The 260,613-nt window shown below is 43.3% G+C and overlaps 7 protein-coding genes and 3 pseudogenes across 23 annotated transcripts; 1 reads left to right on the top strand and 9 right to left on the bottom strand.

Annotated features, from left to right (window-relative positions):
* Positions 1–40,982: 40,982 nt before the first annotated feature.
* Positions 40,983–47,124, bottom strand: LOC140607062 (uncharacterized). The gene is made up of 2 exons (XM_072781401.1): positions 43,008–47,124; positions 40,983–42,410 (listed from the first exon to the last, which is right to left on the bottom strand). The coding sequence occupies exon 2, from the start codon at positions 42,012–42,014 to the stop codon at positions 41,184–41,186; it is 831 nt and encodes a 276-aa protein (XP_072637502.1). The 5' UTR covers positions 42,015–42,410; positions 43,008–47,124; the 3' UTR covers positions 40,983–41,183.
* Positions 47,125–52,977: 5,853 nt separating this feature from the next.
* On the bottom strand, positions 52,978–96,314 carry LOC140607060 (uncharacterized). 6 transcript variants are annotated; one of them, XM_072781394.1, is made up of 14 exons: positions 90,742–96,314; positions 87,903–87,974; positions 84,444–84,515; positions 79,766–79,837; positions 78,988–79,068; positions 71,967–72,038; positions 71,305–71,379; positions 63,533–63,651; positions 59,555–61,350; positions 59,058–59,162; positions 55,921–55,970; positions 54,399–54,453; positions 54,178–54,317; positions 52,978–54,075 (listed from the first exon to the last, which is right to left on the bottom strand). In XM_072781394.1, exons 1-14 carry the CDS (start codon positions 96,297–96,299, stop codon positions 53,967–53,969), a joined length of 8,376 nt encoding a protein of 2,791 aa, XP_072637495.1. In that variant the 5' UTR covers positions 96,300–96,314; the 3' UTR covers positions 52,978–53,966. The 6 variants fall into 6 exon arrangements, with proteins under 6 accessions (XP_072637495.1, XP_072637496.1, XP_072637498.1 ...); XM_072781395.1 differs by lacking the exon at positions 59,058–59,162; XM_072781397.1 differs by lacking the exons at positions 78,988–79,068; positions 79,766–79,837.
* Positions 96,315–97,739: 1,425 nt separating this feature from the next.
* Positions 97,740–101,757, bottom strand: LOC140607064 (GTP:AMP phosphotransferase AK3, mitochondrial pseudogene; annotated as a pseudogene).
* A 6,713-nt stretch (positions 101,758–108,470) lies between these two features.
* On the bottom strand, positions 108,471–114,167 carry LOC140607383 (uncharacterized). The gene is made up of 6 exons (XM_072782146.1): positions 114,086–114,167; positions 113,940–114,022; positions 113,486–113,834; positions 111,450–111,593; positions 110,473–110,540; positions 108,471–108,821 (listed from the first exon to the last, which is right to left on the bottom strand). Exons 1-6 carry the CDS (start codon positions 114,165–114,167, stop codon positions 108,729–108,731), a joined length of 819 nt encoding a protein of 272 aa, XP_072638247.1. The 3' UTR covers positions 108,471–108,728.
* Positions 114,168–123,450: 9,283 nt separating this feature from the next.
* LOC140607059 (uncharacterized) lies at positions 123,451–166,787 on the bottom strand. 6 transcript variants are annotated; one of them, XM_072781388.1, is made up of 14 exons: positions 161,215–166,787; positions 158,376–158,447; positions 154,917–154,988; positions 150,239–150,310; positions 149,461–149,541; positions 142,440–142,511; positions 141,778–141,852; positions 134,006–134,124; positions 130,028–131,823; positions 129,531–129,635; positions 126,394–126,443; positions 124,872–124,926; positions 124,651–124,790; positions 123,451–124,548 (listed from the first exon to the last, which is right to left on the bottom strand). In XM_072781388.1, exons 1-14 carry the CDS (start codon positions 166,770–166,772, stop codon positions 124,440–124,442), a joined length of 8,376 nt encoding a protein of 2,791 aa, XP_072637489.1. In that variant the 5' UTR covers positions 166,773–166,787; the 3' UTR covers positions 123,451–124,439. The 6 variants fall into 6 exon arrangements, with proteins under 6 accessions (XP_072637489.1, XP_072637490.1, XP_072637491.1 ...); XM_072781389.1 differs by lacking the exon at positions 129,531–129,635; XM_072781390.1 differs by lacking the exons at positions 149,461–149,541; positions 150,239–150,310.
* Positions 166,788–166,927: 140 nt separating this feature from the next.
* LOC140607382 (RAD52 motif-containing protein 1-like) lies at positions 166,928–177,626 on the bottom strand (annotated as a pseudogene).
* On the bottom strand, positions 168,213–172,230 carry LOC140607063 (GTP:AMP phosphotransferase AK3, mitochondrial pseudogene; annotated as a pseudogene).
* Positions 177,627–178,945: 1,319 nt separating the features above from the next.
* On the bottom strand, positions 178,946–187,178 carry LOC140607065 (lysozyme-like protein 6). The gene is made up of 5 exons (XM_072781402.1): positions 187,019–187,178; positions 183,077–183,303; positions 181,939–182,097; positions 180,965–181,043; positions 178,946–179,296 (listed from the first exon to the last, which is right to left on the bottom strand). The coding sequence occupies exons 2-5, from the start codon at positions 183,213–183,215 to the stop codon at positions 179,227–179,229; spliced, it is 447 nt and encodes a 148-aa protein (XP_072637503.1). The 5' UTR covers positions 183,216–183,303; positions 187,019–187,178; the 3' UTR covers positions 178,946–179,226.
* Positions 187,179–205,196: 18,018 nt separating this feature from the next.
* On the top strand, positions 205,197–206,236 carry RPRML (reprimo like). The gene has a single exon (XM_072781386.1). The coding sequence runs from the start codon at positions 205,450–205,452 to the stop codon at positions 205,813–205,815; it is 366 nt and encodes a 121-aa protein (XP_072637487.1). The 5' UTR covers positions 205,197–205,449; the 3' UTR covers positions 205,816–206,236.
* A 26,629-nt stretch (positions 206,237–232,865) lies between these two features.
* Positions 232,866–253,364, bottom strand: GOSR2 (golgi SNAP receptor complex member 2). Of its 7 annotated transcripts, none has more exons than XM_072781380.1 (6): positions 252,910–253,338; positions 246,049–246,113; positions 244,447–244,552; positions 243,494–243,626; positions 240,622–240,762; positions 232,866–237,423 (listed from the first exon to the last, which is right to left on the bottom strand). In XM_072781380.1, the coding sequence occupies exons 1-6, from the start codon at positions 252,936–252,938 to the stop codon at positions 237,262–237,264; spliced, it is 636 nt and encodes a 211-aa protein (XP_072637481.1). In that variant the 5' UTR covers positions 252,939–253,338; the 3' UTR covers positions 232,866–237,261. The 7 variants fall into 7 exon arrangements, with proteins under 7 accessions (XP_072637481.1, XP_072637480.1, XP_072637484.1 ...); XM_072781379.1 differs by having other exon boundaries at positions 244,447–244,555; positions 252,910–253,065; XM_072781383.1 differs by lacking the exon at positions 252,910–253,338 and adding an exon at positions 252,510–252,706 and having other exon boundaries at positions 244,447–244,555.
* Between the last annotated feature and the right edge of the window lie 7,249 nt (positions 253,365–260,613).

Raw genomic sequence — 260,613 nt, 5'->3', positions numbered from 1 at the left:
AAAAGCAAAATGAGAATAGCCAGCAGACCTCATATACGTGTTGTACATACATATGTATAATTTATACTTTGATGTACACATGGATAATAATGAGTACCTTTAATTTATCAGTCCCTATCACCACCTAATCTCCTACATTCAACCCATTTCATACATTTCTATTGACTGCATGAATCATTAGCCACTGAGTTTGTGTCCTCTGCAAAAGGGAAGTGATGAAAACAAGATCTAGTATTTTGTCTACTATATATCAGGTTCTGTAGTAGGATGCTTTCATATATTATCTTATTTAAATCTCATAAAACAATGAGAAAGGATCATAATCACCATCTTACAAAAAAGATAATGAGTCTGTGACAATTGAATAAACTAGCCCAAAGTTCACTAAGTACAAGCTCTGGGAGTCAAACTAAGATCTTTTTTTTTGTTTTGTTTTATATTTTTAGTTGAATTGTTTGAATAGGTAATATAGTACATGGCGCAAAGTGTGTAAAGCAATGAAGTTTTCCCCCTACTTGTGTGCCGTCGCTACCAGTGTCCTTACCCAGAAATAAAAAAATTTGTTGATGTCTTATATATTCTTCTAGAGATAGGTTTCTTTCATAAACAAGCAAAATAAAAATGTTTATATAGAGCTTTTTTGGTTTTTATTTTGTTTTAAAAAGAAACAATGTGGAATGCCTGGGTGGCTCAGCAGTTGAGCGTCTGCCTTCGGCTCAGGGCGTGATCCTGGAGTCCCAGGATCGAGTCCCACGTCAGGCTCACTGCATGGAGCCTGCTTCTCCCTCTGCCTGCGTCTCTGCCTCTCTCTCTCTCTCTCTCTCTCTCTCTCTCTCTCTCTCTGTGTGTGTGTGTCTCTCATGAATAAATAAATAAAATCTTTAAAAAAAACAACGTGTTTTTAATATGTAGGTATATCAAATCATGACACTATACACCTTAAATATGTACAGTTTTTGTCAGTTATACCTCAATAAAACTGGAAAAAGCGTTTTATATGCAAATAAAAAATGAAACAGCATTTTAAATTAAAGTGTTCATTGTAAGATTATAGCATATTTATCAACTCATTTAGGGTATGCCTAAATTCTGTTGTCAAAAATTTTACTACCTTAAATAATCTAGCATATAAGTCATTTCATACATAGGTGAGGATGCAGTTTTATTTTTTAAATGCTAATCCAGTTGTCTCAGTACTATCTACTGAGCAATCCTTCCCTTCCTTTCTAACATGAGATACTGCACGTAATCTAATATTCAACTGCATTTTGCATTTGCAAATCCAATTCTTTGTGACTTTGCTTTATGTAGTGGCCTCCCTCCCAATAACAATAACCTATAAACATATTGTTGGGACTTTCTTGATATCTATTAATTTCAGGTCTAACAACATTTCTCAGGCCCCACCAATTTAACTCCCAGTACTACCAATAATATTTTGTTTTAATTAAACTCTCTTTTGCTTGGCAAGATGTCTGAAGCATATCAATTAGCCAATTAGTTCTGATCACTGAAGTGTCTCTTTGGCTCTGTTTCCACCAAGACACAGCCTTGCTCACAAAGGACCATCTCTTAGGATTAGAGCCCGAGGCATAGCCGTGTGTCCTAAGGGGCCAGTTCCTTAGGGGTTATTGTGAGGATTAAGTGAGTTAATGTAAAATTCAAGAATGTCAACCAGATTGGAGAAAGCATTTCAAACATGTAACAGAAAAGCAGATATCACAGTGCTAACAGGTGCAGACCCTGGAGCCAGGAGACTGGGTTTGTACCTATCTCGTCACTGTCACCTATCCATCGTGTACCTTTGGCAGATTCCTTAACTTCCTTGTGTCTCCATATCCTTATCTGTAAGATGGGAATAATAATAGCGCCTACCCCCAGGGATGCCACTTGCTTATGCTGTCGCTTTGTGTGAATTTGGAAAAAGACAGTTGCCTATTAACTTTGCAACCTAAAGGCGTCTTTGTGTGAAGAAATCGGAACTCCTTCATTCCCATGCCAAGGCAAGGACAAGATGCGCTGAATGAGGGTGGAATTGTAGCCCCTACGCCCACTCTCTGCCACGTGCCTTTATGCAATCCAGTAGTACAACCCCACACCATGATCAGTCTACACTGTGGGATCACTGTGTATAATAGAGGAGTTACTACTTGTAAAACACTTAGAACCATCCTTAGCACATAGTCCGCCCTCAGTAAGTATAGCTGTTCTCTTACCTAGTGCTTCTCACAGTTTATTTCTGAGCCTGGCTTTGCCAGTACTACTGATGACAGCACCATTTTAAAACCCAAAGACAGGGGATCCCTGGGTGGCTCAGCGGTTTAGCGCTGCCTTCAGCCCAGGTTGTCCCAGGATCGAGTCCCACATCAGGCTCCCTACATGGAACCTGCTTCTCCCTCTGCCTGTGTCTCTGCCCCTCTCTCTGTCTGTGTCTCTCATGAATAAATAAATGAAATCTTAAAAAAATAAATAAAAAAATAAAACCCAAAGACAAGTAGAGAGCTTTTTTTAAATACCTCTCTTTTGGTAATCACCACTTATTTTATTTTTAAAAAAAGCTTTTATTTATTTGAGAGAGAGCATGCGTGAGCGGAGCAGGGTGGGGGAGAGAGGCAGAGAGAGAGGGAGAAGCAGACTCCCTGCCGAACAGAGAGCCCCACGGGGGGATCGATCCTAGGACCCTGGGATCATGACCTGAGCCAAAAGCAGACATTTAACCAACTGAACCACCCAGGTATCCCAGTCACTATTTTAATTATTTGCAAGGCTATTTATATCACATATAATCCAAATAACTTAATTAAATTCTCTAGGTGTGTGTGCCAATGCACACGTGCACACACACACACACACACACACACACACACACTTTTTTGTTGGGGAGGGGGGCAAATTTGAATTGGCCTAATCACTGATCTTAAAACATCTGCTGAATTCCCAGTTTGTCTTCACACCTGGGCCTGGGTAAAGCACTTCCAATGCAAAGTTGAATGGGACACAGAATCAGATCTCTTTCAAGAGAAATAAAATCGGTGGTTACAGTTCAGTGCAATGCATGTTAGGCTCAGAGTGGAAAGGGAGCACAGAGTGGGGGCTGATTAGGAAGCACGTCAGGAAAAGATTTCTGTAAGATGTGATCCTGGGTTTGTTCAAAAAAGTTAGGAAAAAAAACAAACAAAGGGAAGTTCAGGCCAGTAAAGGCATAGAGATGATAACCAATTCCATTTCACTGGGCCAGAGGCTTTGGTAGTTTTGAGGGGAGTTTTTTCTTCTTTTATTTGAGAATAGTAGACACACCATGCTACATTTGTTTCAGGTGTACAACATCATGATTCAAATCCTCTATCCATGCTATGCTTACACAAGTGTAGCTGCCATCTGTCACCACACGTGCCCTTACAGTATCACTGACTGATTCCTAGCTGTGCTTTATTCTCCTCACTTCTTCATTCCACAACTGGAAGCCTCTGTCTCCCTTTTACCCATTTTGTTCATCCCCCACTGCCTCCCCTCTGGCAACCTCAGTTTGTTTTCTGTGCTTATAGGTCTGATTCTGCTTTTTTGTTTGTTTATTTGAGTATAGAGGAAGATTATTTGAGAAAGGAAGTTAAAGGAGAGTGATCGAAGCCACATTTGACTGAGTATTGAAGGAAGCCAGAGTAAATACTTAGAAGTTGATCCTAGAAGTAAGAGAGGGTCATTTAAATAATTTTTGCTGAGAATTTATCTATCTAAAACTGCATTTGGGGGTATAATTTTATGGCTGAGTTGCACAGGCTCAGTTGGAGCAGAGAAACGATGGCAATGGGCCACTCAAGATATCAGGAACCTGAAGTGAGAGATATTATGAAGGAGGAAGTGGTGTGGTTTGAAGATTTGACTGGATGGTAATGGGGCTGGCTGACATTTTATCTGTGCAAGTTAAGCAGAGAAATCATAACCAAGGGATGACATACATTTTTCTTTCTTTTTATGCTGTACGTTTAGGGCCTTTCTTATAAGGAGTTCTTTAATTCTCTTTCAGAAAGCAAACTATATTTCCCAGGCTCTGGTGGTCTAGAAGTAAACTCAGATTTTCTAGATTTAGGCAAAATAACGTAAAGGAAATTTTCCCTATGATAACCTGCATCTTTTCATAATTATCTCCTTATCTATGCCATATGGGATACCTATAGATGTTAGAAACATCAACTTCTCCAGAGAACAGCTTAAGGATTTCTCACAATGAAATGCGTCTGCTAACGGATTGATAAACCATATTGTGCAAGGTGAACCTCATGCCCTATGGTTCAGGAACATGGCACAAGTCCCCCATCTATACATATAGTCTATAATGTGCCTATCGCTATCTTGTAAAACAAGTATCTACAAATTAAGATTTATGTACTAGTAAACCTGTTCCAGTTTATGATGACTTTCAATGACCTACCTACAGACACCTGTTCTTGTCAGTACAAATTGGGTTGGTTCACTTGTGCCATATGTGTATGCATTTGAAGCCTAGACTCACTGAATTTCATTGGATTAACACCGAAGATGCTGAAAACATGTTTTGTTACTTGATAAATCTCTTGTATTTTTCCCCAGGTTAACTATAATCTTTTTGATATATTTTATTAGTATTACTTTTGCAATTAGTATTCTAAAATAATAATATGAGGAAAACTGACTATAAAAGCAAAGTTAAAATATGCACTATGCAAGTATTATAGAATTTATAGAATTATTTCTAAGGGTTGATAGTAATGGGATTAAAAACTCAGAATAAGATGCATGTACTTGCCTCTAGCTCATCATCAAGTACTTCTTAAACTTGTGAAGGATAGCATGGGCATTTGAAAAATTCAAGTGCCACCCAGAATGACTGACTATACCTGATTGAGAAAGGTATTTCTTTGATGTATCACTTTTAGAGAAACCAAATTCTTATCATTTCATTTGTGAAAAATATATTTGATGCAGGATGGAAAAATAAGCTATGCCTTCTATGTGGACCATTAACATATGCAGAATAATTTTTTTCTACAATCTGGTCTGCAGACTAATATTGACTATTATGTCATTTTCTCTATTCTCTGGAAAATGAATTAAATTTTAAGAACATGTTTGACTTTTGTTTGTTCTTGAACCTGGAGAATCCCAACCCTCAAGTTGTGAGGCCAGGATAAGCAGCTCAGGAAGGACACTGAGTAATGGCTGAAGGCAAAGGAAGAACAAAAGCCAGAGAGGCAGAGGGCTTCCAAAATTAAGAATTCATCAGTAATGATAAGTGCTGCAGTGAAGTCAGGTAAGAAACTGTTCTCTGGATTTTTCAACAAAGGTGTTATCAGTAAATTTGGCAGGAGTGAATTCTTGGAGTGTCAGGAGTTGGAAGTTAAAGTATGTTGAAATGTGAGAAGGAGGATTATCACTATGTGTTAGTAGGTCATGGCCAAGCAAAGCATTTCTGCCGTAAGGGATAATGGTAGTGATGAGGGTGATGATGACAAGGATGACAATATCTAGCATTTCTGGAGCACTTCCATTACACCAGACACTATAGTAAGCACTTTCCATGTGTTATCTCTTACAACCTTCAATATTCCCATTTTACATAAAAATGAGACATTAATAGGTTAACTCATTCTAGTTTCATCTGTTTCCCCCACTTGCTGACTGCCTTTCTTCCTTCCTGTATTCTTTCCTTTCTTCCTTTTTATCTTCTTTCCTTCCTATTATCTCTAGCAAACATTTGTTTAACTCTTTTTAGTTTCTAGGTATTTTGCTATATGCAAGACCTACAGCAGTGACTAAGACCCTCTTAGCATGCAGAGTAGACATAAGAAGTAATGGCTTCTATTCTTTGCTTCCTGAGCAAAAGCCCTTTCTTGTTTACCTTCAATTTTTCTAACCCTTCATTTTCTCCATATCAAACCACCTCCATTTGCTAGGGGGAGTTTTGCAGAAGCTATTCTTGTTTCTTTGCTCTCCTTGTTACACGCCAGGATTTTGCATAGTAGCATCTACTCCCTCATGTTTAATTTTCTATGATGGTCATACAGTTAATCTGCAAAGCCACTGTGTTTAATGTACAGGGCCTTGGGGGGGTCTCTGATTAGAACACATCCAGGGTGCCTGGCTCAGTCAGTTAAGCTTCTGACTTCAGCTCAGGTCATGATCTTGGGATCCTGGGATTGAGCCCTACATTGGGCTCTTGCTTGTCCCTCTCCCTGTGCCCCTCCTCCCACTCATGCTCAACTCTCTCTCAAAAAAATAAATAAATAAATGAAATCTTAAACACACTCACACACATCCAGATGGAAGTGGTGAAGACAACACTACTATTTCCCTCTGGACTGGTTTTTCTAACATCCCAGCCCAGAAACTTCAAAAACTTCTTTAAACATTACTACCCTTAATTTGTGAAATCTGTCCTTAAGTCTCCTTACTTTTTTCTATGTATTTCTCCCATATTTGTCTTTTCTATCACAAGCAACCCTCACTAGACATCATCATGTTGCAAACGCCTCGTTGCTGTCCACCCTGCTTTCCGCGTGCAGCCTTCCCGTCCATCCTCATGGTGGCTGCCAGCCACCCTGCTCCGTACTTGTCTTGGGACACAGCCCCTCCCTCCCAAAGTAGACCACAGGGGAAGGGCCTCTGGGGAATTTCATGAAGACTAATCTCTCTTTCTTCAAAGGCCCAAGGGGAGCCCCAGATAACTGTTTTAGAAGCTGTTATTTAATTTAGCCATATTTCTCTGAATATTCTACACCCTATTGACTGCATTCCTGACTTTAAATAGAAACCTTAGAAAGTTCTATCCAAGCACCATTTTTTGTGTGTGGAATTATGGTAGAGCATGCCTGTGTTACCTTTGGAACTCGGCCATCAGCGCACTAAAGACCGCGTTTTCAGGAACTACACAGACAGGAGACTTTGTGACTTTGAATACAGCCTTCATGCAGCAGCTTTGCAGTTTTATGCAAATAATCAAGGAAGACTTCAAATTTGCCTGTTTTGGAAAATATTCCTCCATCACTTAATAAGCAAACTGGTAAATATTTTTAATTACATTTTGGTAAAATATTTCTCCTAAAATTATGTCCATTGATTTCCTCCCACTCAATCAGGTACTAAATCAGAGGCATTTTCTTCAGATTTAATAGAATATACAGTGATTTTAATATATCTATTACAGTTCTCTAGATATGGCAATAAAATTTCAATATTAAAATGCCTTAAGGGGGATCCCTGGGTGGCGCAGCGGTTTGGCGCCTGCCTTTGGCCCAGGGCGCGATCCTGGAGACCCGGGATCGAGTCCCACGTCGGGCTCCCGGTGCATGGAGCCTGCTTCTCCCTCTGCCTGTGTCTCTTCCTCTCTCTCTCTCTCTCTCTCTCTCTCTCTCTCTGTGTGACTATCATAAATAAAAATTTAAAAAAAAATGCCTTAAGGGGTTTTTTATCATTATTTCTGATATTATATTTTAAAGTCCTATTCCCAGGGTTCCTTAGATGAAGAGAACTTGAAGTTTATCTCAAAATAATGATATATTTTCCATTGTCTCTGTATTTAATGCCTTGATCCTGCTATTTGATTTCAACACTCTATTCATCTTTGGCACTTTCATTCTTGGTTTCTGTAACTTAGCTTTTTACATGCTGGTGTTTGTCAGATAAGAATAGTCTTCTTCCTAGATTTATAGCAAAGAATGAGCAGAGGGTTACAGAGAGAAATTTGTGAGTGAGAAAAGATGATGAATCCATGTAAATCATGTTGACAAAGACCAACAGAATATGGTTCATTCGAGTAAGTTTTTTCTTCAAAAATTGAGTTTTAAACAAAACTATACCATGAATACTCCACCCACACTGTGCTATAAAGTCACATATTTGATTTAAACCAAATGTGTTCACACAAGCACGTCTCTCAGGCAAAATAATTAGACTACTCTGTGAACTTGTGCCAGAGGGATTTCTTTTTTTAAAGAAATAGATCATAGGTGCTTGGGAATCAGATTCAAAACTCACTTTACATTATAATCATTTAATTTTACATTATAATCATTTAAATATTTGTTCTTTTTCATATTATTTTGTTTCAGTGAGATTTTGAAAAGCTTTAAATAAAATTAGGAAAATTCTTTGTTTTAGACTGTACCAACGACATACAATTAATGTACTCTGAACTGGTTAATTCAGAAATTAAAGATACACAAAATATAAAAATGTGAAAGACAGAAACAAAAAAAAAAACTGAATAAATCTAATTCTTCTAACCAAGAGGAATAGATGACCCAACATAGAAAAAGTGTCTTAGGATCTAATTATTTTTGTATTTAATGTTTCCTCACTCATGCTGATATTCACCCAAATGTAAACCAAGAGGGAAACGAATCCATTCTTAGGATGATATTTATTTATAAAGCCATTTGAAGAGTTAAAAATATTTCTTTAATTACCCATCACAACAAATGCGCCAAACTCCTAGCAAACAGTAAATGCTGAAATATGTGTTGAATGTAAGAAAGATAAGTAGATAAATGGATAGACATTTAACATGAAAGATGGTGGACAGAAAGATGGGTTAAAAGATGGTAGAAGAGACAGAAAAATTGAATGGGGGCTGGCAAGAAGAAAAGTGGACAGAAAAGTTGTTAGAATGAAGAGAGTCAAAGAAAGCAAGAAAGACAAAGGGGGTAAAGGGTAGGTTGCCACACACGCGCACGCGTGTGTGTGTGTGTGTGTGTGTGTGTGTGCTCTTGCATGCTCCTACACTATGTCATGTGTTGGCAATTTATTTATTTATTTTTTAAAGATTTTATTCACTTATTCATGAGAGACACAGAGAGAGGCAGAGAGAGAGAGGCAGAGACAGGAGAAGCAGGCTCCATGGAAGGTGCCCCATATGGCACTCAGTCCTGGGACTCCGGGATCAGGCCCTGAGCCAAAGGCAGCTGCTCAACCACTGAGCCACCCAAGCGTCCCAATGTGTTGGAATTTAAATTACGATATTTGGAACACCAGTATATATAATTAATGACATAAAAATCTCTTTAAATTAGAATTTTCAAAATAACTAGCCATCAGTTCGAAACAACAGACTTCATGAACCAGTACCTTGTTTTCATCTGGATATAATAAATATGCATTTAGTGGAGAATTCTTTTATTTTATTAAAATATTTATTCCACCTCTTTTTATAATAGTAAAAGACAATAAAAGACCAAATATCTTAGAACTGGATATGCTGTAAGTTTGGTATATCCGGGCAGCCCCGGTGGCTCAATGGTTTAGCACCACCTTTGGCCCAGGGTGTGATCCTGGAGACTTGGGATCAAGTCCCACGTTGGGCTCCTTACATAGAGCCTGCTTCTCCCTCTTCCTGTGTCTCTGCCTCTCTCTCTGTGTGTCTCTCATAAATAAATAAAATCTTAAAAAAAAAAAGTTTGGTATATTCACACAATGGGATAATACGCAGCCTTAAAATGAAGTTGTATATAGATCTGGAATGATACACCAAAATATTAACAACAATATTTCTTGGTAATGGTGACTTTCCAAGAAATTTTAATTTCCTTTCTATTTATGTTTTCTGAAATATTTTTGCTGAACGTGTTATTTATGTAATGAAATAATTTTAAGTTGATTTATACATATTCAAGGTAGAGAGGTAAATCAGAGGAGGATTTTGCAAAGAAATGTTAAAGGGCCAGTGAATGTGTCCCTGCTGTTTTTTCAATCACAAAAAGACATCTGGCATAGAAGCTCTGACACAACCAATTCAACAGACACTTTTGTTTTATCCTCCTTTGGATGAATTCCTCCTCCCCAGAACGAGGGGAGTGAAGACGTTTTATGCTTTGAGTTTGGGTTATGGGTCTTACATAGGCCTTTCCTACTCAGACTTGCTGGTTGTCAGGTCTTCCATTCAGCCTTTTGTCCTCTCTGCAGAGCAACTGCTGGGTGAATCCAGACCTCACACTGTTCATACTTCAGTGCTTCAAGCTGGTGCTATTTCCAGGGAGAATTTATGGAAACATGCATTTGGTCCTATGTCTGGGGTTTGCCGTAACCAATTATGCTAGGACTTGCTTGAAACAGCCAAAGTGCCTGGAATCTATAGTCATTTTCTTGGTTGCAGTGAGGTGTCATCTTGCCAATTGCTGGGTCTGAAGGAGAAGGGGGGAAGCTGAAGGGCAGGCTCAGATTCTTTGTATTGTGTGCCAGTAAGCCTCTCTGGACTACCAAAGCTCCAACAACTGTAGGATTTGCTCTGGGAGTTTCTGAATACTTTGAAAGAATGAGTGTAATTACATGATGACATATCAAAGTGAATGGCAGCTGTGTATAGGGATTGGCTGTCAAGTGGATATTTTAAGTCCTCTGAAAACAGCATTTAGGCAAAATTAGGTGCCCTGGGGAGCAACCTAGTGGATGACCATTGGTGAATAGTAATTCAGTGTTTGCAAAATCCAGAGAAGTCATTATTTCTGCATTCACCAAGATAGCTGTGGCTATTCTAAACACTGATTTGACTTAAATGTATGTCTATGTTTATCCTGTCAGCTTAAAGAAATGTAAAACATTCACCTTTTCAGAATCTAAAGGTCACTCCCTAATGCCATAGGGAATTTGAAAGCATTGAATTGTCTTAAATTTTTTGCTTATTCTTTGAAGGATTAGCTTTAAGATAATTGTATACAGCGTGGCTGAAAAACATTTGTGTAAGAGAAAATATATATGTGAAAATAAAGTGTTCAATTAAGTTTTATGGGATTCATTGCACACTTAATTAAAGTAATCTTTATCTCTACTGCTCACAGTGCTCACTTAACAGGAAAATAGAGGAATATTAAATTAGTGGAATATGTCTCATATCAGTATATTTTACAAAATGTTTAAGTCTGAAGTAATTGAAAATACCTTTGCTCTTAAGAGGTTTTAAATATCCGGCCTCTGCATTTATAATTAATTTAAAGACTTCATTTTTAGAACCCTCGTAGATGTGACTAAAAAGGGAAATGAGCCATAACTGTTAATACTACCCATTGCTCAGGACTCTCTGCTCACCAGAGTTTATGCAAAATGCAACTAGGTAACCACTAGAAGACAAGGTTTCTGCATCTAATTGGTTTTTCCCACTCTGCAGGTTATAATGCAACTCCTAATGAAATGGTTTATATTACTCAAGTTCAAAAATTGCCTTGCAAAAAAAAAAAATTGCCTTGCCATATCACTAGGATTTTAATTATCAATCTGGTACATATATTTAAAGCCTTACATATTGGTATAAGTGGAAAAGCAGTTTCTTTTTTTACTTATAAAAATACTCTTTTTTATAATTTCATTATGTAAAAAATACATAATTAGCATGCTCTTTTCTCAAACTGGAGATCTCCAATCAATAATTTCAAGTTTAAGAGAGTATTATAACTTTAATTGCTCTTATGTTTGAAATTTACAATTTTTTTCCTCTGAGTACAGAAAACCAGAAAAAAGATTGAATCATTGACCAGAAGTTTCTTTTCTACTTCTCAGAAAAACAAACAGAAAAACACAACACTGACAAATAAACAGATTGTTGCCCAAGAGAGATATAATACATATATATATGTGAATATATACTCTGAACAGATTTACCTTCTACCTTTATTATTATTTAGTTGTTACTCATATGAGATGGAAAATGGAAAAGGAGATATATATACATATATACACACACACACACCTGCACTATATATGCATCTATACACACAAACACATATATGGAAGGCACATATACTTTGGAATAAAAAGGGCATTCATAAAAAAGTGCTTCCCACTCATTTTGACATTAATAGCAATTAGTAACTTTACTTTCTGATAGCCCTTCATGCCTGTTTTGTTGAAAATATTAGTACATCAGGGCATCTGGGTGGCTCAGTTGGTTAAGTGTCTGCCTTTGGCTCAGGTCATGATCTTGGGGTCCTGGAATGAAGCCCCACATTGGGTTTTGTGTTCAGCATGGAGTCTGCTTATCTGTCTCCCTCTCCTTCTGTGCTCTCCCTCTCTTCCTCTCAAATAAATAAATCTTTAAAAAAAATAAAATATTAATACATTAGTGATTTTAAGAAGAACATAAGATGTTCGATTCAATTTTGTTCTTTTTTTTAAATTTTTTATTTAAATTCAATTTGTCAGCACACAGTATAACACCCAGTGCTCATCCCATCAAGTGCCTTCCTCAGTGCCTGTCACCCAGTCACCCCATCCCCCTCCCCACCTCCCTTTCCACTACCCTTTGTTTCCCAGAGTTAGGAGTCTCTCATGGTTTGTCTCCCTCTCTAATTTTTCCCCACTCAGTTTCCTGCCTTTCCCTTGTAGTTCTTTTCACTATTTGTTGTATTCCACATATAACTGAAACCATATAATGATTGTCCTTCTCCAACTGACTTACTTCACTCAGCGTAATACCCTCCAGTTCCATCCACGTCAAAACAAATGGTAAGTATTCATCCTTTCTGATGGCTGAGTAATATCCCATTGTGTGTGTGTATATATATATATATATATATATATGTATATATGTATATATACCACAGCTTCTTTATCCATCTCTTTCAATGGACACTGAGGCTCCTCCCACAGTTTGGCTATTGTGGCCATTGCTGCTATAAACATTGGGGTGCAGGTGTCCCGGCGTTTCACTGCATCTGTATCTTTGGGGTAAATCCCCAGCAGTGCAATCGCTGGGTCGTAGGGCAGGTCTATTTTTAACTCTTTGAGGAACCTCCACAGTTTTCCAGAGTCACTACACCAGTTCACATTCCCACCAGCAGTGCAGAGGGTTCCCCTTTCTCCACATCCTCTCCAACATTTGTGGTTTCCTGTCTTGTTAATTTTCCCCATTCTCACTGGTGTGAGGTGGTATCTCATTGTGGTTTTGATTTGTATTTCCCTGATGGCAAGTGATGTGGAGCATTTTCTCATGTGCTTGTGGGCCATGTCTATGTCTTCTTTAGAGAAATGTCTGCTAGTGTCTTCTGCCCATTTCATCACTGGGTTGTTTGTTTCTTGGGTGTTGAGTTTAATAAGTTCTTTATAGATCTTGGATACCAGCCCTTTATCTGATGTCATTTGCGAATATCTTCTTCTATTCTGTCGGTTGTCCTTTAGTTTTGTTGGTCGTTTCCTTTGCTGTGCAGAAAGAAGCCTTTTATCTTGAGGAAGTCCCAATAGTTTATTTTTGCTTTTGTTTCCCTTGTCTTGCAAGAAGTTGCTGTGGCCAAGTAAAAAAAGTTGTTGCCTGTATTCTCCTTTAGTATTTTGGTGGATTTTTGATTTAGATCTGTCATCCATTCTGAGTTTATCCTTGTGTCTGGTGTAAGAGAATGGTCTAGTTTCATTCTTCTGCACGTGGCTGTCCAATTTTCACAAAACCATTTGTTGAAGAGATTGTCTTTTTTCCAATGGACAGTCTTTCCTGCTTTGTTGAATATTAGTTGACCATAGAGTTGAGGGCCTATTTCTGGGTTCTCTATTCTGTTCCATTGATCTATGTGTCTGTTTTTGTGCCAGTACCACATTGTCTTGATGAACACAGCTTTGTAGTACAACTTGAAATCTGGCATTGTGATGCCCCCGGCTCTGGTTTTCTTTTTCAACATTCCTCTGGCTATTTGAGGTCTTGTCTGGTTCCATACAGATCTTAAGATTATTTGTTCCAACTCTGTGAAGAAAGTCCATGGTATTTTGATAGAGATTGCACTGAATGTGTAAATTGCCCTGTGTAGCATTGACATTTTCACAATATTTATTCTTCCAATCCATGAGCATGGAATAGTTTTCTATCTCTTTATGTCTTCCTCGATTTCTTTCATAAGTGTTCTGTAGTTTTTGGAGTATACTTCCTTAACCTCTTTGATTAGGTTTATTCCTAGGTATCTTATGGTTTGGGGTACATCAATTTTGTTCTTTTAAAACTGTATGTAAACTATAAATTTAACATTGCTGAATATGAAAGTATTTGAAATTATTTGGCTATACTATTCACGGCTTTGGGGATTAATAGATATACTTGTGCAAATCATTATTTTTCAAAGTATGATGTATTGAAAAGAATATTTAGGCTTTAGAGATACAGAAGAGGATTTGAATACCAGCTCTTAATACATTGTTGTGAACCACATTTTTAGTTTACTTTAAGAAAGCGATTATTTTTTCCCTTAGGGTTGTTGGGGGGATTAAATGAGATGGAATATAAAACATCGAGCATAATATCTGATACCTCTGCAGAGTCTGTACAGTGTTGGTCTTTTTTTTCTCTCTCTCCCATTTTTATTATTATTCTTATTAAAAGAACATGTACTATCATGTTTTAAAGGTATCTCATAGTCCAGAAGGCTGCTAAATATTTTCAACGCATATATATCACATAATCCTCGCAACCCAAAAAGTATACATTATGATTGTAATTTTGCAGATAATGAAAGAGACTTAAGAGGTGAAATATCTTGCTCAAAGTTCAATCAGCTACTAAATAGCAGAATCTGTATTTTAACCTAGGAGAATCTGACTTTTAAAAAAAAATTTATTTGTTTTCTTTTTTCATGAGAGACACAGAGAGGCAGAGACACAGGCAGAGGGAGGGGCAGGCTCCTTGCAGGGAAGCCTATGTGGGACTCGATCCCAGGACCCCAGGATCATGACCTGAGCCAAAGGCAGATGCTCAACCACTGAGCCACCCAGGTGTCCCTGACTTTTTAATCTGATTCTGGAAACTAGAAAGTTTGATTCCTAAGGCATTCTCTGCGCACCATGCAAGTGAGTAAGTTTAGAGGATCTAAGACAGTTTGGGAGGGAAGATTGTGTTAGATACCAACCAATTGCCAGTTGCTTTTAGGAACTGACTAATTGTTTAAACCTATAGAGGGGTAGGGCTACTAGGTTGAAAGGAATTCACTACATCTGAATTCCGCAGATACAGTAAAATGAGACGAAAGAGATGATGCCCACTGCTGTTCATAGGGAGTTCTGGGAGCTTCTCAGAAAGACAATAAGCTTATAATTCTAGAAATGTAATCTCCAAGAAAACTTTTGCATTAACTTGTAGATTATTTCTAAATTTGTATCTCTTGCAAATGTGTTCATGCTCATATTGGTTGATATCTGCTGTAGGACATGGTAAACCATCTCCCTTTTTCAGAGCACTGCAAAAAGGTCATTCAGAAAGCAAATAGCCCATCTTAATGTTTTAAGCATTTGTCTGCATCATCCCCTCTGCCAGACGCCCTGTCCATTTCTTTGTATCTGTGAACTTCTCATCTTTAAAATCCAGTCTGAATATATCATCTTTCTGGAAGATTTCTTTGGCTTGTTTACATCTCTAACCCCATCATATGCTCTGAGACCTCTATAGTTTGTATACCTTTCTTTTGTATTCCTTTCCACAAGTCTTTTTTGTGCTAGCATATAATAGATGTTCAGTAAATGTTTGCTGAATGTTGATTATACAGTGAAATCCCTGAAAATAGCAATACCAGGCATTGTGCTTGGCTCAGACTATATGCTTAGGAATTGCGTGTAAATAAACAAATGAATGCTGATTGTGATAGGCCCTGGAAAATACCACTCTCTCCAGTTTATTGTAGATTGAAGGCTTTGTAAACAGAATTAGAGTTGCCATTTTAAAAGGTTATTTAAGGGGGATAGGGAATAGAATGGCAGTGACCAGAGGGCAAATGGGGAGATGCTGGTGAGGGGTACAAGTTTCAGTTATCCAAGATAAAGAAGTTCTGGAGCTCACATGTACTAGTTAAGAATATTGCATTGTATAGTTGAAATTTGCTAAGAGGATAGATTTTAAGTGTTAACATCATAAAAAAAAAAAGATGAAAGAAAAAAATGATAACTATGTGGGGTGAGGAATATGTTAATTAGCTTCATTCTAGTGGATATTTATGTATATTTTGTATATACAAAATCATCAAATTATAAACCTTAAATATATATAATTTTTAATTGTCAGTTGTGCCCCAATAAAACTGAAAAACAATCTTTGAAAGAGATGAAAAGTGCAATATGTCCCAGGATTAATAAAGCAGCACAAACTTGTAAAAAGCTCCAAGTTGGGTATAAGCTGAGCTGACAACAAATGTCATATCATCAGAAACAATAACAAAGTATCTCTTTATATTATGTATAGGAGGAGACCCAGCACCACTCTGGTAAGGGGTTAAATGGAAAGCAAAAATCTGTGATCCTTGGATTACTGCATCTTTCACTTTAAGAATTGTCTTCCAAGGGGAAATATAGGAAAAAGTATATCATGTAGAAGGAATTGAAACTCAAGTTGTCCAAGTGAGCTTGTCAGTCTCAGGTTTGCAAAGATGGCCTGATAACTTTACTAATATATCCAGTGGGTCTCTTTAAAGGAGTTCAAACTTCCAGACCCATATGCTAGAAGTAATTAAAATAGAGGAAAACATGAGTATATTGCTATTTCCTAAGAGAACAAAATGGGCAGGTTTTATAGATGGCAAGTCTGTAGACTTACTATCAAATTTTAAAGGGATAAAAAAAAAACAAGAAGAAAATTTTAAATAGATTATTTTTAAACACTTAGCAAAGAATATGGGGATGCTTAAGAGTCAGAATGACGTCACTAAAAATAAGGAATATCAAACTAACAATTATTTTTTGGTGGGACCACTAGATTATGGTAAGAGAATATTAATAATATGACTTTTATTAAGTTAACAGCTATATGCCAGACACTGTGCTCAGCATAATACCTTTTGATTTTCATTAAGGCAGTGACATAATCGTGTAGGATACCTTTGTGTGAGATAGAGAAACAGGGATTAAATTATAGGCAGATTTAAAACTAGTTGAAAAAATTGATCTAAAGAAACTTTATAGTCTGGAGTGAAATGTTCTTTTGCTATTCCCATTGTCATGTTGCATCAGTGTTAGAAGTAAGGTACACAGAGCAGGGAATCATAACTAATGGGAAAAATGAAAGAATATTTCCTAGCTATTCAGCGTGAAACTAGTAAGAAATCAGTACTTATACAGATCGGTATAAAAAAGCTCTGAAGAGTTTAAAAAAGTTATCTGTTTAATTAATAGACTTTGATTTGGGGAAGAGTTTCAAGTTTGTGGAAAAATTATCAGAATGTGCAGAGAGTTCTATGTACCCACCTCACTGCCCCCGCCAATCCACCCAATTTCTGCTTTTAATAACATCTTGCATTAGTGTGGTACATTTGTTACAATTGATGAACTGATATTGTTACATTATTATTAACAAAATCCCTGGTTTACATTAGGGCTGACTCTTTATGTTGTATAGTTCTGTGGGTTTTGATAAATGCATAATGTCATGTATCCACCATTACAGTATCATACAGATTTATTTCACTGCTCTAAAAAACACCTTGCTCCCTTCTCCCTAGCAACCACTGATCTCTTCACTGTCTCTATAGTTTTGCCTTTTCTAGAATGTCATTATAGCTGGGAGTCATACACTATGTAGCCTTTCCAGGCTGGCTTCTTTCATTTATTGGTATGCATTTACAGTTTCTTTATGTCTTTTTGTGGCTTGATAATTTATTTCTTTTTATTTTTGAATAATGTTCAATTTTAGTTTTTGGCAATTACAAATGCAGCTGCTATAAACACTCGTGTGCAGGTTTTTGTGTAGACATAAGTTTTCAACTCATTTGGATAAATACTTAGGAGAATGATTGCTGGATTGAATAATAGCACTATGTTTAGCTTTGTATGTCACTGTTTTCCGAAGTGTCTGTACAATTTTGCAGCTCTACCAGCCATGAATGAGTTGCTGCTACTCCACATCCTTACCAGCAGTAGATGTTGTCATTATTCTGATTTTGACCATTGTAATAGGTGTATAGTAGCACTGAGGTCAGGTTTTTTAAATTAGTTTCACTTGTGGAGAAAGGAGGTGACTTGCTTAAGAAATTATTCAAATAGAATATATATATGTATGTATGTATATACATATATATATATGTATGCAGATTCTGTGGATCCTAAAGTGAATATGTAGGGAGAGCTTTATTCACATGCTAAGAACAAATGAAAACAAATACCTTGAGATATGTTAATTGTGCCAGTTGCCTGTTGATGTGAAATAATAGTCACATTATGCCCCATTGGTCAGGGCACATATGGGATGTGGTGAACAGGTCACTTGGAGGTACATGGTACATTAACAGCTTGGACATGTTCATCCAGGATGCAGTATGTTGCCAGTCAAAAATTGGTGAAAAAGAAGAGTAGAAGAAGCAAAAAAGGATTGCATTTTTGTGAATTTCCAGATTAAAAAAAAAAAAAAAAGCCTCCCTATTCTCAAATACAAAATGGGGATAATTTTACTAGTCCCCAAAGATTTTTTTTTTGGCAGATAATGTAGGACAGTGTCTATAAGGGGCTTAGCATATTGCCTGACACATGATAAGTGTTAATCGCTGCATTGGATACCCAATGCAGATCCAGAGGTCAGGAGAGAGATCTTGGCTGGGAAGCATGTGAGCGACGCTTGAAGAGAAGTAGTATTTGGGTCAGTTGACTAGCTCACCAGGGACACATACAGAGCAAAAGAGAAGAGGACCAAGACAGTGTCTGAAAAGAACAGGAGGAAGAGTAACAAGCCAAGGGCATTATTGCAAGAAAGAAATGAACAGATACAGAGCTTTTGTGGTTCTTGGCTTCAGGTATATATCTGAAGCCAAGAGCCCAGGCAAACAGTGATTTCTTTGTACAGATTGGCTTCAAAAGCTTTTTCTCCTTTTATTGCTGAAGAAAGAGTCCTCCATTAAAAATAATCGATCATTAGTAATATTGTAAGGCATTAGTGCAGTCTTTCAGCTTCTCCATCTGTGTATTTGCATTGCTCCTGGCACTCCAGTACCTGAGAGCTTATCTGCTGGGCTTGTAAGAACAGGTTTACATGTGTTCATTATGCAAAGAAGATCTCGCAAATTTAGGTCTAGATGTGGCAGGTCAGGAGAACTGTGACATTGTAAGGTTACCCATTCAAACCTAAAGTAACACCTTAGAGAATATCAAGAACAGAGGAAAGAGGTTATAAGCCAGCTTACAGTAAGCATGACATTTTTATTTTATAAGAACAAATAATAATTTTCAAAATTATTTATTTAGTTTTCATATTAAAAACAAATGATTTTTTGAAAGAAACCCAGATATTGATATGCAGTGGATTGAAATGACCTTATTTTCAAAAATTTAAAAATATGCTAATAAACAGCAAACTTTTTGTTTGAATGTTCACATTGGTTTTATATTATTTGAGGGTAAATCTTCAGTAATTTTAGTATTGATTAATAAATCACTTTCAAATTACTAGGCACTTTATACTGTTTTTCTGGTACCTAGTACTCTGACACATGTGTTTAACTAAATTTTTCTCCATGTTTCTTAAAGGGATGGTTGCTTTCCTTGTTCTGCATACAGCTTAAGTCTTCAATGAAAGATTAGATCTCCCTTATCAAAATTAATCAGACACTACTGATTTGGTAGTTCCCCCCCCCAAAAAAATGCATTTTTGTAGTTTGACACTGTGGGTTTCATAGTTTCTACTTATTTTAAGGAATATTCAAAATTAGTACACAGGTACTGTACTGCTTTAATCCCAGAGATAAACAAAAAAATTTATAAGCATAATTTTAATACTACTAATGATATCTATATTCATACTGTGTTCTACAGTGTTCAAAACTCTAAAATGTGTGCGACTCTTACTATACAAGTCAGGGCTATTATCCTCAAAATCAGAGAGACAGTGCCACTTCCTGGTTTCAGATGTGGGCATTGGAATCATAGAACTGGATTTACATTATGATTCTTCAACTTAGTTTGTGAGCAACGGGCTTGTGTTGTGTTGAGCATTATCCGTCTAAGTCTCAGTTGCTTCTCATAGAGCTGCTGTTAAGGAGTAAAAAAGACCCTGTGCATTATTCTGCAATCAGCACAGTGCTTGGCACAGACTGATACTAAACAATATTGGTTTTCATGATCGTCCTCAACAACATCAACAGGTTACACAGATACTGTTACATCAGTAACCCTAAATATTAGACCAGATCTAGAACCTTAGAAATGAAGCAAAACTCTTAAGATCCTGTGATAGATGTAACTCTGCATTAATTATGCAAAATATATTTTAAATATTTTTTGAAGTAATCTCTGTGTTCAAAATGGTGCTCAAACTCATGATCCCGAGATCAAGAGTTGCATGTTCTACCACCTAAGCTAGGCAGGCACTCCCAAAATATTTTTAAACTCCCAGATTTTCCAACCACATATCCTAAGGATATATTCATTGGTCTAATAACAGTGCTCTCCAGCAAAAGGCCAAATAATGTGGGGAAATTCTGCAACACATCCCCCTCTTGATGTTTCACAATGTGCATTCGTGTATCAGAAGCCCTGATTCAGGAAAGAAACTTTACCATCAGCATCACCAAAAGTACTCCACTCACACAGCACATATTCTATGCCAGATTGTTCTGAACTTTTTCCACAGAAATTCATGTAATCCTCACAACAAGCCTATAAGGCCAGATACGATTTTCATCCCCATTTTACTGAAGATTAGAATCCATAGAGTCAGGATAGGAGCTGCTATCCTAACACTCCACATATTACCTCTGTCATCCTCACATGACTCTTTGGGATTAAGAAGTTCCATGTCCAAGGTCCACGTTTGGAAACTGCTAACTCCTTTGGAAATTGACACTGCATTCCTTTAATACACTTTAATACACTTGTTTGAGTCAGCTCTAAAACGATTCTCTTTTTATTTTTCCTTTGCATTCTAAACATTAAAAGGAACCCTTCATTCTGATGCAATATTAGAAATGTATGTTCTTTAGGCCAGTAAACTCCTTAGATTTCTGAAGACTATGACCAGTGCATGTAGATTCTTGTATAAATGACCTTGGTGTCAACACTTTGCTACTACTACTCACCACCGAAATAATTACTCTCTGTCTTTTGCTTACTTGTCATACTCTGTCACTATGTGAAAATCCTATTACTATTAATCAAAGTACAACAATCAGAGCATGAAGCTCCTGGCCCCTACTCATCTCACTGTTGCCTATGCCAGACCAGGTGGTGAATGGATGAATGAATGAATGAATGAATGAATGAGTGGATGGATGGATGAATGACCACTCAGGGCAGAAAACACAGTAGATGACCTTAGTTCTAGTCCCAGCTGCATCACTAATCACTTTGCCACCTCATGGAAATTACTCCCCTTTCAACTCTACTTGCCATCTGTGCCAGCAAAAGTGATCAAAAGTGCAAGAAAAAAAAAGGAAGCAGAGAAAATGAGAAATGTTCCTGTCACCTTTAAGTTAATAAAGACCTGTTTTAATCACACAGATACAATCTCTCTAAGAACTTTTCTTTTTAGAGTCATAGAGGCCTCAGCATCCTGTCTGAAAAACACTTTCATCACAATAAAGCATGTGCTTTTTGCATGCTGTATCCAACTTAGTCATCTCATTAATGAAAGGAAAATTAGAGAACATTTATTTGAGTTGGTTAAATTATCTCTAAATGGGGCAACTTCAAGATATGATTAACATTCCATCTTTGAAATTTCTAACTAGACATTCCTTTCCCCCTTATTCTGCCCTGAGGGTACGTAAAGGTTATAAATAAAATAGTATTTCCTAAAATGTTTTGCATTTTAATGAATTCCCAAAATTGAATTACCAAAATGACTTTAGTATTGTTTAAATCATACGAATATTATGCATCTGTATTTTGTATTATTCATGAAAATGCAGTCCTCCTACTAGTACAATCTGGTAACACTGGAGAAGCAAATGATAAGATAGTGTGATATTATGAAGAAAGTCATGAAAAAGTTGAAATTAGGGAATAATGTCACATTCTTACAAAAGAAAAATCTCTGCTAACTTCTATAAAGAATACATTTCCGAATGAATTAGATATGTTCATAATTATTCAAGAAAGGTATGAAATTAATTTTGTGGCAACTACTATAAACATAATTCTCTGATTCAGTATTAGTATGAAAGATAGATTTTAAGTGTGAAGCAAATGTGGTTTTAGATTAAATAAAATCACAAGTGAAAAAGTTACTTTTAATTCTCTTCTGATTATCTGGTTATGCCAGATTTCAAGTTTGAAAATTTTAGCTTGGTGATAATATGCCTATATCATCTTTTAAATACATACAAATGGCTGTTTTTAGCAAATGGATCCCTTCATTTAAATGTACTGTTAGGAATATAAATTACTTAGGCGAAAAAGCTCCCTGAAAGATTTCTGAAGGATGTATATTTGGATACGAAGAGCACGAAGGTCACAAAAAATAGATACTTATTAAATCAATATTTAACACTTGGAACTTTCCCAAGGCACAAGCGAAAAGTAACTAATACAGTGAGGTGCCACTCAGAACTTTCTGAAGACAGTGGGATCTTTTCAAAATTGAATGAAATTGATTGATCTCCATCCTATTTATATTTATTGTTGTTTTCTGTTCACATCGGGGTGTGCTGTTTTTCTTTATATGCAGTGCTGCAATGTTTCTAGTTTATATTTTATAAGCTTCATTGTGCATCAATTCAAGGAAAATCTTAAGTAAGTACAAGCACTGATGGCACACAGAGCCAAAAATCCTGGCAGTGGTGTATTAATGATCACAGTTTGGGAACTGTTCTTTCAAGTTCAAACATGCAGTCTCTTTCCTAACTCCCTGCATATGTCTCCATAGTTTCTTGTCAGCATCACCATTAGCCATGAAGCAGCTTGCCAATGATAGTGCAAAGGTAGTGGGAAGAAGTGCCAGGGTAGAGAATGAAATCACAGAATTGTGAAAAGGGTTAAAAGAGAATTTGTGTCTAATATCTTCCGTTCTCACAGAGTCAAAGGACAGTTTTAAGATTGTATCAGTTTAACCTATAACAGCTGACCCTTGAACAACACAGGATTACAGATGCTGACCCACGCCCTACCCCACACAGTCAAAAATCCATGTATAACTTTAACTCCCCAGAAACTTAACTACTAAGAGTATGCTGTGACCAGAAGCCTCGCCAATAACATAAATAGTCAATTAGCATATTTGTTGTAAATTATTATATGCTGTAGTCTCACAATAAAGTAAGCTAGAGAAAAGAAAATGTTATCAAGAAAATCATAAGGAAGAGAAAATATATTTATAGTATCATCCTATATTTATCAGAAAAGATCCATGTATAGTTCAAACTCGTGTTGTTCAAGGGTCCACTATATATTTGCCTACTGAACCACTCACACTGTTAAATGACATGGTAAAAGATTTTATTATACAAGAAACTGTGTGCTATTTCTTAAAGCACTGACTCTTTGATAAAGGTTGTCTTTAGTTATCTTGTCCTAACTTCTCATATGTTTAATCTTAGCATTTATGTGGTTAGCAATTTGTTAATAAGCAAAGGGAAGTGTGCACATTTGTATTTTATTATGCACAGATAAACGTATACAAAATTATATACAAAAAAAAAACAAAATTATATACATACACATACACACATTTAAATTATTGTTTAAAATATGCAGCATGGGGCTAACATAGCATAGTATCTCATTTCAAGGACCAGATTTATGCTAAGACAGAGAAGTTTTTGAAATGTCACGTTGTTTTGGAAAGCTACATCAGACTCTCTCATGACCTATTTGAATGTGGGCCTGCATGATAAGAGTGTTAGCCATGGAATTTAGACTGTTTTATTAAGTTTAGACTTGTTACATCCTTTTTTTTATTATTTTTTTATTTTTTTAGAGAGTGACAGTAGAGGCAGAGAGAGAGAGAGAGAGACAGAGAATCTAAGTAGGTTCCTCCCCTAGTGCAGAGCCCTGAGGTAGGGCTCAGTCTCACAACCCTGAGATCATGACCTGAGCCAAAATCAAGAGTCAGATGCTCAACTGATTGAGCCACTCAGGCGCCCCAAGAGTTGGTACATTTTTCCTCAGAATGGCTCATTTTCCAGATGCCTATTAGTAAATCAGATTTTTTTAACTGCATTCCTTCTCTAACATGTATCAGTGTTATTAACACCAAATACCGTCCTATGTTTAAGTATGTAGATAATGGCTCTCTCTTTCCAGAATCCTTCTGATGACAAATCTGTTGTAACTGATGAACTGTCATCCACACAGGAAAATCAAAATGACAAAATTCTTCTGAGAGCCTGCCAACCATGCTTCCTGTAAAAGGGTCACAGTTAATTGGTTTGACCTGAAGTTAGGTAGAATAGTCACAACTTAGATAGGTTTTGTAACTCTTCTGCTGATAAGTTTATAGTTGCAGCCTGGTTGTTTCATACTTATGAGCATAATTGGGACACCTAAAATAAGATGAAATTGCTGAAGCTATATTTCAAGTGTGAACTCTGGGAAAACTAAAAACTGAGCATTTCTAGTTCATGTGTGAGTATATAATGAGCCTTGCTAAAGTGACATTTCATAAAGAGTGCTGCTTTGGTTGCCCACTTTAAGCATCAGAACTTTACTGCAGGACCCATCTGGCACAGGTCTTAATTGGTAACAAAATCTGGAAGCCTTCTTTCCTTGGTACTTTATGAAAACAACAAAAAGATGAACTGATGAGGTATCTATTTTGCTTTGAGATAACTCATAATTATTTACATCAATAAATTGCTGGTGTGTGGGTCCTGTTCCTTTTCTTGAGAAACTAGTAAAACTCTTAGCTCAGACTCCTGTGTTCAGTTCAGATTCTCATTTTTATATGTTCATCTAGGATTTGTTGATTCCTTTTGAGAATCCCACATCATATTTATCCCAAATGAAATTAGTCAATTCCCTCATAGAAAATTTTAAACATTTAAAAAATTCAGTGTCAAAAGCATCTGCTTAAGTATGCTTGAGTAAAAATATTTTTACTCCACTCTTCTCCCCAAAAGTCCCTTAAAAATCACCATAAATCAGGGTGCCTGGCTGGCTCAATTGGTAGAGCATGCGACTCTTGATCTTGGGATCATGAGTTCAAGCCCCATGTTGGGTATAGAGATTATACGTAAATAAACTTTAAAAAAAATCACCATACACACACACACACGCACACACACACACACACACAAAGAAAAAAGTATCATTATCTGAAATAGATATAGAAATTTTCAATTTTGAAAATTGAGAAAAACATGATTTTTTATTTTTTTGATTTAATTCTTATAGGAAAATAAAATTCTTCTTTTTTATTAAAGATTTATTTATTTATTCATGAGAGACACAGAGAGAGAGACAGAGACATAGGCAGAGGGAGAAGCAGGCTCTCTACAGGGAACCTAATACAGTACTCCATCCCAGGACCTGGGATCACGACCTGAGCCAAAGACAGACACTCAACCACTGAACCACCTACGCATGATATTTTTCAACCCACTACTGAATGTGAGGGCGATCTGTCTGCAACATCTGTTACCCTATTAATCACCAGGGTTGATTAGGCTGATGTGGCTGGCTAGGCAGGTGTCCTGTTCCTCCCTCACTGCTCCATATGCGTCTCTCCAAAGTTCTATCTCCTGGATAGAAGAGAACCATTCTTTGGGCTAAGTGTATACAAGTGGGCTCCCCTGCTAGAACCACCAAACAAGCTCTCAAGGTCCATTTGTAGGAGAAGGCAAAGTAGTCAAGCTTCTAAGACTTCAGACACATCCAAATGAGGTGCTATATGTAGCAGTGTTTCTTTCTTAAAAAAAAAAAAAAAAAAAACCTACTACTAACTCAAACTTTTATTCCATACTTATTACATATGATAGCTGGAATGTTTAGTTTTAAATGCATCTCTCTATTTTTGCTTATCTTTACTTCAGTTCTGATTCTTATACTGTCCTTTAAAAATGGGTAGAGATTATTTGCATTCTGAACTTTGCTTTTAGTTGGGACAAAAACATGATTAAAAAAAATCTTTAAAAATACATATTAGAGTTCAAAGAAAAATCAAAAGACCAAGAAAAAAGAAAAAAAGATCATAAACATGATTTTTAAAAATCAAGAAAACAGAGAAGAAATATTTAGAAAGACTATACAGATGATACATATGAGAGAAACAGATAAACCTCACATTTACATAACCTATTTCTAAAGAGGAAAATGCATTAATGAATAAAATAGTAGAAAACTTTTCCGAAATTATCAAGTTTGAGTTTATAAGTGGATCTGGATCTCAGAAAATATGGGATCTTTAGAAAAACTGATGTAAAATAATTAATGTCAAGATAAACCCTGGTAAATTACTGTAATTTTCAAAAATATACAATCATATATACATCTAAGTTTTTTTAAAACATCAAATTATGTATGAAGAATAGATTCAAGGTGGACCTTATACTTTTTGATAGCAACACCCAGTATCAGAACTTAGATTAGATAATGTCTACTAAATTTTGAGGAAAAGTGAGTTCAATCCAAGAATTTCACGGTCGGTCTAAAGTATTTTGCAAGTATGTGTGAAAAATCTAAGCCAACCAATAGACATTTTCTAGCAAGGAGGTATGTTCCTTCTTTAAAAATCTTACTGGATTTCACAATTCAACCAAGCAAAAGATGAATCCAAACCAAAGGAAGAACTCAGAGTGGAAAACCCATGATTTCATCAATGATAAATGTTGCCTTTATGTGAATTATAGTGAATAAACAGCATATAAACATAATTCTTGATAATTTAAAAATCAAAATTCTGAGTAGAGGAGGGCGGGTGGTCTGATGTGTGATTTCAAGAGGTTCACCAGGGCTTAAACAGTGAATGAATGTGAATAAGGTAGAAACTAGAGACATAAGCAAAGTCAGGACATTCTGGTCTTGAAGCCACAGTAGGACTCCAAATTGGGTTTCTGTATTTTCTGAGAAAACAGAGGCAAGGTCCTGGGCTGAGAATGATGAGGGAAATGATGAGGTCAGAGGTAGGAGAAAAAAGAGGCTTGGAGTACTTGTATGAAGAATAATCAAGAAAGCTTACTAAAGAAAATGAAGAGATGTAGGGCTCATCCAGGTCCTTTCTGGGCTGGTGCTTCTGCATATTGGCGGCCAGTGGCTTCCACCCTCCCCCTCTGGGCACTGAGAATGGCTTCACCTAGAAGAGTAAGCCTTGGCTCTCCTAGGCCCCCCCACACCCCCTGATTGGGGCGCAGCAGCCCACATCTATGACTGACTGGCCTGCCCCAGAGCTTCCATGGAACCTGCAAAAGCCACTTTCCACTTAGAATTAAAACTTTGCTTTTTTCCCCTCCTGCCCCATCCTGCTTTTCTTACGCTCATTTTCCTGTGAGCACTCTCTCAATAAATCCCTGTGCAAGAATTCCTGTCATGGGTGCTTCAAAGAAACCCAATCCATGGCAGAGTTTTCAGGGCAGTTTTGAGAACCAAGTTAATGTTAGATACCAAAAGTTTATAGTGCTCTTGATCTGTACAACCGTGATTTCTCACTGGTGTTAGGGATAGGTCACCAGGGGTAGATCTAAAGACTAGACATTTAGGTTGATCTGTGGTTGTGAATTTTGCCACCTGAGTGAGGTGGAAGGAGCATGGGGTAAAAGCATATTTATGAAAGAGGAGTTTAAGTTATGGGCTTTGAAAGCTAGGCTGGAAAGGAAAGAATGTGCATCCAGGATGGCAATGAAAGCAGGAGGGAAGGTGAAGGAGAGAATGACTGTGGTATCAATAATTTATTAAAGTATATATCTATATACAAATATACATACACTATGTAGTATGCTTTATATACACACTGATGTGTGTGTGTGTGTGTGAACTGAGGGAGAGCCAGGAGAATAGAATAGTAGAAAGATAAAAGTTAAAATTCTAAGAGATAGACACTTTATATAAAGTAAGCTGCTTAAGGAATATTTATGGAACAATTCTCAATTTCTTATTTGGCAGGTTTCATTTGGGATATCAGTAGTCCCTAATACAATATTGCTAATAGATTTATTTTATGAATCTGAATCATTAGGCCAATAAAACATTTATCCTTAAGGAGAAATACACTTAAGTAAGAAGTGTTACTTCCTCTTTATCTGCTGAGCCAGAGCACCAGGAAAAGATTGCTGGATACGAGTTTGGATATCTTTCTTCTTTAGAGCAGGAATTCTCAAAATTGTCCAATGGCCCTTCGGTGAATGTGAGGGGGTTCTATCCTGATGGACCAAAGAGGCATCCAGAATTGGAACTCTTTCTTTTTCCTTTAGTTTTCACTTGTGATTTAAGGCTCTGTGTAGAGAGCCAACTAAATGAATTCTTATAATTACTAAGTTCCTAAGCTAACATTCGCACATTCTTCCAGTTTACTGATGATTTTAATTGAGCGTTCTGACTGCAGCTCAACCCTGGAACAGAAAGGTGTAATTTGAAGTTCCCTAGGAAAACAAAAACTGGGATAGTAAGTAAGCCGCGTTTTTTAAATCCCACTTAAATGGCCTTAGTCGAAAACACTCAGAGGCTCCATTCAAAGTAGACCTCAAGTAAATAGCATTCCATTTTATCTCAAAATAAAAAGAAAATCTCCCTGAAGAATCTTTTCCTCCCACCACTACTCCTTCTACGTGCATCACCTCCTAAACAAAGGAAGAGAGGAACAGCATGTCACACTCCCCACCTGGTCAAACTGAAGGGCAGGACTCTAACTTGGAGATATCCTTGATGTCTCTATTCCAAAGGTGATTCAAATTCACTCAAATAAATTTCTGACAGTATAGCCCCCGTATGCAGATTACTTAAAGACATAGATAGAAGTATCTATGTAATATCTAAAATACTGGGTATTTTAGAAATTCCTATATGGTTATTATGACCGATGAATCAAGATCAGAAGATATCAGGTGATTTTCACCTAGAAAAGAGGAATAAGGACTGAAATGGCTTTAAAAATACAGAATTAGTTATAACAGAAGAATAATCAAAGAATAATAGTGGAATGAGTCTGCTAGATTTCATGCATTCAGCAAATATATATGGGGGGCTTCTTATATTCCAGCACTATTCCAGAGACTAGGGATACAAGAATGAACAACAACAACAAAAAATCAGACTGTGTTCTTAAAGGTGAGAAGAAAGACCAGGTGTGGCAATGTGGAAGCAGGATCTTGGGCTTCAAGTACTGCTTACTACTACTGTTCCAGGCTCGGGATAGAGCCCCACACCTCCAGGACAACCTCCAACCTTTTATTGTCAAATGTAAATCATACCACTACCTTCTGATCTTCATTCATCTGTCATAATAAGCCCACAGAGATTTCTGAAATATTCTCAAAAATGTTCTTGCCAAACACATTTTACAGAGCTCAAGTGACTAATGTATAAAATATATTTTCATTAACATAACTCTGCTTCGTACTTTTCTGAAGCTGAGGAAAGGAAGAATTTATCATGAAGAAGGGAGATACAGGACCACACAAGCACTGCGCAGTAACTGCAAATAGGATGCAAACAGTGTATTGTCCTTAAATGTCAAGTTAAGTGACAGCTAGGCCATATAGTATCCATTTGCCTGGTTTAAAATGTGCTTTCAAGTAAAAGAAGCAAAACAAATTGTATTTCAACTAACTCACTTTTCCCTGGATGAAAAATAACCCTGCCCTTTTTAATCTCCTATTGTAGACAAGAACAAATAGGTTTGCATCAATAACTTCTGTGTGTTTATTGTGTATATTCAAAAACAGTGAGTACCAAATCAAACAGTTTAATGCTCAATTATGTTAAATAGCCCCCATCTGGATTTTTTTTCTAAAATAAATTTAAGTAAATATTGATAAACAACACAAAGCATATCAATAATTTGTTGTCTGAGCTTGTTATTTAGGGGATTAAAATCACAGCTGAGAGAGCAAATAAATATTACAAGTTACACTGCATCATATTTGCTAAACTTCCTAAATTATTAGCAAATCCACTGGGTAAATGCAGCGGCAAAGCACAATCTGTTTCCCGTGCAAATCTGAAATCCACTTACGAAGCATAACAGGGTGTAGATGGGATTTCAAATATATAATTACAGGAGAGTTATTGATTCACCATTTTCATTTCCAAACAGGTCATTCTAAGGATCACCTTGTAGGTTACCCAAAATGAAATAAGAGAAGAGTATATCAGGGTTTGGTCTTTTTTTAATTCATTATTTCCATGTGTACAGATTTGGAGGTCAATCTAACCAGTCTGTACCAAGATGATTAGTGTGAGCCACATAGAACCTATCCTCGAATGAAGTGCAAATAGGAAGTATATGAAGCAAGTTCAGGAAACTGTCCACCTAGAGAAGTAAAGGTGCTTGTAGCAGTATGAGAGCTGGGGGCTTTGGGGGAGAAGCCGTTTCTATGGGGAAGGGGAACTGGCGATCTGCTTCCTTGAATTGAATTGGGGCTTGAATTGGTTAGGAACTTAAGAAGAACCAGAGGAGAAGCAAAGACTTAGAAAGAAGAGTTTGTGTAACCAAGGATCGCAGGTACATTTGTCTTCCATGGAAGGGGAGGATCCCTTTCCTTTAGCTGAGGATCTTGAGCAGAGGTACTCAGAGGGGCCCCTAAAATTGCAGTGGGGTGGAGGATAGAGGGATTTGCTTAAGGAAATGGGAGGTCAGAGGTTTGCTGCTGAAAAGATGAGAGGAGAGGAGAGAAAGGGAAAGGTTGCAAAAGAAGACTAAAGCTAAGGGGAGGGGCTTTCTGTGATGGGCCAGTCTAATATGCAGTGTTAATTATTTCATTCTTTTGGTTGTCTGTCTTCCCATCTCTTGGGATTCTGTATTTCATTTCTTGTAACAAATGTCTTATGTGGGTGGGGTTTTTTTTTTTTTCCATTGTGGTATTTTTGTTTTGGTTTAGTTTTGCTTTGCTATTAAGTTTTTTTGTTTGTTTGTTTGTTTGTTTGTTTGTTTGGTTTTATTTGGTTTGGTTTTGCTTTGCTACTAGGTTTTTTTTATTTTTTTGGTTTTGGTTTTGTTTTGTTTTGTTTTGTTATGTTTGGATGGGGTTGTTTGTTTGTTTCCTTGAAATTAAGGAAGAGGGCTGACTTCCATGACTGATTAACTCATATAAAAAAGAACACACACACACACACAAAAGAGAGAACACAATAGCAGGAAGGTTAAGTAGAGCTATAAACTAATCACAGATCCTCCCTAGTGACAAACCACTCAGGTCACAAAAAACTCTAATTGTGCATAAATCCAAAGTGATTCCACACTAACAATTGCTATTACCATCTGTTAATGGCCAGCAGAGCTGTGTCTATGGCAATTGAAACTTTTTAATACTTGAAGTGATTCTGTTAATGTAACCTCCTTCTTTATTCCCACTACACCACAAATTCCTATAAATCTTAGGGAAAGAGACGCCTGGGTACCTTAGTGGTTGAGCATCTGCCTTTAGCTCAGGGTGTGATCTCGGGGTTCTGGGATCGAGTCCCACATTGGGCTCCCCACGGGGAGCTTGTTTCTCCCTCTACCTATGTCTCTGCCTCTCTCCGTGTCCGTATTTTATTTTTAAGTAAAATCTTTAAAATAATAAGTCTTAGGGAAAGCATTAGATTCCACATTTTGTGTTGTTGATGGCTCAGTTCCCTTTAAATCTCCTTCTTCAAGTGTGTAGAGAGTGCAACTAGTGTCAAGGTTATACACATAAATTAGTTTGGCTGGAGCAAAGCGTATGTTACACAGAGAAGGAGAGAGCTTACCAAAAAGGTTGGGACCCAATTGTGCAGAATCTTGAATGAATGTTTAAGTCAGGAACGATGTTTCATTCAACTATGAAGCTCCCTTGTAATTCAAAAGGCAAAAGCCATTGGGGGATAGTGGGGAGAGGATGAGGGGGCAAATGAATAAGAATTGATATATCCAACCTAAATATCTCCCTTGGGGCCCATATCTGTCTATCTGTTTATCTATCTATCCATCTCTGCCTACTAGACATTTCCACTTGGATTTCTTACAATTTGACTGTTGAATTCATCATTTTCACTTATATGTAATTCTCCTACATGTCTCCTATTTTGTTTGGTGATACCATCTTCCTAGCCAGGAATCTGGGAGTCAACTCTGTCTCTATTCCCTTAAGCCATACAGCAAACTGGTCACTGTGGTGTGTTCATATGGCCTTTGTGATATCACCTCAGTTCATTCTTTCTTTTCCAATCCACCACCTCGCATTTGGTTCTGACCCTCATAGTTTCTTCCCTGGATTACTAGAGTAAAACATGCTAGATGAGTCAGACTGCCTGAGTTTAAACCCCGCACCGCACCTCACACCTCTCCGTCTGCTTCAGTTTCCTCATTCATAAAGTGGGGAAATGAAAGCACCTATCGTGAATGAATGAATGAATTATAGAAGGAACAAAAAATAAATTATGTATGTCTTAATTTTATCTGGTTATGAATACGGGGAGTCAAAGTGCAGGGCAGTGCTAATAGGAATATAATGGGAACAATACCTATATATTCTAGATAAACAGGTTAAATTAATGTAGTAATAATATGTATTTAATTCAACATATCCAAAATGTTATCTCTTTAGCTTATGGCACTAGCCATAGATCAAGTGCTCAATAGCTGGACACAACTAGTGGTTCGCATTACAGGGTAGAGCAGTTCTAGAGATTATTACATTGGACAACAGTAATGTCAAACTAGCAAGAAGAAACCTTAAGAAGTTGCCATGGAAGGCCGCCCATAAAATTATGATTACACAATTAGGCACTTTAAGTACCATATGCACTGACTTTATCTTTCTAGATGAACTATAAGCTTCTTGATGGCAGGGAAAGTCCCTGCTTCCACAGTCGTCAGGATTGAGGGCTCTGCTCAACAGAGCATTCTTGAAACAAGGACTGACTCAGGCAACGCTCAAGCTTTAGCTCCTAAAATGACCAGGACACACCTAAGGAATGAAAAATTCAAGAACATTGTTTTTTTTTTACCCAGTGCTAATGGTCAAATTGCGTCCAGTTGCATGTAGGAGTTAGGAATGGCAGGCTCAGAAATCATTTTGACATAAATCGAGGAACCAGGAATGTATAATTTCTGCCTGAAGCTATTCTCCGGGTTCACCAAGAACGGAGGGTTCAAGGTGGTTATGTTATAAATCTTAAATTCCTCAATGCACTTTTCAGTTAATTCATCTTCAAAGGAAGATGTTTTCATCACTGAGTCGTGAACAGGAAGAGATTAATTTTAAAGGCAAACAAAAGAGAAGAGCCTCAACAGTCCGCTAATGATGCCATTTTCTCATTTCCTGCTTTTGATGTGTTGTGTCCCCGTGAATGATGGGGTAAACTCCAGCTCTAGAAATTCATGTTTCATGGAGAAAATCCATTTCTGTGCCTTGCAAAGCAGAACTACAGGTGCAGCAAGCGAGTAAACAGTACCAGCTGCTCCTTGGCTCTGGTTTCTTAAAGAGAAATTAAAGACCAACCCCAGGTTTGGAGGTAGTACAAAATCCCGGAGAGGACAGTTGAGGATCTTTCTGACTCTGGCCCCAATTCCAGCACCTTCTCCATAGAACAGCGTACCCACAGAGGGCATGCAGCACACCGAGGCTGGACGTCAGAGCTAATTTCTGTCCATATTCTGGTGAGGTTATTTAGTGATAATGTCCCAGCAGGCATTGGTACTTAACCAGGAAACTCATTCTGGGTTCACATATTAAACCTTTATTGTCTGATTTGGGATATGATGTACAGTGTGTTAAAGTATGAACTCGTAAAAAAAAAAAAAAAAGTATGAACTCGTCATTTAAAAAAGTGAATTCATATTATAGATTCTAAAACAAAGGAGCCATATTCCTACATTATTTGTGTGTGTGACTAGTTTATTCTTTTAGAAAAGGACCCGTGTATGGTCTATCAGAATGAAGAAATATTAAGTTTTAGATACCAGAGTAACAAGCTTCTTTTTACAAAATGTGGATTTGCTTTTTCACGATGAGTTTATGCTTTTAGAAAAGGATCCCAAGGCATAATCTCACAGAATAAAAAGAAAGAAAGATATGTATATGTCAGATGGTCTCGAACAGTGTCACGTGGCCATCTGTGTGGATTATTCTCACCGATTGATTACCTTGTAGTATCTATTGTATGTCTAGTGCCACCAAGAATCAAGGAAACCAAGTGCCATTGCAAGTGACATAAACAGCAGCCAATAACAAAACTGTTGGTTTTTATATTGCTCCTGAATCATTTCTGACATTTTATTACTTCATTTTGACGTTCTGAAGCTTTTCATGAATTATGAAAAGGAATTTTCATGAGATGGAATTTTCATTAGGTTAGTTATGGTGGAAGCTGAAATGGCCATCTCTAAAATTTTTATTCGCAGACATTCTTCTACCAATTATCAAATTATAAACCTTCACAACTGCTCCTTTTTTAATGTCATAGAAAATGCTGTGGCCCATGATGGGTCACTTGGGAATGGAAAGCAAATGCTAAGAGAACACTCAGTGGGCCTGCCATGCCATTATCTGCTTAAAATGCAGTATGCTCTAGTGACCACTCGTACTAGAGTTTATCCCGATGCATTACCCCAGCTCAGCCCCCTTGTGCTGGTATTGTCACATCACATGCCCATCACCCCCACCTGCTGTCAGGATATGGGTGCGGAGGCTTCATGAAAAGGTGAAGGAGATATCAGGGCACATTTCCTGCCTGTGAGTGGAAGCCAACCTTTATTTTCAAGCTGTGTGTTTTCAGGTAAACAGCCTCTGCCCTGCTTTGTACTGTCGTTTTCTCTTTAGCCTTTGTGATGCCTGGGGAAAAGAAACCGTAGTGAAATACAAGTTCCTTTTGCATGATTTCTTCCCCAAATTCAAGAATGCTTTTATAGGCCAGTTTGTGGGAAATGGAAAGGGCGCGACCCTACATTTTGAAAGGAGTGTGTTGTGCATTCCAAGGAGCACCTGCTCACCTGAAATCGGCCTCGCCTCTGATGGAGGCATTGTGGCAACAGACAGCCAAGAAGCTACTGACAGGCAACCATGACGCTTCCTGGCTTGCTCCACACACTGTGAGCATCTGAATGTTCTCATGGACTCAGAGCAGTAACATTCCTCTCACCACCAGGAGCAGGTTACATTGTTTTCCAGTATTGTAGGAAGTTTTTCTGTGTTCTCCGAGCTCCTGCTCAATCAGACACCTTTGCTGAGTAATCCTGTTGTCTCACTCTGATTCTGCTGTGCCTGTGGTGGAGATCGGCCCTGGAGAGAGCTTCTGGGATCTTCTTTGTATGCCCCTGCCACAGCAATATCATAGCAGACTACAGACAGCTGTTTCCATCCCCTGGCTATGAGCCAGTCCAAATGTGTAGGTCCCATGCATGTCTCAAGTACTTGGTTTGGGGTGTCAAAGGGCATCTGGGTAGCCTCTGAGGACCGGCCAGCTGAGGGCCGTGGCGGGGAGTTGGGAGGTGTGGTGCCTCAGGGGAACCTGGAGGGCTTCTATAGCAGTGTTGCATGTAGACAGGGTCTGTGCGCAGAGAAGTATGAGGTACAGTCCAAACTGTGCTGCCAGACGGGCTCAACAGAAAAATTAAATGGTGAAAGCTAACGATGACAACATATAAAGTGAGATGAGCAGGAAACTTTTTCGGGTTTTGTTGTTTGTTCTGCAGTTTTTGTGTGTTCGGCTGTACTCATGAAAGCTTGGTTTGGGCTGAGGGAGTCTTAAACTCTTCAAATTTCATAAACCTCTCAGACCAACTTGCCTAGTGATGATTCCAGGTGGAATTGAGAGTTGAAGACCAAGGTCTGTTGCAAGGACTTTTTCCTCATTAAAATGTCCCCTCTTCAGGTTCTCTGTGACTGATTTGGCAGCCTCATCCAGGAACGATCCAAGTGGCTTTCACCTCATTGGTTTTCACTTCATTGCTCTTGGCTTTCTCGGGAATTGTTTAATTGGGTTACTATTGTCTCACTGGCAGAGACCTACAAGGGGGACTCTTTTCTAAAGCAGGGTCTTCCTCTCCAACTCTGAGTGGCCCTAGTAAGGAAATGCAGCCCCTTGACCAGTCCAACCCTTTGTATAAACATACACATGATTCTGGGCCAGTTCCTTTACCTGTATAATTTTTAAAAATAGGAAACCTCTTGGATTAAAAAGACTGATGAGCTTGCCCCAGGATCTCTTCCTGAAAAAATTATCGGGAGACCTACTTACATGAAGGACTTGTTCAAAATGGCATTTCTCTGCTTCCCGTGTCACCTGGCCCTCTGCTTTGAGAATGTGCAAAACTCCTGCGGGAAGTATTATTTACATTCATTCATAGGACTTATCAACTTGGATGTGGTTCCAGACAAGAGAGAAGTAAATGCTATCTTAATAGCAAGAGATCCAGGAAAAAGTCCCCTTTCCAATAGGAACTTTGTATATTTTGCCTTTAGCAAGGAGCTCTTTGTTTTCTGAGCTCCGGATGTTCAATCTGCTGATTGAAGCAAATGCAGCTGAGTCTCCAATGGTGTGTGCAAGTGCTGGATGCTTTATGGCTGAAACAGAAATGTTTCTTGGGGTTCTCTGACCTCGGGCACAGCTTTAAAACAAGGTGGTGTTTGCAGCTTCAGTGCCTGCAGGCATGTGGATTCCTGGAGCTTCTGCTTGTGGTTCTCAGCTTGTGAACCCACTTGTGTGTGTTTTGTTTTCTTGGCTTGTAGGGTTTTAAAAGTAGCACAGAATGTACCAGGATAGACTCAGCTGGAGGTGACTAAAAGGAAATCTTGAGGAAACTGGCAGAGAGCTATCCGCTGGTGGGAGATGGGGGCACAACTGAATTGCCTTTCGTCTTCAGTGTAGGAAAGCAGTGTCCTTCCAAGAAGTTAAAAGTGACGTTAACAACTTGAATTTCAGACCAATAGCTCTACTAATAATAACTCAAGGTATGGGGGAATAACTTTCCTTCAACTGTATCTCTGAAAGGAAGAACATAATATGAGCATGCATTTATTAGGCATGTATTATAAGCCAGAAACTGTGCTGCGCTTTCCTACCACAGTATCTCATTTGAATTCTCGCAACAGTGCCTAGGTGCCAGAGGCTTTGATTACCCCATTTTTAAGATCAAGAAACAAGCATAGAGAGGTTAAATAAATTATCCAAAATAACACAAAAAGCAAAGTGGCAGAGCTTGAATGAAAACTCAAGACAGATCCCAAAATTCAAGCTCCAAAGCTTTTGATGCACTTAGTGATTGAGTTTAGGTCTTAGGCAAGTCCAAGTTGGGGGATAGGTGGCACAGGAGCACTAGGGAATTGGTTATTCCAGGTCTTGCTACCAGTTGCTGCCTACAAACAGAATTTCTGACCACAATACTCATGAAGAGATAAGAATATTAACAACATATTTGGGGCACCTGGGCGGTTCAGTGAGTTAAGCATCTGCCTTTGGCTTGGGTCATGATCTTAGCATCCTGGGATAGAGCCTGGTATCAGGCTCCTTGCTCAATAGGGAGTCTGCTTCTCCCTTTCCTTGTCCTTTTGCCCTCCCTCCCACCCCTGTGCTTGTGCTAGAGCACTAACTCTCTCAAATAAATAAATAAATAAATAAATAAATAAATAAATAATCTTAAAAAATAGAATATTAACATATTTAATCAAAGGTATGCACTTTTCAATCTAAAATACTCAATGCAGGTTAGCTTGGAGAGAATAACATTTTTATACACACACAGACACACAAACACATACATACAAACACTGCAAAAACCTACTGTGACTTCTATTGGGACCTCCTTAGAGTCTGTCATTTATGTCAATATAATTAAATCTTCAAATCATGGGGGAATGGTGTTATGGTGTTATTATGGTGGGCACTGACTGTGTAAAGCTAAGCTTCTTTAAGTTACAGAATAGCAAAAAACAAGTAATCCACAATAGGACAATGTCTCATTCTGGTCTGACAAAGTGGTTTCTCTTGGAAAATAGTGGGGACAAAAAAAAATCTAATTCCAACATGGACCATAATAGTTTAGATGTATTGTTCTACAGAAAAGCAATACTAATTAGATAAATTAACACAATGATTTCATGTGAGTCTCTCTATATTTTCATTTGTGTTTCTGGAATGGGGATGGCTCCATTTGATATTTTTGTTGTTGGGCATGGGGAATTAGCTTTTTTTTCTCATGGCTCTTTTATAGTCCTGGGGAGGAAGACATTTCATTTCCCTAACCTTACTAGTATAAAATCATACTTTAGGGTGTACTCTTCTGACTTCAGAGCCTGAAGTGCTGTCCCAGAAAGCAATCGGTTCTCCTCTCTGTCTCTCATTCTCTTTCTCTCTTTCTCTCCTTCCTTTTCTCCCTCTTTTTCAAAACTAGTTTGGACCAAATGCACATGACAATTAGAGTCTCCATAGTATCTGGATGTTCAACCAAATGCCTTTCATGGCTCTTGCTATAACCCCTGAGCCCATTGTGCTCTGCCTTTATTTATCTCATCCCTCTCTTATACATTTCCTTATTCTGATATGGATAATTCCTGCCACCAGGCTCATTTTCACCTCACCTATCCAACCCACTGTAATTCATCTTCTGACCAATGAATCACACACGTTAGAGTCCCCATTCCATCAATCACCATGGACCTGCATTTTCAAGCTCTCAGAGAAAGAGTTCTCCACCTTTCTGGAACCAAAGTAAGCCAAAGCCTGGCAGGATGGCTTCCCGGTTAGGCTCATCTTCTTTCAGGCCCGGGAAGCACTCTGGCAAATGTCCTAGTCCTCATACCTGCTTCAGTATTTCTTCAGGTCATTATATCTGTAATTATCCCTCTCTCCCATCCTCCATAAACCATTGTTCCTTTCTTCAAGGCAGCTCTACTCACATCTCACTTGAGATCTTGCTCTTTGTTCACTAACTTCTTTAGCTTCCTGCTGAAGAGGTACCCACACAATGAATTGCATCTGGGCCCCTTCTTCTCTATCTTGGAAGGACTGGATTCCCTTCGACAAACCAGACACTTTTGTGTTCCATCCTATTTCTTTCTGAGTTCAAGAAGACCTCAGGGACCTGGTTCCATTACTAAAGTGTCCTATTCCCGATATCTCCTCTTCTGTGGTCCTTTTGTTTCTATTAGCTCGAATAAACAATGGAACAAACCAAACCAAACCAACAACAATAAAACACATGAGGGGAAAAACTTCTTTAACTTTTCAGTCTCCAATTATTTGAACCAGAAATCAAGGATTTTCACTGTTTCCTCTGCCTGTGTATGCACGCCATCAGTTCATTTCCCATTTCTATGAACCAGTACTTCTCAACGTTTAAAGCACTCCTGGGGATTCGGATTTGGCAGGTCTGAGGTGTGGCCACAGTGTCTGCATTTTTAAGAAGCTCCTGCTACTCTGCTGCTCCCTAGATCACTCATGGTATGGAAGACTAAAGATGCTTCCAACACACTTGGTAAGATTTCAGGAACAAATTTTGAAAGAATACACACAATTATTTTCCATAATTTTTATCCAATTGCTTGGAGAGAACATTCTAATCTTAACACTGGTAATGCAATCACCATCATTTCACTGATCTAGGTGCTATATTAGGTTTATTTACCTACATTACATCATTGGTCTTTATAATACTCAAAGTAAAGATGAGGAAATTGGAGTTTAGTGATGCTTGGGTGGCTCAGTGGTTGAGAATCTGCCTTTGACTCAGGGTGTGATCCCGGGGTCCTGGGTTCAAGTTCCACATCAGGGTCCTCACAGGGAGCCTACTTCTCCCTCTGCTTATATAGCTGCCTCTGTGTGTGTGTGTGTCTCTCATGAATAAATAAATAGATTAATTAATTTTTAAAAAAGGAAACCGGAATTTAAAGAGGTTGAATGACTTGCTTGTGTGCCAAACTGACAAGAAAGAAAGAAATGATTCAAATCACCATTGTTAGAATAGTTAGCGTCCATGCCTCTTAAAATATTTTGAATTTATACTCCATTTTCCCTTTTATTTATTTCCTTATATCTTATCCTATTTTTAAAAAAGATTTATTTATTTACTTTAGGAGTAAATAGGGTCAGAGGGAGGGAGAGAGAAAGAAGCCCAAGCAGACTCTGAGAGTCTGAGTGTAGAGCCCAAACCTACAACCTTGAGATTGTGACCAGAGCCAAAAGCTTAACCAACTGAGCCACCCAGATGCCCCCTTTCTTATCCTATTTTGTCCCTCTTCACTAATGACTGGGTGTTAGAAAGTAATTTTTGTCTTTAGAGAAAAGTATTACCTATTTCTCTACAGAATAGAAACACAAGGGATAGAACATTTAACTTGGCAATCCACTTATAAAGAACAGTAAAATGTGGTTCTGAAATCAGACTGATTATGTTTAAAACAAGGCTTTGCCTCCTCATTTGTGACCAAATTATGTAACTTCTCTGTACCTCAATTTTCTTGAAAAGACAGGGAAAGAATAAAATTTTTCTCATAGGTTGTGAGAAAGATGAAATGAAATGAAGCCTCTTATAAAATAAGCTAGCACCTGGCAAATGACTAATGCATGTCAGGAGTTACTCTTCCTATTACCATTACAGTTATTATTTACTATTCTTATTATTGTGGATTTTAAAAAAAAATCTATTCCTGAGATGATGATGGTGATTACCCTACTGAGACTGAAGGAGGTAATTCAGCCAAATGATCTATCATTTTGGTCTGCTAGTTCTGTCCACAGACTGAGTCTGCAGAACTCCCCTGGTGCTTGAAATTCTGCAGACCAATTGCTCCTCCATCTCTTAATCCTCTCCAAGAAGATAGAGCAGTTAATGAATTAGCTTGATCTATCTCCTTAAGCTTTACTGTCATCAGCAAATTACCCTAAAGAATATTATAAATGAACTTTACAAATTAGAAACCATGACCTTAAATTACTTCCTTCCTCCCTCTATTCCCTCTTTTCAAAAACTTGCAAATCTACTACCCATCAACTTAGTTCTGTCGGACAAAATTTAATCAGGCATTTCTTATACAGAATTGTATGCAAAAACTCTTTAATAGGATTTGTAGTTTTGTTTGCTGGGATTACCCAATGACTTCAACTGTAACAATTATTTAAAGAAAAAAATAAACCTTGATCAGAGAATTATTATAGGATTAGAGTCACTGATATCTTGAATCTCTGTGATTCTTGTTGATTTCATTTCGTAAATTGCCTGAATTGATATAATTGATGGACTAATCTTTATTATGAGGCAGAGATGAGCTCCACTGCTGGCTTGGAGAAAGTTCAGTTTCCTCAGGAAGATCTCCAGTCTGCGTTGGGACTCCCTGCTGGACTGGAGAAGGTTCAACATTTTCAGCAGGGGCTGGAAGTTGTTCTGGAAACTCTTGCTGGATTGCAGAAGGTTTCAAGTGTTCCTGGGACACAGCAGACTGAGCTGAGGCCTCTTGTTGGGGTAGAGAAGTTTCAACTTCATTAGTGGACTCTGGAGTTATAAGTGCCAGATCCACAGGTTTAACAGTGACTCTGGGGGAGAGTAAAAGCTCAGCTTGACTCTGACCTAGAGGAGAAACTGTTACCACATGATGCTCTGGAGAGTGAGCTGGACCCTCCTGCTGGGTTGGGGATGGTTCAACCTCACCAGAAGGTTCTGGATGCTGAGCTGTGGCTTCTTGCTGAGTGGCAGAAGGGTTAACTTCCTCATAGGTGTTTAGATGCTGACTTGGGGCTTTCTGATGGGTTGCAGAAGGTTTAACCTCCCCTAGGGGATTTGGATGTTGAACTGTGGCCTCTGACTGGGCCGGAACGGGTTCAATGCCCTCAAGGGACTCTGGATACGGAGCTGGGGTCTCTGTTTGGTTTGGAGAAGGCTCACCCTCCTCTGGGGTCTGAGGGTGCTGAGTTGGGGACTCCTCCTGGATTAGAGGAGGTTTGATCCTCTTGGAGGCCTGTGGGTGCTGAGCTGGGGCTTCCTGTTGGATTGGAGAAGGTGCAACCTCCTCGGAGGTCTGTGGATGCTGACCCTGGCTTTCCTCCTGAGTTAAAGATTCACTCTTCTCAGGCATCTGTGGAAATTGAGTGGAAGCCTCTTCCTGAGCTGGAGATGGTTCTCCCTCCTCGGAGGCCTGTGGATACTGGGTTGGGGCCTCCTGCTGGGTTGAAGAAGGTTTAGCTTTCTCAGGAGTCTGTGCATGATGACCCTGGCTCTCCTCCTGTATTGAGGAAGGTTCACCCTCCTCAGGGATTTGTGGAAGCTCAGCAGGGGCCTCCTGCTGGGGTGGAGAAGGTTCCTTCTCTTCCTGAGTCCCTGGAAGTTGAGCCAGGGCCTCCTTCTGGGTTGAAGGTGATTCACCCTCCTCAGGGGCCTGTGAATCCTGAGCCAGGGTGTCCTGCTGGGTTGTGGAAGGTTTAACCTCTCCAGCGGTCTGAACAGGGGTCTCCTGCTGTGTTGGAGGTTTCTCCTGTGTGGGAGATTGGGATAGGGCAGAGATCAGAGCTATCAAGAAGGGGGTGAGCTCAACAGGGCATCCGCTTGGATGGCAGGCATTGAATAAGGGTGGGTGGAGGTGGGTGTTAGGGCTGAGCAGACCTTCCGGGACTGGGATAAGAAAGCTGGGTCAGAAAAGGGGAAAGCCATAGCGGTGGGGCTCAGGGGAGGTTGGCGTGGAGCACGGGGATTGCCACAGGGGTTGAGGGGTGAGGATGTGATGCCTCAGAGGGCGGAGGAGGGATGTGTCTGCGCTCGGGGTTGGAACTGGACTCCCAGGGGGTCAAGAGTGTGGCTGCATTTACGCGACGCCAGGGGCGAGGGGGTGGGGGTACGTGCTGGGCTCGGGTCCCCGTCGGGAGAAGATGGAGGGGGCGGTCAGCAGGGGCTGTGCCGGCTGAAGGCTCGGCTCCGAGGGGGTAGGGCGCGGGCTTACAACGGGGAAGGCAAAGGGTTCTGAAGCAGGACAGCGCAAAGGCGACCAGGGGTCGGGACCACGGAACGCGCCCGCCGCCCGTTCGCATCTCGACCCCGCCCCCCTCCCCCCTCCTCCCCCTGACCCCGGACTCACCAGAGCGAGCGGGGAGGGGGCGGGGTCGCTCCTGGCCGCTGCAGCCTCTCAGCCTCCGACCCGACGCTCCGGCCTCTCCGCCACCGACGCCCGGAAACTGCGCTCGAGGCGCCTGACGCCAACCCGGCGGTTGGGCGCTCGGCCCCGCCCCCGGCCCGCGGAGCCAATGGCGGGGCGGGAGGAGCCGCGGGGCGGGGCCAACGTTCCCGAAGCCGAGTTCCCCAACGGCCAGCGGGTGAGCGGTCTGGGAGGCTTGGACTCCACTAAGGGGAGAGGGAGATCCGCCTGCAGAGGTGAGGCCACTAAGCGAGGTCACCGACCTAAGAGGAGCTTGGCCCAAGGCCCGCCTCTAGCAGTGTCTGCGTCAGACTAGATCCCGGCTTCTGGGTCCGTGATCTCGCCTGGCCGCAGCGCCATGCGTGTAACGTTGGCCTCCTGAGGGGTAGGTTCCCACTGGTAAAATCAGACCAGTGACGTCTACGCTATTTTTGCCTCCCTGAGGGCATGGGCGCTGGTGGTGCTTGCAGCCCGGGGGCTCTGAGGGAAAAAAGTATACGTGTTTTGACCCTATCTTGTACCAACAGGGCGTCTTTAGCTCACCGCTCCCTCCTCCTCGGGACTTTCTCAGGTACCTGCCCATCAGCCCCTGAGGCACAAACCTGGAGGATCTGGTTCTTCTCATCTAGCCAGGTACTTGTGTGTCTGCTTTCCTCGGTAGAGTTGACATTTCTTTTGCAGGTGGACTCAGAACAAAAGGTCCAAAGTGTGTGAGAGGGGGGATGTCTGCTTTGGTCACTTCTCACCTGCAGGCTTTGGTCCAGCGGGGAGCGTAGGCCTGAGTGTGGGGACAGTGCCCAGAGGCAGAGGTACTACTAACTGCATGTCCAGGGGGACTTTGGGAGTATTTATAGGGCTGGCCTGGGAACAGGGCACCTCTTGGAAGCAAGCTCCACTGACCTGGGCCAGGGGTTCTGTGACCGTTTCTGGGAAGGTTCGGGTTCAGTGCCCGTTGCCGTTTATAAAAAAAAATGGCTGGTGGAGATGTGGCACCTGAGTGTGTGGGGGCTGCTTCTCTGGTAATAATCTCTCCGGGAGTGAGAACCACTTCTCGGTTTCAGACTAGATGAGGCTGAGTGCATTCAGTATGGGTAATAGTTGAGGACGGGGAGCCTCGGTGTCCATCGGAAGATGAATGGAAAGAAGAGGTGGTTCATGTATACAACGGAATATTCCTCAGCCATTAGAAACGACAAATACCCACCATTTGCTTCGACGTGGATGGAACTGGAGGGTATTATGCTGAGTGAAGTAAGTCAATCAGAGAAGGAAAGGGAGGTGGGCGGGGGGTGGGGGTGACTGGGTGACGGGCACTGAGGGGGGCACTTGATGGGAGGAGCACTGGGTGTTATTCTGTATGTTGGCAAATTGAACTCCAATAAAAAAATTTAAAAAAAATAAAATAAAATAAAAAAATAGTTGACGTGTGGGTAGCCCGGTTGGCTCAGCGGTTTAGCGCCGCCTTCAGCCCAGGGCCAGATCCTGGAGACCCGTGAATGAGTCCCCATCAGGCTCCCTGCATGGAGCTTGTTTCTCCCTCTGCCCGTGTCTCTCATGAATAAATAAATAAAATATTTAAAAAAATAGTTGAGGAGGAAGTTAGGAATAAAGAGATAGAGGCAAAGTATTTTCTGGGTGTTGAACAAGGTGGAAAGTAAGGGATTTACTAGGGAAATCCCATTTCCTAGGCAAAAGGATAGTGTTTCTGGTAATAATTAGCACATCAATACCATCAGTGTCTTGACTCAAGCATGCCCTCCCCCAAATGGAGCAAGCAAGCAATATTCCTCAGTTCTTCCAGTTTTAGTATGTGTGCTGCCGAAGTGAGCACTATTCCTCAGTTCTTCCAATGAATTTTTGCACAGCCACTGTCTGCAAAAGCTGTGGGAACCCCACATAGTAATCTTTTGTCTGGTTTTTCAGGAGCCCAGCCCTTGTCTCTTGGTCTTCTCTTACTTCTCAGGCCTCTCAGCCCCGCTGCTTGTCTTCCTCTCTTCATCTTGCTCTGGTGCACATTTTTACCATTCATGGGCCATGAGTCCACGAGGTAGTTTCCAGCCAGAAAAAAAAATTCACACTGCTCTATCATTTGAACAGTAATAAAGTCACATGCAAAGAGAAGAGAGCTTGAAGGTTATCCTGGAAGAGGCAGCTTTTATCTGAGTCTTGCAGGTGGATAGAGGAAGGGGCATTGCAGGTGAAGAGACTGGCAGAGAAGTGGCTGGTGGGTAGGAGTGCAGGCTGAGCTCAGGGGAGGTCCCCAAGAGTGGAGAGGAAGTTGGACTTAAGAACAGAGTAAGGGGATGGGGCTAGGATGGGAGGGGAGATAAAGACAGATTGGATGAGGGGGGAAAGGAAGGATGCAGACACAGCTGGAGGCCTGTGCAGGAAGGGCTCAAACACTAGCAAACTCAGCTCACAGGCCACTGGTCTGTCAGCTTAGATTTCAAGAACTCCACAGACTTATTTAAAAAGCCAGGTAGGAGAACTGCAGGTATCTGAATTCCCTGCAGACAGGTCCAAGGTGTAGATTCCTGAACCCCATCCCTTCCCTGGAGAGTCACTCTGGGATGGGGTCCAAGAATTTAGGCCTAACCACCTCTGCTGTCCTCTGCCCTCAGCACCAGCGGATCCAAAGCATAAGAAAACATAAGAACCTTTGTCTTATTTTAGGAGCTGAGGGGTAAGGGATTATTAACATTTGGGCAAAAGAGAAGCTTCTATTGTTTGCTAGATAGGAATTGTGATTGGTCCTTGTCAACCACTGGGAAGGTAGGTTGCCATTGTTATCTTCAATAGCACAGATAAGAAAACAGGCTTCAGAGAGAGGCTAAGTAACTTGGGGTCCCAGGGCCTCAGAACTAATAAATAAATGGTAGAGGGAGGACTCTCACCCAACTCTAATTCTAATTAGAGAGTTAACATAGTTCAGTGGCAGAGCAAGTGGGCTTGGTAGGCGGTAATGCTTAGGTTTGAACACCAGCTCTACCCCATACTGTTTACAGGACCTTCCCTACACTAGTGTGGGCGTTCAGGACAACCAAGCAATGTGAAGCTATGGTTTTCACGGGCCCCTTGAGATATAGCCCTGAAGATTGGCAATTAGAAAACAGAAGTAAAGGCACAACACACTATGGCCTCCTAGCCTCAGGCAGAGGGGCCAGAGGGTGTGACTTCAGGTAAGTTCCCAAAACTATCTGAGCCTCAGTTCCTCATCTGTAAATTGGGGAAAATATCAGTTGACCTGAGGATTAAGATAATATCCTTAGGAGAGTTTCTGGCCTGCTGGAAGCACTTGAAGATGACTAGCTATAGGGCACCTGGGTGGCTCAGTTGGTTAAGCCTCTGCCTTGGGCTCATGTCATGATCCCAGGGTTCTGGGGTCCAGCCCACAACAGGCTCCCTACTGAGTGGGGAGTCTGTTGCCCCTCCCCTGTGCCCCCACCCTCGCTCATGCCCTCACTTGCTCTCTCAAATGGATAAATATTTTTTTTTAATGATTTTGTTTGTTCATGAGAGACACACACACACACACACACACACACACACACACACAGATGCAGAGAGACACAGGTAGAGGGAGAAGCAGTCTCCATGCAGGGAGCCTGATTTGGGACTCGATCCCGGGACTCCAGGATCACGCCCTGGGCTGAAGGCGGCGCTAAATCGCTGAGCCAACTGGGCAGTCCTGGATGAATAAAATCTTAAATAAAAAAAGAAAGACTAGCTATATTATTATTATAGTTTGGGCTAATTCTCACCTTCCCAATCCAGTCAGATCTGTTTTTAACTGCTTTCTGAACACTGGAGTGGGAGCTTTTTTTTTTCTTCCATTTTTTGAGAGCCTTTCTTATTTGAACCCCAGATATATCCTTACTTGGCAGCTGACTAAAGTCATCAAACAAGGACTAATGCAACCATTTCTCTCAAAAGTGGAATAGCTAATGTTCCCCCTGGATTCTGTTGTAGGAAGTTGGTTCTTCCCACTCTTTTAAAATATGGCAATTAGAATTAGGTGCCCTATAGCTAGTCATCTTCACTGCCCTAAAATATATTTTCCACCCACATGCCCATGTCTGGAATTCAGCGGTGATGGTGGCATTCTTTAGGATTTATCCTGGCTCTCTTTTTAATTATTAATTTGTCAATTATACCTCAATAAAGCTGGACAAAAATAATGAATTTTTAAAATTCCCCAATAGTTATTATTATTATATATAGTTTACAGTTCAAATAGTATGACATCAAATGGTGAGGAAACATAATGACCCACAGCAGTTTCTTCCCCTTGACCATCCCCACCTTCCCTCCTGAGCCAGCTCTCTGGGCATGCTTACTTCTAGCTGAATCTTCTGGTGCTTATCTCCCCACCTATCTTGGTAATTCTAGCTTTGGATTTATCCATTTTAGACACTGTCTGTGGACTTCCTATTATCACAGGCAAGGAGTTAGTTCTTTAACACCCCTGTCCGTTCTTGGGGTTTAGTTATGCCACTCTTTCCTGATAATTGATAGTGTTTACAGAATTGTGATTATGTAACTATTGTTCGCCTCCAAGATACAGCTCCAAGCAACCCAAAAAGATGACTTTTGAGGATGGGCTTTCTCTACTTTGGTGTAGAGTTAGAATGATGAATGACCATGTTTGCAGTCTTGGAGTCTGCGTCCTTCAGAGCCTGAAGCCAAAGGAAAGCACAGTTGAGGGATAGATGGGGAGAAGATGACTTGTTTGAACCCTAGATGCAGGCAGCTTTAAGTACTTAGGCTTCCTGGTTATATAAGCTAATTCACTGTATGACATTTTTGGTTCAAACATATTTTAGTTGGATTTCTTTCACTTGGAGCGTACAGAGCAGTGACTGATACATATGGTCTTCATAAATTTGGGTAAGTTATACAAAACGTATATGTATGTATATATTTACGTATGTATATGTGTATATGTATATGTATATGTATGTGTATGTGTATGTGTATATGTATATGTATATGTATATGTATATGTATATGTATCCTGACCAGCACAGCTCACGACACTAGGTTCCCTCTCCCTCTGCTTTTATCAGCCAGAGCCTGAGGTAGCTTGACATTGAATAGTACCATTTAGGGACTGGAGGAAGCAACTTACCATGAGTCACTGCCCTAAAATATATTTTCCACCCACATGCCCATGTCTGGAATTCAGTGGTGATGGTGGCATTCTTTAGGATTTATCCTGGCTCTCTTCAAGTGGTTCTCCTTTGCAGTGAGAAGTCTGCAGGGAAAGGCAGCATTAAGGTAGAGCATCTTGGGCCAGGTCTGCTTTTGCCCTGAGATCTAGCAAAACAGATGATGAGGGGGCCAGGGACCTTGTGGAGCCATGGGAGCTCTGATGGTCAATTTCACTGTTCTTCAAATTGTCCCAAGTCCACGCAGATCCCCCACTAGAGTCGTGCCTTTTGACAGCCTCCCTCTGAAGATATTTCAGGCAATCAGAATCTTTCCAGTTTCAAAAGACCTATAAAGAAAGAAATTTCACTACCCTGTTGTTTAAGATCCATTCATTCATTTATTTATTTATGTATTTTGAGAGAGAATGTCAGGGGAGGGGTAGAGGGACAGAGAAAATCCTCAAGGAAACTCCCCACTCAGTGCAGAGCTCCACACAGGCTGATCCCAGGCCCTGAGATCATGACCTAAGGTAAGATCGCTCAACCAACTGAGCCACCCAGGCTCCCCTCACTACCCTGTTTTGATGTTTAACTTGTAGAAGCCCTTACTTCTGGAGGTCCCTGTAGGAGGCAGTGGATACAGTTTTTGGTGTAGACAGGATCTAGGTACAAATTCCTGCTCCTAATGGCACAGTCCCTATGCAGGCTATGGGGCAAACTCATAGTACTATGTGTTGACCTTTAGGAGGTCAGTCTGTATTTCATAAGGAAATCATATGTGGAGAATGAAGAAATGGTCTAAAATTCATCCAGTAAGATCCCTGAGGCATCACGTGGGCAGGGTCCGCTACTAGGCATTGGGGAGAGGAAGATGGGATTCTTGCCTCGTCAGGGTTCCTGACCTAACAGATAACTGCGGTGGGGCCTTCACATTGATGGGTGCTATCTTTCACTCTGTTGCATTTACAGGGACACCTAGAAGAGCGGGGCCTTGGTGTGTAGTCTCTAAACCAGGACTCAGTCACATCCTGAGTAGACAGGATTATTGGCCCTCCCTGCACCCACACTCTTGCTGTGTCTCTCTGTGGGCAGAGTGTACTTTCCTGTCCCCTGGCTCGGGGATTGGCCATGTGACTTACTTGGACCCATGGACTAGGCAGAAATGAAAGTATGACAGTTCTGTGTCTAGGCTTGGAGAGGCCCAATGAAGTTTCTGGTTGGCCTCATATGCTTCCCTCGGGTTGCCGCTGCCTCTTCAGCCTGGGCCCCAGAGCCCACCCAGGTGGAAAAGAGCTAGCTAGCCCTGCTGATCTGCAGACTAGCATGGAGAAGCAGTGCTGACCCAGCCAGCAGAGCATTCAAGTACAGCTGGACCAGCCATCCTGTGAGAACCGGTATTCCAGTTCACTGAGTTTGGGGATGGTTTATTAGTTAGCATTGTTGTGGCGAAAGATAACCAATACACGTTATTGGTTATAACGTTATTGGTTAACCTTTATTAGGCTATAGGTTCAGCCACTGTAGTAGAGACCCAACACAGCAGTGGGTTAAATAAAAAAGAAGCTTACTGATCTCTCATATAATGATCTGGTTAAGTACTGTAATCCAGGGCTAGTTTGGTGGTTCATGTGTCAGGGAGCCAGGCTCCTCCTATTTTACTGCTCCACCATTGTAGGGTGTAGCCCTCTCTACATGAAGCCTTTGTATTGTTCACCGGCTGAAGTCTTCATTTCCCTTGGCCCTGTAAGCTGAAACACTCCACAGTGTGGCGCCAGACCCCTCTCCAGTGCTACACTGGAACACATTAAGGCTCACCTTGAAGCACCATTCCTGCTTCTGCTTCAGACCTCAGGACCTTTCCTCTTCTTGAATGGGTGTGCCTCCTCCCACACCCCCAGGGGGTGCCCCACCACTGTCGCCCAGGTCTCAACAACATCTCACCCTGACTAGGACCTCAGGGGCCAGAGCTGGTCATGCCTGGCGCTTCCCAGGACTGAGAGGCCCTGATTTCCATAGTGGCAGCAGCCAGCCAGTGTGACTCTTTGAGACACCAAGGGTGAGAATCTCAGTCGTGCCTTTTGGTCATCTTCAGTCTGTCTTGCCCGCCTCTCACACCCTCAAATCCCTGCTGACCTCTGGTCCTGAAGAAGCCAGGGAACCTCTGCTCCACCTCCTGGTTCTCTTTGCACTAACTACGCCAGTAGTTTGGTGAGCATAAACAGTCTTGTTAGAATGGTCCCTCTGTTTTGAAGATCAGCTCAGGAGGGGTGGGCATCTGAATGGTAACAGATTCTTTCTCTAAACTCTAGCCAGGCTCCTCTGAGCCCTCTTCTTGATTCAACCTTATTTGGCTTGTGAAGACTTGAACAAACACTAACGTAGTTTTCAGCAGCTCATGACCACTGCCCTAGTAAGACCCCAGTCTCCCTTAAAGTGCCTGCCCGTGAAACTCAAGGCTGTCTAAAGAATTTGTTGCTTATTCCAGCCACCACCTGAAGATAAGGCCCCTGTTTCCCAGTTTCTGTGAGAGAGTAGGAGTCTAGCTTTGGTAAGTGCCAGTTAGCAAATCCAGATGGTTTCATATGGGCTAACCCCCTTCCTGCCTTTTGTAATCTTTGGCTTCTGACTATGGAGCCCCTACTCATTCCCTTCCCTAGTCCCTCAATCTCCCTGTGCAATACTCAGTCACCTCTGTACTTATCCCAGTTGAGTTCTGTTCATGATGAACTCTTTTCCCTGTGCCACTGCAATATTCTATTACTTTGGAAATCTGTCTGGACCACTTTAAGTATGCCTGGTTTGGTTTGTTTTTGACAGGGGAGATGTTCAGGATCAGCTTTTAAAATCAATTTGCTTATTTTTCAGGATCAGCCTTTTATTATTTTTTTTTAAATTTTTATTTATTTATGATAGTCATACACACACACAGAGAGAGAGAGGCAGAGACACAGGCAGAGGGAGAAGCAGGCTCCATGCACCGGGAGCCCAACGTGGGATTCTATCCCAGGTCTCCAGGATCGCGCCCTGGGCCAAAGTCAGGCGCTAAACCGCTGCACCACCCAGGGATCCGAAGATCAGTCTTTTAAATAAGCATCCCAAGGATGTTTGAGTTTAGAGGTCCAAAGGCCATATTTTTTTTTAAAAAGATTTTATTTATTTATTCATGTGTGAGAGAGAGAGAGAGGCAGAGCACAGGCAGAGGGAGAAGCAGGCTTCATGCAGGAAGCCCGATGTGGGACTCGATCCCAGGACTCCAGGATCACGCCCTGGGCCGAAGGCAGGCGCTCAACCACTGAGCCACCCAGGGATCCCCACAAAGCCACATTTTTAGAAACTCTATTTCCCTATGGACACCGTTTCCTCTGGCAGCCCTTTTGAATGGGGGCTATGTTTTCTCAGATACCTCACTGCCATTAGTCCATCCAGCTTTCATTCCAGTGAGAACATTCTGGAGGCCAAACTAAGAATCAACTCCAAGTGCTTCTCCAGTCACCTCTGGGGATGACTGCATGTGATTGGTATCCAATATCTGGTACCTTAACCTGCTGCCCAGCTAAAATGACACCTTTTGTGTTTCTGACTTAGCTAGCTCTCCACCATGTTACTACTCCATGTAGACAACACCTTCCTTTTAGAAAGACTTTAACACCCACCCATTTGTTAGATAGTATTGGTTGGCTCTAGCTACCCACTTCTATCCCTTTCTTTGCAGGTGCTAGAAGCCCACAAACCACATTTCACAGATTCCCTTGACAGCAGAGTTCTGCCATAAAATCTAGGGGGTGAAAAGGAGGTGGAAACCATTCTTTCCTCCTCTGCAGTAGCAGATGCGCAGGCTACATGTTGGGACTCCATGTTGCCAGTCACAGGCTTGGGACCATGGAGTGCTGCAGTGACTTCAGCAGTGGGTTCCCAAAATGTACTGACTTTTGAGTGGCAGCAGCAGCTTTGAATGTATGGAAAGCAGCTGTGGTAAAGTAACCTGAAAAAAAAAATAAAAATAAATAAAAAATAAAGTAACCTGACATTCACCACTGCTAGCCCCACAGTGGTGAGCATCCATTCCTTGTAAGACATTATGACTGGAGCTGATACCAAGGGATGGATGCTTAACCATCTGAGCCACCCTGGCATCCCAGAAGTGGAGGGAGTTGTGCTTCTTCCACAGATTGTGCTTCATTATCCCTGTGCTTCATTATCTGTGTTGGTTGAGGAAGGCAGTAGTAGGTTTGGTGGTGGGCGGCATTGGGAGAGAGCATGGTAGCACACATCTGACCCTCAATGGAGTCAGGAGAGGCTAGTAGGGTGGTCCATGAGAATGGGTAAGTGGCACCACCAATATATTTTCTGAAATAAAGGAGTGAGGAGGGCAGTCTTGGGTAATTACCACCCTCACACATTTTTCTTTACCCTAGCCCTCCAGCCCCTCCCTGCTAGCTATCCAAGGGTTGGGATTATTATTTTTTTTTAAAGAAAAGGAACAAAATACCCCAATGTGAATTATCTATAGCTTGTAACAATGAAGAACCCCCTATGCCAAGACAGGGCATATATTTTGTGTATGAGTTTGAGTGCTTGGGAAGAAAAAGAGGCCTTAGCCCTACTGTGGAGCTAGGCTCAGTGATCCAAATATTCTGGTAATGCTAAAAATCTTACAAGAGGGGCCAGAAACAGATGATCTTCTATGGGCAGGTCAAGCATGTTGTGAATAACTTGTATTTGGTGAACCAGGGGGGAGAGCGCCAGAATAAACTGCCAATTGATTTAATAGATATGTTTTCCAGTTTTCAGACACTGGTTTTATTGGGGAAACGAGGGGAAGATACTCCTATTCATCCTTCCTTGCGGGCACTGCCTCTTGTGGAAGTACAGTCTCCCACGAGGGATTCTAGATTCAGGTCTGTTCCTCTCACCAATGTCCCCTGTTACCTGTATATACATGTTTATTTCCATTTTAATTCCTTACCACATGGCTAGAATTGGTTATTAATTTATACATTTTTAATATGAGAAAAATAAGTATTTTACAAGCAATGCTGAGAAGCCATTATCAGAAAATAAACTTTATGGTGGGAATGTGAACTAGTGCAGCCACTCTGGAAAACTGTGTGGAGGATCCTCAAAGAGTTAAAAATAGATCTGCCCTACGACCCAGCAATTGCACTGCTGGGGATTTACCCCAAAGATACAGATGCAATGAAACGCCAAGACACCTGCACCCCGATGTTTCTAGCAGCAATGTCCACAATAGCCAAAGTGTGGAAGGAGCCTTGGTGTCCATCGAAAGATGAATGGATAAAGAAGATGTGGTCTATGTATACAGTGGAATATTACTCAGCCATTAGAAACGACAAATACCCACCATTTGCTTCGACGTGGATGGAACTGGAGGGTATTATGCTGAGTGAAATAAGTCAATCGGAGAAGGACAAACATTATATGGTCTCATTCATTTGGGGAATACAAAAAATAATGAAAGGGAATAAACGGGAAAGGAGAAAAAAATGAGTAGGAAATATCAGAAAGGGAGACAGAACATAAAAGACTCCTAACTCTAGGAAACGAACTAGGGGTGGTAGAAGGGGAGCTGGGCGGGGTGTAGGGGTGACTGGGTCACAGGCACTGACGGGGGCACTTTATGGGATGAGCACTGGGTGTTATTCTATATGTTGGCAAATTGAACACCAATAAAAAATAAATTTTTTAATAAAAATAAAAATAAACTTTATAGACAGCCTGAGGCAGGACAAAGTCACTTGAGGACGATGACGGTGCGGAGTTCACTGTCGCTCTCCTCACCCAGGTCTTCAGCAGCTGAATCTGCAGCCCGAGGCTTCTCTACTGGGGCACCACCTTTCTCTCTGCAAAAAAGAAGAATGCCTTTAACTCTGTAAAGGAACAATTAAACTTTTCATAATTAACTCATTTTAGAAAAGAAGTATAAATTGTCCCCAATCAGGTACCCTGGTTCCTTGTTGAAAATCTCATCCTCATCAGAAGAATCCCTGTCGTGTAGCTTCTGTGCCATGTTTTTCTTCCGTGTGGCATTGAGAGGTCTGTACATGTCCCGAAGCCACAGTGGCCGCCTTCTCCAGAAAAAGCCCTAGAAAACAGAAAGGACATTGTTAATTCTGCATTTCCCCTGCTCTCTCCAGCCATGGGACTTTATCTTCCTCAGATTTACCTGATTCTCCCGTTGGATTGAACATCTCTTATGCAGCAGAGAATTAAAGAAGAGCCTTGGAGGAAACACATATGCAGACAATTAGTGATTCACGCCATTTCCCATGCCTCTCACAATGTGTATCTCTGGTCCTATTAGGACATCTCAGTCCATAATCACAGGAAGCAAAATCACTACGGACCTCGGATCCTGAAAATAATCCCACGCATGCTACACTTCCAGAATTTTCCCATGTATGTCCATAATGGCCCCACAATTTCTCTGGGGAGGCCTTTGTATGTGGCTTGGCATTGAGTATAAGCAAGATTTTCATCCTGCTCACCTGGGCCTATGGCCAAGTGCCCTCGTGCAGTGAACAGACTGTGCAACTATAACACAGAAGCACCTTACTCTCTCCAGAAGCAGTTTACTTTGGTCCCCTTTGGACTTTGTCTCATAGGCATCATTTGCTGGGGAGGAGGAGAGAGAGGTGTTTCTATTTTCCTAGCTGCTTTATCCTACAAGTTGATTCACACCAAATAAATGCACAAGTCCAACCAACAAAGTTACCTAACTCACTGACTTTCTCATTGCAGGCAGTGGCTAATGAGTGAGTGAGGAAGGTCACAGCCAGCACTAAAACACAAAATATTATTTTTGAATATAAACAATATAGAAAGAATCAGAATGTATAGTAAGTTTGTCTTAGAAACTGCTTATGTTGGCTCGCCCAGGTGGCTCAGCAGTTTAGTAATGCCTTTGGCTCAGGGCGTGTGTGGTCCTGGTCTGGGGATGGACTCCACATTAGGCTCCATGAGAGGAGCCTGCTTATCCCTCTATCTCTCTGCTTCTCTCTCTGCGTCTCTCATGAATAAATTAAAAAATATTTTTAAAAACCTGCTTATGTCTTGACAGTATGTATGTACGGAGTTGTGACATAAAATGTAGCTCACAGCCCAAGAACAGTATAATCAGAGGAGAAGTGCCCCTCTGGAAAGGCACCATCTTCTGACACTCAGTAGCAGTATGCCCATGGGGCAATTTACCTTCCCTTTCTTCTCCATTTCCTTATTATAAAAGGAAGAGACAAACTATTACCTAAGGCCTCTCCCAGTTAACAGTCTATGGAGTCTGGACAAAGGGAATGGAGAGTGGTGGATCAAAAACTAGGAGGAGGAGGGAAGTTTTCCTGCCACTTTACAGGAAGGAGTCCTATTTTTCTGCCTTCCATCAGCCTTGAAGACTAGGCCTCTTAGCCCAAGACTCTGTAGCCAGGCCTGATGGTCAGTACCAGCAGGAACAGGTGCACCCAACCCCTCTCCACCCTTTTTCTTTAAAGGAGTACTGACAGTAGATGCTCTGTGTCAGTTCCATTCTAACTCAGATTTGTCTGGGAAGCTAATTTTGCTGGATCCAGGCAAAGCATTAGACCAAATCAATATTCTTTCTGCCTTTGGTAGTTTCCTGGGTGTAAAACAAGGGGAGTGAAATAGGAGTTCTAAAATCTAGTTCTGAAATTCTGCTTTAATAATTGCCAATTTACCTTGAGCCTCCTTCTTCATCTTCCACTGGTGCTGCTCTATGAGAATAAATCTGTTTTGGAAGAAAACATATCACAGGTACCCATCTCAATAACCATGCCTCCAAATCTGTATTCATTCCTTTGTATTTTAAGTCTTATTCAGCCTTTTTGGAGAGCAGGAATTCTATTTTTTAGTAGTCCTTTGACTCTTCCATAGTCCCAACTTGGGAACTTGTGTGCAGCTGGCAATACATTTTATTGTCTGTTTTAGATGACATCCAACAGGTAATTCCTAATAAAAATTCTTAGAAGTAAGAAAAGAAAAGTATCTACCAGAAACCTAAATAGCAACATTGTTTTAAAGTCAAGGACAAGAGTTCAATGCCTATTATTCCTGTTACTATTCATCACGTTGAAGAGGTCCTAATCAATGCAATAGGAAAACACTTCTTTTAAAGATTCCAGGCATCTCAATGCAATAGGAAAAATTAAGTATTGGAAAGTAAGAAACAAAACATATTGGCATATGAAATTATGGACAACCTAAAAGGCCCAAGAGAGTCAACTTAAATTTTACTGTAGTGGGATGCCTGGGTATCTCAGCAGTTGAGCGCCTGCCTCTGGCTAAGTGCATGATCCCAGGGTCCTGGGATCAAGTCCCACATCAGGGTCCCTGAATGGACCCTGCTTCTCCCTCTGCCTGTGTCTCTGCTTCTCTCTCTGTGTCTCTCATGAATAAATAAAATCTTTAAAAATATAGAAAAATAAATTTTACTGGAAGTGCTCTGAGAATTCAGTAAGATGGCTAAATACAAAATCAAGAGCTCAACATGCAAAATGCAATAGCTTTTTTATGTTCCACAAATAACTAATTAACAAATGGAAGAATGGTCCATTTATAATATCAATAAAAGGAAGGATACCTCGGTGGCTCTATGGTTTAGTGCCTGCCTTCCGCCTAGGGTGTGATCCTGGAGTCCCGGGATCGACTCCCACATCAGGCTCCCTGCATGGAGTCTGCTTCTCCCTCTGCCTGTGTCCCTGCCTCTCTCTGTGCGTGTCTCATGAATAAATAAATAAAATCTTAAAAAAAGATTAAAAAATATCAATAAAAGACATAAAGTACCTAGGAATAAACTTACAGCAAAGAATGGGGAAGACCTTTGAGATGAAAACATTAAAACTCTTCTGAAGGACTTTAAGAAATGAATACATGATGATACCATGTTCCTAGAATATTGCAAAGATGTCAATTCTCCTCAAACTCAATGCAATCCTATTCAAATCCCAAGATAGTTTTTCTTTTTTTTAAATAAAAACTGGCCAGCTGACATTTGGTAAAGGGATATGCAAGTCTAGCTATGAAATGTATGAAAAAGGAGATCAAAGAGCATGAGCGTAACTCTACCAGACATCAAAATAGGTTATTATAAAGCAATTGGAATTAAGTATATAGTGTGATATGGGAAAGGAAACTGGACTGATAAGAATCCAGATAAGAAAAGTATTTTAGAGACGCCTGGGTGGCTGAGTGGTAGAGCATCTGCCTTTGACTCATAGGGTGAACCCGGGTCTGGGGATCAAGTCTCACATTGGGCTCCCTGAGACGAGCCTGCTTTTCTCTCTGCCTATGTCTCTGTCTCTGTGTGTGTGTGTCTCATGAATAAATAAAATCTTACAAAAAAACAGTATTTTAGATCTGTTAAGAAAGAATGAACCATTCAATAAAAGATTTTAAAGTAACTGGGTATTTCTTTAGGGGGAAAATGTTAGATCCCCTACCTCAACCATACCTAAAAACAAAACAGATCTATACAGGTTGAAAAATATAAATTATAACAAATATAAGTATAGACGAAGACAGTATAAAGGCAACAAAGGCCTCGCTAACAAGACCCACATCCCATAGGCCACAAGGAAAGAACTCGCATATATGGTGACAGACTCAAAACATCTCCCATTTCTTGTAGTCTCGCCCCCTTCACCCTTGGATTGTTGGTCATCTTCTGGTGACTGATAAAACTCTTTTCATATTAAATATATTAATCCTTTCAGTGGCTTCCACTGAATTTCAGTGTTTCAAATGCTGGCCAGTGTTTTCATCTTTAAGGAGACAGAACAGTGGAATAAGAGCACAGGATTTGCAGTTAAGTAAAACTGGGTTCTGCTTTGGGTTTTGCCACTGGAGCCTTAAGCTGATCCCCTTTTATGTATGAAAGAGGGATGGTAATATTGTCCTCCCAGGGTTGTGGGCATGAAATTGGATATGGAAAATTCTTCTTCCTATGCTTGGCATAAACCAGTGCCAAGTCATTATGGAACTGAAGAAAAGGTAAACAGGCAACCTCCAGCACAGGTGACTATAAACATGACATGCTTTGGAGTAGCCTGATGCAGGATTTTAGCTACAGTATTTTAACCAAAACTATTCACATAATTCAGTGTGTGGAAAAAGCTGCTGAGTAAATCTAATTAATCAACAAGATGATATTTTTATCTTTAAGCCATGTCCTTTTTTCCAGGATGACTGATATAGCTCCATGAGGGTGGATACTATCTCTCATCATTTCAACCAAGGAAAGAAATCAGTGGTAGTCTGAAAGTGGCTGGTGAGTACATCTAACCACAGAATTTTGAGTTGAGGAAATGTTACTATCATGTTAACTTGGCCTTCTTAAACCTAACGTCCCAAAACAGTCTAATGGCTTGTTGCCTTGTTTATAATCCATAAATCACCTGGCAATGGAAAGTTCCTTTAAAAATCCCCAGAATAGGGCAGCCCCAGTGGCGTAGCGGTTTAGCACTGCCTGTAGCCCATTGTGTGATCCTGGGGACCCAGGATCAAGTCCCACATCAGGCTCCTTGCATGGAGCCTGCTTCTCCCTCTGCCTGTGTCTCAGCCTCTCTGTGTCTCTCGTGAATAAATAAAATCTTAAAAAAAAAAAAGAATTGCTTCTCTTTAAAAAAATAAAATAAAATAAAAATCCCCAGAATATACTTGGCAATAAAAGAATGAAGTACATGTCAGTCTGTCAGACAGAAGAGAAATACCAAGTATCAGTAAGTGAGAAAGTGGCTTTGATTTTAAGTTTGTAAATTCTGAATCTATTATAAAGACAAAAGATTTTCTGGAAATCTGAATTAATGGTTGTTCTTACCTCAATGAGACAGAAAACTATAATCAAAATCATTACTACTACAGTCACAGATATTGCCAAGATGAGTTTGTTGTTATAGCCATAACCTGGAACTTCTTTTGTTGGCTAAAAAAACAAAAAACAAAGAACAATTTTTTAGAAATCAAAGAAAAGGATGAAAGCTAACTATTCTTAAGCTACTCTAAAACCTCATTCTTTCAGTGGAGTGGCGTATAGGTTCTTAAGAAATATACCAAATCTAATGTGTTATATAATTTTATCATTAGCCCTTTCTTCAATAATATATTTATCTTGTATGTTAAGTCCTCTTCTCATCTACCTGGGAAGAGTGGCACCATTCTCTAAATGAGCAAAGTGGCAGATCACTGTCTCAGCCAACATTAATGGCTAAGACAAGACCCAGACTGGGAGGCCCTGGTCCTTGTGCATGGGTGCTTTAATTGCATGTCCTAAACTGACTAAAAGTTCAGACCCCATCTTTCAGGAGTTATCCTCACCTCACTTGACTTCTGCTCTTTCTGTTCACTCTGGGCTTCTGTGCTCTCATTGATATAGTTCTCAGTCTTCCATTGGTCTGTATCCCACTCTGCCTTGGACACCTTTACTTCCTGCTGCTCGCTGAGAAGCTTCATCAGGAGGCCTGTTCTGGAGATAAGCTTGGCACAGGCCAGTTGCACATTGGTCTCAGAGCAGTCCATTTTCAAAGTCCGGATAACATGAGAAATGAGCCTTCTCACGTCATTATTCGGGATGAGGGACCGTAGCTGCTGGTTTAGCTGAATTTCAAATAGATCACCTGCGGATGAGAGCTTTGCAACACTGAAGCCTGTGGGCTTTGGGGGCAAGTCAGTGACCAAGTTGTGGTATTCCCATTGTGTTTCATTGGTTTGTTTAACAGTCGGCACAAAGTTGTCTCTGGTGGTAGTAGAATATGTATTGGAAAGATTCCTACGGTTTGTGAATTCAGGGGGAGTTTGTTCTGATACAGTAGTGCTTCCTGGAGAAATAATTTCTTCAGAAGCATTCTGTGCAGTAGTGTTTTCTACAGTAGTGTTTTCTTTAGAAGGTTCTGAAAGAGTAAATAATTCTGGAAAAGGATTTTCCTGAATTCGTTTTTCTGAAGATGAAATAGCCTCCTGTGAAGGGGAATCGATGAGGCTCCTGACGGCAGGCAATGGAGGCCTCTGTGCAGGCATCAATCTATTCGAGAGTGAGTTTTTCTTTCTGAACTTTTTACTTTTTTTGGTCTTGGGTGTTCTTTGGACTATACGTGAGCGAATTTTATGGAAAATATACTTTTTTCCAGAATGCGAGACTGGTCTGGAAGCCTCCATTTCCCTAACTCTAGCATTCGCATCTTCTAAAACAACAATGGGGTAGGTTGAGTCTTCTGATTTGGTTTTCACCTTAGGTAGGGATTTTGGAGCAGTGGAGGCAGAAGGCTTGCCCATTATGTTTTGCTTCGGGAAAGAAGAGGCTGCTGCCTTGTGCTCCTTTATGAATGAAGACTCTGTGTGGACGGAGTTTCCCACTAATTTCCTGGGCCTCTGGGCCATGTGAAGCTCCTCCAGCTCCCTTGGGGATGGTCCACTGAGCCTTCTTTCTTTGGCCATGTTCTTCACAAATGACTGGGCACTCTGTTTCCCTTGGGTGCTCTGAACGTCCACTTCCTTGTAGTGCCTTTTCTGTGGGTCCTTGGGGCCCTTGAGAACACTGTTTTTTCTAAACCACCTCTTCCGTAAATTCTTAGACTTGGGAAGGGTCTTTTCCTGTCCTTGGGCAGTTTCCAATTTCTTAAATTTGGGACCTAAAATCCCGGGAGGTATAAGCATGGCAGTTTTTTCTTTCTTTTTTACCTCATCAATTTTTTCTTGAATTTCTGCATCTAACAAATTTTCCAGGAAAGAGAGTTTCCTCAGTTTATTTTTGTAAGTTGAATTGTTGGGTCCAGGTTCAAGAGAAGGGCTCTTTGTGTTGTTTTTCAAGTAACCCACAGGCTTGTCTCCATCTTGAACATTTGAAAACAGAGTTTTAATGAATGGTAGTAATGTTGATTCTACATCTTCTACATTTCCCTCTGAGAAATAAGGTAATATGTAATTCAGCGCACTGATAACATCACTTTCATCATTAAAGTCTAACTGCTCATTCATAAAGGCTGACAGACCGATGCCATTTTTGTCTGAGGATGCCTTCTCTGGCTCAATTGTCAGCTCAGTACTGGTACTCTTCTTCCGGGCTTTTAATACCTTCATGAATGATCCTTCTACATTCATTATAGATGCTTTTTCATCTGTCAGAAAAAGAAGAGACTAGTTTTGATAATGAAAGGCTGATAGCACAGTTTTTGTCAGTCCGCAGTCATACATCCCAGTCATAAAAATTAAGAACCAGCAAATATCTGAGTACCATTATCAAGGACACAAACTCAAACTTGAACCTATATTGGCAACAACAAAAGGAGAAAAGGGTATTTTTTTAAATGGCTATTTCTTCAGAACCTTTCACAACGTGAATGACTACATTTAGGATTATTCCATAATCCTTGGTCTCCAAGGGCCAATTATCTAGTACTTAAGAAAAGCCAAGTCTGGAAGACACTCAGCTAAACTGTCTGCAAATCTACTGTGACTCCTGGTATTCATATACCCTGTCCTGTACTGCTTCAGATGCAGTGGGAGCAGGGGGTTTCCTCCTTCTATCTCTTCAGTGTGCTTGTTTTCTTGCTACTACCACAGATGCCCATGAAAACACCCACTGCTAGTAGGGCCTCATCTGGACATGCCCTCTCCATCTACCCATCAATTACTATGCTTGGTCCCTGCTCCCATATATTGCAGCTCACACAAAACATAAGCTCTAGACAGAAAAAAAGCACTAAGTCCACCCTGGCTCTTTGCTTAAATTGGGCAGGGAACGAGTGTAGGCTAAGAGATTTTCCAGGTATGAGAGATATGCCAATGTGGAATGTTCGATAAATCAATGGAATAATACTTGAGGTTTTAAAATGCAGAAGGGATAAAGAAATTTTTTGTCAGAATGTGAAGAAATATACTTCACTTTCATTTCTAATATTTCTAGCTTTAGTTATTAGGGTACCATCCAGAGCTTCCCACTACATGAAAGTCAGCATATGGCTTGTGTACATGCACAGTATCATCCAACCGAGTTTCATTTCCAGAAGAATTAGAAGTATTTTCAGCGGTGTTGATGAGAGTCAGAGGAGGAGGTAATAAAGGTCACAAGAAAGGAGGAGCAACGGGCTTGTAGAGAGCCCTAAACGGGACACTTGAGTGCTAGGCAACAGTACTTAACACCTCTGATCTAATTTTTCCTCACCTGTAAAAGGAGGCTAAACATGCCTATTCTGCCCACCTCTAAGAGATAAGGGAGTAATTAGTAAAAAATTGTTTTGAAAAATAAGCAACATTGTATTTACAGAGGTAGCAAAGTGTTATTTATGATGTACCCTAGATCATTGATAGGGAACCATATTCAAGCTATCTGGGTGCAGAAGCACATTTTGGAAGTCATGAAGTTAGTGCCAATAAAACATAGTATACAGAAAAATACTTAAAAGTATCTGAGTGTTTTTGGATAGAAAAGCTGAGGATTCAGAAAAAGTTCAGAGTTGGACAGTCCAAGAATAGAAGAGTGCTCTGTATCCATAAGAAGGCAGCAGCTTCTGGTTAGGGAACAGGAACTCTCAGGCTCTGAATAAACTTTATCTATAAATCAGCATCACTTTTACTCTTGATAACTTGTAAAAACAAACAATAAACAAAAATATATCTCCACCTGTCATATAAGACAAGGGGGACCTGAGTTCTGATACATATGAAATTAGTTTACAAATTATGATGCATATGTTTTCATTTGGGAGTAATTAATTTAATAATGTAACTGAGAATCTGACTTATAACAAAGGAATAGTTCTTATAAATTTAGGGATTTTAAGGGTGCCTGTGTGGCTCAGTGGGTTAAGCATATAACTCTTGGTTTCAGCTCAGGTCATGATTTCAAGGTCATGGGATTGAGCCCTGCAATGGGCTCCACACTCAGTGGGGAATCTGTTTGAGATTCTCTCCCTCTGCCCCTCCTTCGACTCACATCTCTCTCTCTCTCAAATAAATCTTTGAAAAAAAAAAGAAATTTAGGGGTTTGAACTGTAAGTGAATAAAAATAATGCAGTGACATCATTAGTTAAAAATTGATCATTGTTGATTAAAAATAAAAATTAAAACATAAATAAAATTTAAAATATATCATGAGGTGATTCCTGGTTGGCTCAGCGGTTTAGCACCTGCCTTCAGCCTAGGGCGTGATCCTGGAGTCCTGGGATCAAGTCCCACATCAGGCTCCCTATATGGATCCTGCTTCTCCCTCTGCCTCTCTCTCTCTCTCTCTCTCTCTCTCATAAATAAAATCTTTAAATACAAATATTATATATATATGACGAGGCAATTCAAACTCACCACAACGTGTGGCATTTGTCAAACATTCACCGTCACAATGCAGCTTGACTGTCTTGCAAACAACCTCAATATTATTTTTGAGTTGGCAGAGACAACAGGACATACGGCTAGGTAATATCCTATAAATGGAAACACAGAGCATTATATTAGTGGTAAAGGGGTTACTTGAGTAGAAGATTCAGGCCAAGGTCTTCACAGGGCTCTGCATAAAGGAATTCTTGTGGCATATGATGGTTGGGTAGGGTTGAGTAGGGACCAGTTGGCCAATTGTTGCTCATGAATATTATAAATAAAGAGAAGGACAGAGGTGCTCAACCAATAGGTAAGGATGGTAGGGGGTATGATATACCTAGAATAAGACAGAGATAAGAACTGGGTGACATTGATCAGTAGTTCAGTTCAGAAGTATCTCCTTCTGACCCAAAAGTCTCACTTTGGGTTAAGAGCATACAGGAAGAGGGTAGACTTCTAAGAAGAGTCTGAGTAAGTCTAAAATATGGCCCACATCAAGGATAGAAAGCAATCAATCAAAACTAACCCAAAATCTACACAGGTGTTACAACTAGCAGACAAGGATGTTTAAAAAGTTACTATAACTGGGGTGCCTGGGTGCCACTGTTGGTTAAGCATCTGACTTTTGGTTTCAACTCAGGTCATGATCTCAGGCTCATAAGATCAAGCCCCTCACTGGGCTCCTAGATCACTGTAAGTCTGCTTGAGATTCCTCTGCCCCACCCACGTGTGCTCTCTTCTTTCTCTTAAATAAATTATAAAATCTTTATAAAAAAGTTATAACAATATTTCTTATGTTAAAGAAAACCAGACTGATGAGGCACCAGGGTGGCTCAATCAGTTAAATGTCTGCCTTCGGCTCAGGTCATGATCCCCGGGTCCCAAGATCGAGCTCCACATCAGTTTTGCTCCTCAGCAGAGAGCCTACTTCTCCCTCTCCTCTGCTCCCCCTGCTTGTGCTCTCACTCTCTGTCAAATAAATAAAATCTTAAAAAAAAAAAATCCCAGACTAAGAAACCCATGTCTCTACTTAGTGAGTTATACAACAACTTCAAGTGGCCTAATATATGCATACATAGAGTCTACAAGGGAGAAGAAATATAATTTGAAAAATAATAGCCCCCAAATTGTCCAAACAGGTAACCCTAATAAACCCACAAATCCAAGAAGGTCAATGAACTCTAAACACAAGAAATATGGACAAAACTATGCCAAAGCACATCATAATCAAACTTCTCAAGCCATCAATAAAGAGAAAATGTTAAAAATAAGCCAAAGGAAAAACCTCCACACAACATATAGGGAAATAGAGATAACAATGGTAACATATTTCTTGTTGGAATTAATGGAACTCAGTAGAGCAACATCTTTAAAGCAGTGAAGCGGAGAGGGGACCAACAACTATCAAACTAGAATTCTATATCCAGATCTTTCAAAAATAAAAGCAAAACAAAAGACTGAGACCTACAAAAGCTGAAAGAAGTCATCATTAGTAGATTTACACTGTAGAAAAGCTAAAGAAAGTATTTTCAAGCAGAAGGAAAATGATTGCGATAGAAATGTGGATCCACACAAAAGGAAGAAGAACATTAGAACTGGTAACTCCAAAGGTAAATACATAAGGTTTTTCTTACTATTTAAATATCTGAATACAATATGATTTCACTTATATGTAGAATCTTAAACAAATGAAAACTGACAACAAAAAGAAGAGAGAAACAGATTCATGAATATGGAGAACAAACTGGTGGTTATTAAAGTAGAGGGCGGGGATATGGTCAAAATGAGTGAAAAGACGTAAGAAGTACAAACTTCTAGTTATAAAGTAAGTCTCCAGATGAAAAGTACAATGTAGGGAATATAGTTAATAATACCGTAATACACTTATTGTGGTATTAATTCTTCAATCACTATGTTGTACATCTGAAACTAATTTAATATACATCAACTATACTTCCTAAAGGAGTTAACTTATTGTTTAAACAAAAAAATAATATAGTGTGCTGTTTAGAAGTAAAGCAAAATGTATGAAGACATTAGCACAAAGGCCAGTAAGGGAGAAATGAAGTACACTATATATTGTAAGGTTCTTATGCCAATCATGAAATCATATATTATTTGAAGATAGACTGTGAAAAGTTAAAGATGAACACTACAAGCCATTAAACTACTGCTAAACTAACAAAACCTGAGTTGTAATTAACTAGCCAACAAATAAAATTTAATTTAATTTAATTTAATTTAATTTAAAAGTGTACTCAGTCATCCAAAAGTAGGAAGAAAAAGAAAAAAAATAGCAAAACAAAGAACAGATGGGACACATAGAGAGTTTAGTAGCTTTAAATGTAGTCATGTTAATAATTACATTAGGTGTAATGGTATAATCACCCTAATTAAAATATAAAAAAGCAAAAGCCAACTGTATGCTGTCTATAAGAATCATCTGCAATAGAAATATACAAGTAGGTTAAAAGTATAGAAAAAATTGTGCTATGCTAACAGTAATCAAAAGAAACCTTGGGTGGCTACATTACTGTAAGACAAAGTGCATTTCAAAGTAAAAAAATATTACCAAGGATAAAGGAGGTTATTCCATCATTATAGGAATATCAACTAATAAAAAAGACATAACCTAAAAATTTATGCATCTGATAACAGAACTTCAAAATATATGAAGGAGAATGGCAAAGAGAGACAAATAAATACACAATTATAGTTGGAAATTTCAATATTGCTTTCTAAATAATTGACAGAAAAATATATAGAAAATCAGTAAAGATATAGCAGACTTGAATAACACTATCTACATACTTGACCTAACTGACATTATAGAATGCTCCACCCAAAATCAGAGTACTCATTTTTTTCAAGTAGATACATAATAGTTACCAAAATAGATCATAGGCTCATCTAATACCAGAATTCATGGGTATAACACAAGCCTCAATAAGTTTAAAAGGATTTAAGTCATTCAACATATGTTCTGTGACTACAATGGAATTAAATTAGAAATGAACAGATTTGAAAAATCTCCAAATTATTTAGAAACTAAACAACATACTTCTAAGTAACCCTGCCAGTCAAAGAAATCAAAAGAGAAATTAAGAGCTATTTCGTACTAAAACTGAAACCATGTCAACATATGGGATGTTGCTAATGCGGTGTTCAGCTTCCCCAGTATCCACTTTTAAGAAATTAAAAAAAGAAAAGAAAATTAATCATTGAATAAGGAGAAGAAATAGCATAATAGAGATCAAGGCACAAATAAAGAAAACGGAAAACAAAAATAGAGAGGCCAGTGAAATGAAAAGACAGTTTTTATTTATTTATTTTTAAAAATTGTAATTATTTATTCATGAGAGATACAGAGAGAGGGGCAGAGACATAGGCAGAGGGAGAAGCAGGCTCCCTGTGGGGAGCTTGAAAAGGGACTCGATTCTAGGACTCCAGGATCACGACCTGAGCCAAAAACAGATGCTCAACCACTGAGCCACACAGGTGCCCCAAAAGACAGTTTTTGGAGAAGATAAATAAAACTGATAAACCTCTAGGCAGACTGATTAAGACAAGACAAGAGAAGACATAAATTATCAGTATCAGAAATGAGAGGGGTCAGGGATCCCTGGGTGGCTCAGCAGTTTAGCGCCTGCCATCGGCCCAAAGCCTGATCCTGGAGTCCCGGGATCAAGTCCCACATCAGGCTCCCAGCATGGAGACTGCTTCTCCCTCTGCCTGTGTCTCTGCCTCTGTCTCCCCCCTCTCTCTCTCTGTGTCTCTCATGAATAAATAAAATCTTAAAAAAAAAACGGGGTGACATGTCCCTTGTTTCTTTTCTTTTTTTTTTTTAAGATTTTATTTTTATTTATTCATGAGAGACACAGAGAGAGGCAGAGGCAGAGGCAGAGGGAGAAGCAGGCTCCCTGCAGGGAGCCTCATGTGGGATTCAATCCCAGAATCCCGAGGTCATGAGCTGAGCCAAAGGGAGATGCTCAACCACTGAGCCACCCAGGCATCCCTACAGATATTAAAAGGATAAGAAGGGAATATTATAAAATAATTTGTCAATCAATTCAAGGTGAAATGAACAGATCATAAAAGATGTAAACTACTCAAAAATAAATATGTAACTTAAATATCACTATTAAAGAAATAGAGTGTATAATTTGCAACTTTCTCACAAAGAAAGCTTCAAATACACAGGGCTTCATGAGTGATTCTACCAAACATTTAAGGAAGAAATAATGCCAATTCTACACAAACTCTACCAGAAAGTTGAAGAGAAAAGAATATTTCCCCACTCATTTTTAAGGCCAGCTTTTCCCTTATCATAAGTAGGCAAAGACAGTACAAGAAAAGAAAACAATAGACCGGGATCCCTGGGTGGCGCAGCGGTTTGGCGCCTGCCTTTAGCCCAAGGCCCGGTGCATGGAGCCTGCTTCTCCCTCTGCCTGTGTCTCTGCCTCTCTCTCTCTCTCTCTCTCTCTCTCTCTCTCTGGGTGACTATCATAAATAAATAAATAAATAAATAAATAAATAAATAAATAAATAAATAAATAAACAATAGACCAATATCTCTCATGAACACAGATGCAAAATTCTAAACAATGTTTCACCATATCAAACAATATATGAAGTTTCTGTATAGTAAAGGAAACAACCAAAAAAAAATAATAAAGACTACCTATCAAATAGGAGAAGATATTTGCAAGTGACATATTCAATATAGGTTTAGTATCCAAAATATATAAAGAATGTCTACAGATCAACACCAAAAACCCCCAAATAATCCACTTAAAAACTGGAAGACACAGACATTTCTCCAAAGAAGATGCACAGGGGTGCCTGGGTGGCTCAGTTGGTTAAATGTCTGCCTTCAGCTTAGGTCATGATCTCAGGGTCCTGGGATCGAGCCCTGAGTAAGGCTAGGTACTCAGAGGGGAATCTGCTTGGGATTCTCTCTCTCTCCCTCTTCCTCTGCCCCTCCTCCTGCTCATGTTCTTTCTCTCTCTCTCAAATAAATAAATAAAATCTTAAAAAAAAAGAAGACATGCATATGGCCAACAGACACATGAAAAAATGCTCAGTATCATCAGGGAAGTGCAAATAAAAACCACAATGAGATATCACTTCACACCTGTCAGAATGGCTAAAATAAAAAACACAAGAAACAACAAATTTTAGTGAGGATATGGAGACATAATAACTTATGCTCTGCTGGCGGGAATGCAAACTGGTACAGCCACTGAGGAAAATGGTATGGAGGCTCCTCAAAAAATTAAAAATAAAACTACGGTATGATCCAGTAATTGCACTTCTGGGTATTTAACCAAAAATTACAAAAACACTAATTCAAAGGGATACATGCACGTCTATGTAGCATTATTTACCATAGCCAAGTTATGGAAAGCAGCCTACCAGTCCATTGATAGGTGGATGGATAAAAAATAGGTGGTATATATAAACAATGGGATATTATTCAGCCATAAAAAAGAACGAAATCCTGCCACCTGCAACAACATTAGAGTACAATGCTAAGCAAAGTAAGTCAGTCAGTGAAAGACAAATACCAGGTGATTTCACTTATATGTGGAATTTAAGAAACAAACAAAAAAAATGAGCAAAGGGGAGAGAGAGAGTCAAGAAACAGACATTTATTATAGGGAACAAACTATAGTTGTCCCCAGAGGGGACAAGGGGTGGAATGATGGGTGAAATGGGTGAGTTCATCAAAATTTAAAAATTAAAAATTCTGGTCTTCAGAGATAGAACAGAATGAAGACAAGCCACAGCCTGGGAGAAATTTGCTAAACACCTGAGAGAAAAGACTTTTTCCAGAATATATAATATACTCTTAAAACTCAATAGTATGTATCCAACTGAATGATGGATTTGGAGGCACCAGGGTGGCTCAGTTGGCTGCGTGTCTGACTCTTGATTTTGGCTCAGGTTATGGTCTCAGGGTTGTGGGATTGAGCCCCAAATCAGGCTCCAAGCTTGGTGAGGAATCTTGAGATTCTCTCTCTCCCTCTCTGACTGCCTATACCCCCCACCCCCCACCACATTTGGTCTCTCTCTCTCTCTGTCTGAGATAAATAAATCTTTAAGAAAAAAATAAAAGGAAAAGAGATTTCAATAGACACATCATTTAAAAAGATATTGGTACATGAATAGACAACATCATGAGCTATTAGAGAAATGCAAATTAAAGATACAAAGTCTAGGGATCCCTGGGTGGCGCAGCGGTTTAGCGCCTGCCTTTGGCCCAGGGCGCGATCCTGGAGACCCGGGATCGAATCCCACGTCGGGCTCCCGGTGCATGGAGCCTGCTTCTCCCTCTGCCTATGTCTCTGCCTCTCTCTCTCTCTCTCTCTGTGACTATCATAAATAAAATTAAAAAAAAAAAGATACAAAGTTTGAAAAAATTTTTTAACTGAAATATAAAGATGTCATACACTGCCGCTTGGAATGCAAAATGGTACATCCACTTTATTTTTTTTAAAGCTTTTATTCATTTATTATGAGAGACACTGAGGGAGGGAGAGAGAGGCAGAGAAACAGGTAGAGGGAGAAGCTGGCTCCATGCAGGGAACCCGACATGGGACTAGATCCTGGGTCTCCAGGATCACGCCCTGGTCGGAAGGTGGCGCTAAACTGCTGAGCCACGGGGGCTGCCCTACATTCACTTTAGAAAAGAGGTAAGCAGGTTTTTTGTTTTTGTTTTTGTTTTTGTTTTTGAGAGAGAGACAGCAAGCACATGTGTATGAGTGGGGTGGGGAGGAGGGGCAGAGAGAAAGGGAGAGAAAGAATCTTAAGCATGCTCCACGTTCAGCATGGAGCCCCACTGGGGGCTTGATCTCACAACCCTGAGATTATGACCTAAGCCAAAATCAACAATCAACAGTTGGACACTTAACTGACTAACCCCCCAGGCACCCCTAGGAAGCATTTTCTTAAAAAGTTAAATATACACTTAGCACATGATGTAGTAATCCTACCATTAAGTATTTCACCTCCCCCAGAATGAAAGCATATGCTCACACAAAGGCCTGCACGTGACTGCTTTTAGCAGCTTTATTCATCATAGCCAAAAGGAAAATCAGAACAACTCAAATATCCATTAAGTGATGAATGCATAAACAAACTGATATATCCACACAACTGTAACACTACTCAGTAATAAAAAGGAGTGAATTACGGGTTGATGCAATCACATGGATGAATCTCAAAAGGATTATGCTGAGTCAAAGGAGCCAATCACACAAGACTGCATACTGTATGATTTCATTCATAAGACACGGTAGAGGGGCGCCTGGGTGGCTCAGCAGTTGAGCGTCTGCCTTTGACTCAGGGAGTGATCCCGGAGTCCCGTGATCAAGTCCCAGCTCAGAATCCTTGTATGGAGCCTGTTTCTCCCTCTGACCTCTCACTCTCTCTCTCTTTGTCTCTCATGAATAAATAAATAAAATCTTAAAAAAAAAAAAAAAAGACATGGTGGAAAAAATACTATAGGGACAAAAATGAGGTTGATGGCTGTCAGGGGCTGATAGTGGCAACAGGGGATTAACTACAAACAGAAATGTTCTGTATCTCAAACGTGGTGGTGGTTACACAACTATATATTTACCAAAGCTCATTAAAAACTGCATACTTAAAAAGAGTACATATTAACTGAAAATTATGCCTCAATAAAGCTGACTTATAAATAAAACAAACCTAAATACACAACGAAGTGATAATAAACATAAGAAAAATCAACTTACAGTTTTTCCAATTCAAGGGTCATCATGAGAATGCTCTCAATTGTTGAAAGTGACACCTGTGTTGTTCCCATGTCTCTGAAAGAGAACGCCCAAACATGCATGATACCAAAGACTAAAATTTCACACCAAGTACAAAAAGGTACTTAATAGTATGTGATTATTTAAATTCTGGCTTCTCTGTCAAGCTAGCTCAAGAGTTTACTTGCTATGGAAGATAATTTCAGAGCATTCTTATTGAAGAAATTAAAATTTATGTGCATCACGAACATAATCACCTTGGTGCTAAACAGTACAATCTCCTTTTACCCTTTTTCTACTCATTCTCAGTTGCATCCACCTTTCTTGATTAGTCTTTTGTTTTAAATAAGGTATACCTTATTCCAGTTTGCTTTTTGAGATAAATGATATTTCTACATATGTGGTAAATATTTCGCTATACACCTGCATGTTCCATATCTCTATGTGTTCTTCAATACTGCTCTCTTCTACTACAGGCTGTCTTGTCCATATACATTCTTTCTTTGCCAATAATTCTTATTGCAATAACCCAGCTAAAATTTAAATTATGACTTTTTATTCAAAATGCAAAAGATTTAATCTTTGACAAAAGTAAAAAAGAGCAGAAATCATCTCATGAGCCATGAGATTGTTGTAATACTTACAAATATTTTAATGCTGGCAATTTAAAAAGATATGAATCTTCAACAGTTGTCAGAGGGTTATGACTGAGAATTCTGAAAAATGCAATGGAATTAAAATTATCTGCATTTTAAGTAACTAGATGAAAATTTATGTTCTTTTTTTTGGTATGGAACTTGAAGTTTAAAAGCAATCATTTTCTGCCTTTGCCTATAAAATCACCCTTAGAATCTGTAAAACATTCTTCCTTTGGGCACTACCCAGGTCTCTGAATGATAAAGCAGGAAGAGAAAGAGAAAAAAAATTTTTTAAGTGGATGGCAAAGAAAAAATATGCCAAAGAACATTTCAGGTTGAAAACCTCAGAAGTGACTATACCAGTAGGAAGTAATTTCTGTAGGAAATACTATTTCTAGTGTCCTCCATAATTCACTTTTGGAGGACACTTTTCTTTTATCTCTAGAAAGTTTAAAAATCCTACAGTTTAAACCACCCAGTTAAAGACAAAATGGTAACCAATTCTTCAGTTTTGGAGCCAAACAAGAAGGGCTAAATCTATGAGCAGCCGGTGAAAAGCTATATTCCCACCACATAGCCTGTGTGTATTCTTGCATTACAGCCTTTGTCATGGCATGTATCACCTGTTTCCTTATCAATCTCCTGGATTCTCGGCTCCTGGAGGGCAGGGACCATACTTTATTGTCATGTTGTCCCTGTGCCTGACATAGTATAGTGCTTGTTATTGACTATTTAATGTTTGTTGAATAAAGGACATCTTGTCATCTTTTTGACACAAGCTTTTATTCCAAAATGCTGAACAGACCTTCTTCCCAACTCTTTAAAATGAAAAAAGGTAAAAGAAATAGGAAGAAAAGAAAAGACAATCTGCCTTGAGGTTGACTCTACTCAAGAATCATTAACTATACTTTTACCAAGTATTAGATAGATAATCTTCATAACCAATACTATTATTGGGCTGTAAGGCATCTGTGATCAGCATTTCACATTTAATCCTTATAATAACCTTATGTGATAGATACTATCATCACCTCATTTTACAAATGAGGAAACTGAGGTACAGAGAGGTTACATAATTTGTCCGAGTTTGTCAAGCCAGTCAGAAGCAGAGCTGGAATTTGAACTGAGTTCTGACTCCAAAGCCTGTGTGTAACTCACATGAAGAAAAGGGGGTTTATAAAACAGCTGTTACCATAAACTTTGAGAGCGCTAAATATAGAAACTGTATTCATGTTGAACTTCATCTCTCCACCTGGGAGAGCTCCTCTGAGAATTACATTTTCTATTTTTATTCCTTTTCTCTAATCGACTCCCATGATGAAGTATTTAATTAGCTGATGGTCATTGAGACTTTAGGTATTTTAAACCATGTTATAGGCGAATCAGTGAAAACGGGAAAGTGAGGACATTTGAAACTTCATCCCTCCATAAAAGCAACGACAATGACAAACACTGGCAAACATAGAATCAATGTTTTAATCATTTTGGAAAATTTAACCAATGGGTCTACAGCAACCCAGAGAGCATTTATTAAGGGAAAATGTATTAATTTCTATAAGAACAGTGAGATCTGTTGTTTTAACTAGTTCTAGACCTCTGCTCTGTATCCTGATGGTAGCCTTGAAAAATAGCCCACATCCCAGGGGAGCAAAATGGAGCTGGAGTTCCTTAAAGCCTCCTTCCCAAAGAACTGTCATTGTTTTACCTGTCTAGTGAGTTTCCTGGAAGACCTCAATTGAGAACCTTGTCCTTGACCTCACTGAGAACTGCACAATGCTAGAAGCCTCTTCTTCTCAAGGGGCATTTTAAAAATATCATTATTTATTTATTTATTCATGAGAAAGACACACAGACAGAGAGAGAGAGGCAGAGACACAGGCAAAGGGAGACAGAGAGAGGCAGAGACATAGGCAGAGGGAGAAGTGGGCTCCCTATGGGGAGCTGGATGTGAGACTGGATCCCAGAACTCCAGGATCATGCCTAGAGAGGAAGGCAGACACCCAACCGCTTAGTCACCTAGATATCCCCAGGAGCATTTTTAAAAACACTTACAGGTAAATGTTTTAAACTGGCAGCTGTGTAAGGCAATGGATAACAGTTGGGACAAAAAAAACAAAAAAACAAAAAACAACAACAACAACAACAAAAACCCTAATCTAAAAGTTTAAAAGAAAAAGCTGAGAAATGAGATATCCACAGAGAGTTTGAAATGCTCCAACATATTCCTGAGAAACTAGAAGACCACAAGACATATTCCTAGGAATGTAGAAAAAAACCTTAGCACTAACAAATGGGTTCAGCAAGGTTGCAGGAAACAAGATCAATATATAAAAGTTAGATGTATTTCTATGTATTAGCAATGAGTAATCCAAAATGATATTAAGAAAAAATTTCCATGTATAACAATATTAAAAAGAATAAAATACTTAGGAAAAAATGTAACCAAAAAGTATAAGATCCATACACTGAAAGCTACAAAACATTGTTGAAATTAAAGAAGATTGAAATAAATGGAAAAAATGCCATGGTCATGGACCAGAAGAAAATATTGTTAAAATGGCACTATGCCCCAAATTGAACTATGGCTTCAGCACAACCCTTATCAAGATCACAGCTGACTTGTTTCCAGGCTAATTCTAAAATTCTTATATCAATTCAAGGGACCCAGAATAGCCAAGAAAAATCTAGATAAAGAACAAAAAAGTGGGAAGATTCACATGCTCTGCTTTCAAAACCCAATTCAAAGCTACAGTAATCGTAGTGTGGCACTGGCATAAAGATAGACATATATAATCAGAGAAGGACAAACATTATATGGTGTCATTCATTTGGGGAATATAAATAATAGTGAAAGGGAATAGAAGGGAAGGGAGAAGAAATGGGTAGGAAATATCAGAAAGGGAGACAGAACATGAAGACTCCTAACTCTGGGAAACAAACTAGGGGTGGTGGAAGGGGAGGAGGGCGGGGGGTGGGGGTGAATGGGTGATGGGCACTGAGTGGAGCACTTGACGGGATGAGCACTGGGTGTTATTCTGTATGTTGGCAAATTGAACACCAATAAAAAGTAAATTTATTATTTAAAAAAATAAAAATAAAAATGCTAACACTGGAAAACAATGTAAATCTCTGATGTTCTGTAAATTAAAAGTGAATAAACTGAGGCTGAAGATTTTAAAAAAAAGGATAGACATATAAACCAATGGAACAGAACTGACAGTCCAGGAATAAATCCTCACATTTATAGTTGGCTGATTTTCAACAAGAGTGCCAAAGCAATTCAAAGTGGGAAGACTAGTCTTTTCGAATGGAGCTGGGACAACTATATATTCATATACAAAATAAGGATTCCTACACTTCATTCTATATATAAAAATTAACTCAAAATGGATTAACCTAAATGGAAGTGCTCAAGCTATAAAAACTCTTAGAAATCTTTATGACCTTGGATTAGGCAAGAGTTTCTTAGACATGCCACCAAAAGCACAAATAATAAAAGGAAAAATAGACAAATTGGACTTTATAAAAAATTAAACAGATTTTTGTGCTTCAAAGGACATTATCAAGAAAGTAAAAGACCACTCACAGAATGGGAGAAAATATTTGCAAATCATATGTCTGATAAAAGTCTAGTATCCAGAATATCCAGAACACATAAAGAACTCTTACAACTCAATAAAAAGACTAATAATTGAACTTTTAAATGGGCAAAGGATTCAGAGAGACATTTCTCCAAAGAAAATACACAAATGGCCAATAAGCACATGAAAAGATGTTCAATGTCTTAAGTCATTAGGGAAATACAAATCAAAGCTATAATAAGATACTACTTTATACTCACTAAGATGGCTATAATCAGATGGAGAATGATAAGCGGTAGCAAGATTATGGGGAAAGTGGAATCTTCATACATTGGTGAGAACATAAAATGGCATAGTTACGTGTGGAACACAGTTTGGCAGTTCCTCAAAAGGGTTAGACATAGAGTTACTACGTGACTCAGCAATTCCACTCCTAGGTATGTACCCAAGAGAATTAAAAACATATGTCCACACAAAACCACGTATGTGAATACTCATAGCAGCATTATTAATAATAGTCAGAAGTGGAAACAACTGAAAAGTCCAATAACTGAGGAACAGATGAACAAAAGGTGATGTGTCTATGTAAGGGAATATTATACAGCCTTCAAAAAGAATGAAGTGCTGGTATATATGCTACAACATGGAAAAACTTTGAAGCTAACAGTTATGTGAAAGAAGCTAGACACTCATTTGTATGAAATGTCCAGAAGAGGCAAATCTAGGATACAGAAGGGGAATTAGTTGTTGCCTGGGAGGAGGGAAGAAGGGGGTGGTCACAGCTGATGGGTACGGTATTTATTTTGGAGGGTGATGAAACTGTCCTGGAATTAGGGTGGCTGTGGTCTATCGAAGTATACCACTGGACTGTATACTTTACAATGTTGCATAGTCTATTATGTGGATTATATCTCAATTAAAAATAAAGAACTGGGGATCCCTGGGTGGAGCAGCGGTTTAGTGCCTGCCTTTGGCCCAGGGCGTGATCATGGAGATCCGGGATCGAATCCCACATCGGGCTCCCGGTGCATGGAGCCTGCTTCTCCCTTCTCCTTATTAAAGCCAAAGAAAACAAAAACCTCCAAAGGTGGTACCTCATTAATAAGCTCTTGGCATGTCTTTGAGGTGGATTTCAGATTCAAAATAGACTTTACCACACTGCTAACTTGTTCAGTCAGTATTTATCAATAACTTAGAGGCTTCATTCAAGAAGCTTACTGAGTTATAATTACCTGAAACCCAGGGTCAATCAAGGTCTTGTGGGGCCTGAACCTCATCTACTTTGGGAAATCCTGTCTAATAAAAACATGCAACATTATGAATATAAAAATTGCTAGGACTCCTCTCAAGACCTTTGAAGGGGCCTATGGAAGTGAGGAGCCCTGAAGTTAAAGCTTTGGTCAGTTCAAAATAAATCCACCTCAGCTAGGGCCTATACATTTTACAGACTTCTTTAATGCCAGAGAAAATATTGTTTCAACTTATAAACACCTTGGTAACATGTCACACAGGTAACATGACTAATTCAAAGGGTGGCATCTTCCCTTGGCAACTTGCCTTTGGAAAGAAATGCAATGAAGTTTATATTTCACTATGGCAGAGATTTCCTAAAGCAGACTAGCTTTGTCTATTAGAAAAATTTGACCTCAAACAAAAAAGGAGCCTAACCCCCAGTACACACTTACTGTATCGTGATAATCTTTCAGAAGGAACTGTGAATTAGTTTTCGAAGCTGTATTCAAGTCCCATGACATGAGTATTAATTTATTATCAATACTGGCTAGCTCTGGTTCTTTAATTACCTTTTTCTGTTATTTAAGATGCACACAGAAACTCAACACAAACAAGCTGTTGCTTCATCCATTAAGAGTCTTTTCTATCCCACAACCTGTTTGTTCCCTACTTTGTCAACCCCCTACCTTGTTACCCTGCTGCATGGATGCCCGCACGGCTCCCGTGTGTTTTCCTGTCAACATCTTTCTCCTTCCAGTATGAAAGTTTCTTGGGGACAGTCCCTGTCTTATTCTTTGTACCCCCAGTACTTAGTACAGTGTTGACATGTATTGGACATGGCACTCAGTGAATGTTTTTCAATGAATTCATTGATTTTTATCAACTGATTCCCCCATATTCTTTCTTGTGTTGCCCATATAACTATAATGAAAGTCAGATTCTTTCCTTTCCTTTCTTTCTTTCTTTCTTTCTTTTCTTTTTTTCTTTCTTTCTTTCTTTCTTTCTTTTCTTTCTTTTTTGGAAATTCAGATTCTTCTAAGAGACTCTTGGTGTGATAACATGCTTAGAAATAAAGATGGTGAGTTTAAGACAGTATATTGATGCACCAAAACCTCCTGGTGCAGAAACCCAATGAGCCTTTTCTCCGGGGTGTTCGCAAGCAAAAAACTGACCCTCTGTAGTCTTTTTCCAAGTTAGGCATCAGCAAATTAATGGGAGGAGAGAGGAGCCTTCAACAGATAGGCATCTGCAGGAACTGTCCCTCTAGCTCCAGACACACCCTCAACACCTTCATCTATCCTAAAATAAACTGTGTGAAATAATATTTCTGAACTACAAGACAGGTAAGATAATCTTTTCCAAAGTCACGTTTAGAGGAAGATCTTCACCTTGAGTCTAAAATCCCCCTCAGGCCATTGAACATCCCCCACTATGATTTGTTTATATCACCAGGAAATCACAGAATTTTCCAGCCGAAAGGGAATAACACACTTCTTATTGAAGAAGAGTCAGGAAATAGCCACATGGAATTATGCTACAGCAATGTATTTCATGAACATTTTTCACACAACTTAACACAAACAATATCTTTTACCATACCTCAAAGGTTCTTATGGCCCCCAGATGATTTACTCAGAGGTATACATTTTTTGAAAAATAATGTTCTGGGTAACTGGTGAGAGAAGTGCCCTGTGGCAGGTTCTCAGCAGTTCTTTCTGCTTTACCATTTAAAAGAAGCTGATGGCTGAGGAAGCACCCACACTTTTGCTCCCTGGAGAATTCCCCTACACTTAGTTCTTTGAAGCTTTATTTTGCATGCATTGAAGCAGTTAGGAACTTTGCCCATTAGCAGGAATCAAAGTTAAATTCAGAGGTGGAATTTGAAGGACCATGCCCCTATTGGAGAAGCATCATTGTCATGGATTCCCAGGATAGTGTTGACTTGGGTGTTATTTGCTTGGGGCCTTTTATTGCCCATACCAAAGCTGAGTACAGGGAAAGCTGAGAGTGCCATTTATGAGATAGACAAGCCTCTTGGCCTCTTTGTACCTTAGTTTCCTCATTTGAAAAAAAAAAAAAAAGAATGGATTTTAAGACATACTTTTCAGAGTTCATACTGGGCTTAACATCCACTGAACCAATAAATGTATGATGTTTTTACATATTGTTTGTCTGTTTATTTTTTACATGTGTTTATTTTCTATTTCACTTACAGCTTATGTAAAAACTGCATTCCATGCCAGGCCTGAAATGTTCCAAAGCTCACTGCTGTCAGTACATTGCAACTAACATTTCTACAAAAAAAGACACAAGCAAAAGAAGAAGGAAAAAAGGTATTCTTTCAGAACATTTATCCTTTGGCAGTGATTCCAATTTATATAGGATGAAACATAATCTCAATACCCTCTCCATATCCTGAAACTATCTCGCTATGGAAGATATGCCTTTTAAAATTTTTTTAGAAATTTAAATTTAAAAAATTTGCATGAAAGATTTATATTTTCATGTTTCTACATGTGTTGCATTAGATACAAATCTGTAAATGCTCAATAAATACTTGTGTTAGGTAATCTTTATTTCTCTAGAAAAATATTTCACATCAGCACTATTGACATTTATGGTTGGATCCTCTTTTTTAAGAGGGGCTGTCCTGTGCATTATAGGGTGTTTAGCGCCATCTCTGGCCTCTGCCCACTAGATGCCAGTAGCATATCTACAGTCTGACAACCAAAAATGTCTCCAGACACTTCAAATGTCACCTGGGTGCAAAATCACCCTAGTTGAGAACCACTTCTCTAGAATGATTCAGTCTGATCTGTATAATAATTCTTACACTAATCTTTGCTACAGACAAAAAAGATTCGCTACATAATTTTAGTAGCTTTCTACTAATAAAATTACAATCATATTTCAAAATGATTGTAGCAAAGAGGTTTACAATTAAGTTTAACAAAAATCCCAAATATAATGAAATTTGTATTTGTAACTTACATAAACTTCAAAAAAGGTAGTGGTTCAAATGTCCGTCTTTCAATAGATTGTATCTTATTGCAGGATAAATCTCTAGGAAAAGTAAAAGGAAAATATTGCCTCAATTAGCTATTAGATACCTAACTAGTAGGCTGATAGTATTGAATAAGCAGCTTTTGCCTAAACTCTGAACTTAAGGACTTGTTATTTGAACCTTCCAGAGCCCCTAACTCTCCTCATCTCTCTTAAAAGAGTCTCACTTTCATAAATGAAAGAAGTAACTACAGCTCTTGATAGATTCTGGAAGTAATCTTTCCTGAGAGCAGAAGAATTAATTAGAGGACATTTGAGGCCTCATCAATTTCTAGATTATGAGCTCAAAGTTTTGACCTCCACATAGAATTTCTTTCTTTATTTTGTAAAAGATTTTATTTATTTATTCATATAGACACACAGAGAGAATGAAAGGCAGAGACACAGGCAGAGGGAGAAGCAGGCTCCATACAGGGAGCCTGACATGGGACTGGATCCAAGGTCTCCAGGATCACACCCTGGGCAGAAGGTGGCGCTTAACCGGTGAGCCACTCGGGCTGCCCCTATAATTTCTTTTTAAAAAATATTTATTTATTAGAGAGTGTGTGTGCATGCACATGCACAAGTGGGAGGAGCAGAGGAAGAGGGAGAGAGAATCCCAAGCAGACTCCTCACTGAGTGCAGAGCCCAACAGGGGGCTCCATTTCAGGATCCAGAGATTGTGACCTGAGCCAAAACCAAGAGTCAGATGCTCAGCCAACTGCACCAACCGGGCACCCCTATAATTATAATTTCTAATATTAAAAGGGATATTCTCATTTTGGAACACCTTTTTGGTTTAGTTCTATTTTTCTAGGCCAATTCAATACCAGAAAAAATAAAAGATATCCTTTCATTTAAATTGAAAGGAAGTTACCCCTCTAATCAATACATAAATTTGAACTAACTCAGAATCATATCATCATGTTAATAGAAATTCATTTTTGGTTGTACATTTGCCTTAATATTCCATGAATTTATTAACTGCTTCAGTTGCAAGTGGTGAGACAACAAAAAACACCACATAGTACTGGATTTTTATTTGAAAACACCCATTCTTGATAATAGTTGACCCTCAGACTTCCATTGATTCCAGCTTAGTCCCTTATTTTCCACCTACTCTTCAGACTGGCATTGCCATCTCTAGTCTCTCCCTTTCTAATCCATCCTGCACACAGTCACCAGAGTAATTCTCCACAAGTGGTTCTCGAATGCCAGCATCACTTGGGCACTTACTCAAGATGCAAATTCTCAGCCTTACTCTATAGACTGAAGGAATCAGTAACTGTGGAGGTGGAGCTTATTTTCTGACAAGCCCTCCAAGTGACTCTGTTGCAGATTATTTATTTATTTATTTTTCTATTGCAGTTTAAAGCTTGTCCTGGAGCACTGCTGTGATAATCCAGTAGCGTGGCATGTTAATCCACGGCCTTCAAAATCCTAGAAGACTAGCTCTAATCTCCTACTCTACAGGTACTCAAGATATTTTTCCTGTATTTTGCCTTTCTCCCAGTCTCCTTTGTAAGCTTATTCGCCCTACAATGTCTTTCTGATGATACCCAATAGCTCTTCAAGGTCCTGTTGAAACAGCATTGCTCTAATAGCTTCCCTGATCCAATGTGAAGTCTTTTCTTCCTCATCTGTATTCCAAAACCAATTTATACCTCTCGTTGCCCATATCCATTTCTTCTTCTTCTTTTGAAAAAAACATTTAAAGTAGGCTTCACACCCAACCAGGGGCTTGAAATCATGACCCTGAGATCAAGAGCCACATGCTCTACCAACTCAGCCAGCCAGGCATTCCAATTTATTTTTAATATAGTTATTTTTGCATCCTTTTTCCTCTGAGCATAAAATGCTTGAAAGTATGGACTAGTTGTGTTCATCTGCATTGTCTACCATGTTTAAAACTGACACATGTTTCTTTCGTGTTGAGTTTAATAAGTTCTTTATAGATCCTGGAAAACTAGCCCTTTATCTGATACGTCATTTGCACCAAAGAAACAAACAATCCAATCATGAAATGGGCAAAAGACATGAACAGAAATCTCACAGAGGAAGACATAGACATGGCCAACACGCACATGAGAAAATGCCCTGCATCACTTGCCATCAGGGAAATACAAATCAAAACCACAATGAGATACCACCTCACACCAGGGAGGATGGGGAAAAGTAACAAGGCAGGAATCCACAAATGTTGGAGAGGATGCAGAGAAAAGGGAACTCTCTTACACTGTTGGTGGGAATGTGAAATGGTGTAGCCACTCTGGAAAACTGTGTGGAGGTTCCTCAAATAGTTAAAAATAAACCTGCCCTACAACCCAGCAATTGCACTGTTGGGGATTTACCCCAATGATACAGATGCAATGAAAGGCCGGGACACCTGCACCCCGATGTTTCTAGCAGCAATGTCCACAATAGCCAAACTGTGGAAGGAGCCTCGGTGTCCATCGAAAGATGAATGGATAAAGACGATGTGGTTTATGTATACAATGGAATATTACTCAGCCATTAGAAATGACAAATACCCACCATTTGCTTCAACGTGGATGGAACTGGAGGGTATTATGCTGAGTGAAATAAGCCAATCGGAGAAAGACAAACATTATATGTTCTCATTCATTTGGGGAATATAAATAATAGTGAAAGGGAAGAGAAGGGAAGGGAGAAGAAATGGGTAGGAAATATCAGAAAGGGAGACAGAACATAAAGACTCCTAACTATGGGAAACGAATTAGGGGTGGTGCAAGGGGAGGAGGGCGGGGGTTGGGGGTCAATGGGTGACAGGCACTGAGGGGGGCACTTGATGGGATGAGCACTGGGTGTTATTCTGTATGTTGGCAAATCGATCACCAATAAGAAATAAATTTATTATTAAAAAAATAAAATTGACACATGGACATAAAACAAACTCAAATATTTAAAAAATAAATATAAAGAGCTGGGTAGTGAATAGCAGAAACAAAATGACTGTGTAAAAAGAAATGTAGTTTTATGACTTTATGGCTCCCTCTTCTGCACCTCTTCAGCACTTTGTCATCCACTTAGTGCTTAGTGCATTATGGTTTGAGCTTCTGTCTATTTTCCTTGTGAGATCATGAGTTCCTATAGGGGTAGGAAGCCTGTCTTAATCATCTGAGTGCCTATGATACTGGGCATAGTGCCTGTCATATTAGCTTTTGATTGACCTTTTTTTTTTTTTTTTAAATGAATGAGAACACTTCAGCTAACATAAAATAATTGGCTTACAAAGTATTTCATAGTAGTAGTAATGAAGTGCCTAATCCTTTGAGCAGTTTATCTCATTTGATTTTCTACAAACGGTGTTTGTAAAGTTTAGAGTCCAGATCACAGAAGTAGCCAAGAAAACCAATACAAGAGTGGCTGTCCCCTAAGACTTGGAAGGTTTGATAACTTAAAGGACTATTCTTAGTGTTTAATCATGCTCTTGCTCTTTTTTACCCACTATCCTTAAACCTTCTACATTTGCAAGAAGACTCTATTTGCTCAAGAGCATCATTAATAGGGATTAATGACTTACACAGCTCTGGATGCCACAGACAAAGATAAAAATTGAACCTTTATAGCAAAGAACATGGTATCTCTGTATGTATACCTAGAAATACTAAAGAAGCATTTCCTCCTTGACAATGAGGCTGGAGAGATTTTATTTTATAATTAGTTAAATTAGGGGCATTTCTGATATGTTTGCTTAATGTAAACATTTCTAACCATAATACTTAACCATCATTTTATTTTACTTTAAAGATTTTATTTCCTTAAGTAATCTCTATACCCAATGTGGGTTTCACACCCACAACCTCAAGATCCGAAGTCACTTGCTCTATCAACTGAGCCAGCCAGGTACCCCTTAACCATCATTTTAAACATCTATTTTTAATACTGGTGCTAGAATTCCCACTGAAATCCTTAATCTGCTCTCTTGGTAACTTAATAGGTACTTGATAATACTGCTTACATAATTAACCTGCTTAAATATTTAATATTTAAATGTTTAATTTAGATTAAATATTAAAAACATTCTGGGTTAATGGCATTCAAAATAATGTAAGTGTTCTATATTTTCTTGTCCTGTAGGTGACAATTTGAGGTTAATTTTAATTCCTCTCATTTTACTAAACCAACTTTTTCAAACCTTTTCTGTAAAGGCCAGATAGTAAACATTTTGGGCTTTGCAGGCCATATATGGTCTCTGTCATATATTCTTCTCTTTCTCTTCTTTTCTCTTTTACAGCCCTTTAAGAACGTAAAAATCATTCTTAACTCAGGCTGTATAAAGACAGACCTGAGCATGATTTGATCCATGAGCCATAAATTAAGTATAAATGTAAGCACACGGTATATGAACACTTACAAGACAGGTTCATATGTGCATCCATAATTGCTCAGACCTAATTACCCCTTTTGCTCTATAACTGAAGGGTCTTTTTCTATCTTTATCTTGTCTATAGAATTAAAAAACTGAAAATGCATATGAGATATTTAATGCTAGAGATGGAAATTTATTGTTAGAAGAAATTATAGTGATTATCTAATTTGAACCCCATATTTATTTTACAGATAATATAACTAAAAACTCATAATAAGTGATTAATTAACTTACAAATACTGTAGGGATAGCAGGCCTTCAAATGAGTCCTTATGTAATTCAGTCAAATAATTTTCACTGAGAATTCTGAAAAATGAAAAGGTTATTTCTGCATCAAAATGCAAAACAACTACAACTATTCACTACACAGGACTAACTCCCATTTGGGAGGGAAACCTGTGTAATGGTGCCACCTAAATATACTAATTCTTCTTTAATTTAGGAGTACTGAGCTCTGCGCTGTTTCCACTCAAATCCTTTTTTTTTTCTTTATTCCTCTCTCTCTCTCTCTCTCTCTCTCTCTCTCACACACACACACACACACACACACACACACACAGCCATCCACTATTTGAACCAAAATGCATATTAATGTCTACTCTCTGGATCACAAAGTCTCTGCTAGAACCCTGGTTTAGATGACAACAATACTGGCAGAACTGACACTTCCTCCTCTCTTTTTCTAAATTCTATGTTGGAAGCCCCATACAGCACTATAGGTAAAGTCATTTGTTTTTTCCCCAACCAAAAAAAAAAAATTTTTTTTGAGAACTAAAAAAATGCACATCAAGTGTACATAACATAAATATTCAGTTTAATAATTATAAAGCAAATACCCATGAAACACCACTTGTATCAAGAAAAACCCCTGCCAGCATCCCAGAAGGCTTCAGTGTGCCCCTTCCAATCACAACCCTCTCTCTGATTCCCCAGAAGTAACCATTATCCTGACTTTAATAATTTCTTTGCCTTTTTTAATTTTTTAAAAAGATTAATTGCTGGGAGAGGGGCAGAGGGAGAGAAAGAATCTCCAGCAGACTCCTGGCTGAGTGTGGAGCCCTATCCCATGACCCTGAGATCATGACCTGAGCCCAGTCAAGAGTTGGACACTTAACTGACTGAACCACCCAGGGACCTCAAATTTCCTTGCTTTTTTAAATGTAGTTTTACCTATCATATGTCAGCCATAAACAACATAATTTAGTTTTGTCGCTTCTTGAACTTTATATAAATGGAATCACAGGTATTATTTTCTATGTTGCTTCTTTCACTCAATATTATCTTATAAATTCATTATATTGTTGCATGTAGCTGAGGTTGGTTCATTTCAATACCTAGTATTTATTGCATGTCTAGCTACATGTGGCTACTGAATACTTGGGAGTGGCTAGTGTGACTGAGGAGCTGAAGTTTTTATTTAATTAATTTTTTTTACTTTAAAATACAAATGAAAAAACTGATACTCAACAGTTATTAGAAAATGTTTAAATATGTTTGCAACAATGTAGGTATGTGATATTACTTTTTCAACTGTAATTTTTATGAAATCTAAATACAGAACAAGTATTCTTGATAAAAGACTAGCAATCAAATTGAGATTTCAAAGAGTTACTATGGAAAAAAGAACATAAAAAGAACACAAACTCTCAATAATTTTTATACTGATTACATGATAGAAATGATATTGGATATTTTGAAGACAGTATAAAACATAGACTATCTTACTAATAATGGGTATAATAATTATATGTCGAAATAATATTTTGGCTATAAGAGCTAAACAAAATATATTAACATTTATGTCATCTCTCTCTTTTTACTTTTAATTTTTAAGTGGCTATCAGAAAATTTGAGATTACTTATGTGGCTTTATGGTTCAAACAAATAGTGTTCCATTTTATGACTATTCCACACTTTATTCATTCTACTGTTGGCAGATATCATCCAATAGATATATAGAAAAACAGGTTAAAATCCTGCCCCAGGAGAGCAGTGATCCATAGTTAGGAACCTCTGCTTACAAGGTATAACCTTCAAGCTGAACCAGACATCTGCAGGACTTACCACATTCGTGTTCTAGTATATAAATTCCCAAACACATGCTTTTTAAAAATTAATTTTTTAATTTCAATTCATTTTTTAAAAATATGTAATATATTCACATGGCCCAAAATTCCAAAGGTATATAGTACACAACGCAAAGTTTTTCTACTACCCTTGTCCACAGCCCACCCATCCCCCTCCATTCCCTAAAGAAAATTAACGTTATTTATTTCTGCGACAATTATTTTCAGTTTTCTTATAAGTTTGGGAAATAAAATATCCCAGTCAGACACTATCATGGAGAAATATAAACTACACATAGTATTTAAGAAATTCACAAAATAAAAAACAAATGCCTAGTTCTAGCATTTCTCCCTTACCAATAAGATATCAGACTAAGGGGCGAAATCTACTTTAGAGGGATCATAATCCCTATTTTTAGATTGCTATGATTACTGTCTTTTATTGTTAATTCAGGAGTCATTTATGACTTCTCTGCTCAAGTTGCACTAATGATATGACACCAAACTCTCATAAAAACACCAGTTGATTGCTTTGATTGTAATATTTTTTTTTCTAAAAACACTTGTGTCTACATTGACTTTTTTCTACAGATCAATTTTTATAAAAGATAACAGAAAATTGGCAAAGGACAGAAAATTCACTCAAGAAATACAAATGTTCAGTAAACATAGGTATTTAAATTTACAAGTAATCAGAAAACTTCAAATTCACATGGGACCCCTTTTATTCACGCATCAGACCAGCCAAGAAATGGAGAATATCCAGTAGTGGGTGGTATGAGGATGTGAATGCTGTCATGGTCTATGGGTTGGAGTATAAGTTGGCACAACTTTTTTGAGGGCCATTAAAATTTTACATCTACATAGTCTTTATTCAAACAATTCCATTTCTAGATATCTATTCTACAGAAATACCTGCCCACATACACAAAGATGCATGGTTGAGGCAGTTCACTACAGCAGCGCATGTGACAAGAAAATGGGACACAGTCTAAACATTCATCAATATGAGAATTACTATATACATTCATACTTTGGAATATATTACACAGGCATATACATGAATGGGGTAACCCCCTATCTATACACTAAAAGAAAAGAAATCTAAGACATAAGATAAAAGAATCAAAAGATTCATTTATAAGCATAAGCATAAGCAAAAGAATCAAGTTGTAGGAAGTTATCATTTATATAAAAACAAAAACAAAAACAAGGTAAGAAAATCCCACAACAAACCTATTTTGTTGTCTATAAATATGTATGTAGACAAATGCATGGAAAAAGATCTGGAAGGATATATACTAAATCCAGATAGTGGCTATCTCAGTGGTAGGGGATCAGAACACAAAGAAGATGTTCACTTTATCTATTCTTTCATTTTTATATATTGAGGATATAATCATGTATTCCTATATAATGGAAAATAAGTTTAGATTGACTCTAAATTTTAAAGAGAGCCTGTCAAATTCAATTTTCAAGATAAACATAGAATTGCCATCAATAGAGGTTGATTTGGGATATGGAGGGGGAAATACCTTTCCTCCAAGATACTGACTTCAAAATTTTTGACTAAGAAGGATCTCAGGATGCAGTGTTTTGTATTCGTATTCGGAGAAAATATACTCACAATTTCTCAGTCCAACGGTATGGCTTCCATGTATTCTCCTCAATGTAAGAAATAGCGTTTCCTTGGAAATTTCTGTGAAGAAACACAGTTCAGATCCTTGACTAGTTAGGAAAAGAATGAACAGAATAAGTAAAGAATCATAGGCAACCTTGGGGGAATATGCAAATGCAGAAAATACCAGCTTCTTAATATCCATAGCTATCAGCATCCCAGTTTGCACAATTAATAAAGAAATGTGGGGCCATTGGTGTAAACAAGCCATCTCCTTAGAACCGGAACTTCCTATTTGTCTAATTTCTTGGATAGATAATGCCAGTTAATTACTTTATGAATATGGTATTTTTCTCCAAATCACCTCTATGTGTCTAAAATGGTTCTTTCTGTAAATCAATGAGAAAATAATTGAACCGAAAAATGGCAAAAAAAAAGTATCAAACAAAGGTAAAGAAAACAAAGGTAAAGAAATCCTATGCCAGGAAACAAAGGTAAAGAAATCCTATGCCAGGAACACCAAAGCTTTGGCCCAGTGACTTCTTTTGAAATCTGTCCAGCTGTTAGGAGAAGTTAGAAATGAGAGGAACTAATATGGAGAGATTTCTTAGACATGTTACATAGGGAAAAGCAACAAATTACTGAGCAAGGAACAAAAAGTATTACCTGATTAGGGGAAAATTGCAAAGGAAAGTGATGGGAAGGACAGACACCAAAATGGTAACAGGAGTTATCTTATGGGTGGTAGGGGGGGTTGGGTGGGATTTTCACATTTTATCCTATATGCTTGTGACATTAAAAAAAAATGAGAATGTATCCATGAATTGCAAGTATTTCAAAAAAGCTATGAAATGCCTGAGTTCAGTTTTAATCACTAATTCTGTATATGACTGAATCTTACCTTTAACTTATCTTCTTCCCTCAGCAACAACTTACCTATTCATTTGTTAAGGTGTTATTTATTCATGAGAGACCAGAGAGAGAGAGAGAGAGAGAGAGAGGAAGCGGCAGAGACACAGGCAGAGGGAGAAGCAGGCTCCACGCAGGGAGCCCGACGCAGGACTCGATCTCTGGACTCCAGGATCACGCCCCGGGACGAAGGCAGGCACCAAACCGCTGAGCCACCCAGGAATCCCCCCCCATTCCGTTTATATACACATTTTTTTCAGGGGAGTCAGAAATAAGGCAAAACAGATAGCCATCTGCCCATCATCTGCCTAGTGGCCATTTCCAGTCAACCAAAATGCCTTCTGGTTGCTTTATGTTCCCTGATAAAAGATGCCTAAACCTGAATTTATCTCCCTCCAACTGGCTGTCCTTCCCAACTGCTGTATTTCCACCTGCTCATCCGGGACAGAAATTTCTGAGAGTTATAGTTGATTTTTCTCTTTTCTGGATGCACCCTGCCCACTACTCCCCTCAGCAGTTACGCAGTCTTGTTGCTTCTTCCTCTGTGATGCTTTCAGGATTTTCTTTCTACTCCTATCACAGCCATTCTGTTCTGGCCCCTTGTCACTTTACTCCCAGCTTTTGCTAGACCATTCTTTCTGGTTTCCCTGGATCAAGCTTTCCTCTTTAGATCTCTCTACATAGGGAATAGAAAACAATCCTCTTGTTTTAGTGATACATATGTCTTTCTGGAAAACTTTCAATGGCTCTCTATATCTCAGCATAACTTTCAAACCCTTCTAGCTGATAGTCAAGGGTATTCATAACCGTATCTTTCACTGCTTCCTAAGCTAATGTTTTTTTTTTCCAGATTTTATTTATTTATTCATGACAGACACACAGAGAGAAAGGCAGAGACACAGGCAGAGGGAGAAGCAGGCTCCATGGAGGGAGCCGATGTGGGACTTAATCCCGAGTCTCCAGGATCACGCCTTGGGCTGAACGCAGCGTTAAATAAATCGCTGAGCCACTGGGGCTGCCCTCCTAAGCTAATTCTTTTTTTTTTCTAAGCTAATTCTTAATTCCTGATCATTCTCGCAGCTGTGCCTTTGCTTAGACTATACTCCCTATTCTTGCTGTATTTAACAAATCATAGCCACTCTAAATCTCAGCTGAAGTTTTAGCTTATCCATGCAGCTTTCTCTGACCCCTACACTCCATTGATTACAGATTCTGGTGACTTACAGAACCTATAGTCTGTACTTAATTATAGGTCACCTGTCTTTCTATGCCTATTTCCTTTCTTCCCACCTATTATTTCATATTCTAAAGACAATGCCATACTTGCATGGCTGCCACAGTACTGAGTCCTGGGCGGGGCATAAAATGGGTGCTGTATATAGAAAACCAAGGGACAAAGATGAGTTCTAAACATAGCTGAGGAATCAAATAATAGCTAACACTCACATATATGTGAGGCACTGAAAACGTGTTTTATATGTATTAACTCACCAAATCTCACAATAATCCCACAAGGTAGTAACTATTACCCCATTTTATAGATAAGGAAATTGAATCAAAAGCTAATAAGTGACAGAACTCAATTCAAACCCAGGCAGTCTAATTCCGGAATCTCTACTCTTAACCACTTTTTTGTATATCACCAAGGAGATGGAAAGAGGGACATGTTGCTATAAAGATGGGAGAGTAGAGGTTAAGCGATTAAATCATGGGGCTAAAAAAACTGGATAAAGAATAAGGACAATTACAAGTAAACGAGTGCAGACGTGGGAACCACAGCAAACAGGAAAATGAAGATAAGGACAGTTGTCAAAGAAAAGGTAAAAAGAGAGAGTCAGTCAACATGGTTGGGGAGATGACGAAGGCCCAGGAAGACCTCAAAGAAAGGCTGCTGTGTCAAGCAGGAGGCAGGGAACAAATGAGAAAAGGCAATTCTTACAAGATGGTGAAGGTGTTGTTGTCCGTGTTGGGCTCTGGCACAGGCACTCTGCGGAGCCTCTGCTTTGGGCTGAAACCAGTACACGATAGCGTCTCATCTTTGCAGGTACAGAGCTCACATATGTTGACATTTGTGGTAACACTCTGTTCTGGCTGCTCAGTGAAAGTTGTATATGCCTTTTCTGGGAAGTATTTTGCAAAATGCACCACTGAGGGCTGAGTCGTTGGGGGGAGAACCGACTCAGATGACTCTGGTTGGTGACTTACAGTAATTTCCAAGTCCATAGGTGGAACAGTGACTTTAGTCAGGTTTGGCTGTTGACTCTGAACACGCTCTCGATGTGCAAGTGTCACCTCAAGGTCCGCTGGAGAAGGAGCTGTAGTCTTCTTCGTGGTTGCAGAATGTTTAGCCTCTGTAATAGGTTCTGGAGTAATGGTAAGCCCCAAGCCCCCATTATGAAATGTGATGCTGGGTGATTCTGGATGCTGGACTTCACCCTTACTTGGAGTTGGACTCATCACTTCCTGATGAAATGGATATTGAACTTTAACCTCCTTAGGTGGCTCTGGAGGCTGAGTTGGGGTCTCTTGCCTGGCTGGAGAAGGTTCAACTTCCATATTGGATCCTGCAGTTACAGTAATTTCCAGGTCCATAGGTGGAACAGTGACTTCAGTCAGGTTTGGATGTTGCCTCTGAATCTGCTCGAGATGCGCAAGCGTCATCTCAAGGTCCTTTGGAGGGGGAGTTGTAGTCTTGGTGGTTGTAGAACCTTCAACCTGGGTAGTAGGTTCTGAAGTTATGGTAAGTCCCATGTCCACAGGATGAACTGTGACACTGGGTAAAGTTGGATACGGAGCTTGATCCTGACCTAGGGTTGGAACTGTCCCCTCCTGATGGAATGGATATTGAACTACAACCTCCTTAGGTGGCTCTGGAGGCTGAGTTGGGGTCTCTTGCATGGTTGGAGAAGGTTTGGTCTCTGTAGTAGGTTCTGGAGTTATGGTAAGCCCCAAGTCCAAAGGTTTAACTTTGACTTTATTTAAGGTTGAATGCTGAACCTGAACCTGCTCTGATGGTGGAAATGTCACCTCAAGGTCCTTTGGAGGAGCTGTAGTCTGATGCAGAGTTGTAGACTGTTCAACCTCTGTAGTGGGTTTTGGACTTATGGTAAGCTCTAGGGCCAAAGGTTGTGTTGTCACATTTGGTGACCACAGGTGCTGAGCTTGATCCTGAGCTGACGTTGGAACTGCTGCCTCTTGATATATGGAAGGTTGAGCTACAAGTTCCTTAGGCAGCTCTAGAGGCATGGTTGGAGAAGGTTCAATCTCTGTAGTGGATGCTGGAGTTATGGTAAGTTCCAGGTCCAAAGGTTGAACTGTGACCTTAGTCAAGTTTGGACGGCGAGACAGAACCTGCTCGAGATGTGCAAATGTCACCTCCACGTCTTTTGGAGGAGCTATAGTCTTTTTCAGGGCTGTAGAATGTTCAACTTCTGTAGTGGGTTCTGGACTTACAGTAAGCTCCAGGTCCAAAGGTTGAACTGTTACACTGGGTGATGATGGATGCTGAATTTGATCCCAACCTGGTGTTGGAATGGTCTCCTCCTGATATACTGGAGATTGAGCTACAGTAACCTCCTTAGGTGGCTCTGGAAGCTGGATTGGAGTCTCCTGCATAGGTTGAGGAAGTTCAATCTCCTTAGTGAATTCTGAAGTTATGGTAAGCCCCAGGTCCAAAGGCTGAACTGTGACTTCAGTCAAGATTGGATGCTGAGCTTGAACCTGCTCTTGATGTGCAAATGTCACTTCCATGTCCTTTGGAGGAACAGTAGTTTTACTCACGGTTGTAGAATGTTCAACTTTTGTGGTGGGTTCTGGAGTTAGGGTAAGCTCCAAGTCCAAAGGCTGAACCGTTACATTGGGTAACAATAGATGCCGAGCTTGATCCTGACCTGGAGTTGGAACTGTCACCTCCCGATACATGGGAGGCTGCATTACAGACTCGTCAGGTGGCTCTAAAGGAGGACCTGGAGTCTCTTGCATGGTTGAAGTTTCAACCTCTGTAATGGGTTCTGGTGTTATGGTAAGCTCCAGATCTAAAGGTTGAACTGTGACTTCAGACAAATTTGGACTCTGAGCCTCAACATGTTCTGGATGTGGAAGTGTCACCTCTGGATCCTCTGGAGGAGCTAGAGTCTGCTGCAGGGTTGTAGAAGGCTCTGGAGGTACAGTAAACTCCAAGTCAACAGGTTTAGCAGTGACACTGGGCAAGCTTGAACGCTGAGCTTGATCTTGTCCTTGAGGTGGAACTGTCATCTCGTTATGGACTGGAAGTTGTGGTTCAACCTCCTTAGATGGCTCTGGAGGCTGAGCTGGAGAAGGTTCTGACTCTTGATGGGGCTCTGGAGACTGAGTTGAAGCCTGCTGCAGAATTGGAAATGACTCTAGCTTCTCAGGGAGCTCTGAAGGCTGAGTCTGTGCCACCTGTTGGGCTGGAGAAAGTTCTACCTCCTTAAGGGGCTCTAGAGGTAGAGATGGAGCTTCTTGCAGGACTGGAGAGGATTCCACCTTCTCAGGAAACTGTAGAAGCTGAGAAGGGGTCTTTTGAGAGACTGGAAGAGGTTCCACTTTGTCAGCAAGTTCTAAAGACTGGGCTGGGGATTCCTGTTGTGTGGCAGAAGGCTCTACCTCCTGTCGGGGCTCAGGAGATATAGCTGGGACCTGCTGGGGAACAGGAGGCTGAGCTGGAACCTCTGGTTGGGTTGGAGGCTTGACGTCTTCAGTGGGCCCTGGAGAATGAGCTGAGACTGTGTACTCATTTGAAGATGGTTCAATCTCCTTATGGGGCTCTGATGGCTCAGCTGGGGCCTCCTGTTGGGCTGAAGTAGGTTCCATCTCCTTAGGAGGGTCTGGAGTCTTTACTATGAGTTCTTGTTGGCCTGGAGGAAATTCATCTTCAAGGGTCTCTGGAGACTGGAAAAGAAGCTCGGACTGGGCTGGAGAAAATTCAACCTGCTCAGGGGGAACTGGAGCTTGAGCAGAGGCCTCCTGCTGCCCTGGAGCATGTTCAAACTTAGTGGGCACTGGAGTTATGAAAACCTCCAGATCTACAGGTTTTGCTGTGATATTGGGCAACATTGGATGCTGAGCTTCACCAGGACCTAGACGTGAGGATGTCACCTCATGATGTACTGGAGGCTGAGCTACAATATCTGTAGAGGACTCTGGAGGCTGAGCCTGGTGCTCAGGCTGGACTGGAGAAGGTTCTACACCTACGACAGGCATCTGAGGCAGAGATGAGCTCCACTGCTGGCTTGGAGAAAGTTCAGTTTCTTCAGGAAGATCTCCAGTCTGTGTTGGTACTCCCTGCTGATCTGGATAAGGTTCAACATTTTCAGCAGGGGCTGGATGTTGTTCTGGAAACCCACTCTTCACAAGAATTTGTGGAAATTGAGTGGGAGCCTCTTCCTGAGCTGGAGATGGTTCTCCCTCCTCAGAGGCCTGTGGATACTGGGTTGGGGCCTCCTGCTGGGTTGAAGAAGGTTTAGCTTTCTCAGGAGTCTGTGCATGATGATCCTGGCTCTCCTCCTGTATTGAGGAAGGTTCACCCTCCTCAGGGATTTGTGGAAGCTCAGCAGGGGCCTCCTGCTGGGGTGGAGAAGGTTCCTTCTCTTCCTGAGTCCCTGGAAGTTGAGCCAGGGCCTCCTCCTGGGTTGAAGGTGATTCACCCTCCTCAGGAGCCTGTGAATCCTGAGCCAGGGTGTCCTGCTGGGTTGTGGAAGGTTTAACCTCTCCAGGGGTCTGAACAGGGGTCTCCTGCTGTGTTGGAGGTTTCTCCTGTGTGGGAGATTCTGGGGACTCAGTTGGAGTCTCCTGTTGAAATGACAAATGTTCATTCTCCTCAGGGGACTGTGGAGGCAGAGTTGGGGCTTCATGCTGGGTTGCAAAAGGTTCCACATTAAGGGGCACAGAGGGCTGAGTGACAGACTCACGTTGAACTGGCAAAGGTCCCACCTCTGTAGTGGGTTCTGGTGTTACAGTAACCTGCACGCCTGCAGGTTTAACAGTGATATTGGGCAGGTTTAACTGTTGAACCTGATGGTGACCTGGAGGTGCAACTTTCACCTCATGATGCTCTAGAGGTTGAGCTGGGTGCTCCTGCTGGGTTGGAATAGGTTCCACCTCCCCCAAAGACAGCTCTGGTGGCTGAGCTGGTTGTTCTTGCAGGATTGCAGGCTCAGCCTTCTTGGGGTGCTGTGGAGGCTGAGTCACAGTTACAGTAAGTGCCAAATCTACAGGTTTAACAGTGACATTGTGTAATTTTGGCCGCTGAGCTTCATTCTGACTCAGAGATGGCACATTTACCTCCTGAGGTGGTACCTTCTCCTCTGGTGGCTGAGCTGGGGCCTCCTGAGGGGTCCAAGGTTCTACTTCCTCAGGTGCCTCTGTAGGTTGAGCTGAGGCTTCCTGTTGGACTTCAGGGGTACTTGAAGGTTCAGCTGGGGCCTCCTGTGGGCTTACAGAATTTCCAGCTTCCTTAAGGATCTCTGGAGGCTGAGATAGAGCGTCCTGAAGAAGTGGAGGTGTTTCTGTCTCTTCAGGGGACTCTGGATGCTTGGCCTGGGCCTCCACTCCAGGCACAAAAGGTTCAGGTTCCTCTACAGTGGACTGGAGAGGTCCTGCAGGGGTCTCCTGCAGGAGTGAAGAAATTTCAAGCTCCTCAGGGAGCTCTGGGGGTTGATCTGGTCCCCCTGGGAAATCCATTGGTCGGTTTTCCTCAGGGTATATGATATCCATACCAGAATCTGAATAATCGTCCTGCAGTTGTTCTAGGAGCTCTTTATTTGCAAATTGGTTTGGAGTTCCAATAACAACTTTGGCAAGCCTTCGATGCTGAACTAGATCTTTGTCCAGGTTTGGGGATGAAACAAAAAACTTTCTTTGGTTTAAACCCTGACTGTCCAGAGGTGGAGCAAGTATTTCCAATGACTGGTGATCTTCTGGCTCATCTCCAGTTTTCATCTTACTTTTGAGTGGAGGAGGTAGAACTATGGCCTGATTCTCATCACCCAACGCTGGAACCACTTGTAAGAGCCTTTCGTGCAGGGTTGGCTTGTCATTCAGATACTGATCTGTCTCTGGGGGCAGCTCACCATTTGAATCCGTGTCCAGGAATGGAACCAAAGTCTCAGTCAACTGCTTAGGCGGGGCCGATATCTGGGCTGGAGCAGAGGACCTCAAGTTATTAAAGCCCCCCCCCGCCTCTGCGGGGTGGGTAAGTGCCTGGAGCGATTCATGCAGGAGTTCAGAAGAGTGCGAAGACCAGGGTTCCGGGGGTTCCGGGGGTTCCGGGGATCTCCGAGGGCCGGAGGTCCGACGGGCCCACGCGGGAAGCGGAGCTGCCTGGCCCAACAACCACGACGGTTGCCAGGTAAAAATAAAAAAAAGGGAGAGGCAAAGCCTGGACATGATACTCTGCGGAGCAGAGACCCAAGCCAGTGGGGCGCTCGGTCTCGCCAGAGAAACCGAAATGTTCAGGGAGCCCGGTGACGCCCCCATTGTTAGCAACTGCGCGCCCCTCCCCCGCCTGCGTCCCACCCTTTATTTACCACCTTTGTGAGCTTGGCACAGCTGGGGTGCGGCTGGGCTCCGAAGCCCCTGGTTCAAGCCTCTTCCCCAGAATCCCCAGGCCAAGCCTCCCTTCCCCTGCAAAGGCCACCACTACCTCCCGCCGAGCTACAGGGAAGGATTTGGGCTGCTGGAGTCTGCAAGGACCCAGACTCCAGCCGCTCTGAGGTGTAGGGTCGGGGTGTGGAGCAGTTTCCCCAGGAAGCAGAAGACCTGGCGTCCCGGAGATTCAAAATGCTAGTCCACTTCTGGCGGATCGAACTTGTCCTCTTCAAAGCTTAAATCCGAGACACATTCCTCCTCCCCCTGGCTGTACTGCTTCTAAGAAAAGAGGCTGACCTGAAGAATAAGCACAGGGACAGTGGGGAGGGGAGCACACTTCACGGTTACTCTGAATGTTGCCATTTCCTCTAAGTTCTCCCATCCGAGTACTAACCAGGCCCGACCCTGCTTAGCTTCCGAGATCAGACGAGATCGGGCGCGTTCAGGGTGGTATGGCCGTAGACTCCTCTAAGTTCTCAATACGCATGTCTGAGTTTTAATTCACTACTGTGTTAGGAGGAGGCTACCTACCACTGAATCAGCGATGGCTCCAAACTCCTGTGGGAGGGGCTTGGGGGCATGGGGGGAGGGGAGAGGTGAGCAATTCATTCTGGGAGTGAGAGTCTGAAACCAAGGGACTAGCCCTCCGTTTACATTAGGATGGAAAACTTCCGCGTCCCACCTACACTCAACACACCTGTCAATCTAGAACAAGTAACCTTGAGGTCTACCCTGTGTGCACGCATGGAGAAGGCACTTAAAATGTTGAGGTCAGCATGTTAAACTTTCTGGAAATACTGTAACTAGCGCCCCGTTTACTTCCTTCACTGTCCTTTCTATAATCTCTTTCATTTTAGTCCGTGTTTATGGGCTGGCACAAGCTCTGGAGAACGTAGGTTTTTGTTTTGCTTTGCTTTCAAGGATTTATTTATTCAGAGAGACAGAGGCAGAGACACAGGCTGAGGAAGAAGCAGGCTCCATGCAGGGAGCCCGACGCGGAACTCGATCCGGGTCTCCAGGATCACACCCTGGGCTGCAGGCCGCACTAACCCGCTGCGCCGCCAGGGCTGTTGGAGAGAACGGATTTTATCCTATTCCCAGTGTCTAGCACATACTATGGTTTTTAAATGGAACTAATTCCATAACTGGTCTTATTTAGGAATGGATCTGTTGTTAGAGTCAGGTTTCTGAAATCTATAGCATCAATACTGAATCTCTTTCTCTCACATTTCACAGGAAGCTAGACTTCTTAAAGTGTAAACTTGGATAAGTCTGAAATTTCCTTGACTGGCTTGATTTAAATTGAATTAGAAGAATTTTTGCACAGACAAAACTTCAAATGCTTTTTCAGAAAGTAACCATCTTTTCATTCTCTACTCTCTTCCCTTCAAAACAAATGTTGCAACTTCGGAGTTAGTTAAATAATCAGAATTCTAGCCCCAAATTAAGTTCTTAATGACATGAAACACATTCTTTGCTCCTATTATTTATTTTTTTTTAACATTCAATATATAGAACATTGGCATTTTATTTTAGAAATTACTTTGTCAACTTAATCCCTAATTCAGGGTTAGGGTTACAGAAAAGTTCTTCAACAAAATATTTCATACAAGATGTCTATGTGATACTGATATCTGGGTAATATACCTTATTTGAAAGACAATTAAAAAAAATATTTTATTTATTCATGAGAGCCACACAGAGCCCTGAGGGGAGCCTGATGTGGGACTCCATCTCAGGACCCTGGGATCAGGCCCCAAACCCAAGGCAGATGCTCAACCACTGAGTCACTCAGGTGTCCCAATGCACATAAAGGTTTTCAAATGCTGTAGCATCATCTCACTTAAGGCCATAGTTACTCTGTTCCCAAGTCCCTGAGATTCTGTTTGAGGGGAGCGCTAAAAGGCTGTGTCCTCTTCTATGTCCACAACTATAGGAGCACTCTGATGCAATTGGCTCTCCAAATTTCAAATAAGGGGTCAGAGCCAAGGGCCAAGACTTCAAGAAAAGCCCCAGAAATTCCCTGCACTCAAAAGCAGTTTCAGAGTTTCACATTTCCCAAAAGATGACAGAGCTAACTATAGTCTTCCAAATCCTGTCAGTTGCTTTAAATTATGGTTATAGTATAGTATAGTATAGCTGTGGAACCCTTGAGCTTTAATAACCAGGTGCTTGAATTAAATCATGTAGCTCCTCTTGGGTTCTGGCATCTGTAATCTCTTCACACTGTCTGTATTCCACAGCTATTTTACCACTTTCTGTAATAAAGTTAACGAGGATCAATTCAGAGTTTTTCTTGTTCTAAAATGTGCTGTACTGGGTGTTATGCTATATGTTGGCAAACTGAACTCCAATAAAAAAAATAAAAATGAGATTGCTGTATACAATAATAGAACCCATCATTAGATATTCTTTTGAAATTTAAAAGCAGAAAATAAAGCATTTTCCTAGAAGTTTTCTCATCTCACACTTCTGTTTTTATCATAACTATTTTTTTAAAGACTTTATTTGAGAGAGAGAGAGAAAGGGAAGGAGAGAGAGAGTGTGAGCACATAAGCAGGGGGAGGGGTAGAGGGAGAGATAAAAGCAGACTCCCCACTGAACAAGGGAGTCTGACTGTGGGGCTTGATCCCAGGACCCTGGGATCATGACCTGAACTAAAGGCAGACACTTAACTCACTGAGCCACCAAGGCACTCCTCTATCTCAGTGTTTTTTTTTAATTTTTATTTATTTATGATAGTCACACACACAGAGAGAGAGAGAGACAGAGACACAGGCAGAGGGAGAAGCAGGCTCCATGCACCGGGAGCCCGACGTGGGATTCGATCCCAGGTCTCCAGGATCGCGCCCCGGGCCAAAGGCAGGCGCCAAACCGCTGCGCCACCCAGGGATCCCTCTATCTCAGTTTTTTTTTTTTTTTGTTCTAGAATTTAATTTTATTGTAGTACATTAAGAGTCATGTATGCCAGGAAAGCCAGTAATATTCATAAGCTTAGTAGTTCACCACAGTTTTAGAAAGCACATAATACATTCAAATAAGGCATTACAGAAAGTTTTGTAAAGAATTAAATGTGTCCTGCAATCCTTTTTAAAAAAAGCCTTGGTCCATTCTGAAAGATCAACATTGAATTTTTAAAAATCAAAAGAAAAGTTTTTTCCCACAAAAATACACGAAGAACCACTTGCTGGCATTTATATTTTGAGTGCCTGGGATAACAGGCCGGTGTTCAAAGGCAGTTCATAACAGGTTGTACCAGGACTCGTTGCATCTGATTTAGCACCAAGTAAGAGTAAATATCCCACTGAAGATGTAGCTGATTTTTTCATCCACCTCTCATCGCCCCACTCTTCCTGCCAGGCCACAGGACATAAGCACGCATCCTTGTTGCCCTACGAAGAAATCAAATTCTCTTCGCTTTTAAAGGGCTACTTACTCAGGCTACACACACAGGTGGAGTTCTTGCCCTGCTGACGGTGGCAGGGAAAGCCAGCAGCTGCCCGCTGCTTTCACTAGGAATAAAGTCCTTCAACAAACTCAGTTACCTTCCTGGTCCTTTTTAACCTCTCATGTAAATCCTTTTAATTGCTACTAATTTGATTAGTTTACTAATTGATTGTTTACTAATTATGATTGTTAAGCATGTCAGGGAAATTCTCCCCAGGCATAGCTGATCTATTTCTACTTCCTGAGGACCCAGTATGCTTGCTTTTATGTAGGGCCATGGGTTTGCTTTTCTTCTTGTATTTTGTCACTCATCACAGCAGATTTTACATAGTGATCAAAAAGAGAAACTGGCAAGTAGATCCTAAAGCACATACTTATACTTCTTAACCTGAGCAATAATCTGAAAACACAAGACTAATTACATTTTCTGTTGATAATTCAACCTCACTGCTTTTGTAAGAACTTCCAATGTCAATTTCTAATAAATCATTTTTTTCAATACACATGTTCTCAAAACCTGTCACAGGAAAGTAATATTTTCCTATATGCTAATTTAACACAATTTTATAGCAGACTGAAAATTCTGAATAAACTGAAAGTTTGTTTATGACATAATAAATACAGTATATACGGTTAAGTTTTTAAGTTTCTTACTGTAAAGGCAACAGTGAATTTGCATCCTGAAACTAATCTGCATATCTGGTTGCTTGTTTTCTAGAATTTGATAGTGTTTCACAAAACCATGTACCACAGTGCTAACGATGCTGGGTTTTGGCATCAGTCTACAACACATTTCTCTGATGAGCTACTTTACCGAGTGACATGGAAATGTTTTTAGCTTCTCCAAAGAATAAGAAAATTTTTTATCAACCACTTAAGTCTTCTGAACAAAAGTTAATATTACTACCAATTGCTCTTTTAATTAGGACATCTGATGTTTTTAAATTACATACCCATAGAAGATACCCTGGGTAGACAAAAAGATGAATCTTAGTATCGGACTCATTTGGCCCATTCTTAATTTCCAGAATGAAATCAGTAGAAGTGAAACTAATATAATTTTCAAAGAATTCATACATGCCAGTCTCAGAACACGGAGCTTCTAAATGCACAGGTGAGGAGTCTCTGCTCATCTTACTGGTGATGTACACTTTTCCTCATGGAGTAACCGATGCTTTCTGGTTTATTTGTGGAACTTTTGTTTGTAGGAAAGCATACACATGGGGCCAGATCTTGTTGGTTTCTGTTCCAGAGAAGGTTTCCAATACTCCCTTTTTCCGGTAATATTCCAGGACCGGCTGTGTTTGGACTTCATAAGCCTTGAGTCTCTTGACAACCGTCTCTGGCTTGTCATCATCCCGCTGAATGAGAGGCTCCCCTGTCAGGTCATCAATGCCCACGGCTTTGGGAGGGTTGAATTCGATGTTGTAGACTCGGCCGCTGGCCGGATGAATCCAGCGCGCGGTGAGACGCTGCTTAATGACTTCAAAGGGCACGTTCAGATTAATCACTGTGTCTATCTGATAAGCTCCGTCCAGGGCTTCTGCCTGTGGAAGTGTCCTTGGAAAACCATCCAATAGCCAGCTATATTGGGTGAGGTTTTTCAGCTCATGAAGGGCCAGCCGAGTCATGACACCATCCGGGATGAGCTTCCCTTGGTCAATGAAAGTCTTGGCTAACACACCAATTTCTGTGCCCCGAAGCATGTTGTCCCGGAGCAGGTCCCCGCTGGAGAGGTGCTTCAGCGCGAAGTGCTTGGTGATGCGCGACGACACGGTGCCCTTGCCGGAGCCCGGCGCCCCCATGATCACGGCGCGCAGCAGCCGCGCGGACGCCCCCATGGCCGCCGGGAGCCGGGGCGCGGGGGCTCCGGCCTGGCTGCGCGCTCGCGGGGCTGCGCCGTGCGGGGCGGCGGGCGGACAGCGCTGCGCGCAGGGGGCGGGCGCGGCGCCCGGGCGCTCCCGGAAGTCTCTATCTCAGTTTTTAAAAAGATTTGAGAGAGAGAGAGAGAGAGAGAGAGAGAGAGAGAGAATGTATGTGAGGGCACTGGTAGGGGGAGGGGCAGAAGGAGAGGGAGAGAATCCAGAGCAGATTCCCTGCTAGGTGTGGAACCCGCATTCAGGGCTGGATCTAGGACCCTGAGATCATGACCTAAGCCAAAATCAAAGGTCCAATGTTGGACGCATCTAGCCACCCACAAATCCATCTCATTTACTGATAAACCAATCACACTTAAAAAATCATTATGCTGCACAGTATGCTTTAATATCTGATATCTCTATTCTGTCTCATTACCCCCCCCCTTTTTTTTTACTAAAGATTCCTGTATATCCTTAGATTTTTTTTCCAGAATACATTTAAAAGCAGTTTGTCCAGATCCCCTCCCCAAAGCATATCTTCCCCCCCACCAAAACATGTCTCTATTTACCTATAATCTATCTACCTACAAAGATACAGATAGATATGCAGATACAGACATAAATGTACGTATCTTCAAGAGATTTATTTTTAAAAATTTTTTTTATTTATTTATGATAGGCACACAGTGAGAGAGAGAGAGGCAGAGACACAGGCAGAGGGAGAAGCAGGCCCCATGCACCGGGAGCCCGACCCCGGATCCCCAGGATCGCGCCCTGGGCCAAAGGCAGGCGCCAAACCGCTGTGCCACCCAGGGATCCCTTCAAGAGATTTCTAGATGTTACCTAATTCAACACCAATCTTGAGGCTGGATTAAGTATCTTTCTAAATCTGTGACCCTGTCTCTCGTAATAACTATTTTTAAGGGTATAGTTCAGTGGCATTAAGTACATTCACATTGTTGTGCAACCATTTCCAGAACATTTTTCTTTTCATGTGCCCAAACTGAGACTCTGTATCCATTCCACAATAACTCCCCATCCCACCCACAGCCCAGCCCCTGGCAACCACCATTCTTCTATTCTGGAAGCCTTTTGAGATGATCCCTTCCCTGCTGCTTTCAATCCAGCTGGAGTCCAGTTTTCCTCTCCTTGCAGATACAATATACAATACTTTGGGGAGAGGGCGGGCATGCATCTGAACACTTTATTGGCAGAAACAGGCCTATGTACCTTATAGGCAATAAAATTTCCCTTAAGGCAAACTAGAGCTACCAGACTTTTTAGCCGAAGGAGTTTTGAATGTGTATATGGATACCACAGCATATTAGGGCGAGTGTTGGCATATTAGGGCGAGGCCAACAACCCAGACGTTTAGTTTGGTTCTTAAAGGTTGTCAGAGTTGACAGCTAATGGAGATTCCATCTGATGACCACAGAAGTCAATCTACACTGGAAGAGCTGCCCAAGCTGGAAACCTGTGACCAATCCAGGGACAGGGTCAACTCTTACAAACAAACAAAGCTTCTAATACTTAGCTAAGATTTCTTAGGTTTTTTTTTAAAGATTTTATTTATTCACTCATGAGAGATAGAGAGAGAGAGAGAGAGAGAGAGGCAGCGACACAGGTAGAGGGAGAAGCAGGCGCCATTCAGGGAGCCCGACCTGGGACTGGATCTCAGGTCTCCAGGATCAGGCTCTGGGCAGAAGGTGGCGCCAAACCGCAAACCACCAGGGCTGCCCGGATTTCTTAGTCTTTAAAAACTAAACTCCAGCAAACCTAGCTAACAGTTGAAGTATCCTATAGCTTCAAAATCAAGTAAGACTTGCAAATGAACTATAGATATAGACAATTGTTTTTTATTCTACACCCTACAAATATTGGTGAAAATTATGGACATCACCACCCAAATCATTGAGAGTATTATTAATTTTAGGTGGCAGGCCAATGTTGAGGTCCTTCCACTTAGAGGACTCACATCTCCCCACTTCCAGTTCTCTCTTCTCTAATGTCCAAGATTTCGATGTTGAAGTGAGTCTGATTAGTCAAAGAAAATCTATAAAGTTTGCCTTGATTATCCTTTTTGACCATCCATTGAAACCAAATAATAATTTGCCAATTCTTGGCATTGGGAGCTATTTAGGGCAAGGGCCTGATGTTGAACCGCTTTATGTTTGGTGCCAAGATGAACCTAAAGACATGAGAGAGAGACCGAAAAATATCACAACCTGCCACATAGGCTAGTTTTGGATACACCCGAGAGTTATCAATACCTATTTCATGAACTGATTGTGAAGATTAAATAGGGAACAACATTGTAAGCAATGAGCTCATAGTAAGCCCTAAATGAATGTTATTTATCATTGTTAAGCTACAGTACTGTTCTGCATCATTTCTAGGGCCTCTGATTAATTGGAAGATTTCCTTCACCTCTAGTGGTGAGAGTGATGATGAAAGCAAGGAAGCCCTCCAGAAGCAAATGACAGGGTTGTAGGTGAGCAAAGGAAGTAAATTGTTTTTGTTGTCCCATCCTGTAGCTCCTGTCTGAGAACACAACCTGAAGAGCAGACAAGATGGACCTAACACGGACAAAGGACCTTAATCTACAACACTCTTCTCCCCAAGTTACTAACCTGTTAGAACAAGGAATATACATACTTCTATAAATTTTATAAGCAACGAAACAATTAGAGGTTATTTGCATTAAATAGCTCCTTTGAGAAGGCCAATGCCTCCAGTGTTAACTCTAAATGACTTACATTCTGTGGTGAATTTCTTACATCCACTAGTTTAGTCTTAAATGCCTATGTCAACTTTAGGCAGGATGTAGTATATTAAATATTCATAAATATTTAAATATTGCAAATAAAGTCATAGCACTATTGTTCTTTTTTAAATTTTTTTTTTCTTTTTTAAATTTTTTAAAGATTTATTTATTCATGAGAGACACACAGAGAAAGGTAGAGACATAAGCAGAGGGAGAAGCAGGCTCCCTTGGGGAGCCAGATGCAGCACTGGATCCCACAACCACAGGATCACGCCCTGAGCACAACCACTGAGCCATCTAGGTGTCCCAGCACTATTAATTCTTATTTTTAAAAAAGATTATTTATTTATTTATTTATTAGAGAAACAGAGAGAGACAGAGACACCAGAGAGAGACAGAGAGAGAAGCAGGCTCCATGCAGGGAGCTTCACGTGGGCGGCGCTAAACCACTAAGCCACCAGGGCTGCTCTATTAATTCTTCACTGTTTGTTCCTCCATCCTTCTCTATCACTAGTTTATAAGCTCCTTTAGTGCTTGAAGGAAACATATCTTATTCTTTTCTCATTCCTAGAACCAAGTACATTCTGTTGTTGATTGAGCGAATGAATGAAAGAATGAGTGATAAGAAAATGAAATTACTTTCTCTAGCTGAAGCTGCCTGCTGGGAAGGAGAAATGAAGACAAACTTTTAAATGTTGGGTGCTGCAGGGGAGGCTAATAGTGAGGCATAGTGGAGCTGTTCTGGACAACAAGGAAGCTTCAGAAGGGCCCTGAGCCTCCGAGTAGGAGAGATAGCTGTCACCTTGGATAAGCTTGCCAACCAATTTTCTTCATGCTACTGAAAAACGTTCTCAGGTGCCTTAGACCTTTCCTTGATTTATTTGGTTTAAGACATTATTTTTTTTTCTGTATTTATAAAAGGCAAAAAACAACAACAAAAAGCCCAACCAGGAACTATGTGTAGTTGCCAAAGTATTAAAGAACACATAAGTAAACTGGCTAACAATTTTGGAAAGCAGGAGTAATAACCCAAGGTTCTGTGTTAAATAAATAAAGAGGGTGCCTGGATGGCTCAGATGGTTGGGCACCTGCCTTCGGCTCAGGTTGTGATCCCAGGTTCTTGGGATCAAGTCCTGCCTGCATCAGGCTCCCTCCTCAGCAGAGAGTCTGCTTCTCCCTCTCATGGTCTCATCCTCTTTCAAATGAATAGGTGAAATTAAAAAAATAAATAAATTCACATAATAGTAAATATAAGCAACACTCTTCTTGTGAAGATTTCCTAAAATAAGAGGCAGCATAAAATGACACGGGATTCATTTTTTTAACGGTTTTATTTCCTTATTCATGAGAGAGAAAGAGAGAAAAACAGAGACACAAGCAGAGGGAGAAGTGGGCTCCATGCAGGGAGCCCGATGTGGGGCTCCAGGATCACGCCCTGGGCTGAAGGCAGGCGCTAAACCGCTGAGCCACCCGGGGATCCCCGACACCGGATTTAACATCAATTGGGGGTTGATCTCTCGCTTCCAGTTTTTGTCATGAACCCTAAGTAAGCCACTTAACTATCCTGAGTTCGAGTTACTTCGTGTAAAAAAAGGAAAAGGAAAACAAGTAAAAGAAAAACACAAAAACGACACAGCCACCCAAGGAAACCAGAGGATCGATGTAGCAATGCACCCGAAAGCATTCTGTAAATCAGGAGAGCTCTATGAATGCTAGTCTGTTGTCACAGAATTCGGCACTTTGTGCCAGCGGAGTTAGGAATTTCCTACTTGACCCACCTTCAGTGGAGAATTCTGAAACAGATGCTTCTCGTGACACGCCCTTTGTGCTCTGTGAGCATCCCTTGCTGAATAAAACTTGATGATGGCACAGAAACCAGGGCGGGCCACTGCCGCGTTTGGGAAGACTCCTACCGAATACAGGAGGCCGAACTGGGAGAATGCTGTGACCAGAGAGCGCTGCGGGCTGGTCCCGCACCAAATACGTACATGAAATTTCACGCCCAGAAACCAAAACTGCCCGTTCCCTTATATTCCCTAAACCCTCTGCACAGGCAACCCAAGCACTTGTCACTTCGCGAACAGGTTTTCCTCTGGAACCCTAAGATTCGAAAAGCATTAGGAGGCAACAGGCGCTGGCTGTGGAGCGCTGCCCCTCAAAAGTCTCTTGGGGCTGAGCGGCCGCCGAGGTCCCCTCTAGAACCAGGGTGCCTCTCAGCGGAGACTACAAAGCGCTGAGGGGTAAGGCCAGTCTCCAGGGCTCCCGGTCACCCGGTCACCGAGGGGGCGGCCTTCTCCCTGCCCCCTCCATCCTGGCTCGGCTCCCGGGCAAGGCCTCGGCCGAGGGTCCGGACTTAGCTCCCACACCAGCAAGGTTTTATCCCTCTCGGTGGGAACCGCAAAAGACACCGACTCCGCCACCCTCGCGTCACTGCTCGCAAGGTGCCCCCGCGCTGCTTCAAGAGAGGCGGGGCCGGGGGCGGGGCCGGCTCGGCGGGAGTGGGGAGAGCCCCGCCCCGCCCGCCCTGGCCCCCCACTCTGCGCGGGTCTCTAACTCTACTTCCCCTCCCGCAGCCCCACCGCGCCAGAGTCCTAGAGCTTCCTTCTTCTCTTCGAGTGAATTTTTAGGGTAGAGTCCAAAGGGTGAGCTTCCAGGATCCCAGCGTACGGTCATCTTTATAGCAACTGGCGTCAGCGGCACTGCCAGAGAAGATGTAGAGTCCCAAGCAGTTAGTAGTTACCTACTGACCTTTAAACATGTGCATTTCTCCGGTCGCCTGGCTGGCTCAGTGGTTGGGGGTTTCCTTCCGCGAGGGCTAGGGCGTGATCCCGGGATGCCAGGATCCGTCCCACCTCGGGCTCCCCTGGGGGAGACCCCTTCTCCCTCTGCCTACGTCTCTGCCTCTCTCTGTGTGTTTCTCATGAATCAATAAAATCTTTAAACATTTTTTGAGATTTCTCAACTCCGTGTGGGAAATGATCTCTAAAGATAGAATACTTTGGCTTAATGCTTTCAGGAGGCACACCTGGGTGGCTCAATGGTTGAGCATCTGCCTTCCGCTCAGGGTGTGATCCTGGGGTGCACGATTGAGTCCCACATCAGGCTCCTTGCAGGGAGCCTGTTTCTCCCTCTGCCTGTCTCTCTGCCTCTCTCTCTCTCTCTCTCTCTCTCTATATATATATATATATATATATATATAAAACAAAATCTATCCCATTTTATTATCCTAAAAATATGACCTTCATTTTTCATGCTAAAAAATGTTTTATGAAGAGTTGCTGATAGAGGATAGTTTTAATGAGTGCTTTTACCTGAGCTTTAAAATAAAAAGTTGGAATTTTTTTCCAACTTTGTTGATGTTTTACTGGTCTGTGAAATCCAAGTGAAGGCCCAGAAGTAGGGATATCAGTGGCCCAAGTGGGACAGTTTAATCAAACAGTGTTGTTAGCTATGCGCAGGACATTCCTCCAACTGCCCCTTTTCTGTCTTTGCATTGTCCTTATGCACGTTTTACTCCGCATTAGCACCTTCAGATCCCAAATAGAGATGCCTTTATTTTCTTAAACATCTAGATTTTAGCCCATTCTCTGAAAGCACCCCCAAATCATTGGCACCTGGCACCATCTCTTGACCCCAGCCAGCACTACTTTCTCCACCTCAATATACAAGACCCTTAGCCCCAACCATTATCTTCTTCGGAATCTTCTTTTACTCTGAAAGTAGTTGGCTTTGGAGGAATAACCGGGATCCTGATACTGTTTTAAACCAAAAATTGTAGATTTTATTACCCATCTCATTATCCATTGTATTCATTGTATGTATCCACTCAATTATTATACCCATTGGTTGAGTATGTCTCCGCTTCTCTGGGTAGCTTATAAACACCTCAAGAACAATAGTTGTGGTTTATTTTCCTTCTTCTAGTGCCTGCCACACTCTTAGATTAGGTACTGGAATATATCTACAATTAAAAATGAACAAATCAACACATTCTTTGCACAAGGAATGCTTTAATAATTATCCAAATATAACAACTTCTTCATTGTGGTCCTCTTGGTTTGCAAATGAGAGTCAGAACCAGAGGCCTGGGCCCAGACAGGTACAAGGAGGAAGCCCGAGAAAACCATTTATTCCTGGGGGCTATGGTCAGGTTTATTGGTAAATGGGAAGGAAAGAAAATAACCTGAAGCAGAGGCAAGAGGAAGGAGAAATGAATTCCTGAGTGAGAAGAGGAGCTCTGGAATGACTCTACGGCAGCCCTGTGTCCTGTCTCATCCCGAGAAACATCCTGTCATCCAGTAGGAGAGTGGCCGGCCTGCACAGTGCAACCTCCATGCTACCCTGTGGAAAGAAAACAGATTGGTTCTTGTTTTTACCACTCAGTAAGCTCCTTCTGCACCTACATGACCCAGATCTTAGAGCAGTGCTCAGAATCCCCTTCATTCCTAGCTCTCTGCTTTGTCCCCCCTGGCCCTCTGATTCTTCCCTTAAATTTCCCCTATCTGTGGTCTTTGTCCTCTACTTCCCCCACCCGATATGCTTCCACATTTTCAAATCCTTCTCTTCCTCTGAAGTAGGAGAGCACCATTGTAGAAGGATGAAAGATACTAAATAAATTAAAAGGTAAATAAATAAATAATCAATCTCAGGTGCAACCATTGACTCTTCCTCCAGAACAGGTCAGCCCTCATAGCCATCAGTGTCCCTTGTGCGTGGTGTTTCTAGAGTAGGCAAGGCACTTAACTCCCTCCATCCTCACAGACGCCTGGAGGCCAGTTGTAGTCAACTGGCCAGTTGTATATACAGCCAGTTGTATTCTGTGTATATCTGGTTTGAAGCTCAGAAAAGTAAAGTAAACATCCTAATGTCCACCGTCGTGGACAAATGCTGACAGGGGCATTTACATTTACAGAAAATGTTGCTGCCAATTAGCGAGAGGGGACCCTGTGGCAACCATGAAGGTATAGCTCAATTGCTCCCAGGCCTCCAGCTGATGGAACCAAGCAGGGATCTGCATCCAAACTGAACCAATCAGGTTCTTTATCCCAGGCACTTGGACAGGGACTAAGCCTAGGCAGTCTCTGTTGCTGCTCAGGACATTAGCCCATCCACTTGGGGCAGCCAGAGTCTGTGCTGTGGAATGTGGAGCAGAGAATGCTGCTCTCTACCAAGAAAGTAGTGAAGCAAATGCACCAGGAGGCAGAAACTTGCCAGGAAAAGCTGGCTGACACTTTCCAGCTCTGCTTCCATTACCTTCTGAGGTCTAGCCGCACCTGTGTAAGCTCAGTGAGACACCTTGTGCCCTCAGGATACAGCTCCCTCAACTCACTTGAGTTACTTTGTTACTGCATCCAAAAGAGTTTTATTTATTTATTTTTTAAAGATCTATTTTTTTTAAAAGATTTTATTTATTCATGTGAGACACACAGAGAGAGACAGAAACATGGGCAGAGGGAGAAGCAGGCTCCCTGATGTGGGATTCGATCCCAGGCCCTGGGGGATCACCACCTGAGCTGAAGGCAGATGATCAACCACTGAGCCACCCAGGCACCCAAATATTTATTTATTTATTTATTTATTTATTTATTTATTTATTTATTTAGAGACAGAGAGAGAGAGAGCGAGCACCCTAACGGGGTGAGGGCCAGAGGGAGAGGGGGAAATCCCAAGCAGACTCTGTGCTGGTGTGGAGCCTGACATGGGGCTTGAATCATGACTGTGAGATCATGACTTGAGTGGAAATCAAGAGTTGGACGCTCAACTGACTGAGCCATCCAGACGCCCCCTCTAAAATAATTTTAGTACATCAGAGAAAGACCCAGATCCTGGGTATTGTAAGTCAGAGTTCCAAGCCCTGCCACTCTCCCACATTTTTCTAGGCTATAAAGGGGTCTAGTCCTTGCCTACTGTGCCTTTCTCTGTCACTACAACCTTCCCAGTGCTCTGGCTGCTAACTTAGTCCCACAGTGTTCTCCTCACCAGTTCTTCATACCCCCTGCTCCAGAGACAATCTTTTTTTTGCACAGCTGATGGCTGAGAGAAGATTGAGGCTCAGTACATCTGGAAGGGAGAGAGAGAGAGAGAGAGAGAGAGAGAGCGAGCACACCTGTGAGAACAGAGGACTAAGACTGAGGCAAGCTCTCTCTCCTTGGCTTGTCCCTGCGCTGGCATGTACCCCCCAGGGGCTGAGTATTTCCAGATTAGGCAAAGCCTCCCTCCCAGAGGCCTATTTAGACATCCCCACAATGGGGATAGGGAGTGGCCTGGGTTCTGGCAGGAGGCACAGGACAACTGTTTACCCCCATACTTCCTAGTCAGGGTAGATGGTAGTTCATGCCACGTTTGAGGGTTTCTAGGGAAAGGAGATGTCAAAACAGGCAGCATAGAGACCAAGGTATATCTTGCCTGATCAGGGAGGCTCTTCAGATGAAGAGTCTCGGGATATGAATCAGAGTATGAAAGAGGAGAGAAGGTCCAAGTCATGGACCTATGGAGCCTCCTGGAGCGGCTCTGAGGTGGGCAGTTTGCACTTGGCCTTTAATCAGACATTGGCCAAAGTTTTTACTTGATGGTTAGAGTGGAGCCTTCAGGGCCACCAGCCTGGAATTCGGCACTGGTTCTATGAGTCTCAGTTTGCTCATCTGAAAAGTGGGCATAATAGTTTCCATCACATGAAACACTGGGTAAAATGGGCTCTGCAGGTAAAATGGTTAGTATATAACACACTCTCAAGAAATGTTGGCTGCTGCTGTTGCTCCTGCTCTGCTATTAACTATGCAGAGCTTTTCTAGAACCCGTACACCAAAGAATATGCTAAGTGGATGGGCACTACAGCCACTTGTCAAGTCCTCTGCTCAGCAAAAACATTCCTGGACTCCATGGGCAGTCCCTCTGGGGACATTCCCAGGCCTTGCATAGGAATAGAAGTCTTGTGAGTAGAGCTTCCCCACCCTGGAGCCCTGGCCAGACCTTGACAGTCCTCGTGGCAAATGTTTTCTGAGTGACTCCTGTCATCATTGCACCAGTAATGGCTGTTGATCTGGAAGCTGCCGTCTGCGTTTTCATTTCCCTTCGATATGTTGAATCTGCTTTCCACAAAAGCCAGACATAGCCCTTCAAACAGGGAGAAGAGGGTTTTTAGAAGAGGGTTTTATGTTTTTAAAAGAGTGTTTTTTTTTGTTTGTTTGTTTTTAGGGTTATTGAGCTGAAGGAGGAGGGAGATGGAGAGAGGGAGATCAGGAAGCGGAAGAAAGACAAGAGGATAGGCACTTTTACGGAGGGATATTGAAGGTAGACAGGCATTCAATTTTCAAAGAAGTGAGACTATAAATGGCAAGCAAAGACAATGGGTCTCTTTGGGGCCCTTTACAATTACTGTCAAACAGCCAATCCCTTTGGGCCTGGTACCAGAACTTAGAGGGGATGTGTATCCAAAAAGCCCAGGAAATTATAAATTATAAATGTTAACAAATGGGCCTGGGTGCCTCCTGAATGTCTAGATACTCTGGGGGAACTTGGCTCTCTCAGTTCAAGGGCAATCAAAATGGTCAAAACTTAACGATCCAGCACCTACAAAAAGAGGAAGCAATTCAAAAGCCTCCAAACCCACCTAGCCATCAGCTTCCCCAGGATCCACTCACCTACACTCTTCCCGACATGTAACATCACGTCTAGTACTGTGTTCCCTGTGTTCAGTACTGGGACTAACCTGCAATCAGCTCTGGCTGGGAGGAGCTCCGGGTGAGGGTCGTCTCTAAATGCCAGGAAAACCTTCATGGGCATGGGTCTGTGACCACAGCCAACCCCACATAGTGCAACCCCCTGGGTTTCTACAGATTACAGTCCAAAAGGCAGTGATAAGCTTCCAGTGTCCCAGGCTGAATGAGTAGCCATCCCTCACCTTCCAGGTATTTGGATGATAAGGTACCATTGCAGCAGCCAACACAAGTAACATAATATGAATGCTAGAAACACAATCCTTGAGGACAGGTGCAGGAGAGCAGACATTCAGGAAAACCTCTTGAACCACGGGACATAGATCTCTACTCCTCCACACTTACTTACCATCTGAGGCCCTGTACCAATGGAGCTACTCAGTAACTACCCGGCTCTGAAAAAGCACCTGGATTGGCTGTTGGGGGGCAGCAGGTGGGGCTGGCAAGAGACTGCACTAAGTTTTCAGATCAGATGGGGACCGCATTAAGGGAAGAATGGGCACAGAGCTGAGAGGAAGAGATGGGGGCATGGAGGCCTCATTTTAAGAAGATTGGGTTGGGGTGGTAGGAACTGGGGCGGCAAGAGTCGGGGGCAGTTTAGCAAAGATGAAGTGTTCTCAGGATGGCTGCAGGTGGAAAGAAAGCATGTGGTGGGCTGGGAAGTGAGGGCTTGAGTCGGTGTGGACAAGAAGATGCATCGAAGACTTGGGATAGGGCAGAGATCAGAGCTATCAAGAAGGGGGTGAGCTCAACAGGGCATCCGCTTGGATGGCAGGCATTGAATAAGGGTGGGTGGAGGTGGGTGTTAGGGCTGAGCAGACCTTCCGGGACTGGGATAAGAAAGCTGGGTCAGAAAAGGGGAAAGCCATAGCGGTGGGGCTCAGGGGAGGTTGGCGTGGAGCACGGGGATTGCCACAGGGGTTGAGGGGTGAGGATGTGATGCCTCAGAGGGCGGAGGAGGGATGTGTCTGCGCTCGGGGTTGGAACTGGACTCCCAGGGGGTCAAGAGTGTGGCTGCATTTACGCGACGCCAGGGGCGAGGGGGTGGGGGTACGTGCTGGGCTCGGGTCCCCGTCGGGAGAAGATGGAGGGGGCGGTCAGCAGGGGCTGTGCCGGCTGAAGGCTCGGCTCCGAGGGGGTAGGGCGCGGGCTTACAACGGGGAAGGCAAAGGGTTCTGAAGCAGGACAGCGCAAAGGCGACCAGGGGTCGGGACCACGGAACGCGCCCGCCGCCCGTTCGCATCTCGACCCCGCCCCCCTCCCCCCTCCTCCCCCTGACCCCGGACTCACCAGAGCGAGCGGGGAGGGGGCGGGGTCGCTCCTGGCCGCTGCAGCCTCTCAGCCTCCGACCCGACGCTCCGGCCTCTCCGCCACCGACGCCCGGAAACTGCGCTCGAGGCGCCTGACGCCAACCCGGCGGTTGGGCGCTCGGCCCCGCCCCCGGCCCGCGGAGCCAATGGCGGGGCGGGAGGAGCCGCGGGGCGGGGCCAACGTTCCCGAAGCCGAGTTCCCCAACGGCCAGCGGGTGAGCGGTCTGGGAGGCTTGGACTCCACTAAGGGGAGAGGGAGATCCGCCTGCAGAGGTGAGGCCACTAAGCGAGGTCACCGACCTAAGAGGAGCTTGGCCCAAGGCCCGCCTCTAGCAGTGTCTGCGTCAGACTAGATCCCGGCTTCTGGGTCCGTGATCTCGCCTGGCCGCAGCGCCATGCGTGTAACGTTGGCCTCCTGAGGGGTAGGTTCCCACTGGTAAAATCAGACCAGTGACGTCTACGCTATTTTTGCCTCCCTGAGGGCATGGGCGCTGGTGGTGCTTGCAGCCCGGGGGCTCTGAGGGAAAAAAGTATACGTGTTTTGACCCTATCTTGTACCAACAGGGCGTCTTTAGCTCACCGCTCCCTCCTCCTCGGGACTTTCTCAGGTACCTGCCCATCAGCCCCTGAGGCACAAACCTGGAGGATCTGGTTCTTCTCATCTAGCCAGGTACTTGTGTGTCTGCTTTCCTCGGTAGAGTTGACATTTCTTTTGCAGGTGGACTCAGAACAAAAGGTCCAAAGTGTGTGAGAGGGGGGATGTCTGCTTTGGTCACTTCTCACCTGCAGGCTTTGGTCCAGCGGGGAGCGTAGGCCTGAGTGTGGGGACAGTGCCCAGAGGCAGAGGTACTACTAACTGCATGTCCAGGGGGACTTTGGGAGTATTTATAGGGCTGGCCTGGGAACAGGGCAGCTCTTGGAAGCAAGCTCCACTGACCTGGGCCAGGGGTTCTGTGACCGTTTCTGGGAAGGTTCGGGTTCAGTGCCCGTTGCCGTTTATAAAAAAAAATGGCTGGTGGAGATGTGGCACCTGAGTGTGTGGGGGCTGCTTCTCTGGTAATAATCTCTCCGGGAGTGAGAACCACTTCTCGGTTTCAGACTAGATGAGGCTGAGTGCATTCAGTATGGGTAATAGTTGAGGACGGGGAGCCTCGGTGTCCATCGGAAGATGAATGGAAAGAAGAGGTGGTTCATGTATACAACGGAATATTCCTCAGCCATTAGAAACGACAAATACCCACCATTTGCTTCGACGTGGATGGAACTGGAGGGTATTATGCTGAGTGAAGTAAGTCAATCAGAGAAGGAAAGGGAGGTGGGCGGGGGGTGGGGGTGACTGGGTGACGGGCACTGAGGGGGGCACTTGATGGGAGGAGCACTGGGTGTTATTCTGTATGTTGGCAAATTGAACTCCAATAAAAAAATTTAAAAAAAATAAAATAAAATAAAAAAATAGTTGACGTGTGGGTAGCCCGGTTGGCTCAGCGGTTTAGCGCCGCCTTCAGCCCAGGGCCAGATCCTGGAGACCCGTGAATGAGTCCCCATCAGGCTCCCTGCATGGAGCTTGTTTCTCCCTCTGCCCGTGTCTCTCATGAATAAATAAATAAAATATTTAAAAAAATAGTTGAGGAGGAAGTTAGGAATAAAGAGATAGAGGCAAAGTATTTTCTGGGTGTTGAACAAGGTGGAAAGTAAGGGATTTACTAGGGAAATCCCATTTCCTAGGCAAAAGGATAGTGTTTCTGGTAATAATTAGCACATCAATACCATCAGTGTCTTGACTCAAGCATGCCCTCCCCCAAATGGAGCAAGCAAGCAATATTCCTCAGTTCTTCCAGTTTTAGTATGTGTGCTGCCGAAGTGAGCACTATTCCTCAGTTCTTCCAATGAATTTTTGCACAGCCACTGTCTGCAAAAGCTGTGGGAACCCCACATAGTAATCTTTTGTCTGGTTTTTCAGGAGCCCAGCCCTTGTCTCTTGGTCTTCTCTTACTTCTCAGGCCTCTCAGCCCCGCTGCTTGTCTTCCTCTCTTCATCTTGCTCTGGTGCACATTTTTACCATTCATGGGCCATGAGTCCACGAGGTAGTTTCCAGCCAGAAAAAAAAATTCACACTGCTCTATCATTTGAACAGTAATAAAGTCACATGCAAAGAGAAGAGAGCTTGAAGGTTATCCTGGAAGAGGCAGCTTTTATCTGAGTCTTGCAGGTGGATAGAGGAAGGGGCATTGCAGGTGAAGAGACTGGCAGAGAAGTGGCTGGTGGGTAGGAGTGCAGGCTGAGCTCAGGGGAGGTCCCCAAGAGTGGAGAGGAAGTTGGACTTAAGAACAGAGTAAGGGGATGGGGCTAGGATGGGAGGGGAGATAAAGACAGATTGGATGAGGGGGGAAAGGAAGGATGCAGACACAGCTGGAGGCCTGTGCAGGAAGGGCTCAAACACTAGCAAACTCAGCTCACAGGCCACTGGTCTGTCAGCTTAGATTTCAAGAACTCCACAGACTTATTTAAAAAGCCAGGTAGGAGAACTGCAGGTATCTGAATTCCCTGCAGACAGGTCCAAGGTGTAGATTCCTGAACCCCATCCCTTCCCTGGAGAGTCACTCTGGGATGGGGTCCAAGAATTTAGGCCTAACCACCTCTGCTGTCCTCTGCCCTCAGCACCAGCGGATCCAAAGCATAAGAAAACATAAGAACCTTTGTCTTATTTTAGGAGCTGAGGGGTAAGGGATTATTAACATTTGGGCAAAAGAGAAGCTTCTATTGTTTGCTAGATAGGAATTGTGATTGGTCCTTGTCAACCACTGGGAAGGTAGGTTGCCATTGTTATCTTCAATAGCACAGATAAGAAAACAGGCTTCAGAGAGAGGCTAAGTAACTTGGGGTCCCAGGGCCTCAGAACTAATAAATAAATGGTAGAGGGAGGACTCTCACCCAACTCTAATTCTAATTAGAGAGTTAACATAGTTCAGTGGCAGAGCAAGTGGGCTTGGTAGGCGGTAATGCTTAGGTTTGAACACCAGCTCTACCCCATACTGTTTACAGGACCTTCCCTACACTAGTGTGGGCGTTCAGGACAACCAAGCAATGTGAAGCTATGGTTTTCACGGGCCCCTTGAGATATAGCCCTGAAGATTGGCAATTAGAAAACAGAAGTAAAGGCACAACACACTATGGCCTCCTAGCCTCAGGCAGAGGGGCCAGAGGGTGTGACTTCAGGTAAGTTCCCAAAACTATCTGAGCCTCAGTTCCTCATCTGTAAATTGGGGAAAATATCAGTTGACCTGAGGATTAAGATAATATCCTTAGGAGAGTTTCTGGCCTGCTGGAAGCACTTGAAGATGACTAGCTATAGGGCACCTGGGTGGCTCAGTTGGTTAAGCCTCTGCCTTGGGCTCATGTCATGATCCCAGGGTTCTGGGGTCCAGCCCACAACAGGCTCCCTACTGAGTGGGGAGTCTGTTGCCCCTCCCCTGTGCCCCCACCCTCGCTCATGCCCTCACTTGCTCTCTCAAATGGATAAATATTTTTTTTTAATGATTTTGTTTGTTCATGAGAGACACACACACACACACACACACACACACACACACACAGATGCAGAGAGACACAGGTAGAGGGAGAAGCAGTCTCCATGCAGGGAGCCTGATTTGGGACTCGATCCCGGGACTCCAGGATCACGCCCTGGGCTGAAGGCGGCGCTAAATCGCTGAGCCAACTGGGCAGTCCTGGATGAATAAAATCTTAAATAAAAAAAGAAAGACTAGCTATATTATTATTATAGTTTGGGCTAATTCTCACCTTCCCAATCCAGTCAGATCTGTTTTTAACTGCTTTCTGAACACTGGAGTGGGAGCTTTTTTTTTTCTTCCATTTTTTGAGAGCCTTTCTTATTTGAACCCCAGATATATCCTTACTTGGCAGCTGACTAAAGTCATCAAACAAGGACTAATGCAACCATTTCTCTCAAAAGTGGAATAGCTAATGTTCCCCCTGGATTCTGTTGTAGGAAGTTGGTTCTTCCCACTCTTTTAAAATATGGCAATTAGAATTAGGTGCCCTATAGCTAGTCATCTTCACTGCCCTAAAATATATTTTCCACCCACATGCCCATGTCTGGAATTCAGCGGTGATGGTGGCATTCTTTAGGATTTATCCTGGCTCTCTTTTTAATTATTAATTTGTCAATTATACCTCAATAAAGCTGGACAAAAATAATGAATTTTTAAAATTCCCCAATAGTTATTATTATTATATATAGTTTACAGTTCAAATAGTATGACATCAAATGGTGAGGAAACATAATGACCCACAGCAGTTTCTTCCCCTTGACCATCCCCACCTTCCCTCCTGAGCCAGCTCTCTGGGCATGCTTACTTCTAGCTGAATCTTCTGGTGCTTATCTCCCCACCTATCTTGGTAATTCTAGCTTTGGATTTATCCATTTTAGACACTGTCTGTGGACTTCCTATTATCACAGGCAAGGAGTTAGTTCTTTAACACCCCTGTCCGTTCTTGGGGTTTAGTTATGCCACTCTTTCCTGATAATTGATAGTGTTTACAGAATTGTGATTATGTAACTATTGTTCGCCTCCAAGATACAGCTCCAAGCAACCCAAAAAGATGACTTTTGAGGATGGGCTTTCTCTACTTTGGTGTAGAGTTAGAATGATGAATGACCATGTTTGCAGTCTTGGAGTCTGCGTCCTTCAGAGCCTGAAGCCAAAGGAAAGCACAGTTGAGGGATAGATGGGGAGAAGATGACTTGTTTGAACCCTAGATGCAGGCAGCTTTAAGTACTTAGGCTTCCTGGTTATATAAGCTAATTCACTGTATGACATTTTTGGTTCAAACATATTTTAGTTGGATTTCTTTCACTTGGAGCGTACAGAGCAGTGACTGATACATATGGTCTTCATAAATTTGGGTAAGTTATACAAAACGTATATGTATGTATATATTTACGTATGTATATGTGTATATGTATATGTATATGTATGTGTATGTGTATATGTATATGTATATGTATATGTATATGTATATGTATCCTGACCAGCACAGCTCACGACACTAGGTTCCCTCTCCCTCTGCTTTTATCAGCCAGAGCCTGAGGTAGCTTGACATTGAATAGTACCATTTAGGGACTGGAGGAAGCAACTTACCATGAGTCACTGCCCTAAAATATATTTTCCACCCACATGCCCATGTCTGGAATTCAGTGGTGATGGTGGCATTCTTTAGGATTTATCCTGGCTCTCTTCAAGTGGTTCTCCTTTGCAGTGAGAAGTCTGCAGGGAAAGGCAGCATTAAGGTAGAGCATCTTGGGCCAGGTCTGCTTTTGCCCTGAGATCTAGCAAAACAGATGATGAGGGGGCCAGGGACCTTGTGGAGCCATGGGAGCTCTGATGGTCAATTTCACTGTTCTTCAAATTGTCCCAAGTCCACGCAGATCCCCCACTAGAGTCGTGCCTTTTGACAGCCTCCCTCTGAAGATATTTCAGGCAATCAGAATCTTTCCAGTTTCAAAAGACCTATAAAGAAAGAAATTTCACTACCCTGTTGTTTAAGATCCATTCATTCATTTATTTATTTATGTATTTTGAGAGAGAATGTCAGGGGAGGGGTAGAGGGACAGAGAAAATCCTCAAGGAAACTCCCCACTCAGTGCAGAGCTCCACACAGGCTGATCCCAGGCCCTGAGATCATGACCTAAGGTAAGATCGCTCAACCAACTGAGCCACCCAGGCTCCCCTCACTACCCTGTTTTGATGTTTAACTTGTAGAAGCCCTTACTTCTGGAGGTCCCTGTAGGAGGCAGTGGATACAGTTTTTGGTGTAGACAGGATCTAGGTACAAATTCCTGCTCCTAATGGCACAGTCCCTATGCAGGCTATGGGGCAAACTCATAGTACTATGTGTTGACCTTTAGGAGGTCAGTCTGTATTTCATAAGGAAATCATATGTGGAGAATGAAGAAATGGTCTAAAATTCATCCAGTAAGATCCCTGAGGCATCACGTGGGCAGGGTCCGCTACTAGGCATTGGGGAGAGGAAGATGGGATTCTTGCCTCGTCAGGGTTCCTGACCTAACAGATAACTGCGGTGGGGCCTTCACATTGATGGGTGCTATCTTTCACTCTGTTGCATTTACAGGGACACCTAGAAGAGCGGGGCCTTGGTGTGTAGTCTCTAAACCAGGACTCAGTCACATCCTGAGTAGACAGGATTATTGGCCCTCCCTGCACCCACACTCTTGCTGTGTCTCTCTGTGGGCAGAGTGTACTTTCCTGTCCCCTGGCTCGGGGATTGGCCATGTGACTTACTTGGACCCATGGACTAGGCAGAAATGAAAGTATGACAGTTCTGTGTCTAGGCTTGGAGAGGCCCAATGAAGTTTCTGGTTGGCCTCATATGCTTCCCTCGGGTTGCCGCTGCCTCTTCAGCCTGGGCCCCAGAGCCCACCCAGGTGGAAAAGAGCTAGCTAGCCCTGCTGATCTGCAGACTAGCATGGAGAAGCAGTGCTGACCCAGCCAGCAGAGCATTCAAGTACAGCTGGACCAGCCATCCTGTGAGAACCGGTATTCCAGTTCACTGAGTTTGGGGATGGTTTATTAGTTAGCATTGTTGTGGCGAAAGATAACCAATACACGTTATTGGTTATAACGTTATTGGTTAACCTTTATTAGGCTATAGGTTCAGCCACTGTAGTAGAGACCCAACACAGCAGTGGGTTAAATAAAAAAGAAGCTTACTGATCTCTCATATAATGATCTGGTTAAGTACTGTAATCCAGGGCTAGTTTGGTGGTTCATGTGTCAGGGAGCCAGGCTCCTCCTATTTTACTGCTCCACCATTGTAGGGTGTAGCCCTCTCTACATGAAGCCTTTGTATTGTTCACCGGCTGAAGTCTTCATTTCCCTTGGCCCTGTAAGCTGAAACACTCCACAGTGTGGCGCCAGACCCCTCTCCAGTGCTACACTGGAACACATTAAGGCTCACCTTGAAGCACCATTCCTGCTTCTGCTTCAGACCTCAGGACCTTTCCTCTTCTTGAATGGGTGTGCCTCCTCCCACACCCCCAGGGGGTGCCCCACCACTGTCGCCCAGGTCTCAACAACATCTCACCCTGACTAGGACCTCAGGGGCCAGAGCTGGTCATGCCTGGCGCTTCCCAGGACTGAGAGGCCCTGATTTCCATAGTGGCAGCAGCCAGCCAGTGTGACTCTTTGAGACACCAAGGGTGAGAATCTCAGTCGTGCCTTTTGGTCATCTTCAGTCTGTCTTGCCCGCCTCTCACACCCTCAAATCCCTGCTGACCTCTGGTCCTGAAGAAGCCAGGGAACCTCTGCTCCACCTCCTGGTTCTCTTTGCACTAACTACGCCAGTAGTTTGGTGAGCATAAACAGTCTTGTTAGAATGGTCCCTCTGTTTTGAAGATCAGCTCAGGAGGGGTGGGCATCTGAATGGTAACAGATTCTTTCTCTAAACTCTAGCCAGGCTCCTCTGAGCCCTCTTCTTGATTCAACCTTATTTGGCTTGTGAAGACTTGAACAAACACTAACGTAGTTTTCAGCAGCTCATGACCACTGCCCTAGTAAGACCCCAGTCTCCCTTAAAGTGCCTGCCCGTGAAACTCAAGGCTGTCTAAAGAATTTGTTGCTTATTCCAGCCACCACCTGAAGATAAGGCCCCTGTTTCCCAGTTTCTGTGAGAGAGTAGGAGTCTAGCTTTGGTAAGTGCCAGTTAGCAAATCCAGATGGTTTCATATGGGCTAACCCCCTTCCTGCCTTTTGTAATCTTTGGCTTCTGACTATGGAGCCCCTACTCATTCCCTTCCCTAGTCCCTCAATCTCCCTGTGCAATACTCAGTCACCTCTGTACTTATCCCAGTTGAGTTCTGTTCATGATGAACTCTTTTCCCTGTGCCACTGCAATATTCTATTACTTTGGAAATCTGTCTGGACCACTTTAAGTATGCCTGGTTTGGTTTGTTTTTGACAGGGGAGATGTTCAGGATCAGCTTTTAAAATCAATTTGCTTATTTTTCAGGATCAGCCTTTTATTATTTTTTTTTAAATTTTTATTTATTTATGATAGTCATACACACACACAGAGAGAGAGAGGCAGAGACACAGGCAGAGGGAGAAGCAGGCTCCATGCACCGGGAGCCCAACGTGGGATTCTATCCCAGGTCTCCAGGATCGCGCCCTGGGCCAAAGTCAGGCGCTAAACCGCTGCACCACCCAGGGATCCGAAGATCAGTCTTTTAAATAAGCATCCCAAGGATGTTTGAGTTTAGAGGTCCAAAGGCCATATTTTTTTTTTAAAAAGATTTTATTTATTTATTCATGTGTGAGAGAGAGAGAGAGGCAGAGCACAGGCAGAGGGAGAAGCAGGCTTCATGCAGGAAGCCCGATGTGGGACTCGATCCCAGGACTCCAGGATCACGCCCTGGGCCGAAGGCAGGCGCTCAACCACTGAGCCACCCAGGGATCCCCACAAAGCCACATTTTTAGAAACTCTATTTCCCTATGGACACCGTTTCCTCTGGCAGCCCTTTTGAATGGGGGCTATGTTTTCTCAGATACCTCACTGCCATTAGTCCATCCAGCTTTCATTCCAGTGAGAACATTCTGGAGGCCAAACTAAGAATCAACTCCAAGTGCTTCTCCAGTCACCTCTGGGGATGACTGCATGTGATTGGTATCCAATATCTGGTACCTTAACCTGCTGCCCAGCTAAAATGACACCTTTTGTGTTTCTGACTTAGCTAGCTCTCCACCATGTTACTACTCCATGTAGACAACACCTTCCTTTTAGAAAGACTTTAACACCCACCCATTTGTTAGATAGTATTGGTTGGCTCTTGCTACCCACTTCTATCCCTTTCTTTGCAGGTGCTAGAAGCCCACAAACCACATTTCACAGATTCCCTTGACAGCAGAGTTCTGCCATAAAATCTAGGGGGTGAAAAGGAGGTGGAAACCATTCTTTCCTCCTCTGCAGTAGCAGATGCGCAGGCTACATGTTGGGACTCCATGTTGCCAGTCACAGGCTTGGGACCATGGAGTGCTGCAGTGACTTCAGCAGTGGGTTCCCAAAATGTACTGACTTTTGAGTGGCAGCAGCAGCTTTGAATGTATGGAAAGCAGCTGTGGTAAAGTAACCTGAAAAAAAAAATAAAAATAAATAAAAAATAAAGTAACCTGACATTCACCACTGCTAGCCCCACAGTGGTGAGCATCCATTCCTTGTAAGACATTATGACTGGAGCTGATACCAAGGGATGGATGCTTAACCATCTGAGCCACCCTGGCATCCCAGAAGTGGAGGGAGTTGTGCTTCTTCCACAGATTGTGCTTCATTATCCCTGTGCTTCATTATCTGTGTTGGTTGAGGAAGGCAGTAGTAGGTTTGGTGGTGGGCGGCATTGGGAGAGAGCATGGTAGCACACATCTGACCCTCAATGGAGTCAGGAGAGGCTAGTAGGGTGGTCCATGAGAATGGGTAAGTGGCACCACCAATATATTTTCTGAAATAAAGGAGTGAGGAGGGCAGTCTTGGGTAATTACCACCCTCACACATTTTTCTTTACCCTAGCCCTCCAGCCCCTCCCTGCTAGCTATCCAAGGGTTGGGATTATTATTTTTTTTTAAAGAAAAGGAACAAAATACCCCAATGTGAATTATCTATAGCTTGTAACAATGAAGAACCCCCTATGCCAAGACAGGGCATATATTTTGTGTATGAGTTTGAGTGCTTGGGAAGAAAAAGAGGCCTTAGCCCTACTGTGGAGCTAGGCTCAGTGATCCAAATATTCTGGTAATGCTAAAAATCTTACAAGAGGGGCCAGAAACAGATGATCTTCTATGGGCAGGTCAAGCATGTTGTGAATAACTTGTATTTGGTGAACCAGGGGGGAGAGCGCCAGAATAAACTGCCAATTGATTTAATAGATATGTTTTCCAGTTTTCAGACACTGGTTTTATTGGGGAAACGAGGGGAAGATACTCCTATTCATCCTTCCTTGCGGGCACTGCCTCTTGTGGAAGTACAGTCTCCCACGAGGGATTCTAGATTCAGGTCTGTTCCTCTCACCAATGTCCCCTGTTACCTGTATATACATGTTTATTTCCATTTTAATTCCTTACCACATGGCTAGAATTGGTTATTAATTTATACATTTTTAATATGAGAAAAATAAGTATTTTACAAGCAATGCTGAGAAGCCATTATCAGAAAATAAACTTTATGGTGGGAATGTGAACTAGTGCAGCCACTCTGGAAAACTGTGTGGAGGATCCTCAAAGAGTTAAAAATAGATCTGCCCTACGACCCAGCAATTGCACTGCTGGGGATTTACCCCAAAGATACAGATGCAATGAAACGCCAAGACACCTGCACCCCGATGTTTCTAGCAGCAATGTCCACAATAGCCAAAGTGTGGAAGGAGCCTTGGTGTCCATCGAAAGATGAATGGATAAAGAAGATGTGGTCTATGTATACAGTGGAATATTACTCAGCCATTAGAAACGACAAATACCCACCATTTGCTTCGACGTGGATGGAACTGGAGGGTATTATGCTGAGTGAAATAAGTCAATCGGAGAAGGACAAACATTATATGGTCTCATTCATTTGGGGAATACAAAAAATAATGAAAGGGAATAAACGGGAAAGGAGAAAAAAATGAGTAGGAAATATCAGAAAGGGAGACAGAACATAAAAGACTCCTAACTCTAGGAAACGAACTAGGGGTGGTAGAAGGGGAGCTGGGCGGGGTGTAGGGGTGACTGGGTCACAGGCACTGACGGGGGCACTTTATGGGATGAGCACTGGGTGTTATTCTATATGTTGGCAAATTGAACACCAATAAAAAATAAATTTTTTAATAAAAATAAAAATAAACTTTATAGACAGCCTGAGGCAGGACAAAGTCACTTGAGGACGATGACGGTGCGGAGTTCACTGTCGCTCTCCTCACCCAGGTCTTCAGCAGCTGAATCTGCAGCCCGAGGCTTCTCTACTGGGGCACCACCTTTCTCTCTGCAAAAAAGAAGAATGCCTTTAACTCTGTAAAGGAACAATTAAACTTTTCATAATTAACTCATTTTAGAAAAGAAGTATAAATTGTCCCCAATCAGGTACCCTGGTTCCTTGTTGAAAATCTCATCCTCATCAGAAGAATCCCTGTCGTGTAGCTTCTGTGCCATGTTTTTCTTCCGTGTGGCATTGAGAGGTCTGTACATGTCCCGAAGCCACAGTGGCCGCCTTCTCCAGAAAAAGCCCTAGAAAACAGAAAGGACATTGTTAATTCTGCATTTCCCCTGCTCTCTCCAGCCATGGGACTTTATCTTCCTCAGATTTACCTGATTCTCCCGTTGGATTGAACATCTCTTATGCAGCAGAGAATTAAAGAAGAGCCTTGGAGGAAACACATATGCAGACAATTAGTGATTCACGCCATTTCCCATGCCTCTCACAATGTGTATCTCTGGTCCTATTAGGACATCTCAGTCCATAATCACAGGAAGCAAAATCACTACGGACCTCGGATCCTGAAAATAATCCCACGCATGCTACACTTCCAGAATTTTCCCATGTATGTCCATAATGGCCCCACAATTTCTCTGGGGAGGCCTTTGTATGTGGCTTGGCATTGAGTATAAGCAAGATTTTCATCCTGCTCACCTGGGCCTATGGCCAAGTGCCCTCGTGCAGTGAACAGACTGTGCAACTATAACACAGAAGCACCTTACTCTCTCCAGAAGCAGTTTACTTTGGTCCCCTTTGGACTTTGTCTCATAGGCATCATTTGCTGGGGAGGAGGAGAGAGAGGTGTTTCTATTTTCCTAGCTGCTTTATCCTACAAGTTGATTCACACCAAATAAATGCACAAGTCCAACCAACAAAGTTACCTAACTCACTGACTTTCTCATTGCAGGCAGTGGCTAATGAGTGAGTGAGGAAGGTCACAGCCAGCACTAAAACACAAAATATTATTTTTGAATATAAACAATATAGAAAGAATCAGAATGTATAGTAAGTTTGTCTTAGAAACTGCTTATGTTGGCTCGCCCAGGTGGCTCAGCAGTTTAGTAATGCCTTTGGCTCAGGGCGTGTGTGGTCCTGGTCTGGGGATGGACTCCACATTAGGCTCCATGAGAGGAGCCTGCTTATCCCTCTATCTCTCTGCTTCTCTCTCTGCGTCTCTCATGAATAAATTAAAAAATATTTTTAAAAACCTGCTTATGTCTTGACAGTATGTATGTACGGAGTTGTGACATAAAATGTAGCTCACAGCCCAAGAACAGTATAATCAGAGGAGAAGTGCCCCTCTGGAAAGGCACCATCTTCTGACACTCAGTAGCAGTATGCCCATGGGGCAATTTACCTTCCCTTTCTTCTCCATTTCCTTATTATAAAAGGAAGAGACAAACTATTACCTAAGGCCTCTCCCAGTTAACAGTCTATGGAGTCTGGACAAAGGGAATGGAGAGTGGTGGATCAAAAACTAGGAGGAGGAGGGAAGTTTTCCTGCCACTTTACAGGAAGGAGTCCTATTTTTCTGCCTTCCATCAGCCTTGAAGACTAGGCCTCTTAGCCCAAGACTCTGTAGCCAGGCCTGATGGTCAGTACCAGCAGGAACAGGTGCACCCAACCCCTCTCCACCCTTTTTCTTTAAAGGAGTACTGACAGTAGATGCTCTGTGTCAGTTCCATTCTAACTCAGATTTGTCTGGGAAGCTAATTTTGCTGGATCCAGGCAAAGCATTAGACCAAATCAATATTCTTTCTGCCTTTGGTAGTTTCCTGGGTGTAAAACAAGGGGAGTGAAATAGGAGTTCTAAAATCTAGTTCTGAAATTCTGCTTTAATAATTGCCAATTTACCTTGAGCCTCCTTCTTCATCTTCCACTGGTGCTGCTCTATGAGAATAAATCTGTTTTGGAAGAAAACATATCACAGGTACCCATCTCAATAACCATGCCTCCAAATCTGTATTCATTCCTTTGTATTTTAAGTCTTATTCAGCCTTTTTGGAGAGCAGGAATTCTATTTTTTAGTAGTCCTTTGACTCTTCCATAGTCCCAACTTGGGAACTTGTGTGCAGCTGGCAATACATTTTATTGTCTGTTTTAGATGACATCCAACAGGTAATTCCTAATAAAAATTCTTAGAAGTAAGAAAAGAAAAGTATCTACCAGAAACCTAAATAGCAACATTGTTTTAAAGTCAAGGACAAGAGTTCAATGCCTATTATTCCTGTTACTATTCATCACGTTGAAGAGGTCCTAATCAATGCAATAGGAAAACACTTCTTTTAAAGATTCCAGGCATCTCAATGCAATAGGAAAAATTAAGTATTGGAAAGTAAGAAACAAAACATATTGGCATATGAAATTATGGACAACCTAAAAGGCCCAAGAGAGTCAACTTAAATTTTACTGTAGTGGGATGCCTGGGTATCTCAGCAGTTGAGCGCCTGCCTCTGGCTAAGTGCATGATCCCAGGGTCCTGGGATCAAGTCCCACATCAGGGTCCCTGAATGGACCCTGCTTCTCCCTCTGCCTGTGTCTCTGCTTCTCTCTCTGTGTCTCTCATGAATAAATAAAATCTTTAAAAATATAGAAAAATAAATTTTACTGGAAGTGCTCTGAGAATTCAGTAAGATGGCTAAATACAAAATCAAGAGCTCAACATGCAAAATGCAATAGCTTTTTTATGTTCCACAAATAACTAATTAACAAATGGAAGAATGGTCCATTTATAATATCAATAAAAGGAAGGATACCTCGGTGGCTCTATGGTTTAGTGCCTGCCTTCCGCCTAGGGTGTGATCCTGGAGTCCCGGGATCGACTCCCACATCAGGCTCCCTGCATGGAGTCTGCTTCTCCCTCTGCCTGTGTCCCTGCCTCTCTCTGTGCGTGTCTCATGAATAAATAAATAAAATCTTAAAAAAAGATTAAAAAATATCAATAAAAGACATAAAGTACCTAGGAATAAACTTACAGCAAAGAATGGGGAAGACCTTTGAGATGAAAACATTAAAACTCTTCTGAAGGACTTTAAGAAATGAATACATGATGATACCATGTTCCTAGAATATTGCAAAGATGTCAATTCTCCTCAAACTCAATGCAATCCTATTCAAATCCCAAGATAGTTTTTCTTTTTTTTAAATAAAAACTGGCCAGCTGACATTTGGTAAAGGGATATGCAAGTCTAGCTATGAAATGTATGAAAAAGGAGATCAAAGAGCATGAGCGTAACTCTACCAGACATCAAAATAGGTTATTATAAAGCAATTGGAATTAAGTATATAGTGTGATATGGGAAAGGAAACTGGACTGATAAGAATCCAGATAAGAAAAGTATTTTAGAGACGCCTGGGTGGCTGAGTGGTAGAGCATCTGCCTTTGACTCATAGGGTGAACCCGGGTCTGGGGATCAAGTCTCACATTGGGCTCCCTGAGACGAGCCTGCTTTTCTCTCTGCCTATGTCTCTGTCTCTGTGTGTGTGTGTCTCATGAATAAATAAAATCTTACAAAAAAACAGTATTTTAGATCTGTTAAGAAAGAATGAACCATTCAATAAAAGATTTTAAAGTAACTGGGTATTTCTTTAGGGGGAAAATGTTAGATCCCCTACCTCAACCATACCTAAAAACAAAACAGATCTATACAGGTTGAAAAATATAAATTATAACAAATATAAGTATAGACGAAGACAGTATAAAGGCAACAAAGGCCTCGCTAACAAGACCCACATCCCATAGGCCACAAGGAAAGAACTCGCATATATGGTGACAGACTCAAAACATCTCCCATTTCTTGTAGTCTCGCCCCCTTCACCCTTGGATTGTTGGTCATCTTCTGGTGACTGATAAAACTCTTTTCATATTAAATATATTAATCCTTTCAGTGGCTTCCACTGAATTTCAGTGTTTCAAATGCTGGCCAGTGTTTTCATCTTTAAGGAGACAGAACAGTGGAATAAGAGCACAGGATTTGCAGTTAAGTAAAACTGGGTTCTGCTTTGGGTTTTGCCACTGGAGCCTTAAGCTGATCCCCTTTTATGTATGAAAGAGGGATGGTAATATTGTCCTCCCAGGGTTGTGGGCATGAAATTGGATATGGAAAATTCTTCTTCCTATGCTTGGCATAAACCAGTGCCAAGTCATTATGGAACTGAAGAAAAGGTAAACAGGCAACCTCCAGCACAGGTGACTATAAACATGACATGCTTTGGAGTAGCCTGATGCAGGATTTTAGCTACAGTATTTTAACCAAAACTATTCACATAATTCAGTGTGTGGAAAAAGCTGCTGAGTAAATCTAATTAATCAACAAGATGATATTTTTATCTTTAAGCCATGTCCTTTTTTCCAGGATGACTGATATAGCTCCATGAGGGTGGATACTATCTCTCATCATTTCAACCAAGGAAAGAAATCAGTGGTAGTCTGAAAGTGGCTGGTGAGTACATCTAACCACAGAATTTTGAGTTGAGGAAATGTTACTATCATGTTAACTTGGCCTTCTTAAACCTAACGTCCCAAAACAGTCTAATGGCTTGTTGCCTTGTTTATAATCCATAAATCACCTGGCAATGGAAAGTTCCTTTAAAAATCCCCAGAATAGGGCAGCCCCAGTGGCGTAGCGGTTTAGCACTGCCTGTAGCCCATTGTGTGATCCTGGGGACCCAGGATCAAGTCCCACATCAGGCTCCTTGCATGGAGCCTGCTTCTCCCTCTGCCTGTGTCTCAGCCTCTCTGTGTCTCTCGTGAATAAATAAAATCTTAAAAAAAAAAAAGAATTGCTTCTCTTTAAAAAAATAAAATAAAATAAAAATCCCCAGAATATACTTGGCAATAAAAGAATGAAGTACATGTCAGTCTGTCAGACAGAAGAGAAATACCAAGTATCAGTAAGTGAGAAAGTGGCTTTGATTTTAAGTTTGTAAATTCTGAATCTATTATAAAGACAAAAGATTTTCTGGAAATCTGAATTAATGGTTGTTCTTACCTCAATGAGACAGAAAACTATAATCAAAATCATTACTACTACAGTCACAGATATTGCCAAGATGAGTTTGTTGTTATAGCCATAACCTGGAACTTCTTTTGTTGGCTAAAAAAACAAAAAACAAAGAACAATTTTTTAGAAATCAAAGAAAAGGATGAAAGCTAACTATTCTTAAGCTACTCTAAAACCTCATTCTTTCAGTGGAGTGGCGTATAGGTTCTTAAGAAATATACCAAATCTAATGTGTTATATAATTTTATCATTAGCCCTTTCTTCAATAATATATTTATCTTGTATGTTAAGTCCTCTTCTCATCTACCTGGGAAGAGTGGCACCATTCTCTAAATGAGCAAAGTGGCAGATCACTGTCTCAGCCAACATTAATGGCTAAGACAAGACCCAGACTGGGAGGCCCTGGTCCTTGTGCATGGGTGCTTTAATTGCATGTCCTAAACTGACTAAAAGTTCAGACCCCATCTTTCAGGAGTTATCCTCACCTCACTTGACTTCTGCTCTTTCTGTTCACTCTGGGCTTCTGTGCTCTCATTGATATAGTTCTCAGTCTTCCATTGGTCTGTATCCCACTCTGCCTTGGACACCTTTACTTCCTGCTGCTCGCTGAGAAGCTTCATCAGGAGGCCTGTTCTGGAGATAAGCTTGGCACAGGCCAGTTGCACATTGGTCTCAGAGCAGTCCATTTTCAAAGTCCGGATAACATGAGAAATGAGCCTTCTCACGTCATTATTCGGGATGAGGGACCGTAGCTGCTGGTTTAGCTGAATTTCAAATAGATCACCTGCGGATGAGAGCTTTGCAACACTGAAGCCTGTGGGCTTTGGGGGCAAGTCAGTGACCAAGTTGTGGTATTCCCATTGTGTTTCATTGGTTTGTTTAACAGTCGGCACAAAGTTGTCTCTGGTGGTAGTAGAATATGTATTGGAAAGATTCCTACGGTTTGTGAATTCAGGGGGAGTTTGTTCTGATACAGTAGTGCTTCCTGGAGAAATAATTTCTTCAGAAGCATTCTGTGCAGTAGTGTTTTCTACAGTAGTGTTTTCTTTAGAAGGTTCTGAAAGAGTAAATAATTCTGGAAAAGGATTTTCCTGAATTCGTTTTTCTGAAGATGAAATAGCCTCCTGTGAAGGGGAATCGATGAGGCTCCTGACGGCAGGCAATGGAGGCCTCTGTGCAGGCATCAATCTATTCGAGAGTGAGTTTTTCTTTCTGAACTTTTTACTTTTTTTGGTCTTGGGTGTTCTTTGGACTATACGTGAGCGAATTTTATGGAAAATATACTTTTTTCCAGAATGCGAGACTGGTCTGGAAGCCTCCATTTCCCTAACTCTAGCATTCGCATCTTCTAAAACAACAATGGGGTAGGTTGAGTCTTCTGATTTGGTTTTCACCTTAGGTAGGGATTTTGGAGCAGTGGAGGCAGAAGGCTTGCCCATTATGTTTTGCTTCGGGAAAGAAGAGGCTGCTGCCTTGTGCTCCTTTATGAATGAAGACTCTGTGTGGACGGAGTTTCCCACTAATTTCCTGGGCCTCTGGGCCATGTGAAGCTCCTCCAGCTCCCTTGGGGATGGTCCACTGAGCCTTCTTTCTTTGGCCATGTTCTTCACAAATGACTGGGCACTCTGTTTCCCTTGGGTGCTCTGAACGTCCACTTCCTTGTAGTGCCTTTTCTGTGGGTCCTTGGGGCCCTTGAGAACACTGTTTTTTCTAAACCACCTCTTCCGTAAATTCTTAGACTTGGGAAGGGTCTTTTCCTGTCCTTGGGCAGTTTCCAATTTCTTAAATTTGGGACCTAAAATCCCGGGAGGTATAAGCATGGCAGTTTTTTCTTTCTTTTTTACCTCATCAATTTTTTCTTGAATTTCTGCATCTAACAAATTTTCCAGGAAAGAGAGTTTCCTCAGTTTATTTTTGTAAGTTGAATTGTTGGGTCCAGGTTCAAGAGAAGGGCTCTTTGTGTTGTTTTTCAAGTAACCCACAGGCTTGTCTCCATCTTGAACATTTGAAAACAGAGTTTTAATGAATGGTAGTAATGTTGATTCTACATCTTCTACATTTCCCTCTGAGAAATAAGGTAATATGTAATTCAGCGCACTGATAACATCACTTTCATCATTAAAGTCTAACTGCTCATTCATAAAGGCTGACAGACCGATGCCATTTTTGTCTGAGGATGCCTTCTCTGGCTCAATTGTCAGCTCAGTACTGGTACTCTTCTTCCGGGCTTTTAATACCTTCATGAATGATCCTTCTACATTCATTATAGATGCTTTTTCATCTGTCAGAAAAAGAAGAGACTAGTTTTGATAATGAAAGGCTGATAGCACAGTTTTTGTCAGTCCGCAGTCATACATCCCAGTCATAAAAATTAAGAACCAGCAAATATCTGAGTACCATTATCAAGGACACAAACTCAAACTTGAACCTATATTGGCAACAACAAAAGGAGAAAAGGGTATTTTTTTAAATGGCTATTTCTTCAGAACCTTTCACAACGTGAATGACTACATTTAGGATTATTCCATAATCCTTGGTCTCCAAGGGCCAATTATCTAGTACTTAAGAAAAGCCAAGTCTGGAAGACACTCAGCTAAACTGTCTGCAAATCTACTGTGACTCCTGGTATTCATATACCCTGTCCTGTACTGCTTCAGATGCAGTGGGAGCAGGGGGTTTCCTCCTTCTATCTCTTCAGTGTGCTTGTTTTCTTGCTACTACCACAGATGCCCATGAAAACACCCACTGCTAGTAGGGCCTCATCTGGACATGCCCTCTCCATCTACCCATCAATTACTATGCTTGGTCCCTGCTCCCATATATTGCAGCTCACACAAAACATAAGCTCTAGACAGAAAAAAAGCACTAAGTCCACCCTGGCTCTTTGCTTAAATTGGGCAGGGAACGAGTGTAGGCTAAGAGATTTTCCAGGTATGAGAGATATGCCAATGTGGAATGTTCGATAAATCAATGGAATAATACTTGAGGTTTTAAAATGCAGAAGGGATAAAGAAATTTTTTGTCAGAATGTGAAGAAATATACTTCACTTTCATTTCTAATATTTCTAGCTTTAGTTATTAGGGTACCATCCAGAGCTTCCCACTACATGAAAGTCAGCATATGGCTTGTGTACATGCACAGTATCATCCAACCGAGTTTCATTTCCAGAAGAATTAGAAGTATTTTCAGCGGTGTTGATGAGAGTCAGAGGAGGAGGTAATAAAGGTCACAAGAAAGGAGGAGCAACGGGCTTGTAGAGAGCCCTAAACGGGACACTTGAGTGCTAGGCAACAGTACTTAACACCTCTGATCTAATTTTTCCTCACCTGTAAAAGGAGGCTAAACATGCCTATTCTGCCCACCTCTAAGAGATAAGGGAGTAATTAGTAAAAAATTGTTTTGAAAAATAAGCAACATTGTATTTACAGAGGTAGCAAAGTGTTATTTATGATGTACCCTAGATCATTGATAGGGAACCATATTCAAGCTATCTGGGTGCAGAAGCACATTTTGGAAGTCATGAAGTTAGTGCCAATAAAACATAGTATACAGAAAAATACTTAAAAGTATCTGAGTGTTTTTGGATAGAAAAGCTGAGGATTCAGAAAAAGTTCAGAGTTGGACAGTCCAAGAATAGAAGAGTGCTCTGTATCCATAAGAAGGCAGCAGCTTCTGGTTAGGGAACAGGAACTCTCAGGCTCTGAATAAACTTTATCTATAAATCAGCATCACTTTTACTCTTGATAACTTGTAAAAACAAACAATAAACAAAAATATATCTCCACCTGTCATATAAGACAAGGGGGACCTGAGTTCTGATACATATGAAATTAGTTTACAAATTATGATGCATATGTTTTCATTTGGGAGTAATTAATTTAATAATGTAACTGAGAATCTGACTTATAACAAAGGAATAGTTCTTATAAATTTAGGGATTTTAAGGGTGCCTGTGTGGCTCAGTGGGTTAAGCATATAACTCTTGGTTTCAGCTCAGGTCATGATTTCAAGGTCATGGGATTGAGCCCTGCAATGGGCTCCACACTCAGTGGGGAATCTGTTTGAGATTCTCTCCCTCTGCCCCTCCTTCGACTCACATCTCTCTCTCTCTCAAATAAATCTTTGAAAAAAAAAAGAAATTTAGGGGTTTGAACTGTAAGTGAATAAAAATAATGCAGTGACATCATTAGTTAAAAATTGATCATTGTTGATTAAAAATAAAAATTAAAACATAAATAAAATTTAAAATATATCATGAGGTGATTCCTGGTTGGCTCAGCGGTTTAGCACCTGCCTTCAGCCTAGGGCGTGATCCTGGAGTCCTGGGATCAAGTCCCACATCAGGCTCCCTATATGGATCCTGCTTCTCCCTCTGCCTCTCTCTCTCTCTCTCTCTCTCTCTCATAAATAAAATCTTTAAATACAAATATTATATATATATGACGAGGCAATTCAAACTCACCACAACGTGTGGCATTTGTCAAACATTCACCGTCACAATGCAGCTTGACTGTCTTGCAAACAACCTCAATATTATTTTTGAGTTGGCAGAGACAACAGGACATACGGCTAGGTAATATCCTATAAATGGAAACACAGAGCATTATATTAGTGGTAAAGGGGTTACTTGAGTAGAAGATTCAGGCCAAGGTCTTCACAGGGCTCTGCATAAAGGAATTCTTGTGGCATATGATGGTTGGGTAGGGTTGAGTAGGGACCAGTTGGCCAATTGTTGCTCATGAATATTATAAATAAAGAGAAGGACAGAGGTGCTCAACCAATAGGTAAGGATGGTAGGGGGTATGATATACCTAGAATAAGACAGAGATAAGAACTGGGTGACATTGATCAGTAGTTCAGTTCAGAAGTATCTCCTTCTGACCCAAAAGTCTCACTTTGGGTTAAGAGCATACAGGAAGAGGGTAGACTTCTAAGAAGAGTCTGAGTAAGTCTAAAATATGGCCCACATCAAGGATAGAAAGCAATCAATCAAAACTAACCCAAAATCTACACAGGTGTTACAACTAGCAGACAAGGATGTTTAAAAAGTTACTATAACTGGGGTGCCTGGGTGCCACTGTTGGTTAAGCATCTGACTTTTGGTTTCAACTCAGGTCATGATCTCAGGCTCATAAGATCAAGCCCCTCACTGGGCTCCTAGATCACTGTAAGTCTGCTTGAGATTCCTCTGCCCCACCCACGTGTGCTCTCTTCTTTCTCTTAAATAAATTATAAAATCTTTATAAAAAAGTTATAACAATATTTCTTATGTTAAAGAAAACCAGACTGATGAGGCACCAGGGTGGCTCAATCAGTTAAATGTCTGCCTTCGGCTCAGGTCATGATCCCCGGGTCCCAAGATCGAGCTCCACATCAGTTTTGCTCCTCAGCAGAGAGCCTACTTCTCCCTCTCCTCTGCTCCCCCTGCTTGTGCTCTCACTCTCTGTCAAATAAATAAAATCTTAAAAAAAAAAAATCCCAGACTAAGAAACCCATGTCTCTACTTAGTGAGTTATACAACAACTTCAAGTGGCCTAATATATGCATACATAGAGTCTACAAGGGAGAAGAAATATAATTTGAAAAATAATAGCCCCCAAATTGTCCAAACAGGTAACCCTAATAAACCCACAAATCCAAGAAGGTCAATGAACTCTAAACACAAGAAATATGGACAAAACTATGCCAAAGCACATCATAATCAAACTTCTCAAGCCATCAATAAAGAGAAAATGTTAAAAATAAGCCAAAGGAAAAACCTCCACACAACATATAGGGAAATAGAGATAACAATGGTAACATATTTCTTGTTGGAATTAATGGAACTCAGTAGAGCAACATCTTTAAAGCAGTGAAGCGGAGAGGGGACCAACAACTATCAAACTAGAATTCTATATCCAGATCTTTCAAAAATAAAAGCAAAACAAAAGACTGAGACCTACAAAAGCTGAAAGAAGTCATCATTAGTAGATTTACACTGTAGAAAAGCTAAAGAAAGTATTTTCAAGCAGAAGGAAAATGATTGCGATAGAAATGTGGATCCACACAAAAGGAAGAAGAACATTAGAACTGGTAACTCCAAAGGTAAATACATAAGGTTTTTCTTACTATTTAAATATCTGAATACAATATGATTTCACTTATATGTAGAATCTTAAACAAATGAAAACTGACAACAAAAAGAAGAGAGAAACAGATTCATGAATATGGAGAACAAACTGGTGGTTATTAAAGTAGAGGGCGGGGATATGGTCAAAATGAGTGAAAAGACGTAAGAAGTACAAACTTCTAGTTATAAAGTAAGTCTCCAGATGAAAAGTACAATGTAGGGAATATAGTTAATAATACCGTAATACACTTATTGTGGTATTAATTCTTCAATCACTATGTTGTACATCTGAAACTAATTTAATATACATCAACTATACTTCCTAAAGGAGTTAACTTATTGTTTAAACAAAAAAATAATATAGTGTGCTGTTTAGAAGTAAAGCAAAATGTATGAAGACATTAGCACAAAGGCCAGTAAGGGAGAAATGAAGTACACTATATATTGTAAGGTTCTTATGCCAATCATGAAATCATATATTATTTGAAGATAGACTGTGAAAAGTTAAAGATGAACACTACAAGCCATTAAACTACTGCTAAACTAACAAAACCTGAGTTGTAATTAACTAGCCAACAAATAAAATTTAATTTAATTTAATTTAATTTAATTTAAAAGTGTACTCAGTCATCCAAAAGTAGGAAGAAAAAGAAAAAAAATAGCAAAACAAAGAACAGATGGGACACATAGAGAGTTTAGTAGCTTTAAATGTAGTCATGTTAATAATTACATTAGGTGTAATGGTATAATCACCCTAATTAAAATATAAAAAAGCAAAAGCCAACTGTATGCTGTCTATAAGAATCATCTGCAATAGAAATATACAAGTAGGTTAAAAGTATAGAAAAAATTGTGCTATGCTAACAGTAATCAAAAGAAACCTTGGGTGGCTACATTACTGTAAGACAAAGTGCATTTCAAAGTAAAAAAATATTACCAAGGATAAAGGAGGTTATTCCATCATTATAGGAATATCAACTAATAAAAAAGACATAACCTAAAAATTTATGCATCTGATAACAGAACTTCAAAATATATGAAGGAGAATGGCAAAGAGAGACAAATAAATACACAATTATAGTTGGAAATTTCAATATTGCTTTCTAAATAATTGACAGAAAAATATATAGAAAATCAGTAAAGATATAGCAGACTTGAATAACACTATCTACATACTTGACCTAACTGACATTATAGAATGCTCCACCCAAAATCAGAGTACTCATTTTTTTCAAGTAGATACATAATAGTTACCAAAATAGATCATAGGCTCATCTAATACCAGAATTCATGGGTATAACACAAGCCTCAATAAGTTTAAAAGGATTTAAGTCATTCAACATATGTTCTGTGACTACAATGGAATTAAATTAGAAATGAACAGATTTGAAAAATCTCCAAATTATTTAGAAACTAAACAACATACTTCTAAGTAACCCTGCCAGTCAAAGAAATCAAAAGAGAAATTAAGAGCTATTTCGTACTAAAACTGAAACCATGTCAACATATGGGATGTTGCTAATGCGGTGTTCAGCTTCCCCAGTATCCACTTTTAAGAAATTAAAAAAAGAAAAGAAAATTAATCATTGAATAAGGAGAAGAAATAGCATAATAGAGATCAAGGCACAAATAAAGAAAACGGAAAACAAAAATAGAGAGGCCAGTGAAATGAAAAGACAGTTTTTATTTATTTATTTTTAAAAATTGTAATTATTTATTCATGAGAGATACAGAGAGAGGGGCAGAGACATAGGCAGAGGGAGAAGCAGGCTCCCTGTGGGGAGCTTGAAAAGGGACTCGATTCTAGGACTCCAGGATCACGACCTGAGCCAAAAACAGATGCTCAACCACTGAGCCACACAGGTGCCCCAAAAGACAGTTTTTGGAGAAGATAAATAAAACTGATAAACCTCTAGGCAGACTGATTAAGACAAGACAAGAGAAGACATAAATTATCAGTATCAGAAATGAGAGGGGTCAGGGATCCCTGGGTGGCTCAGCAGTTTAGCGCCTGCCATCGGCCCAAAGCCTGATCCTGGAGTCCCGGGATCAAGTCCCACATCAGGCTCCCAGCATGGAGACTGCTTCTCCCTCTGCCTGTGTCTCTGCCTCTGTCTCCCCCCTCTCTCTCTCTGTGTCTCTCATGAATAAATAAAATCTTAAAAAAAAAACGGGGTGACATGTCCCTTGTTTCTTTTCTTTTTTTTTTTTAAGATTTTATTTTTATTTATTCATGAGAGACACAGAGAGAGGCAGAGGCAGAGGCAGAGGGAGAAGCAGGCTCCCTGCAGGGAGCCTCATGTGGGATTCAATCCCAGAATCCCGAGGTCATGAGCTGAGCCAAAGGGAGATGCTCAACCACTGAGCCACCCAGGCATCCCTACAGATATTAAAAGGATAAGAAGGGAATATTATAAAATAATTTGTCAATCAATTCAAGGTGAAATGAACAGATCATAAAAGATGTAAACTACTCAAAAATAAATATGTAACTTAAATATCACTATTAAAGAAATAGAGTGTATAATTTGCAACTTTCTCACAAAGAAAGCTTCAAATACACAGGGCTTCATGAGTGATTCTACCAAACATTTAAGGAAGAAATAATGCCAATTCTACACAAACTCTACCAGAAAGTTGAAGAGAAAAGAATATTTCCCCACTCATTTTTAAGGCCAGCTTTTCCCTTATCATAAGTAGGCAAAGACAGTACAAGAAAAGAAAACAATAGACCGGGATCCCTGGGTGGCGCAGCGGTTTGGCGCCTGCCTTTAGCCCAAGGCCCGGTGCATGGAGCCTGCTTCTCCCTCTGCCTGTGTCTCTGCCTCTCTCTCTCTCTCTCTCTCTCTCTCTCTCTCTGGGTGACTATCATAAATAAATAAATAAATAAATAAATAAATAAATAAATAAATAAATAAATAAACAATAGACCAATATCTCTCATGAACACAGATGCAAAATTCTAAACAATGTTTCACCATATCAAACAATATATGAAGTTTCTGTATAGTAAAGGAAACAACCAAAAAAAAATAATAAAGACTACCTATCAAATAGGAGAAGATATTTGCAAGTGACATATTCAATATAGGTTTAGTATCCAAAATATATAAAGAATGTCTACAGATCAACACCAAAAACCCCCAAATAATCCACTTAAAAACTGGAAGACACAGACATTTCTCCAAAGAAGATGCACAGGGGTGCCTGGGTGGCTCAGTTGGTTAAATGTCTGCCTTCAGCTTAGGTCATGATCTCAGGGTCCTGGGATCGAGCCCTGAGTAAGGCTAGGTACTCAGAGGGGAATCTGCTTGGGATTCTCTCTCTCTCCCTCTTCCTCTGCCCCTCCTCCTGCTCATGTTCTTTCTCTCTCTCTCAAATAAATAAATAAAATCTTAAAAAAAAAGAAGACATGCATATGGCCAACAGACACATGAAAAAATGCTCAGTATCATCAGGGAAGTGCAAATAAAAACCACAATGAGATATCACTTCACACCTGTCAGAATGGCTAAAATAAAAAACACAAGAAACAACAAATTTTAGTGAGGATATGGAGACATAATAACTTATGCTCTGCTGGCGGGAATGCAAACTGGTACAGCCACTGAGGAAAATGGTATGGAGGCTCCTCAAAAAATTAAAAATAAAACTACGGTATGATCCAGTAATTGCACTTCTGGGTATTTAACCAAAAATTACAAAAACACTAATTCAAAGGGATACATGCACGTCTATGTAGCATTATTTACCATAGCCAAGTTATGGAAAGCAGCCTACCAGTCCATTGATAGGTGGATGGATAAAAAATAGGTGGTATATATAAACAATGGGATATTATTCAGCCATAAAAAAGAACGAAATCCTGCCACCTGCAACAACATTAGAGTACAATGCTAAGCAAAGTAAGTCAGTCAGTGAAAGACAAATACCAGGTGATTTCACTTATATGTGGAATTTAAGAAACAAACAAAAAAAATGAGCAAAGGGGAGAGAGAGAGTCAAGAAACAGACATTTATTATAGGGAACAAACTATAGTTGTCCCCAGAGGGGACAAGGGGTGGAATGATGGGTGAAATGGGTGAGTTCATCAAAATTTAAAAATTAAAAATTCTGGTCTTCAGAGATAGAACAGAATGAAGACAAGCCACAGCCTGGGAGAAATTTGCTAAACACCTGAGAGAAAAGACTTTTTCCAGAATATATAATATACTCTTAAAACTCAATAGTATGTATCCAACTGAATGATGGATTTGGAGGCACCAGGGTGGCTCAGTTGGCTGCGTGTCTGACTCTTGATTTTGGCTCAGGTTATGGTCTCAGGGTTGTGGGATTGAGCCCCAAATCAGGCTCCAAGCTTGGTGAGGAATCTTGAGATTCTCTCTCTCCCTCTCTGACTGCCTATACCCCCCACCCCCCACCACATTTGGTCTCTCTCTCTCTCTGTCTGAGATAAATAAATCTTTAAGAAAAAAATAAAAGGAAAAGAGATTTCAATAGACACATCATTTAAAAAGATATTGGTACATGAATAGACAACATCATGAGCTATTAGAGAAATGCAAATTAAAGATACAAAGTCTAGGGATCCCTGGGTGGCGCAGCGGTTTAGCGCCTGCCTTTGGCCCAGGGCGCGATCCTGGAGACCCGGGATCGAATCCCACGTCGGGCTCCCGGTGCATGGAGCCTGCTTCTCCCTCTGCCTATGTCTCTGCCTCTCTCTCTCTCTCTCTCTGTGACTATCATAAATAAAATTAAAAAAAAAAAGATACAAAGTTTGAAAAAATTTTTTAACTGAAATATAAAGATGTCATACACTGCCGCTTGGAATGCAAAATGGTACATCCACTTTATTTTTTTTAAAGCTTTTATTCATTTATTATGAGAGACACTGAGGGAGGGAGAGAGAGGCAGAGAAACAGGTAGAGGGAGAAGCTGGCTCCATGCAGGGAACCCGACATGGGACTAGATCCTGGGTCTCCAGGATCACGCCCTGGTCGGAAGGTGGCGCTAAACTGCTGAGCCACGGGGGCTGCCCTACATTCACTTTAGAAAAGAGGTAAGCAGGTTTTTTGTTTTTGTTTTTGTTTTTGTTTTTGAGAGAGAGACAGCAAGCACATGTGTATGAGTGGGGTGGGGAGGAGGGGCAGAGAGAAAGGGAGAGAAAGAATCTTAAGCATGCTCCACGTTCAGCATGGAGCCCCACTGGGGGCTTGATCTCACAACCCTGAGATTATGACCTAAGCCAAAATCAACAATCAACAGTTGGACACTTAACTGACTAACCCCCCAGGCACCCCTAGGAAGCATTTTCTTAAAAAGTTAAATATACACTTAGCACATGATGTAGTAATCCTACCATTAAGTATTTCACCTCCCCCAGAATGAAAGCATATGCTCACACAAAGGCCTGCACGTGACTGCTTTTAGCAGCTTTATTCATCATAGCCAAAAGGAAAATCAGAACAACTCAAATATCCATTAAGTGATGAATGCATAAACAAACTGATATATCCACACAACTGTAACACTACTCAGTAATAAAAAGGAGTGAATTACGGGTTGATGCAATCACATGGATGAATCTCAAAAGGATTATGCTGAGTCAAAGGAGCCAATCACACAAGACTGCATACTGTATGATTTCATTCATAAGACACGGTAGAGGGGCGCCTGGGTGGCTCAGCAGTTGAGCGTCTGCCTTTGACTCAGGGAGTGATCCCGGAGTCCCGTGATCAAGTCCCAGCTCAGAATCCTTGTATGGAGCCTGTTTCTCCCTCTGACCTCTCACTCTCTCTCTCTTTGTCTCTCATGAATAAATAAATAAAATCTTAAAAAAAAAAAAAAAAGACATGGTGGAAAAAATACTATAGGGACAAAAATGAGGTTGATGGCTGTCAGGGGCTGATAGTGGCAACAGGGGATTAACTACAAACAGAAATGTTCTGTATCTCAAACGTGGTGGTGGTTACACAACTATATATTTACCAAAGCTCATTAAAAACTGCATACTTAAAAAGAGTACATATTAACTGAAAATTATGCCTCAATAAAGCTGACTTATAAATAAAACAAACCTAAATACACAACGAAGTGATAATAAACATAAGAAAAATCAACTTACAGTTTTTCCAATTCAAGGGTCATCATGAGAATGCTCTCAATTGTTGAAAGTGACACCTGTGTTGTTCCCATGTCTCTGAAAGAGAACGCCCAAACATGCATGATACCAAAGACTAAAATTTCACACCAAGTACAAAAAGGTACTTAATAGTATGTGATTATTTAAATTCTGGCTTCTCTGTCAAGCTAGCTCAAGAGTTTACTTGCTATGGAAGATAATTTCAGAGCATTCTTATTGAAGAAATTAAAATTTATGTGCATCACGAACATAATCACCTTGGTGCTAAACAGTACAATCTCCTTTTACCCTTTTTCTACTCATTCTCAGTTGCATCCACCTTTCTTGATTAGTCTTTTGTTTTAAATAAGGTATACCTTATTCCAGTTTGCTTTTTGAGATAAATGATATTTCTACATATGTGGTAAATATTTCGCTATACACCTGCATGTTCCATATCTCTATGTGTTCTTCAATACTGCTCTCTTCTACTACAGGCTGTCTTGTCCATATACATTCTTTCTTTGCCAATAATTCTTATTGCAATAACCCAGCTAAAATTTAAATTATGACTTTTTATTCAAAATGCAAAAGATTTAATCTTTGACAAAAGTAAAAAAGAGCAGAAATCATCTCATGAGCCATGAGATTGTTGTAATACTTACAAATATTTTAATGCTGGCAATTTAAAAAGATATGAATCTTCAACAGTTGTCAGAGGGTTATGACTGAGAATTCTGAAAAATGCAATGGAATTAAAATTATCTGCATTTTAAGTAACTAGATGAAAATTTATGTTCTTTTTTTTGGTATGGAACTTGAAGTTTAAAAGCAATCATTTTCTGCCTTTGCCTATAAAATCACCCTTAGAATCTGTAAAACATTCTTCCTTTGGGCACTACCCAGGTCTCTGAATGATAAAGCAGGAAGAGAAAGAGAAAAAAAATTTTTTAAGTGGATGGCAAAGAAAAAATATGCCAAAGAACATTTCAGGTTGAAAACCTCAGAAGTGACTATACCAGTAGGAAGTAATTTCTGTAGGAAATACTATTTCTAGTGTCCTCCATAATTCACTTTTGGAGGACACTTTTCTTTTATCTCTAGAAAGTTTAAAAATCCTACAGTTTAAACCACCCAGTTAAAGACAAAATGGTAACCAATTCTTCAGTTTTGGAGCCAAACAAGAAGGGCTAAATCTATGAGCAGCCGGTGAAAAGCTATATTCCCACCACATAGCCTGTGTGTATTCTTGCATTACAGCCTTTGTCATGGCATGTATCACCTGTTTCCTTATCAATCTCCTGGATTCTCGGCTCCTGGAGGGCAGGGACCATACTTTATTGTCATGTTGTCCCTGTGCCTGACATAGTATAGTGCTTGTTATTGACTATTTAATGTTTGTTGAATAAAGGACATCTTGTCATCTTTTTGACACAAGCTTTTATTCCAAAATGCTGAACAGACCTTCTTCCCAACTCTTTAAAATGAAAAAAGGTAAAAGAAATAGGAAGAAAAGAAAAGACAATCTGCCTTGAGGTTGACTCTACTCAAGAATCATTAACTATACTTTTACCAAGTATTAGATAGATAATCTTCATAACCAATACTATTATTGGGCTGTAAGGCATCTGTGATCAGCATTTCACATTTAATCCTTATAATAACCTTATGTGATAGATACTATCATCACCTCATTTTACAAATGAGGAAACTGAGGTACAGAGAGGTTACATAATTTGTCCGAGTTTGTCAAGCCAGTCAGAAGCAGAGCTGGAATTTGAACTGAGTTCTGACTCCAAAGCCTGTGTGTAACTCACATGAAGAAAAGGGGGTTTATAAAACAGCTGTTACCATAAACTTTGAGAGCGCTAAATATAGAAACTGTATTCATGTTGAACTTCATCTCTCCACCTGGGAGAGCTCCTCTGAGAATTACATTTTCTATTTTTATTCCTTTTCTCTAATCGACTCCCATGATGAAGTATTTAATTAGCTGATGGTCATTGAGACTTTAGGTATTTTAAACCATGTTATAGGCGAATCAGTGAAAACGGGAAAGTGAGGACATTTGAAACTTCATCCCTCCATAAAAGCAACGACAATGACAAACACTGGCAAACATAGAATCAATGTTTTAATCATTTTGGAAAATTTAACCAATGGGTCTACAGCAACCCAGAGAGCATTTATTAAGGGAAAATGTATTAATTTCTATAAGAACAGTGAGATCTGTTGTTTTAACTAGTTCTAGACCTCTGCTCTGTATCCTGATGGTAGCCTTGAAAAATAGCCCACATCCCAGGGGAGCAAAATGGAGCTGGAGTTCCTTAAAGCCTCCTTCCCAAAGAACTGTCATTGTTTTACCTGTCTAGTGAGTTTCCTGGAAGACCTCAATTGAGAACCTTGTCCTTGACCTCACTGAGAACTGCACAATGCTAGAAGCCTCTTCTTCTCAAGGGGCATTTTAAAAATATCATTATTTATTTATTTATTCATGAGAAAGACACACAGACAGAGAGAGAGAGGCAGAGACACAGGCAAAGGGAGACAGAGAGAGGCAGAGACATAGGCAGAGGGAGAAGTGGGCTCCCTATGGGGAGCTGGATGTGAGACTGGATCCCAGAACTCCAGGATCATGCCTAGAGAGGAAGGCAGACACCCAACCGCTTAGTCACCTAGATATCCCCAGGAGCATTTTTAAAAACACTTACAGGTAAATGTTTTAAACTGGCAGCTGTGTAAGGCAATGGATAACAGTTGGGACAAAAAAAACAAAAAAACAAAAAACAACAACAACAACAACAAAAACCCTAATCTAAAAGTTTAAAAGAAAAAGCTGAGAAATGAGATATCCACAGAGAGTTTGAAATGCTCCAACATATTCCTGAGAAACTAGAAGACCACAAGACATATTCCTAGGAATGTAGAAAAAAACCTTAGCACTAACAAATGGGTTCAGCAAGGTTGCAGGAAACAAGATCAATATATAAAAGTTAGATGTATTTCTATGTATTAGCAATGAGTAATCCAAAATGATATTAAGAAAAAATTTCCATGTATAACAATATTAAAAAGAATAAAATACTTAGGAAAAAATGTAACCAAAAAGTATAAGATCCATACACTGAAAGCTACAAAACATTGTTGAAATTAAAGAAGATTGAAATAAATGGAAAAAATGCCATGGTCATGGACCAGAAGAAAATATTGTTAAAATGGCACTATGCCCCAAATTGAACTATGGCTTCAGCACAACCCTTATCAAGATCACAGCTGACTTGTTTCCAGGCTAATTCTAAAATTCTTATATCAATTCAAGGGACCCAGAATAGCCAAGAAAAATCTAGATAAAGAACAAAAAAGTGGGAAGATTCACATGCTCTGCTTTCAAAACCCAATTCAAAGCTACAGTAATCGTAGTGTGGCACTGGCATAAAGATAGACATATATAATCAGAGAAGGACAAACATTATATGGTGTCATTCATTTGGGGAATATAAATAATAGTGAAAGGGAATAGAAGGGAAGGGAGAAGAAATGGGTAGGAAATATCAGAAAGGGAGACAGAACATGAAGACTCCTAACTCTGGGAAACAAACTAGGGGTGGTGGAAGGGGAGGAGGGCGGGGGGTGGGGGTGAATGGGTGATGGGCACTGAGTGGAGCACTTGACGGGATGAGCACTGGGTGTTATTCTGTATGTTGGCAAATTGAACACCAATAAAAAGTAAATTTATTATTTAAAAAAATAAAAATAAAAATGCTAACACTGGAAAACAATGTAAATCTCTGATGTTCTGTAAATTAAAAGTGAATAAACTGAGGCTGAAGATTTTAAAAAAAAGGATAGACATATAAACCAATGGAACAGAACTGACAGTCCAGGAATAAATCCTCACATTTATAGTTGGCTGATTTTCAACAAGAGTGCCAAAGCAATTCAAAGTGGGAAGACTAGTCTTTTCGAATGGAGCTGGGACAACTATATATTCATATACAAAATAAGGATTCCTACACTTCATTCTATATATAAAAATTAACTCAAAATGGATTAACCTAAATGGAAGTGCTCAAGCTATAAAAACTCTTAGAAATCTTTATGACCTTGGATTAGGCAAGAGTTTCTTAGACATGCCACCAAAAGCACAAATAATAAAAGGAAAAATAGACAAATTGGACTTTATAAAAAATTAAACAGATTTTTGTGCTTCAAAGGACATTATCAAGAAAGTAAAAGACCACTCACAGAATGGGAGAAAATATTTGCAAATCATATGTCTGATAAAAGTCTAGTATCCAGAATATCCAGAACACATAAAGAACTCTTACAACTCAATAAAAAGACTAATAATTGAACTTTTAAATGGGCAAAGGATTCAGAGAGACATTTCTCCAAAGAAAATACACAAATGGCCAATAAGCACATGAAAAGATGTTCAATGTCTTAAGTCATTAGGGAAATACAAATCAAAGCTATAATAAGATACTACTTTATACTCACTAAGATGGCTATAATCAGATGGAGAATGATAAGCGGTAGCAAGATTATGGGGAAAGTGGAATCTTCATACATTGGTGAGAACATAAAATGGCATAGTTACGTGTGGAACACAGTTTGGCAGTTCCTCAAAAGGGTTAGACATAGAGTTACTACGTGACTCAGCAATTCCACTCCTAGGTATGTACCCAAGAGAATTAAAAACATATGTCCACACAAAACCACGTATGTGAATACTCATAGCAGCATTATTAATAATAGTCAGAAGTGGAAACAACTGAAAAGTCCAATAACTGAGGAACAGATGAACAAAAGGTGATGTGTCTATGTAAGGGAATATTATACAGCCTTCAAAAAGAATGAAGTGCTGGTATATATGCTACAACATGGAAAAACTTTGAAGCTAACAGTTATGTGAAAGAAGCTAGACACTCATTTGTATGAAATGTCCAGAAGAGGCAAATCTAGGATACAGAAGGGGAATTAGTTGTTGCCTGGGAGGAGGGAAGAAGGGGGTGGTCACAGCTGATGGGTACGGTATTTATTTTGGAGGGTGATGAAACTGTCCTGGAATTAGGGTGGCTGTGGTCTATCGAAGTATACCACTGGACTGTATACTTTACAATGTTGCATAGTCTATTATGTGGATTATATCTCAATTAAAAATAAAGAACTGGGGATCCCTGGGTGGAGCAGCGGTTTAGTGCCTGCCTTTGGCCCAGGGCGTGATCATGGAGATCCGGGATCGAATCCCACATCGGGCTCCCGGTGCATGGAGCCTGCTTCTCCCTTCTCCTTATTAAAGCCAAAGAAAACAAAAACCTCCAAAGGTGGTACCTCATTAATAAGCTCTTGGCATGTCTTTGAGGTGGATTTCAGATTCAAAATAGACTTTACCACACTGCTAACTTGTTCAGTCAGTATTTATCAATAACTTAGAGGCTTCATTCAAGAAGCTTACTGAGTTATAATTACCTGAAACCCAGGGTCAATCAAGGTCTTGTGGGGCCTGAACCTCATCTACTTTGGGAAATCCTGTCTAATAAAAACATGCAACATTATGAATATAAAAATTGCTAGGACTCCTCTCAAGACCTTTGAAGGGGCCTATGGAAGTGAGGAGCCCTGAAGTTAAAGCTTTGGTCAGTTCAAAATAAATCCACCTCAGCTAGGGCCTATACATTTTACAGACTTCTTTAATGCCAGAGAAAATATTGTTTCAACTTATAAACACCTTGGTAACATGTCACACAGGTAACATGACTAATTCAAAGGGTGGCATCTTCCCTTGGCAACTTGCCTTTGGAAAGAAATGCAATGAAGTTTATATTTCACTATGGCAGAGATTTCCTAAAGCAGACTAGCTTTGTCTATTAGAAAAATTTGACCTCAAACAAAAAAGGAGCCTAACCCCCAGTACACACTTACTGTATCGTGATAATCTTTCAGAAGGAACTGTGAATTAGTTTTCGAAGCTGTATTCAAGTCCCATGACATGAGTATTAATTTATTATCAATACTGGCTAGCTCTGGTTCTTTAATTACCTTTTTCTGTTATTTAAGATGCACACAGAAACTCAACACAAACAAGCTGTTGCTTCATCCATTAAGAGTCTTTTCTATCCCACAACCTGTTTGTTCCCTACTTTGTCAACCCCCTACCTTGTTACCCTGCTGCATGGATGCCCGCACGGCTCCCGTGTGTTTTCCTGTCAACATCTTTCTCCTTCCAGTATGAAAGTTTCTTGGGGACAGTCCCTGTCTTATTCTTTGTACCCCCAGTACTTAGTACAGTGTTGACATGTATTGGACATGGCACTCAGTGAATGTTTTTCAATGAATTCATTGATTTTTATCAACTGATTCCCCCATATTCTTTCTTGTGTTGCCCATATAACTATAATGAAAGTCAGATTCTTTCCTTTCCTTTCTTTCTTTCTTTCTTTCTTTTCTTTTTTTCTTTCTTTCTTTCTTTCTTTCTTTTCTTTCTTTTTTGGAAATTCAGATTCTTCTAAGAGACTCTTGGTGTGATAACATGCTTAGAAATAAAGATGGTGAGTTTAAGACAGTATATTGATGCACCAAAACCTCCTGGTGCAGAAACCCAATGAGCCTTTTCTCCGGGGTGTTCGCAAGCAAAAAACTGACCCTCTGTAGTCTTTTTCCAAGTTAGGCATCAGCAAATTAATGGGAGGAGAGAGGAGCCTTCAACAGATAGGCATCTGCAGGAACTGTCCCTCTAGCTCCAGACACACCCTCAACACCTTCATCTATCCTAAAATAAACTGTGTGAAATAATATTTCTGAACTACAAGACAGGTAAGATAATCTTTTCCAAAGTCACGTTTAGAGGAAGATCTTCACCTTGAGTCTAAAATCCCCCTCAGGCCATTGAACATCCCCCACTATGATTTGTTTATATCACCAGGAAATCACAGAATTTTCCAGCCGAAAGGGAATAACACACTTCTTATTGAAGAAGAGTCAGGAAATAGCCACATGGAATTATGCTACAGCAATGTATTTCATGAACATTTTTCACACAACTTAACACAAACAATATCTTTTACCATACCTCAAAGGTTCTTATGGCCCCCAGATGATTTACTCAGAGGTATACATTTTTTGAAAAATAATGTTCTGGGTAACTGGTGAGAGAAGTGCCCTGTGGCAGGTTCTCAGCAGTTCTTTCTGCTTTACCATTTAAAAGAAGCTGATGGCTGAGGAAGCACCCACACTTTTGCTCCCTGGAGAATTCCCCTACACTTAGTTCTTTGAAGCTTTATTTTGCATGCATTGAAGCAGTTAGGAACTTTGCCCATTAGCAGGAATCAAAGTTAAATTCAGAGGTGGAATTTGAAGGACCATGCCCCTATTGGAGAAGCATCATTGTCATGGATTCCCAGGATAGTGTTGACTTGGGTGTTATTTGCTTGGGGCCTTTTATTGCCCATACCAAAGCTGAGTACAGGGAAAGCTGAGAGTGCCATTTATGAGATAGACAAGCCTCTTGGCCTCTTTGTACCTTAGTTTCCTCATTTGAAAAAAAAAAAAAAAGAATGGATTTTAAGACATACTTTTCAGAGTTCATACTGGGCTTAACATCCACTGAACCAATAAATGTATGATGTTTTTACATATTGTTTGTCTGTTTATTTTTTACATGTGTTTATTTTCTATTTCACTTACAGCTTATGTAAAAACTGCATTCCATGCCAGGCCTGAAATGTTCCAAAGCTCACTGCTGTCAGTACATTGCAACTAACATTTCTACAAAAAAAGACACAAGCAAAAGAAGAAGGAAAAAAGGTATTCTTTCAGAACATTTATCCTTTGGCAGTGATTCCAATTTATATAGGATGAAACATAATCTCAATACCCTCTCCATATCCTGAAACTATCTCGCTATGGAAGATATGCCTTTTAAAATTTTTTTAGAAATTTAAATTTAAAAAATTTGCATGAAAGATTTATATTTTCATGTTTCTACATGTGTTGCATTAGATACAAATCTGTAAATGCTCAATAAATACTTGTGTTAGGTAATCTTTATTTCTCTAGAAAAATATTTCACATCAGCACTATTGACATTTATGGTTGGATCCTCTTTTTTAAGAGGGGCTGTCCTGTGCATTATAGGGTGTTTAGCGCCATCTCTGGCCTCTGCCCACTAGATGCCAGTAGCATATCTACAGTCTGACAACCAAAAATGTCTCCAGACACTTCAAATGTCACCTGGGTGCAAAATCACCCTAGTTGAGAACCACTTCTCTAGAATGATTCAGTCTGATCTGTATAATAATTCTTACACTAATCTTTGCTACAGACAAAAAAGATTCGCTACATAATTTTAGTAGCTTTCTACTAATAAAATTACAATCATATTTCAAAATGATTGTAGCAAAGAGGTTTACAATTAAGTTTAACAAAAATCCCAAATATAATGAAATTTGTATTTGTAACTTACATAAACTTCAAAAAAGGTAGTGGTTCAAATGTCCGTCTTTCAATAGATTGTATCTTATTGCAGGATAAATCTCTAGGAAAAGTAAAAGGAAAATATTGCCTCAATTAGCTATTAGATACCTAACTAGTAGGCTGATAGTATTGAATAAGCAGCTTTTGCCTAAACTCTGAACTTAAGGACTTGTTATTTGAACCTTCCAGAGCCCCTAACTCTCCTCATCTCTCTTAAAAGAGTCTCACTTTCATAAATGAAAGAAGTAACTACAGCTCTTGATAGATTCTGGAAGTAATCTTTCCTGAGAGCAGAAGAATTAATTAGAGGACATTTGAGGCCTCATCAATTTCTAGATTATGAGCTCAAAGTTTTGACCTCCACATAGAATTTCTTTCTTTATTTTGTAAAAGATTTTATTTATTTATTCATATAGACACACAGAGAGAATGAAAGGCAGAGACACAGGCAGAGGGAGAAGCAGGCTCCATACAGGGAGCCTGACATGGGACTGGATCCAAGGTCTCCAGGATCACACCCTGGGCAGAAGGTGGCGCTTAACCGGTGAGCCACTCGGGCTGCCCCTATAATTTCTTTTTAAAAAATATTTATTTATTAGAGAGTGTGTGTGCATGCACATGCACAAGTGGGAGGAGCAGAGGAAGAGGGAGAGAGAATCCCAAGCAGACTCCTCACTGAGTGCAGAGCCCAACAGGGGGCTCCATTTCAGGATCCAGAGATTGTGACCTGAGCCAAAACCAAGAGTCAGATGCTCAGCCAACTGCACCAACCGGGCACCCCTATAATTATAATTTCTAATATTAAAAGGGATATTCTCATTTTGGAACACCTTTTTGGTTTAGTTCTATTTTTCTAGGCCAATTCAATACCAGAAAAAATAAAAGATATCCTTTCATTTAAATTGAAAGGAAGTTACCCCTCTAATCAATACATAAATTTGAACTAACTCAGAATCATATCATCATGTTAATAGAAATTCATTTTTGGTTGTACATTTGCCTTAATATTCCATGAATTTATTAACTGCTTCAGTTGCAAGTGGTGAGACAACAAAAAACACCACATAGTACTGGATTTTTATTTGAAAACACCCATTCTTGATAATAGTTGACCCTCAGACTTCCATTGATTCCAGCTTAGTCCCTTATTTTCCACCTACTCTTCAGACTGGCATTGCCATCTCTAGTCTCTCCCTTTCTAATCCATCCTGCACACAGTCACCAGAGTAATTCTCCACAAGTGGTTCTCGAATGCCAGCATCACTTGGGCACTTACTCAAGATGCAAATTCTCAGCCTTACTCTATAGACTGAAGGAATCAGTAACTGTGGAGGTGGAGCTTATTTTCTGACAAGCCCTCCAAGTGACTCTGTTGCAGATTATTTATTTATTTATTTTTCTATTGCAGTTTAAAGCTTGTCCTGGAGCACTGCTGTGATAATCCAGTAGCGTGGCATGTTAATCCACGGCCTTCAAAATCCTAGAAGACTAGCTCTAATCTCCTACTCTACAGGTACTCAAGATATTTTTCCTGTATTTTGCCTTTCTCCCAGTCTCCTTTGTAAGCTTATTCGCCCTACAATGTCTTTCTGATGATACCCAATAGCTCTTCAAGGTCCTGTTGAAACAGCATTGCTCTAATAGCTTCCCTGATCCAATGTGAAGTCTTTTCTTCCTCATCTGTATTCCAAAACCAATTTATACCTCTCGTTGCCCATATCCATTTCTTCTTCTTCTTTTGAAAAAAACATTTAAAGTAGGCTTCACACCCAACCAGGGGCTTGAAATCATGACCCTGAGATCAAGAGCCACATGCTCTACCAACTCAGCCAGCCAGGCATTCCAATTTATTTTTAATATAGTTATTTTTGCATCCTTTTTCCTCTGAGCATAAAATGCTTGAAAGTATGGACTAGTTGTGTTCATCTGCATTGTCTACCATGTTTAAAACTGACACATGTTTCTTTCGTGTTGAGTTTAATAAGTTCTTTATAGATCCTGGAAAACTAGCCCTTTATCTGATACGTCATTTGCACCAAAGAAACAAACAATCCAATCATGAAATGGGCAAAAGACATGAACAGAAATCTCACAGAGGAAGACATAGACATGGCCAACACGCACATGAGAAAATGCCCTGCATCACTTGCCATCAGGGAAATACAAATCAAAACCACAATGAGATACCACCTCACACCAGGGAGGATGGGGAAAAGTAACAAGGCAGGAATCCACAAATGTTGGAGAGGATGCAGAGAAAAGGGAACTCTCTTACACTGTTGGTGGGAATGTGAAATGGTGTAGCCACTCTGGAAAACTGTGTGGAGGTTCCTCAAATAGTTAAAAATAAACCTGCCCTACAACCCAGCAATTGCACTGTTGGGGATTTACCCCAATGATACAGATGCAATGAAAGGCCGGGACACCTGCACCCCGATGTTTCTAGCAGCAATGTCCACAATAGCCAAACTGTGGAAGGAGCCTCGGTGTCCATCGAAAGATGAATGGATAAAGACGATGTGGTTTATGTATACAATGGAATATTACTCAGCCATTAGAAATGACAAATACCCACCATTTGCTTCAACGTGGATGGAACTGGAGGGTATTATGCTGAGTGAAATAAGCCAATCGGAGAAAGACAAACATTATATGTTCTCATTCATTTGGGGAATATAAATAATAGTGAAAGGGAAGAGAAGGGAAGGGAGAAGAAATGGGTAGGAAATATCAGAAAGGGAGACAGAACATAAAGACTCCTAACTATGGGAAACGAATTAGGGGTGGTGCAAGGGGAGGAGGGCGGGGGTTGGGGGTCAATGGGTGACAGGCACTGAGGGGGGCACTTGATGGGATGAGCACTGGGTGTTATTCTGTATGTTGGCAAATCGATCACCAATAAGAAATAAATTTATTATTAAAAAAATAAAATTGACACATGGACATAAAACAAACTCAAATATTTAAAAAATAAATATAAAGAGCTGGGTAGTGAATAGCAGAAACAAAATGACTGTGTAAAAAGAAATGTAGTTTTATGACTTTATGGCTCCCTCTTCTGCACCTCTTCAGCACTTTGTCATCCACTTAGTGCTTAGTGCATTATGGTTTGAGCTTCTGTCTATTTTCCTTGTGAGATCATGAGTTCCTATAGGGGTAGGAAGCCTGTCTTAATCATCTGAGTGCCTATGATACTGGGCATAGTGCCTGTCATATTAGCTTTTGATTGACCTTTTTTTTTTTTTTTTAAATGAATGAGAACACTTCAGCTAACATAAAATAATTGGCTTACAAAGTATTTCATAGTAGTAGTAATGAAGTGCCTAATCCTTTGAGCAGTTTATCTCATTTGATTTTCTACAAACGGTGTTTGTAAAGTTTAGAGTCCAGATCACAGAAGTAGCCAAGAAAACCAATACAAGAGTGGCTGTCCCCTAAGACTTGGAAGGTTTGATAACTTAAAGGACTATTCTTAGTGTTTAATCATGCTCTTGCTCTTTTTTACCCACTATCCTTAAACCTTCTACATTTGCAAGAAGACTCTATTTGCTCAAGAGCATCATTAATAGGGATTAATGACTTACACAGCTCTGGATGCCACAGACAAAGATAAAAATTGAACCTTTATAGCAAAGAACATGGTATCTCTGTATGTATACCTAGAAATACTAAAGAAGCATTTCCTCCTTGACAATGAGGCTGGAGAGATTTTATTTTATAATTAGTTAAATTAGGGGCATTTCTGATATGTTTGCTTAATGTAAACATTTCTAACCATAATACTTAACCATCATTTTATTTTACTTTAAAGATTTTATTTCCTTAAGTAATCTCTATACCCAATGTGGGTTTCACACCCACAACCTCAAGATCCGAAGTCACTTGCTCTATCAACTGAGCCAGCCAGGTACCCCTTAACCATCATTTTAAACATCTATTTTTAATACTGGTGCTAGAATTCCCACTGAAATCCTTAATCTGCTCTCTTGGTAACTTAATAGGTACTTGATAATACTGCTTACATAATTAACCTGCTTAAATATTTAATATTTAAATGTTTAATTTAGATTAAATATTAAAAACATTCTGGGTTAATGGCATTCAAAATAATGTAAGTGTTCTATATTTTCTTGTCCTGTAGGTGACAATTTGAGGTTAATTTTAATTCCTCTCATTTTACTAAACCAACTTTTTCAAACCTTTTCTGTAAAGGCCAGATAGTAAACATTTTGGGCTTTGCAGGCCATATATGGTCTCTGTCATATATTCTTCTCTTTCTCTTCTTTTCTCTTTTACAGCCCTTTAAGAACGTAAAAATCATTCTTAACTCAGGCTGTATAAAGACAGACCTGAGCATGATTTGATCCATGAGCCATAAATTAAGTATAAATGTAAGCACACGGTATATGAACACTTACAAGACAGGTTCATATGTGCATCCATAATTGCTCAGACCTAATTACCCCTTTTGCTCTATAACTGAAGGGTCTTTTTCTATCTTTATCTTGTCTATAGAATTAAAAAACTGAAAATGCATATGAGATATTTAATGCTAGAGATGGAAATTTATTGTTAGAAGAAATTATAGTGATTATCTAATTTGAACCCCATATTTATTTTACAGATAATATAACTAAAAACTCATAATAAGTGATTAATTAACTTACAAATACTGTAGGGATAGCAGGCCTTCAAATGAGTCCTTATGTAATTCAGTCAAATAATTTTCACTGAGAATTCTGAAAAATGAAAAGGTTATTTCTGCATCAAAATGCAAAACAACTACAACTATTCACTACACAGGACTAACTCCCATTTGGGAGGGAAACCTGTGTAATGGTGCCACCTAAATATACTAATTCTTCTTTAATTTAGGAGTACTGAGCTCTGCGCTGTTTCCACTCAAATCCTTTTTTTTTTCTTTATTCCTCTCTCTCTCTCTCTCTCTCTCTCTCTCTCACACACACACACACACACACACACACACACACAGCCATCCACTATTTGAACCAAAATGCATATTAATGTCTACTCTCTGGATCACAAAGTCTCTGCTAGAACCCTGGTTTAGATGACAACAATACTGGCAGAACTGACACTTCCTCCTCTCTTTTTCTAAATTCTATGTTGGAAGCCCCATACAGCACTATAGGTAAAGTCATTTGTTTTTTCCCCAACCAAAAAAAAAAAATTTTTTTTGAGAACTAAAAAAATGCACATCAAGTGTACATAACATAAATATTCAGTTTAATAATTATAAAGCAAATACCCATGAAACACCACTTGTATCAAGAAAAACCCCTGCCAGCATCCCAGAAGGCTTCAGTGTGCCCCTTCCAATCACAACCCTCTCTCTGATTCCCCAGAAGTAACCATTATCCTGACTTTAATAATTTCTTTGCCTTTTTTAATTTTTTAAAAAGATTAATTGCTGGGAGAGGGGCAGAGGGAGAGAAAGAATCTCCAGCAGACTCCTGGCTGAGTGTGGAGCCCTATCCCATGACCCTGAGATCATGACCTGAGCCCAGTCAAGAGTTGGACACTTAACTGACTGAACCACCCAGGGACCTCAAATTTCCTTGCTTTTTTAAATGTAGTTTTACCTATCATATGTCAGCCATAAACAACATAATTTAGTTTTGTCGCTTCTTGAACTTTATATAAATGGAATCACAGGTATTATTTTCTATGTTGCTTCTTTCACTCAATATTATCTTATAAATTCATTATATTGTTGCATGTAGCTGAGGTTGGTTCATTTCAATACCTAGTATTTATTGCATGTCTAGCTACATGTGGCTACTGAATACTTGGGAGTGGCTAGTGTGACTGAGGAGCTGAAGTTTTTATTTAATTAATTTTTTTTACTTTAAAATACAAATGAAAAAACTGATACTCAACAGTTATTAGAAAATGTTTAAATATGTTTGCAACAATGTAGGTATGTGATATTACTTTTTCAACTGTAATTTTTATGAAATCTAAATACAGAACAAGTATTCTTGATAAAAGACTAGCAATCAAATTGAGATTTCAAAGAGTTACTATGGAAAAAAGAACATAAAAAGAACACAAACTCTCAATAATTTTTATACTGATTACATGATAGAAATGATATTGGATATTTTGAAGACAGTATAAAACATAGACTATCTTACTAATAATGGGTATAATAATTATATGTCGAAATAATATTTTGGCTATAAGAGCTAAACAAAATATATTAACATTTATGTCATCTCTCTCTTTTTACTTTTAATTTTTAAGTGGCTATCAGAAAATTTGAGATTACTTATGTGGCTTTATGGTTCAAACAAATAGTGTTCCATTTTATGACTATTCCACACTTTATTCATTCTACTGTTGGCAGATATCATCCAATAGATATATAGAAAAACAGGTTAAAATCCTGCCCCAGGAGAGCAGTGATCCATAGTTAGGAACCTCTGCTTACAAGGTATAACCTTCAAGCTGAACCAGACATCTGCAGGACTTACCACATTCGTGTTCTAGTATATAAATTCCCAAACACATGCTTTTTAAAAATTAATTTTTTAATTTCAATTCATTTTTTAAAAATATGTAATATATTCACATGGCCCAAAATTCCAAAGGTATATAGTACACAACGCAAAGTTTTTCTACTACCCTTGTCCACAGCCCACCCATCCCCCTCCATTCCCTAAAGAAAATTAACGTTATTTATTTCTGCGACAATTATTTTCAGTTTTCTTATAAGTTTGGGAAATAAAATATCCCAGTCAGACACTATCATGGAGAAATATAAACTACACATAGTATTTAAGAAATTCACAAAATAAAAAACAAATGCCTAGTTCTAGCATTTCTCCCTTACCAATAAGATATCAGACTAAGGGGCGAAATCTACTTTAGAGGGATCATAATCCCTATTTTTAGATTGCTATGATTACTGTCTTTTATTGTTAATTCAGGAGTCATTTATGACTTCTCTGCTCAAGTTGCACTAATGATATGACACCAAACTCTCATAAAAACACCAGTTGATTGCTTTGATTGTAATATTTTTTTTTCTAAAAACACTTGTGTCTACATTGACTTTTTTCTACAGATCAATTTTTATAAAAGATAACAGAAAATTGGCAAAGGACAGAAAATTCACTCAAGAAATACAAATGTTCAGTAAACATAGGTATTTAAATTTACAAGTAATCAGAAAACTTCAAATTCACATGGGACCCCTTTTATTCACGCATCAGACCAGCCAAGAAATGGAGAATATCCAGTAGTGGGTGGTATGAGGATGTGAATGCTGTCATGGTCTATGGGTTGGAGTATAAGTTGGCACAACTTTTTTGAGGGCCATTAAAATTTTACATCTACATAGTCTTTATTCAAACAATTCCATTTCTAGATATCTATTCTACAGAAATACCTGCCCACATACACAAAGATGCATGGTTGAGGCAGTTCACTACAGCAGCGCATGTGACAAGAAAATGGGACACAGTCTAAACATTCATCAATATGAGAATTACTATATACATTCATACTTTGGAATATATTACACAGGCATATACATGAATGGGGTAACCCCCTATCTATACACTAAAAGAAAAGAAATCTAAGACATAAGATAAAAGAATCAAAAGATTCATTTATAAGCATAAGCATAAGCAAAAGAATCAAGTTGTAGGAAGTTATCATTTATATAAAAACAAAAACAAAAACAAGGTAAGAAAATCCCACAACAAACCTATTTTGTTGTCTATAAATATGTATGTAGACAAATGCATGGAAAAAGATCTGGAAGGATATATACTAAATCCAGATAGTGGCTATCTCAGTGGTAGGGGATCAGAACACAAAGAAGATGTTCACTTTATCTATTCTTTCATTTTTATATATTGAGGATATAATCATGTATTCCTATATAATGGAAAATAAGTTTAGATTGACTCTAAATTTTAAAGAGAGCCTGTCAAATTCAATTTTCAAGATAAACATAGAATTGCCATCAATAGAGGTTGATTTGGGATATGGAGGGGGAAATACCTTTCCTCCAAGATACTGACTTCAAAATTTTTGACTAAGAAGGATCTCAGGATGCAGTGTTTTGTATTCGTATTCGGAGAAAATATACTCACAATTTCTCAGTCCAACGGTATGGCTTCCATGTATTCTCCTCAATGTAAGAAATAGCGTTTCCTTGGAAATTTCTGTGAAGAAACACAGTTCAGATCCTTGACTAGTTAGGAAAAGAATGAACAGAATAAGTAAAGAATCATAGGCAACCTTGGGGGAATATGCAAATGCAGAAAATACCAGCTTCTTAATATCCATAGCTATCAGCATCCCAGTTTGCACAATTAATAAAGAAATGTGGGGCCATTGGTGTAAACAAGCCATCTCCTTAGAACCGGAACTTCCTATTTGTCTAATTTCTTGGATAGATAATGCCAGTTAATTACTTTATGAATATGGTATTTTTCTCCAAATCACCTCTATGTGTCTAAAATGGTTCTTTCTGTAAATCAATGAGAAAATAATTGAACCGAAAAATGGCAAAAAAAAAGTATCAAACAAAGGTAAAGAAAACAAAGGTAAAGAAATCCTATGCCAGGAAACAAAGGTAAAGAAATCCTATGCCAGGAACACCAAAGCTTTGGCCCAGTGACTTCTTTTGAAATCTGTCCAGCTGTTAGGAGAAGTTAGAAATGAGAGGAACTAATATGGAGAGATTTCTTAGACATGTTACATAGGGAAAAGCAACAAATTACTGAGCAAGGAACAAAAAGTATTACCTGATTAGGGGAAAATTGCAAAGGAAAGTGATGGGAAGGACAGACACCAAAATGGTAACAGGAGTTATCTTATGGGTGGTAGGGGGGGTTGGGTGGGATTTTCACATTTTATCCTATATGCTTGTGACATTAAAAAAAAATGAGAATGTATCCATGAATTGCAAGTATTTCAAAAAAGCTATGAAATGCCTGAGTTCAGTTTTAATCACTAATTCTGTATATGACTGAATCTTACCTTTAACTTATCTTCTTCCCTCAGCAACAACTTACCTATTCATTTGTTAAGGTGTTATTTATTCATGAGAGACCAGAGAGAGAGAGAGAGAGAGAGAGAGGAAGCGGCAGAGACACAGGCAGAGGGAGAAGCAGGCTCCACGCAGGGAGCCCGACGCAGGACTCGATCTCTGGACTCCAGGATCACGCCCCGGGACGAAGGCAGGCACCAAACCGCTGAGCCACCCAGGAATCCCCCCCCATTCCGTTTATATACACATTTTTTTCAGGGGAGTCAGAAATAAGGCAAAACAGATAGCCATCTGCCCATCATCTGCCTAGTGGCCATTTCCAGTCAACCAAAATGCCTTCTGGTTGCTTTATGTTCCCTGATAAAAGATGCCTAAACCTGAATTTATCTCCCTCCAACTGGCTGTCCTTCCCAACTGCTGTATTTCCACCTGCTCATCCGGGACAGAAATTTCTGAGAGTTATAGTTGATTTTTCTCTTTTCTGGATGCACCCTGCCCACTACTCCCCTCAGCAGTTACGCAGTCTTGTTGCTTCTTCCTCTGTGATGCTTTCAGGATTTTCTTTCTACTCCTATCACAGCCATTCTGTTCTGGCCCCTTGTCACTTTACTCCCAGCTTTTGCTAGACCATTCTTTCTGGTTTCCCTGGATCAAGCTTTCCTCTTTAGATCTCTCTACATAGGGAATAGAAAACAATCCTCTTGTTTTAGTGATACATATGTCTTTCTGGAAAACTTTCAATGGCTCTCTATATCTCAGCATAACTTTCAAACCCTTCTAGCTGATAGTCAAGGGTATTCATAACCGTATCTTTCACTGCTTCCTAAGCTAATGTTTTTTTTTTCCAGATTTTATTTATTTATTCATGACAGACACACAGAGAGAAAGGCAGAGACACAGGCAGAGGGAGAAGCAGGCTCCATGGAGGGAGCCGATGTGGGACTTAATCCCGAGTCTCCAGGATCACGCCTTGGGCTGAACGCAGCGTTAAATAAATCGCTGAGCCACTGGGGCTGCCCTCCTAAGCTAATTCTTTTTTTTTTCTAAGCTAATTCTTAATTCCTGATCATTCTCGCAGCTGTGCCTTTGCTTAGACTATACTCCCTATTCTTGCTGTATTTAACAAATCATAGCCACTCTAAATCTCAGCTGAAGTTTTAGCTTATCCATGCAGCTTTCTCTGACCCCTACACTCCATTGATTACAGATTCTGGTGACTTACAGAACCTATAGTCTGTACTTAATTATAGGTCACCTGTCTTTCTATGCCTATTTCCTTTCTTCCCACCTATTATTTCATATTCTAAAGACAATGCCATACTTGCATGGCTGCCACAGTACTGAGTCCTGGGCGGGGCATAAAATGGGTGCTGTATATAGAAAACCAAGGGACAAAGATGAGTTCTAAACATAGCTGAGGAATCAAATAATAGCTAACACTCACATATATGTGAGGCACTGAAAACGTGTTTTATATGTATTAACTCACCAAATCTCACAATAATCCCACAAGGTAGTAACTATTACCCCATTTTATAGATAAGGAAATTGAATCAAAAGCTAATAAGTGACAGAACTCAATTCAAACCCAGGCAGTCTAATTCCGGAATCTCTACTCTTAACCACTTTTTTGTATATCACCAAGGAGATGGAAAGAGGGACATGTTGCTATAAAGATGGGAGAGTAGAGGTTAAGCGATTAAATCATGGGGCTAAAAAAACTGGATAAAGAATAAGGACAATTACAAGTAAACGAGTGCAGACGTGGGAACCACAGCAAACAGGAAAATGAAGATAAGGACAGTTGTCAAAGAAAAGGTAAAAAGAGAGAGTCAGTCAACATGGTTGGGGAGATGACGAAGGCCCAGGAAGACCTCAAAGAAAGGCTGCTGTGTCAAGCAGGAGGCAGGGAACAAATGAGAAAAGGCAATTCTTACAAGATGGTGAAGGTGTTGTTGTCCGTGTTGGGCTCTGGCACAGGCACTCTGCGGAGCCTCTGCTTTGGGCTGAAACCAGTACACGATAGCGTCTCATCTTTGCAGGTACAGAGCTCACATATGTTGACATTTGTGGTAACACTCTGTTCTGGCTGCTCAGTGAAAGTTGTATATGCCTTTTCTGGGAAGTATTTTGCAAAATGCACCACTGAGGGCTGAGTCGTTGGGGGGAGAACCGACTCAGATGACTCTGGTTGGTGACTTACAGTAATTTCCAAGTCCATAGGTGGAACAGTGACTTTAGTCAGGTTTGGCTGTTGACTCTGAACACGCTCTCGATGTGCAAGTGTCACCTCAAGGTCCGCTGGAGAAGGAGCTGTAGTCTTCTTCGTGGTTGCAGAATGTTTAGCCTCTGTAATAGGTTCTGGAGTAATGGTAAGCCCCAAGCCCCCATTATGAAATGTGATGCTGGGTGATTCTGGATGCTGGACTTCACCCTTACTTGGAGTTGGACTCATCACTTCCTGATGAAATGGATATTGAACTTTAACCTCCTTAGGTGGCTCTGGAGGCTGAGTTGGGGTCTCTTGCCTGGCTGGAGAAGGTTCAACTTCCATATTGGATCCTGCAGTTACAGTAATTTCCAGGTCCATAGGTGGAACAGTGACTTCAGTCAGGTTTGGATGTTGCCTCTGAATCTGCTCGAGATGCGCAAGCGTCATCTCAAGGTCCTTTGGAGGGGGAGTTGTAGTCTTGGTGGTTGTAGAACCTTCAACCTGGGTAGTAGGTTCTGAAGTTATGGTAAGTCCCATGTCCACAGGATGAACTGTGACACTGGGTAAAGTTGGATACGGAGCTTGATCCTGACCTAGGGTTGGAACTGTCCCCTCCTGATGGAATGGATATTGAACTACAACCTCCTTAGGTGGCTCTGGAGGCTGAGTTGGGGTCTCTTGCATGGTTGGAGAAGGTTTGGTCTCTGTAGTAGGTTCTGGAGTTATGGTAAGCCCCAAGTCCAAAGGTTTAACTTTGACTTTATTTAAGGTTGAATGCTGAACCTGAACCTGCTCTGATGGTGGAAATGTCACCTCAAGGTCCTTTGGAGGAGCTGTAGTCTGATGCAGAGTTGTAGACTGTTCAACCTCTGTAGTGGGTTTTGGACTTATGGTAAGCTCTAGGGCCAAAGGTTGTGTTGTCACATTTGGTGACCACAGGTGCTGAGCTTGATCCTGAGCTGACGTTGGAACTGCTGCCTCTTGATATATGGAAGGTTGAGCTACAAGTTCCTTAGGCAGCTCTAGAGGCATGGTTGGAGAAGGTTCAATCTCTGTAGTGGATGCTGGAGTTATGGTAAGTTCCAGGTCCAAAGGTTGAACTGTGACCTTAGTCAAGTTTGGACGGCGAGACAGAACCTGCTCGAGATGTGCAAATGTCACCTCCACGTCTTTTGGAGGAGCTATAGTCTTTTTCAGGGCTGTAGAATGTTCAACTTCTGTAGTGGGTTCTGGACTTACAGTAAGCTCCAGGTCCAAAGGTTGAACTGTTACACTGGGTGATGATGGATGCTGAATTTGATCCCAACCTGGTGTTGGAATGGTCTCCTCCTGATATACTGGAGATTGAGCTACAGTAACCTCCTTAGGTGGCTCTGGAAGCTGGATTGGAGTCTCCTGCATAGGTTGAGGAAGTTCAATCTCCTTAGTGAATTCTGAAGTTATGGTAAGCCCCAGGTCCAAAGGCTGAACTGTGACTTCAGTCAAGATTGGATGCTGAGCTTGAACCTGCTCTTGATGTGCAAATGTCACTTCCATGTCCTTTGGAGGAACAGTAGTTTTACTCACGGTTGTAGAATGTTCAACTTTTGTGGTGGGTTCTGGAGTTAGGGTAAGCTCCAAGTCCAAAGGCTGAACCGTTACATTGGGTAACAATAGATGCCGAGCTTGATCCTGACCTGGAGTTGGAACTGTCACCTCCCGATACATGGGAGGCTGCATTACAGACTCGTCAGGTGGCTCTAAAGGAGGACCTGGAGTCTCTTGCATGGTTGAAGTTTCAACCTCTGTAATGGGTTCTGGTGTTATGGTAAGCTCCAGATCTAAAGGTTGAACTGTGACTTCAGACAAATTTGGACTCTGAGCCTCAACATGTTCTGGATGTGGAAGTGTCACCTCTGGATCCTCTGGAGGAGCTAGAGTCTGCTGCAGGGTTGTAGAAGGCTCTGGAGGTACAGTAAACTCCAAGTCAACAGGTTTAGCAGTGACACTGGGCAAGCTTGAACGCTGAGCTTGATCTTGTCCTTGAGGTGGAACTGTCATCTCGTTATGGACTGGAAGTTGTGGTTCAACCTCCTTAGATGGCTCTGGAGGCTGAGCTGGAGAAGGTTCTGACTCTTGATGGGGCTCTGGAGACTGAGTTGAAGCCTGCTGCAGAATTGGAAATGACTCTAGCTTCTCAGGGAGCTCTGAAGGCTGAGTCTGTGCCACCTGTTGGGCTGGAGAAAGTTCTACCTCCTTAAGGGGCTCTAGAGGTAGAGATGGAGCTTCTTGCAGGACTGGAGAGGATTCCACCTTCTCAGGAAACTGTAGAAGCTGAGAAGGGGTCTTTTGAGAGACTGGAAGAGGTTCCACTTTGTCAGCAAGTTCTAAAGACTGGGCTGGGGATTCCTGTTGTGTGGCAGAAGGCTCTACCTCCTGTCGGGGCTCAGGAGATATAGCTGGGACCTGCTGGGGAACAGGAGGCTGAGCTGGAACCTCTGGTTGGGTTGGAGGCTTGACGTCTTCAGTGGGCCCTGGAGAATGAGCTGAGACTGTGTACTCATTTGAAGATGGTTCAATCTCCTTATGGGGCTCTGATGGCTCAGCTGGGGCCTCCTGTTGGGCTGAAGTAGGTTCCATCTCCTTAGGAGGGTCTGGAGTCTTTACTATGAGTTCTTGTTGGCCTGGAGGAAATTCATCTTCAAGGGTCTCTGGAGACTGGAAAAGAAGCTCGGACTGGGCTGGAGAAAATTCAACCTGCTCAGGGGGAACTGGAGCTTGAGCAGAGGCCTCCTGCTGCCCTGGAGCATGTTCAAACTTAGTGGGCACTGGAGTTATGAAAACCTCCAGATCTACAGGTTTTGCTGTGATATTGGGCAACATTGGATGCTGAGCTTCACCAGGACCTAGACGTGAGGATGTCACCTCATGATGTACTGGAGGCTGAGCTACAATATCTGTAGAGGACTCTGGAGGCTGAGCCTGGTGCTCAGGCTGGACTGGAGAAGGTTCTACACCTACGACAGGCATCTGAGGCAGAGATGAGCTCCACTGCTGGCTTGGAGAAAGTTCAGTTTCTTCAGGAAGATCTCCAGTCTGTGTTGGTACTCCCTGCTGATCTGGATAAGGTTCAACATTTTCAGCAGGGGCTGGATGTTGTTCTGGAAACCCACTCTTCACAAGAATTTGTGGAAATTGAGTGGGAGCCTCTTCCTGAGCTGGAGATGGTTCTCCCTCCTCAGAGGCCTGTGGATACTGGGTTGGGGCCTCCTGCTGGGTTGAAGAAGGTTTAGCTTTCTCAGGAGTCTGTGCATGATGATCCTGGCTCTCCTCCTGTATTGAGGAAGGTTCACCCTCCTCAGGGATTTGTGGAAGCTCAGCAGGGGCCTCCTGCTGGGGTGGAGAAGGTTCCTTCTCTTCCTGAGTCCCTGGAAGTTGAGCCAGGGCCTCCTCCTGGGTTGAAGGTGATTCACCCTCCTCAGGAGCCTGTGAATCCTGAGCCAGGGTGTCCTGCTGGGTTGTGGAAGGTTTAACCTCTCCAGGGGTCTGAACAGGGGTCTCCTGCTGTGTTGGAGGTTTCTCCTGTGTGGGAGATTCTGGGGACTCAGTTGGAGTCTCCTGTTGAAATGACAAATGTTCATTCTCCTCAGGGGACTGTGGAGGCAGAGTTGGGGCTTCATGCTGGGTTGCAAAAGGTTCCACATTAAGGGGCACAGAGGGCTGAGTGACAGACTCACGTTGAACTGGCAAAGGTCCCACCTCTGTAGTGGGTTCTGGTGTTACAGTAACCTGCACGCCTGCAGGTTTAACAGTGATATTGGGCAGGTTTAACTGTTGAACCTGATGGTGACCTGGAGGTGCAACTTTCACCTCATGATGCTCTAGAGGTTGAGCTGGGTGCTCCTGCTGGGTTGGAATAGGTTCCACCTCCCCCAAAGACAGCTCTGGTGGCTGAGCTGGTTGTTCTTGCAGGATTGCAGGCTCAGCCTTCTTGGGGTGCTGTGGAGGCTGAGTCACAGTTACAGTAAGTGCCAAATCTACAGGTTTAACAGTGACATTGTGTAATTTTGGCCGCTGAGCTTCATTCTGACTCAGAGATGGCACATTTACCTCCTGAGGTGGTACCTTCTCCTCTGGTGGCTGAGCTGGGGCCTCCTGAGGGGTCCAAGGTTCTACTTCCTCAGGTGCCTCTGTAGGTTGAGCTGAGGCTTCCTGTTGGACTTCAGGGGTACTTGAAGGTTCAGCTGGGGCCTCCTGTGGGCTTACAGAATTTCCAGCTTCCTTAAGGATCTCTGGAGGCTGAGATAGAGCGTCCTGAAGAAGTGGAGGTGTTTCTGTCTCTTCAGGGGACTCTGGATGCTTGGCCTGGGCCTCCACTCCAGGCACAAAAGGTTCAGGTTCCTCTACAGTGGACTGGAGAGGTCCTGCAGGGGTCTCCTGCAGGAGTGAAGAAATTTCAAGCTCCTCAGGGAGCTCTGGGGGTTGATCTGGTCCCCCTGGGAAATCCATTGGTCGGTTTTCCTCAGGGTATATGATATCCATACCAGAATCTGAATAATCGTCCTGCAGTTGTTCTAGGAGCTCTTTATTTGCAAATTGGTTTGGAGTTCCAATAACAACTTTGGCAAGCCTTCGATGCTGAACTAGATCTTTGTCCAGGTTTGGGGATGAAACAAAAAACTTTCTTTGGTTTAAACCCTGACTGTCCAGAGGTGGAGCAAGTATTTCCAATGACTGGTGATCTTCTGGCTCATCTCCAGTTTTCATCTTACTTTTGAGTGGAGGAGGTAGAACTATGGCCTGATTCTCATCACCCAACGCTGGAACCACTTGTAAGAGCCTTTCGTGCAGGGTTGGCTTGTCATTCAGATACTGATCTGTCTCTGGGGGCAGCTCACCATTTGAATCCGTGTCCAGGAATGGAACCAAAGTCTCAGTCAACTGCTTAGGCGGGGCCGATATCTGGGCTGGAGCAGAGGACCTCAAGTTATTAAAGCCCCCCCCCGCCTCTGCGGGGTGGGTAAGTGCCTGGAGCGATTCATGCAGGAGTTCAGAAGAGTGCGAAGACCAGGGTTCCGGGGGTTCCGGGGGTTCCGGGGATCTCCGAGGGCCGGAGGTCCGACGGGCCCACGCGGGAAGCGGAGCTGCCTGGCCCAACAACCACGACGGTTGCCAGGTAAAAATAAAAAAAAGGGAGAGGCAAAGCCTGGACATGATACTCTGCGGAGCAGAGACCCAAGCCAGTGGGGCGCTCGGTCTCGCCAGAGAAACCGAAATGTTCAGGGAGCCCGGTGACGCCCCCATTGTTAGCAACTGCGCGCCCCTCCCCCGCCTGCGTCCCACCCTTTATTTACCACCTTTGTGAGCTTGGCACAGCTGGGGTGCGGCTGGGCTCCGAAGCCCCTGGTTCAAGCCTCTTCCCCAGAATCCCCAGGCCAAGCCTCCCTTCCCCTGCAAAGGCCACCACTACCTCCCGCCGAGCTACAGGGAAGGATTTGGGCTGCTGGAGTCTGCAAGGACCCAGACTCCAGCCGCTCTGAGGTGTAGGGTCGGGGTGTGGAGCAGTTTCCCCAGGAAGCAGAAGACCTGGCGTCCCGGAGATTCAAAATGCTAGTCCACTTCTGGCGGATCGAACTTGTCCTCTTCAAAGCTTAAATCCGAGACACATTCCTCCTCCCCCTGGCTGTACTGCTTCTAAGAAAAGAGGCTGACCTGAAGAATAAGCACAGGGACAGTGGGGAGGGGAGCACACTTCACGGTTACTCTGAATGTTGCCATTTCCTCTAAGTTCTCCCATCCGAGTACTAACCAGGCCCGACCCTGCTTAGCTTCCGAGATCAGACGAGATCGGGCGCGTTCAGGGTGGTATGGCCGTAGACTCCTCTAAGTTCTCAATACGCATGTCTGAGTTTTAATTCACTACTGTGTTAGGAGGAGGCTACCTACCACTGAATCAGCGATGGCTCCAAACTCCTGTGGGAGGGGCTTGGGGGCATGGGGGGAGGGGAGAGGTGAGCAATTCATTCTGGGAGTGAGAGTCTGAAACCAAGGGACTAGCCCTCCGTTTACATTAGGATGGAAAACTTCCGCGTCCCACCTACACTCAACACACCTGTCAATCTAGAACAAGTAACCTTGAGGTCTACCCTGTGTGCACGCATGGAGAAGGCACTTAAAATGTTGAGGTCAGCATGTTAAACTTTCTGGAAATACTGTAACTAGCGCCCCGTTTACTTCCTTCACTGTCCTTTCTATAATCTCTTTCATTTTAGTCCGTGTTTATGGGCTGGCACAAGCTCTGGAGAACGTAGGTTTTTGTTTTGCTTTGCTTTCAAGGATTTATTTATTCAGAGAGACAGAGGCAGAGACACAGGCTGAGGAAGAAGCAGGCTCCATGCAGGGAGCCCGACGCGGAACTCGATCCGGGTCTCCAGGATCACACCCTGGGCTGCAGGCCGCACTAACCCGCTGCGCCGCCAGGGCTGTTGGAGAGAACGGATTTTATCCTATTCCCAGTGTCTAGCACATACTATGGTTTTTAAATGGAACTAATTCCATAACTGGTCTTATTTAGGAATGGATCTGTTGTTAGAGTCAGGTTTCTGAAATCTATAGCATCAATACTGAATCTCTTTCTCTCACATTTCACAGGAAGCTAGACTTCTTAAAGTGTAAACTTGGATAAGTCTGAAATTTCCTTGACTGGCTTGATTTAAATTGAATTAGAAGAATTTTTGCACAGACAAAACTTCAAATGCTTTTTCAGAAAGTAACCATCTTTTCATTCTCTACTCTCTTCCCTTCAAAACAAATGTTGCAACTTCGGAGTTAGTTAAATAATCAGAATTCTAGCCCCAAATTAAGTTCTTAATGACATGAAACACATTCTTTGCTCCTATTATTTATTTTTTTTTAACATTCAATATATAGAACATTGGCATTTTATTTTAGAAATTACTTTGTCAACTTAATCCCTAATTCAGGGTTAGGGTTACAGAAAAGTTCTTCAACAAAATATTTCATACAAGATGTCTATGTGATACTGATATCTGGGTAATATACCTTATTTGAAAGACAATTAAAAAAAATATTTTATTTATTCATGAGAGCCACACAGAGCCCTGAGGGGAGCCTGATGTGGGACTCCATCTCAGGACCCTGGGATCAGGCCCCAAACCCAAGGCAGATGCTCAACCACTGAGTCACTCAGGTGTCCCAATGCACATAAAGGTTTTCAAATGCTGTAGCATCATCTCACTTAAGGCCATAGTTACTCTGTTCCCAAGTCCCTGAGATTCTGTTTGAGGGGAGCGCTAAAAGGCTGTGTCCTCTTCTATGTCCACAACTATAGGAGCACTCTGATGCAATTGGCTCTCCAAATTTCAAATAAGGGGTCAGAGCCAAGGGCCAAGACTTCAAGAAAAGCCCCAGAAATTCCCTGCACTCAAAAGCAGTTTCAGAGTTTCACATTTCCCAAAAGATGACAGAGCTAACTATAGTCTTCCAAATCCTGTCAGTTGCTTTAAATTATGGTTATAGTATAGTATAGTATAGCTGTGGAACCCTTGAGCTTTAATAACCAGGTGCTTGAATTAAATCATGTAGCTCCTCTTGGGTTCTGGCATCTGTAATCTCTTCACACTGTCTGTATTCCACAGCTATTTTACCACTTTCTGTAATAAAGTTAACGAGGATCAATTCAGAGTTTTTCTTGTTCTAAAATGTGCTGTACTGGGTGTTATGCTATATGTTGGCAAACTGAACTCCAATAAAAAAAATAAAAATGAGATTGCTGTATACAATAATAGAACCCATCATTAGATATTCTTTTGAAATTTAAAAGCAGAAAATAAAGCATTTTCCTAGAAGTTTTCTCATCTCACACTTCTGTTTTTATCATAACTATTTTTTTAAAGACTTTATTTGAGAGAGAGAGAGAAAGGGAAGGAGAGAGAGAGTGTGAGCACATAAGCAGGGGGAGGGGTAGAGGGAGAGATAAAAGCAGACTCCCCACTGAACAAGGGAGTCTGACTGTGGGGCTTGATCCCAGGACCCTGGGATCATGACCTGAACTAAAGGCAGACACTTAACTCACTGAGCCACCAAGGCACTCCTCTATCTCAGTGTTTTTTTTTAATTTTTATTTATTTATGATAGTCACACACACAGAGAGAGAGAGAGACAGAGACACAGGCAGAGGGAGAAGCAGGCTCCATGCACCGGGAGCCCGACGTGGGATTCGATCCCAGGTCTCCAGGATCGCGCCCCGGGCCAAAGGCAGGCGCCAAACCGCTGCGCCACCCAGGGATCCCTCTATCTCAGTTTTTTTTTTTTTTTGTTCTAGAATTTAATTTTATTGTAGTACATTAAGAGTCATGTATGCCAGGAAAGCCAGTAATATTCATAAGCTTAGTAGTTCACCACAGTTTTAGAAAGCACATAATACATTCAAATAAGGCATTACAGAAAGTTTTGTAAAGAATTAAATGTGTCCTGCAATCCTTTTTAAAAAAAGCCTTGGTCCATTCTGAAAGATCAACATTGAATTTTTAAAAATCAAAAGAAAAGTTTTTTCCCACAAAAATACACGAAGAACCACTTGCTGGCATTTATATTTTGAGTGCCTGGGATAACAGGCCGGTGTTCAAAGGCAGTTCATAACAGGTTGTACCAGGACTCGTTGCATCTGATTTAGCACCAAGTAAGAGTAAATATCCCACTGAAGATGTAGCTGATTTTTTCATCCACCTCTCATCGCCCCACTCTTCCTGCCAGGCCACAGGACATAAGCACGCATCCTTGTTGCCCTACGAAGAAATCAAATTCTCTTCGCTTTTAAAGGGCTACTTACTCAGGCTACACACACAGGTGGAGTTCTTGCCCTGCTGACGGTGGCAGGGAAAGCCAGCAGCTGCCCGCTGCTTTCACTAGGAATAAAGTCCTTCAACAAACTCAGTTACCTTCCTGGTCCTTTTTAACCTCTCATGTAAATCCTTTTAATTGCTACTAATTTGATTAGTTTACTAATTGATTGTTTACTAATTATGATTGTTAAGCATGTCAGGGAAATTCTCCCCAGGCATAGCTGATCTATTTCTACTTCCTGAGGACCCAGTATGCTTGCTTTTATGTAGGGCCATGGGTTTGCTTTTCTTCTTGTATTTTGTCACTCATCACAGCAGATTTTACATAGTGATCAAAAAGAGAAACTGGCAAGTAGATCCTAAAGCACATACTTATACTTCTTAACCTGAGCAATAATCTGAAAACACAAGACTAATTACATTTTCTGTTGATAATTCAACCTCACTGCTTTTGTAAGAACTTCCAATGTCAATTTCTAATAAATCATTTTTTTCAATACACATGTTCTCAAAACCTGTCACAGGAAAGTAATATTTTCCTATATGCTAATTTAACACAATTTTATAGCAGACTGAAAATTCTGAATAAACTGAAAGTTTGTTTATGACATAATAAATACAGTATATACGGTTAAGTTTTTAAGTTTCTTACTGTAAAGGCAACAGTGAATTTGCATCCTGAAACTAATCTGCATATCTGGTTGCTTGTTTTCTAGAATTTGATAGTGTTTCACAAAACCATGTACCACAGTGCTAACGATGCTGGGTTTTGGCATCAGTCTACAACACATTTCTCTGATGAGCTACTTTACCGAGTGACATGGAAATGTTTTTAGCTTCTCCAAAGAATAAGAAAATTTTTTATCAACCACTTAAGTCTTCTGAACAAAAGTTAATATTACTACCAATTGCTCTTTTAATTAGGACATCTGATGTTTTTAAATTACATACCCATAGAAGATACCCTGGGTAGACAAAAAGATGAATCTTAGTATCGGACTCATTTGGCCCATTCTTAATTTCCAGAATGAAATCAGTAGAAGTGAAACTAATATAATTTTCAAAGAATTCATACATGCCAGTCTCAGAACACGGAGCTTCTAAATGCACAGGTGAGGAGTCTCTGCTCATCTTACTGGTGATGTACACTTTTCCTCATGGAGTAACCGATGCTTTCTGGTTTATTTGTGGAACTTTTGTTTGTAGGAAAGCATACACATGGGGCCAGATCTTGTTGGTTTCTGTTCCAGAGAAGGTTTCCAATACTCCCTTTTTCCGGTAATATTCCAGGACCGGCTGTGTTTGGACTTCATAAGCCTTGAGTCTCTTGACAACCGTCTCTGGCTTGTCATCATCCCGCTGAATGAGAGGCTCCCCTGTCAGGTCATCAATGCCCACGGCTTTGGGAGGGTTGAATTCGATGTTGTAGACTCGGCCGCTGGCCGGATGAATCCAGCGCGCGGTGAGACGCTGCTTAATGACTTCAAAGGGCACGTTCAGATTAATCACTGTGTCTATCTGATAAGCTCCGTCCAGGGCTTCTGCCTGTGGAAGTGTCCTTGGAAAACCATCCAATAGCCAGCTATATTGGGTGAGGTTTTTCAGCTCATGAAGGGCCAGCCGAGTCATGACACCATCCGGGATGAGCTTCCCTTGGTCAATGAAAGTCTTGGCTAACACACCAATTTCTGTGCCCCGAAGCATGTTGTCCCGGAGCAGGTCCCCGCTGGAGAGGTGCTTCAGCGCGAAGTGCTTGGTGATGCGCGACGACACGGTGCCCTTGCCGGAGCCCGGCGCCCCCATGATCACGGCGCGCAGCAGCCGCGCGGACGCCCCCATGGCCGCCGGGAGCCGGGGCGCGGGGGCTCCGGCCTGGCTGCGCGCTCGCGGGGCTGCGCCGTGCGGGGCGGCGGGCGGACAGCGCTGCGCGCAGGGGGCGGGCGCGGCGCCCGGGCGCTCCCGGAAGTCTCTATCTCAGTTTTTAAAAAGATTTGAGAGAGAGAGAGAGAGAGAGAGAGAGAGAGAGAGAATGTATGTGAGGGCACTGGTAGGGGGAGGGGCAGAAGGAGAGGGAGAGAATCCAGAGCAGATTCCCTGCTAGGTGTGGAACCCGCATTCAGGGCTGGATCTAGGACCCTGAGATCATGACCTAAGCCAAAATCAAAGGTCCAATGTTGGACGCATCTAGCCACCCACAAATCCATCTCATTTACTGATAAACCAATCACACTTAAAAAATCATTATGCTGCACAGTATGCTTTAATATCTGATATCTCTATTCTGTCTCATTACCCCCCCCCTTTTTTTTTACTAAAGATTCCTGTATATCCTTAGATTTTTTTTCCAGAATACATTTAAAAGCAGTTTGTCCAGATCCCCTCCCCAAAGCATATCTTCCCCCCCACCAAAACATGTCTCTATTTACCTATAATCTATCTACCTACAAAGATACAGATAGATATGCAGATACAGACATAAATGTACGTATCTTCAAGAGATTTATTTTTAAAAATTTTTTTTATTTATTTATGATAGGCACACAGTGAGAGAGAGAGAGGCAGAGACACAGGCAGAGGGAGAAGCAGGCCCCATGCACCGGGAGCCCGACCCCGGATCCCCAGGATCGCGCCCTGGGCCAAAGGCAGGCGCCAAACCGCTGTGCCACCCAGGGATCCCTTCAAGAGATTTCTAGATGTTACCTAATTCAACACCAATCTTGAGGCTGGATTAAGTATCTTTCTAAATCTGTGACCCTGTCTCTCGTAATAACTATTTTTAAGGGTATAGTTCAGTGGCATTAAGTACATTCACATTGTTGTGCAACCATTTCCAGAACATTTTTCTTTTCATGTGCCCAAACTGAGACTCTGTATCCATTCCACAATAACTCCCCATCCCACCCACAGCCCAGCCCCTGGCAACCACCATTCTTCTATTCTGGAAGCCTTTTGAGATGATCCCTTCCCTGCTGCTTTCAATCCAGCTGGAGTCCAGTTTTCCTCTCCTTGCAGATACAATATACAATACTTTGGGGAGAGGGCGGGCATGCATCTGAACACTTTATTGGCAGAAACAGGCCTATGTACCTTATAGGCAATAAAATTTCCCTTAAGGCAAACTAGAGCTACCAGACTTTTTAGCCGAAGGAGTTTTGAATGTGTATATGGATACCACAGCATATTAGGGCGAGTGTTGGCATATTAGGGCGAGGCCAACAACCCAGACGTTTAGTTTGGTTCTTAAAGGTTGTCAGAGTTGACAGCTAATGGAGATTCCATCTGATGACCACAGAAGTCAATCTACACTGGAAGAGCTGCCCAAGCTGGAAACCTGTGACCAATCCAGGGACAGGGTCAACTCTTACAAACAAACAAAGCTTCTAATACTTAGCTAAGATTTCTTAGGTTTTTTTTTAAAGATTTTATTTATTCACTCATGAGAGATAGAGAGAGAGAGAGAGAGAGAGAGGCAGCGACACAGGTAGAGGGAGAAGCAGGCGCCATTCAGGGAGCCCGACCTGGGACTGGATCTCAGGTCTCCAGGATCAGGCTCTGGGCAGAAGGTGGCGCCAAACCGCAAACCACCAGGGCTGCCCGGATTTCTTAGTCTTTAAAAACTAAACTCCAGCAAACCTAGCTAACAGTTGAAGTATCCTATAGCTTCAAAATCAAGTAAGACTTGCAAATGAACTATAGATATAGACAATTGTTTTTTATTCTACACCCTACAAATATTGGTGAAAATTATGGACATCACCACCCAAATCATTGAGAGTATTATTAATTTTAGGTGGCAGGCCAATGTTGAGGTCCTTCCACTTAGAGGACTCACATCTCCCCACTTCCAGTTCTCTCTTCTCTAATGTCCAAGATTTCGATGTTGAAGTGAGTCTGATTAGTCAAAGAAAATCTATAAAGTTTGCCTTGATTATCCTTTTTGACCATCCATTGAAACCAAATAATAATTTGCCAATTCTTGGCATTGGGAGCTATTTAGGGCAAGGGCCTGATGTTGAACCGCTTTATGTTTGGTGCCAAGATGAACCTAAAGACATGAGAGAGAGACCGAAAAATATCACAACCTGCCACATAGGCTAGTTTTGGATACACCCGAGAGTTATCAATACCTATTTCATGAACTGATTGTGAAGATTAAATAGGGAACAACATTGTAAGCAATGAGCTCATAGTAAGCCCTAAATGAATGTTATTTATCATTGTTAAGCTACAGTACTGTTCTGCATCATTTCTAGGGCCTCTGATTAATTGGAAGATTTCCTTCACCTCTAGTGGTGAGAGTGATGATGAAAGCAAGGAAGCCCTCCAGAAGCAAATGACAGGGTTGTAGGTGAGCAAAGGAAGTAAATTGTTTTTGTTGTCCCATCCTGTAGCTCCTGTCTGAGAACACAACCTGAAGAGCAGACAAGATGGACCTAACACGGACAAAGGACCTTAATCTACAACACTCTTCTCCCCAAGTTACTAACCTGTTAGAACAAGGAATATACATACTTCTATAAATTTTATAAGCAACGAAACAATTAGAGGTTATTTGCATTAAATAGCTCCTTTGAGAAGGCCAATGCCTCCAGTGTTAACTCTAAATGACTTACATTCTGTGGTGAATTTCTTACATCCACTAGTTTAGTCTTAAATGCCTATGTCAACTTTAGGCAGGATGTAGTATATTAAATATTCATAAATATTTAAATATTGCAAATAAAGTCATAGCACTATTGTTCTTTTTTAAATTTTTTTTTTCTTTTTTAAATTTTTTAAAGATTTATTTATTCATGAGAGACACACAGAGAAAGGTAGAGACATAAGCAGAGGGAGAAGCAGGCTCCCTTGGGGAGCCAGATGCAGCACTGGATCCCACAACCACAGGATCACGCCCTGAGCACAACCACTGAGCCATCTAGGTGTCCCAGCACTATTAATTCTTATTTTTAAAAAAGATTATTTATTTATTTATTTATTAGAGAAACAGAGAGAGACAGAGACACCAGAGAGAGACAGAGAGAGAAGCAGGCTCCATGCAGGGAGCTTCACGTGGGCGGCGCTAAACCACTAAGCCACCAGGGCTGCTCTATTAATTCTTCACTGTTTGTTCCTCCATCCTTCTCTATCACTAGTTTATAAGCTCCTTTAGTGCTTGAAGGAAACATATCTTATTCTTTTCTCATTCCTAGAACCAAGTACATTCTGTTGTTGATTGAGCGAATGAATGAAAGAATGAGTGATAAGAAAATGAAATTACTTTCTCTAGCTGAAGCTGCCTGCTGGGAAGGAGAAATGAAGACAAACTTTTAAATGTTGGGTGCTGCAGGGGAGGCTAATAGTGAGGCATAGTGGAGCTGTTCTGGACAACAAGGAAGCTTCAGAAGGGCCCTGAGCCTCCGAGTAGGAGAGATAGCTGTCACCTTGGATAAGCTTGCCAACCAATTTTCTTCATGCTACTGAAAAACGTTCTCAGGTGCCTTAGACCTTTCCTTGATTTATTTGGTTTAAGACATTATTTTTTTTTCTGTATTTATAAAAGGCAAAAAACAACAACAAAAAGCCCAACCAGGAACTATGTGTAGTTGCCAAAGTATTAAAGAACACATAAGTAAACTGGCTAACAATTTTGGAAAGCAGGAGTAATAACCCAAGGTTCTGTGTTAAATAAATAAAGAGGGTGCCTGGATGGCTCAGATGGTTGGGCACCTGCCTTCGGCTCAGGTTGTGATCCCAGGTTCTTGGGATCAAGTCCTGCCTGCATCAGGCTCCCTCCTCAGCAGAGAGTCTGCTTCTCCCTCTCATGGTCTCATTCTCTTTCAAATGAATAGGTGAAATTAAAAAAATAAATAAATTCACATAATAGTAAATATAAGCAACACTCTTCTTGTGAAGATTTCCTAAAATAAGAGGCAGCATAAAATGACACGGGATTCATTTTTTTAACGGTTTTATTTCCTTATTCATGAGAGAGAAAGAGAGAAAAACAGAGACACAAGCAGAGGGAGAAGTGGGCTCCATGCAGGGAGCCCGATGTGGGGCTCCAGGATCACGCCCTGGGCTGAAGGCAGGCGCTAAACCGCTGAGCCACCCGGGGATCCCCGACACCGGATTTAACATCAATTGGGGGTTGATCTCTCGCTTCCAGTTTTTGTCATGAACCCTAAGTAAGCCACTTAACTATCCTGAGTTCGAGTTTCTTCGTGTAAAAAAAGGAAAAGGAAAACAAGTAAAAGAAAAACACAAAAACGACACAGCCACCCAAGGAAACCAGAGGATCGATGTAGCAATGCACCCGAAAGCATTCTGTAAATCAGGAGAGCTCTATGAATGCTAGTCTGTTGTCACAGAATTCGGCACTTTGTGCCAGCGGAGTTAGGAATTTCCTACTTGACCCACCTTCAGTGGAGAATTCTGAAACAGATGCTTCTCGTGACACGCCCTTTGTGCTCTGTGAGCATCCCTTGCTGAATAAAACTTGATGATGGCACAGAAACCAGGGCGGGCCACTGCCGCGTTTGGGAAGACTCCTACCGAATACAGGAGGCCGAACTGGGAGAATGCTGTGACCAGAGAGCGCTGCGGGCTGGTCCCGCACCAAATACGTACATGAAATTTCACGCCCAGAAACCAAAACTGCCCGTTCCCTTATATTCCCTAAACCCTCTGCACAGGCAACCCAAGCACTTGTCACTTCGCGAACAGGTTTTCCTCTGGAACCCTAAGATTCGAAAAGCATTAGGAGGCAACAGGCGCTGGCTGTGGAGCGCTGCCCCTCAAAAGTCTCTTGGGGCTGAGCGGCCGCCGAGGTCCCCTCTAGAACCAGGGTGCCTCTCAGCGGAGACTACAAAGCGCTGAGGGGTAAGGCCAGTCTCCAGGGCTCCCGGTCACCCGGTCACCGAGGGGGCGGCCTTCTCCCTGCCCCCTCCATCCTGGCTCGGCTCCCGGGCAAGGCCTCGGCCGAGGGTCCGGACTTAGCTCCCACACCAGCAAGGTTTTATCCCTCTCGGTGGGAACCGCAAAAGACACCGACTCCGCCACCCTCGCGTCACTGCTCGCAAGGTGCCCCCGCGCTGCTTCAAGAGAGGCGGGGCCGGGGGCGGGGCCGGCTCGGCGGGAGTGGGGAGAGCCCCGCCCCGCCCGCCCTGGCCCCCCACTCTGCGCGGGTCTCTAACTCTACTTCCCCTCCCGCAGCCCCACCGCGCCAGAGTCCTAGAGCTTCCTTCTTCTCTTCGAGTGAATTTTTAGGGTAGAGTCCAAAGGGTGAGCTTCCAGGATCCCAGCGTACGGTCATCTTTATAGCAACTGGCGTCAGCGGCACTGCCAGAGAAGATGTAGAGTCCCAAGCAGTTAGTAGTTACCTACTGACCTTTAAACATGTGCATTTCTCCGGTCGCCTGGCTGGCTCAGTGGTTGGGGGTTTCCTTCCGCGAGGGCTAGGGCGTGATCCCGGGATGCCAGGATCCGTCCCACCTCGGGCTCCCCTGGGGGAGACCCCTTCTCCCTCTGCCTACGTCTCTGCCTCTCTCTGTGTGTTTCTCATGAATCAATAAAATCTTTAAACATTTTTTGAGATTTCTCAACTCCGTGTGGGAAATGATCTCTAAAGATAGAATACTTTGGCTTAATGCTTTCAGGAGGCACACCTGGGTGGCTCAATGGTTGAGCATCTGCCTTCCGCTCAGGGTGTGATCCTGGGGTGCACGATTGAGTCCCACATCAGGCTCCTTGCAGGGAGCCTGTTTCTCCCTCTGCCTGTCTCTCTGCCTCTCTCTCTCTCTCTCTCTCTCTCTCTATATATATATATATATATATATATATAAAACAAAATCTATCCCATTTTATTATCCTAAAAATATGACCTTCATTTTTCATGCTAAAAAATGTTTTATGAAGAGTTGCTGATAGAGGATAGTTTTAATGAGTGCTTTTACCTGAGCTTTAAAATAAAAAGTTGGAATTTTTTTCCAACTTTGTTGATGTTTTACTGGTCTGTGAAATCCAAGTGAAGGCCCAGAAGTAGGGATATCAGTGGCCCAAGTGGGACAGTTTAATCAAACAGTGTTGTTAGCTATGCGCAGGACATTCCTCCAACTGCCCCTTTTCTGTCTTTGCATTGTCCTTATGCACGTTTTACTCCGCATTAGCACCTTCAGATCCCAAATAGAGATGCCTTTATTTTCTTAAACATCTAGATTTTAGCCCATTCTCTGAAAGCACCCCCAAATCATTGGCACCTGGCACCATCTCTTGACCCCAGCCAGCACTACTTTCTCCACCTCAATATACAAGACCCTTAGCCCCAACCATTATCTTCTTCGGAATCTTCTTTTACTCTGAAAGTAGTTGGCTTTGGAGGAATAACCGGGATCCTGATACTGTTTTAAACCAAAAATTGTAGATTTTATTACCCATCTCATTATCCATTGTATTCATTGTATGTATCCACTCAATTATTATACCCATTGGTTGAGTATGTCTCCGCTTCTCTGGGTAGCTTATAAACACCTCAAGAACAATAGTTGTGGTTTATTTTCCTTCTTCTAGTGCCTGCCACACTCTTAGATTAGGTACTGGAATATATCTACAATTAAAAATGAACAAATCAACACATTCTTTGCACAAGGAATGCTTTAATAATTATCCAAATATAACAACTTCTTCATTGTGGTCCTCTTGGTTTGCAAATGAGAGTCAGAACCAGAGGCCTGGGCCCAGACAGGTACAAGGAGGAAGCCCGAGAAAACCATTTATTCCTGGGGGCTATGGTCAGGTTTATTGGTAAATGGGAAGGAAAGAAAATAACCTGAAGCAGAGGCAAGAGGAAGGAGAAATGAATTCCTGAGTGAGAAGAGGAGCTCTGGAATGACTCTACGGCAGCCCTGTGTCCTGTCTCATCCCGAGAAACATCCTGTCATCCAGTAGGAGAGTGGCCGGCCTGCACAGTGCAACCTCCATGCTACCCTGTGGAAAGAAAACAGATTGGTTCTTGTTTTTACCACTCAGTAAGCTCCTTCTGCAGCTACATGACCCAGATCTTAGAGCAGTGCTCAGAATCCCCTTCATTCCTAGCTCTCTGCTTTGTCCCCCCTGGCCCTCTGATTCTTCCCTTAAATTTCCCCTATCTGTGGTCTTTGTCCTCTACTTCCCCCACCCGATATGCTTCCACATTTTCAAATCCTTCTCTTCCTCTGAAGTAGGAGAGCACCATTGTAGAAGGATGAAAGATACTAAATAAATTAAAAGGTAAATAAATAAATAATCAATCTCAGGTGCAACCATTGACTCTTCCTCCAGAACAGGTCAGCCCTCATAGCCATCAGTGTCCCTTGTGCGTGGTGTTTCTAGAGTAGGCAAGGCACTTAACTCCCTCCATCCTCACAGACGCCTGGAGGCCAGTTGTAGTCAACTGGCCAGTTGTATATACAGCCAGTTGTATTCTGTGTATATCTGGTTTGAAGCTCAGAAAAGTAAAGTAAACATCCCAATGTCCACCATCGTGGACAAATGCTGACAACTTGGGGGTATCTGCCCAGCTGAGGAGCATTTACATTTACAGAAAATGTTGCTGCCAATTAGCGAGAGGGGACCCTGTGGCAACCATGAAGGTATAGCTCAATTGCTCCCAGGCCTCCAGCTGATGGAGCCAAGCAGGGATCTGCATCCAAACTGAACCCATCAGGTTCTTTATCCCAGGCACTTGGACAGGGACTAAGCCTAGGCAGTCTCTGTTGCTGCTCAGGACATTAGCCCATCCACTTGGGGCAGCCAGAGTCTGTGCTGTGGAATGTGGAGCAGAGAATGCTGCTCTCTACCAAGGAAGTAGTGAAGCAAATGCACCAGGAGGCAGAAACTTGCCAGGAAAAGCTGGCTGACACTTTCCAGCTCTGCTTCCACTACCTTCCTGAGGTCTAGCCGCACCTGTGTAAGCTCAGTGAGACACCTTGTGCCCTCAGGAAACAGCTCCCTCAACTCACTTGAGTTACTTTGTTACTGCATTCAAAAGAGTTTTATTTATTTTTTATTTTTTAAAGATCTATTTTTTTAAAGATTTTATTTATTCATGTGAGACACACAGAGAGAGACAGAGACATGGGCAGAGGGAGAAGCAGGCTCCCTGTGGGGAGTTGGTGTGGGATTCGTTCCCAGGCCCTGGGGATCACCACCTGACCTGAAAGCAGATGATCAACCACTGAGCCACCCAGGTGCCCAAATATTTATTTATTTATTTATTTATTTATTTATTTATTTATTTATTTATTTTGAGAGTGAGAGACAGCCGTAACGGGGTGAGGGTCAGAGGGAGAGGGGAAATCCCAAGCACACTCTGTGCTGAGTGTGGAGCCTGACTCGGTGCTTGAATCATGACTGTGAGATCATGACCTGAGTGGAAATCAAGAGTTGGAGGCTCAACTGACTGAGCCACCCAGATGCCCCCTTCTAAAATAATTTTAGTACATCAGAAAAAGACCCAGGTCCTGGGTATTATAAGTCAGAGTTCCAAGCCCTGCCACTCTCCCACATTTTTCTAGGCTATAAAAGGGTCTAGTCCTTGCCTACTGTGCCTTTCTCTGTCACTACAACCTTCCCAGGGCTCTGGCTGCTAACTTAGTCCCACAGTGTCCTCCTCACCAGTTCTTCATACCCCCTGCTCCAGACACAATCCTTTTTGTACAGCTGATGGCTGAGAGAAGATTGGGGCTCAGTATGTCTGGAAGGGAGAGAGAGAGAGCACCTGTGAGAACAGAGGACTAAGACTGAGGCAGACACCTTGCTCCCGCTTGGCTTGTCCCTGCGCTGGCATGCACCCCCCAGGGGCTGAGTTTTTCCAGATTAGGCAAAGCCTCCTTCTCAGAGGCCTATTTAGACATCCCCACAATGGTGATAGGTAGTGGCCGGGGATGGGGCCAGGAGGGACAGGACAACTGTTTACCCCCATACTTCCTAGTCAGGGTAGATGGTAGTTCATGCCACGTTTGAGGGTTTCTAGGGAAAGGAGATGTCAAAACAGGCAGCATAGAGACCAAGGTAAATCTTGCCTGATCAGGGAGGCTCTTCAGATGAAGAGTCTCGGGATATGAATCAGAGTATGAAAGAGGAGAGAAGGTCCAAGTCATGAACCTATGGAGCCTCCTGGAGCGGCTCTGAGGTGGGCAGTTTGCACTTGGCCTTTAATCAGACATTGGCCAAAGTTTTTACTTGATGGTTAGAGTGGAGCCTTCAGGGCCACCAGCCTGGTATTCGGCACTGGTTCTATGAGCCTCAGTTTGCTCATCTGTAAAGTGGGCATCATAATAGTTTCCATCACATGAAATGCTGGGTGAAATGGGCTCTGTAGGTAAAGTGCTTAGTATATGACACACTCTCAAGAAATGTTGGCTGTTGCTGTTGCTCCTGCTCTGCTATTAACTATGCAGAGCTTTTCTAGAACCCGTACACCAAAGAATCTGCTAAGTAGATGCGCACTACAGCCACTTGTCAAGTCCTCTGCTCAGCAAAAACATTCCTGGACTCCATGGGCAGTCCCTCTGGGGACATTCCCAGGCCTTGAATAGGAAGAGAAGTCCTGTGAGTAGAGCTTTCCCACCCTGGGGCCCTGGCCAGACCTTGACAGTCCGCGTGGCAAATGTTTTCTGAGTGACTCCGGTAATCGTTGCACCAGTAATGGCTGTTGATCTGGAAGATGCCATAGTCGAAGCTGCCGTCTGCGTTTTCATTTACCTTTGATATGTTGAATCTGCTTTCCACAAAAGCCAGACATAGCCCTTTGAACAGGGAGAAGAGGGTTTTTAGAAGAGGGTTTTAGGTTTTTAGGTTTTTAGAAGAGGGTTTCTTTTAGGGTTTTTGAGCTGAAGAAGGAGGGAGATGGAAGAAAGAGGGAGATCAGGAAGCAGATGAAAGAAACAAGGCCTAAGAGGCTGGATGGGGCAAGTGGGCTAGAAACATCCATTAGCTTCTCCTCTCACTGTTCGTGACACCCACCCGCCCCTCAGTACAACCAGTCATCACCCATCTGTCCATTGATGCTTCCTGCACTTAATGATCACCTACTGCATCCCAGGAACTGTACAAAGCCCAGTTTAGGGACATGTAGCTAGGTCAAATGTAGATGCTGCCTTCAAGGGGCCTATAGTACAAGAATGAAGATACATACCTTAAAAAGCCCGAAAACAAGATAAAGGGAGAAAGACAGCACAAGACCAGTGTGTACAAAGTCTGGGCAAAAGGCAGCTATCCCTATCATGGAGTAGGATGAAGCCTTAGAACCCTCTGTTCCCTCTGCCTGGAATGCTATTACCCTAGAAATTTGGGTGGCCAGGTCCTTTGCTTATTGAGTGCTGCTTGATGTTGCCTTCTCAGAGAGGCATTCCTCGACTTCCCCTTCTAGGACAATGTTACCAATCACTCCTCCTGCTTTATTCTTCTGCATGACATTCATCACCACCGAAAGTACTTCATCTGTATGTGTATGTTTATCTCTTGCTTGCCTTTCCCTCTAGAATGTGAACGCTGTAAAGGAAGGGGCTTTGCTCATGTCTATATCCCCAGCACTGAAAATGGTTCCTAGCACATAAGTGCTCATTTAATAATTGTGGAATGAATACGGAATGTTGGGAAGGGCCTCTTGGGGAGGGCTGCCTTTTGAACTTGGCTTTGAAAGACGAATGACAGAAAGATGGCCACCACCTATGGCATGAACAGGAGAGGAGGAGAAATGAGGGGGGTGTGAGAAGCAGCACTCACAGTCATTCAAGGAGTAGCCCTCAAACCCATCCAAGTCCTCCTTGCGCAGCACCCTGGCCAAGTCGCAGCGATTGATGAGGCTGGCCTGATTTATGGCAATGAGGAAGCTGACCAAGGACATGAACAGCACCCTTGTCATCTTTGGAGGAGAGGAGGTACAGTCAAGGGCCTGTGTTTCTGAGGATCTCACAGACGGGCCTCTGGTCTTCTCCCAACACCTGAGGAATCTGGAGAGAGCAGCCACATGTCCCAGCTCACTCACAACTCCCCACATGGCTATTTCTCTTCCCTCTCATTTATCATTATATAGTTGTTTATTATAGAAACTTTTAAATATTTACAAAATAAGAATAGTATCATGAATCTCCATGTACCCATTGCCCAATGTCAACAGTGAAAAACTGAGGCTGATCTCCTTTCATCTATAGGTCTTCAGCCCTTTTAGCTATCCTCACTCTTGTAATGGGCACCCAGCTATGGGCTGTATTTGGGCATAGGGTGGGGAGTGAGGGTGGCAAAGGAGATTAATGAGAACTGTACTTCATTGGTATTTGTGTGTGTGTGTATTTGAACATGTGCTGTGGAAGGGCTAGGACACTAGACACTGAACTCTCCACACCCCACACCCCCAGATACAAGACACATGACTTTTCCCAAGGGCATACACTGCCTTGTGTAATTCCTAGGAAGCTGTTTATGGGTCTAACACTTTCATTTCCACTCAAAGGTACAAATCATAAAGCAAATAAAAGTGACCTCGATGTAGAAATAACCTTCACCTTCACACTTTCTGTGTTTAGGGGAAGGAGGGAAGAGCAAGAGCTCTAGAGTCACACGGCCTACTTTCAAAGACAGGGCTGCTCTGTGACCTCCGGCAATACACTTTACCTCTCTGGGCCTCATTTGTAACATGAAGATATACTAATACCTACTTAAAAGGGTTGTCATGATAATTAAAGGAAATTTGATCTTGGTTTTGCATTCCCCCAAAAGGAAGCAGGACTTTTAGGGAAAAAGTTGATTCTTAGGCTGGAGTAGGAAAGGATATGAGCTAAGTCTGGATTATCTTGTGCTGGGAAGTAAAGAAGGGCTAAAAATATGGATTGGAGCATGTCAAATGGACATGAGAGCTCCAAGGGGTACCCACAGGCTAAATCTGGAACACTATTTTTGGTAACAGCTTTATTGAGATAAAATTCACAATATATATTTCACCAAGCCATACAATCACTTCATTTAAAGCATATAATTCAGGGCAGCCGTGGTGGCTCAGCGGTTTAGCACTGCCTGCAGCCCAGGGTGTGATCCTGGAGACCCTGGATCGAGTTCCATGTCAGGCTCTCTGCATGGTGCCTGCTTCTCCCTCTGCCTGTGTCTCTGCCTCTCTCTCTCTCTCTCTCTCTCTCTCTCTGTGTGTGTGTCTCTATGAATAAATAAAGTCTTTATAAAAAAGTATATAATTCAATAGTTCTTTACTGTGTTTGCAGAGCTGTACAACTATCACCACATCAATTTTAAAACATTTTCATCAACCCAAGAAGAAACCCTATGCCCATTAGCAGTCACTCCCTGTTCCATCTCCCTCCTGCCTCTGGCAATCACAAATCTACTTTCTATCTCTACAGATTTGCCTCTTCAGGACAGCTCACATAAATAGAGTCATACACTATGTGGCCTTGGTCCCTGGTTTCTTTCACTTAACAATGCTTTCAAGATTTATTCATGGCATAGCATGTATCAGGATCTCACTATGGCTGAATCATATTCCATTGTATGAATAGACCTCAATTTGTTCTCTATCATTTTATAGACATTTGGGTTGTTTCTACTTTGGGGCTGTTATGAATGATGGTGCTACAAACAAATTTTCGTGTGGACAAATGTTTTCATTTCTTTGGTCATAAACTGAGGAGCGGGATTGGTGAGTCATATGGTAACTTAAAGTTTAAACTTTGGAAGAATTGGGGCGCCTGGATGGCTCAGTCAGTTGAGCATCCGACTCTTGATTTTGGCTTGGGTCATGATCTCAGGGTCATGGAATTGAGCCCAGGGTTGGGCTCCATGCTCACCAGGGAATCTGCTTGAGATTTTCTCTTCCCCCCCTCTCCCTCTGTCCACTTCCCTCATTCTTTCTCTTTCTCTCTCTCAAATAAATCAATAAATCTTAAACTTTGGAGGAACTGACAGACTTCAAAGTGACTGTACCATTTTCTACTGATATCAGCGGTGTCAGTGTATGAAGTTTCAAAAATTTCCACATTTTCACCGACACTTTCCCATCACAGCTATCCTAATTGGTGTGAAGTGGTATCACCTGGTGGTTTTGATTTGCATTTCCCTGGTGGCTAATGAACTTTTCGTGTGCTCCTTAACCATTTGTGGATCTTTGGGAAAATATCTAGTATTCAGATCCTTTTCCCATTTTTTTTAGTTATTTGTCTTCTTATGGAGTTGTAAAAGTTTTTTACTAGATACATGATTTGCAAATATTTTCTCATAGTCTCTGGGTTACCTTTCACTTTCTTGATTTTTTTCTAAGATTTTATTTATTTATTCACAAGAGACACACACAGAGAGAGAGAGAGGCAGAGACACAGGCAGAGGGAGAAGCAGGCTCCATGCAGGAAGCCCAATGCAGGACTCAATCCCAGGACTCCGGGATCACTGCCTGAGTCAAAGGCAGACGCTTAACTCCTGGGCCACTCAGGTGCCCTTTGATGGTGTTCTTTGAAACAAAGGAATTACATTTTGATGAAGACCAGTTTGTCTATTTTTTCTTTTGTTGCTGTGCCTTTAGTGTCATATCTGCAGAACTAATGCACAGTGGTTTCTAAGGGAATCTAGGACAATTTGACCATCAAAATAAACAACGATAGTGATGGATTATTATCTACTGAATGAGATAGGAATCCATGAGTCCTTAATAGTAATAGACACATAATGGGGATGGGGAAGAACTCTTACTGACAATAATATATGATAAATGTGGAGGTAGTCTTGAAGTTGGAAAGCCACCATTCTGCAACCATCAAAGATTGGTCTGAGCAAGAATCATCAATGGGGGCTAAATCTGAGGTGGTGGGAAGCTTGATGAAGAACTGGATATATACATGCTCTTAAAGTATCTCCCCACAGATCATGTATTAGTTGCATGGGAAAAACAGAAACTATGTAGCAAATAAACCAGACAGTATGTGGACCTTGCAATCAAAATGAACACCTCCAATGAAAGACAGAGAAAGATTCTGTGCCTCCAGAAGTGATACCCCAAGAAGGACACATATATCTTATATGGTATTCTGGCCAGAGATACATAACTTGTATCTAATCCTAAGGAAAAATTGGACAAAGTCAAACTGAGGGAAAATCTATAAAATAACTGGCCTATATTCTTCAAAACTGTCAATGTGATGGAAGCAAAGGATGGGGCTATTTCTGTCACTGTGTGTGTGTGTGTGTGTGTGTGTGTGTGTGTGTGTGTGTGTGTTCCCCTTAAACTAAGTATATGTTCCCAAAGGCAAAGGCCTGTGTTCCTCCATCCCCAGGCTTCAGAGTCAGGCAACTTCTGCTTGGCCAAGATGGCTCCCCTGATGGCCCTGTTTCCTCACAGATGTCTTCTAGGACTCACTCCATACCAGCCTGAGCTTGCGAACATTCTCTTGCTTCTCTCTCTCTCACTCTAGAGTTGCTAGATTTAGCAAATAAAATTAGAAGATGCCCAATTACATTAGCATTTCAGACAAACCACAAATAAGTTTTTAGTATGTCTCATGCAACCCTACTCTACTCTGACTTAGTAGATTCCTTGAGAGACAGGTGTTACTGAGCCTTGGCAAGCAGGGAGCTCTGTCTCTGCCCATGAAGTCCCCTCCCCTCTTAGGGTTTCCTTAGGGGAATACAGTACTTGTGGCAGGTGCATTCCCACACCCTTCCAAAGCTTACCTCTCTCCTAGCCTTCTCTGACCCCAGGTCCCAGACAGCCCAGTGTTTTCCTAGAGAGTCATTAGAACAAAGCCTCGTCCACAGGACCTATACTCTAGCCCCACCCAGTTCACAGCTCCCCATGTTCTAGGGAAGGTGGGAGTGCTGGGCCAGCCTGCCTTCTGGAACCCCAGTTCTGTGACATCATCATTCTCCTGGAAATACTCTGGTCTTAACCATGCAAATTGAGGCCCACTCAAGCTTCCAGCAGAAAGTACACATGGGTCTAGGACTGGTGATAACTGTGAAGAAGACCACTGGGTGGGGCAGGGCAGAGTGCTCTGGTTGTTCTATCTGCCCACTACCCTTCCCTTTGGTGAAGGTGAACCTTTGGGGGTAGCTCCTTCCCCCATGGGGTAAAGTAGTGGAAGCTGCCAATCACAGAGCCCTGAGCTCCAGGTGACAGGGGGTGCCTATGGCCCCACTGCTATATTTTGAATTGAAACTAAATTGAGCAACTCAGCTTCTCACCGGAGGCCTTCAGGTAGGAGGCCAGAAGCTGACGGTTTGGAATCATATGGCTATAGCCCATTTGAAAGGATAAACCTTCTTGGAGAGAGAGCAGAGTCCACACAGGATGCCAATCCTAGAGTTCACCCTTCCCATACTTAACCTTATCACAATCCTGTGATTCATGAAATATCCTTTCCTGCAGAAAGGAGTTTAAATTGGGTTTCTGTCACTTGCAGCCAAGGGAGACCCGCCTAGTAGAGAGAACAGGGTTAACTATCCGGGAACTGGGGACCCAACGACCTGTCACCTCCCCATGAAGTTTGCACATCTGAGTGTCATCAGTCACCAAAGAAATGAGAGATACTTCCAACTGTAGCAGAAAGGAAGCAAAGGAAAGTTTTCTGACTGATGGGCACTCTACCCTCTGAAGCAGGGTGGCAGGGCCGACAGAAAGTAGGAAGAGCTTGTGGGTGGGCGGTGCCGCCCTGTTCCTTCCACCTTGAGACTTCCCTTCCCAGCAGGGCAGCAGGACATTGCACTTGGGCTAACAACGTTGGGGTGAATAACAAACATATACCTAGTATACCTACTAGAATTAGTAGCATTATGTTTGAAGTCTAGATACAGGAGCCGTGGCGGCGGGGGGGGGCCTGCGCTGCGCAGGAGCGTGGGCTCTGCGAGCGCATACTGCGCATCCCTGCGCTGCTCCTCCCCTCCCCGGGGCGCTGGTCTCCTCCCGGGCCGGGCGGGGCTCCTCCCAGGGCGGGGCGGCTCCTCCCGGGTCCGTGGCTCCTCCGGGGCCAGCCGGGTTCCTCCCGGGGCTGGGCGGCTTCTCCCGGGCCTGTGGCTCCTCGCGGGCCGGCGGGGCTCCTCCCGGGGTAGGGGGCTCCTCCCGGGTCCGGGGCTCCTCCCGGGCCGGCGGGGCTCCTCCTGGCGCGCTGGGCTCCTCCAGGGGCGCTGGGCTCCTCCCGGGTCCGTGGCTCCTCCCGGGGCGCGGGGCTCCTCCCAGCGGCGGCTGCCCTGGAGCTGGCGGGGCGCGTGCGGAGCAAAGGCAGTCCTCGCCGCAGAGGCGGAAAGCATTACTTCTCAAAAGCGTATTTGCAAAGATTTTATTTTCAAAGTCAAAATATGCAAGAGCGGGCAGTATGATGAACCCTCTATACCCATGGTTAGTACACTATTCGGATTTTCTTCGTTTTGAATCAATGTTGGGCCTTTTAATCGTCTAAAAATGCCCCTTTAGGGGGCACCTGGGTGGCTCAGCGGTTGGGCGTCTGCCTTGGGCTTAAGTCATGACCCCGGGGTCCTGGGATCCACTCCCGCATTGGGCTCCCCACAGGGAGCCTGCTTCTCCCTCGGCCTGTCTCTGGGTATTTCATCAATAAATAAAATCTTTTTTTAAAAAATGAAAAAAAAAAGTCTAGATACAGATACAAATTTGAATAATGTGTAATGTGGTTTATGTGATATCGCAAACATTTCCTCAGCTTCCATTTACAACCGAGGCAGATACTAATACAAATTCACGTGTAGCACCAGAATCACAAATAGGAACATGAAATATGAAGAAATTGTACACTCAGAGCCTACTAGAAAATGACACTTCTTTGTGCTCAAATCTATTGCATTCAGGCTGAGAGGAAAGACCTGACAAGTTAATTAATTTGTCTTTTCTCTTACCTAAGTTCTTCTCTGCTCAAGGTCTCTGCTCTCTGAGATAGCACCTGGCAAGGGTTCTGTTAAGCTTTTGTTAAACCTTTCTATGCAGGTGCATGTTTTCTCCCATCTACATAGAGTAAGATGTGAAACATCCACCTGGGGCCTGAATGTTGTTAGTCATGAGCATAGAGCTTTAGGGTTAGATCTTGCTGTGCCAATGCTGATGATCTAAAAGGAAACATGCAGGTCCCCTGGGTGGCTCAGTGGGTGAACATCTTCCTTTGGCTCAGGTCGTGATCTTGGGGTCCTGGGATTGAGTCCCCCATCAGGATCACTGAGGGAAGCCTGCTTCTCCCTTTGCCTATGTCTCTGCCTCTCTCTCTGTGTCTCTCATGATTAAATAAATAAAATCTTAAAAAATAAATAAATAAAGGAAATATGCCTCCCTGATAGCCCTGTGAGAAAGAAATCTCAGTGAGCTGAAATCTAGCTGTGCCCACCTTCTCTGCTCTCTCTCAGTCCCCAAGCATCAGGCCACACAGCACTGTAAGTAACCCTTGGAGTGGCAGACTGCTGGGCTTTGGAGCCAAACTGAAGCTTCTGGCCAAGTGGGTTTACGTTAACTGTACGTATAGATGAAGTGTCTGACTACATCATCGTATGTTCTATTGTGATCATGCCTGAGCACTTACATGGAATTTACCTGCTATTTTATTACTTTCCTTCAGCTTCTCTTATATTTAGGGCATTATGTTGATTTTTAAAAATTACCATCATTCTGAATGGATAAACAAAGGGTAGTACACTCATATAATGGAATGCTACTCAGCAATAAAAAGGAATGAACCATCAGTACACCCACCAACATGGATACATTTGCAAAATAATGCTGAAAGAAGCCAGAGCAAAAAGAAAGAAGTATATACTGCATGGTTCCATTTATAAGAAACTCCAGAAAATGTAAACTAATCTAGAATGACAGAAAGCAGATTACTAGTTGCTTGGGATTGGGGGAAGCAGGACAGGACAGAGGAATGAGTTATTGAGTGGCATAAGGAAACTTTTGGTAGTGAGGAGATGTTCACTATCTTGATCAGGATGGTGGATTCATGGGTACATACATGTCAATAATTAACAAATCGTACACTATAAACATGTCATTTACCTGGATACCAATTACATGCCAATACCTGAATAAGGTATATTATAGTTACACGCAATATAATTTTATGAAAAGGGAGTTGTGAGTCTGCCATGGTTGAGAACCCCAGCGACAGGCCAATTGGGATGGGGGCGGGGAGGCTCCCATCGTTGTCCTCAGGCCAACTCCCGGTGCAATCTATCCAGTGGCCACTAGAGGCCAGCAGCGACCCACATACAGGATGTGTGGGTTGCTGGTCACCAATATTTTTAATTCCCTCCTCTGTGTTCTGCAGGTGAAGAGGTGGACCTTATCATCTCCACCATATAGTAGAGCTGATATTTGGGCTGTCGTCTCCTTGGGTCCTGATTCCACCTTGTTGGTCCCTCAAGCCAGGACAACTGTGCTACCATATCTTGTGAAAGTGCGTCCAGTCTCCAGTGGGGCAGCTAAGCTAGCCATAGCTCCAGGCCAGTTAGCTGCAGGGCTGACACTGAGTAGCTGGAGATGGCACCAATGTCTTGTAATTCTCAAGATGCCTTTGGAAGACCTCCCGGGCCTGGAGTAGCCTCTGTATGGGCTTTCCACTTTCCCTGGAACCCCACCATTGTAAAACAAGACAAGATGCCATTAGCCAACCAAGCTAAAGAACAAAGCACTGGAAAGATTTTTACAAGGGAAAGTGTAATTGTGTAAAGAAGGTGTAATGGGGGCAGCCCTGGTGGCGCAGCGGTTTAGCGCTGCCTGTGGCCCGGGGTATGATCCTGGAGATCCGGGATCGAGTCCCACATCGGGCTTTCTGCATGGAGCCTGCCTCTCCCTCTGCCTGTGTCTCTGCCTCTCTCTCACTCTCTCTGAATGAATAAATAAATAAATCTTAAAAAAAAAAGAAGGTGAAATGGGGGCGGGGAAGAGATGGTGGAACACCCAGGGAATGCTACAATGGAGGCTTCCCTGTAAGAACTATTGCTAACACATGCCGAGCCCTCCCAGTGTGTGAGGCATGACGTCAACCATTGTATGCATTGTATGCAGTGAGCCATTTTGTCCTCACACCACTCTTGTGAAATTAGTTGCTGAGATGTTAAGTAACTGGCCCAAGATCACAGAACTAGTGGGAGGTAGAGCAAGGATTTGAATCCAGGTTTGATACCAACATAATGGGTTTAGTTGTTACTCTATCCATGCTCATTTTAACACCATGGTCTTTCTTTCTCTTTGGGGCCAGGGTGTTATTTAGTTCCTGTGTTAAACTGGTTGGTGTTGGTAGCAGGTGGTTGTTATTTTAGTTGTACCTCCTGAAGATAAAGCTCTTGATGCTTCAAGAGAATTTTAAGCCTCTCTGAGGGTCCAGGAGGGAAATCTTCCCTCCTTATTTGCTGAGCACTTACACTGTGTAAGATTCCATGTTAAAACTGGTACTTTCACAGTGATGGTACTTGAAGGGCAGGTGGGCAGAGGCCAGCAACAAGGAATCGAGGGGCAGGTGACCTGTAGCCATGCAGTGTTCATTTGTGCCCACAGGAGTGCGTCATAGGCAGCAGTCCCACACCTCAACTGGAGTCCTGAGCAGATAACCAGATCAAGATACAGGTCAAGAGAACTCCCCAGGATGCCCAGTTATGAGAACAAGGCCAAAGCAGCCTGGTGAGCAGATACTCATGCCCATGGTTTTTGGGTAATTGAAGTCTTCCAGAGGTTTCTCTCCTGGAGAAAACACCCCACCTTGGATCATGCAGCTTGATTCTCCAAGCAAGGTGCCTCAAGGAGGTGGTCTCTTCTGTTCTAGGTTCTGCAGGGGTCATCAGCTCTGGGCTTCTGCCCATCCTGCTGCTTCTATGCTTCTATGGCCACACAGTGGGGTGGATACAGGTACCAAGTAAAGGCTACACATGTGAAGACAAAGCAAAAGGAGGCCAAAGCTAAACATTGGGTCCATTTGCTTCATTTCATAGATGGGGAAACTGAGGTCTGGGGAGGTGAAAGGACTCAAGTGAGCTAATGGTCAAGCTGGGGGTAAGACACCCAGCAGTCTTTCCTCCCCCACTCCCCAGCCATATTTTATTTATTTTTTTTAAATTTTTATTCATTTATGATAGTCACAGAGAGAGAGAGAGAGAGAGGCAGAGACACAGGCAGAGGGAGAAGCAGGCTCCATGCACCGGGAGCCCGATGTGGGACTCGATCCCGGGTCTCCAGGATCGCGCCCTGGGCCAAAGGCAGGCGCCAAACTGCTGCGCCACCCAGGGATCCCCAGCCATATTTTATAATAGCTCCCTGCTGCTGGGTGCTTCTCTGCACTTTGTCAATTATTATTCACACATTATCTCTCTATTTCTTAAAACAATAATCCTTTAATATTGTAACATATTCAGTATCCAAATTTCCAAAGATGTCATGTCAAAAAGCATTTTCAACAGTTTGATTTATCAAGATGGAAATAAGAATGCACTCAGTTGTGGTTGGTTGATGTCTCTTCAATCTCTCTTAATCCATAGGTTCTCTTTCATCCTTCTCTCTTTCCTTGTGATGTATCATTGAAGAAGGCATGTCATGTATACCATAGATTGTCCAGAGTCCAGGCTTTGATTATTGCAAATCCATGATGTAGTTAAACATATTGCTCTGTTTTCTGTATTTCCTGTATTTGAGCCTAGAAGTTTGATCAGATTAAGATTGGGGGGGGGGGTAATACTACTTCATACTAGGTGTTGTGTTCTCCCACAGAAAGGACCTAATGTCTAGTTAGCTTCCTTCTTATGACATTAGCAGCTCTTGATGCTCAATGCCTACAGCCAGTAATTCCCTGGGGGTTAAACATGGTGGCATCCCATCATTTCTTCTTCATTTATTAGCTGGATTACTTCTATAAAGAGAAACTTCCCTCATTTACTCTCAGTTCCCCAAGGGATTATCTCGTAAATTCTGTGAGAATTCTGGGTACATGTGATTATCTCCACTTCCGTGTGAGCAAACTGAGGTCAGTGGAGTTAAGAGAACTGTCACCAGAACTGTCCAGCTGAGCCCCGTGCAACTCACGAAATCATAATAAATAAACAGGAGTTGTTTTATGGCCCCAAGTCAGGCAGAGCCCATGAGTAGCTAGCAAGGTTGAAGAGCTCCCGGGCCCTTTACTCCCTCCATAAGGAGACAGATTTGCAGAGTCATAAACATCACCCAATTCAGCCTTTTCATGCTCAGATGGGGGAGCTGAGGGCTGGAGATGGTAATGACTCATGCAGGCTTGCACAGGTAGCCAAGGTAATGGGCATATTGTTAAAGGAAACCTCTGAAAATTCTTGTGATGAGTTCCAGTGTCTTTGATGGCTGTGTCTGATGCTCTCATTCTACAGCCCACTTGTACCCGCAGCACCAGGCCTGCCTCTCAACCTCATCTTACTGTTGTGTCCCCAGGAAGCATCTGTTGAATGGATAAATGAAGGTACCCTTGTCTTTATATCTCAGGAACTGGTTGCTCCTGAACCTGTCCACAGGGGAAGGTATTATAGGCACTGGCCCTGCTATAGATGCCCAGAGAGCAGCCAGTCAGGCACAGGGCAGGAGCCAAGGGTAAGGGGATGAGAGGGAAGCAGGGCTCACTCCAGGAAAGCAACTGGAGTAATAGGCTGTCTTTCACCTTGGCAAGAGGGAAGTCCAGCAACGCAAAATCCTGTGGGCGGCATGGATGGGGTGCACCAGCAGGTGGCCGGGTGCAACCACGGAGATGAGGTAGGGGGCAGAACTCCAGTCTGTAGGAGGAGCAAGCCAGGACCCTCATCCTCACACTAGGCGGGGACTCGGGCCAAAGGTCAAGTCAGAAGTCCTGAATGGTGTCAGTTAGGATTCAGTTGGGTTGATAGGAATGGAGAACCCCAAATGTCGTTGGCTCAAATAGCGTAGAAGCTCATTTCTCCCTCATGTTAAATGCCCTGAGGGAGTCAGTTCACAGCCAACAGGATGTTCCATGGAGCAAAGATGACAAAGGGCTCACCCATCATGTTGCTCTTTTACCCTAAAGCATGACTTTTGTTCCATAGCACAATCTGGCTTCTGGAACTCATTCTTTTCATGCCTTATCCCAAGCAGCAGGAAAGAACAGTGGGAAAAGAAGAGCACTTTCCTTTTTAGGGCAATTCCCGGAATTGTGCAGACTACTTCACTTACATTCTATAGGCCAAAACTGAGGCACCTGATGACACCTAGATGCAAATGACAATGGGAAATATAGTTGTCATCTCACACCTCCAGGGGCCCAGCAAAAAACTGGAGAGTCTGTGAGTGAAGACCAGAGAAGACGTGTCCAGTGACTTGGATTATGATACAAGGCCAAAGTGAGCAGAGGATGCAGAGCTTAGGCCCAGACGCTGGACCATAGCTGCTCACATTCCTGTTGTCCTAGGTCCTGGGACTGAGGCAGCATGAGGTCGTATGAGTCTAGCTGTGGCGAGTAGGGAGCTATAGAGCCTAGCCATAGGGCCTGACTGTTGATGAGTACTGCCGCTGCAGCAACAGTGGGCATTCTGTAGCTAAGCATGGCACCAGCCCACGAAGAAGCATCAGCAGTAAGAAAGCAGGTGTGCTTGTTGCCAAGGACAGGAGCACCCTCAAAGGCCAACAACTACTTGATGCCATGAAAAGCATCCTCAAGATTGAGGAGTCCAGGGCCACAGACGGCCTTTTCCCAGGGGACAGTGAAGTAGCTGATGACAACTGCTTTTTTTATTTCCTTAATTAAAAATTTTTTACTATAGAGTAACACATAGAAAAGCACACAAATCATAAATGTACAATGCGACAATTTTCACAGAAGTGAACACACCCAAGTATCCAGCACCCAGATCAAAAAGTAGAACATTACCACAACCCCAGAAGGCCTTAAGTATCCCCTTCCAGTCACTATCTTCTCCCCCCTGCTCCTAACTCCACCCTTTCTCCCCCCGCACTGCTAGCATTTAGAAAAACTTTCCAGGCGATTCCATAGTTAATGCTGAGAATCAGTGCTTTTTTTTTTTTTTTTTAAGATTTTATTAGGGGCAGCCTGGGTGGCTCAGCAGTTTAGCGCCGCCTTCAGCCCAGGGCATGATCCTGGAGACCCAGGATCGAGTCCCACATGGGGCTCCCTGCGTGGAGCCTGCTTCTCCCTCTGCCTGTGTCTCTGCCTATGTCTCTCTCTCTCTCTCTCTTTCTCTCTCTCTGTCTCTCATGAATAAATCTTTAAAAAAAAAAAAGATTTTATTGCTTGTGTTCTCTCCCTCTCAAATAAATAAAATCTTTAAAAAAAAATAATGGTTATCAAACTTGGCTGCATATTAGAATCACATAGGAGAATGTCTGCCTTTTGAAGTAGAAGGTGGGACAGAGATAGCTAAGCAGGCAGTATGGTGCAGGGGAGAAACTTGAGAGCCAGAGTGGGCTGCCACTTACCAACTGTGTGACCTTGAATGAGTTCCTTCACCTCTCTGAGCCTCACCTATGAAATGGGAATCCTATCACAGGCCCTGCGGAGTTGAGACTAAGAGAGAGAGAGAGAGAGAGAGAGAGATAGGCTGTAAGCACAGGCCCAGGTAGGGTCAATATATGGCAGCCACGACTGTCATTTTTAAAGGTGAGCAACCCCAGGAAGACCAAAAGCCCTTCTTTATGCAGATGGGACCCAATCTGGGGATAGTGGACACAGGTTATATTGAGAAGACAGACAGCAGGTAGTGTTGATGAGAAGCCAGGGCCTTTCTGGGGAGCACAGGAAAATTCTAGGGGCAGCAGAGGTTCCAAGCCAGACCTGGGAAGTGGTGGGTGGGCCGGCACAGCTGCAACAGCACCAGGGAGCAGCAGTTGTGGATACCCTGGACAGGCTCAGTTTGGGCAAAGCCGATCCTTTTCCTTCAGCAAGAACAAGGAAGCTGACTGCTGCAGGCTCTGACTCTGTGAGCTGCCTATGCAGAAAGAAGCAAACTTTTTTAAAAAAAGATTTTATTTATTTATTCAACAGAGAAAGAGAGCACACGCAGGGGGAGTGGGAGAGGGAAAAACAGGCTCCCCACAGAACAGGGAGCTTGACACAGGGCTCAATCCCAGGAATCTAGGATCATGACCTGAGCCAAAGGCAGATGCTTAACCAACTGAGCCACCCACCCAGGCACCTGAGAAAGAAGCCGACTTGGTTGAGCACACACCTTGCGCCAGAAATTGTACATTCATGCCTTTGATTCTGTGATGTGGGCACACTCGCCCCATTTAACATTTGAGGGGCTTAACCCCTGCTGCCTAACTCACAGAGCCCTGGTGTCTCCATGAGCCTGGGACCTGCCTCTCTGCCGGGCTGAAATGACAGTACCCTGAGGGTGTGCTGTGTACACACGTGACCCAGGAACACCTCCCTTCATCAGGTGCTCATCTCTGTATTTTTTTTCCAAAACAAGAAGGATATTTTTAAGCTATCTATTTTCATACTTGTTACAAGGTATAATGTTCATTGTAAAACATACAGAAAATACAGGTAACCAAAAAGAAAAAAAATTAAAGTGCTTCATAGCCACATGGTACAGAGATGAGCCCGGTCAGTGTTTCGGCATCCATTGTTCATATATGTGAGTCTGTGTATGAGTTCCGGTAGAAAGGACCAAAAAGGGATCATATGGTACACTGTTAGGTAATGTGCTCTTTTTCCCTTAACAATATATAGTGGCCATATTTCTACGTCAGAGAATATCCCTCTACAGCAGCAGCTCCGTATTAGAACCCCCTGGGAAAGCTTAACAAATATTAATGTCTGTGCTCCACCCAGACATGGATTCATTTGGTCAGGGATGGGGTTGGACTAGGGAGGGACTTCTAGACTCCCTAGGTGGTTCCAATGTGTAGCCAAGTTTGAGAGCTGCAGCGTCATTTTTCAACAGAGGCTTTGCGTTCTATTTGCTGAAGGGATGCACTATAATTTGACCAATCCCTTTTGCTTAAACATTTAGATTGGTTCCAATTTTTCATCATTAAGAACCAGAGTTAGCAAGTGTTTCCTGTAAAGAGCCAGATAATACATGTTCTGATTTTTGGGGGGCCTGAGGTGTGTGTTGCAATGATTTAATTCTGCCGTTGGAGTGCAAAAGTAGCCATCATGCATAAAGGAATTTATTTGTTTGTTTTAAATAAAACTTTATTACAAAAACAGGTGGTGGCTAAATGTAGCCCAAGGGCCATAGTTGGCTGACTCCTTTATAAATAAAGCTGCAGTGAGTTTCCTTAAAGCTAAACTTTCTAGTATTGAAATGATCATTTTCTCAGGACAGTGATTTTATACTGTTTATTTTTAGAAGTTGGACCCTTTTTCAAATGAAACTTTAAGTAGAACTCATGTTAACAACAGGTCAGAGAAGGATTGTTGTTAGCTAAATATATTTTACAAATGCAAATGTACGTTGCATATTTAGAAAGTCAGTTCGGGATTGTAGATGATGGTAACGATTTTTTTTTTTTTTTTTTTCTGATCAGCCTCAGCACCTGTCGCATTCAAATCAAAGTTTTGCAGAACCAACATAACATCTCTACGGAACCCTAGTGTTCCACAACGGACACAATTTGAAAACCACTGCAATAAGATAAATTCCTGGTGTAAGTGACCAAAAGTCAGCTGGAGGAAGCTTAAGTCATAAAAAGGGATTTAATGGCCTATATTACCAAACTGTGGGAGAGCTCAGGGTCCTACTTACTGGGACTTTCTCTTAAACCTGTTAAGCAGTGGTTCCCTCTTCCCCTCTGCCAGCCCCGGGCAACCATCAATCTACATTCTGACTCTATGGACTTATCTATTCCAGATATTTCGTGTAAATGGAATTGCACAATACGTGATCTTTTGTGTCTGGCTTCTTACACTTGGACGTAACATTTTCAAGGTTCATCCATGTTGTAACAGGTACCAGTACTTCATTCCTTTGTTTGAGCAAGATCCCACTGTATGGAGAGATCACACTTGGCTTGCCCATTCATCTGTTGATGGATATTTGGGCTGTTTCCACCTTGTGGCTATTGTGAACGGTGCTGCTATGAACATGTGTGAACATGCATTTGTACCAGTTTTCCATCCTTCTGGGAATATGCCTGTGAGCGGAGTTGCTCATCATTACCATTTGCCTGGTCAGTTGCAGTCCTCCAAACTGGCCTCCACATGGTTGTGAGGGTCATCCTTTTCCTTTTCAAAAGCACTATTTTCCTTCCTATAAATGAACATGCTTCTTTTAAAGCTATACATGTTCATAGTCAAAATTTTGAAAAATACATAAAAGAGTGAGTATGAGTGTGTGTGCGTGTGTGTGTGCGTGTAATACAGGGGATTATAACTGACATCTATGAATTTAATAAAGTCTCTAGCATTCTGGTGCCCACCCAGTCTTTCGCCTCCTCTCCTGACCATCGTCTGTACTACCACCCATCCCTGGGGCTCTGCCACCATGGCCCGGTGTTCCTGTGGGCTTCTGAGCCATAGCAGATGCTGTTTCTCTATGGGTTGCCTTTCCCTGCCTAAATTCTCCGACTCAGATCTCCCTGTCACTGCTCCCCCAGCATGTCATACTTACTTGAAAGGAGCCGAGAACAGTGTGCCCAGAACCGTGAGAAAGGGAGGCTGATCCATGTGGGATGCTGTTGGGTTCTTCTGCTTGACTCTAAAGTGACACTGATCCTTACTTCTCCCCAATCTGCCTCTGAAATATGCCCCACAGCATCTGAGCCTAGCAGGGAACCTCAGACTCCCCCAAGCCTTGTCTTTAGGGGTTGGCATCTTGCTTCGTTCCCCTGTTGTGACAACTGGCAGTGAGGCTGGTGCACAAATGGACAATCCAGAAGGATCTTTCTCTTCCTTTTTCCTTCCTCTGGGCTTGTTCTTTCAACTCGGGAAGCCAGATGCTTTGGAGTTTAATTACATGCTGCAGTTGGAAGCTCAGAATGTCAGAGCTGGAAAGGAAGAACCTTATTATAAATAATAGCTACCAGCATTTATTGAACATTTACTCAGTGCCAGGCCCGTTTCCAGGCATTACCCCATTCAGCCTTCCCGACAATTTCAGCGGCAGGTGCTGTCATCATCCCTGTTTTACAGGGAAGGAAACAGACATTAGGGAGATCACAGGGCATTTCCCAAGCTGTGCTGAGTGGTACGTAGTGCAAAAAAATATTACTTTGTTTTAGTTAAATGCTGCATCCTGCATCCTCCCTGGGAAATTCATAATGCACATCAACATATTAATGGCCCTGAGAAGTCCTGTATTGATCAGACCTCTTTAGGTCAATGTCACCTCTGTTGAGTAGTTTGCAGAATGCAAGTATTAACATGCTTCTTATTTTATGGATGGGGTCATGGAGGCCCAGGCAGGGCTTTCAGTGCAGACCAGGCACAGATCTTGGGCTCCATGTTCTCTGAACCCCACAGGAAATGTAGAGCAGAGGAAGGCAGACTATGGCCCATCTGACCCACACCTGTTTTTGTAAGTATAGTTCTATTGAAGATGATTTGATCCAGGTCCCTTGATTTATAAATGAGCCAACTGAGGACCAGGGAGGATGGCTGACTTGCTCATGGTCACACAATTAGGAGCAGAGGCAGAAATAGACCCAAGATCTCCAGAATCCAGGTATTCTCCAAAATACAAAACAGACAGGTGGTGGGAGGTGAGGGGCAGGAGGCGGGGTGTGAAGCTACACGATCCCTGTGATACCTGTCTCTCTTATCTTCTGCAAGGTACATACACAGGCACGGCTCCCTTTCTACACTACACAGATCCCTCCTAGGGGTCTCCCCCTCCTGCTCTTTGGGTAAAGCTCCCATGGCCTGAACTGCCTGCACCCCCCTCTGCCACGACCACCTGCTCTCTACTTCGTGGGGGTGGGGGGAGGCAAAGGCTGAACTGGGTAATAGCATTTATTTTAATTCTGTGAGAGATGCAGTAAAACAGTATTAACGTCCCCTCTGCCTGTGTGAAACATGAGATCATTTGGACAGGAACCTGGCAGAAGGCAACCTTTGCCCGCTCCGGGGAGAGTTTGCCAAACAAATGAATAATAAATAAATAAATAAATAAATAAATAAATAAAGTCCAAAGGTTCTTCGACTTCCCTGAAGTATGTTATGCAATGGTCATCTATTTACATTTTTCACCTGTGTGTGTGTGTGTGTGTGTGTGTGTGAGAGAGAGAGAGAGAGAGAGAGAGAAAGTAGTTTGAAGATGCAGATAAAATCATTCTTATCATTAAAATGGCTCATGCATAGGGCACTTTTTACTCTTGTTTGAAATGTGAATGATTTAAAATATCTGTAGATTTAAATATTTTAGTTCAGAAAGGTCCATCTAGTAAGTGGTACTAATTAAGGAGGTTTTATTAATCCCTGAATCTAGGGGAGGGAGGCATCTAACTGACCCTGGGTGGCCACAGCATGCCAGAAAGCTAGAGGTTCATCTAGAAACAGCTGCTGGAGACAGCAGGGCATAAACAGTGGCCTCAGGGTGGAGGTTCTTCCTGGGACAGCCAGACTGCCCAGATGGCCTTTCCAGAGCTGGGAGATGCAGACTTGTCACTGAGGTGGAGGGTAAAAATAGTCCTGTGTGGGTGGCAGCTGGGCCCAGAGGCACCGGCTTCCTTGTCTCTAGAGTAGAGAAGGCAGCCCAGTTGACAGATAACTTCTTAGGCTCCTCAGGCCTTCCCCCAGCTCTGGGGGCTGGGGACGGGGTGTCCTTCCTTAACAATGAAGCTCATCCACAAACCCCTATCCACACGCCAGGTGCTGGAAAGAGCTGGGGTCGGGTTTTAAGGTAGCAAAGGGCTTATATCCCGGCTGTGTCCAGCAGTGTGTCCTCCGGCAAAACCTCTCTCCTTCCTGGGCCTCCATTTTCTCATCTGTCAAATGGGGCTAATGATTTCTCTCTCTGTAAGGTGGCTGTGAAGCTTAAATAACAAAGACAGCGAGCACATTTTACACTGCCACCTCTCTTATATGACCCTCTCCCTCCTACCAGTTGCTCACTATCCAGCACATTCTTTAAGAGTGGCTCTGAGGCAAGCCAGCTGCCATGTCAGCCCCATAGAAAGGTCTACATATACTGGAACTGAGGCCTCGAGACAACAGCCACGTCAGTCATCTTGGCAGCTCGGTAGCCAGTCCTCTACCCCCAGGCAAGCTCCCTGGCCACCACCCTGGCTGCAACCTCATGACATACTCTGAGCTGGAAGGTCCCAGCTAAGCTGCTTCCAGCTTCCTGACCTTCCGAAAGCCGTGTGAAGTCATAAATGTTTGCTACATTTGGGGATAAGCTGTGACGCAGCAGTAATAACTAAGACGCTTACCTTTCAGGGTTGTTACACGAATTAAGAGTTGATGCACATCAAAGAGCAACCAGACTTACTGAGACCAGTGGCTCCAGAAAGGGCAGAAGGGAGTAGCCAGGGAAGGAGCATGAGTTAGGAAGCCTCTGTCCAGGTCCGGAAGGCAGGCGAGGGGTCTGAGAGACCCAATATGCCAACAGACAATGGCCTCGCCGTCTATCAAAATAGAACTCTGATCCACTCCCTGCCACAACAGCCAGCGGGGCGAAGCCCTCTCTGCTGCAGGTAGCCCAGGCAGTCAGCCCAAACACAGCCAAAGCTGGGCCACTAGCTGACAGCCTCCCTAATTTTGCCCCCACATCTGATGTACGACAAACTGGAAAAAGTCCGATAGGCTCCCCTAACCAATCACATAGGGACCCTCCTTCTAGTTAGCCCACCTACAGCTTCCCCATGCTGCGAGCCTCTGATCTAAGCCTGAAGCCTTCCCTTTGTCCCACTATAAAGCTTTCCCATTCTTCTGCCGGCCTTCAATTCTCTGCCGAACTCAAGTGGTGGTGGCTGACTCCCTTGGAGTAGCAGCCTCGGGAAACACAGCCTTTGCATCTTCTCATTTGGGTGGTCTTTATTTCCACAAGCCTATGTTCTTTCTCTGCCTTCCCTACCCCCGGGGTCAAAGACATCTTCGTCTTCCCCCAGGCAGCCACAGAAACCAGCTCAGGGATGACGGATGAAGAATGTAGCTTTAGAACAGGACAGATCCCAGCTCAAATTCTGGCTCTGATGCCTAACTAGCTGTGTGATCTTAAGTGAGCCAATTAACTACTCTGAGCCTCTGTTTTTTCATGTCAAAAGGACAATCCAATGGAACCCAAGGGCTGGGGTAAGAATTCAGTGAGGTGATAACATATTTAATGCCCTGAGCATATAGTAGGTACTTCATAAATGGAAGGCCAGCCATCCTTCTCCTCCCAGCCTCCTGCTGGACAGGCAGGTCTCTGTTCCCCATGGTTCCTCCTCTCACTCCTGCTTTCTGTGCAGCAGGCAGCCTAACCTCAGGTGCATGGAGTCAATCAAGAGCATAGTCTCCACGTCCAGGGTATGTCAAAGCTCAGGGGTTGGTCTTGGGAGAACGATGGACAAAGGACATAACCAAGCATTTCTCTAAAGAAATCCAACTGGTCAAAAGCAGAGGACAAAATATCTGGCCAGAAACCTGTTGTCTCCCTGTTTCATCCTGGCTCTAAGTGCCCTTGTGCCAGACAGCTTTCCCCGAACTGGGGAGGGTGAGCCAGGTCTTCTTCCCCCAATCTCTCCTGTGTGTCTGTGTGTGTCTAGTTTCTTTGTCTCTAAAATGAGAAATGTAATAGCTTCCCAGGAGACACATGCACAAGCACATGCACACACGTGAATCAGTTCTAATGGTGGAGCGGTGGCTTTGAAATGCTCTATGCTGGGGGCATCCAGAGTCCCCTCACTCCCACTTGCCAAGCCCTTTCCATCCCTGGGTCTCTCCCTCCATCACCACCAGCAGAATCCAAGCTCCCAGCAGCATTTTCTGCCTGGATTATGGAAAAAACTCCTAACTGCTTTCGCTCTTTCGTCAGAGCTCAAAGAATGCAAATTACACAAAGATGAGAAACCATCCCACATCCCATAAACTCAGGCAAAGATTTTTAAAATAATGCCAATAAACAGAATCAAGGGCAATGCCTTCCTTCCCCACAGGGCTGGAACGTAAACTGGTATATTTCTAATACATTTTTTAAAAGATTTACATATATATATATGTGTGTGTATATATATTATTATTATTAATTAATTTATTTATTTATTTTAGAGAGAGAGAGCACACACGTGCATGGGGGTGGGGGCAGAAGGGACAGAGGGAGGGGGAAGAAAATCCTCAAGCAGACTCTGCTGAGTAGGAAGCCCAAAGCAGAGCTGGATCCCAGGACCTTGAGATCATGACCTGAGCCAAAATCAAGAGTCCCATGCTCAACGGACTGAGCCATCCAGGTGCCCTCTAAACTGGCATATTTCTGCAGAGCAATTTGGTAGGATGTAACCTTTTGATTATGCAGGTCCATTTTTTCAAAATGTAAAGAAAAAAATTTGACTATGGAAAAATCTGCACAGACTTCGTTACAAGCTCTTTATGGTAATATTGCTTCCCATGCAAAAAGTGAGGAGACAACGAAAATATCCAAAAATAAACACCTTCCTTAAATATATTGTAGTAGTCTCTATCTTGAAACACCATTCCTTCACTTAAACTGGTATTACAGATGAGTAGTTCTCAAAGCATGACCTGGAGAAGCTGCAGCAAGAGTATCACCTGGGAATTTGTTAGAAATGCACGTCCTGGGGCCCCCATCCCCAATCTGCCGCTTCAGAAACTCTGATCTGGGTCCACCTGGGTTGTTGAGAGCCTGCCTTTGGCTCAGGTCCTGACTCTGAGGCCCTGGGATCGAGTCCCACATCCGGCTTCTCGCAGCAAGCCTCTGCCTATGTCTGCCTCTCTCTGTGTGTCTGTCATGAAAAGATAAAAATCTTTAAAAAAAGAAAAGAAAAAGAAACTCTAAAACTCAGCCATCTGGGTTTTAACAAGTCCTCCAGGATACTCAGAACCACTGTTGTAGATGAATATTTATCACTAAGAAAAGATACATAAATGACAAAAGGTTGCAAAACAACAAGTACAAAGCAGTAGGTATGAACAGTGCATCTCTATTTGAATATACGTATGTATTGAGACACACAAAGAAAAAAGCCTAGATTTTTTTTTAAGGTTTCATTTATTTATTCATGAGAGACACAGAGACTCAATCCCAGAATCACCACCTGAGCCAAAGGCAGATGCTCAACCACTGAGCCACCCAGGCGCCCCAGCCCAGAAGACTTTGTACCAAGGTAGTAAAGTCTACACTCTGGGTGTTACAGGATTATGAGGTTTTAGATTTTGTTCATTTTGCTAATCCATATTTTCTAAGCAGTTTACAATGATGCGTTTTTGTAAAAAGGAATGGGGGGGGGCCGCAATAACTTCTTTTTAAATAAAAAAAAAATCAAGTGGGGTGGGGTGGGGTGGGGGCGAGGTGGGAAGGAGGCAGAGAGCACGCCGGGCCGCCGCAGCCTGCAGCCCCGGGACAGCGGCGAGGCGCGGGCAGGGGCGCGCGGGGCCGCTGGGCACCCAGCGCCACCGCCCGGGTGGACGAGGGAGAGAGGCTAGGGAGGCCGAGGCCGGGGTCACAGCTACTCCTCCGATGTCGAGCAAGATTTACTAGGAGCAGAGAAGCGGAGGAGAGACTCAGGGCCGACTTCAGGAAGAACTTCATCCCAGAACGGGCGCCTCGGGGAGGTCTTCCGCCCGGAACCTCCCGCCGCCGCCCCCGGGGGCGAGACCCGCGCCCGCACCTCCCACCGCTTCCAGCCCCGGCAGTCCGGGGGGCGCTGAGCCTGCCTCCCCCGCGCCGCGCGGCCGGGGTGGGGGCAGGGAGGCGGCGTGGGGAGCGGGGAGCGGGGGGCGGGGCCGTTGCTAGGGGAGGGGCGCGGGCGGGCGCGCACGGCGGCGGGCGGCGGAGGAGAGCGCTCGGCTCTCGCGCTGCAGCTCCCGCGCCGCCTGTTGCTCCTTGGTCCGGGCCCCGCTTCCCGCCCGGTGCCCAGGGGCAGGCGGCCCGAGGCGTGCCGGCGCGCGGGCGGCCTCCCGCCGCCCCCTGTCCCCGCGCGCCGCCGGGCCCCGGCGTCTCCGTGAGCGCGGGTGCCGGCCGGCCTCGCCGTGCGCCCCGGGCCGCGCGCGCCGAGGGACCCCGGGCGCCGACGCCGAGCGGCGATGAACGCGACCTTCCTGAACCACAGCGGCCTGGAGGCGGCCGGCGGCCTGGGCGGCGGCGGCGGCGGGGCCGCCCTGGGGAACCGCAGCCACGGGCTGGGCACGTGGCTGGGCTGCTGCCCGGGGGGCGCGCCGCTGGCCGCCAGCGACGGGGTCCCCGCGGGGCTGGCGCCCGACGAGCGCAGCCTGTGGGTGTCGCGCGTGGCGCAGATCGCTGTGCTCTGCGTGCTGTCGCTCACCGTGGTCTTCGGCGTGTTCTTTCTGGGCTGCAACCTGCTCATCAAGTCGGAGAGCATGATCAACTTTCTGGTGCAGGAGCGCCGGCCCTCCAAGGACGTTGGCGCCGCCATCCTGGGGCTGTACTGAGGCCCCCCGCCCCCGGCCGCCGGCAGACGACGAGGGAGACCCGGACCCTCGTGCCCGGCACGGGCTGTGCCGCCGCCGCCGCCGCCGCCGCCGCCGCCGGGCCGGGCCGGCTGCGCCAGGGACTGCGACGGGCCTCGGGGCGCCCAGGACCGGGACAGCGCGGGACTCGCGGCGGCGGCGCGGGAAGGGACTTCCACACCCGGCTCGTCCTGTGCGCGCCTCGGCGGGGGCGGGGCGGGGGCGGGGGCCGAGGTCACGCGCGGGGAGTTCTGCGTGTCTGTAGAGGGCGCGATGCGGGACGAGTTGCGGGCAGAGGAAGTTGAGGACCCCGAGGCGCTGAGCTTGTCGGCCCGATTTTGCTTTTGAGAAGAAACCTCGTAATAAACCTGCAGCCGTCGGACCCCCGGCGGCTTCCCCCGGCGCCTCTGCGGGGTGTGTGTCTGTGTTGGGGTGTGCGTCGGCTGGGGCAGGTGTGGACAGGTGTGGGCGGCCCGTGTGTACCCCCTGGGCCGCGGGGCCGCCTGGCTGCGGAGCCGTGGGGGCCGGTCCGGGGCTCCCGAGACCTCACTCCGAGGAGGCCAAGGAGGCGGCAGCTTCGGAGGGGACGGGGCTGGCCTTGCAGGGTGGCCAAACCGCTGGTGAGATTATTTAAATCTTTGGGAAATTTTAATCTATTACGTGAGATTAAAAAAAAAAGTCCCAGTGATTTAAGTGCAAAAGGGGAGAACAGTAAAATGAATCTATCGGGACCGTGAACAAAATGTAATGGTGGGGGGAGCTAATTCTAGTTAAATTACAGGGCCAAAAGTCTCATCTAAGGGCTTGTCTGGACCTCACCTTTATATAGAGTGTGGACTAGTAGCAGTAGGGCGCTGAAGATATGCCTTCGGTGCACAGGAAGTGGGGAATGCAAGTTTGGGAGGGGCTTTGTGGTGCAAAGACCCTGGGAATGTTTAAAATGCAGAAAATGGCCTCCAAATGCAGCTGAGTTCAGGGAATTTGGAGCCTCCCATTATGAGATGCCTTCCGCTGCCCAGAACCCCGCCATTTATCGCAGATGCAGAATAAACTTAAAGCAGTGTTAATGCCTAAGAACCAGGCACTACTGGCCCAGGGGAGTGGGTTGGCTCTACTGTCTGGTTTGGGGGCGGGGGGCTGGAAACCGGGAGGGGGGCAGACAGGAGGAAAGAAAGCTGGGCTTTGTAGTCTATATATAGACCCCATAGTCCTACCCTGCCCCCTCTAGGCACCTTGGTACTTGGAAGATTAGGGGATGGGGAGGGGGCTTTAATGGATTTCTCCCTATCCTCTCTTTGGCCATGAGTGGAACTGAAGGTGAATGATAAGGAAGATGGCTGAAGCCTTTCTTGGCTTTGGGAAGGGAAGCGAAGAGAAGACTATCCCCTGTCTTCAGCACTAGTTCCACACCAGGAGAGGGGACAGTTTCTCAACAAAACCATAGATGATCTCTGACAATGAAGAATCCGGAATCTTCCTGGCTCCTGAGTCCTCCTGGGTGGTCAGAATCCTCATCCTTGGGACATGTTACCTTCCCACCCACCTCCCCATCTCAATCTCAAACCCAGGAGAATTCATCCAGTTTGACGGTCAGGCCAGTAAACTATTTGTGAAGTGTCCATGGGGCAAAATATTCTCTACAATGTGAAGCCCGGCGCCATCTGGGGAGAGCAGCCTTTAACGATTTGGACAGCCTGGGTATCCGGCCTCATGTAGTACAAGTGTCTGAGGCCTAGGCTGACCCAATGCCTTGAGCACAGAGCTCTGACAGCCACAGGGGTTCCCCTAAAACCAAAATGACTGGCAAGTGGAAGTTTTTGGAGGAACAGAGGTTCAGACACTTTCTGGCTGACAGAGACTCAACACTGTGAGAACTTTCCTCTAATGACACAGATCTGGTACTGTGACTGAGGCAAGAGGAGGGCATTCAAGAGTTAAGGTTCCTGAATTTGCTGAAAAAGGAAAGTCGTAATGGGGAAGCCTTATTCTCTCTGTAAGGGGGAAAAAAAAGGCTAGTGAAGACATATCCGTGTGCTAACATGCATATCCGTGCTCTCCATTCCATGTACTCCATTCCATAGTACACTTGCATGTGCAAATACACACGGGTGCATGTGCATGAGTGTATGCTCTCACATGCAGGCCCACTCAAAGACAGGCCCAAGCCTTGAGGACAACAGCAAGCTTGAGCGGGGTCCTGGGAAGGGGTGGAAGGCTAGATCAGTCAGGCTTCCTTCTTTCCAGGCCCTGATGTCCCCCAGTGTTTGCTGAGCTGTCTCATTTAAAGTGTGGGGGTGGGGCAGCCCCGGGGACTCAGCGGTTTAGCACCGCCTTCAGCCCAGGGCCTGATCCAGTCCCACATCGGGCTCCCTGTATTCAAGAGGAGCCTGCTTCTCCCTCTGCTTGTGTCTCTGCCTCTCTCTCTGTGTCTCTCATGAATAAATAAGTAAAATCTTAAAAAAAAAAAAAAAAGTGTGGGGGTGGGGGAGAAACGCCCAGTTACATAAGAGCGCTGGAGGTCCGGTGCTGTTGGGGTGGGGGGCAGCGGGGAAAGGGCGGGGAAAGGTGAGGCTAGATCAGAATCCTGAGCCTGGATCTTGGAGGATGGAGGAGGGCCCTCCTTCTCCAAAGCCCTTTCCCCACCCCCACTCTTGGACAAGGAGAGCTCCTACAAGCCCTGCCCAGGATGCTGGGCCCAAATCTTCCCCAAATCACAAAAGATGACCTGGGATCCTGGTCTTTGAAATCTTAGCTGCCATGCTTCCTAGCTCTGTGACTCTGGAGAAGTAATTCAACCTCTCTGTGCCTAGGTTTCCTCATTTATAAAACGGGAAGCAACTGACCCGAGAGCTCCCAGGAAATGATGTGTGTAAAGTAGCCAACACAGTGCCTGACATGTAATAGATAATAAAGATGATTGTTGTGATTATTGCTATTTTGGTTTATTGCGTGAACTTTTGCCTCAGCCGGATGTGTTTGGTTCTCTGAAATGGGATCCCTGGACAGAAAAATAGTCATTCATATTTACAAAGCATTTTGTAGTCTCCAAAGCACTTTCATAGGCAGGACAAACATCATGTATCATGTTAATAATGTATTAGACAATGTGCCAAGGACTGAGCTCCCACCCTTGTAAGGAGGGTTTCGTTATTACTCCCATTTTACAGATGAAGAAACTAAGGCTCAAAGAGGTGGCCTGATGTCACAGAGCTAAGAATGGGCAGAGCTAGGATTCAACCCTGCCTGTGTGACCTCAGACTCAACTCTACGTGGGCCCGCTTGCTCTCCACACCAGGTTAGTGAGTAAGGACAGGCATTCTCCCGTGTGCATGCTTGGAGGAGACTTGCCCAGGTTCATTCATTCACGAAGTGTCTATCGCGAATCCGCTGTGGACCGGGTATTGTGCCAGGACTGGTGTGAGCAAGGGGATGGTGGAGCTAGAGTCCGGCTCCACCTGCAGCCCTTGAAGCCCCAGATACTCACATTACTTCTCAGGGGCTGGAGGGCTGGTTGCCCTGATATCAAGGACAAGGGATAGTCCTCCCTCTGCTTCCCTCCCTCTGAGTCAGGGATGCAGTCTCTGGGGTCAGGTGCCCTTACTAGGAAGACAGCCCCTGGAATGGAGGACAGTAGGGAGGGCTTCCAACACAACATCCACCCAATTTCCCACTTGTCCGTTGGAGTCCACTTCACACGGCCATGCTCAGCGGGCCCCTCGCCCTCAACTTCCCCAGACCCCAAGTCAGCCTTGAGCATTAGGGAGGTTTTAGAGGCAAAGAGTGAAGGGTGATGGTTGTGGGTACAAACAAAAATGGCCCACACAGAGCATTCCAGTCCGGGGAAAAGGTGTATGTGTGCATGAGCACAATCACGCATACACACACGCTTTATACAAAGGACTTTAGTAGGATTTCTGAATAGCATCTGTTGAGTGCAGCTCATGATTTTCTCTTGGTAGTCCAGGTCACAAGGGGTGTGTGGGATGTCCAGATCCCTAAGCCCCCGAGGCCAGGTAAGCATCTAGGCCTCTGAGATGGCAGTTGAGGGAGTATCCAGAAGCAGCACCTGCTTCCTCTTGCAGCCATATGCCTTTCCACTCAGGCATCTATAACTCCAGTCCATAGATAAGGAGAGTTTAATCCATGGGGAACACTCTAAAATTTTTAGGAGAAAAAAAAAAAGAGGCCAACCAAGTCAGAAAACTAGCTCTTTTAAGATTGTCATCTGGCTTTCTGTGTGTCCTACTGTCTTAGAGGAGCCATCAGTGGGTACTGGCAGCCCTGGGAGGTACCCACACGTAACATGGAGCCATCCACACGTAGGCTGACCCAGGTGGGCAGGCCAGAGGACATCTCCTGACACAGACACACCTTCGGACACAAAAGGACTTGAATCGTTATTTGCATGTTTCCTTGTGCTGTATTCCACAAACCAGATTACAACAGTGCTAGACTATCTTTTTTTATATGGTTGCTCTGCTACTCACTTTAAGGACATTATCTAAATTCATCCCCATAACAATTCTTTTAGGCAAATATCAGCATTATCCCCACTTTACCTTTTACTGATGATGAATCTGAGGCCCAAAGAGGTTAGGTAGTGGGTTCAGGGTCACACTCGCATCTAAACTGTGGCACAGGTGACATGTAAACCTGGGTCTCAGGAGCATGCCAGCTGGTTCCAGTAGGCCCCGAGTGTGTCCTAGATAGCTCTCCTGATGCTGCTGCTGAGGACGTTGCTAAGCTGAGGGCAACTCTGCCTTCAAGATGCCGGTAACTCGATTATGGAACAACCAATCACACGGAGACTCAGTGGGGTCCTCCTCTGTGCCTCCACTATTGGGGGGCAGGTAGCCAGTACCAGCCAGTAGGGTGTGGGGTTCTGGTGGGTGCCTGCAGGCTAGTTGTGAACGTGGGTTTCTCGTGAGGCCTGTCTGCAGCAGAATGCTTGGACAGAAAGCCCAGGACAGGGGACCAGGACGCTGATGATGAAACAGCCAGCAGGGCAGAGGCCAGCCTCCATCACCGATGGTCATGTCACACAGACTGCTGGTTCCCTGCTGAGCTGGGCCTGGCTGACAGGTCTCTGCTCCAAAGGTGAAGGTCAGCAAGGGCTCCAGGGACCCTACCTGTGACCCTTACCTTCTTCCTGGGGTTTCTTTCCTATTTCGGGTACTGTTCCCGTAGCAACACTGAGGGTGATTATGGTTAGGCTTCAAATAAAAAGCAGTTACCTGCCTTGAGGGGGCTTCCCTCCTCCCCATGTGAACTCTGCCCCCTGCCCACCACTCTAGGCCCAGGCCTCCCCAGAAGGGTGATTTTTCCTCAAAGCCAGGCCCTGGGCTCTGCCCCTCTCTCTGATTCCCAAAGCTTCATCCTCAGTGTGGGGAGGGAGAGGGAAGGAGGGCTGTACCATCACCCCATCCTGCTGAATCCGGCCAATCTCCCTGCTTTGCTGTGTGTGGGCCTCACAGAGGGGAACATGAGAGTGGTGCTCTGGCTGGGATCAAGGAGGCAAATGGAATCAACTTGGGGTCTTGAGTCCTTTCCAGGAGGGCAGCCAGACTGGCCTCTCATGGGGATGGGGAACTTTGGGCCATAAGAAGCCTCTGGAGACCTGGGAAGGGAGAGGAAGAGGAAAGACTTAGGGCAGGAAGAGGGACCCAGAGCAGTGGAGGCCTGGAGGGAGGCCCAGCCACGGAGGCTTCCACCATGGCCCAGCTCCCTGCTGCAAGAGAGGCGCAGTCCTGAGGTACCGGAGCAGGTCTGGGGTAGCCACACAAGGGCCAGGCATCAGTAGCAATGATTTCAGCGCAAGGCCTCCCCTTGGACCCATGATTTCCAAACTTGGCGGCTCATGAGAATTACCTGGCTGAGCTTTAAAAGTCCTGCCATCCACGTTGCACCCCAGACCAATTACAGCAGAATCTCTGTGGGTGGAAGCAGGCTTCAGAATTAGAAGACCCTTCCCTGTTCAGTACTGTCAGGTGGTGCTGATCACTAGAGAGATGCCTCTGGCATTTCAGGCTTATGTAGTGCCGGCTTGCCACCTGTGTCCTCAAGACCCTTGTGACCATCTGTGTAGGGGCACCGGTGTCTGGGAAGAGGAGAAGGGAATAGAATGAGTTCAGACTTTACAGAAGCAGCTGCGTGTGCAGCAGCAAGTCAATTAAGTGCTCTGAGCCACAGTCTACTCATCTGACGAATGGGGATCATAAAGCCCGATTCCTGTGTTAGTTGAGAAGACTCCATGTGATAATGATGGCTGAGCTTGGCACAGGGCTCTGCCCACAGTAGGTGTTGGATAACTGGTTGTGGTGTCATGATGATGCCAGTTGACCTTGTAGAGTCTGCTTTAAACCTCTGCACCAGCCCCTTTCCCGGCACTTCTCTCTCTGCTCTGATGATCCAGCCCTGCCACGGAGCCAGGATAGTTTAAGGCAACTATACAAAGACTCGGAGTCTCATTGAATTTCAATCTTGGGGGCAGGGGGACTGAGAACACCCAGACTCAGACCCCGGGGCTTTATCTCAACCAGCTTTTATTAAGAGAGCTAGCAGATTAGCTATAGGAATGATTAACTTTGGGAAACAGAGAAAAACATGTTAACTTCAAAGGGTAAAAGAATTGTCCTGCACAATACTTTGCAATCACGCCACATGACGTGTAAGGAGGCCATTAACTCAAGGAGGGGGAGCGGAGGAGCTGTATCTGGAGAACAATGTGGTCGAGAGTCAGTGTGCCGGCTCAGGACCTCACGTATCCCCAGTGTGCTGGGGGTAACACGATTCAGTTCTCAGATAAGCTCGGCAGCTGATTACCCCCACAGCCCCCAAGCTCCACTCTGAAAATACTGCAGAGTTCACACTCCATGCCTTGGCTTCTGCTGCTCTGCTTCCCTCAAATGCTTTTTCTCCTCCTCCTTTGTCTCTTGATAACTACTCATTCTCCAAGGTCAAGCTCAAGTGCAATCTCATCCATGAAACAGAATTGCAATCACTTCTAACCCATAGCTTTGTACTTCTACACAACAACACCTAATGTTTATTAAGCCCTCATATGTGTTAGGCTCTATTCATATATTAACTCTCCTAAGAGGTGGCTTCTACTAACATCCTTATTTTACTCTTGGGGAAACTGAGGTCCAGCCAGGTTAAGAAACTCATCTGAGGTTGTACAGCAAGTAAGTAGAGCTGGGATCCAAACCTAGGTGGACTGGTTTCTGAGCTCACACTCTGAACTATCAGGCACACTGCCAAGGTGCATGGCACGTGCCTTGCTCTGCCTCAAGTTATGGTTCCTGTCGTTGGTGTCTCTCTCCTTCACTGTGTTTGTCCCTGAGGACCAGAACTATCTTCCCTGTGTGTGTACTTTCTACAGCACCCAGCCCGATGCTTTATTCAGCTTAGAAATATCACAAACCTTTGTTAAGGACACAACCCCTTTTTCAAAGGGGCCCTACTCATCATAGGGACCAAAAATATGTAATCAAATCAAACATGAGGAGGAGGGTATTCACTTCAGTAAGATGCAAATAAGATTTCGTGGGAATGAGTCCCTCTTTAGGTGCTAATAAGCATACTTGCCATTTAGAGAAGATCTTGCACAAGCCAGGAATGGTGTGAAGCATTTTTCCTATTTTATCTCATAATCCTTTCTGATTTTTCTATAACTCATCTCTAATCATCCCTGCAAGGCAAATATTGTTGTCATCTTTGCTCAAGAAGGCAAGGCTCAAATTGCTTAGGTCACTCATCTAAGATCACAGCAAATCACTGGTAGAATCAGAGTTCAAATTCAAGTCTATCTGAATTCAAAAGATATTTGGAGGGTAAATACCTGGTACATTTCATAATTTTAATTGAGATTTTGAAATGAAACCATGCCTTGATTTTTTTTTTCTGTTTCATTGTTTGGGATGTGGGAGGAATATTTTTGTGAGCATTTCTCACTTTTCTCTGTTGCAGATGTGACAGTGACTCCTCCATCATGAAATGTACTACTACTGGTGGTGAAGATGCGGAGGGTGAGAGAAACAACCTGGCACCATCACTAGACAGACTATGAGGTGACAGAGAAAGAGAGGGTTAGGTTAGGATGGTAGAAAAAATACTCCAGCCAGCTGTGCATCAGTGTAAAACATCAGGACTGATGGTAAAGAAGGTCCATGGCATTGCTGGGAAATAGAAAGGGTGCCCTCAGTAGACTAGAAGTGATGAAGATTTCCTACAAAATAGATGGCAGTTAGGTCGTGCCGAAAAGGGTGCCCACCGCCCACAGGTCAGGCATACAAAGTCACAGAAAGTAGGAACAGTGCCAAGGGTGCCCCCAACTCGGGTGCAAGGAAGCAGAAGACGGCATTCAGGCATTCTGCAGAGAGTTGAGGTCAGAAGGATCAGCCTCCTCCCAGTCCCACCACTCCTTGCCATCAGGGGCAACTCCAAGGTTTTGTCATGGAAGGGACATTGGAGGGGGTGGGGGCTATGGAAGAAGAGAAATTATTTATGCCCCGTGGTGAGCGGAGGATGCACTGATCTATAAAGATCAGGAAAGCCTTGCCGTGGCAGTAAGAAGGCCAAACGGCCCCAAAGACTGCTCTGGGTCCTTGATGCCATGGACCCTGTCCACCCTGGAACCTGCCCTGTTTTGTTTTGTTTTTTTAAGATTTTATTTATTTATTCATGAGAGACACACAGAGAGAGAGGCAGAGACATAGCAGAGGGAGAAGCAGGCTCCCTGCAGGGAGCCAGTGTGGCACTCCATCCTGGGACTCTGGGATCAGGCCCTGAGCCAAAGGCAGACGCTCAGCTGCTGAGCCACCCAGGAGTCCCAAGGAACCTACATTGTTATGTTCTCAACTGCAGACTTGGATAATGAGATACTCTGCTTCTAAAAATGTGATTGTATATTAATTTTGCTGCAATATACATATGTGCAGCCGCATGTGTACTTATCAGGCGGGTGAAAAACCCCAATGAATTGCCATGGAGATGACACCTGGGATGAGGTTGCCATGGTAACTAAATTATTTCTAAAAGGCCAAACCACTTTGGAGAAGTAGGAAGCTCCTGTCAAGAACTTAAAGTTAGAGGGCAAATCACAGACCTTCCCATCAGGGCCGGGTGCTCTTTCAGTTTCTTTTTCTCCTCTCTTTCCCCCCCCCCCTTTTCTTTCTTTGCCATCACCAAAGGCAAGAGATTTAGATTTTGGAGACCTTGGTTCAAGCACTGGCTGCATCATAAGTCATGGGGACCAGGTATCTGTGGGCTCAGAGGAGGCATGAGGAGATGGACTATTGGGCTTCCTCCCTAGTGCTGAACTCACTTGCCATGTGACCTTAGACCAGTCATTTATCCGTTCCTGGGTTTCCTCCCGTACCAAGTGGGGGTGGTGGTGGCCTGCCTCATCTCTAAAATCATTCCCATATTTTTCCCTTTTTCTCCCCTGACCCTGCCTTGCAGGGCCAAAAGCCTCCTGAGTAATAGGCCCGCTGAGCTGTCTGTGGTGCTGAACATCCGGCTGCTGAGGTCCTGGACCGTGTCCCGTTCCCAAAAAGACCTGGCTGTTCTCAGCACTGTCACACACTTTTAGACTCAGGTCATCCCCATCAGGAGTCTAGGTCCTGCTTGCAGCCGGAGAGGAGACTCCAAAGGGTCTTGGGGTTCAGACAGCACTGGAGAAGGAATCTAGAGAAGTGGTCCTAGCCTGACTCTGACACAGCTCTCAGTATGATTTTGATGAAGCCACACCTCCCCTGTGGACCTTTGTTTTCTCATCTGTGAACCTGAGGCGGGGACTAAGATGATCTCTAACACCTGATGTGTCCCGGAAGCCTGCCTGGGCTATGTGGGAGAGGAGGGCCTGTAAACATGCAGCCACTCCCCACCTGTCCCACAGCTCAGGCTTCTCTACTGGTGACTAAAGGTGAGGAACAAAGCACATTCACTGGTCAGGAACATGTGTTCTTTTGTCTGGAAGAAAAAACAGACCGTGGGCAGATGCAGCATTTACATTTTCTCAAATGACAACTGAACGCTGAGGATGATTAGTGCTTTTTATGAAATGTGTCAAAATCATAATAAAATCTCCAATTTATACCATCCGCCTACTTATTGATCATCTTTCCAGCACCCTCTTCACTCCTCAGTAGTCCAGGATGAAAAAGACAATGAGGGGTAAGCTTAAAAGGAGCTCACCACCCTAGGGGAGATGCAAACACTGTGATTCACTCCCAAATGGCTTGTGTTTTTCAGCCTTCGACTTCCCCACGTGGCCACATAATGCGATGGTTGGGAGTGTGGAGTCCATAGCAAGAAGGGCCCTTGATTCAAGCGCTGCTCATGCTCCTGCTTAGTTGTAAGACATTCCTTCCGAGCCTCCGTTCTCCATTTGTAAAATGGGGGAGGTTAATGGTACATATCTCTAAGTATTTATTGAAAGGGTTAAATAATGTTATTTATGAAAATGTTTAGCAAACAGTGTCTGGCATGCCTCAGTAGTGATTGTTTTGGATATCTATAGCTGTATAACAAACTACCTTCAAAACTTTATGCTTTGAAACTATTTTTTAAAAAGATTTTATGTATTTATTTGAGAGAGAGAGAGAGAGAACAATCTGGGGGGAGGGGCAGAGGGAGAGGGAGGAGCCGGCTCCCCACTGAGCAGGGAGGATCATGACCTGAGCCTAAGGCATACGCCTAACGACAACAGAGCCACCCAGCCACCTTGGAATAGCTTTATTATCTCTCCTGGTCCTGTGGGTTGACTGGGCGACTATAGGCCAGCTGGACAGATCTGTGAGCAGGAACTGCAGCCACCTGGAGGTTGTCTGGTGTCCTGGCAAGGACAGCTGGAAGGCAGTGTTCAGCCGGGGAGGACTGGACCTCTCTTTCCCTCATTTTCAGGGCATCTCCTTCTCTACCTTGTTTCTTTCTTTCTCTCTTTCTCTCTCTCTTTCTTTCTTTTCTTTCTTTCTTTCTTTCTTTCTTTCTCTCTCTCTCTCTCTCTCTCTCTCTCTCTCTTTCTTTCTTTCAAGATTTTATTTATTTATTCATGAGACATAGAGACACAGGAAGAGAGAGAAGCAGGCTCCACGCAGGGAGCCCAATGCAGGACTTGATCCCAGGACCCCAGAATCACGACCTGAACCGAAGGCAGGGGCTCAACCCCTGAGTCACCCAGGCGTCCCATCTACCTGGTTTCTATAGCAGGATAGCTGTACTTACGACACGGCAGGTTTGGTCCCCAGAGTGCAGAGAAGCACAGGTGCCAGGCTTTCCTAAGGCTTTGGCTCAGAATTGGCATATTCTTCTCTCTGCCACATCCTATTTATTAAAATGAGTCATAGAGTCAGTCCAGATGCATTGTGGGAGGAGAGACTACATAAGGCCATGAATACTGGGAGGCATGGTTCATTGGCAGGTGTCTTTGGAAACCAACTGCTACATTGATCAGTACGTGATTTTTATAATTGGAATTCTAAGTATGCTTCCCACCCTTGTCTCTTTTTCAGAAATATGTCTTGCTGGGTTTGCACAGAGTTACTGAAAAGTATTTGTTGACCATATAGAGTAATGTAGAGTCATGTGGACACCACCCAAGCTATAGTTCCCTGGGATGGGTGTCACGTTTGTTTCTCCCATATCGCCCCACAGGCCTAGGACAGGGCTTTGCATACAGCAGGTATTAAATAAAAGCCACACATTTTGTTGGATATTAATATTTCTATACCAGCTTTATTTTGGTTAAGATTTTCCTTGTGTAATTTTTCTTTAACCTTTTCTTTGCAAGTTTTCCCTGTCAATAAATGTTAGGCACATAACACATAACCAGATTTTTAAAATATAATCTTTTTCCTGGTGTGTTTCGTCTATTTTCATTTATTGTGATAACTAATATAGTTGGATTTCCTCTTACCACCTTATTTGATGTTTTGTTTTCACCACTTTTTAAATTGCTTCTTTCAGAAAAAAAAAAAAAGTAAATAAATAAATAAATTGCTTCTCCCCCCCCTTCCTATCTTCTACTGATTCAGAAGTTATGCATTTTATTTCTGTTCTTCTTAAGTGATTACCTTCAGTTTTTTTTTCTACCTTCAGTTTTTAACAGCTTTCTTGACCAAACAATCTGAAATTAATCAGTATCTCAGCCTTCATTCTTGACAAAGACTTCAATCTACCAAGTTTTGTTTAGGATTTTCTTTCCACCTTAAACAAACAAAAAAGCCTCTCTCCAAAGTAGTCGTTATAAAATGTATTTTTATCTTTAAATGTACATGCAAAACGATTCACTTTTCTTTCTTTTTCTTTCCTCTTTTTTTTTTTTTTTTTGTATATGGAACTAAAGAATCTTGACAAAGGCTTAGGGTTGTGTAACCACCAACATAATCAAGATACGATTCTACCAAACAAATTCTTCATACTGCCACTTTGGAGTCAAACCCCCCTTCCTTCCCTCAGCCCTTGACAAGCACTGAGTTGTTCTTTGTCCGTATGGTTTTTCTTCTCAAGGATGTCAAATAAATGGAATCATAGGCTATGCAGCCTTTTCAGTCTGGCTTCTTCCACTTAGCCCGATACATCCATGTTGCTACAAGCGTCCATAGTTCATTCATTTTTATTGCTGTGCAGTAGTCCATCATATGGATGCATCATGGGGTTCTTTTTTAAGTCAAATTTTTATTTTTATCTATTTTCAGTTGAGGGACATTCGGGCTGAATCAGTTTTTGGTGATTATGAATAAAGCCAACATAAATATTCATGTACAGTTTTGATGTGTATGTGTGAACAAAGGTTTTCATTTCTCTTCAGAAAATACCTAGGAGGAGCATCGCTGAATCATACAGAGAGTATATGCTTAACTCTCTAAAAACCTGCCAAACTGTTTTCCACAGAGGCTTTTACAGTTTACATTCCCATCAGCAATGTATGAGTGTTCTAGTTGCTCAGCACTTGGTTTTGTCAGTTGTGTGTGTGTGTGTGTGTGTGTCTATTTCATTTGTGTGGTGCCTTTCTATGTGTGTAATAGAATCTTCTTGTGTGTTAAATTTGTGTTTTCTAACGAATGATGATGTTGAACATCTTTTCAGGTGCTTATTTACCATCTGTGCATCTTCTTTGGTGAAGTGTCTTTAGCTCATTTTTAAAGTGGGGTTGCTTTCTCATTGTGGAGTTTTGAGAGTTCATTATTCATTTCTGTTACACTCCTTTGGCAGATTTGAGATTGGCAAATATTTTTTTCCCAATCCACGGTTTGTCTTTCCATTCTCTGAACATGGTTTCTCACAGAGTTCCACACCTCCTCCATCCACTGCCTTTTTTCCTCCTACTACTGTGTCTGCAGTACCTAGCAAGTGTCTGCATAGTAGGTACCCTCAAATGTCTGTTGAATGAATGAAGTAATGAATGAATGGAAGACCGAGCTTTCTGGTCCCTGAGGAGGTGGCTGCATATTGAACCCCTCAAGACTACTACCTCCTTGCTATGGTTTCTGTTCTTCAAGTGACCTTCCAATTTCTATATTGGCTTCCTGGGTCTCCAGACTCCCAGAAATGCATCCCCAGAATAGTGAGCATGAGTAGCCTAGTGACTGAACAGGTAGCCTTCATCCCTCCCATCCTGAGTTTAGTAAGCAGCATTCTAGTGGCTCATCATTTTTTTAAATGCTATTTATTTATTTATTTATTTATTTATTTATTTATTTATTTAACAAAGAGAGACAGCGAGCCAGAAAGCACAAGCAGGGAAAATGGCAAAGGGAGAAACAGACTCCCACTGAGCAGGGAACCAAACACAGGGCTCAATCCCAGGACCAGGATCATGACATGAGCCAAAGGCAGATGCCTAACTGATTGAGCTACCCAGGCATCCCTCTAGTGGCTTATCACTGAATTTGGTTAGTCCTGAGACTAACTTCTTTTGAGTGTCCTGGTCTGGCTGAGCTTCTGGACTTTTCTGAAGCCTGGACCATGGCGATCACTCTGAATTCCAGCCTGGGAGGCCCTGCCTGAGGACACAGCCAACATTTCTCCTATGGCTTCTCTCTTGTATATCTCTTCCCTGCTCAGTTGAGAAGTGAGAAGAATGGCTCTTGAGGACCTCCAGGGATGGGAGAGGACTTTCCATCATTAGGGAGAGTAAAAGAGAAGGGAAAAATTTGGGGGTGGAGAGTAGGATGGCACAGAAGAGAGCCTGGAACAGGAAAAGTGCTCAAGAAATGCTCTAGCTTAATCCCTTCTCCCCGTAACTCAGTGGAAGGGGGCTGCCATCCATGGGAGGTGGTGACAAAGTTTTACTTCCAAATGCCATGAGACCCAACAGAGCCTTTTTCTTTGTTCTAAAGATAGTCAAATTGCCGCTTTTCTTAGTTCCCAAAGGAAAGATAAAAAACATCTCCTTTCTTCAGAGTTTTTAATGCAGCCTGAGCTCCAGAGATTGAAAAATAGCCAAGGTCTGGAGCACTATCCAACAAAGAGAAAGAAAGGTAGAAGGGGGGTGGGGCTGGGGGTGGTGGATTTAGGTTTTTCTAAAAAGAAAGCAGTATACTTTTCCCCTTGATCCAAACATCTGCTTTAAAAAATTAAAATTGGAAAAAAATTGAAACGTTAGAAATTGGAGCTTGCATGCTTTGCTACCTGCCTCTGAGTTCACTTGATCAGTCAGTCTCTCCATCTGTCTGCTGGTAGGAAGCAGCTGATGCTTCTGCTAAGCCTCACTCTACCTTCACCTTCACATTTTCTGGTGCCCCTCTCTGGCTGCACTCTACGTTCCTCCTTGCCTTCTTGACACTGACTCACTTGTCTTAGGACACATCTCTGCCTGAGGAGGGAGCCTTGGGTGTAGTGCATTTTGTCAGGTTACCCTGCATGACCCTATAGACATCTCTTATCTCTGGGCTGGACTTGACTTCAGTGAAGCATTTCCCATCTCCCACTACTCACTCGGCCTTGTAATAGCTCTTCAAGGCAGGCTGTGCATTTCGCTGTGGGGGAAGCCAAGGAGTCAGGGGGCAGAGTGGCTAAAGCTCAGTTCTCCCAACCCATGTCATGTGTGAGATTTTTAAGGATTGGACTCAGGATTCAGGCAAATTCAATCTCCCCCAGAGCCTCTGACTTCCTAGGAAGTTGGGTCCATCCGTCATCTCCATCCCAAGATGTCTGGAGGCAGGGAGAACTTCCTTCCACCAGAAGTTGGTGGGGGGAAGGGCAATGCCCTTATGACCCAGTCCTTACCCCACCAGCTAGCACATCCTTCTGGAGGGTTTCATAGCCAGACCTCAGACTAGCTCAACTTGAAGGCCCCTTCCAGCTTCTACTCCCGATGGTTCTTGGCTTAGTCAGTCTCTGAGACGCCTTGGTTCCTGCCGTCAGCACTTCCTTCAGCTTAAGAATAAAAGGAAGCCATCCTCTGAGTCCCCACGCATGTCTCCCACCCCCAGAGTCTTCTTTGCTAGCTCCTGCTCTTGCAACTGTCAGGAGTGGATTTTTGGGTAATTGTTGCCATGGAGACTCTGCCTTGAGTTATTGTGCAAATGTGTCCCATCTTCCTCCTTATTTGGTGTGTGATATGGAGGCTTGCAAAATGGTGAGGCTGAAGGCTCTTTACCTCTCTCCCTTGCCCTCCAAGTTGGTTCACCTGGGCCAAAGCTTCTTGGCAGCCTGCTTCCCATTTCTCTCTTCCCTGAGGCTTCCTGGCCAGTCACTGCTAATGGAAAGAAAGTCCTGACAGCTGAGGACAAGGAGACCTGCACTCTGTGGGTTGAATGGGGTGGCCCAGATCCAGTGACATTTGGTGGCAACTGATCTCCAAAGCAGCAGCCCAGATTCCTGGGGCCTCTGGTGCCTGGATGGGGAACAGAGCCAGAGCTCCTAGCACCTTCCTCCAAGAGAGAGAGCCTGTCTGTCTACAAGTTGAAGAGTTGCTCACACAGACCTCAACTCCATCCAGTTTCCATAATTGTCACCATGCACACTGATCCGCGGTGCAGAACCCTGGCTTCACGCCTCGCCTCCATTTCCCCTGAGCGTTCATCCTCCCACATGGAGATGATGGGATCATTAGCACTATTTTTAGCATGTCTCTTTCCTATCCAAGATCTGCCCTTGTCTCCCCATTGCTTTTTCTACCAAATACAGACTCCACTTGCATTCAAGGGCTTCTGTCAAATCCCTCCTCTCCCACCAAACCAACCAGTCCTTAATGTCCTCTCTGCCCTACTCCTTCTCATCTTTGCTCTCTGCTCTCCATAGTTCCTTGCAAGTCGGCTTTCCAATGCAGCCTCACTCACGTCACTCACAATTGCCTTTCCTCAGGTTATCTGTCCTTCCAGAATCAGTGACTTTCCCTGACTCTTTTGGGAATGCATCGCCTTTAAGACCCCATCTACGGTAGCATCCTTCCTCTACATCTGCTCATTGTATAGCTTGTAGGGGCACCTGGGTGTTTCAGTCAGCTAAGCATCTGCCTTCTGCTCAGGTCATGATCTCAGGGGCCTGGGATCAAGCCCTGTGTTGGCAGGGGGTGGGGGGCGGTCCCTGCTCATTGGGGAGTCTGCTTCTCCCTCTCCTTCTGCCCCTCCCCTTTGTGCTGTCTCTCACACCCTCAAATAAATAAATAAATAAATACAATCTTTCAAAAAAAGGCTTCAGTGTAGGGATGGGGGCAAGGGGATACAATGACACTGCAACATGTTGAATAGAGCAGGACGGTGGCATCCTGTCTCTCTGGTACTATCGGCTAGGCAGGTTACTCCAAGGCTGCCATCCAACGGGAGCCATGAGACAGTATACACACGCCCCCTCAGTGTCTACTCAGATTTGACAAGCTTCCCAATAAAGGATTCATCATTATACAACAGTAGCGAAACAAGGAAAATAGGAAAGCTTATAATGCAGAATTCTGGCCTTATGTGGGGACAAGATTTCTGTTTATGTTGCTGCACAGGAGGAGACAGGACCCGAATTAGAATATTGTACGAGTTGCTGAATAACATAACTGGTCTGGGACTAATCTTAGGGGCTGTTATCAGTTTTTCCCTGCAGGGTAAGATGGACCCTCGTGCTAACTGCTCTTCCCCCTCCTCCCTCCACTATCCATCTCTACAGGGTTGGAGTCCAGAACATATTTTCTTGTCTTGCTGATGAGTTTGCAAGGGGCATGAAGATGATCCTTGATTGTGCAGGTCCTGTTCTGATGTGAGGAGAGGTAGCATCTGGCCCCTCAATCTAACAGAGAAGTTAGAGCCTCTGGCCCCAGAATGTGCCTAGTATGATGGTGGAGACACAGCCCCTGTTCTGAAAAGCTCTTCAGTCAGTTGGGAGGAGGTGTGGTGGGAGGGATAACACATGGAAGCTCTGCTGAAATGATACGTCTAACCAAGCACAGCTGGACCAAAGTGTTACTGAAAAGAGGTAATCACAAAGGAAGGAAGGATGATGGAGTTAAGACCTGGCTTGGAAGACTTCCTGGAGGAGGGGAGTGCTGAAGGAATGGTTTGTTGAAGAAAAGGGATTCCACACTAGGCACTCCCACCAAAATGTGTTTGGCTGAGCCGTCCATTAAAAATTGGAAATTCTCTTCCTGATATCGATGAATCTAGTTCAAATATCAAGTTCTTTCAAGCTTTTGACTCTTGTTGAGAAAAGAATTTGGGGGCTCAAAGTCTATTGTGTGCCGGCTTTGCATCTAACATCTTATGATGTGGGTAGCTTGAGCATGGAGAGCAGACAGATACATGGTCTTGGTCTTATGGGGAGTTTTTCTTGGGGCTCCTTCACTGAAAGAGAAACTCAATGTAAACCCGCTTAAGTAGAAACGAGATTATTGGTTCCTCAAATTAGGAAATTCTGAGGCTTCAGGCATGGTTCAATCCAGGGTTTAAGAGATACTATCTTCTTCTTTCCCTCCACCCCACCTCCCCTCCCATCTCTTAGAGGGCTCCATTCTCAGGCAGCCTCTCCACACAGCAGGAACAAAGGCCTCCAGGTGAAGACAGCTTCATCTCACAGAGGGCAGTAATCACTTAGGATTACTGCTAAAAAGAGTCATGCCAGCTGAGCTGGTTCTTTTTGAAATCTTTTCCCAGAAGCTCCTCCCAGCAATTTCTCCCCATATCTTATTGACCAGAACTGGGTGACATGACCCTCCTAGTGGAAAGAAAGTCTGGAGAGGCAAATATTTTCAACTGGGCTTCCTCTGCTGGATTAACCAAGCTATGCCTTTGTTAGTGAGACCAAGGGGAGAATAGACATTGGTCAGGGAACCAGCAGCATCCACAGCAATACCAGGGAAGACTCTGACTGGCTCTGCATGGTCATGAGGTCATCCTTGAACCAACCACTATGGCCTACTGGTAGAGTGCTCCAATTGACCAGGCCTGTTTCAGATGCTTCCCCGTTGGAGGAGGCAGCCCTAGCTAAATCCCATGGAACAGGTTTTACACAGGAAAGAGAGATTATGTTACGGCAGAAGGGCATATGGGCTTGTAGTGCAGAGATGGGATGCTGAGCAGATAAACACCATACACCCACTACAAGAATCTTCCAGGACAGAAGATATCCCAAAAAATAGCTTTGTAAAGGAAAAAAAAAAGGTTCAGGAATCTCCCCCTCTCCTTGACATAATATATACAAAGTTATGTTGCAGAGACCAAATATAGCCACGCTGAGAGGATGCAGAGAAAAATGGTTTAGAAAGGAAGGCTTCCTGGTGGAAGTGAACGTGTAGCTAGGTCATCAAGGTGGTGACGGTTAGAGGGGGAAGCACCAGGCAGGGGCCAGGAACAGGGCTGGCAGGGAGAATTGGGTGGTAGTGGTAGACAGACCACCCTGAGTGTCCTCTCACCCTGTGGCCATGCAGGCTGGGTTTTCCTGGGCCCCACAGACTGGAGGCCTCCCCTGCCTGCCCACCCCCACCTCACCCCCACCCCTGCCCCAGGGTTAGCAGCTGCAGCTGGCTTTGGAGCAGCCTTGATTGGCATCATCTTGGTCTGGGAGGTTGCGCAGAGGGGAATGGGGAAGATCTCCAATGCTAAGTTCCAAAGGAAAGGAGGGAGGTGGCTCTGACACAGGAGCAAGAGGAGGCCACTGGGAGCAAGTTCCTAACCCAATTAAGAAGTGATTATATGGTCATTTTCAAGGGCTATGCCAGTTACCAGGCACCTCCCAGGAGGCCCTAGCTGGCAGCCTGACGATTCACCGTTAAACCTGGGATCTGGAGCTGCGCCTGGTGTGGCAGCTGGGCAAGGAGCCCAGGCTCAGTCAGCTGGGGTGGGAATCTTTAAGGATGAAATGATGGGTAAGGAGTTTGCTGTTACCATGGAAACTGACTCTGGGTGGATGAGATATAGTCCAATGGGTAATGGGGAGAATGCCACTTATCACCAGGCTTCACTATGGTGGTAAGTGGGGACTTCTGGAACACACCACTCCAGTTTTGGTCACGGGTTCTGTCCACCTCTGTCTGCATCCTCTTAGGGACATCACAATGTGGCAAATGTGCATGCCAGTTCACGGCAATATCTGAGGGCCCTCGGGAGATGCCTCCAAATCAGAAAAGCCTTTGGCATGGCTCCTGCTACCTAAGTTAGCTGTACCTGACAAGAATATAGTACAGTGCCAGGCCACGGGGTTGTAGTTGGGGTGAGGGCCACAGACTGGGACCAGGCCAAGAGGGCATGGTGAGAATGCCCATGGGCAGCAGGATGAGATGGCAGGAGCACTGGATTGGGAGTAGGTGACCTTCACTCTGATTCCAGATCGGGCATGACCAATTGGCTGAATGACCCTTGGCAAGTCACCTCTCCCTGGGGTCAGCCTTGGTGGTCCCAAGACCCCTTCCTGCTCCACTTTTCCTCTCTTCTGCAATTTTTTTAAAGATTTATTTATTTATTCAGAGAGAGAGAGAGAGAGAGGCAGAGACACAGGCAGAGGGAGAAACAGGCTCCATGCCGGAAGCCCGACACGGGACTTGATCCCGGGTCCCCAGGATCACACCCCGGGCTGTAGGCAGCACTAAACCGCTGCGCCACTGGGGCTGCCCTCTTTGGCAATTTTGAACCCGACAGTTTTCATCTCAGCCCCACACGTCAGCCCACTGAACTACCCTGCCCCAGCACAGAGTGCCTCCCCCCACCTTCCACCACCCGCCCTTCCCGAGACAAGTCCAGGTTCTTCTCAGGCTACTGCACAGGACCTGAGACAGGCAAGATGCTGGGGCGGCCTCGGCCCCACGGGCCTTTGCTGCTCGGGGCCATCCTGCCCTGAGCTCAGGGGTATCGGAGCACACGGAGGATGTTCTTGAAGCTCACGACTCACCCTACATGCTCCGGGAGATGGGCTTAATAAGCTGCCTGTTGCAATTACTCTGCCATTTCCAATAGGTGCTATTTTAATTGGGTCTTTCTCTGGGACAAGTGTCAAGGAAAAAGCAATTTGCAGTGTGAGATTTTGGCTCTGGCACTGTATACACTGACCAATTTAATCTTCTCTGCCCTCCTTCCCCTACCCTCCCTCTTGACCCTTTCACCCCCCACCCCCGCCATGTCCATCCCAGGCTCCTCAGCCTGAAGCCTCCTCCCTACCCTAAGAGGGGCAGCAGAGTGTGGGTTGGGGTCCAGCAGGCAGGGGAAGAGGACCCAAGAGTCCTGCCTGGGGCGAGGGCTAAGAAAGAGAAGGGATTCAGGTACTGCTGCCAGCTTCTGTGAACTCTTTCAGAGACACTAAAACATAGAGAAAAGCCAGTCACTAAGAAGGACCCCAAGTTCCTACAATAAAAAAGGTGACTTCTTGCCTGTCTTCAACCCACACAGCTGCATCACCCAGGGTTTCCTCTCTTTGACACACACTGTTCACTCCAACTTCAGACAATATTTATGACATGCCCACTGTGTGCAGAGGGGTAGGGAACGGAGGAGGGCAGAGAGTAATGGGCCTGCTTTCAGGAACCCAAGCCCGAGCCCCACCCCACCCCCTTAGGCCACCCGTTTGCTCACACTGTTCCCTCACAGACCTTCCTCCCAAGCTGTGCCCAATCGAATCTGACTCATCTGGAGATTCGGCTCAAGAGCCTCCCCCACCGTCTCGGGGGGCTAGATGCTACGTGGTACCTATGGCAAGAGTTGGCATGTTTTATTGTCCTGAGCTAGATGTGCGCATTGCTCAAGGAGACTGTGGTGGACTGTACTTTCCAAAGATGGCCATGCCCGTGGGTTTATCCCATCCGACCTGCTCTTCTAAACACTGGGGCCCACACTCTTCCCCCAAGAGCCCACACAGCCCAAGTATTGGGCAGAACTGATGTCATGTGGCTTCTGAGACTTGGCCATAGAAAGGATACAGCTCCCACCTGGCTGTCTCCCTCAGATGGCTCACTCCGGGTGCTGCCGTGCTGTGAGGAAGCCCCGGCCACAGAGAGAAGCCTGGGAGGGCATTCCAGGGGATTGCCCTGGCTGAGGGGCTCAGCGGACATTAAACACCAGACACATGACTGACCTTCAGATGATTCTCCTCCCCAGCCTTGGAATCTTCCTGCTGAGGCGCCAGCATCATGCATGGAGCAGAGGTGAGCCATCCCAGCCAGGCCCCATCCTAATTCCAGATCCTTGGAAACCATGAGGTAGAACTGAGTATTGTTGTTCTAAGCCCATAGGTGCTTGTGGTGACTGGTTACACAAGAACAAATCACTGATGCAGATGGGATCTTGTGAAATCATGTTGGGACTCCAGGCCCAGCCCCGTGACGTAAGTAGCAGGTGCTCAAATACTATTTACTGAGTGAATAGATGAAGGAACTTTGGTGGGCAATGATTCCAGTCTGACCTTTCCACCATAACTCTGGTGTCTCTGACAACTCTTCCCCAGAACTCCACTATCCTTGGGGAACCTCGGCAGTCTCCAGCCTGGCTTTGATGCCTGAGGGCACCAAGCCCCGAATCACCCAACCTTGCAGCCTGCCCCAGCTCCACAACTCTCACTGCTTGGCTATTTGGAGTTGGGGTTGCTGCCTCTTGCAGTCCAGAGGATCCTCAATGGTCCCCACATGCTTAATCATTCTGTCCTCACTACACCTCTGAGGGTGATTATTACCATCCCCATTTCACATGCGAGGACACTGAGGTCGAGGAAGAGATGGGGTGAGCACGCATAAGTAATCAAGTAGGGATCTGGGTTCCAGTCTTCTGGTACCAAACTCAGTTTTCTATCCCCGGAACCTATTCACAAACACGGTCCCCCTGGAGAATGCTGGTGGGACTTTCTGTGGGGATATTAGACCCTTTGATTAACCACCACATCAAGGGGAAGAAGAAGGCACCAGACTCGGGTCTCCCGCAGTGCTGACAACAAGACTTTAGCTACTATCTTTTTATGGCCCAGTCTGTGCAGTAAGCACTTCCTATAGATTGCAGTGTTCACTGGCTCCCAGCTGGCCGGTGAGATGGGCTCTATTCATCCCTAGAAGGTAAAAGAACAGAGGCTTGGGTGATGTGACTCACTCAAGGTCACACAATTAGTAAGGGATAGAGCTGGGGTGCCTGGGTGGCTCGGTCAGTTAGGCATCTGCCTTCAGCTTGGGTCATGATCTGGGATCCTGGGATTGAGCCCCGCGTTGGGCTCCCTGCTCAGCGGGGAGCTGCTTCTCCCTCTCCCTCTGCCACTCCACCTGCTTGTGCTCTGTCAAATAACAAAAAAATCTTTTAAAAAATTAATAAATTTTTAAAAGGGAGAGGGATAGAGCTGGGCTGCAAATGCAGGCCTGCTTGATTCCTATCACTCAAGTTCTTCTGCCTTCTTACAAATCACTGTCACTTCCTGGCAAGATTCCAAGTGTGGCCATTTGAACCACCATTCTATATTATTATTCCCATTACACACAAAGAAACAGGTCAGGGTGATTAGGCCCAAGGCTGCTCTGCTCAGAGTGGAAAAGTCAGGATTGTAAGCCACGTCTGCCATCTGCATCCCAAACAGCACACCACCAGCCCCATCATGCTACATCGCACCTCAAAAGATCGTGTCCACAGTCCTTGGTGGTCAGGTCCTCCCAGCAGAGCTGAGCTTATCCACACCCCGCACCAGACTGACTCCTCCGTTATGTCTCATCAGCATGTCACCATCAAGAAAATGAGCTGTTAGGGTCTCTCAGGGTACACAGCAGTGCCAGTCCCCCACACCCAAGTCCATTTGATGGTTTCACCAGGGCGAGGGAGTCCAGGTTTGTTGGATGCTCCTGAGACTGGCCACCCAGAGCCCCAGCACACCCATTCTCCTGCACACTTACCCAGGCTGCCTTAGGAGCACACACCCCTCTTTACTGAGCAGGAGCTCCTGGGCCCAGAGTCCAGGGCACGAGCAGGGCCCCTTCCTACGTTTCTGGTTTCAGGAGGATACCCAGGGATCCCTATACTGGCATCCACAGCAGCACCTCCTGGCCTTTCTCTGCCACCCCTTTCCTGCTTCCCACCCAATACTTCCCTACCCTTTCAACAGGACACCCCAAACCCAGCCAGCTGAGAACTGGGCTCTCCTCCCTGACGTCCCCATCGGGGAAAACAGTAGTCAGTACCACAGCTCTGGCCGCTGATCCATCCTCTACTCAGCTGAAGTCCTCCCTCTGCCAGGAGGTGCTCTGTCACCACTCCCTCCCCTGTCCGAACTCTGTCCTCTGGACATGGTCTCTGGTGTCCACCCTACTTGCTTGGCACCTACGACCACCCCATGACATTGCTGGTCATGATTTTTTTTTTTTTTTAAGATTTATTTTAGAGAAAGTGAGAGAGAGAGCGGACGGGGAAGGGGCAGAGGGGGAGGGAGAGGGACACATGGACCCCAGCTGTGTATGGAGCCCTATGAGGGGCTTGTTCTCACGACCCTGAGATCATGACCTGCACCAAAACCAAGAGTCAGATGCTCAATTGGCTGAGCCACACAGGTGCCCTCTTGTCACTATTAAAATGACTTTTCATGGTAAGAAGGCACAGAACTAGGATTGAGCTATATTTTTCCTCAAGTGAGTATCTCAGGCCTTCGACATCTTTAATTAAGTGCTGTTGCCCCAAATGGGTGACCTCCGAAGACTTATCCCAACGTGCTTTCTCATCGAAGGAGGTGGCCACGACTTCTATTCTGGAATTCTGCTCTTCTTCCAAGAGGTCCCTGGACTGTGGTAAGAGAGACTGCCCTCTGCCAAAGGAGTAAAGCAGGGGGAAGGAAAAAAAGGTTTATTGACAGAAGCTCTCGTGGACGATGAATTTACCCCATGCCTATAGCACCAAGAAGTTGGACGATCTTCAGGAGAGTTCAGGGTTTTATCTGATATTCACGCCGACCTGGGGAGGTCTGGGGGGCAGCGGTGATTCTTCTTCCCTCCTACAGGGGTCCAACTCCCTGACCCCTCACCTCTGCCCCTGCACATGCCCTGGGCACGAGACACTCTTAGCAGAGTGTGTCTGCTGAGAGGGGCCGGGAGGGGAGTAGGGCCAGAGGGTGGGCTCTGCCCACGCGGTCCCAGGGGGAAGGAGCGGGGAGCCCGACGCCCTGGCCGCCGGCGGGGGGAGCAGGGGGCGGCCCAGCCTCCTGGCTGCACAGGGCACACACGAGTTACTGCCCACCAGCGATCGGCTCCACCAAGGCTTCTGCTCCACCGAGGCTTCTCGGGCCTCTGAGCAGCAGCACTTCCGCCAGGAGCTGTGTGCAAGAAGGGGATGGGGTGTAGGCCCTCCTGGCACCTACCGCCCTCCCCCTCCTCTGGCCTCCGCAGCTCAAGGCTGATCAGAGCTCAGGAACTGCCCCTCACCTGGCTTCTGTCATCCTGCGGCCACCACCTCACTCTCCCAGAAGGCCCCTCCTGGTTAGCCCACAGTGACAACCACTCTAGACTCTTGCCCCTGACCCTGAACACATCTGCAGGTCACTGTCCTCCAGTTGTTCTGTGTGACTTCCTGTCTTTCCAGTTAAGCAAGCATAACTACCAACCACACCTGGGAGGCATTTAGAGCAGTGGTCTCAACCTTGTCAGTACCGGAGACTGTCTTGGAAAATTCGAACAAATATCCTGAGACCCGGGCTGCACCCCAGATTAAGTGACTCCACGGCTCTGGGGGCAAGGCCCCGAACCTGGACTTTGTAAACTCTCCAGGAGGCAGTCGCAGCTGAGAACCACTGCTCCAGGCCTCCGGCGTGTTTGTAGAGCCCCTGCGTCTGCTGTGGGAAGCACCGTGGGACAGGCGTTACCCCCATTCTAAGAGAAAGTGGAGGCACCAGGAGGGGCCTGCCATGTGGTTGCCACCTGCACCCTGGATCCCAGTCTCTCACCGCTGCCCTGTGCCTCCTTCCTGCCAGCTGCAGAGACAGGGCCTGCTTCCCACCCACACTTGTCCTGGAACAGCTACGAGGGTGCCAGGCCCATGCTGGGCTCTGGTGGCCTGGTCCTAAAGAACCAGGGGCACCGGGTGGCCGGCTCAGTCAAGGCCACGTCAACTCTCCAGGAGGTGCCGATGAGCCTCCACTAGCGGAATCTCTAAGTTGGGGGGTCAGCCTCCAAGATCACAGTCCCCCCGCTTCCTGGGTACTTTGCGTTTGTCGGGTTTTTGTTAACCTCTAGTGTAGCTAGAGTGGCCAACCATCCTGATTCACTCTGGCCTGGGGAGGTTGCCAGGAGTTAGGACTTTGAGCTTTAAAACCAGGATGGGGGGAATCCCTGGGTGGCGCAGCGGTTTAGCGCCTGCCTTTGGCCCAGGGCGCGATCCTGGAGACCCGGGATCGAATCCCACGTCGGGCTCCCGGTGCATGGAGCCTGCTTCTCCCTCTGCCTGTGTCTCTGCCTCTCTCTCTCTCTCTCTCTCTCTCTCTCTCGCTCTCTGATGACTATCATAAATAAATAAATAAATTTAAAAAAATTAAAAAAAAAAAAAAAAACAAAACCAGGATGAATCGGTCCCCCTACTGGTCTCTCCCCTAACAGTCCCTGATGCATTCTCACTATCGAAGTCCCACACCTCTTCCCCTTTTGCTTCAACCACACACAACACCTGGCTAGCGGCATGTGAATCTTTTGGTTTCCTCCCGGCCTGGCCACAAAAACTTTGCTGAACCACTGTACCCATTGCTCAGAAATGTGTTACCTGCATGGGCTGGGCTCATCAAGTGCCTCCTGCAGGCCAGTGAACCCCAAGAGCTACTGAACACTTACTATGCACAGAGGGTGCACAAAAGTCCCTGTAGTGAAGACACACCTGAATCTCCACTGTTCCCCAGATGTGCAGTGCTATGGGTCTGTCGGGGATCGAGGGCAGGGCTTCTTGGAGAGGACCTGGGATTGTGGTGGCACACCCTGAAGAAAATATCTTGTGAAAAAGGTGCAGATGTGCAAGAGTACGGGAGGTTCCAAGAAGACCAAGCAGTCCAGGGAGGACAAAGAACTGGGGAGAGCTAACAGGTGCACCAGGGTGGCAGGAGTCACTGGCCCGTCACCCTGAGGTGCTTCACTCAGCAGACACAGAGGTAGCAGTCTATGATGGGGGTCCACTGGCCAGGAAGGGTGTGACCCCTTCCCTAACCTGATAGGAGAACCCAGCTTCCACCCTCCCGAAGCCCACCCCAAGTGGTCAGGGCAGTGGCTCCCTGGTGTGGCCACAGGGCAGTTTGTGGGGGACAGCCTCACCTTGTGTCGAATGCTCTAGGGCTAGAGCAGTCTTTCTCACCCTTGTCTACATGTTACAATTGCTTGGACAACCTGTAAAACTTCTCATGCCCAGGATACATGCCAGGCCAATTAATCAGACTAGATCAGGTTAAGACCCACACATGGGTATTTTTAAAAGCTCCAGGAAGAATGCACATGTACAGCCAAGGTGGAGAACCCTGTGCTAGAATGATGTAGGGAAGAGGCGGGGAGGGCATGCTCACAGAGGGGTTCCTTTGGCAGGGAACTTAGCAACTGAACCAGAGGGGCCCAGGACCTCCCAGATTCCCTTACCCCATCCCACCTCCCTCCTCTCCCATGTGTCACAAGAAATGAAAGGACATAAAACGGGGAGTAAGAATGAACACACTTTTGAGAAACATTTTCCGTTCTTGTAGGAAACAGGTCCGTGTGCTAAAGGAAACACCAAGTGGAAAGGGAGTCTGAAAATCAGAACTAATAGGTTTCAGGTCATTTTTGGCCACATCCCAAAGCCCCACAAGACAGCCCAGAGCTGCCACTCAGCAGTGAATTATGTATCTAAAAGGAATGGATAAAGAAGATGTGGTCTATGTATACAATGGAATATTACTCAGCCATTAGAAATGACAAATACCCACCATTTGCTTCGACGTGGATGGAACTGGAGGGTACTATGCTGAGTGAAGTCAGTTAATCAGAGAAGGACAAACAGTGTATGTTCTCATTCATTTGGGGAATATAAATAACAGTGAAAGGGAATAGTGAAAGGGAATAGAAGGGAAGGGAGAAGAAATAGGTAGGAAATATCAGAAAGGGAGACAGAACATAGACTCCTAACCCTGGGAAACGAACTAGGGGTGGTGGAAGGGGACGAGGGCGGGGGGTGGGGGTGAGTGGGTGACGGGCACTGAGGGGGACACTTGACGGGATGAGCACTGGGTGTTATTCTGTATGTTGGTAAATTGAACACCAATAAAAATTATTTTATTTAAAAAAAAAAAAAGGAACCAACCCAAGTGGACACCCGTTTCCTCCTCTTCCAAATACACCAGGCCTCAGGCCCAGACTCAGCACCCGGCAGACCAGCCACAGGTAGGGTTATGTCGCTCCCTAGTGGCGATGCCTGAGTACAGCTCCATTCTCTATTTCCAGAAGCTTCCCCTGACAAATCTCCTCTCCCACTTTCAAGTAGGAAAATACTTCAAGATGGAGAACCTGCCATGTGAAGCACAAATGCCTTATAGCCTGTACTCAACCCTGGCATTCTGCCTATAGTTCCTGCCCCCCATCCTGAGTGTGGGAGGCCCCTCAATGCCATGGTTGGGAGCTTGGGCTATGAGGCCAGACAGATGTACAGCCTAGAGAAAGTCACTACATCTCAGCCACCTACACAATGAAGATAATACAGGACCTGATTCAGAGTGTTTGTAGAGAGCAGAGGGACGGCCCTGGAGAATAACCACACCTGACTTCCAGTAAGGGCCACAGACAAACCAGCAGTATTAAGGGTCTGGGTTTTCCTCTGAATGAAAGACATCCCCAACCCCACTGAGACAACAACAGATAATGCTTCTCTCTGCTTTGGATGCTGGGGCTCAAAACCAAACCCAGAATAGTTCTAGAAGGGCTTCACAACTTGCACTTGCATTACTTTTTCTTAGTAATGACACTAATCTTATTTGTTCTTGGTCCTCATTTCTTCCTGTTGTACTGTTAGTACCTGTAAGTCTCCTCAAATCTTTTCTGGAATAAGATAGGATATAAACAAGTGAGATTTTATTTTGGACATTGATAAAAGTTTTGCTCTTTATACACAGATCCCTATCGAATTCAGCATTTACTTTAAAATGGTATCATCTTTGATTAAGACAAAAGCCTTCTGTCTAAAAAGACAGTGGTTCCAAAATACACACATCAGAATTACCTTAGACTTTAAAAAATATTCTAATTTAGAAGGTTTGGGATAGACCCCAGGAACCTACAATTTTAAAAACGTTTCCCAGCTGCTTCTAAGGTAGCCAGCCTAACCCTGGCCATGGAGCTGTGTGTGAGAATCTCAGGCCTGAAACTTTAAAAAAGAGTAGTGACAAAATATAATTTTCTAAATAAAATGTAAACCTCAACTTTAACTGATGTTTCAAAAACAAGGGGTATAAATCCAAATCTGCAAATCAGACCCATCTAAATTCATTAAGGGCAAAAGATTTTGGGAAAAACCCAGCAGTGAGGCCTCCTATGAAATCAAGACGCTCCTACTTACTTTTGGGTCCTTGAGTTTGGTTTTTCTTAAGGTAGTTGCACCTGGAGCAAACTCCCCTGGAATGAAGCTATTTCCCGGTTCCTTGACAACCAACCCATCTGTCTTCAACAGGCACACTCAAATCTTGTATGAGGTCGCAGATGCCGCCAACAGACCTGCCTGTTTTAAGATTTCACCCCAGCTCCACTAGAGGGTGCTCCTTCCCTGGCCTGGAACCCTTCCCTACACGGGGGGTTAGGGTAGGGGGTGTTGGTGGTTGATGGAAACAGTAGCACCCAGATAGGCCAAGGTGTGTTTCACACAGGACACTGAAAGTCAACTTGTGCCTTCCCCATCTCTCTGGGCCTCCAGACACCATGTGGCTGCCATTCCCTAGCCCCAGGCGGCAAAGACCCACAAACTGCCTCTATGATTTTTATTACCAAGTGGGGAGGATGGCTCTGAAAGTACAGCAGGACGGAAAGTCTTACTTCTGGTACATCAAGGCCAGCACTCACTGTGAAGTGTGCGAACACACTGGTGTACACTATGAACAGACCTATCACAACAGCAAAGCAGGGGGAGAGGTGCTAGGGGGATTTTCTGTGTCCCCAAGTCCAGGTCTGCAGGGCTTAGTTGTTCCTTATACACTTTCCTCTAAAGGATGCTCTTTGGCAGGATCCTCAGATGCCCAGGGAATAGGACAACCGGGTCTGTGCATTAAGAACCTTTTTTATAGACTGCTAAGATCCTTGTGCTGGCAAGGGTGCTGAGGGTGCTGCAAATTTCACCTCCCCAAAGTCAGACCTAGGTCTAAAGATGCCTAGACAGCTATCTACCCTCTGGGCCACCATTCTTACTCTGGTGGGGCCCTCAACCCTTTTATGAAGGGGTCACAGTTCCCTCCCCTTCCTTGGAAATCCAGGGCCCCTGTTTAGCACAGGGAGCTAGGAGCCATGGAGAACCCACCAACTATGAAATCAGCACCTGGGAAACCCATGTTAAAAATCTGTGACAATTATGAAACACTTGCCAAAAAGTATGCTAGAAAAGACAAATATTGCTACAGAAACAGGTGGGAGGTAAATAAAGGAGGTGGAATAGAACACACATAGAGAAGGAAAACAGATGACAGTCCAGGTGACAAAACAAACAAACAAACAAACAAACAAACAAACAAACCCAGGACACACATGGGGCAAGGCAATCACAGGTGGAGTTAATACTGACCAGGGATCCAGTTCTGGGAAATTCTCAGTATTATTTTACATCTTGCTATAAGGTACTGAGCCTGGGGCAGGCAGGGCCTGTGACAGATGAAAACACACGCTAGGTCTTTCTAGTACATGCAGTGCTCAGCTACAACAGAGCAGCTGGCTTTACAAGAAATCGCAAAACACACCAGGTACTGATATAGCCTTAACCTGGGGTTGGTCAGAGAAGGAAAGAGGTCCTGGTCCGACAGCAGAGACACACAGGACACCAGGGCTGTCTCCGGGGTGGTCCCTGCCCATGCTGGCTGGGAAGAATGGGGGACTGGCTGGCAGATGCTAGTAGATTTCGGGGAAGGGAAGAGAGCCAGAGAACCAGGGACGCTGAAACTAGAGAAGACGCTGTGATGGTACATCACTAACCCCCATGCACAGTGGCTTTCGGGGTGGGGGTGGGGGGCGGTGGTGGACAGGAGCAGAGGCCCACCAGTGCCTGGGCATGATGCCAGGTGGCAGTCCTGAAACCACAGCAGCCACCCATTCTATTAACCACTGGGAAAGAATCAGTGATTAGGGGCCTCAGTCCCAAGACTGAACATTCTCAGGGAATAATACTGGCCTTATTTTAGAAAGGAGGAACACCCAACAACCTTAATGTGGAAAATCTTACTTGCTGACTGCAATGGCATCGGTGCCTCTGTTTCCTCTAGGTAGCTGCTTCCAGGGAAGGGTGACAAGTACCAGCAGTTAGTCATCTGCCTGTCACTGAGGGTGGGGGATGCTGGTAGCAAGAGCATGGAAATCCATGTGTTACAAGGACACGGGAAAAGAAGGCCTCCTTCCCTTCCTTCTATTTGCTTCTGCTCTGACCTTTCCACAAGGAGCCAGAAAGGCCAGATGGTGATGAAGCGGACAGTCCTACCTGAAAGGCTCACTATGAAATCTCAGGGTGCGTGTTAGCTAGAAACCAGCGAAGCTGTTCTTTCCCTCCCGCTTCCTTCTTCATCCCTTACCCTTCTGTCACTTCCTCCCCCATGAGGGCAAGAGAGGGAGAGAGAGAGAACAGGTACTCCTTTCATTTCCTAAGTACTGTGCATCTTGGTGGCACTAGCTCCCCCTCCATGGTGTCACAGACAACAGGGCAGGTTTGAAACTCCCACCAGGTTACAGATGACAGTTACTTCCAAGTGGTCTTCACAGTTGAGAAGGGCATACATTTCAGGAGGCAGCCTCTGGGGTCCCCCCATTCTCTCACGCACACACACTCACACAGATTCAAATGCAGTGGGAACAATGTGCAGCCACTGGGCTCAGTCAGCTCATGTCAAGTATTGCACCACGAGGAACATGAGCACACAGGTGAGCAGCATCCCACCGATCATAAAGTACTTGTCCTGGAAAGCCCGCTTCTCAATGAGCCGCATCACTGTGTTGGACAAGCCCAGCATGTTGGCAATGTCAAGGATCTTCTTCTGAGTCCCCTGGGGGCAGACAAGAAGAGAAAGAAAAACAACGATCAGCTCTTTTTGCCAAGGAATGGGACTTTACCAACAGACAGTCTCCTGGTCATGCCTGAAGCATATAAAAAGCAGCATTAATCAGAAACAGATTCACGCTTATGGTCAAATGACTTCTGATCAGGGTACCAGAGCAAAGCAAGGAGGCAAGAAAAGTCTTTTCCACAAATGTGCTGGAACAAGGGACTCTAGGCACATGGGGATCACAGACACACACACACACGTCTCATATATTTTATACCCATGTATGTGTGTGAAAAGATCCTCAATTCATATTATGCCCCCAAATTAATTTGAGATGGATCACAAAATTAAACACAAGCTTCTAAAGGAAAATAGGAGAATGTCCAAATGCTGGAGACCCAGGTGTATACCAAGCACAGAATGAGTAAACGATGTACAGTGAATCTTTGTACTAGAATACTACTTGACAATAAAAAGGACCTAATGACCTACATGGAACAACATCAAAGAGCCTGGAAAACATTCCTGAGAGGAAGAAGTCATACTTCCGAATACATTTATGTGAAGTTCAGTAACAGGCAAAACTACTTAATGGTGAGATAAATAAGAACAATGGTTGCCTGAAAGGAGGGGTAAACTGGCTAGGAAAGCAGGAGGGACTGTACAGGGCCAATGGAAATGGTCTGTCTAGAGAGCAGTGTGAGTTACAAAGGTGTGCACACTTGCCAAAATTCAATGACCTGCACACATTAGATCTGTGCGCCTCTTGTATGTACATTATATCTCAAGAAAAAATTTTTTACAATGTCATACATTTTCTTAAAAAAAAAAGGCAACATCAAAAAACTTTTCCTCTGCTTCTTAACTCCCAAACCCTGGCTATCAGCTTGTTCACCTTGTAGAATAGAAATTTCTGGGATTCTTCGGCGTGTAATGTGTGGGTCAATGTCCATGTTTATCAAAGGGTCTGAAGGGTACAATTACCAGTGCCATGATCCCTTACAAAACACCACCAAAGGCAAAAGGATATTTTACTCCTCAATCAACAGCCCATAGCACCCAGCCTGCCCCTCCTCTTGGCTTTCTAATTTTTGTTTTTAAGCACAATTTCTTATGAAGTAATAAGTTTAAATGACTCCTAGGACAGACCCCATAGCCTACTTCCACACACGTCACCCACTGCATCCTTATGGATGGCATCTAACCTAATGCCCTACGTGCCTTTTTTAAATCAACAATGCATTAACGAGCAAGAGAGAAGAGGAAGAGGTGCAGACAACATGAGGCATCACAGACAGGAATTCAAAACCTAGGTTCAGCCCCGCAATGACAGACAAGCCTTACTGAAAGACATCTCTCAAGTCAAACTTTACTGTTACGAGAAGGCCAGAGACATGTTTTTTCCATAACAGTAATGGTAAAATTTAGGCTCTCGCTAAAGATTCTGTTTAGCTCAGATTATTTTATTACTATATGAAGTATAAGTAGCAAATCACTTGAAAATTAACATAAATTTCAAAAAAATGTATTCCTTTCCAACCCCAAATTTCCCCAAATCATGGCCCAGTTCCTTCATGCTCTCTCCCATGTTCCTTTCAAATGGTTTAGGCAGAAAACCCCAACAGGACTGGGGTGGGAGGAGGGAATCAAAAGACTTTAAAAGACAGGTAGGCAGCAGTAGATGTCCAGAGGAAACTGAATCAGAAACCTCACATTCCAACCCCAACCACCTTGCCAGGCTTCCCGGCACTTCCTTCTGGGGACAGTGTAGGGGCAATGTTGCTTGGACTCCCCAGTAATACGAGACTTTGCGAGGACATGAACATTTGTTTTAACAATAAGCTCTAACTAACCCCACCTCCCAGGTACATGGGTACGACATGGGGAGTTTTGTCCTAAAAGACTTTTACTAGGGCGCCTGGATGGCTCAGACGGTAAGTGTCCAACTCTTGATTTTGGCTCAGGTCATGATCTCAGGGTTGTGAGACTGAGCCCCTGATCAAGACCCAGCATGGGTCTGCTTAAAATTCTTTCTCTCTCCCTCTGCAAGCTCCGCCCCCTCCCCCCCAATCAAAAATAAATAAATAAAAGGGTTTTACTGTTTTACTGGGTTGTGGGCAGTTTTCTAAGGAAAATGTAGATTAATCATCATGTATCAGTTGAGATTACTGCAGGCGGCCACTCAGAATGGTGGCACCTGTGAAGCTGTCAAGAGAGCATACTTCAGGACCACAAGCACCACCACAGCCAGTGGCAGGTTAATTGTCCCTCGCGGCTTGCCTGACCTTCTCCCTGGTAAAGATGGCAGGGGCTGGTCAGCAATGTACCAAAGGCCTGTGGAGCTGACAGGCTCAACGTGGTCCAAAAAAAACTAAGATAAAGTTCACACTTCCGAGTGACTGTTTCTCACAGCTCAGTGGCCGGGACTGCTTCGTTCACAGGGGACCACACCCTGATAATAGGCGCAGCCCACACCCCATTATCCATCAGGGCTGATACAGGAAAAGGGCTGAGGCTGAAACACCACGATTGACATCAGAATCTGTGTAATGTTTCTGTAAACCACTCCCGGGGAAGGGGTGGGAGTCAGGGGGGAGTTGGAGTCTCAGCCAATGGGGCAGGGCTTCTAGAAAACACCTGTGACTACCAAAAGTACAGAGGTGCTGTAGCTCAGCAGCAGGTGCTCTAGAAGCCATCTGCCACCAGGCAGCTAGGGCAGCCCTAAGCCCCCACCACTCACTACTATCCGCTTCGGTTACAGGTGCACAAAAGATGTGGTGTCCAAGGTGGTCCACCGGAGGGGCTCTCCAAGAAGCCACGGAGGGGGAGGTGCCACATACGGCCGCATCTGCCTTCTTAGAATCATGGATTCTGTAATTTCTGAAATTGTGGAATTTCTTGGATCTTACTGGTTCCTTCTGTAGCGGCCACTGTCACGAAAGGTTCGGGACAGGGAAAAGGACCTAGGTACCAAGAGATGCCAAATCATGCTTCACAGTGAGCACAAGAAATAGCTACTGGTAAAGGGAGCATGGTGACCCGTGGACTCGCAATAATTCAGCTCCGACAGGAAGGACCCCAGGCTCCATCAAAATCTCAAAATGTGAAGATAAAGAGCCGAAAGGTAAATGCGGGTACCAAACTGTTGGAGGAGGCCAAGACAAGGGGCCTGGTCCCTGTCCCCCGGAAGTGCCCCACCTTCAAAGTCAGTCTCTGGGCCCTTAGTCCCTCCAGAATACTGTGCCCTCCTCCAATGAGGTCATCCATGCCGTGGTGAATTTTCTGGAGGGAGGAGTTGAACTGCAGCGAGTCATCCATTGGGATGGTGGTGTCAGAGTCCTGTGAAAGAGACGCAGGCACTGGATTAGCTCTGCTGGCTGCTCGGCTCCTGGGATCCCGCCACATCTGGCCACTCTACCTTTGGGCCAAGGCCAAGCTCGAGGAATAGCCAGAGGGAATGGTGCAAGAATCAAAGGAACCGAATAGAGAGGAAAATGCAAAGCAGAGACCTGGGTGGCCTCTGTTCGCTCAGAGCAAGAGCAACCTTCCTCAGATGTGGCACTCTGCAAACGAATCCATTACATGAGGCCCGTTAACTCCTGCCTCTCTGCCATGACCATGGTCTAGGACAGATGTCGGTCCTTCAAGGCCTTGCTGGGCTCCTCCTAAAGGCTTTCTCTGACCATGAACTCAGCCCATTCCACACGTTCCTCTCCTTTGCTTTCCCTTAACGCAATATTAACTGTTTGCTTTTGGTCTGCAGCTGTTTTACCTACAGCTTATCACTGCAATTAGATTGAGACTAATGGTAGAGGAACCTGTGCTTTCCATCGAAGGCCAAAGCGTGGCCCGGATGGGACAATTCTAAGCAGGCAAGAAAGGTCTGGAAAGAAAGGGAGGAAGGGAAAAACAGATGTTGATCAAGCCCTTTCCACTCTGCGTGCACATTGCCCTAAGCTCCCCGCATCTTCATGCAGACATTACGGCGTAATTACCATAGCATTCCCATTTTAGAGGTGAAGAAACTGAAGCCCAGAGAGGTGGAGCGGCCTGTCTTGACTCATGCAGAGCTAAGTTCAGTGGGGCCTGCATCTCACTACTGAGAGTGAGCCTGCCCTCTTAATCATCCTGTAGAGACCAAATGGAGACTGGCCCTGGAACTCTAAGTTTACACCGAAGTAGACTGTATACAGCAGTCAGGACTGGCTATAATGCTGTTTTTTCCTGCCTCCTGATGATGGCACGTTCTTCAGTCTGCCAAGCAGTGCCATTCCCATCTCTTTTGATCATCATGAAGAAGCTAAACCACCTCATCTTTCCTCCCAAGTTCAGAGCCATTTTTCATGCATCTACCCTCAATCCCCGCAGATGACACGCTTCTCACAGGTAGGAGCCATGGCTTTGTATTTTTCCACAAGCTTTACTCTTGGCACCCTCCATGGTGTTCTGCACACGGCTAATGGTCAGTGGGGCAAAGACTCTAATGTTTGAATGAATCAACGAGCAGCTCTGACAGGCATTTGCAGAATGCCTTTTATATACAAATTTTTCTTAACCTCCCACCCGAAAGAGTATATATAGCTCATGGGGAAAAATGTATTATAGTTGCAGCTCACAGAATGACCAGCAAGTACTTCATTTGGCAAGTCAATTTTCTCTAGGGACACTGTCTACACAGTCCCACACCAAGCTGGTAAGAAACAAAATAATTCTGAGTGATCGTCCCAGGCCTAAAACAGGCCTGAATACCCAGTGCTGTATCAGACGCCCACACACCTTTTAGTGGGTTGGACAGTTCATTGCGCCTTTTGAAGAGCAGCTATGAAAATCTGAAACTTATAATTAATTAATTAAAATTTTTTAAAAATTAAAAAATTTTAAAAATTTAAAAATTTAAAAAAATTAAAAAGAAAAAGAAAATCTGAAACTGCAAGAAAGACAGCTATCCTTACCATTAGACCACCAACATGTCCTCGTTACACTTTTGATTTGTTAATCATTGCTACGTGACTGCTTACCCTAGAGAAGCAAAAACTATGCAGGCACATTCAGGGAAATTTATTGCCAGTGTAGACACAGCAAAGAGACTTAAATATCTGTGAAATGTGGACTGGTCTGAATTCTGATGGCAGACTTTGAAAGCTAAGATCTTGTTAGAAAATGAACCTCTCGGGACACGTGGGTGGCTCAGCGGTTGGGCGCCTGCCTTCGGCTCAGGTTGTGATCCTGGGATCTGGGATGGAGTCCCACATCGGGTTCCCTGCAGGGAGCCTACTTCTCCCTCTGCCTGTGTCTCTGCCTCTCTCTCTCAGTCTGTGTCTCTCATGAATAAATAAATAAATCTTAAAAAAAAAAAAAAAAAAACCTCTCTGTAAAACAAAACAAAACATAACAAAAAGGCCTCCAAGTCCAGCTCACTTGATGAAAATATATTACACAGGACATGAGAAAGGCCAGTGTGCTCTATAGCCATGTGCAGGAAATGAGCCCATGGAGACCCGAGGGCAGGGGCAAGGGTATCCCAAAAATCCAACATGTGAACCAACAGGCCACTTTTGAACAGGCTCAAGTTAAGCAATCTGTCCAAAACAAAGTATCTGTTAACAAATTCCTTCAAATGGCTGCTCAGATTAGGGGCAAAAACATTTTAATGCATCTGACGCTGGAACCACACACAGACACAGCACAATGGTGACCGCCCGAAGGCAGCTTTGAAATGCTGCCCTCTTGACAAATGGTCTCCATTCTAATCATCTGTCTCTATCTGATCAGAAAAACGTTTCTACCACGTGAACTTCCACCTCTCCGTCAAACCAGGTCATTTTTACCTCTGCCCATTCCCTCAATTCAACTGCTTTCTTTTCAGGTTTCTGTATTAGAAAAAAAGAGATTTCCCTTCTAGGTCTAGTGGCTGTGGCAATGCACAAAGTCCACCGTCATTTCCAGTTAGTCTCCTCTTGCTCAGTTGGCTTCAGATACCCCCCAAAAAGGATGAAGCTCCAAGACCCCAGCCGCAGCTCCAGTGAGCCGCCCAGTACCTGCAGATCCCCACCCCAGGAGCCTGGCTTACGTTAGTGGTGAAAGTGCGAGACAGGAGCGCCTCTCGCTGTCTCTCCTGCTGTTCCCTCGCGTATCGCCGATGCTGGAAGTTACTGAGAGCAGTCTGCAGATGCTGGACATCATACTTTAACTGGTCAACACGACTGGAATTAATGGAGAGAGAGATTACATTCCGGAAACTCAGGCAGCACACTTAGAGTAGCCAGGCTTTGCATTCAAGATGTTTCCTTACTTCTCCCTACATCACTGTGTGTTATCCCCGCTAAAATCATCTGATTTTGATCAAGGATATTGAAACTAAAAGCAGCAGCCTGTGGTCAAAGCAAGGTTGTAGCACACAAGATTCCAACAGCTTTACTTAAGCATCTGCTGGTCTCTGATTCTGGATGCATGACAGGGAACAGGTGACAGGAAGCAGGCTCAAAGACCTCTCCCTGACCTTCTATGGATTAGATCGCTTTCCAAGAAGCCCAAGGGCATCTTTTGAGTAAAGCATCAACAAAGTTTCATAAAACTTTAGGGAGCAGGGGCTGGGGTGGAGGTGGTGAGGGGAGTTTCATTTTAATTTTATGGAGGAATATCAAACATTAGATCGGTAATTCATTATAAACTGAAGTGATTAAGGGCAAGATTTCATTTCAACCCAAGAATGCAGCGGGAACCAAAGGGTAGGGCAAATCTCCCTGGCAGCAGCAGGATTCAAGTGAGCAATCTGGTCAGAAAGTACTTGGAGGCAAAATTTTAGAATGACCCAATATAAAGAGATACGAAGCTTCTGAGCCGCCACCTCACAGGCTTTTTATGTTGAGGAAGCATGCCTGAAGTGGAAATTGTGCCCTTTAGGGACTTTGCCAGCTTTATCTTTACAGAGTCTCAGTTTTTCAATGTGTAAATGGATTTTCAGAATATTCGATAGCCTCCCCTGGGCTAGCTCTGATGGGCTGGGGGTGTCAGAGCACTCACAGTTTGGCATTCTGTCTTTTGTTAGGGGGCTCCTTGCTGGACAAAATCTCCAGACGCTCTAGATGGTTGAATATCTGGTCTATGCTTGCTTGGATTTCGTTTTCTACTACTGCACAAAAGAGAAAAAAGAATAATTGCTGGAAAAGAGACAGTGAACTTAAATTAGAATGATACATTAAACATATCTTTTTTCCATATCCAATAAATTCAAAGAAACACATTTGAAAAGGGAGAAAAATGCAAGTACCACTGAATAACAGGAAAAAATTCAAGTTACACTAAGTGACTCTGTAAACGTTGTTCTAAATACATACACACACAACACACACACATATATGTAGCTGTTAAAGCCATAACAATGCCAATTTTTTAAAAAGTTAGATAAATCTGTAGAAATAAATTTCCTGCCTTTAGAAATGAAATATTTTAAGCAAAATGCAGTATCTTCTGAAACAGAACTAGGTCTCTTTTCCTTTGAGATTATTCTCAGATACAAGTTATAAATATCTAGTATAAAGGCTGCCAATTGAATTCCCTACAGTAATGAGGTTAAAAGAAAAAAAAAAAAAGCACAAAGGGGAAGATTAGTGTGTGAAACACAGAGAAACGCTCCCTTAAGGCTTTCCATAAGAATGGGCAAACTGACGTTGCAATCCCCAAAATAGACCAAATATCACTAGGAAAGGCCCAGGAAAGAATCCTCAGAGGTAAAGATATGATAAATACACTCATTTTCCTTATCCCTTTTGATAAACAGTCGAAATGACCTCTTTTCCATTTCTAATCGTGTGACAATGAGAACGCTGGGAAGGCAAACAGAGCCCATGGACACTAACTGTGCACAAAAAAAAGGGCACCCAGACTGCTTCTTGCTGAGTAAAGTCATGACAGCAGACAGTGATGTCACCATCCTGGGCCAACCTACAGCTAACAAACACAGTTTAGATTAGATCAAGGTAGGCACAGAACCCAGAAAAGAGACACCTCTGAAGCTGCAGAAAGAAGGTACTAGTGGACCAAATACGGTGCGCTCACAGCCAGGTAGGGAGGTGAGGGGGTGGCCTCCACAGTGTGTGGGTAACCAGCGGTGCCCCTATGACCAGCTCTGGGACAGGACCTTTCCTTGTAACAGAGAAGAAACTACAAAACAAAAAGCAGTGCTCTTCTCCAAAGAAACCATGGTGTGGGAACTAAACCAATTAATATTGCTATTCGTTTCTGAATAATCCTCCTAAAGAGCCACAGTTCTCAGCTCAGAAGAAATGACCAATTCCAGTTAAATATCCCTGAAGTGGTATGGAGTACATTCCTCTAAGGGCTTGGTAATTAGATTAAGACAGATGGAGGAGAAGAACGTCCATTCCCATAGGGCCATGTCAGGTTGAGTGGAGGGGTAATGGGGGATAAGACTTGTGGGATTCCACAGGGTGCAATCAGGGAAGTCAGGGACTTTGCCAGAGGGTTTTTCTGTCCACCCCAACAACAGAACTCATTCTGCGCTGAATCATTAAGCCCCTGAGGCAGAAATGCGGTCAGGAAACCCAGCCCATTAGCATCGTGTCATCAGAGAAAGGACTCTGGTCTCCATAGTTAATTACTCACAGTGCAGAGACTGCTTGTCTGCCGTCTCCAGGCGTGCCATGTGAGACTGGATCTCATGGACCTGCCTATCAAAGGAAGAGAGAGGAAATGAGTGAGACAGGAGTAATCAACAGTGCTTCGGTCAGGAAAGACACGTTTTCTGATGCCAACATGTAACTGATTTAAATTGACAGCATCACTGAACTGTAAAATTTGTAAGTGGCACTTTAGGCCACATGTTTTGGCATGATTTCTAACATTTTAACATGAACATGAATAATAATACCGACAGGCAGCATTTGTTGAGCCCTTGCCACATATCAGACATCCTGCAAAGTCAATAACCCCATGAGGAAAGTACCATTATCATCTTCGTTTTATAAATAAGACGACTGTAGCGCAGAAAGGTTATGAAGCTTGTTCAAGGTCACACAGCAAGTGATAAACCCCAATCTGGACCCAGCCAATCCCACTCTCTGTTCTTTGACCCAATGTGCCGAGCGCTGGTCTGTACTAGGGAGGGCCAAAGGGCAGGACAGATATAATCCTTGTCCTTGAGAAACAATGTAATTAGGAATGACAGGCCAGAGAGACATGAGAAGTCCCAAGAAGATTTGAGGGAGCACTAATACATATAAGTCTAAACAAAAAGAAAGCTGAGGAACTGTGCCTGGTGGTGCCAAGCAAAGGCAAGCACACAGGAGAGTAAGCTGGAGGGAACAGGTGGGGTGAAGGCAGTTCTGAAGATCATTTTGAAGACATGATCTACTGAGGGAAGAGATGAAGAAAATGGTACCCAAAGAGGCATTGTCAGGTGGATTACGATCAGGCTCGCCGGCCTGGAAGAGATTTGGGGTCAGAGGGGAGAAGGGATGAGGCTATCAGTTGGAGATGATCAGAGAAGGTCCTGAAAGATAGAGATCTCCTGTTTGGTAAACATCTTTCCCCAGCAATACCAGGTGATTGCTATCTCTTTTGGAAATGCAACACTGTACCCTGGACCTCTGGCACAATCCCAGACATCAGGCCCTGGAGCACTCTCCAGAGGCTCCCCTGGGCTTGGCCAAGGTCACCCTCGGAGCCCTTCCTGGCAGGCCTGTGTGATCAGTACTGAATACTGCCTCTGTTGCCCCCAACAACTGCCTCCTAGTGTGTCTGGTCTTTCCATATTAGAGGCACATGGGAGGAGTCTGCTGAGCTCTTCTATCACCTCCAACCCTTGAAAGATTAGCAGCCATCCTCCACCATGAGCACCAACTGTGAACCCAAATTTACTAATGCAAGCCAGGAGTCCAAAGTTGGTTTCAACTTCCTCTCGTCTTTTCCCAGGGCTTTCCTGAAACCTCTAAATATGACCCATGGCACCAGAAGCAAGGCCAGCTCTCTAATGACCCTGAGTGCACCTGGGTGAGACGCATGGCCCTGAGAGGAAACTAGAAATCACTACTAGAGATGGAGAGACCAGACTGCTACTCCAGTCAGGTAAGTCCTGAGAGTTTAGAATGAGGGCACATGAGATTTGGAAGCAGATACAGGAATGCAGCTTGACTTAAGCAACATCTGGATCAGGGTTACCATAGGAACGGCAGTAGAGGACCGCATGGCAACGCTGATGGAAAGGAGAATTAGGATTTCACAGAAGGCCTGAACATAGGCAGTGAGGCAAATTTTCAGTGGTAGCTTCATAGAGCAAATCTGAAAATTAGCAGCGTCACTGACAGGAATGGAACATAATACAAAAAGGGGTGGGGGCAGAGAGTATCCAAGACAACTCTGAATTTCAAAGTATGAGAGAGATGACCTGTCCCACCTGCTATTAACACTTATTACAAAGCTATAATAACAGGGGGATCTGGGTGGCTCAGTAGTTGAGTGTCTGCCTTCTGCTCAGATCGTGATCCCAGGGTCCTGGGATCAAGTCCTGCATCAGGCTCCCCACAAGGAGTCTGCTTCTCCCTCTGCCTATGTCTCTGACAGTCTCTCTGTGTCTCTCATGAATAAATAAATATTAAAAATAAAAACAACCCACCAAAGCCATAATAATAAAAACAATATGGTAGCAGTACAGAGACAGACAGACGAACCCTAACCCCAACCCTGACCAAGAAGCAAAGAATAGAGGCTAGCTAGAAAGAGCTCTCCATGTTTGGGAACTCAATGACATAAATGAGTGGAAAAAAGAAGGTACTAGAGTCAATGCCAAAGGCTCATTTTGTTACCCATATAGCAGACAATATCTCACATAATACACAAAAATAAACTCCAGATGGTTTAAAGCCCAAATGGAAAAAGCAAGGCTTTAAAACTTTCTGAAGAAACTGATGAATCACTGAACTCTACCTCTGAAACTAATAATATACTACATGCTGATTAACTGAATTTAAATTAAAAAAACTTTCTGAAGAAAATATAAAAGTGCATATTATGACCTCAGGTTAAAGAACTTCTTAAGACAAAAAACAAAACTATCCCCAAACCTCACACACCACAAGGCTGGTAAATTTGAGTACGTGAAAACAAAAAATTTTTCTGCAGCAAAGGTGCCATAAAAACAAATAAATAATAAAAGGCAGAGACTGGAAAATACCTGGAACAAGTAAGAAAGGACTCCTGTCTAGAACATATAAGAGGAATGCTACAAGTCAACAGGAAAAGTCAAACAGAGAACTTCTGTAAAATGCGCAAAAGGCAACTGACAGTAAAGAAAACCCAAACAGTCAATATAAAGAGATACTTCCCTTGACCAGCAATCAGGAGAAGGCAAATTCAAAATAATGAGACATCACATCTCATTGGATTGACAAGTATTTTAAGCTTTAAGGATGAGGGCTTCATGGCAGGCTAAATGAGGTACCCAAAGGATCCTAGGGGAGATTTCCAGCATTCTACCACAGGGCTGCCTTTGGCTTTATGTTTTGTCCAATTTTTTTTTAAAGCCAACATATGAAATTTGCACATGATTCTGTGCTATAAAGAGTAGTTAGACTGGGTGGTGGGCACTGAGGTGGGCACTTGATGGGATGAGCATTGGGTGTTATTCTGTATGTTGGCAAATTGAACACCAATAAAAAATAAATTTATTATTAAAAATGAGTAGTTAGGATATTGTACTACAAAATAAATATTAATGTTTTTCATTTAGGCTAAAATAGTAAGATGAAATTTGTCAGGGATGAAAAGTATTTTGACTTTTTAAAAAAGTCACATGTACAATATTGAACGGCACTCCATTCTGGGAGCCATCTGTTCAAGGACCCTGTCTATTAAAGGCTTCCCCTAATGGAAGATGATGAACAAGATGACTGGGAAAGAGTCTAGAAGTCAAATCACAAAGAGGAACTGTCAAAAGAGCTAGTGATAGTAAGCCTCTGAGGAAAGAAAAGGGGAAAAAAAAAAAAAAACCTCTATATTAAAACGGGGAAGTTGGTGCTCTTCAAATATCTAGAGTTGACATACAGGAAAAGGAATGGGCTTGTTCTCCATTGCTGCTCCTTAAGGGAGATCCAGAACCAAAAGGTCCAGATTTCAAGATGACAGATTTCAACTCAGCATACCCCCTACCCCTCAAAAAACCCCGGAGAATAATTATGAACTCTCATTCTTCAAGAAAAGGAACAAGGAAAAGGAGAGTTCCTGCATGTCTGCCTTGGATTTTATAAAGGGTCTTTCTGACCAAAGTGTGTTGGAATGGAAAATCTTGCCAGTCCCTTTCAATTCTTAAATAAATAAATAAATAAATAAATAAATAAATAAATAATATTTTTTTTAGATTTTATTGATTTATTTGAGAGAGAGAGAGAGAGAGAGAGAGAGAGAGAGGGAGGAGAGCACACAAGCAGGGGGAACTGCAGGCAGAGGGAGGAGAAGCAGGCACCCCACGGAACAGGGATCCCAGGACCCTGGGATCATGACCTGAGCCAAAGGCAGATACTCAACCACTAAGCCACTCAGGCAAAATTTTTTTTTTTTTTAAATTTTGAGATAGAGCACACGTGTCTGCATGTGTGCAAGCTGGTGGGCAGGGAGCAGCAGAGGGAGGAGGAGAAAGAGAATCTTAAGCAGGCTTCATGCCCAAGGCAGACCCCAATCCTGGGCTCAATCAACCCTGAGATCATGACCTGAGCCAAAAACAGGAGTCAGACTCCTAACCAGCTGTGCCACCCAGGTGCCATCCCCCTTCAATTCTTAAATTCTATGAGGACAGAGGGAGAGATGGTTGCAACACCTACCCTTTAAACACCCTTCATTTGGCTTTTACTGGTTTCTAAGCTAAAACAGGTAAACTTTAAGTTGTAGGGAAACATTACTGACTTTTCCCATCTAAGCTCTATTATAGGCTTTGAATGAACTAGAAAAGATACTGCCAAGAAAATGATTCCAATCTCTACATTTCCTACCTGAGAGGAAATAAATGCAAAATAACCAAGCAAGTATTAATTAATGACAGGGTGGGAACTACAGTATGCTAAGCGGGAAATCTGTTTTATTTTTTTTTAAGATTTTTAATTTATTTATTCATGAGAGATGCAGAGAGAGGCAGAGACATAGACAGAGGGAAAAGCAGGCACCCTGCAGAGAGAAAAGCAGGCACCCTGCAGAGAGCCTGATGCGGGACTTGATCCAGGACCGGGATCACACCCTGAGCTGAAGGCAGATGCTCAATCACTGAGCCACCCAGGCATCCCAGGAAATCTGTTTTGAACTGGGAATTCACAAACACACCTGAAGCCAATACGGAACAGGTGATACACAGGTATGACTTGGGAGTGTGGACACTAGAAACTGTTAAGTCCTAGCCCCATTCAGCACGGGGTCCATGGTGGGCTTGGGTAATAATATAAACAAACAGAGACCCTAATAATAAGTCACTGTTGCTGACTCAAAAAAAAAAAAAAAAAAAAGTCTGCAGAAGATCCAGGAAGAATTTTAAAATGAAGTTGTCTTTTTAAAGTCCATGGAACCACCCTAATGCCCCTTCATATACACCCACTTTGTATCCATTATGCCTCTGACCACTGCAAGCAGGAAACAAAGTTTTGGAGTTAAAAGAAACTGGTTTCAAGTTCTGGTTCCACTACATAGCAGCTGAGGGACCATGAACAAGTCATTTAACTCCTTGACGCCTCAGTCTTAGGTAAAATAGGGTATTAACAATCACAATTATTTAAAGGCTCATAGATCCAAATGCAGCATGAAACTGCTGTGTAACCTACATAGCATCACAGAAACCTTAGTGGTTGTTTTTACTTAAAAGTGGTGGGAACCATCTGGCCATTTTCATCTCCCTGACCTTGCTTCTACCACATTTAGCCTCTCACCAGAAGGCAAAATCAAAAAAAGGTAAAACTGACCTTGGGATAAAATAATAGTTTTTACACCCAGCTGCTCATCAAAATCACTTGGGAGAGCTTGTTAAAAATAGAGCTTCTTCTGCTCCAGACCTAATGAATCAGAATCTCTAGAGATAACAAGGTGCAGAGCACTGAATGGTCCTGAATGATATAGAGGACAAGTATGGGCACTGGAATATTGAAAATAGAAGCCTGGCTACTTATTCCTCTATGATGTTCATTCAAATGAAGTTTTATTTAAGTATAAAATGTTTATTCTGATTTTCATCCCTTTTTTTTTCTTTTCACTCGTTCATGTGGTGATTCAGGAGCTTTCAAGACACCTAATTTTAAAATATCAATCTCAAAAAAAAATATCAATCTCAAAATAAATAAGTTAATTAATAAAATAAAATAAAATATCAATCTCCTTCAACATACTTTCAGGGACACCGCACAAGATAACCACCAATTGGGTTCAAAGTCCCAGCAAAATTCATATGCTCGGTTACTGCCGTGTCAATTCAGTTAGACAATTGTTAATTTCTGCCAACTGCAAAAGTTAACTGCTGATGCTCACAGGGTTGCGTGTTCCTCTTTAAGACACTCCATCACCAGTTATTATGAAGCTGAAAGGAGACTCGGAGTTGAACCAGCCTCAGACATTTCACAGATCAGAAAAATAAGGTGAAGAAGTCTAGAACCAGGACTCCCAGATTCAGCACTTGAGAAGAAAAGACTAACTGTAAAAGACCAACCCTTCCTTAGCAACATGAGAAATGCCATTCCTTTTCCAATGGACTCACAGGCTGAATTTTTTTTAATCCCTTCCTGTAATTTTGATGAGCCCAGGGCTCCAGGGTGAGAACCATATTCTGTCATTTTAATACCGTTACAAAGTAGGTTCTGTAGTCTCACTCACCCAAACCAAACACTCCATCACTATGGTCTTTAGTATAAACCAGATCAGAATAAAAGCGGGGGGGGGGGTCGCAGCAACAAGCTTAGTGTCGATGAGGAGTAGGTGCTGACATCATTTAGGAACTGTGAGCTGCAATGAAGCTTTTTCTGACGACCTTAGCCCAGGGACGGCTCTTTCTAAATTGCTAAAGAAGATTCCGCTCCTTTACCCTCCATCGCATCCTGTCACACCTTAGATCAGTCTCCGGACTGTCCAACAGTAAACTATGTGGAGGGGCCCTGACTTCCCACCAGCTCTATCAATCCAGAGCGCTGAGTTGGCAGGTGCTGGACAAAGCATTATGATCGGTTAAGTGTGACTTTCCCTTCGCCCAGTCTACCCAGCAGGTGGTTGCGGCCTCGAAGATCCCAGGAGCCGTCCGGCCCAACGTCTCCAGGCATCAGGCCGGACCCTCCAACCGCCGCCGACCTGGGCACCCCGCCAGAGACTGAGCGCTTCCGAGCTGCCCCGGGCTGCGCCCCGCCGGAAGGACTCGGCCTCTACACCGGCGGACGCCCGAGGCCCCAGCCAGGGTAGCCGGCCTCGCCCAGCCTGGCTGCGCTCCCGCCCGTGCCCCGACGCGGCCCTCACTTGTGCGTCTGCTGGTATAGCGGCTCCATGTCGCCGGCCGCGCCGGGTCCGGCCCTGGCTTCCTCGGAACACGTCCTCACAGAGCCCTTTCCGGTTTCCGGCTTCCGGCTTCCGGTCGCAGGACCCGCCCCCTCCTGCCAGCCAGGGCTGCCCCCACGCGCGCCCGGCTGGCGGTGGTGGCGAGAGAGGAGGAGGATAACGGGAGAAGAGGCCCGGGCAAGAAGGCCAGGTGTAGTCAGAGGCGCTGCGGCAGATCGGGGACGAGGAAACGTGGGTTTGGGCCGGGGGCGGTCTTCAGCATCAGCTCAGGCGTTGACCAGGGCAGTCGGAGAGGACCGACGTGGGGTCCTCAGAGCCCGGCTGCAGCAGAGCAGGTGGATGGATCCCTGCCCTTCCCTGCGGTTGGCTTCGCCGTCGACTGCTCCGCTCTGGGATTGGATGGAGATTTCGCTCATCGCTGTAGTGTCTGCCCCGAGCTTCTCCTCTGTCAAATCTGTCCGCTTCCTACCCTCCCCGCCCGTCCCCCCCTCCCCATTATCCTTCCAATAAACTCACAATGAATGAGCGGTTAGTTACTATGTGTGCAGTGGGGGAAACCGGGCTCCTCTTGCCCTCCAAAGAGGTCGCGGGCTAGGAAGTAAGATAAGTATACAAAGAAGTCCAGACAGGCTGAGCTGAGCCGGGGTCAGCCCCGTCGAAGAGTCAGGAAAGACTCCTAATGTAGGAGGTGGCATTTGAATTAGGACTCGAAGGATTGGGACGCTTCGGTCTCTCTCTCCACAGAGACCTAACCCGTGTCCACCCTCCCAGGCTTATCTGCAGTTCCTTCCAAGGGAGGAGATGTTCCTCTTCCTTTGACAAGTTGATGCTTTTATTTTCCTGTATCCTGGAGCCAACCCAGTTTTGTGTCCTAAGAGACTGTCCACCCATGTACATTCTTTCCCAAACATTTTCCCATTCTAATTATTAATGAGCACCTACTATTACCAGGCACAGATACTGGGAGCAGGATTACAGGAAAGATAGCCTTCAAATATCTCTTCTCTCGTAGTCTGTTGACAGAGCTAATTATGCCCTCCAGCTACATTATCAAGTAGAAAAGTGCTACAGTTGATACAAAGTACCTTTTTTTTTTTTTTTTTTCTGGAGAAAAGCAAGAAGAGTTCGTGGATGAAAGAGCCTATGAATGGGGCCTTCAAGAATCAAGTGTTTTGTTTTTTTGTTGAAGAATCAATAGAATTTTAACAGTGTCTTGCACATGCTAACCCCTCTGTAAATGTTTATGTTTAAAAAGATTTATTTTTTTGAGAGAGAGCAGCTCACTCAGAGGGTAGGGGCAGAGGGAGAGGGAAAGAGAGAATCTCAAGCTGACCCCCCACCCAGTGGAGCCCAATGCTGGGCTCTGTCCCAACACCCATGAGATCATGACCTGAGCAGAAACCAACAGTCCCTCAACCAACTGAGCCACCCAGGTGCCCCTGTAAATGTTTATTTTGTTGGCCTAATGGAGATGAAGGGAAGGACGTTTGCAGCTGAGGGGATAGCTTGAGAAAAGGAAAATAATGGGAAAGAACATAGACCTCTTGTGGCTGGGTTTAGGGGGCTTGGGGGCAATAATAGTGTGAGAAGGAAAGTTGGAGCCAGATCATGGGGGATCTTCAATGTCATGTGTACATTTTTATTTATAGATTTAAAAAAAAATTCTGTAAGTAGTTAGAAGCTTTTAGAGGTTGGAAAGAAATTTTAAATTTTCTCAATTTTTATGCCTATGTCTTGCTCTTCTTTGGACCTCACAGCATCCCAGTGAGGTGGGTAAGGCAGATAAGGAAATAGAAGTCCAGAGGACCTCCCCTCTGCTTCTCAGTTTCTTAGGTCTTTATTATGGGCGTAGGGCTTTCTCTAAAGAGAAGAAAACTCCATCTTGCTGTGCTTTTAACTATCTTATTTCTTTTAATGACTAAACCACCTTGACAATTGATCTACACTGCCAACATCTCTGTGGATGGCCTGCCTTCCAATCTCTCCTTTGTTCTCCTAGAGCTGTTTTCTAGCTCCTCAGAGTCTACCTGACTTAGTCCAGTGGTCTCTTTCCATGAATTTTCATACATATATTCATTGAACTCATATACATATTCATTGAACTCAAACTCATATCAGGCACAATGCAAGGATTGGGACACAAAGAAGAGTAAAACATCCATCAGTTTGCCATAGAAGTTCTTTATTTTTTTAAATTTAAAATCAATTAAATAACATGGAGTGTATTATTAGTTTCAGAGGTAGAGTTTAGTGAGTCATCAGTCACATATAACACCCAGTGCTCATTATATCAAGTGCCCTCCTTAATGCCCATCACCCAGTTACCCCATTCCTCTCCCCTCCAGTGACCCTCAGTGTGTTTCCTAGAGTTAAGAATATTTTATGGTTTGTCTCCCTCTCTGATTTCATCTTATTTTACTTTTCCTTTTTTAATATACACATCTACACAGAGGGAAAATATCTACAGAGATCATTAGAATACCACATGGCAAGTGTGGGATAGAGATAATTAGGACCTATGTGATGGCAGAGAAGTGACACTTAGCCTAGTTTGGGGATTCAAGAGGACTTCAAAGAGATGATGATACTTGAACTGAGTCTTGATTTATTTATTTAATGCTAGTTACATTATTACTCATGATGCTACATCATCCTTCACACTTCACATGAATACTGACTTCTGATGACCCAAAGTTTGTTACTGTGCTTCCCTGATGATGACACTAATGGTGAGTTTTCCCTAGAGTATGCAGGAAAATATGAGTAACTATTCACTGTTCAGAATTTTTTAGTATAAATTTATAATAATATACCTTCCAACTATGTCTTCTCTTGAATTCTTTAGGTCTTAATCACTGCATTCCTAGAATATGATCTCTTTCAGTGTTGACTGCACCCCTGCCTTCCACACACTGAAACTAGTTGGCAGAGGAGAAAGGGTAATTAGGCTGGAGGTACATGGATGAAGTGAGAAAAGAAGTCCCCAGAGCAGCCCGGGTGGCTCAGCGGTTTAGCGCCACCTTCAGCCCAGGGCCTGATCCCGGAGACCCGGGATCAAGTCCCACATCAGGCTCCCTGCCTGGATCCTGCCTCTTGCCTATGTCTCTGCTTCTCTCTCTCTCTCTCACTGTGTGTCTCTCATGAATAAATAGATAAAATCTTTAAAAAGAGAGAGAGAAGTCCCACCCATTCTAGATGGAAAGACAGGGTACAGGACTCAACAAAAAGGTAACAATGCCAAAGACAATTGGGTTCTGTCAGAATGTAGGGAAGGAAGAGATCCCTCTGAATGTCAATGATGAAAGAAGGCTTTCCAGAAGAGACGAGATTTCATCTGGATCTTGAAGTGTAAGAGAGTTTAACACATATGGAGAGGCAGGCACAGGGCATTCCTGGCAAGCAGGGAGGTAAATTTGGGACCAGGCCGTCTGTGTGGTCCCTCTGAGCCAGAGCGGAGGGTCTCTACAGTAGAGAAAGATGAAGCTGGAATGCTGACAGGAAAGCTGTCTTGCCTCCATCTTGTAGCCCTGGAGAACGTCTGTAGGCCTTTGAGCCTTGGCTAATGGAGTCAAGTAACATTTCAAGAAAATCAATATGATGTCTTCATGCTCTCTCCTTTTATTTGAGCTTCAAGAGGTGCCCCACAGTTCTATGGTTTCAGGATTTGGCACACCAATCCAGGGTCAGCCTATTTGTTCCTTTTGTGGTGTGATAAACTTGAAACCTCTGAAGAGTATTTTTGACCCATCCAATTTGATAGAACTTGATTCTTGTCTCTGAAACCAAATTAATCTGTTGTGTGTCTCTGGCCACCTCATTCAGACCCCTTCTCCCAAACTGTCGTGCTCCCTCTATTCCCCAGCCCTGGTCTCTGCCTCCTTCCCAGTGCATTTCCTGGTCCTGTTTCCTTCTGAGCCCCATTGCCCCTAATGTCCATCCTACCTATGCTCACACACCACCATGCCAGCTGTGAATACACCTCACTTTCCCTACCAGATTATGAGAGCCCGTCAAGATGCCCCATCATTCCTCGACCACTCCCTCCCCTTTTCAATCATCTTCTTGTAGATGCTCAAGCGATCCTTCTAACACAGAGATTTGCTGTCATACATATGTGGGGACTTTTGATAGCTCCCTGATGCCTACAGAACCCAGTAAAAAATTCTTATCTTGGCAGACAGAGCCCTCCTTATTGACCACATCGATTATGGCTGTTCTCACAAGAGCTTTTGTGTCCTCTCACCTTTGTATGCACTAGTCCTTCTGCACCCTTCCCTCTGCCTCAGGCCTGATGAACTCCCTCCCACTTGTTCAAGTCTCAGCTCTGGTTTCACCTCCCTTGGGGAGCACCCCTGACACCCAGGCTGGGTAGGAACACCTCCCCGTGCTGCTCTGGCACCCAGTGCTCCTTCTTAGCACTTTTCATGGGTGTCTCAGTTCTCTATCCACCAGCCTGAGGGCAGAAGATGTGGCTTTCTCCGCTGCACCTCCCCAGCGTCCAGCTCAGTGACTGGTATAAGGTATGTGTTTGCTGAATATCTGTTGCATTGCAGTGGACTCTGTTTTAGTCAAATCATTTTTTTCGGAAGCCCAGAATTGTTTGAGGGTTGACTTTGAGGCAATTATAAACTGCCTACATCAGAGGAGCCATTCTTGCTGAAAGGCTTGTCACTTGCAATCAGTGCAGAGTGCTAAACAAAATGCCTTTCCCTTAAGTACTTTCTCAACAGGTTCTCATTCTGTGCTTATAACTACCTGGCGGGGGGCGGGGGGTGGCAGGCAGGACCAGCATTGCCACCCTGGTTTTCTAGACAAGCATGCTGAGCTTCAGAGAAATGAACTTGCTTGCCCAAGCTGACAGCGGGAAAGGGGAGCTAGGTCCAGGCTGCAGTCACCCACTGCCCTCCAGGTAGCTGTTGTGTCATCCTGCCTTTTGACCCAAAGAGGGCCTTGCCACAGATAAGACACCTCTGATGGCTTCTGCTTTGGACAGCCTCAAAACCCTAGTCACTCTCCAAAGCCAGAGAAACATAATCTCACTGCCTCTGGGTTTGCTCTCCCACTCCTTCTATTAAAGCTGAGCAGACAGAAAGGATGACATTTCTGAATTCAGAGACTGCAATGAGCTAAGAAAAACAAGCAACTGCGTCTCCTTCCAGGACCCACCAGGTGGAGGGGATGTTGCCCCGGGTGCTGTGGGAGGTGGAGACGGGTGTTCAAGAAAGCTGCCCTCTGTGGACAGTCCATCAGCAAATTGTCTCATGTAGCCATAACAGCCAGGAGCAAGGTGGGGGAAGCAGGGTTTTGTCCAAGGAGAGCCAATGTATTGTAAACAGGATAAAAGGGGCTGGAAAGCCCCACTTATCACTGACTAATGTGTCCCCAGGTCATCAGGGAGCGAGACCCCCACCGACAGCCCTGAGCAAAGCAAAGAGAATTCCCGATTAACCCCATCACCTGTGAGCAAAGCCAGGGCAAAGGTCTGGCTTTTCCTCCTGTTAAGTGATTCCCATGGTCATTAGGCATTCGTGGGGGGGGGGGGGGGATCAGCACGGTTTTTAGGAGGCCTTCTGCCAGACTAGAGAAATGCCTCCCGAGTCCTCGGCTCTTTGGGGCCACATGGAGCAAGGTGTAGGTGCGGGTATCCTTGGGAGGAGAGGAGGTGGGAGGAAGGCAGAGACAGCATGAGGTCGGGAGCAGTTGCTTGGGGAGAGCAGTGGAACATGGAACAATCAATCGGCTTAATTTAGACTTAAGGCACTGACTGAGAAATGGCTCTCTGGACTTGAGTAATCTCATTCGTTCCTTACAAAGCCCCTTGTGTACAGGTAACTTAATTTACAGCTAAGAGAACAGAACCTCAGGGAGGTTAAGTGCCCAGAGTTATGCAGTGGGTGGCCTGTGCTCAGGCGCTTTGCTAGCTAGCAACCAGGGCATGGGCACCAGCTGGAGCAGGTGTCCCGGATCAGTTCTCCAGTGTGGCAGCCTCTGAGGGGTTTGTGGCTCAAGTGAGTTCCGCTTTCCTCTGAACATAGTTCACCCATCCTGAGCACCTTGCTTGGTCATCTCCATCTCCTCCTTTTGGGTTCCCATTTCCTGGACCATGGAGTCATGGGATAGTAGGAAGAGTTCAGGATTTGATAGAGAGAGCCTGAGTTTGGTTTTCCAACTTGATCCTTCAGACAAATGAATTCATTCCTCTGAGCTTCAGCTTCTTTATCTGTTAGACACCATCAGTGTCTCTCTGCTGCTGCTTCCTTGGCCTAGAACTCATCTTTCTTGGTCTGGTCCATCTCCAGCTCCCAAACCCAGAGCCTTTGCTTCCTTGCCTGACCATGGGCTCGAGTCACAGATCCCACTGTGTGTTCTCATACCTGTGGGCCTGTGGCTCCTTAGAGTGATCTATCCCCTCTTCCAAACTGGCTCAGATTGGAACCCCTCCTCCAGCTGACTTCCTGACCACCCATCCTGTAGCAGCCTCTCTACCCTCTTGTCTTTCTCTGTGCCTTAGCATTCACCTCCTGGGAGTATTGGCTTTCCATGGATAATCAGTCTCCAGGTTAGATCATAAGCTTCTTGAGGACAAAGATCTACATGTGTCTTTCAATGAACCTGTTCAACTAATGTGGGCTAGCGAGGCAGTGGGCTTAAGGGGATGTCCTCAGGAATCAATTCATCCACATGTCAGGAGACAGTGCCTTACCCCAATATGTGAGCCTCTTGAGCAGCAGTGCTTTGAGGATCTGGCTTACAGGAGGGCTCAACATACGTCTATGAATTGACTAGAGCTGTGGCAGGCCAGTGTGGTGGCCGGGGGGAAAGGGGGTTGTGTTTAGCAGGTGGTAACTTAGTGGGACCTGGCAAAGGGTGCCAATCTAGAAGTCCTCTATTCTATAGCCCTATAGGCTTGCCCTAAGCATGTAGGAGCCCCTGTGTCATCCCCTTTCCTCTCTGCCATTCAGTGTGAGTCTCTGGGTTTTAGGTGTGGAGTGGGAAAGCGGGAGGCATGGGGAAATTTCCTCTCATGTCCTTCATAACCAGTGAACTGACAACCAATCAAGCTGCTCATTTATCATCAGGGAAACTGAGGCCTACAGATGGGATATGACCTACCCATATCATACAGAGTTCAAAGCCTAGCTGGGGTTAGAACCTGCATGTTTTGATTCCTGCCCAGGGCTTACCTCCCTACCTCACACTGTCTCTTGGGTGACATACACATGACAAGGCCCTGTAGACCCAGAAGTGTGGGTCTGGGAACGAGAGCTCAGGAACCATCCCTGAAGCCAGACTATCTTCAACATGCCAAGAGTGAAGCAGGCCGATCCAGACTGAAAAGTCTCCAAGAAGGAGTCTCTAGGCCCCTCTCCAAGGCTCTCTGCCATTCCTTGGTGCATCCTACCTGCTTGTTTTCTCCCCTTGAAATGAAGATGCTCCCCACAGCCTGAGCTCCATGAGCTGTCTCCAGCCTCTAGCCACATGTGACTGTTGAGCACCTGCAGTGCAGTTAATGCAAATCGATGTGTGCTGTCAGTATAAGATACACACTGGCTTTCATAAACTTAGTAAAAAATACATAAAATATATATAAATATTTTTAACATTGATTCATGTTGAAATAATAATGTTATTAAAATGAATTTTGAAAATCTTTTTTTAAAAAAT

Source organism: Canis lupus, chromosome 16, assembly GCF_048164855.1.
Source record: "Canis lupus baileyi chromosome 16, mCanLup2.hap1, whole genome shotgun sequence".
NCBI lineage: Eukaryota > Metazoa > Chordata > Mammalia > Carnivora > Canidae > Canis > Canis lupus.
This window is presented reverse-complemented; position numbering and strand designations above follow the sequence as displayed.

Bases quoted from the DNA above. Each gene is read 5' to 3' on its own strand.
- LOC140607060 (XM_072781394.1), bottom strand. From the start codon at position 96,299: ATGGGGGCGTCACCGGGCTCCCTGAACATTTCGGTTTCTCTGGCGAGA. The intron at 54,454-55,920 runs GTAAATTGGCAA...GTTTCCTCCAAG, and splicing joins GATGAAGAAGGAGGCTCAAG to GCTCTTCTTTAATTCTCTGC. The intron at 54,076-54,177 runs GTACCTGATTGG...TCTTTTTTGCAG, and splicing joins ATTTTCAACAAGGAACCAGG to AGAGAAAGGTGGTGCCCCAG.
- GOSR2 (XM_072781379.1), bottom strand. From the start codon at position 252,938: ATGGAGCCGCTATACCAGCAGACGCACAA. The intron at 246,114-252,909 runs GTGAGGGCCGCG...TTCCTTTGATAG, and splicing joins CTATACCAGCAGACGCACAA to GCAGGTCCATGAGATCCAGT. The intron at 237,424-240,621 runs GTGGGGCACTTC...GTCTGCCCCCAG, and splicing joins CCCAGAGACTGACTTTGAAG to GGGACTCAGAAGAAGATCCT.
- RPRML (XM_072781386.1), top strand. From the start codon at position 205,450: ATGAACGCGACCTTCCTGAACCACAGCGGCCTGGAGGCGGCCGGCGGC.
- LOC140607383 (XM_072782146.1), bottom strand. From the start codon at position 114,167: ATGAGAAGAACCAGATCCTCCAGGTTTGTGCCTCAGGGGCTGATGGGC. The intron at 110,541-111,449 runs GTCTGGCCAGGG...TCTCCCTTCCAG, and splicing joins TTGCCACGAGGACTGTCAAG to ATGTACTGAGCCTCAATCTT. The intron at 108,822-110,472 runs GTATGAAGAACT...TTCTTTCCACAG, and splicing joins GATTGTCTCTGGAGCAGGGG to GGTAGCATGGAGGTTGCACT.
- LOC140607059 (XM_072781388.1), bottom strand. From the start codon at position 166,772: ATGGGGGCGTCACCGGGCTCCCTGAACATTTCGGTTTCTCTGGCGAGA. The intron at 142,512-149,460 runs GTAAGTGAAATA...TGCATTTTTCAG, and splicing joins ATGCAGTTTTTACATAAGCT to AATTCTCAGTCATAACCCTC. The intron at 124,927-126,393 runs GTAAATTGGCAA...GTTTCCTCCAAG, and splicing joins GATGAAGAAGGAGGCTCAAG to GCTCTTCTTTAATTCTCTGC.
- LOC140607065 (XM_072781402.1), bottom strand. From the start codon at position 183,215: ATGACAAGGGTGCTGTTCATGTCCTTGGTCAGCTTCCTCATTGCCATA. The intron at 181,044-181,938 runs GTCTGGCCAGGG...TCTCCCTTCCAG, and splicing joins TTGCCACGCGGACTGTCAAG to ACATACTGAGCCCCAATCTT. The intron at 179,297-180,964 runs GTGAGGAGGACA...TTCTTTCCACAG, and splicing joins GCAGGGGGTATGAAGAACTG to GGTAGCATGGAGGTTGCACT.
- LOC140607062 (XM_072781401.1), bottom strand. From the start codon at position 42,014: ATGCCTGAGAAGAGTGAATCTTTAACTCAGGAGGAAAGCCAGGGTCAG.